General features: G+C 35.7%; 19 protein-coding genes, 1 long non-coding RNA gene, 1 other non-coding gene and 3 pseudogenes across 23 annotated transcripts; 12 read left to right on the top strand and 12 right to left on the bottom strand.

Moving 5' to 3' along the window:
* The first annotated feature begins 11,200 nt into the window (after positions 1–11,200).
* Positions 11,201–13,424, top strand: LOC114533785 (microfibril-associated glycoprotein 4-like). The gene is made up of 4 exons (XM_028555381.1): positions 11,201–11,306; positions 11,488–11,527; positions 11,728–12,105; positions 13,128–13,424. The coding sequence occupies exons 1-4, from the start codon at positions 11,217–11,219 to the stop codon at positions 13,406–13,408; spliced, it is 789 nt and encodes a 262-aa protein (XP_028411182.1). The 5' UTR covers positions 11,201–11,216; the 3' UTR covers positions 13,409–13,424.
* Positions 13,425–13,483: 59 nt separating this feature from the next.
* Positions 13,484–16,889, bottom strand: LOC114533789. 2 transcript variants are annotated; one of them, XR_003688089.1, is made up of 5 exons: positions 16,310–16,889; positions 16,045–16,203; positions 15,239–15,406; positions 14,239–14,326; positions 13,484–14,164 (listed from the first exon to the last, which is right to left on the bottom strand). It is a non-coding gene; the product is annotated as an uncharacterized LOC114533789 (long non-coding RNA). The 2 variants fall into 2 exon arrangements; XR_003688088.1 differs by lacking the exons at positions 13,484–14,164; positions 14,239–14,326 and having other exon boundaries at positions 15,144–15,406.
* Positions 16,890–26,581: 9,692 nt separating this feature from the next.
* On the top strand, positions 26,582–29,671 carry LOC114533717 (G2/M phase-specific E3 ubiquitin-protein ligase-like). The gene is made up of 8 exons (XM_028555314.1): positions 26,582–26,874; positions 27,266–27,359; positions 27,481–27,547; positions 27,935–28,016; positions 28,148–28,282; positions 28,373–28,902; positions 29,005–29,347; positions 29,436–29,671. Exons 2-8 carry the CDS (start codon positions 27,352–27,354, stop codon positions 29,669–29,671), a joined length of 1,401 nt encoding a protein of 466 aa, XP_028411115.1. The 5' UTR covers positions 26,582–26,874; positions 27,266–27,351.
* A 255-nt stretch (positions 29,672–29,926) lies between these two features.
* LOC114533718 lies at positions 29,927–31,944 on the bottom strand. The gene is made up of 3 exons (XM_028555315.1): positions 31,156–31,944; positions 30,497–31,043; positions 29,927–30,061 (listed from the first exon to the last, which is right to left on the bottom strand). Exons 1-3 carry the CDS (start codon positions 31,878–31,880, stop codon positions 29,927–29,929), a joined length of 1,407 nt encoding a protein of 468 aa, XP_028411116.1. The 5' UTR covers positions 31,881–31,944.
* Positions 31,945–35,283: 3,339 nt separating this feature from the next.
* LOC114533719 (ficolin-2-like) lies at positions 35,284–37,058 on the top strand. The gene is made up of 3 exons (XM_028555316.1): positions 35,284–35,341; positions 35,998–36,375; positions 36,784–37,058. The coding sequence occupies exons 2-3, from the start codon at positions 36,096–36,098 to the stop codon at positions 37,056–37,058; spliced, it is 555 nt and encodes a 184-aa protein (XP_028411117.1). The 5' UTR covers positions 35,284–35,341; positions 35,998–36,095.
* Positions 37,059–60,190: 23,132 nt separating this feature from the next.
* LOC114533784 (microfibril-associated glycoprotein 4-like) lies at positions 60,191–64,814 on the top strand. The gene is made up of 6 exons (XM_028555380.1): positions 60,191–60,283; positions 60,441–60,664; positions 61,725–61,767; positions 63,495–63,872; positions 64,199–64,508; positions 64,728–64,814. Exons 2-5 carry the CDS (start codon positions 60,503–60,505, stop codon positions 64,471–64,473), a joined length of 858 nt encoding a protein of 285 aa, XP_028411181.1. The 5' UTR covers positions 60,191–60,283; positions 60,441–60,502; the 3' UTR covers positions 64,474–64,508; positions 64,728–64,814.
* Positions 64,815–65,822: 1,008 nt separating this feature from the next.
* Positions 65,823–68,671, top strand: LOC114533781 (annotated as a pseudogene).
* Positions 68,672–78,519: 9,848 nt separating this feature from the next.
* Positions 78,520–83,062, top strand: LOC114533720 (adhesion G protein-coupled receptor E2-like). Its single transcript, XM_028555317.1, has 9 exons — positions 78,520–79,220; positions 79,378–79,598; positions 80,246–80,291; positions 80,998–81,120; positions 81,223–81,345; positions 81,846–81,968; positions 82,214–82,336; positions 82,446–82,568; positions 82,896–83,062. The coding sequence occupies exons 1-9, from the start codon at positions 79,124–79,126 to the stop codon at positions 83,060–83,062; spliced, it is 1,146 nt and encodes a 381-aa protein (XP_028411118.1). The 5' UTR covers positions 78,520–79,123.
* A 623-nt stretch (positions 83,063–83,685) lies between these two features.
* LOC114533787 (ficolin-2-like) lies at positions 83,686–86,432 on the top strand. The gene is made up of 2 exons (XM_028555384.1): positions 83,686–84,055; positions 86,071–86,432. The coding sequence occupies exons 1-2, from the start codon at positions 83,776–83,778 to the stop codon at positions 86,343–86,345; spliced, it is 555 nt and encodes a 184-aa protein (XP_028411185.1). The 5' UTR covers positions 83,686–83,775; the 3' UTR covers positions 86,346–86,432.
* Positions 86,433–97,070: 10,638 nt separating this feature from the next.
* LOC114533721 (protein kinase C-binding protein NELL2-like) lies at positions 97,071–99,761 on the top strand. The gene is made up of 5 exons (XM_028555318.1): positions 97,071–97,167; positions 97,325–97,548; positions 98,510–98,552; positions 99,218–99,340; positions 99,595–99,761. Exons 1-5 carry the CDS (start codon positions 97,071–97,073, stop codon positions 99,759–99,761), a joined length of 654 nt encoding a protein of 217 aa, XP_028411119.1.
* A 554-nt stretch (positions 99,762–100,315) lies between these two features.
* LOC114533723 lies at positions 100,316–101,246 on the top strand (annotated as a pseudogene).
* Positions 101,247–103,549: 2,303 nt separating this feature from the next.
* On the top strand, positions 103,550–126,760 carry LOC114533760. The gene is made up of 10 exons (XM_028555352.1): positions 103,550–103,631; positions 120,609–120,681; positions 121,737–121,822; positions 122,142–122,378; positions 122,708–122,860; positions 123,314–123,544; positions 124,005–124,157; positions 124,771–124,998; positions 125,713–125,893; positions 126,250–126,760. The coding sequence occupies exons 3-9, from the start codon at positions 121,768–121,770 to the stop codon at positions 125,871–125,873; spliced, it is 1,218 nt and encodes a 405-aa protein (XP_028411153.1). The 5' UTR covers positions 103,550–103,631; positions 120,609–120,681; positions 121,737–121,767; the 3' UTR covers positions 125,874–125,893; positions 126,250–126,760.
* Positions 110,819–111,979, bottom strand: LOC114533761 (alpha-1A adrenergic receptor-like). Its single transcript, XM_028555353.1, has one exon. The coding sequence runs from the start codon at positions 111,958–111,960 to the stop codon at positions 111,076–111,078; it is 885 nt and encodes a 294-aa protein (XP_028411154.1). The 5' UTR covers positions 111,961–111,979; the 3' UTR covers positions 110,819–111,075.
* A 679-nt stretch (positions 126,761–127,439) lies between the features above and the next one.
* Positions 127,440–140,268, bottom strand: LOC114533780 (harmonin-like). Of its 2 annotated transcripts, none has more exons than XM_028555374.1 (21): positions 140,148–140,268; positions 139,965–140,032; positions 137,366–137,449; positions 136,884–136,943; positions 136,510–136,577; positions 136,368–136,441; positions 135,830–135,938; positions 135,532–135,556; positions 135,107–135,176; positions 134,616–134,728; positions 133,767–133,851; positions 133,352–133,411; positions 133,064–133,120; positions 132,729–132,831; positions 132,409–132,496; positions 131,884–131,986; positions 131,756–131,809; positions 131,230–131,311; positions 130,277–130,380; positions 129,414–129,535; positions 127,440–127,902 (listed from the first exon to the last, which is right to left on the bottom strand). In XM_028555374.1, exons 1-21 carry the CDS (start codon positions 140,202–140,204, stop codon positions 127,884–127,886), a joined length of 1,605 nt encoding a protein of 534 aa, XP_028411175.1. In that variant the 5' UTR covers positions 140,205–140,268; the 3' UTR covers positions 127,440–127,883. The 2 variants fall into 2 exon arrangements, with proteins under 2 accessions (XP_028411175.1, XP_028411176.1); XM_028555375.1 differs by lacking the exon at positions 127,440–127,902 and adding an exon at positions 128,127–129,223.
* A 249-nt stretch (positions 140,269–140,517) lies between these two features.
* On the bottom strand, positions 140,518–140,590 carry Trnai-gau. The gene has a single exon. It is a non-coding gene; the product is annotated as a tRNA-Ile (tRNA).
* Positions 140,591–141,994: 1,404 nt separating this feature from the next.
* On the bottom strand, positions 141,995–145,350 carry LOC114533763. The gene is made up of 5 exons (XM_028555356.1): positions 145,245–145,350; positions 144,957–145,050; positions 143,949–143,978; positions 143,013–143,647; positions 141,995–142,523 (listed from the first exon to the last, which is right to left on the bottom strand). The coding sequence occupies exons 2-5, from the start codon at positions 145,035–145,037 to the stop codon at positions 142,043–142,045; spliced, it is 1,227 nt and encodes a 408-aa protein (XP_028411157.1). The 5' UTR covers positions 145,038–145,050; positions 145,245–145,350; the 3' UTR covers positions 141,995–142,042.
* A 7,284-nt stretch (positions 145,351–152,634) lies between these two features.
* On the bottom strand, positions 152,635–154,369 carry LOC114533777 (leukocyte cysteine proteinase inhibitor 1-like). The gene is made up of 4 exons (XM_028555372.1): positions 154,286–154,369; positions 153,662–153,788; positions 153,088–153,189; positions 152,635–152,873 (listed from the first exon to the last, which is right to left on the bottom strand). The coding sequence occupies exons 2-4, from the start codon at positions 153,728–153,730 to the stop codon at positions 152,742–152,744; spliced, it is 303 nt and encodes a 100-aa protein (XP_028411173.1). The 5' UTR covers positions 153,731–153,788; positions 154,286–154,369; the 3' UTR covers positions 152,635–152,741.
* A 1,664-nt stretch (positions 154,370–156,033) lies between these two features.
* On the bottom strand, positions 156,034–161,503 carry LOC114533764 (histone-lysine N-methyltransferase KMT5B-like). The gene is made up of 6 exons (XM_028555357.1): positions 161,007–161,503; positions 159,576–159,685; positions 158,854–159,020; positions 158,484–158,503; positions 157,897–158,143; positions 156,034–157,463 (listed from the first exon to the last, which is right to left on the bottom strand). Exons 1-6 carry the CDS (start codon positions 161,313–161,315, stop codon positions 156,787–156,789), a joined length of 1,530 nt encoding a protein of 509 aa, XP_028411158.1. The 5' UTR covers positions 161,316–161,503; the 3' UTR covers positions 156,034–156,786.
* Positions 161,504–165,125: 3,622 nt separating this feature from the next.
* LOC114533724 lies at positions 165,126–167,306 on the bottom strand (annotated as a pseudogene).
* A 3,219-nt stretch (positions 167,307–170,525) lies between these two features.
* On the top strand, positions 170,526–173,750 carry LOC114533706 (collagen triple helix repeat-containing protein 1-like). The gene is made up of 3 exons (XM_028555303.1): positions 170,526–170,632; positions 172,214–172,339; positions 173,326–173,750. Exons 1-3 carry the CDS (start codon positions 170,591–170,593, stop codon positions 173,680–173,682), a joined length of 525 nt encoding a protein of 174 aa, XP_028411104.1. The 5' UTR covers positions 170,526–170,590; the 3' UTR covers positions 173,683–173,750.
* A 2,052-nt stretch (positions 173,751–175,802) lies between these two features.
* On the top strand, positions 175,803–182,361 carry LOC114533705 (phospholipase D LhSicTox-alphaIA1i-like). Its single transcript, XM_028555302.1, has 3 exons — positions 175,803–176,024; positions 180,520–180,787; positions 181,634–182,361. Exons 2-3 carry the CDS (start codon positions 180,520–180,522, stop codon positions 182,299–182,301), a joined length of 936 nt encoding a protein of 311 aa, XP_028411103.1. The 5' UTR covers positions 175,803–176,024; the 3' UTR covers positions 182,302–182,361.
* A 7,599-nt stretch (positions 182,362–189,960) lies between these two features.
* LOC114533725 (microfibril-associated glycoprotein 4-like) lies at positions 189,961–202,249 on the bottom strand. Its single transcript, XM_028555319.1, has 7 exons — positions 202,168–202,249; positions 201,846–202,078; positions 201,186–201,234; positions 200,576–200,953; positions 194,588–194,843; positions 190,459–190,602; positions 189,961–189,979 (listed from the first exon to the last, which is right to left on the bottom strand). Exons 1-7 carry the CDS (start codon positions 202,247–202,249, stop codon positions 189,961–189,963), a joined length of 1,161 nt encoding a protein of 386 aa, XP_028411120.1.
* Positions 202,250–205,792: 3,543 nt separating this feature from the next.
* LOC114533726 (ficolin-2-like) lies at positions 205,793–209,750 on the bottom strand. The gene is made up of 5 exons (XM_028555321.1): positions 209,654–209,750; positions 209,277–209,497; positions 207,790–207,832; positions 206,334–206,711; positions 205,793–206,067 (listed from the first exon to the last, which is right to left on the bottom strand). Exons 1-5 carry the CDS (start codon positions 209,748–209,750, stop codon positions 205,793–205,795), a joined length of 1,014 nt encoding a protein of 337 aa, XP_028411122.1.
* Positions 209,751–219,932: 10,182 nt separating this feature from the next.
* LOC114533727 (fibrinogen C domain-containing protein 1-A-like) lies at positions 219,933–221,436 on the bottom strand. The gene is made up of 2 exons (XM_028555322.1): positions 221,135–221,436; positions 219,933–220,207 (listed from the first exon to the last, which is right to left on the bottom strand). The coding sequence occupies exons 1-2, from the start codon at positions 221,412–221,414 to the stop codon at positions 219,933–219,935; spliced, it is 555 nt and encodes a 184-aa protein (XP_028411123.1). The 5' UTR covers positions 221,415–221,436.
* Positions 221,437–242,647: the final 21,211 nt, after the last annotated feature.

The raw sequence follows: 242,647 nt of genomic DNA on the forward strand, positions 1-242,647 counted from the left end.
AATGTTTTCACTTCTGTAAACGCCTAAAATAGACGAAATATAACCCTTGTCCTGCTTGGCTGTTCGTTGTCGTTGCTGCAGACTGCGACCATTGATTCATCAAAGATTCGTTTGCGTTGTTTCCGAGACACACGTAAAATTTGGAAGTTAAGAAAGAATATTAAAGCCAGGTAAATAATTATAGAGATATGGAACTGCCATAAAAAAATAAATGTAATCAGATATGTAACAAATGCTTCCGATTCTATGGTCGTACCTCCTAAGGTGGAGATGACAAATAGCGTAAAGACAACAAGCAACCAGCCAGATTCCTGAGATGGCTAAAAAAACTCGTCGCTGTGTCACAATCATAGGATATTTCAGGGGTTTTTTGATGAATAAAATAAAATCAAGAGTTATTAAGAGAATTGTAGCCACTGAAGCAAACATCAACGACCAAATTATAGCACGACTTAACTTAATTACAAAACAAGTCCTGATCACTTTCAATGTTTAATGTACATAGTCTGAATAAACTCAATGATCCATAGCGGATAAAATGATAAACACACGAGAAGATCCGCTAATGACAAGCTTGCTATCAAATAAGATGTCGCTGTCTTTTCTTTACACAGCAAAATTGTGTATGTTATAACTGTGACATTTCCCAATACTCCAATAATCATCGCAATAAATTTAAAAGGAACTGAGAAGATAAGAACGCTGCTAGAAACTGGGGCGAAAATTGTTCCATTAGTCATTTTGAGACGTTGTATACCAGTTGATAACGAACTATTCAGCAATTGCGATACGTTTGCGTCGGTTTTGAATATACACCTGTGTGCTGATAAATCAATTGGTTATAAAGACGAGGCAGTTTTATTAAACTGAGCAAAAAAGAGTAAAAGTCATTATCTTGAATAATTAATTTAACGTATTCCTAAACCGACTTTCAGAATAGTTTGCCCATACAAAATTTCACCAATTCCACCATTTTGTGGTTCTTTCAAGACGGCGACATTGACGAATTCGATCGAGGCTTTGTGGCCTTAATGAACATCATTGTAGGTAATGACAAACATAACTGGACAATCTTGGTCCTTCCTGTTTTGATACTGTGCAATATTCGTAATTTACCCTGGCTTCTTTCTCTTCTTATTTTAAAAATTTGCTTTAGAATAATTAACTTCGTAAAAGTCGCCATATTGCTTATGTAAATTACTGTTAATAAACGCAAGGAATAAATTCTAAACTGAGCTCTTCAAACGTCTCATTTACGTCGCACAAAACTGCGGTTAAATGCGACGAGTTAAATTCGACTGAAATGCGACGTCTAATCTAGGCCTAAATCAGCCGCTGAAGATAGTATTCACCAGAGATTCCGTGTAATTATGACAAACATGAAGGGATAACGCTTTAAGAGGTTTATCATCTCATTATCTATTGTTTGAACTGCACTCTACGCGACCAAAAAATGCGAAGTATGTATAGCCCATAGCAATAACCATTAAACACTGTAAATTAGTGATATATACAGGGTGAGTAAAAAACCCTGACATTGTAAGTCAACGTGGTTAAGAAAGTGTTTAAACCAATTGAAATAAGCCAACGTGGTGCCTGTGCTAGAAAAACGATTTGATAAAACTGTTTACAAAACAAATTTTATGTTTTAGGTCAATTGTGAATGATTAATGATTTGAGATGCTTCGTATACCCATGAGATATTTTAGGCAACTTCTGTCACATTACAGACGGCTAATTTGAATTTCAAAGGTGTCCGTTTTTTTTACTCACCCTGTATTATGCTAGCTGACAATATATACAATGCTGTCAAGGATTTCAACTCCTATAAACTTGGAGCTGAAGGTGTTGGTTTCTTAGATGAAATACAGGAAAATCCTTGACAATACTATTAAACAATACAACAAACGAGAATATGAACAGGTTTCAAATTGGAAAATATGACTATTAATTTTGACCGGCAACACCGGACAACGCAAATACTTAATGGTACAAACGGCAGCATCGAAGCCCATGGCCCTGCAGTGAAATATAGACAGCCGTGTCGGTTGTATCATCGCGCAATAGTCTCTATGAACTTATAGTATTATCGGAGTATAGTTTATTTAACACTAAAGTACATTGGATAATTATTTACCTTATCGCACAGTACATTTCTCAATTCGTCGAACACAAGGGTATATTACCAAAATCAACAGTGATTACAAAACCTCTCGATGACATGTTTTTATATTCTCATAAAATATATAGCTTGAATTGCTTGAATTCTCTTACAAAGAACTGTCTTCGGCTGCAAAACACTGTCTCTGATCGTCTGATCGGTCATGATCTACATGCAGCCATTACATGGTGTCACCGAGTAAAAACACTGAGCTTTTCATATTCAAATTTGCCGCATAACGGCTGTAATTTGACAAAAGTTGCCTGAATTGAATAATTAATCTAAACAAAACTGTAGAAATTTGCATGTAACTCAACGACTCCAGCATAATTTATACTGAACGGCAGCCAGACATGATTCAGAAAGTGTTTTGTGAAATGCACGGGCGAACGACTCTTCGTGCTGAAAGAAACGACAATGGCGTAGCCAGCCTGACAATATATAGTCATGCTACGCTAATATTTTTGTGTTCATTGATTGTGAAAACAGTGAATTTCTAAAGAAACAAATAATGATAAAAACATAAAATTTGCATCGCATGACTAAATCGTCAGGCTGGCTACGCCACTGAGAAACGACGGTCATGTTGATGTAAAATATTCAGTTGAATTCATTTATTTAGGTCTTAATTTCATTATGTTTAAGGTTCTTACAGACGAGCAATTTTTTCTATGACAAGTACATTTGTACACAAAGTTGGGCGTACAGACGAACAATCAAAACTTGTCACATAAAAACTTGTCATAGATTTTCCTGTAAGAGGCTTTATTCAAACGTGTTTTCCGACGTATTGAATAAACAACCTCGCTGCAGTTTGTTGCATGTAAACGTATTTTCATTGGATGAAACCCTCGCAGTAAGCTGGCAAGGTCGCAACCTCGCAGGCCAGGCTTTTCTACCTGCGCTCCACGGCCCACGCAAGTTCGCCATTGCGATGAGTAGAAAAGAGCCTTTATTTATAGCCAGGAAAGTTTTTTCGAATTCAGGAAGGCGGAGGTTGAGGAATAAAATTTGAGAAGTGTCTGATGCAGATATGCGATATTAGCGCGTTGCATTACAAACGGACAGTTCGGGAGCACAATTATTTTATTTTATGTCGCAAGGCGAAGAATCTCGAATTGCGAGTGACGAAGATAAGGCTGCTAGATAAAAGCAATATTTTGCTGAAAGGAATGCTTCAAGAATTTATTTGTTGAATAAGGACACGAAATGGCGAAGCTATATTTGTCGTCTCTGCTGACGCTACTTGATAATAATAATAATAATAAAAGTATTTCTATAGCGCACAACCAAATTGTGTTCTGTTCTAGGCGCTTGTCCTACAATTACAAATACTGTATATAAAGTTTTGAATAACGGTTTATTTACAAACTTCGCTTTATATCTTCTTTAAAATATGATATAAAATAAGCATATTCATTACAGCCGGTCGAACGAGAAGGAGAAGAAAATAATAAAATTAAAACGGTACATACTTCATGTAAAGATGATATAACCAACGTAAACAAACATTGCTATGCGCAGGATATTAGCGTTTATAGGATATAACAGGATATAACATCTTTAATTAAAGTGAAGCAATTAGTAAAATAAATATGGCGGATATGAATTGAAAATAATTACTTTTTTAATAACAAGCCGTTGAGGATCAAAAAGAAATGCTATATTTACAACAAAAAAGACAAATAACCAATATCCGAAGACTTGCACTATCTTCATGCCGATCTAAGATTTATCATGCATATCATGGAAACTAACCATTCCTTCAATAACCCAATCCTTCAATAAGGGCACAGGCATATACCGCATACTATCTTATTTATATAATTATCCTAAGGCTGGCAACTCTCTCACAAAAAATATAATGCATAATGATATTAATACCGCTTGAAACACAAAAATTACGCTAGTTTCTTGAACAAAGACTAGATACAAAACACCTTGGATATATTTACCAAATTTATCTGTCTTTTTAGACTTGAAAACAACATAAAAATGCTTAAGTTTTGCAAATAAAAAGTGTATTTTTATCGAAATTTTGTTAAACAGAGAAGGGATGCAATTTACTCGACAAGGCCAACTCGATGACGAAAAAATGTCTTCGTAATTTTCCGAGCTTTCAACAGCGAATCAGAAATTTGCCGACGATTTTCCGATGATGACGTTCGTCGAGTAAATTGCATCCCGCCTTTGTTAAACAAAATTTCGATAAAAATACACTTTTTATTTGCAAAATTTAAGCATTTTTAAAATGTTTTCAAGTCTAAAAATGACAGATAAATTTAGTAAATATGTCCAAGGTATTTTGTATCCAGTTTTTTTTGAAGAAACTATCGTAATTTTTTTGTTTCAAGCGATGGTATCAATGTATATGCATTATATTTTTTGCGAGAGAGTTGCTAGCCTTAGGATAATTATATACATAAAATGGCATTTGGTACCCGCATTAGCCTATGATAAGGGTCGTCAATATTCAATATGCAGCTTGACTTAAATAATTTATTTGCTTTTTTAACATTTATGACTTATGTAGCTATATTAGCTACTGTTCCTCCGGGTTCTACGCAAACAAGCAGTTTCAAATAAAGTCCAGAAATAATTTCCAATCTATCTTGATCACAGTTGTGGTAAGTCATTTTAAACATTAAAATTTATATCCATTGGCAATTGTTTCGTGAGTTGTAGGTTATAGATGCCCTAAGTTAACAAAGAACGTAGTTAAACGTCAAAACGAGCTGGCATGCCATTTAGTAAAAAATTATATCCACACATATCCATCAGCTTTCTCGACATGAATTCAAAGGAAATCGACTGCAATTTTTTGGAAAAAGTAAATTTTTCAGAGTATATCATTGAAATGAAATTGGTCGGCCGTTTCACACGAAATCGAGCTTATCTTCGATGACGCATTGAATATTTTTCTTAACTTTTGGTTATTTATCGTTTAGAAATGAAGTGTGTAAAACCTAAATGTACTTATATCTAATAAAGTCGTTCGCATGCGAGCAATACTTACTGCAGTTGCCTAGGCAACCGCCGTGAGAAAAATAAACAAACTCTGAATAAATTATTAAAGCAAACTAGCAGCTTACGCAAATGAATGTCAGTTAACAGTTTGGGGTCGCTGCGTACGCAAATGAACAAGCTTTGCTATTACTTGATGCTGTATTGATGACAATAAAACACAATGAACTATCATAAATACATACCACTTATTAACCGAATTTGAGGTCCGTACTAGAAAAATATCAGACCGAGATATTGACAGTACGGACCTAGGCCTGGCGATAGCGAGGTCCGTACATAAAAGACCGAGGTCTGATAATTTTCCAGTATGGACCGAACGTATTCGGTTAATACGGGAATATATTATATGGCATACAATATTTAGTTTATTTATTTATACAATGCACTGCAGCATTCTTGCCGGTTCTCTCGCCAGCCAGTCGCCAAGCAAGCACTGAAGTGGCTTCCAAAACTTGGTTTTTTACTCGTTAAATAAGAATGATACAGTAATATAAACAAAAATCAAAGATTAATAAATATAATATTCACATGTACCAAATATTGCCCTTCTTCGTCCATTCTCCGTCGATATTTTTCGTGTAAAAAATAAAAGTGCAAGCTTGTTTTTGTTCAAAAATATGAGAGTTGGACCGTTACTACGGCAACGGTCTAATACTGGGGGATTCCAGACCGGCAAAAAACCAATCAGCGCACGCCATTTTAGTCACGAGACCGCGTGCCATATAATAATGTTCACTATTGTTACGTACCAGAAGCAAAGCACAAAACTCGTTCATATTAGGTAGATACGAGCAATACTTACGGCGAGTTTGCCTCAATCGTGTCGCACAATTAATCTTTATCTCTGCTAAACGATGTTCCAAAATATCTGCTATTGCTGCGTTGTTTAAATATGTTGGGGTATTCTCCCTATAAGGCGAAAATCTCAACTCTAGCGGATATTCTGAATACACCAAAGTGCTGAATTTTAATCAATTTCACATGCAAGATTAGATACTGCTTCACGCAATTTAAGCAAACAAATATATTTTCTATTTTACGTTTCCATGCATATCTACATTCAATAATCATAGCTTTTTTTTTCATTACAGGAAAATTTCTTCATATTGCAAAAACTGAAAGTTGACGAGCCATGCAATTTAAACATTTCTTTCGCCTTTTTATACCATGTATATCACTTGCAGTCTTAAATGTTATATCAAGTGAAACCAGTGTAAACATTTGCTACAATTCCACTCTTGAAGGTAAAGTTAAACATAATATATCAACAGATTGTCAGAATCCTGGAAAGTCACGTCATTTAAATAAACAGACCTCTCTCTACAGCTATAGCTTCTGAGTGAAAGAAATTAACAATGAAAATTGATTCATCACATTTTTGTTAATCATCGAAGTATAAACCTTTTCGTGCATGAAAATGTGGGACAAATCAATTATTTGCACACATCATCCATGCATCTGATGTGTGGACAAAATCAAATGAAGGAAATATCTGAAAATATATCACAATGTCACAACCCTGAATATCTTAAGAAAAGTCTTAGCTATAGAGAGGCAAAACTGTGGTATATAGCCTCTGAAATGAGGCAGGAAATAAGAAACCCTAAAACTCATATCTTTAACACCCGGCATATTAGTGTCTAGTAACACTGATAGCTATTTTTTAACAGTTGAATAACCTACCTACTTAGCATAGGTTGATTACCATAGGTAAGTTACCATAGGTAGGTTACCATACCTACCATACCTACCATACTTACCATACCTACCACACCTACCATATCTACCATACCTACCATACCTACCATACCTACCGTATCTTATAACTACCAAAACTTCAATAATCTGGTTCGAGACCAGCGATGATATTGAACGTTTTAGGCTGACTTTAGTCCCGTTTAAGGCTAATTTCCACTCCAGAAAACGAGCAGCGGATCGGATCGGATCGGATCGGAACGAAAAATAATCCGCGCGTGCGCAGTGTGTTGAAAGTTTTGGTTCATATCGATCCGAAAGCGTCCGAGACCGGATAAAAAAAAGTTCAAATAGTTTTAACTTTTTTTGGTCCGATCCCGGGGATGAAATCTTTCCACCAATCAAAATGCCGTATTCTCTCACATAAATTAAAATAATTTATATACCTGTTTAAAAATACAAAATGGAGGACAATTTAGAACAAGAATTGGTTCAAATCGATGTTCATTTGGAAAATACAAGTGAGCCAATTTCTCCACAACTACCTGTACGGCAATGCGACGATAATTCAAGTCTGAGGGAGAGACTAGTTGAAATTATGCCAGAGTATCCTTGTCTGTGGTGTACTAGCTTGAGATCGTACAAAGATTTAACAAAGAAAAATGCTGCATGGCGAGAACTATGTAGCAAGCTGAATGCGCCTGGTAAGCCTGGTATTTTGTTTCTTGTTTATAATATTGCTTGCTTAAATACAATGATATGTTTGCTGACACAAATATGAAAGCAAAGTACTTCCAAGAGAGTATCCATAGAGTCAAATTTCTGACTGTTTATTTAGCAAGATTGACTGTCTTGGTGCCTAGGAATAATATCAGGAAATATATCAGCTTAGCTGCATGTTTGATGTTTTTCTTGAAGGTTTCGTTTTGTATTTGCAGTTGATACACTCAAAGCTGAATGGGAAAAGTTGAAAGATAACTATAGAAAATGTCTTAATAAAAGAGAGAAGGCTACAAGATCTGGTGCAGGAGCAAAGAAATTACCCTCATGCAACTTCTTTGCAGAGCTTTCTTTCCTGCGCGATACTCTACTGAACAGGAAAAGTGAAAGCAATATACCTCAAATGCTAAGCAACCTACCTCAACCACCAAATGTTGACCTCACTGTTGTAGCAGAAGAGAATAACAACCCACAGCTCAATTTTGTCAATGTTGATGAAGCAGCTTCAACATCAGCACCATCACAACCATTTGCTAGTCCATTTAAAAAGCAAAAGTTTGAAAACCACAAGAATAAGAAAGCAAATGACATACAACTTGGTATTGATGCTTTACTTGTAAAGACACTCAGTAAAGATCTCAATTCCTCTCCTAAACAATCTCCAAAGCAATCACCAAAAGAAAATGATGACCCTGATGTGTTATTCTGCTTAAGTTTAGTAGATACCATCAAAAGACTTAATGGGCGCAAAAAATCAATGGCAAAAATGAAAATACAAAAATTGTTATTTGATATTGAATTTGATGAAGCATAGCTTCATTTTATATCTATTGTTAATTGTTTTTGAAAATCTGTTCATAAAATTGGTTAATATTGCATTTGAAACATGTTATGTCATTTTATTTTACCCACATTATTTTTTTTACAATTGCAATATATATTGTATTAATCATTAAGTGGTATTTCAATAAGATTTTATTATACTTATGTACAAATAAGCATATTAAATATTGTTGTATGATTGAAATAAATTGCATCATTAATATAATAATTATTTGCATCATCAATAATATTTATAACCTTTGACAAAATAATCCTCTAATGACTTTGTTTGCATGTATACAGTGGTTTGAAAAGATTAACAACAGCAAAAGTACTGTATGCTTAATCATGCAAGTAATTCTCTGTCAAAGTCATCCAATGTATTGTTAACTGCCTGAAATTGCCAAGGTACTCTACCAGCAGCAGAAGAGAAATAATGGCAGAAATTTTCCCTGACATCTTTGGCATCATTTGTGTAGTTGTTAGACCCAATCCTTGGTATGTCTGCTAAACCATCCAGAGAAGAAACTTCTTTCCTCCAATCTCCAGGTCTAAATTTCCCACCTCTTGATGAGTCTGCAAATAATGGGGGGAAGTAAAACTTATGGTCAGCCATAAGGTAGTTATGAAGAGCGACAACAGCTTTTGTTGCTAAAACAACATTCTCAACTGTGCTGATCATTGGTCTGCGAAATAACCTGAATCTGGAAGCGCAAATACCAAATGTATTTTCGATAACCCTTCTAGCTCGTGAGATTCGATAATTGAAAATTCTCTTCTCATCATCCAATGCATTACGAGGGTAGGGTTTGATCAGGGATGTTTTCAGTGGAAAGGCTTCATCTCCCACAAAAACGTATGGGAATGTTACATGTGTAAGGTCTAATTCTCTAGCATAGGAAAGGTTGAGTTTGTTTTCATTTATTGCCTGTCCAAGGTGACAACTTGCAAAAACACTTCCATCACTTTCACGTCCACTATCACCAACGTCCACAATTAAAAATTTGTAACGAGCATCGCATACGGCCATTAAAACAATACTATGGGTTCCCTTGTAATTATAAAAAGAAGAACCAGCCCTAGCTGGTGCTTGCATCACAACATGTTTTCCGTCGATCGCACCAACACAGTTTGGAAAATTCCAATCCTTTTCAAAAAGATTTGCTACCTCCTTCCATTCATGGTGGGTTGTAGGAACTTTTAAAAAGCCTTTCTCCATCAAAATTGCCCAAATAGTTGCACAAGTTTCGGAAACAATTCGTCCTGCTGTTGTTGGACTCACACGGTAACTGCTTGCAATTGTAGTTTTGGCATCCCCTGTTACTAAATATCTTAAACTTATGCACAACCGTTCTTCAGGTGAAACTGCGTCCCGTCTCAGCGATGACTTGGCAATGAAGGGAGCAACAAATGACAGTAGCTCTTCAAATTTGCTTGGCAACATACGAAATTGCTTAAAAAAATATTCATGATCGCAGAGCTGTAACTCTTTAATTAACAAGTGGTATTCACTTTTTGTCTGCCTTTGCTGAAAAATTTTTCTTATCCAAAATCTCTTTTTGTATTTTTCTTGTTTTCTTCTCCTTTGCTGGCGACGACGTAACGTACAGGAGGAGAAGAAGTACACGCTTGTTCAAAACTGCCGCCATTTTGAAAACATGCATAATTTATAAACTTTATTAATGGAAATCACTTCATGGATCGGACCAGCTCGGAAAAATATCCGATCCAATCCGATCCGCTGCTCGTTTTCCGGAGTGGAAATTAGCCTTTACACTACACTCGATTTATTGGCACGGCACGGCTAAAATAGGAACCCGTGCCCATTTCATCCGTGCCCGGCCTGAACACTAGTGAAATTGGGCACGGGTACCCATTTTAGCCGTGCCGTGCCGATAAATTGACTGTAGTGTAAACGGGGCTTTTACGTTTCTAGAGACTTTAAGCTTGACGTTTATAGCAAACGCCAAACCGCCAACAAAGTTTGTGTTTTAACTCCACTATCTTTAGGTGTGCGGCAATTTCGCTAGATTACAAACGTTCTACATAAAACTTGTGATGTTCAGCCGAATGAAAGAAAGCAATAGGCTATTTTTGATGTACTTAGAAAAGCAGCAAATTCAGCTTTGCCGTATGTGTTTCACGTTCGCCGTATAAAACTTCATGTTTGAGCGACTGCATACACGGAATACAGCCTCAGCCGTTCTTGCAAGCATTAAATTTCATACGGCGAACGTGGGACATAAAATTATACGGCAAAGCTGAATTTGCTGCATTGTAAATACATCAGAAATGGCCTATTGCTTTCTTAAGGCTAGTTTCCACTCAGAAAAAATCTCCTTTGGATCGGAACGGACAGGAAAATTTCCTTTGTCGGTGAGTTCTCAGGCGGCGTTTATACAAAGAAATCTTTCCTGTCCTGTCCGATCCAGAAGAGAATCATCCTCAGTGGAAACTAGCCTTTACATTATTGCTGAAAATCACGAGTTTTCGTGTAGAACGTTTGTAATTTAGCGATATTGCTGCACACTTTAAGATAGTGAAATTAAAATACAAACTTTGTTAGCGGTTTGGCATTTGCCGTTTGAGATGCCTTAAAACTTTGCAATGCGTAGGTTTTCGTTAAAATAAATCATTTTACGCTTTAGGATTCCAACTGAATGTAACAGTTGTCAAGAAAAAAGCCGTTTCTGAATGGATAGATTGCGTAATGGAGTGTGCAACTGAGATATGTTGCAGATCTATCAACTTCAAGAAGAAATTAACTTCAAAAAATGATTCAAATTGTGAAATGTTACATAACGTGGTTTACAATACATCTGAGAGATTACTGGAGAAGAATTCCTCCTATGATTATGTTTATCTTCTCAACCCACAAAAGGTATGATTTAGTGCCATAGCTGTTATAGCTGTGGCGTTATTTGAGATATATTAACTGCTTTTCATCGGAAAACATTTATAAACATAAACCTGACTGTTATAGCAAGATTCAATTTTGTTGAATGGTTTAGCGTGGTTATTATCGTACATTGCAAGTAAGGAATTAATATTCTTCATTACAGGGTTACAATGAAAGTTGTTTTAACGATGAAAATGAAAGAGGTATGTGTTGATGTTAGTAAGAATCAAAACAATTCAAAAACCCGGGACAACATTTTGCTAACTACATTACCCGACGATTAACAAATTAGGAAAACTGAAACATATCTCCCAACGACCAGAGGTGGATAATAAGCCTTTGGTGAGTTGATGCCTACAAATGCGCTTCATTCGTTTAATTACACTCATTCTGAACAATTTAGTCAAAGACTGCGCTGATATCTATCATAAAGAAATAAAACAAAGTGGAATTTATAAAATTAATCCCGACGGACAGGGAAGTTTCAAAGTGTTTTGTGATATGACAACATCAGGTGGAGGATGGACTGTATTTCAACGTCGTCTTGATGGAAGTGTTGACTTCTACCGAGGATGGCAAGATTACAAACAAGGTTTTGGTAACTTGAGCGGGGAATATTGGCTTGGACTTGATAAAATACACAAGATGACAAATATTTTAGAAAATGAACTTCGAATCGACATGGAAGATACATCTGGAAACACCAGATACGCTCATTATGATTCATTTAATGTCAGCAGCGAAAGTGAGAAATACAAGTTGAATGTTGGGGGTTATCATGGTAAGCACATTAGGCTGTATATACAATTGTTCGCAAATGTTTTCAGAGTCCTATACCTCATTACATTGATACGATTTATAATATTGTGAAACTCATGAATATTTAACGAGGTGTATTAGGTCACATGCACACCGTTTATACCGTAGTTTGCATAGATATGCAAATCAATTACAAACACTAGCACGTGTATCGGAAAAATACAGTGTGTCCCAAAAAATTGTGACGCAATAGAAATTATCGTATTGTTTTAATTTTTATGCCTGAGCGCTAGTAAAAAAACATTGACACCTTAACCGCATAGCGGCTGAAATTTTAGAGAAGTTGCCTAAAATATCCCATGGGTATACGAAGCATATCAAATAAGTTAACCATTAATTAACCTAAAACATAAAGTTTTTTCCCTTTGGGAGTTAATCAAGCCTTCATCAAGCCTTCGCTTTTTTCCAAACAACATAACATTATACTTGGATTTCATCAAGATTACTGTTGAGTATCCGTACAGCATCCTTTACAGTGACGGGATGAACATTCGCGAAATCACAAATTTACATTGTGGTTGTAGCATTTGAGCCGTAATTATCAAAGCGCTGTTAAATACCCTAGAAATAGAAATGACTCTATATTTATATTTATTAATGTTGGAATTGCTTTCCGATCAGCAGGACAAAATATAAACACATTAACATGAATTTGTGGGAGATTGGATCGTCGGGTTGAAGTACTTCCGCAACAATTTTTACAAAAATTTTGACAATTGATACACAATTCATCCAAAATAGGCCTGGGGTTGTCATCGATCCCCTCCCCAGCCTGAATAGATAGATAGATAGTGTATTAAAATTATCTTGCAGCCCAAAGGCTGTATTGCGTAATATATACAAAACTAAGTAAATTAGGTAATTTAAAATTTAAAATTTTTTGCAAAGTATATTATTAACGTACGATTTTGGCATTAATTGCACTCCATTACCATTATTAATTTTAAGAGGCCATTCAATTCATGCATATATTTTTACATTAAGGTACAGCAGGAGACTCGTTATCATATCATAACAATATGGATTTCAGCACCAAGGATTCTGACAATGATATTGCGAAAATCAACGTTAACTGTGCGGTGACATTCAAAGGAGCCTGGTGGTATCGTGGCTGTCATTATTCCAATTTAAATGGTTTGTATCATTATGGCAATCACACATCGTACGCTGATGGAATCAATTGGCTCCATTGGAAAGATCATTATTATTCTCTGAAATCAACGTCGATGAAGATACGACCACGTGAATTTGGAAAGAATAAATAAAGTTGTTGAACGATAAAGAAGGTTTACGTTTACTTTATAAAAAGTGCAATGCACTAACACGGCACTTGTTGGTTTTTATAAATATTTAAAATCGTGTAATAAATGACGTATATTTACATAGAGGAGATTCTTCTCCTACGCTTAGCCTAATCCGAGGTCAAAGTTCAGAGAATAAACTAACTGTATAAAAGTGTATCGTGAGTTGTTCATTAGAATGAGCTAATTTTCATGACAGCTATATCTTCGTTTGTCACATTACATATAAAACATTCACGTTTATTTTCGAAGATCGTCCGTATTGAGACGTACGATTAGACGTGCTTGTAAATTTCCGGTTATAATTAAAATGCGCGTTAATTACAAGACACCCGATTGGTCCTCATCATTATATTGGAGTAATTACGTCTGGCAAACCCTCCACCTTATTTTTAGGCACATCACGGCTGCTTGAGCAGAAATTTTCCCCTTATCCATACCAATTTTGCACGACATTATTAAGTGGTGCTATTCTTTTAACACGACGTCAACAACAATCACAGGTAAGAATTGTAAAAAGAATTTTCCATCGGCTTTTCTGTATTTGATATGTTTGATTTATTCCGACCATGAAAGCATTCACAATTCTTCACAATTTTATTCCATGAAACTTGCTCTGATAAACAACGAACCAGTTCTGTCGGAATGAATCATTGCAATAATTGTATACCAGGTGTACTATCCCGATAAATGGTGGTAAAAAGCAACACATCGTCAACACTGTAATAACGATAAAAAATAAGTTACAAAATAAAAATAAATAACGATAAATTCCTGAGATAAACGCTACAAACCTCATCCTGCCTTACTGTTCGTTCTTGTTGCTTACGCATGCGACCATGGCGGATTTTTCGAAGATTCCATTGCAATTGCGTTGTTTTCCTAAACATGCGTAAATTTGTGTAAAACATTGGACACATCCATCGTAATTATCGCTAATCTGGTTTTAATAAATGAAAGTAATCACCACACAAAGATTCACTTTCACGAACCAACGTTTCGACACTCCGGTCTAGTGTCTTCATCACGGGTGATCTGATGTTGAAACTCAGTTCCTTAATTATATATACTCTCAAAATGACGTCATCTAACATGCAATCAGATGTAAATATTCTTTTGGCAAATAGCTTCCCTCATCCCTATTTAGGACACAAAGACTCGCATTAATATGCAAGGCTTTCTAACAACGCATTTGTCCATAACGATCATTGGTGGTAACGACTTTTGAATCGTTCCACGCAATGGTATGGTTAGTTTTAGTTTTTTAAGTTTCACTGAAATTTGCTAAGAAAGGAGCAATATCTCAAAAGAATTGAGTGTACAGGTTGTTGACGTTCCCGCAAATAACAGAATGCACTCAAAAAATACAAATAAAATGTTACCTCAAGAGAAAAGACATATAGAAAGCTATCTTCCAAAAAAAACAATAACTTGCAAAGAAATTATCCGAAACATACACACTAAAAAAAGGTGTGTTAAATTTACACACCTTTTTTGTCCAAATTTTAACACACCTAAAGGTGGGTTTTGAAACACACCTAAAGGTGTGTTTAAAACACCATAAGGTGTGCAAAAAGCATCTTCAAAGGTGTGTTAACACACAGCAAGGTGTGTTTTTGTATATATTATATAAATATATTTTAATAAATATATATAAATATATTTTATATTTTTTTGTATATATTATATAAATATATTTTAAGTTCCAATACTATTAAGAATTAACATGAAGTCACAGTAATGAATTATATAAATATCTTGAAGCATGCAGTTTAGTTTAAAATAATGTCTTACTCTATAAACAGTTTATTGACTTGATGTCGTCTCGACTTGACACTTGGTGGTGTTTTCTTGTCTTGTTGGTCACCCTTGTTCTTGTTTGTTGGAGTGTATGGTGCCTGCTCAACTGTTGCAATAACATCATCGCCTTAATTCATGATCTTCATAATATACAAAGGTCACCTGAAAATATAAAATAAATGCATAAGAGGATCTGGTATTTAGAATTTTCCAATTTAAGATGTGCACAAGCATCTGTTAATTAATAGAACATGCTAAATGATACCCAATTTATGAGTTAAGATTTATTTTTGGTAAAAGAATTTAGGATGTATTGTCAGGTATAAGCAGGTATAATTACATGAATTATAACCTTCTGTTGAAATTTGAAAAATTGGGGTCTGGGCACATTTCCTATAGTTTCTTTAAAATGGGAAAGTTTTATTTAAATATGTATATATAGCTATCTTTCAGGATAAGTAGTCAAGTCTATAGTATTAAAAATCATAAACCATTTCTGGAACACTCAAGTCAAATCAACTATCTAATATTTGCAACATTTAGAAAGCAAATGCAGTATAGTGAGGACAAAAATTGGTCCTTTGGAATGTTACTAACCCCCAAAAGGAATACAAAATATTAAACATAAATTAAGACACAAAACAATTCATCAAGATTACACCTAGCGAATTATATGCTTTCTTTATACCAAGCATAAACTATGGCATAAACAGCCTTATGTATACACCGATATACGTGTAAATCTCCTTCTAAAAGCACCTAGAACAATTAAATTTTGAAAGATAAAACGTAACACTCACCAAGTCTCTCTTGTGATGTCGAATCTGTTCGCGTCGCCATGCGCTTCGGTGGTCTCTGAATTATTAGAATAAAGCAGACTTTTCACTTTCAAGCTATTCGGGACCTTCGAAGTCTTGAATTTCTTTGCATCGTTTGTAACGGAACCATAAATTTATTCGCTACAAATAGATAGAGACAACCATATTTATTACACTCGTTGGCCATATTGAAATTGATACAAATGTTTGACACAAACGATTCGAAAAGCACTGCAATACAACTTACCCTCTTATAATTTCTTCTTTATACAACATCATAAGCTCTCGTGTGTTCATCTCCAAAAAAATCTTAAAATCGCCTTCACAATAAACATAATTTAAACTTGTAACAGACTCGAATCACAGTTGTCACAGTAGAGAAGGAAATGTAAACACTAAAGTGACTAAACCAGTGTTGCCAACTGTAATTTTGTGAAAATCCCAAGTAAGCGCCTGAAATATCCCGAGATTCCCCCTAAAATCCCGAGATTCTAATTTCAACCCCAGTCCTCAGCCTTGGCGCACCCTAGTACCCAGTCCGCTCAGTGTGCGTTTATAAAGCGGTACTTCTCTGCATAACCGATTGTACAAATAGTCTTTATTGAGTGACTTTGAGTAAGTATTTTAAGTACAAGCGGACGAACCTTGGATTTTTAAAATGTTTATTTGTCAATTTAACGAAAACATCTTTTCCCAAATTCCAAACTTCCCTTTCCCAAAAATCCCTAAAAAAATCCCGAGATTACCATTTGAGAAATAAATCCCAAAAAAATCCCAACTGCTTCAAAAAATCCCGAGATCTCGGGATAAAATCCCGAACTTGGCAACACTGGACTAAACAGTGGTTTGTATTTCGTGCGCGTGGGTTTCACACCTCGCGACATTCTTATTGGTTAAAAGCGTATGACGTATCAGATCACTGACCTGTATATACAAGTCTGTATGGCAGATATTCAAAAACAACCCACGTTAATCATTCTTATTACAAAAGTAAACCACAACGATCTGTAAATTCCCTTAAATCTATGTCTTATATAATGTTTAGAGTTTTTAATACTGATCAAAGCTGAAACGCAGGCCAAAGATAACAGGAATTTAAAGCAAAAAGTTAAATTTAAATGCAATGGAACAGCGTGAAATTTCCTGTTACTTGTGTAATTCCTCGAAAGGCTGACGCTTTTATCGACGCACTAAAATACTATAGGTAATAAATAAGGCCAATCAAGCATATTGTTAATAATTTAAAGGTGTGTTTTATAACACATCAAAAGATGTGTTTCTTGGATGGGTCAAGGTGTGCTGTCAAACACACAAAGGTGTGTTTTCAGTGAAAAGGTGTGTTACTTTACACACCTTAATGAGTAAAAGAAAAGGTGTGCAAAAGGAGGTGTTTTCGCTAACACACAAAGGTGTGTTTTCGAACACACGAATGTGTGTTTGCGTACACACAAAGGTGTGTTTCCTTACACACCAAGGTGTGCTTTCTAAAAGCGCGTAGAAAGGTGTGCAGAAATTACACACCATGGCGTGCAATTGAGCACACCTTGGTGTGCAGTCAAACACACCTTGGTGTGTAATTCTACACACCTGTTTTTTGTGTGTACGAGTTTCAAAATACAAAAATATCGCATTTTTGTACGAACTTTTTATGCAGCAAAAAAAACTGCCCCATGGTAGGACGATTGGCAAAAATGAAGGACTATAAGTGTCTTAAAACTATATCAAAATTACAAGGTAAAAAACAAAACTTACTCGAAAGCCAAAGCAAAAGTTTGAAGCGCACTTGTACTCACAGCAAAAAATTCATATTTACTCACTCTGTAGTGGGAAAATACAGTAGTCAGATAAGGTAGATGCAGAGAAACAGATTGAAACTTTTTTGCATTTCTCCACCTTCGTCTGGTTCCTCGTCGTTTCATTCATAAACACAGTAGCCTGTCTTTATATAAAAACATTCGGCGTTATATGAATGGGGCTTCGTAAACTTCACATAAGATGAGATGAGATGAGATGAATTTGACGTGTTGAATCTCCACTTGATATCATTTACCGCCAAGTAATTGATGAGATCATCGTTGGCCAATGTTGCCAGCCACTTCCTCGTCCCTTGAAAGCTTTTGCGTTATCACTAACGATCAAACTTGCATGGAATCTCCTCTCGCAACGAACTTTCGACGCTTGAACTCACTAGCTGTCATCTCTTTGCACAGGTCTAGATGTACCGCTCTCGTGCTGGCACAAGTGAACATAGCAACACAAGCCTTCCTGGTTTTGTTTTAACTCATTTCAGTGGACGGGTTTTCTTGTTTCTTAAAAGTCTCCAATATCTGGTGCTCGTAAGAAGATCCTCTTCCAAACTCGGTCAATTTTCAAGTTTTCGTCTCCGTCTTTTACCTGGCTTTCTTTCACCGTCGCATTGATATCGTCGTTTATGGCAGCCCCTGCTACTAGTACCACTTCCGCTCAACCTCTTGCTTTACCGTCTCTATGCTAGCTTTACGTCGTTTTTGCATGTACCACAGCTCCTCTCTTTGCTTTTGTCCCATCGCAGCTGCTTCCCTTTCTTTCCACTTTATTGCTTGGAACTTCATCTGCTCATCATTGAGTCGCTGCTGAAAGTATAACTCGTTCTTTAGTTTCTCTTCCACTTCCTGATCATTGATTTTTTCCATCTGCTTTTTCAACTTCGTACGAATGTCCCGAAAAGGTACCAAGAAACCGTCGTCACCTGGTGTTTCTTGCTCCCATCTTTGATATTGTCGAGGTTAGTATTTTTGTTCATTAAGTGTTCCACTTTCATATCTCTTGCCCTTTCTAGTCGGTTTATTGGTCGGTCCAGCCCGATCATCAGAATGTTTTACATCATCGATGACGTCGGTGATGATGAATTCCTTTGTCTCACCGATTTGTAGTTCGGGAACTGCTAATTGCTAATTGAAATTTTTCCTCTGTATCTATGTTCCATTTGTAGGTAATTCATTCAATACATAATCCGCGGCCAAACACGAGAAATTTATTCAAACGTTCGGTATCATGCCGTTGTTTCCACTTCAAGTGTGGGGAATTTGCCGTGAAATTTGCCTCGCTCCCACTCCCCGCACAACTGGATAAAAATTTCTCTCAATCGTTCAAAATATATTTTACATCCCATATTTTGCATTAAAACACCATAAAAAATGAAAAATAAAATGTTAAAATTCTTGTCAAATCTCCGGAAAGCGTGTTCGTTCGTGTTCGATTCTAAAGATCTTCGATATCACTATGGTAACACTGAACTGCATAACGTAACTGGATAATAAAATGCAAATTGTTCGACGACGATTTCCGACACCCCCCGACACGTGACATGGGAAAAATATCCGCACTGTACCCCGGATGTAGTGGCGTATGAGTTCTACGAGTGTTTTAGTTCTCAGTGAAATACCCCATGCATCCACCACTTTGTTTTGTTCATATCACAAATCACGTCATAACGTGTACCTGTAACTGAACAGACAGCGGTTCAATGTTATCTATTTGTTCATACTTCTATATGAATTTTTCCAAAGCAACCTAAACGATCTATTGTAATACAAATTCCGAAACCATGCAACGCCACCGCTTCCATTGAAGATGATCTTAAACCAATAAGTCTTACTTCGCAAGCCTTGTGGGAGGGTTCTCCCTCAATTCTTTGCTTTCAGAAATGAGAGATTAGTGACCAACTTGATGTTAAACAATTAGCTGTGTCCGTGAAGTCGACTACTAACCCAGGCCTTGGTATATCTTCTCCATGCACCTAATCCATGCTGGACTAGACCGGCATCGGGCAATGGCTTACACGCACGACCGCCGATAAGCGTTTAGCTAATATTTTAAAAAATATGAGGTTTCCTTAGGCGAAGTGGCCTACGGATTGTTTTCTCAAAATTTCGAATGAATTCCTGTTTTATTTCGCTAATTTGATGTCTCTCGATGGTGTTTACAATGGCGGAAACTTCAGGCTATAATGTTATGCAAACATCGGTAAAATATTAGGCTGTATATTTTCTGGCATTTCTTCAGGTAATTTCGCGGATAGTTAATTTTCACTTTTACGAAACTATAACTGTAATGTTTTAATAAACTCTTTCCTAAAAAAAAAACTTGTCGTTATACATAGACGATGTAAACAAAGTCAGCACGCGCGGAAGTATTACACGCGCTGTCAAAGTCTGGGCTGCCTATGTCTGTACTTGAAGATTTTGTATTGTTTTGATGTTTTTTCTGAAGCCTCAAATGTTGAAATTTTAACAGTTACCTAAGCTGGTAGGGTCTATAAACGCCTGTAGAAAAATGGTGACATGACCTTCAATATTGAGACTGTATTTTCACGAAATGATAAATATTGGCTATCGACGCTTGCTATTGAGTCATTCAATAATATAAACTTATAGTTATAGCTAATCTAGGCCTAGGATATTATTTTCTTTGTTTAAAATGGTGAGAGGTGCTGCATTTCATGTATTTCTAGTCATAAAATAAAACGAGTAATATTTTTATCAATATATGTGTTATGTCCTGCTTTTGTTAAATGATATATAAATTAACAGACATCTTTGCATTAACATACAGGGTGTATCAAAAAAAAGTTTACAGTTAGAAAAACGTCGTTAAATTAATCAGCGCGCAATGCTTGGTAAAACCTTTGGTGGAAATAAGTTGTTTGACGCCCATTGGTTTATCTGACAACAAAATTGTCTCAAAAAAGAACCATTTGTAGAGTGAGAATTCTGTTAGCGAAAAGCACTTTTGAATGAGCTTGCGCCGAAAAATGACACGTTTAAATTGCAAGCTGATTACATGGGGGGGAAGTATGGAACATGTTGTTTTAACTAACAAAGTTTCAAAGCATTTGGTCAATACCAACGCGAACGCACAGCCGCCAAATCTTAGATTATTTACTCTTTTTCGTTTTTAAATGTCATTTTTAAAGCCTCATTAATTATTCATTGTCATGTCTTTGCACGCTAAGATTTTTGCATAAATTATAACACGGATTTCCCCAAGGGACTTTACGCTTTCAAGCGTTGTTTAAGCTTTTTAACGTATAAAGCGTTTATTTGAACATTGTTTCGAACATTTCATCGTAGATATTATTAACAATACTTATTTACAATGATGTTTATTTACAAAAATTACATTGTTCTGTTTAATCTTCAACGTGACCGCCATTTCGTTCCACACATAAACCAGCCCTAGCAGTCATGCTACTAACAGCACGACGAACCATGGTTCTGGCCTGCCTTAGAATATCCATTTCGTTACGGATTCTCATCTCGAGGTCGTCCAGATTAGCCGGCTGTGTCACATAAACTTTAGACTTGAGTTATCGACATTGCAACAGTTTTTATAAATAAACGCTGTAAAAAGTTCTCCAATTTATGCAAAAATCTTAGCGTACAAAGACATGACAATGCGTAATTAATGAGGCTTTAAAAATGACATTTAAAAACGAAAAAGAGTAAATAATCCAAGATTTGGCGGCTGTGCGTTCGCGTTGGTATTGACCAAATGCTTTGAAACTTTGTTAGTTAAAACAACATGTTCCATATTTCCCCCCCACGTAATCAGATTGCATTTTAAACGTGTCATTTTTCGGCGCAAGCTCATTCAAAAGTGCTTTTCGCTAACAAAATTCTCACTCTACAAATGGTTCTTTTTTGAGACAATTTTGTTGTCAGATAAACCAATGGGCGTCAAACAACTTATTTCCACCAAAGGTTTTACCAAGCATTGCGCGCTGATTAATTTAACGACGTTTTTCTAACTGTAAACTTTTTTTTGATACACCCTGGCAGTTGCAATGCTGAATATAACTCGAAATGTAAACACAAGAGGGTAAAGAACCAAACAATTAATTTTTCATTTATTTGGACGAAGAGATAGAAAAGATTAAGATAACGTCCAAGACCCACTTTTTGTGGATTTGCTTGCAATGTAGCTATATTTGAATGCGAGCTTACACAGTCTAAACGTTTTAACCATATATATGAGACTGATCAGTCATCGCGTTCAGCACTTGTTGCCATAACAACGTAAATATTGTTGATCAGATAATTTGTTACTAACTTCTTAATCAAAGGACATTTTGCTACATTATCGGGGATATAACATTCAGTTTCAATTAACAAAAGATTGCATCAGGAATATTTCTTTTTACGCAATCGAAAAATGCTGTTTGGAGTTGATTTTGAAAATGACTTGTTTTAAATTTTACAATCATTGGACTTAATTGTTTTAGCGCTGATTTAAATTTTCCTTTCTCAACATTAGACGCAGTTATAATATTCAGTTATGCAGACTTTAACGTTTACCCGAAAACGATGTCCGGTAAAAATCGTTATTCGCGCCAGTTAATCTCAAGTCGAAGTTAAAATAAAGCGGCAGGCACTTTAAACATGCAATAACTTATAATTATAACTAATTGGTTTTATTTAATTACTTTTCGCGCTTTTTTAATTAACTCAAACCGAACAAGTTATTATCGAAAACTGAATGCAAGATTACTACGAACTCAGTTTTTTTTCACGTTTGACGTTTCTAAGGTCAAACTATATTTTTTGTTGCTCTGCTATGATAAATGTCATTGAAATTTTCAGAGTGATCTATGAAAAGGTAGATTATGCATTTTAGTATGATAGAGCGTTGATTTATAAACCGTAAGAACTATCCGTTTGAGAACTTTGCTTTCAGAGAGACAACATTCTCCCTAACCGCATATTTATTGCTCGGCACTATACGACTGTTCATAAATTAACTGCCAAATAAGAGACGTTGATGCTTATTATGCAGTTTGCACTTAAATAATTTATTTGCTGTTGAGTGTTTATAATAAGAATAAGAATAATTTATTTGCTAGCATGCACATCAGTATTTTGCTGCTGTTCTAAGCAAACCAACTGTTCAAAGTCCTGAAATAATTTCCAATATATCTTATAACCAGAGTTGTGGTAAGTCATTTTAAACATTAAAATTTATTCCATTCCCACTTACTTTGTTTCGCAAAATGTGACCAAAATTTTGTGTTAATTTGGGAGTTTGAAGGTCATAGATGCCCTTAATGAACGAAGGATTAGCAAGCAGGTTTTCTGCGCAAAAAATACACATGCACACGCGAGTTTTTTTTGTGGGAGAAGGGGTTTGGGGGCACGATCCTACAGAAAGTAATTTCTCTTGGTCAATCTCTCATCCCAAAGACTTGTTCTTAAATGGCCGTTAAGTCGTTGTCCTGGGGTTTATATTCTCCCAATTAGGACTCCCATGATGTCATGTGCACACGCTACATACCATGAATGAGGTAGCTAGCCTCTAAGACATCAACCTGAAACATTCAAAATAAAGTGTTGAAGATAACCCAACTTTGACAAAACTGTCAAAGGCTAAAATGCATCTCATTTAATAGCTGAGTTATACAATTTAAATTTTCACGCAGTTGTAATGATGAAAATAGCTAAAGACAACGGTTCAATGTTATCTATTTGTTAATACTTCTATATGAATTTTTCCAAAGCAACCTGAACGATAAGTTGTAATACCAATTCCGAAACCATGCAACGCCACCAACTTCTATTGAAGATCATTTCAAACCAACAGATCTTACTTCGCCGATATAGCTAAGCTGCGGGAGGGTTTTCTCTCAATTCCAAGCCTGCGAATAATGGAATATATTTATACGCTTATTCCACGGTGGGGGGTGAAACGCGATAAATAGATCTATTCATTGTGTTTCCCCCCACCGTGGAATAAGCGTATAAATAGATTCTGTTATTCGCAGGCTACTTAATTCCTTGCTTTCAGAGATGAGAGATTAGTGAGCAACTTGATTTTAAACAATTAGCTGTGTCAGTGAAATCAACTAGTAACCCAGGCCTTGGTATATCTTCTCCATGCACCTAATCCATGCTGGACTAGACCGGCGTCGATCAATGGCTTACCCGCACGACCGCCGATAAGCGTTTAGCTAATATTTTAAAAAAGATGACGTTTCCTTAGGCGAAGTGACCCGGGGTAGTTTCCTCAAAATTTCGTATGAATTCCTGTTTTATTTCGATAATTTGATGTCTTTCGATGTTCTTTAAAAATGTGGAGACTCCTGTCTAATGTTGTGCAAACATCGGTAATTATTAGGCTGTGGATTTTGTGCTATTTCTTCAGGTAGTTTCGCGGATAATTAATTTTTACTTTTACGAAACTATAACTGTAATGTTTTAATAACTCTTTCCTATAATTATACCTTGTCGTTATACATAGACGATGTAAACAAAGTAAGCACGCGCGCAAGAGTCATACGCGCAGTCAAAGTCTGGGCTGCCTTTGTCTGTCAAATTAGAATAAATGCAAATTATCATGTCACAAAATTCTGGTAATGCGACGCTTCCCATTGAGTCATTCCATAATATAAACTTATAGTTATAGCTAATCGCTAATTTTCTTTGTTTAAAATGGCGAGGGGTGCTGCATTTCATGTATTTTTAGTCATAAAATAAGACGAGTCATATTTTTATCAATATATGTGTTATGACCTGCTTTTGTTAAATAATATATAAATTAACACACATCTTTGCATTAACACATTTTGCCAAAAAGGAACAGTAATATTTATTTAAGCAACTGCCAGTGTCAAAGTTTAAATAAATGTTCACATACAGTACCTAAAACAAGTGAAATGAATGAAATTATTTTTCATTGCCGAATATTGTAAAGAAACATTCAAAATAAAGTGTTGAAGATAACCCAATCTTTGACGAGACTGTCAAAGGCTAAAGTGCATCTCATGAATGGCTGACTTATGCAGTTTAACTTCTCACGCAGTTGTCGTGATGAAAACAACTTACTCAAAATGTAAACACACGAGGGCAAAGAAGCAAACAATTAATATTTTATTTATTTCGTGCGAGGAGATGCAAAAGATTAAGATATCGTCGAAAATCGACATTTTGTGGATTTGCTTGCAATGCATCATTTGAGTGCGAGCTTATACCGTTTAAACGTTTGATCTTATATCTGAGACTATTAATCAGTCATCACCTTCAGCAATTGCTGCCATAAAAACGTAAATATTGTGGACTACATAATTTGTTACTAACTTAATCAAAGGACATTTTACTACATCATCGGGGATATAACATTCAGTTTCAACAAAAGATTGCATCAAAGATTGCATCAAGAATATTTATTTTTACCCAATCGAAAAATGCTGTTTGGAGTTGATTTTGAAAATGACTTGTTTTAAAATTCCCTTTCATAACATTATCTTTTTTGCAAAGCCGCCCTAGACGTAGTTAAAATATTCAATTTTGCAGACTTTAACGTTTACCGGCGTTAACGGAAAACGATGCTGGTTAAAAAAGTTATTCGCGCCAGTTAATCTCAAGTCGAAGTTGAAATAGCTTGGCAAACACTTTTAACATGCAACTACTAAATTAGTTTTATTTAATTACTTTTTGCGCTTTTATTTAACTAAAAACCGAACAAGTTATGATCTATGGAGGGGCATTTAGGACAAAAATGACATTCGCTTGTACATTGCATGCCGTTCGTTCATGCCACATGCTATTCGTTCGTATCAGCTTTTATTCTCGACGTTGTTCGCGTGTAAGTTACACGCCATTTGTTCGTACACTTTCTGCCTTCGGTTTGAGCCGGCGGACTCATGTCATCGGGTCAGCGGCCGTTCCTTCTACTAGCTCGAGCCGGCGGACATAGTTTAATCGGGTCAGCGGTTGCTACGTAAGACTTCGTGTAAGGACCGCTGTCACACTGCTGTTTTACATTAGAGTCTACAGAGCAAAAGGTTGAACAAAAACGAAAGTACAGAAAAAATGAATAATTCATCTTCTAATAATCGTGATCTATTAACAAGAACCAGAAATTTATTAAGAACTGCATTGTGCCAATTGGAAACTGGAAATGTCTCAGAAACGAGTTCCTCGTTCTCGGAACAAGGACCAAGCGCTTCTACTTTTTCGGCATCGCCATCGGGGCAATCTTTGCAGCAAGGAGTCCAAAGACGAAGTGCCTCCTCTGTTTCAGGGCAAGGTCGAAGTGCCTCAGACGATTTCAGGTATGAAAAAGAGTACGAATGTGCATACGATCTTGAATGCTACACTACCATAGACCATAGTATTTAGAAGGTTGACGACTTGGTGTTGTCAACTGATTTGTCATAATGGTTTATACTTTATATTGTCATAGCAACAGATTCGTGTGAAATTTTGAATTTTGATTAAAAAATTCTTTCACCCAAAAATAGTGATTGAAATCTTGTAGTGATTATATATATTCATTTCAATTTTAGAAGGGCATTTCCAGGAATGAGTTCTAGAAACGTCACACGCCCATTACCTTCTGGCAACTTACAGCCACCAGTGAAAAAAACAAAAGGATCAATAAAAGGTTATGTTCCACTGCGATTCCAGCCAGCAGAGACTTGGACCCATGACATATGTATTCTAGGCAGGTGTAATGAGAGTTTAACAACCAGACAGACACCGACTTGACTCCCTTATGGCAGCTGGGCTTGGCAAAATGAAAGTCGTTTTTCCTAACAAGAATGCATCTCATGAAGAACTACAAAAATTCATGGAAGAAAAGTTTCCAAAGATGAAAGGATCGGGAGGGTTTGAAGTTTTGAGAGCTGTTGGAGGTGGTGGAGGACAAAGGGTACTCAGTCTTATCCCACCAAGCAGAGAAGGATATTCTGTATCATACCTCAAAGAAAGGTTGGGCCAGGCCGTAGCCTATTTCCGTCCACTACAAATTGATTTGGATGAAACTGAAGTGAAATATGATGTGAGTTCAGATTTTAGTTTTATTAGTGCTTTTGGACATTTTATTTTTACTAATTATTTTCAACTTACACGATTTTATTATTGCATACTAAGGTAATTATTTCTATTTATTAAAGTTACTCTGGATTTAATTACCGCTCAACATGCTTAACTGTGACAAGGATAGTATTTTCAAATTAGTAAATATATAGGCTTCCCAACCCTTATTGATTCTTGTGTTTCTTACACACCACAAAATTTGACAATTAATGTGCACTTTTCACCTACTGTAAGTATAATCATTGTATGGAAACTGCGATTCAGATTGTCAAGCTTTTATAGTCACTGATATAACATTTGCCTCTTGCATGTAATTAGTAAAATTAATTGGTAATGTTTAAATATTTTTTTAGGATGTTGGTCCAGTTATCAATTGTATCAAATGCAGCACTAGCTTCACATATGGTGAATTTAAAAATCACCTGATGGGCATAAAAATATGGATTTGTAAGTATACACATGTACATACACAACATAATTAATATAATAAATAAAATATATGTTGATTGAAATATAAATATAAGATATTACTGAAAAAGCTAATATTTCTTATTATTATTAACTACAGATCAACTGAAGTATCGGATGACGAGGTTAGGGTTCCACCTGAAGTGGAAGCTATCAATGCAGACAAGGTTCAGTTGCTTACACATTCTATTATTCATGATACAAATTATACAGAATATTCACATATAGTTTTTCCAACAGAAAATGTGTATGTACAGTAATAAGCTAATTTTGCTATTAATTTAAAAAAGCCTTCATGCATGCCACCAATGAACTACTATCCCTTTCTGATTCCCAGAATACAGGGCTATATGTTGGTGTGTACAAATTAAAATAATATTACTAAATGTATTTGTTTATGGTGTGTAAGCTAGGTTCAAATGCATATATATATATATATATATATATATATATATATATATAATATATATTATATATTATATATATTATATATATATAATATGTATGTGTGTGTGTAATCATTAATTATACTGTGTAAATGTTCTGTTTGAAAGGTACCTCAGGAAATACAAGATGCGTATGAGAGCCCGATATGTACTAGTGTCTCAGACAAAAAAGAAGTTAAGGATAAAAGTGGTTGGTATTGTTATAGCTGAAATGCTAAACTGTTTTATTATATTAATGGTACAAATCTAGACAAAGATTTATATATGAATAAAGTAAATGTTATAAATTGAATTTTAAACTGCATAAATGTTTTTTAATAGATTGCATTTCCCACCTGAAAGACATGTTTCCGAACACAAGTATCGAAACATTGCAAAATTCGTATGCAAATAAACAAGGAAATGTGTCTGAGGTGGTTGATGAGCTGATTGGAGGATGGGATGGGCAATTGGAAGGTTTGTACTAGTGGTGTTTCAAATTCTTTGAAACAAAATTGTCAAATGGGTCTATTAAAATTTATTTAATAATTTTAAAATATTTGCTAGATTATTTTCCTGATTTTGAAACAATGATGGAGAATATTGATGCAGATGAACCACTAAATCTTGCTGAACATCTTCAAAAACTAGCACCCACAAAAATAACTCCTCAAAGATTATCTGTTGATCGTGGTAGCCTGTTTAAAGACAGTGTGTCATTTTTCAAAAAGTCAAGTTTCGATTTTGACTCCCCAGTGAAAATAGTATTTGAAAACGAGCCTGCAATCGATGGAGGGGGTCCTAGGAGAGAATATTTTACTCTCTTATTGAATTGCTTGGTTTCTCCTAGCAATTTTGTACGACTGTTTGAAGGAAGTGAAGCCCGATTACTACCAATGCATAATACAGATGCATTAAGGGCCAGTCTTTATAAAGTAGCTGGAAGAATTATTGCAACATCCATTTTGAATGGAGGTCCAGGCTTTCCATTTTTATCCCCTGCAATCTATTCATACCTAATTTCAGGCTTAAGTCAGGATATTGACATTGTGAAGGAGGATATAGCAGACATAGATATTAGAGATATTGTAACACAGGTAGGGATTCATCAACATTAATCACTAAGTTCAATTGTCAACCAATACACATTTATATGCAAATGTTTTATCAAAATTAAAGTATTTCATTTTCTGTTACAGATTGATTCCTTAGATAACTTTGAAAATATTCCTGATCAAATCCTTGATGCACTTGTGGAAACTGGTTTTACTAAAAAAATCACCAAAGAGAATAAACTTGAAGCTATCACAAGCATAATGCTGAACACAGTGATCTTAATGCGTAAAGCTGAGCTTGATCAATTTGGTCAAGGTCTTGGCCCAATACTAAATGAAGCACAGAAGCATCCTGATGTTTTCAAGCCCTTGTTTGTTCATGTTGGTGATGTGGATCTTACCCCAGAAATGTTTAAAAGTCTATTGATGCATACACACTTAGATGACCCAATCAAAGGCTATTTTTACAAGTATATTGATAATTTGGGTACGTTATTTTCTGTACCGTAACTATTGGTTTTGATTTAGCTAAGAACATATTACTGTACATATATATACTAAAGCTTAATTATTAGATGCAAAGGGTTTGCAAAAGTTGTTGGCATTTTCTACTGGTGCAAGTAGTATACCACCAATGGGTTTTCATGAACCTGACAAGATAACTCTCACAACTATTGAAAGTGTTTTGCCAAATTCCAATACATGTCCTATGGATTTAGAACTACCAAAAAAAGTTGCCAATTTTGAAGAGTTTTCCAGACAGATGAACATTGCCTTGGACATGCAAGCAATGGGATTTGGCATCATATAAGACACAAGTTGGATTTAGTATCATAACATTTGTTGCAGTTGGGTTCTATTTTAAAGGCAAAAACATTTTCCAGAAGAGATATCTACATTTCCTAATTAGAACGCCAGGTTTTGCAAGTGATTGTCCTTAATATGTTTATACTTTCCTTAAAATCACCTGCTAATAAAAACTATTCAGGCTCATGGCAACCTGACCTAGAAGATGCAAAAATGCATGCCTGTATGTATGTTTCAATGCCATACACATCAGTATCATTTAGTGGGTCAATCTGTTGTTTATTGCTTCGAAATCTTCATCTTGTAATGGAGACATCACATCTTGTGTTTCAATATTTTCTGACTCAGGTACAGGGCAAGGTGCATCAGGGTCAATACCATACTCATTCCATTCCTGTGATGAACAAACATAGATTTTAATTTTTTAGGTTCTAGGCAAACTTGAAATCATAGTTTGCACTTAATATTATGAGCTAGTAGTCTAAAGCCGTGATCAAATGGCACACAACAGTCATCCTAATTGTTACATTTTGACATATAAAATGATTATTTTGAATGCAGTTCTAAATTGCTAAATTGGGTGCAATTTTAAAAACATAAATAGGAACTATACATGCTTTTCTGTATATTGCAACACTTAGTATATTGTTGACTTCGTACACTGCATAATAACAGCACTATGCTTTTTACGGTGATTTTTGTATGTATACCACATTCCATGTTTTTCATTTAATTCTTTCCATAATCCAGAGCAGTTGTTTAACCCTAGCCCTAATGAAAATAATCGAAGAGAACACACGAATAAAAAGCATTTTGAAGTAGTAAGTACCTGAGATTGGTAATCAGAAAGCTCTCCAGTAATATTTGATGACATATCAAATAGTCCATTGATCCAAAGTCTGTTTGGCGTTTTATTTTGTTCAGTTCTCAATGGATGATTATCCCATCCATTACAAAAATGCTGGAGTTGTCTGTTTATTCTTGGTTGAAAAACAAAGTGCAAGCAAAACATGTGAATTGCATTGTTTAGTTCCAAATATCCTGCTTCTTCCAAGTAATAAAAAATAGAGTAATAGATGTACAGACAACCAACAAATAAGTCACGCCACAGCCTCTCTATTCTTTGGTTGTGAACACTTGATCCTGTGATGTAACTTCCCCTGCCTGGTCCTCGCTGTGGATGGTTAAACATATACCAAGCCACCTGGACATTCTCTCCACCATAGTCTCCCCTCACTCTTGAAGGTAGTCCATGAAGTTCAACAGCTTTTGAAAACAAACCTAACACTGTGGCTGCTTGATTATTACCACTACAGGACAAATACATTATCTTTCGAGAAAACCCATCAATGCAACCATGGATGACAAATTTCCACCTGTAAAAGAGGAAGTACATAGCTAGCTCATTACCAAATTATAATGATTGATTTATTTGATTGAAATTGAATTCAGGTATGAATGTATTTACTTTTGTGCATGCCTTCTCACCTTTTAAGTTTATGATGACCATCCATGTGCCAGAGAGAAAGAGGTCCTCTAACATTGTAAACCCTTCTGTGAGTTACCCTTAGCTGTAATGCTCGAACAAGAACACCTTCAGGATCTGAACGTCTCATTGCTTCCCTTACTCTACTCTCCTGCAACTTCAATCCCCGCGAAAGCAAATGTCCACGCATTGTTTTATATCCAGTGTTAGGGAATTCCACCAATATCCCTTTAATTATGTCATCCAACTCGTTCTCAGTAATACTGGAATAGCTGTTCCTCATGGATAGCCCATATTCCTCCAGTCTCCGGTAAACTGTTTTTTCACTAACACCCAAAATCTTTGCCATTTCACTTGCCTTGAATCCATAATCGAGAAACAGTTCCATTTGTTCACAAGGAATGTGAAAACTAGGCCTTCCTCTGGAATTTGTTTGCAATAAAGTTGGTACATGGTTGTTGCCTGTGTACAAATCGTCGTCAATGGTTGCAAGAATAGTTTGTGCTTCCCTGATACGTGGTAAAAGTAAATGTTCTATGTTTTCCAAATTATTGCCGAATCTCGTCAGTATTGCACAAAGCCAATCGACTTTGTAGCGAACATAGTCAATGTTAATATTACCATTTGTGCCTTCTAGATTACGAATCACATCGATTAGAATTTCTCTAACATTAACTCGAATCAAATGAAATGGTGAGTTTTGCTGGCTTTCACTAGTAAAAGACATTTTAATTTTTAAATAATAACGTTACCGTAAACTCGTAGCAAAATTCAGAGTGAAACGCCGAAAGTCAAACTATTCCACAATTTATAGAACGTCCTTACACGAAGTCTCATGTAGCAACCGCTGACCCGATTAAACTATGTCCGCCGGCTCGAGCTAGTAGAAGGAACGGCCGCTGACCCGATGACATGAGTCCGCCGGCTCAAACCGAAGGCAGAAAGTGTACGAACAAATGGCGTGTAACTTACACGCGAACAACGTCGAGAATAAAACTGATACGAACGAATAGCATGTGGCATGAACGAACGGCATGCAATGTACAAGCGAATGTCATTTTTGTCCCAAATGCCCCTCCATAATGATCGAAAACTGAATGCAAGTTTACTAAGAACTCGATTTTTTTTCACGCGTGTTATGTACACGTTTCTCGGGGGAAACTATGAAGTTTCTAAAGTCAAACCTTTCATTGTTGCTATTCTATGATGAATGTCATTTTTCAGAGTGATCTATGGAAAGGTCGATAATGCATTTTAGTATAATAGAGCGTATCCTCGTTGATTTATAAACCGTAAGAACTATCCGTTTGAGAACTTTACTTCAGAGACAACATTCTCCCTAACCGCATTATATTTAATGCTCGGCGCTATACGACTGTTCATATACTGTCAAATAAGAGATGTTTATATCTAATATGCAGTTTGCACTTAAATTATATTTATTTGCTGTTGAGTGTTTATAATAAGAACAAGTACGATCGTACTATAGTGGACCAGGAACTGCGTAACAGAGTTTAATTTCTGAACTGCATTGTATTTATAACAATGGAGAAGACAATGTATTTCTAAACGTTTCCGTTTACTTATATATAGGCTGAATATTAATGATATGTATATATTATTTGCTGCAAATATATCAAGAATTGCTTGTAACAATTAAGTTACAAGCAAGTTACAACAATTGCTTGTAAGAATTATCATACAAATATTTTCCAGAATTACCGAGTCAGACAAGAGACGATTTGATTAAGCGATGTTTGTAGCGGCCAGCTTGAGCTTGCTGTTGCTTGCTATTGGAAACATTTCAGCAAACCAATGTTCCCCAACGAATTACGACACAATCATAAGAGGTTAGTATTGTCGTGAAACACAAGTTAAATGTTTCATATGGTGAAATCATGCAGTCCCGCATAAAACGCATAATTTTAGTTTACATTTGTCTTTCAAGAATTTTGTTGACATTTTTAGGAGGTCCATCATTGCCTGCGGATGAAATAATATCAAGACACAATGTTACATCTTCAGACGTCATGTTGGGATGTCACACTCGCTGCAAAGACGAAGACAAATGTGTTGGATTCAACTACAGAACAACAAAAAATGTTGAAAATTGTCAACTGACAAACGTTACTAGAAAGAAAGAAGAAACGAAACGGACCGGAGATTGGATATTGATGCAAAATGTTGAAGCGGTAAGATTGCTAAATTAAATTATATTTAAGAAATAGAAAACATTTTCCGTGTTTCTATACAGTTTTAGTATACACCCGACTATTGTCTATTACAAATCCCACATTCTGATTGGCTACTCAACCATTGTCTATTCGTGATGGTGCACGGTTGGGAAAATTTCGCTAGCGCGACCGTATAAAATCGAATTATTTTTCGGTGTAATTGCGGTGTATTGATTATTTTCTCGAAATTAATATATCTAGGTACAGGGTGTATACTAAAACAATTAGACAACTCGCCTTCGTTGTCTATGAGCGAATAGTCAACTCAGGCTTCGCCTTCGTTGACTATTCGCTCATAGACAACTCGGACTCATTGTCTAATTGTTAAATAGAAACACGCGTGGGAGTTTGGGAGAACGAGAAATAATCAGTGGGAAAATGAGCCCATGCATAGGGGGAGCTATTTCGAGTTCTCCCAAACAACCACAAGTGTTTCTATAAAATAATATATAGAAACACAGAAATAAATGTTTTCTATTTCCTTTATTATATAACTCAATAAAAAGGTTTTGTACAAATATTATAATTCGATCTATTACAAATTCTCATTACATCGCTTCCCTTGTCAAGTTCGGCCGAAAAATTCCCGTGCTTCTATATAGTTTTAGTATACACCCGACTCTTGTCTATCACAAATCCTACATTCTGATTGGCTACCCAACCATTGTCTATTCGTGATGGTGCACGCTTGGGAAAATTTCGCTCGCGCGACCGCATAAAATTGAATTATTTTTAAGTGTAATTGCGGGGTATCGATTATTTTCTCGAAATTAATATATCTAGGTGCAGGGTGTATACTAATGCAATTAGACAACTCGCCTTCGTTGTCTATGAGCGATTAGTCAACTCCGGCTTCGCCTTCGTTAACGTTGACTATTCGCTCATAATGACATTCGTCATTCAGACTCGTTGTCTAATTGTTAAATAGTAACACACTTCTTGACCAATCAGCACGCGCGTACAATAAATGTTATATTATATTAAATTATATTATATATTGTGTTATATTAATGTTATATTATAACATTATAATATAATAATATATAATAGGGAATTATTTTGAAAATCCATAAACAAGACAAAGTGTAATGGACCAGAAGCAACATGCGGCAGAGTTTACTAAACCGCCTACGGGCGACGCCTTGAAAATTCACAAACCTATATCTCGTCGCCATTCGACAGCACGTAAAAACTATACAAAAAATATTTATATTAACTAAATACATATGAAAATGTATATTCGTACGCTATACCATATGTTGAAACATAATACTATATAGTTACCTCTGTCCCCTAAGAACTTTATTTAGCACGAGAATTTAATAGACTTGGAGTTGAATCGAGCGGTTGGTATCAAATACTAAGGACGCTAATATCTTTTGATAATTTACAAGCCATTTTATACTTTGGCTCGTGAAGGCGAGACAAAAAACAATTAAGATTAAAGTGAAATATTTAAGGGTGTTACCCACTAGGGCGAGCCTATTTCCCAACAGAATTATATCATTAATACATAAAGCCGGTTTTCCACTAGCGATATTTTCCGCGCGAAGCGACATTTTACTTTTGTTTCAGAGCTCTCAACTGCAACCATCGGGAACAAATTGCTCAAATACAAAGGAATAAAGTCGCTTCGCACGAAAAATATCGCTAGTGGAAAACCGGCTTAATAGTATTATTTCTCGTGCAATTACGGATAAACACGCACTCGTGAGTTTTTAAAGACTGCAAATAGCGCTCGCGCTTTGGACTCGCGCGATTTTGCAGGCTTTAAAAACTCAATCGTGCCTTTTAATCCGTAAACGCACTCGAAATTATACTATTACCTACAGTAATATATTAATTAATCTATAAAGATTAAAATCAATATTTTATTAACTTCAGTCTATTTTTGTAATCTTATTTGTGTAGGCAAAGAAAGAGATTGAAGAAGAAAATCTTACCAGGAAATCAAGTAATTTGCTTTAGAATTATCATACAAATATCATAATTTTAAATTTTGGAACATTCGGAATATTATTCGGAACAAAATTACGAGAATTTTAATAATAACTAAATTAATTTATTAACTGTTATGCAATGAGAAATTTTTTAAAATATCTGTCAATATATGCGCCACATTAATGCAATACGTACCAATGAAGCTCGGGACCTCTCAGTTTAATGAATTTTATTTGGAGTAGGGACTCGAATGTTTCAATGATATTTACGAATGGCCTGTTATTTTGTTGAGCAAAAAATAGTATTTACAAGAAAATGTAGTCTAGGGTATTTTCAACCTAAAAATGGCATAACTACTTAGGCATTGTCAACATGGGATATCTTATTTTAGATTAGGCATATCGCATTGTGCTTAAAAACAAAGAGCTATTTGGGGATAATCCCCCCCCCCCAGCAAAATCAAACTTGGTAATTGTACTAATTTTCTTATATTCTCACAAAAATTTCTTTTTTGGCTTAATCTGATAGCCTATACCCAGAAAAGGGACGAAAGGTTAAAAGCTATTTTATTTCATTCCCATGCACGGGAACAAATTCAAGAGGTTTTTAACCCGTTTAAAATAAATTATTACTGCTTTTATTGGGAACACTAAATTGCAATAATTTCAGGTCTCGATTGCGCTGATATCTATCACAAAGGAATAAAACAAAGTGGAATTTACAAAATTGATCAAGACGGAAAGGAAAGTTTCAAAGCGTTTTGTGATATGACAACATCAGGTGGAGGATGGACTGTATTTCAACGTCGTCTTGATGGAAGTGTTGACTTCTACCGAGGATGGCAAGATTACAAACAAGGTTTTGGTAACTTGAGCGGAGAATATTGGCTTGGTCTTGACCAAATACACAGGATGACAAATATTTCACAAAATGAACTTCGTATCGACATGGAAGATACATCTGGGAACACCAAATACGCTCATTATGATTCATTTAAAGTCAGCGGCGAAAATGAGAAGTACAAGTTGAATGTTGGAGGTTATCATGGTAAGCATTTTACATTAAACTGAGTCATATTTCAATAAAATCATAAGATAGTCCAGCTCTCTATACAGTCAACTTTGCAGTGAACTATTAATACACTATTAAATCCAGCATATTAAATATTGTTTAATTTATAGGAATATTATCAATGAGTGATCCATAAATATAATTGAAACGAGGCAGTTTTTGTAGTAACTCGAGAAATGTAAAATATCTCCATTTTGAGAATTTGCTAAACTTTTAACAAAACAAAAATCTCAGGACATTCGATTACGTGCATTAATTATTGCACTCCTATTCGTTCTATTACCATTATTTGCAGGACCCCACTGAAAAACGCTATATATAGGTGAAGTTGGGTATCCTGGTTAAGTATAGTAATAATTAATTGATTTTTTTGCATTAATTAAGGTACAGCAGGAGACTCGTTATCATATCATAACGGTATGACTTTCAGCACCAAAGATGCTGACAATGATATTGCCAATATTAATTGTGCAGCGAAATTCAAAGGAGCCTGGTGGTATCGTGATTGTCTTCGTTCCAATTTGAATGGTTTGTATCATTATGGCGCACACACATCGAACGCTGATGGAGTCAACTGGCGCAATTGGAAAGGTTTTCATTATTCTCTGAAATCAACATCGATGATGATACGACGACGTGAATTTGGAAAGAAGAAATAAAGATGTTGAACAATAAAAAGACATAAGGTTTACTTTACAAAAAGTGTAGTGCACTAATACGTGTCTTGTTAGTTTTTCAAAATATTTAGAATAGAGATTCTTTTCCTACCATTAGCCTAACCCGCAGTTAATAGAATATACACAGGGTTGGATACTAAATAAAAGCACAATAAAAGTCATTAACTATGTTATTGTCCAGGTTTATGCAAAAAATGTTTCCTTTCTCGTCATGTATCTATATGTATTTATTATTAAATAATAAAGGAAGTTAATGTTATACGGGTCTTCGTATCGTAGTGTCTCGGGTCTTAGGACGCTTGTCCGGTCGGCTACTTGCCCCCTCCGGTGAGTATAAATGAGCCCAGTTTGCCTGATCGAGTTGTTAGTTGCTTGCGTGACCCATCCCTCCCGTTTCCCTAACGACTTCGCGCGATGTTGTGAACTCTACGGGAGAAGCGTCTTATTTATCTCGCTGGGTTTTTTTTTTTTTTGTTAGTTTGTTTTGCAGGATTAAGCACAGTTCTTTTCACACCCGTTTTGGTCGTGGAATTGGTGTTTGGGGTAAAGGTAAATTCATTAATGATCGCCACATTTACAGGTATTTTTTTTTTGTGTGTGTGTGTGTGTACTTTGATGTTCGTATCGTTTATTCCACGGTTTCACTTCAGTGACTCACGTGTGACAGTTGATCACGGGATGGAGGAGGTACCGTTAAAATAGCATGGTTCGTTGAGTTATTATCTGCGCCGAAAACAGCAAACTCAAAAGAAACACCGTTTCACCCCTAGCCCGATCGTTTCGCTCGGATACCGTCTCCATCCCTACCGATCGGCAGCGGGCACAAATATAGTGTAAGTGCTGGCGTGCTATCGTACTGATGTGAGCCTTAGGATCCGTTAGAACGTTATATATTTTAGCGAAACTTACCAATGGCATTCGTCTTGCAAAGCTCATCAACCCGGATTTGAAAAATATGTTAATTATCGTTTAATGATGAAGAAGAGAGGAGATGCATGATTAAATTTGCGTGCCTGATATTTCTACAACTGAGGAGCCTTGTCCCAGAGTTAGTCAGCGAAACTTGTTAAAATCTTGAAAATCTAAACCTAGACACACCTGGTGAGGTGGGTTAAATTTAGCCCATGGGTTAGCACGCTAAACCGTTTTGAACAACGCAATAAATTATAACCCCACGGGATAAAATTTATCTCTAGCTTATGCCATTTTAGCCTGCCTTTGAACAACCAGCCCGGCTGTGATGGTCAAAAGAGGTTTAAAAGAGGTTTTGGTCATAAAACTATTCTCAGCACATAACTGAGTGTGGAAAGGTGTATAAAGTTAGCATCCTGTGCATTTTTGTTAAAATATTTTGTGACTAATTATTTCACCATTGCTTCAGGAGAATGTCATAATTCCGTTACCCTTGTAAGTTATCTAAAGCTTTAGTTACGAGAAGCTTTAGTTAGCTTTCCAAGTCCGCGTTACGCCGTGTTTGAAGAATTATCTCGTGTAGTTTGTGTTGCGGACCCATTTGAAGTTAACTGATGTTGTGTTGCGGACCCAAAGTTAACTGAATGACATTGTGAGGACTTCGGTTTCAATATTAACATCTGTTTCAGTAGTACGGATATAAAAACCGATTTAATTTCGTAGCTAGATCCCAAGAGAAATGAGCAGAATCCGTGATTTTTGTATTCTCTAGCTCACAGTCATATATATAAGTAGGTGATGACTTTTAAACCTTTATTTATTTTACGCTGACCATAAATTGGAAAGGGATGGCTGATCGGGAAAGCAAAAAAGATGCAAATCTAAATATTACAAATAGAATTTAGAGAACCTAAAGGAAAATGTGTCTAAATCACCAACGGATTATTGTGTCGAAACTGCTTCCCGCCACTTCTTGATATTTCCCTTCAAAGGCAACAAAACAAAACCCAGCAAATAAAATTAACAATGCGTTTATCGAGCCCCAAGAAACTTATATACCCCTGTTCCACTATGTTCCAATATAAAAGACTTGATGCCATAAATGTCGACCAGCCTGTAATCTCCCTTCATGTTGTAGAAAAACAACTAATATAAGGAATGTTAATCAACTCATCACTTAATGTGAAAAGCCTTCCGAGGTATGGAAAAGTGAAAATTTCAAAGCTATACCTATAAAAACCAAACTTTGGAAGACATTAACAAAGACCTAAGAACTATATCATTGACACCCCACCGTTAGCAAAATTTCCGAGGAGTATGTGGTCAGAGAACATATAAAGCCCGCTATTCTCAACCGAATTAGACAAGACCTGTACCGTTGTATCCCTGATTCCTCTACCACTCACGCTCTTATAAATCTTGTTCACAGCTGGACTAAAGCCACCGACGACAATTAAGCTAAAGTACGAGTCCTTTTCCCGGATTTCAGGAAAGCTTTGACTTAATAGACCGTAATATCTTAGTATAATTTTTGAGCAATAGACAACAAAGCGTTAATGTAGCCAACAATTGTTTCTCGGAATGGAAATCGGTACCAGCAGATGTTTTGTCCCAAAGGGTCCCTGATTTTTTATAGTTATGATCGCGGACTGCAAGATTAAGTCATCAAAAAAAGTGTCAAATATGTAAACGATACTACTAGTTATAAGATTATGCAAAAGAGCTGTTATAGTAGATGAAGTAGAAGAATGGTCACAAAGTAACAAATTCGAACTAAATGTTAAAAAATGCAAAGAAATAACTATTTCCTTTTCAAAACCACTACCCCTTTTATGGACTTGCATATAAAAAACAAACCCCATTGAATTAGTCACTTCTCTCAAGCTCCTAGGAGTGACATTACAACAAGACTTGAAATGGAATACCCATATCGAAAACACTATTAAGAAAGCGTCCGAGAGATTTACTTTTTATCACATTTGAAGCGTGCAAAAAGTGTCTTCGAATGACCCGATCAGGTTTTATACAGCTTTTTGAAGAAAGGGAACACATATGCAATACTCTCTTTGAGAAAGTGATAAGAAATGAATTATTAAATATCTATTGAGAGTTTTCAATATCGTAGCTAGAGATTTGCCAGGCGGAAAACGGATTCTTATTATAAATATGAGAGCCCAACATATAACATTTAAGAAAGCCATCAAAACAATTTAAAGTTTAAAAGTAAATATATTTGTAACGTTTCGTCTTTAACCTAAGACATCTTCAGACAAGTGATATAAAATTACATGAGATTTTTACCAGAGTATCGGAACACTTCGGAATTTCCCCTATAACTGGAAAACCGTCATCTAGTCCAGTTTTGTCCAGCATCTTCTCCCACATAACCACTGCAGGGCACACTGCCGACGTTGATGATTTTAAAATTCTTTCTTCATGTTCTGACAAACATGAACTCATGATGCATGAAAGCCTCCTCATCTCCAAACTCAAACCCTCACTTAACATTCAGGGCAGTTCAATCCCACTTAATCTTCTGTAACTTGTTTTGATAGTTTTTGTATTGTGTTTATATCCCTTCGTCTGTGCGGTTTTGTCATGTACTATCCTATACCTTCCTATATCTGTCATTAATTTACATATGTAAATAGATTTTATATATTCAAATCTCATGTAATTTTATATCACTTGTCTGAAGATGTCTTAGGTTAAACGCGAAACGTTAAAAATATATTTACTTTTAAACTTTAAATTGTTTTGATGGCTTTCTTAAATGTTATATGTTGGGCTCTCATATTTAAAAAATAAGAACCTATTGAGAGGTTTAGACTTGATCTACGTTCTGTTTACAACGGCAAAACGTCGTTTATTTCGTCCTATGTAGAACGTCTGCATTTCAGGACCCAGTGAGCTCTACCTCGAATTTAGGCTCTATAGAATTGTCCGTAAACGTAAAAACAATGTTTTCAACGTCTTATATCTCTCATTAAATTAGTATAGTTGGTAATATAGAACAACGATTTACATAACATTAATCTAGAGGAGTATTCCAACCACGTCGTCGTCGTGTTGCCCTCCTTGGTCAGAGTGAACTCGAGTGGAACACCAAATCTGCAAACAAACTCGTTGACCAGAGCTTCCTGAAATAACCCATAGTGACTAACAGGTATCGACCCCCTTATCAGAGAGAACGAATGGGCCTGTCACATCGATCAATTGAAATCCTTCCCATAGGGCTACCGACAAGATATCTCCCCAGACGTGTTTTTTTGTCGCAAACTTCGTCCTTTTTTTTCATGCGCAAAGAGCACAACGCGCACAAAACATTTTCACATCTGATTGACTATACGGCGAATAGAATCTTTTTTTTACCTGTTCCAGTGTCTTCGCCACCCCGAAGTGTCACGCCACAGGATAATTATGCAGTTGCGTTAGAATCTCTTCGCGCAGACACTTAGTTGCAATGGTACAATTAGTTGCAATCTCACTTCTTCACCGTCTGTGGGCTCCCGTTTCCTATACAGAACGTCCAACTTCACAATTAGTCTGTCCCACTGCGCCCAACAAATTTTGGTGACTTCACAACGACTTGTCTCCCTGACTGTGCATCTGGTAATGATTTTTATGAGCTTGTTAATAATATAGATCATGATCTTCAAAATGTCCGTAAATGCATGGATGTTACAAAATAAGCTCCAAAGTCATCCAAAAAAAGACAAAAAATATGTTTATCGGATCATCTGTTAATATTACGAATGAAATTGTTCAGACCCCAAATTTTAATGTATTTAACATCGCTTGTGTCCCGATTGAATCCAACGAACTCAAAGTTAGCACTCTCTCCACTCCAAAAATATGTTTTTATCTAAACTTCAATTATGGTTGTTAGCTTTAGAACTTTGTGTAGAGGAAACTACAACGCGTTCCAAACTATTTTCAACAATTCCAAACTACCAAATTCACAAAAAATATTCTTGATTTTGCAGAATTTGACTAATTTTTCTGCACAGTTTAACCCAAAATATTTAATAGGTATAATTTTCCTTTAATTTCAGAAGAAAAAGTGGTTTTTGAGGTAAATTTGAAAAAATATTTTCTTGCAATTTTGCAGAATGGAAAATTTACTGTTTAATTTAGTAGTAGTTTAGTAGATTTTTGCAAACTGTATATATTTCCAACTTGAAATCAATGAATATATGAAAATTTAGAGAAAAGATTAATTTTCCCTTTTCAAAGCTTATATTTTCTTCAAAATGTGAAAACTATGTTTAAAAAGAACAGGAAAAATAAAATGGTTAAATTAATACCAAAAACAACTCTGAATTTCAGACACCCATTTTACTCGCAGAGGTGCAATTATAAAAAAAATGGCAAAATGATTACAAAATGGGACTCCGAATTTCGGACACCCATTTTGTTTGCAGTAAAGTAAATAATCATGGCAAAATGATTACAAAAAGGGACTCCGAATTTCAGACACCCAATTTGCTAATGCAATGGGACATTAATAACAAAATGGCAGAATGGTTACCAAAATGGACTCCGAATTTCGGACACCCATTTTGTTCGCAATAAACCAAATAATTATGAAAAAATGGCAAAATGATTACAAAAAAGGACTCCGAATTTCAGACACCCAATTTAATTTCTAATGCAATGGGACATTCATAACAAAATGGCAGAATGGTTACCAAAATGGACTCTGAATTTCGGACACCTATTTTGTTTGTAAGAAAGTAAATAATTATGAAAAAATGGCAAAATGATTACAAAAAGGGACTCCGAATTTCAGACACCCAATTTGCTAATGCAATGGGACATTTATTACAAAATGGCAGAATGGTTACCAAAATGGACTCCGAATTTCGGACACCCATTTTGTTCACAATAATGTAAATAATTATGAAAAAATGGCAAAATGATGACAAAAAAGGACTCCGAATTTCAGACACCCATTTTGCTTACAATAGGGCAATTGTACGAAAAGGGCACAATGGTTGCCAAAATGGACTCCGAATTTTGGACACCCATTTTGTTTGCAACAAAGTAAATAATTATAACAAAAAGGCAAAATGATTAATACAAAAGGGAACCCAAAATTTCAGTCATTTACATCTTCTTCCAAATGGAATCATACAGTAATAGGAAATTCATTAGTAATGGGAGAGTCAACAAATCTTAAACAACTATTTTATATTGGAATAATTATTAAAAAAAGATTACCCAAAAACCTCAACAATTTGCAGAAGTGTGTGTCCACAAAGCAGTGCTATAGTAAATTGCTATATATTCATTGTATTGACAAATTCAGTAGTGCACAATATATTAAAACTTACATCACATGCATTCAGTACACCACTTGCTCTTTTGCTGCACAGTCCACGCACATAAAGAATAAAATTTCTACTTACCTAAACTACAATACACTGATATTACACGATAAACACACAACAGACCAGGTCTGATTGAAACAAATTTATAGTAAAAATTTCAACTAAAAATATATTACTAAATATATCCACTTCAGTTCATCAGATCTAATATATTTAGATCAGATCTAATATATTCAGAGATCCAGGCCACAATATAAATACGTTTGAATTTTGTTTTGTGTATTTTAAAAACATGTATGGCGAAGAAGGCGAACTTTTTTATACATAAAGTTTTTTTAAAATATTACTGAATGTTTCCGTGGTTTCGCCAAGTAGAATTCTTAGAAGGTTGTCCAATACTGAAATTATCAAGATCTGATATGACTGATATGTAAATCAGTGCAGCCATATGCATCCAATACCGGTAAGTGAGCACGAATCTTCTGCATTATAAAATAACATTTATTGATTTATAAGATCATAGGGCAGCCCCAAAAGCGTGTTGATGACAATAAATAAACAGAGTAAATACTGTATACGCAAGTGTTGCAACACGATTTTTTAGCTGCTATATTTTGTTTAGGTTATAAATTGAGTCATGGCAATTTCTAATGCTTACTGATAGATATACAGTAACAATAGTACTTATGCATTAGGCAGGGCCATAGCTAGAAGCTTAATTGGGGGGGGGGGGGTGCATATTCATATATTCGTCTTATGCCCGAATGATTTTTTTTTTATGCTATTCTTCCTATGGGATATAAACATGAGTATATGAATATACACCCCCAAATTAAGCGGTCTAGCTACAGCACTGGCATTAGGACATCAAATGCTTCACAAATACCAGAATTTCCTGCAAGAATTATCATAACACATATTGCAATTCTCTCAGGGAATGCTGCTCTTAGTTGTCACACAGAAATAATTGACATCGTATAAAAATAATCAAACCATCCAACCACTTCTTTATGTCATAAATGCATGATAAACACTCAGATTCTGGGTATAACTTGTTACAGCATTCTTCAAATGCTTTTCTTATATCTAAAAAAAAGAAAAAGAAAATATTCAGAAAAAAACAATTAATGGCTTGTTAATATTTATCTGTTGGCTGATTGCTTCATTTATTGGTGCAAAAAATCAATACATGCACTGTAAGCTGATGATTCACAAACAAAAAGCAAGCACATGCAGAAGCCTGAATTCACTAGTTTTTTATTTTAACCGTGATAACATTCACTAAATTTCAGATACTATGACAAAAAGTTGAACTTTGAAACAATGCTCAAAAACAATGATCTTAAATTACCCAAATATAAAGGAATTTTTTACATTGTAAAGGGCAATCTTGGTAATCAATCAATTTTGGTAATCAGCTTATCTCTATTATTTTGTTACACTGTATGTCAGCAGAATAGAACAAAATGTAATTGTATGGTAATTGTTTGTGTATACCCTAGAATTTACTATGTCAGATGATTTTATATAAGTACTTGTCTGTTAAGACTTGTCTGTTAAGACTTACCATTTACTGTATAAACATCAAAAAATTTAAGATGCTTTGAAAAACAGCCAAATAATGCATCAATGTCTTCATGTGTATGGCCAACTGGTAGAAAGTTACCCTTTATCTGAAAAATTAAAGGTTACATGCACTAATGCCAATATTACTTTAATTTGTATATATACTATATGAAACATAATTGCGATTCCCGTTGTGGAAAATTACCTCTTTGAAAAACTTGTACATTATTAGTACAAGTACAAAAAAGCACACATGATCTAATTTGATCATTATTAGCTCAAGCTATTTTCTAAGCAGTATTTACCGGGCTTATATAGTCTTAGGTCTGCGTACGGCCATTTTCAATTAACGACTTTAACGTTAACTTCACCCGCGCGGGCAAAGCGTTAAGGCTTCGCGCACTTCAAGATATCATTAGATATGTAGTTTGTTCCCCAGCGTAAAAGCAGTGCGTAGAACATAACATGTAAGCTAGACAACGAATTTTAAACTTTACTCTTACAAAACGATAATTATACTTGCTACATTAGTGCGAAGATTACGAGGATTTTAAAAATTTTATAAAGAAAGTAAAGTTTAGTCCAGTGATTACTATATAATATGCCAGGTGCGCATTACGGTATATGGCGGCGTCACAATACATGGAACATTCTCCTACGTTTAACAGGTGATTGGGCTAAAATGTATAATCATTGACATTGTTGATTAAACGCCGCAAATTTATTATAGACTTAGAAGCAGGCTATATAGCTGAAAGTTTAAGGATGTTTCTCATATCTTATTGTTTTCTTGTTTGTATACGCGCGCGCGACGCTAGTTAAAACATGGAAGCGCATGTAAGGCCGACGGGCGACAAATTGTATGCATATATGTATAACGAGTTAAACGATGTAATAAATAGTATAACAATGAATACATGAATGCAAATAACTTAAAATGTTACAGCGCGTCTAAAATATACAAAATTTAAATTACTATCAAACTTATGGATCGGTGAAAATCGCATCGCGTTATTGAATAGCGTCCGGTGTGTATGGATATGGCGAATTTTTTGCGACTAGCAGAAAATGCAGAACAAAATTAATTATTACAACGTTTGTCGATATACAGGTGAATATATATTTCTAATCTTAATTTTATATTTAGACATGTAGAAATGTAACATATCATACCGTTTAGCGGACTTAGTGTGATTTCGTTGTCACTGCTGCTAAATCCAATTCCAACAGGCGAAGAGTACAGGCTAGGTAGCTGTGAGTGAACATGCAGGAGTCGTAAAATCCCCAGGAAAGCTCGTCACTAAATATCATCATAAAAATTGTGTAGATATAGACTATAGTTCATATACTATATTCAATTATACGGATTGCTTATTTGTGATCTCTTACCACTTTGCGGACTCCTCGTGTTCTCATGGTCACTGCTGAAGCCAATACCGATAGGCGAACTGGCTTCTATTTCTCTCTCTCAAGAGTGGACGGCGACGCCGAGGATGAAAATCCAAACCCACAAGGCGACGACATAACTACAATTATGCGTTTTAGCCTTTTACCGCTTTCTTCAAAATATTTCAGACAAGCTTATAGTTACGAAGTTAGAAGACAGCCGGTTTTCACTAAGATCAGCTTACACCCTTCTAAGTTTTCAAACGTTTTCCGTTATTATGATTTTTGTCGCTAATTAGTATAAACGTTTTTGATTGGTTGAGTTTTGAACCTTTTAACAATGAAAAATTCCTCAGTTAGCTACGGTTTTGTGTTCTCGAACGCTGATTCGTTGAGCCGCGAAGACGCTATCACCTTGTATGACGACGCTAACACCTTGTTTGACGCTATCATTTTGTTTGACGCTATAAAACCTTGCCAAAATATACTCTATTCCCTCTGGCAAATACACCAGCAGTTTTGTTCAGCAAGGTTTATTCAGCAGTCAACAAACAGTATTTTAAAAAATGCCTTCTTTCAAATGGTCAATTCGAGTAAATGAGGACAAAGCGTACGTGTTTGTCAACGGTATTTGGCATTCCAAAAATAATGTAGAGTATTCGCATGTTCTGCGCGCTGAAGTGGGAAAAGTTAAGAATCGCGTAGCTGTAAAGGTATGATTTTTAATTTTTTGAGTTTCTTACTGTGATTAATATAAAGATAATATCATGTATTAAAGGGTAATATATTTGGTATTATATACTCGGTAGTATTGGTCTCTACCTGCTGAAATGATATGCTGCGTGCACCAGCGACCTTTCGAGTCCTAGTTTTATATGTTTGTTGTAAGGAATTGATAACCATATTGGCACCAGTTGTATAAAAATACAGTAAAGCGATTTTTAAAATACTGTTCCCCCACTCACTATAGTCCAGCGCCTAATCGCGCTTTATGGCGTGTCATGCCTTGAAGCGCAATATCTGATATAGTTGAACTACAAGTAAAATCTCCTAGCGAGGTTCACTTAGCCCTCGCTTAGCGTTCACAAATCATATACTAAAACGCACGCCGTGACATGTTGGTTGAAATTCAATTTTCATTATGAAGTATACACTCATCAATTAATATGCCTAAAGCCAAGGTTTAGCAATAATGGACTGTTATAGCTTATAAAACTACATATTGAGCAGTCTGACTGAAATATATAGGTTTATAATTTTACAATGTTTACCAGATTTCTATCTTCAGGTTACATAGTATAAATGATAGAATTCTGACAGTATATGATAATGCTCGTGCGAGCTTTCCTAAATCAAGGAATGGCGCCTCGGCCCTCAAAAACCACCTATTTTACGACGGGGCGATAATATTATAATTCGAGTTTGAGACTATAAGTGCATGCCTTTAATTGAATCAGGGTGTATATAAGATAGGGCCATAGATTAAAAAATGAATGATAGGGCGGTGAAACGGCCATTTGGGCCCTGCGAACCCTGCGGGTCCTGCGAAGTAATTATTCATTTCTACATTTAAGCCCAACAATAACACAAATAGCCTATATATAGTCAATAGTCAATCATCTTGTCAGATAGGACATAGTCAATCATCTAGTCAGATAGTCAGATGGCTAGTCGAAGTATAAACTTTCTGAGTGGTGAAGGTCATTCTGTTCGTAGTGATTCATTCAACTACCTCAGCGCTTTGAACTTTATTTAGACAATTTCTTTTTTCTTATTTAAATGTTAATTAGGCTTTTCTTCAAGTTGACAAAAATTTCGAGAAACTTTCTTGTTAATGCAAAATTGAAACCTTTTCAATATGGGAGCTAAAAGGATGAGGTTGATTAGTTGTGTCCCACTATGAAACTTCACACTATCATTGGATCACTAGCTTTCTTCCTTCAGTTTATTCACCTATTCGCGCAGTATATTTTAAAGTAGTTTCCCGTAAAAAACATAATTAAATATTATGCAGTATAACATTCCAACTAAATTGATCTATTTTTATGACTGTTTCAGTTGCTGTTGCTGCTGCAGCTATGAAGGAAGGAAGGAATGTTTTATGTTTAACACCCAATGAAGAGGAAGCAAGGAACGTATTGCGCAAAATTTGTGTCAATTGCAAATGACAATGCATGTGTAATTCGTTGTTTTATAAATGTTTTTATAAAACTAATTAAATAATTCTATATATATGATTCTTTGCATTTGACTTTAGTATTTTGGTTGTGATGTGAAGGTCTGCAGGTAAACTAAATTTTGGCAGACTCAAGTTGCTTTAGGTTCTAGAATTCAGCTACCCAATTTCTCACTGGTCGGTTTCGCTGCATGCATTGTCGGTTTATAAATAAGATTTTGACAGAATCAAGCCGTTTTAGGTGTCTGTTGTTGAAATCCATAAAACGTTGATCACGGACTAAAATTTGGCTCTAAAATCTCATCTCTGCTTAGATGCATTTGATTTATGAATTATGCACATATGATTTAAACAAACAGTCAAACCAATATTTTTCTGAAATTGGGCTACACTCTGAAAAAGTGCTTTATTTCAGTACACGATCGGTGACAGTACAAACTGAAATTCAGCCTTTAATCTCGGTTCATTTAATTGTTTATATCATATTTGTGACAAACTCACGCCGTTTATGGCGTCTGAAATTTAGCTTCTCAGTTTATCGCTTGTCGGTTAACATAAGATTTTGAATTTTTCGCAGGCTGAAACCATTTTAGGTGTCTGAAATTCAGATACCTTATTCATCTCAGGTCGGTTAAAATATACGATTTTGGCAGACTCAAACCGTTTAGGTGTCTGAAATTCAGATACCTTAATTTATCTCAGGTTGGTTAATATATAAGATTTTGGCAGACTCAAACCGTTTTAGGTGTCTGAAATTCAGCTTCCAAATTTATCGCTTGTCGGTTAACATTAAAATATTTTGAATTTGGCAGACTCAAACCGTTTTAGGTGTCTGAAATTCAGCTTCAAAATTTATCGCTTGTCGGTTAACATTAAAATATTTTGAATTTGGCAGACTCAAACCGTTTTAGGTGTCTGAAATTCAACTTCCAAATTTATCGCTTGTCGGTTAACATTAAAATATTTTGAGTTTTGGCAGACTCAAACCATTTTAGGTGTCTGAAATTCAGACACCCTATTTATCTCAGGTCGGTTAATATACACGATCTTGGCAGATTAGAGCCGTTTTAGATGTCTGAAACTCAGCTTCCCCATTTATCATTTGTCGGTAATATATAAGATTTTGGCAAACTCAGATTTGTTTTAGGTGTCTGAAATTCAGATACCTTATTTATCTCAGGTCGCAGTTGATAGAATGATGTCTCGTTTAGTTCAATACGTTGTTTTTGGCAGAGTCCCTAAAAACTGTCTGCAAAAAACGCCAATTTGATTTCATAAATTAAAATCTTTGAACTTTTTGGTTTTTTTCATCAATTTTGCGGAAAAAAATTAGTTTGGAATTATTGAAAATAGTTTGGAACGCGTTCTACGCTTTCTAGGCCGACTAGGCGGCTATAGTAAGTGAGAGTGACGTTTAGGAATACAGACGTAATTAAGCCTCGTAAAAAAATTTATCCCCTTTTACAAGCCCCATTAAAGTTAAAGAATCCCCTACAAAAATCTATTTCGGATTAGGAAGTTTTAAATTCCGCGATTTCTAAGAAAATAAGAATAGTTGAAATCTTTTTTTTAAATGTATGCATTTAAAGACGGAAATGACAAATCAATGACAATGGACGACACTAATTGGTTCTGCAATTCTTTTTGGAATTTTCACAATTATGAAGAGCAGTGGGAACAACAGCCACAGCAAAGAATTGTAAAAAGAATTTTTCCATAAGCTTTTCTGTACTTGATATGTCTTATTCCATAAATAAAAGCTTTCACAATTGAGTTTATCCCATAAAACTCGAAGTTAAAAACCACGAACCAAATCTGTCGGCATGAATCATTGCAATAATTGTTTACCAAGGATCCGATAACTGTTGGCAAAAAACAACAGATCGCCAACACTGTAATAATAAAAAAAATTTTTACTTCTGTAAGGGCCTGAAATAGACGAATTATAACCTTTGTCTTGCTCGGCTGTTCGTTGTGGTTGCTGATGCCTTCGACCATTGATTCGTCAAAGATTCGTTTTCTGTTGTTTTTGAGCTACACTTAAAATTTGGAAATTCAAAAAAAATATTGCAGTAAGCGGAATATAGCCAAGAGGAACTAGTAATGGATATTCAATGCTGGGAAATAAAGCGCAAAGGCCTCTGATTCTATTGTTAAATCTCCCATATTGAACGTGAAATATAACGTAAATACAACAAGCAGTAAACCAGACTCCTGAAATAGCCAGAAATACTCGTCGACGTGTCACAATCATAGGATATTTCAGAGGTTTTTGGATGAATAAATAACGATCAACAGTTATTAAGAAAATTGTAGCCATTGAAGCAAACAGCAATGATCAGATGGTAGAACGACTTAACTTACAAAACAAGACCTGATCACTTCCAATGTTTAATATAGTCTGAATAAACTCGATGATCCATAGTGGATAAAATGTTAAACACACGAAAAGATCCGCTAATGCCAAGTTTGCTATCAAATAAGATGTCGCTGTCTTTTCTTTACACAACAAAATTGTGTATATTATAACTGTGACATTTCCCAATACTCCAATAATCATCGCAACAAACTTAAAAGCAACTGAAAAGATAAGATCGCTGCTGGAAACTGGGGCGAAAGGTGTTCAATTAGTCATTTTACACCTGTTTGCTGTTAAATCAATAGGTTTAAAGACGAGGCAGTTTTATTAAACAGAGCAAAAAAGGAGTAAAAGTCATTATCTTAAATGATTAATTTAATGACGTGCATATCGTGCATTATAGGCTATAATTATATAAATTCACTCTAAGATGGAATTATAGTTTGATCAGTCGGGCAAACCCAGTGAAAAACCTCAAAGAGGACAATTGTGATAGTTTGTGGGATAGTTCGTCGTTATATTCGGTGATTAAACATGATTCAAATTTATCAGCGAAAATTAAATGGTTTTGCGAAGACCGTCTGAATATAGACGTACGATTAGACGTGTTTTGCAATTTCCGCTTATATTTAAAATGCATTACGTGTTAGTTACAACGCGATTAATTTTATGTTTTGACATCGTAATAAAGAAACATGCATAAAACATAATGTAGTCTTTTTCAGAGCCATTGTTGCATGAGACGTTGTATACTGCACATAATATACATCTTCGCGTTGGAAAACAAGTGACGCCGGGCAAATAGAATGAGTTTTGCAAGACAGCTAGAAAATTAGCTTCTGAATAAAACCGTAAGTACTTATGCGAGTTTTGTTAACTTTAAACTAAAGTTTTTGTCATGATTACCGAAAAAACATGCGCTATTTTATATAATAATTCTATACCACGTACCCAGTGAGCACAACGACGTCGATTCAACGTTGAATCGACGTCACCCAGCGACGTCGAAACGACGTCGAAAAAGGTTCGAAAACGCAAATCGAATCGACGTCGATTATTCGACGTCGAAACAACGTCGGGTTATCGACGTCGAATCGACGTCTGCAATTTATGAAATTTCAACGTCAAAACCAAATCGAAAATGATTTGAAAACGCAAATCGAATCGACGTTAGATTATTGCCTTTAAAACAACGTCCGTGCATAGGATTTTAGCTGGATTTTAAAATGCATATAAAAAACATAATTGCACTGACTCTATAGTTCAAACAAATTTTATTCAATTTACATCACCTTGTTTAAATCTACAATATACTTGATTTGAAATTAAGAAATCAAATTCGAAAAATTGTCTCAGGGTTTCCTTCATCTCTTTCTTAAAATCTCGCCTCAAAATAGTGCGAGAAGAGTCTCAGTATTGTAAAATAAAAAGTTTTTGGACACTATAGACCATTATGGAATTGGACATTATGTTCAAGTATGTTATCTTTCCCCTCATTCTGAACAATCTTTTCATCATCATATACACGCAGCAACAGGAGGGGCATTTACTTGTGATGACAATTTGCGACTTGCGATTTGGCCAACCTTAAAAGTTGAGGTGATATTGTTTACTACATATGTGGTCCCTATGTGTACGCTTACCCCATATATTTGTTATAGGTCTGTGCTAGGCCGTTCGCTAGTTTTTTAGTAAGCTTAATGATGTAGCACGTTGACACTTCTGTGCTTCAGTTGAGAAAGGCAACTGGCAAAGGGAGCAGCATAATAAAAATCAGTTTATTCATCTAGCAAAGGGCCTATAATAGTACGCAATTTCAAAAAATCAAAGCAAATAGCTAAATCGAATCCCGTTCAACACATAAAGAACACACGACTAACATACGGAACCATAAATATGGTCTAAATTATCAAAACTAAGTAGCGGATTGAATTGGATTATAAATGCAATTAGTTCTGGCGTCAAATATGGCGATCTTACTGTATATACAAAGTCATATTAGAATGAATAACCCACGATCACACAACGTTGAAACATAAATTAACACAATCTAATGAGCAAGTATCGTTATTCGTTTAGCTGAACCATTTATAAAAGAGAATCAAAGAGTTTGGGCAATGTTTTAAACGTTTAAATTTCAATATAATCACGATGTCACGATCGCGTATTCATATCTCGCGATTCATGGCCTTTATCATGGCAATACACACTGTAAAACTGACTCTCACTAACCTTTACTGCTTTCTTGGATTTATGCGAAAGATATCCAACCATTAAACTTAGAAAATCCTGTGAAAATATCCCGAGATATACAGCTACAATGTTTCATATTCCGTTCGCGACAACATGTTTCAATTTTCAAATGGACGCGCTCAATTTGACCTTCCCGAAATGCACTGCGCGCACTCTACCAACGATGCATGACCGATGTTGCTCCGGGGATGCCCGAGGTATTTAATAATGGTTTTAAATAGTCTGTTACATAGAAATTAATTTTCAACACTTCTTAAAATCGCAACATTCGTCCTAACTATCTATCAGGAATGATATTATTACCATTGCGAGTCTTTGCAAGCTGGTCCTGTAAAGTTTTTATATAACGTCGAAACAACGTTGAATAAACGTCGCGAAAACGACGTCGAGAATAGGTTGATATATCGACGCTTTAACGACCTGACAAAAACACATCATTACACTGCATATATGATGTTCACAACACTTTCCGAATATTGTTGTCAATCCATATACAATTTAAATGCGGCAAACGCAGCAAACTCTAGTTTTACCTGACGTCGAAACAACGTTGAAACAACGTCAGTTTGCGACGTCGATATGACGTCGTGAAATCGACGTCGAAACGAAGTCGATATTGGGTTGATCGACGTCGCGACCAAAATTCAACCATAAATCAACGTCGAAACGACGTCGTGTGCTCACTGGGTACACTATCCTGATAACTGATGATAAAAAACAACACATCGCCAGCACTGCAATAACTATAAATTGTGTGACAGCAGAATAATTATATGACAGTTACGATAGAGCTTAAGCTACTTGATATTCGCTATATTAAAAAACGAAGTAAACATAATTTGTTTTTATGCTGTATTGAGCGGGCGTTTTATGAACTCTCACAGCTTTAGCTTGTTTTAATCTTATAAATAGATCATAAATTGTTCCTATGTTACCACTCATTCACGAACTGTATCCAGTATCCGTGTATATTTAAATAAATGCTGCTTGATAATTTTCCTTATTGTTTTCCAAATTCTTTATTGCAAAACATTTATAAAACAACTTAAAGAAACCTTTGTGAATAACAATTATACCAGCATCCGTTGTTGCACTGCTTGCTCACATTCTCATAGAAATTTATAGCCTTAAGCCTAGCGCACACTGGTGCACTTAACACGCACACACGTCACTCGTGACGATTGTCACCTGCACATATTCCTCATCTGCGGGGACCAAATTGAGATATTCTGTCATTCGTGTCGTAATATCCAATTATCAAACATGTTTAATATTTTCTAACACGCGTGACAAATGCTCCAAGTGAGCGCTGAACAAATGCGATTAAAACACGCAGCAAGGAATATGTAAATGTGAAATACAATAAATAACCTTAAAAGTATAGAGGAACAACGCTGTAAACTGGTTGCTGAAGCCATTTTAGAAGACAAACTGGTAGACATATATCCCGAATATCCGTGTATTTACAATGTACGCTCGCGAGATTTCAAAAACAGAGATCTACGAGAAAAAGCGTTTCGTCCATCCGTCGTTTCGTCCATATTTACGATTGGCTACCCTTAGGCGTCTCCGGCGCCGACGCATAACCAAAAGGAAAAGGAAGAGCAAAATTTCTTCGTCTTCAGACAAATAATCGTCACTTTCATACTCCATGTTTAGTTTGTTTATTGTACAGGGTGTCCCAAAAAAAAGTCCCCGCTATTGAAATGAAGCTTTTGTTGGAATTTGAATGCATGATCAACGCAGTAGTGTGTAAATAGCATATTTATTAGGTTGAGGCATTCAAATAAAGCGTCTTACTTTCAATTGGGTTTATCATAATATTAAGGCAATCAGATTCGAACAAAGGCTTGATTTCAATAGAGGGGACATTTTTGGACCAGGAACTGGTCCCTAACCGCTGCTAATCTTGTTGTTGTTGTTGTTAGGGGCGACGATCTTTAAAAAAAACCCTAAGGCTCTTTCATTACTTGTTTGATCGGAATGAAACTTGGCACAATTATTTTAAGCATATTCCGCATCGATTGACGGAGTTCGAATTTTTACTTTTGACCTTTGAAGCAAGTTACAAGCAATTCTTGATATATTTGCAGCAAATAATATATACATATCATTAATATTCAGCCTATACAGTATATAAGTAAACGGAAACGATTAGAAATACATTGTCCTCTCCATTGTTATAAATACAATGCAGTTCAGAAATTAAACTCGGTTACGCAGTTCCTGGTCCCTATAGTACGATCGTACTTGTTTTGGGACACCCTGTATATTTCGCATTTACATATTCCTTGCTGCATGTTTTAATCGCATTTGTTCAGCGCACACTTGGCGCATTTGTCACGCGTGATAGAAAATATCAAACATGTTTGATAATTGGATATTACGACACGAATGACAGAATATCTCAATTTGGTCCCCGCAGACGAGGAATATGTGCAGGTGACAATCGTCACGAGTGACGTGTGTGCGTGTGCGTGTTAAGTGCACCAGTGTGCGCTAGGCTTTAGTCGATGTTAAGATCACCTATACGTTAAAATTTGAATTATTTTGGGGCATTGGAAATTACATGCCTTCAGTTAAATCTCAAATTTATTTATCAGCACATTATTCATCAGATTCCCCGAGATGCAATTCAACGGACTACCTCTCTGTAAGCATTTATATTACCATGATAATAAAGGTCCGGGTCACTCTCTGCATGAGTATAATATGTGCAATTATTGGGAAATTTTAAAGTTAGGCTAGTTTCAGACTTCAAACTTTTCATGTGCCGAACCCTAATGTTCTTGAGCTGAAGTATTTGTTTAAGTTCATTTGCATTCTATTCAGCACATGAAAAGTTGACGTGTGAAACAGGCCTAAATTAGGGCCTGTTTACATTGAGCCAGTCATCCCGGCCAGGCGAGGTGAAACTGCATTATTATAATGAAAAACTAAACAGGTTAAGCCATTGATGTGATGCGCCTTTTACCTCGCCTAGCCGAGATAACTCGCTCCATGTCCACAGGCCTTTAGGCTGACTTCATACGTCGCATTTTGGTCGCGTCGAACGCAATTCAAACAATGGATAATGAGATGATAAACCTCATTAAGCTTCATTATCATCTCATTATCTATTGTTTGAATTGCAATCGACGCTACCCAAAAATGCGAAGTATGTACAGTCCATAGCAATAACAAATAAACACTGTAAATTATTGATATACAGGGTGAGTAAAAAAACTGACACCTTTGAATTAGTCCCAAACTTATGGCTGGGATTTGACAATTCCCATGTATACAATCAACAAGACGTGGTTAAGAAAGTGTTTAAACCAATTGAAATAATCCAACGTGGCGCTTGTGCTAGAAAAACGATTTGATGAAACTGTTTACACAACAAACTTTATGTTTTAGGTTAAGTATTATAACTAATTGTTAATGATTTGATATGCTTCGTACACCCATGAGATATTTTAGGCAACTTCTGTCACATTACAGCCGCTATGCGGCTAATTTGAATTTCAAAGGTGTCATTTTTTTATTCACCCTGTATTACGTACGCTAGCTGACAATATAATACAATGCTGTCAAGGATTTCAACTCCTATGAACTTGCTTAAGGTATTGGTTTCTTAGATGAAATACAGGAAAATCCCGCATAATACCATTAAACAATACTATAAACGAGAATATGAACAGGTTTCAAATTGGAAAATATGAGCATTAATTTCACCCGACAACGTAAAGGGACAACGCAAATATTTAATGGTAAAAACGGCAGCATCGAAGCTCATGCCCTTGCAGTGAAATATAGACAGCCGTGTCGGTTTTACCATCGCACAATAGTCTCTATAAGCTTATAGTATTATCGGAGTATAGTTTAATTAACACTAAAGTACATTGGATAATTATTTACCTTATCGCACAGTACATTTCTCAATTCGTCGAGCACAAGGGTATAATATTATTGCCAAAATCAACAGTGATTACAAAACCTCTCGATGACATGTTTTTATAGTCTCATAGATATAGCATGAGTTGCTTGAATTCTCTTACAAAGAACTGTCTTCGCGGGTCGGCTGCAAAACACTGTCTCTGATCGTCTGATCGGTCATGATCTACATGGAGTACATGCAACCATTACATGGTGTCACTGAGTAAAAACACTGAACCTTTCATATTTAAATTTGCCGCATAACGGCTGTAATTTGACAAAAGTTGCCTGAATTGAATAATTAATCTAAACAAAACTGTAGAAATTTGCATGGAACTCAACGACTCCAGCATAATTTAAACTGAACGGCAGCCAGACATGATTCAGAGAGTGTTTTGTGAAATGCACGGGCGAACGAATCTTCGTGCTGAAAGAAACGACAATGCCGTAGCCAGCCTGACAATTTAGTCATGCCACGCTAATATTTTCGTGTTCATTGACTGTGAAACAGTGAATTTCTAAAGAATTAAATAATGATAATAACATAAAATTTGCATCGCATGATTAAATCGTCAGGCTGGCTACGCCACTGAGAAACGACGGTCATGTTGATATAAAATATTCAGTTGAATTCATTTATTAGGTTTAATTTCAATATGTTTAAGGTTCTTACAGACGAGCAATTTTTTCCTATGACATGTACATTTGTACACAAAGTTGGTATGTATATAATTATTTAAGGCTGGCAACTCTCTCACAAAAAATACAACTGATGCATACATTAATACCATCGCTTGAAACACAAAAATTACGCTAGTTTCTTGAGAAAAAACTAGATACAAAACACCTTGGATATATTTACTAAATTTGTCTCTCATTTTTAGACTTGAAAACAACATAAAAATGCTTAAATTTTGCAAATAAAAAGTGTATTTTTATCGAAATTTTTTTAAACAGAGAAGGGATGCAATTTACTCGACAAGGCCAACTCGATGACGGAAAAATAACTTCGTAATTTTCCGAGCTTTCAACAGCGAATCAGAAATTTGCGTACGATTTTCCGATGATGACGTTTGTCGAGTAAATTGCATCCCGCCTCTGTTTAACCAAATGTCGATAAAAATACACTTTTTATTTGCAAAATTTAAGCATTTTTAAATTGTTTTCAAGTCTAAATATGAAATTTAAATTTAGTAAATATGTCCAAGGTATTTTGTATCTAGTTTTTTTTCAAGAAACTAGCGTAATTTTGTGTTTCAAGCGATGGTACTATTCAGTATGCATTATATTTTTTGCGCCGAGAGAGTTGCTAGCCTTAGGATAATTATATACATAAAATGGCAATTGGTACCCGCATTAGCCTATGATGGAGGTCGTCAATATTCAATATGCAGCTTGCACTTAAATAATTTATTTGCTTTTTTAACATGTATGTAGCTATATTAGCTACTGTTCCTCCGATTTTTACCCAAACAAGCTGTTTCAAATAAATTCCTCAAATAATTTCCAATCTATCTTGATCACAGTTGTGGTAAGTCATTTTAAACATTAAAATTTACTTCCATTGCCATTGTTTCGATAGATATGCATTTTAGTATAATAGAACGTATCCTCGTTGATTTATAAACCGTAAGAACTCTCCGTTTGAGAACTTTGCTTTAGAGACAACATTCTCCCTAACCACATTATATTTAATGCTCGGCGCTATACGACTATTCATAAACTGTCAAATAAGAGACGTTGATGCTTATTATGCAGCTTGCACTTAAATAATTTATTTGCTTGTAAGTGTTTATAATAAGAATAAGAACAATTTATTTGCTCGCATGCATATCAGTATTTTGCTGCTGTTCTAGGCAAACCAACTGTTCAAAGTCCTGAAATAATTTCCAATATATCTTATAACCAGAGTTGTGGTAAGTCATTTTTAACGTTAAAATTTTCTTCCCACTCACTTTTTTCTGCAAAATGTGACCAAAATTTTGTGTTAATTTGGGAGTATATAGGTTATAGATGCCTTTATAATGATCGAAGGGTTACTAGCAAGCGGGTTTTCTGCGCAAAACAATACACATACATACGCTTAATTTTTTTTGTGGGATAAGGGGTTTGGGGGAAGCATTCGATCTTATTGGATGTAATTCATTGTGGTCATTCTCTCATCACAAAATTCTTTATTAAATGGCCGTTAAATCGGTGTCTATATTCTCCCAATTAGGACTACCGTGTAAACACGCTACATGCTAAGAAAGTATAGCTAGCCTCTAAGACATCAACCTGACCAACCGCACGCACACGCTAGTTGAACAGTATATTACGATTCGACTGATCTATGATTACAATGACTTAGAGCTGAATCTATGGGCTTGAACGTGACAATCAGAAGCGCTTTCCCCCAAGCCCTTAAAAAACTGAAGCTATTTTAGATGACGCATTGAATATTCTTCATAGTTTTAGATTATTTCATGATCACGTCGTTTAAAAATTTAGTTTGTGAAATAAGGGCCCAAAGTTTGCTAGCGCCATTAGGGAAAAATAAACAAACTGTATCAATTAAGCATGCAAACTTCGTGCTCACGAGAATGATCGTCAGTCACGAGTTTGGCTCAATCATGTCGCACAATTAATCTCCATCTTGGCTAAACTGACATTCGCAAAATATCTGGCTATTGCAGCGCCGGTTAAATATGTGTGTTATGACTTCTAAAACCCATCATGGGTCTTTAAATATTCATTTCTTTTCAATGACCCATTGTATTGATAGCCGTCGTCGTCGCATTCGCGTTCTACATGCTTAAGGTCCCTAATAACATTAACACACATCTCGATCTAGCTTCGCCATAAAACATGTCAGTGTAAAACTTTAAAATATTTATGAAGGTTGATACAGAATTTTTTGAAACAAGTGAAAAAAATGAAATTATTTTTTATTACCGTATACCGTAAGGAAACGTTTAAAATAAAGTGTTGAAGCTAACACATGCAATCTTTGTCTTTTGTCATAACTGTCAAAGGCCATAATGCATCTCATTGAAGCGCGTGTAAGTGGTTTACGTAACTATAGCAACTTAATTGAATTTCCAAATTTTCACGAAGCACAGGCAACATCATATGTCACGATTATTTTATATTGGTCTTTTCTTGGTCATAACTCGTATGAAAAATATCTTCCAGAATTACCGAGTCAGACAAGAGACGATTTAAACGATGTTTGTATCGGCCTGCTTGAGCTTGCTGTTGCTTGCTATTGGAAACATTTCAGCAAACCAGTGTTCCCCGACGAATTACGACATAATCATCAGAGGTGAGTATTGTCGAAAAAAGTGAGAGGAAAAATTAACCATTGAAACACCATTTAAATGTTTCATATGGTGAAATCAGTCCAGAATAAAACACATAGTTTTAGTTAAAATTTGGAGATTAAAATATTTGTCTTTCAAGAATTTTGTTGAAATTTTTAGGAGGTCCATCATTGCCTGCGGATGAAATAATATCAAGACACAATGTTACATCGTCAGATGTCATGTTAGGATGTCACACTCACTGCAAAGACGAAGACAAATGTGTTGGATTCAACTACAGAACAACAAAAAATGTCGAAAATTGCCAACTGACCAACGTTACTAGAAAGCAAGAAGAAACGAAACTAACCGGAGATTGGATATTGATGCGAAATGTTGAAGCAGTAAGATTGATAAATTAAATGGTGTTTAAGAAAATATAGAAAACATTTTCCGTGTTTCTATACAGTTATAGAAACACGCCTGGGAGTTAGGGAGAGCGAGAAAATATCAGTGGACATAGGAAGAGCTATTTCGAGCTCTTCGCACAGCTTTCTGTTCTCATCACACAAGAAAATATTGTTATTATTAAATTATAGTAATATATTTTCTCTGTAACTGTGATTTTAGGTCAACTCTTTATAAAATCTCTTTTTTTCTTATTCCCCGGATATTGTGACCGAATATAGCGGAATCAAAAAAGTCATTAGCGTTGGATGGTTTTGTTAGGTCTGCGCATGCGCAAAATTTAAATGAGTGGAAACCGTTAATCAGCAGCTTTCTGATTAACTGAGTAAGAAATCGGTATTTTTTTATAAAATCGTTTTTAAAAATTTCACCAAACAAATGGAAAAAATAATAACAGTTGCAATGAAAATCATCTTGTAACATTTATGAAAAAGGGTTGCTCTTCAAGAAAAAAAAAGCGAAAAAGGTTTTACGCTCTATAATGTAAAGGTTTGAAATGTTTTAAATCGGTACGTTTCTATATTATTATGTAGTTGTTCATAATATTTCTGTGTTTGCTATTAATGTAGTTGTTCATATGTATAACTATTTATGTACTTGTTCATATTTCTGTGCTTGTTTTGTGAAGAGGGATGCAGTTCATTTGTATGTGAGCTTTATACGTCGTTTTCCAAAGTCATATTGGGCTATGAAAGGCTTTTACACCATCGCTTTAATTTATTGTCTCGAAGATTTCCTTGAATATCATTAATATATAATAGTATAATTTCTCGTGTAATTAAGGATAATCATGGATTCGTGAGTCTTTAAAGACAATTAATACCACTCGTCCTTCGGACTCGCGCTATTTTGCAGCCTTAAAAAAACCCCTCGTGCTTGTTAATCCGTAATGCACTCGATATGAAACCATAACTTATACTAATATATTAATTAATGTATAAAGATTAAAATCATTTTTTTATTAACTGCTGTATTTTTGTGTTAAATTTTGTGTAGGCAAGAAAGGCGGTTGAAGAAGAAAATCGTACCAGGAAATCAGGTAATTTGCTTTAGAATTATCACAAATATCATAATTTTAATTGAAGTTAATGAGTTCACGGCAACCAGGTATATAATCCATCGTAATTATCGCTACTCTGGTTTTAGTAAATGAAAGTAATCACCACACAAAGATTAACTTTCACGACCCAACGTTTCGACACTCCGGTCTAGTGTCTTCATCAGGGGTGATCTGATGTTGAAACTCGGTTTCTTATAAATTATACTCTCAAAATGACGTCATCTATTAATCAGATGAAATATTCTTTTGGCAAATAGCTTCCGTCATCCCTATTAAGGGCACAAAGACTCGCATTAATATGCCAGGCTTCCAAACAACGCCTTTGCCATAACGATCATTAGTGGTAATGACTTTTGAATCGTTCCACGCAATGTTATGGTTAGTTTGACACACGTGTTCCGCCAAGGCTGATTTTGAACTGTCTAGGTTCGAAACGGCCGTTTGATGTTCTTTTAAACGTGTGCCGAACTGGCGTTTTGTTTGACCTAGATATTCTTTCTCGCAATCACCACATGGTATAGAGTATACAGCATGAGTTTTCTGTTTAGTCGCTACGCGATCCTTGGGTTTCGCGAAAATATGTCCCAATGTCTGAAAGGGTTTTAAGGCAACTATTCGAGTCTTTGTGCCCTAAATAGGGATGACGGAAGCTATTTGCCAAAAAAATATTTACATCTGATTAATAGATGACGTCATTTTGAGAGTATATAAGGAACTGAGTTTCAACATCAGATCACCCGTGATGAAGACACTAGAACGGAGTGTCGAAACGTTGGGTCGTAAAGTTAATCTTTGTGGGATTACTTTCATTTATTAAACCAGAGTAGCGATAATTACGATGGATCATAATTTTAAATTTTGGAACATTTGGAATATCATTCGGAACAAAAACTACGAGAATATTATTATGAACTAAATCAATTTATTATAATATTATGGAACGAGAAATGTTTTGAATCTTCTGTCAATATGCGCCAATTCAATTTCAATTTTTTCTTTGTGGGGAACAAGTTTCCAGAGGAACTTGTCAGTTAATAAACAGGGCGGCTAAAATGCGTATATGCATGGATGGTTTGGTTGCTTTAGTTTTTTTTCCTGAGCAATTTTAAGTTTAGAATGTAGACAATTTTCTGCGTTTTACATCATTGGGAAAGGTTCTGGTTTATTTGGGATAGTAGGAAATTTAAAGTTCATGCCTGATGCACGGACAATATTAATTAAAACATGACAAAATACGGAAACTGCAAAACATAATCTTAATAAAACACAATCAAGATACACACGAACTGGTCAATGTGTCAATGGCCTGTTATTTTGTTGAGCAAAAAATAGCACTTATAGCCAAATATGGGGTATTTTCAGCCTAAAAATGGCATACTGAATATTAAGGCATTGTCAACATGGAATATCTTATTTTGGATAAGGCATATCGCATTGTGTTTAAAAAAACCAAAAGCGCATTTTTGGTATAAACACCCCCCCTGCGAAGTCAAACTTGGCAATTGTACTAATTCTCTCTGATGCTCTCACAGAAATTTCTTTTTTGCCTTAATCTGAAAGCTGAACCCAGAGAAAGGACGGAACGTTAAAAGCTATTTTATTTTCATTTCCAAGAAAAAAAAATTGAAGAGGTTTTTAACCCGTTATTATTGCTTTTATTGGCCACAGGCCACTAAATTGTTAGGATATAAATCCGTATTTTCCAGGTCTTCACTGCGCTGATTTGTATGAAAAGGGAAAGAATAAAAGTAGAATTTATGAAATTAATCCTGATGAAAAGGGAAGTTTCAAAGTGTTTTGTGATATGACAACATCAGGTGGAGGATGGACTGTATTTCAACGTCGTCTTGATGGAAGTGTTGACTTCTACCGAGGATGGCAAGATTACAAACAAGGTTTTGGTAACTTGAGCGGAGAATATTGGCTTGGTCTTGACAAAATACACACGATGACAATTATTTCACAAAATGAACTTCGTATCGACATGGAAGATACATCTGGAAACACCAGATACGCTCATTATGATTTATTTAAAGTCAGCAGTGAAAGTGAGAAGTACAAGTTGAATGTTGGAGGTTATAATGGTAAGCATTATACACTAAACTGAGTCATATTCCAATAAAATTATAAAATAGTCCAGCTCTCTATGCAATAAACTTTGCAGTGAACCATTAAATCCTGCACCTTAAATATTGTATAAACTATAGGAATATTATCAATGAGTGATCCATAAATATACTTTAAACGAGGCATTTTTTGTATCAACTCGAGAAATGTAAAATATCTCCATTTTGAGAATTTGCAAAACTTTCAACAAAACAAAAATCGCAGGACACTCGATTACGTGCATTAATTATTGCCCTCCTATTCATTCTATAACCATTTTTGGGGTTTTTTTGCATTAATTAAGGTACAGCAGGAGACTCGTTGAAAAAACATGACGGTATGGCTTTCAGCACCAAAGATTCTGACAATGATATTGGAAGGGCTAACTGTGCAGTGTCATTCAAAGGAGCCTGGTGGTATCGTGCTTGTCATGATTCAAATTTGAATGGTTTGTATCATTATGGCGATCACAAATCGGACGGTGATGGAGTCAACTGGAGACATTGGAAAGATCATTATTATTCTCTGAAATCAACATCAATGAAGATACGACCACGTGAATTTGGAAAGAAGAAATAAAGTTGTTGAAAATTAAAGAACTAAATAGACATAAGGTATACTTTAAAAAAAGTTTAGTGCACTAATACGTATCTTGTTAGTTTTTCAAAATATTTAAAATAGATTCTTTTCCTACCATTAGCCTAACCCGTAGTTAATATAATATACACAGTTTGGAGACTAAATATAAGTACAATACAAGTCATTAAATATGTTATTGTCCAGGTTTAAGCAAAAAATGGTTCATTTCTCGTCACGTATCTATTGTATTTTAGCGAAACGTACCAATGGCATTCGTCTTGCAAAGCTCATCAACCTGGATTTGAAAAATATGTTAATGATCGTTTAATGACGAAGAAGAGAGTAGATGCAGGATTAAATTTGCGTGCCTGATATTTCTACAATTGAAGAGCCTTGTCCCAGAGTTAGTCAGCGAAACCTGTTAAAATCTTTAAAATCTAAACCTAGATTAGTTAAACCAGTGTTAGCCGGCAGATTAGCAAGTTAACAAACCTGGTGAGGTACGTGAGTTAAATTTAGCCCATGGGTTAGCACGCTAATCCGTTTTGAACAACGCAATAAATTATAACCTCACGGGATAAAATTTATAAGCCATTTTAGCTGAGGGATAGCCTGCGTTTGAACAACCAGCCTGTGAAGGTCAAAAGAGGTTTAAAAGAGGTTTTAGACATAAAACCACTAGTGCGGTACGGCATGTAATCCCGTAGCATTTGTGAGCTAAAACTTATTTTTTAACTTTTTCGAATTGATTTGAGGACTAACTATAGGAAAATGATGGGGTTCAAATTTTCTTGGTACTTACCTCCCTGCTGTGTGTCAATCTATTTTTCGTAAAATGATCCTGAGGGATCCGTTTTAGTTGGTAATTTCCAAGATGGCTGCCACCATCTGAGAGAAACGGTGAGTGCATTTTACTTTTATTTTTAACTTCACGAATCATTAACAAACGTTTAATATATGTAAGAATATATTTTAATGATCCCTGAGTTAATTATTAAAGTATTTCACCAGGAACTAACAGTGTAGTTGTTAAATCATTGATGAATAAATCTGCATAAATAATGAAATATATTTTAAAACGTAGTATAAAACTCTAACACTATGTACTATTATTTATGAGTTCCCTGTTCCTATGCTACTTTCAGAACCCATTATTATTTCTTCACACAAACTTCGAAGAACACTTGGTGGCTAAAAACTTTGTAAATGGTGTTCTTTCCAAAAATAATGTAATAATGTAAGTTAATCATACCATTTTCAATTGAAAAGCAACAAGTTTGTATTGTGTGTATAATTTTGTGCTATTTCATTTCTAAGTCTAAGATGTGACGAACAGTGACAAGGTACTGAGCAACCATGTCTAATATGGACAGCGTGTGCATAATTTGTAATGAAGGAGCTACCTCAAGCAAAAGACTCGTAAATAATCCTAACATGATTGAAGATCTTTATAATTGTTGTAACGAGCGACTGTCCCTGGGTCAAACTGATGTCAAACCACTTATTGATCGTTTAGCTAGATTGAATGACTTGGATCGTAAAGCTGCATGTTACCATAGTGAATGTCGGAAGCCAATTGTTAATAAGAGTGTCATTGAAAGACTCAGAAATAAGAGAGTCTTGTCCAGTGAATCCATATCATATTCCGTACAAGGTCCTGGGCGCCCTTCCAATGCCACTACATGTTCTTGGCCAAGACGAACAAAAACCATCCCCAAGGCAGAGGTGTGTCTGTTCTCGGCCTGTAGCTTTTGTCCTAATGACAGTACAAAAGCTCTCCACCGCGTCTCTTCAGACAAAATGGGTGAAAACTTCTTAGAGATTAAGTCAAAAACACAGGATGACCAAGTCAGAATTTGCGTGTCAGAGCTAGAGGAAGCTGGCGATGCCTCTGCACTAGAAAAATACTATCACAGAAAATGTTTACGGAATGCTCAGCGCACTTTTAAACCAATAGAAATGTGTTCTGTTAACCAGCTCATACATTCTGCTTGCGAAGAACAATTGCTTTTATCCGTCCAAAACTCTCTCATCGATGATGATGCAATTCTAAGTATGGCCGAGGTTAATAGTACGTACATATCGATTTTGAACAGGTATCGTGTACAGATTTTTGAGACGGCAAACTACCGTAAGTATCTAAAAAAGCTACTTGCTGAACGCCTACCAAGTGTACAGTTTGTTAAATCTCTGCGCAAAAATGAGCCTGATAGAATCGTTCTTCCAAAAGCAGTTAGCAAAGGAATAGAACTTCGGTCCTCGCTATTGGATAACAATGAAACGATTGGTCGTTTGAAGAACACCGCAGATATTCTACGTAAAGAGATGATGCAACACAGAAACTGGTCGTTCAACGGAAGTCTTAAAGATTTCCAAAACCCTCCACTCCTTCAGTTTTTTCTCAGCCATCTCCTATTTGGTCGCCATGTTCTCAAAGCTTCAGGAATTCGCAATGAAGAAGTGGATAAAACTGTTGATGTGGCTTGCCAGTTTCTTATCCAGAATTCTCGAAGTGATCGCCAAGTGAAACATCAGCCGAAGGAAAACACTGGTTTTCTGCAGACTACTCCTCTCGATTGGTCTGCCTCTTGTAATTCATTCTAGAGTGCGCGAAAAGAGCCTTATCAACAACCTATCAGAGGTGTACATTGGGAGTAACTACAAGAAGGTACTCGACCTCGAAAAGCGCGTTGAGCAAAGTGTTCTGCACCGGATGAAGGAGACTGGTGGATTTTGCCTGCCTGATTTTGTCAAGAAAGGAGTTAACATCTGGTTCGCGGTAGATAACATTGACCTTTTAGAAGACACGCCAACTGGCCAGAATACATTCCATGGCACGGTGATCGTAATCAATCAGCAGGCGGAAGATGGAGAACCTGTCAACCCACCGGTTGTTATCCCAGACAAGCTTCCTTCGCCGACACAATCCTTTCACATCAATTATCTGCAAGAGCAAATAATCAAACCTAAGCCTTGTCGATTTGAGGCCAGCTTGTTTGGTAAGCGAAAGGATATAATTTCGAATGACTTCTACCATACTTGGGCGCTTGCGAACTATTTTGGTACTGATGACGATGAAATCACGGACAATCGACATGTGGAGATTGAAGATGGATGGGAGATTGAAGAGGGACGGGAGATTGAAGATGGACGGGAGATTGAAGATCAAGAACGTGAAGTCGATAGTGAAATGGCAAGAAATTTAAGTGATTCTATTCTGTCTGTGAATGATCCAATCCGTAAGAGAAAGAAGTTAGCAAAGGAAGACGTTATGCCAACTTGGGCTGCTACTAAATCTCTTCTGCTATCCCATGCCTCCCAAAAATGCATCTTGACCAATTCAGAAGTGATTTCTCCACTTTTCAAGACCTCTCCCACAGATTATACAACTCTGCACACTGTGTTGATGTTGACAGAGGGAATATCTGCTCATTTGGTTGGTCCTGAGAGGAAAACTCTGATAACACTTGACCTAGACCTTTATAACCGTGCCCTCCAGATTCAACAGACAGTGGGTAACACTAACTGGATCCTTCGAGCAGGCGTTCTTCACATTGTGTTCGCTGCACTGCATGCCCTTGGTAAAACCATCGACGGTAGTGGCATCGACACCTGTGCTATTGAATGTGGTATATACACATCTGCAGCTCTTCGCAGGATATACAGTGGCAAGGCTTACAAACGAGGTGTTGAGTACCACATTACAACTAGCTTGGCGATCATGATGATGAGGTTTGAAACATTTTCTTCGGCACATCTACCCGAAAATATTCGTGTCCAATGTCGTGCGTTAAAGAAGGCTCTCCACCAACGCAGTCCAGAAATGATAGAGGTCTACGACCACATCCAGTCATGGTACTCTGCAAATATAAAACCACATGAAGCTAAAGAAGACAACGGAGATCTTGCCCAGTTTCTCATGCAGTACCTTGAGCAGGTGGACAGTCTCTTACACATTATCAATGCTTGCCGCTCAGGTGATTGGGAAGGTTACTTAGCTGCGTTAGAAAACAACATCAAGTACTTTTTCGCTCATGATCTCCTAAACTATGCACGCCTTATGCCTGTCCACCTTGCACAGATGAACGCTCTGGAGCAGAACGATCCAGTGACATGGCAAGCGTTAAAGGCAGGAGAGTTTGTTGTTGCAAAATCAGAGATTCCCTTCACCTGCCGACCAGACCCTTGAACAAAAGATCAAAGGACTAAAACGTCATGGCGGAATGGTAGGATTAAGTCAAGATGAAACTGGTCTGGACCGACTAGTTACCACCACACCTCATCTCGCTCGGATCGTTAAGCAGTACCTCAACAGTTTTCCTAAAGAATCCAGTTCTTCTCAGCGCAATGAACACTATCAGCTTTCGGGATCTGTTTCTATACGGTCCAGAGAAAACGCTCTAAAGCTCCGTCACTCCATCCAATTGCATTGTGCTGGAAACCCGTTTAAAGAAAGATCTCCTTTGAAGAGCTTGGTTTTATCAGTTCTTGTGCCAGAGGATGCAAAAGACGATATTCTGCACTTTGGTGAGAAAGGTCAGAAACGCTTTGAAGAGTTTGTCCGTGAAAGATTGCTGCCAACATCAAAACTCTCCGTTTGGGACAAAATGAAGAAATTCAAACTAAAGAATTTCTCCAACTGGATGGCAAAAGGTAAAGTCCGCGTCGGTGACAAGGTGTTCAAGGAACGGGAAATTACTCGGCAGCGAGGAACGTGAATTACTCGGCAGATTTCTTATTATCCAATGAAGCCGCCCGGAGCTTGTTCCCAAACTGGAGGAAACTATTGGAAAATATGAGATGTCAGTGGTTCCACGCTCGCTGTGCGCTGTGGATTGGTCTCTATATATTCCCACTAACAAAGCGAGTCTGATGCATGCTTTTGAAGAAGTCAAAGCTGACTCGCCACTTGAATCTGCCACTCCTCTCGATATAGCACCAGTAACAGGCCGCTTACCGCGAGTTCTAATTGTTGACGCCATGGCTGTGGTTCAGAGTATGAAGAAAACACCGACCATGAAGAATCTTTCTAACCTACAAGAAGCGTTCATCAAGCGTATCAAGGGGATGGTTGTTTGCTATGATGAATGTCGAGTGGTCTTTGACTGTTATCTAGATCAATCGCTGAACACGCAGGTCCAACTTAGCTAAGTTTCTCCCACTCGTGCAGGCTCATATTGTCAGCGGACAACTTACACAAATTGAGAGCAAGGCGTAAAACGAAAAGCTTCTAATTTTTCATGCGAAGACCGCTGGAAAACTGAGCCCTCTTTACTGGGAGAAAATTTGCCGAATATGACCAACGTGGAAAAACAAGACCCGTCAGAAGAGAGCAGCAACGTCCATAGAATTCCAGATCCATCCAGAGATGAAGCTCACCATGCCTCTCAAGGAGATTTTGTCTTCATCAAAGACCAAGAGTAGCCTGACATCGATGTTTGCTCAGGGCTTGCTAGAAAACTTTTCCAACAACAGTGCATGCAAATTAGTCCTGGTGTATGGCACTAAGATCAAAGGGCAAGATTTTGAAGAAGACCATTCGCACGAAGAAGCAGATACATTAATTCCGCACCAAGTCCTGGCTACTATAGCTGACGGTCATTGCCGAGAAATATGTGTTTGGTCACCAGACACTGACGTCTTCGTACTTCTTATCGACCTGGTCTCCCGTGGACGCCTTGGAACTAACAATCGCCTTAAGTTTTTAACTGGCAAAGGCATGAAGTACAGAGTAATCGATGTGGTTGAACGAGTACGAGTCGTTGGAAGTCATAAATGCTAAGGACTTATTGGACTCCACAATTTCTCTGGCGCTGACTGGGGTGGAAAATTTGTGGGTATTACCAAGAAGACCTGGATTGGTGCCTACATGGAACTTGATGAAGATGATCCTTCCATCAACTGCTTTCGGGAACTTGGTGAAGGTGTTATCCCAACTGAATTAGTTGACAATGAATTACCAACACAGTTTAAGGATTTGGAGCAATTCGTGTGCCGTGTATACTGTTCGAAAGGTCCCAAAACTTTACCAGCGCTACGGTGGGCACTGTTTCGTTCCAAAAATTTAGAGGGAGAAATGTTACCACCAACTCGGGCTGCATTATTACCCCACATTGTACGTGCAAACTACATATGTATGCGTGATAAATAATACCCTGTCAATTGTCCATCTCTTCCACCTATTGAGGAAAATGGGTGGAGTTTAGACGGTGGAGTTTACGTTCCCGTGAGGTGCCTGACACCTCCCGCACCTAAAGCTGTGATTGAATTAACTAAATGTTCGTGTAAAACAGAATGCAAAGGAAGATGCAGTTGTTTCAAGAATGGTCTTTCTTGCACTCCTCTCTGTAAATGTTATGTCGGTAATTGTACAAATGTAATAAAGGACGATGGACACGAGGATGACGATGACGGACAAGAGGATGGCGATGTTGAATAAATCGTCATGTAAGTTTAGTATCAACAGTTGGAAAGATTTTATTCATATACATGAGATAATGTAAGCAGTTTTTCAGATTTCATGTTAAATAAAAGGGCCATATTTTCGTTATGTTTTTTATATTCCTTAAACACTGCACATCATATCGCATGGATCAAAATGTACTTTACTTTACTTTATTTTTTTGGTATAACATCAAAAACACTAAAATAAATTTAAGATTGTAAGTATGGGTTCATATTATAGCGGAGAGCAAGCGCAGAAATCATACAGAAAAGACTCACACCCCTGTGGATGGACAAACAGCCGGAAAATTTGAACCCTATCATTTTCCTATAGTAAGATGAAAATTCAACACATAAACGCCAAAAAATCAGTTTTAGCACGTAAATCCTACGGGAGTAGATTTAATGACATGCCGCACTACATTCCCAGCACATAATTGAGGGTGGAAAGGTGTATAAATTAGCATCCTGTTCATTTTTGTTAAAATATTTTGTGGTTAATTATTCAGCATTGCTTCAGGAGAATGTCATATAATCCCATTGCCTTTCTTTGTTATTTATCCAAAGCTTTAGTTACGAAATTTTCTATAGCTTTCCAAATCCCCGTTATGCTGTGTTTAACGAAATATCTGGTGTAGTTTTTCTCGAGACTTCATGTCAACTATCAATGTCAGACGTGATGTTGTGCTGAATACCCAAAATTAACTGAATGACATCCGTGAGAACTTCGGTTTCAATTATTAACATCTGTTTCAGTAAATACGTATAAAAAACGATTTAATTTCGTAGCTAGATCACAAGAGAAATGAGCAGAATCCGTGATTTTTGTATTCTCTAGCTCACAGCCATAATTTATATAAGTATAGGTGATGGCTTTTAAACCTTTATTTATTTTTCGCTGACACATAAATCGGAAAAGGATGGCGGATCGGGAAAGCAGAAAAGATGCAAATCTAAATACTACAAACAGAATTTAGAGAACCTAAAAGAAAATGAGCCAAAATAGTGGTGGTCGGAGTGTTAGAGACGGTGTGGAATGTCTAAATCACCAACGGATGATTGTGTCGAAACTGCTTCCCGCCACTTCCGGATATTTCCCTTCAAAGGCAACAAAACAAAACCTAGCAAATAAAATTAACAATGCTTTTATCGAACCTCAAGAAACTTATATACCCTGTTCCAATATAAAAGACTTGATGCCATAAATGTCGACTAACCATTAATCTCCCATCATGTTGTAGAAAAACAACTTAGTGCAGTAAATATATCAAAAGCATATGCGCCAGATAATAATTATACCAAATTGGATTCTTAAGGAATTTGCACATATTTTGGCAGAACAAGTATGTATGTTAATCAACTCGTCACTTACTGAGAAAAGCCTTCCGAGGTATGGAAAAGAGAAAATGTTACAGCTATACCTAAAAACCAAACTTTGGAAGACATTAAAAAAAACCTAAGAACTATATCATTGACACCCCACCGTTAGCAAAATTTCCGAGAAGTATGTGGTCAGAGAACATGTAATGCACGCTATTCTCAATCGGATTAGACAAGAACTGTACCGTTGTATCCCTGATTCCTCTACCACTCACGCTCTTATAAATCTTGTTCACAGCTGGATTAAAGGCACCGTCGACAATTAAGCTAAAGTACGAGTCTTTTTTCTAGTTTTCAGGAAAGCCTTTGACTTAATAGTCCATAATATCTTAATATCCAAACTATCAAATTATGGAATCAATCCCAATATAGTGAACTGGATCTGCGGTGTTTTGAGCAATAGACAACAAAGGGTTAATGTAGCCAACGATTGTTTCTCGGAATGGAAATCGGTACCAGTAGATGTTCCCAAAGGGACAAAACTGGGTCCCTGGTTATTTATAGTTATGATCGCGGACTGCAAAATTAAGTCATCAAACGAAGTGGTCAAATATGTAAACGACACTACTAGTTACGAGATTATTGAAAAGAGATCACCAAGTTCAGCCAGTTGTTAGTAGATGAAGTAGAAGAGTGGTCACAAAGTAACAAATTGTAATTAAATGTTAAAAAATGCAAAGAAATAACTATTTTCTTCTCAAAACCACTACCCCTTTTAAAGACTTGCATATAAATACAACCCCCCTTGAATTGGTCACTTCTCCCAAGCTCTTAGGAGTGACAGTACAACTAGACTTGAAATGAAATACCCATATCGAAAACACTATTAAGTAAGCGTCCAAGAGATTTGCTTTTTATCACATTTGAAGCGTGAAAAACTGTCTTCGAATGACCCGATCAAGTTTTATACCGCGTGTATTCGATCAGTCCTCCTCAACGCGTGTGAAGTTTTCCATTACACCCTTCCTGCCTACTTAACCAACGCCTTGGAGCACACCCAAAAACATGCAATGAAGATTATATTTGCGTATCACACATCGTATGAAAGTGCCTTGGAGCAGGCAGGAATTAATTAACTTTTTGAGGAAAGAAAACAAAACATTATTCGCGTAAGTTAATTAATCTCAAGTCGAAGTTAAAATAAAGCGGCAAGCACTTTTTGAGATGCAATAACTTATATAACTAGTTAGTTTTATTTAATTACTTTTTGCGCTTTTTAATTAACTTAAAACCAAACAAGTAATTATCGAAAACTGAATGCATGATTACTACGAATTCGATTTTTTTTTCACTTGTGACATGTACACGTTTCTCGGGGGAAACTATGACGATTCTGAGGTCAAACTATTCATTGCTGCTATTCTATGATCAATTTTTCTTTGAAATTTTCAGAGTGATCTATGGAAAGGTAGATTATTCATTTTAGTATAATAGAGCGTATCCTCGTTGATTTATAAACCGTAAGAACTATTCGTTTGAGAACTTTGCTTTAGAGACAACATTCTCCCTAACCGCATTATATTTAATGCTCGGCGCTATACGACTATTCATAAACTGCCAAATAAGAGATGTTGATACTTATTATGCAGCTTGCACTTGAATAATTTATTTGCTGTTGAGTGTTTATAATAAGAATAAGAATAATTTATTTGCTAGCACGCATATCAGTATTTTGCTGCTGTTCTAAGCAAACCAACTGTTCAAAGTCCTGAAATAATTTCCAATATATCTTATAACCAGAGTTGTGGTAAGTCATTTTAAACATTAAAATTTATTCCCACTAGTGCACTTTGTTTCGCAAAATGTGTCCAAAATTTTATGTTCATTTGGGTGTTTCTAGGTTATAGATGCCCTTAAAGATCGAAGCCGTTCTGATGATTAATAGCAAGCGGGTTTTCTGCGCAAAACAATACACATACACACGCGCGCTTATTGTGGGCGAGGGGGTTTGGGGGAAGCATGACTCATAGAGGATGTAACTCCTTGTGGTCAATCTCTCATCCCAAAGACTCGTTCTTAAATGGCCGTTAAATCGTTGTCCTGGGGTTTATATTCTCCCAATTAGGACTCCCATGATGTCATGTGCACACGCTACATACCATGAAAGAGGCACGACCCGCACAACCGCTGATAAGCGTTTAGCTAATATTTTAAAAAAGATAAGGTTTCCTTAGGCGAAGTGACCCGCGGATTGTTTTCTCAAAATTTCGTATGAATTCCTGTTTTATTTCGCTAATTTGATGTCTTTCGATGATGTTTAAAAACATGGAACTCCAGGCTAATGTTGGGCAAAAATCGGTGATTATTACGCTGTAGATTTTGTGGCATTTCTTCAGGTAATTTCGCGGATAATTAATTTTTACATTTACGAAACTATAACTGCAATGTTTTAATAAACTCTTTCCCCCCTTGTCGTTATAATATAGACGATGCATGTAAGTCTGAGCTGCCTGTGTCTGACTGTCTATACTTGAAGATTTTGTATTGTTTTGAACGCCTGTATATAAACGCCTGTAGGAAACGGGTGACATCACCTTCAATGTTGTGACTATATTTTGTACGAAATGATGAAAAAATTGGCCATCGACGCTTTCCCATTGAGTCATTCCATAATAAAAACTTATAGTTATAGCTAATCCAGTCCCAGGAGAAGGAGATTGTTTTCATAGTTGAAAATGGCGAGGGGTGCTGCATTTCATGTATTTCTAGCCATAAAATAAAACGAGTATTATTTTTATCAACGTATGTATTATGACTTGATAAAATAAAATATTTAAAATAATATATACATTAACACACAGCTTTGCATGAACAGATTTTTTGCTAAAAAGGAACAGTAATATTTATGAGCAGCTGCCAGTGTTAGAGTTTCAATATTTATTCACATACAGTACTTGGAACAAATGAAATAAGTGAAATTATTTTTTATTGCCGTATATTGTAAGGAAACATTCAATATAAAGTGTTGAAGATAACTCAACTTTGACAAAACTGTCAAAGGCTAAAAAAATGCATCGCATTGAATGGCGACTTATACAGTTTAAATTTTCACGCAGTTACAGTGATGAAAATAACTCGAAATGTAAACACACGAGGGCAAAGAACCAAACAATTAATATTTTATTAATTTCGTGCGAGCAGATAGAAAATATTATAAGATATATCGTCGAAAATCCACTTTTTGTGGATTTGCTTGCAATGTATATTTGAATGCGAGCTTATACAGTCTAAACGTTTGACCATATAAATTATATGAGACTATTAATCAGCAATTGTTGCCATAACAACGGAGATTTTGTGGACAACATAATTTGTTACTAACTTAATCAAAGGACATTTTCTACATTATCGGGGACAGCTATAACATTCAGTTTCAATTAACAAAAGATTGCACCAGGAATATTACTTTTTACCCAATCAAAAAATGCTGTTTAGAGTTGATTTTGAAAATGATTTGTTTTAAAGTTTACAGCTCTTGGACTTGTTTTAGCGCTGATTTAAATTTCCCTTTCTCAACATTAGACGTATTTATAATATTCAGTTATGCAGACTTTAAAGCCGGTTTTCCTCTAGCGATATTTTTCGCGCGAAGCGACATCTTTCTTTTCTTCCAGAGCTCTCAACTGCAACCATCTGGAACAAATTGCTCAAATACAAAGGAATAAAGTCGCTTCGCGCGAAAATTATCGCTAGTGGAAAACCGGCTTAACGTTTACCTTAACGGAAAACGATGTCCGGTAAAAAAAGCTATTCGCGCCAGTTAATCTCAAGTCGAAGTTAAAATAAAGCGGCAAGCACTTTTTAACATGCAGTAACTTATGTAACTAATTAGTTTTATTTAACTACTTTTTTCGCTTTTTTAATTAACTCAAAACCAAACAAGTTATTATTGAAAACTGAATGCAAGATTACTACGAACTCGATTTTTTTTCACGCGTGATATGTTCACGTTTCTCGGGGGAAACTATGAAGTTTCTAAAGTCAAACCTTTTATTGTTGCTATTCTGTGATGAATGTCATTGATATTTTCAGAGTGATCTATGGAAAGGTGGATTATGCATTTTAGTATATAGAGCGTATCTATGCACGTTGATTTATAAACTGTAAGAACTATCCGTTTGAAACTTTGCTTTAGAGACAACATTCTCCCTAACCGCATTATGTTTAATGCTCGGCGCTATATGACTGTTCATAAACTGTCAAATAAGAGACGTTGATGTCTCGATCGTCTTAATACCTCAATATTCTTCGTTTGCTGCGTTGTGTCTACGACGATTGCAGAAAACTTTAGCGGAGGTTGGAATTAGCGGGATACAAATTGGACGATCAATGCAACAACGTCATTTTTGTTATTTTATCATTTTATATAATTGTGTGTCGCTGAGTAAAGAAGAATTAGTTATATACAAATGTTATTAACTGAAGATGCGTGCAAGTGTAATTTGAACTGTTGGTTTAATTAAGTGTCAGCCAATCAAGTGCGTTATAGTGGGTTGCTATATAATATTATAAATATTATAGTGCAAAGTCCATGTCAATTCTCGACAGTTGCACTTAAATAATTGATTTGCTGTTGAGTGTTTATAATAAGAATAAAAATAATTTATTTGCTCGCATGCATATCAGTATTTTGCTGCTGTTCTAGGCAAACCAACTGTTCAAAGTCCTGAAATAATTTCCAATATATCTTATAACCAGATCTGTGGTAAGTCATTTTAAATAATATATATTAAACTTTATTCCCACTTACTTTGTTTCGCAAAATGTGACCAAAATTTGTGTTCATTTGGGTGTTTGTAGGTTATATAGATGCCCTTAATGATCGAAGCCGTTCTGATGATTGCTAACAAGCGGGTTTTCTGCGTAAAACAATACATCCATACACGCGTGCTTTTTGTGGGAGAAGGGGTTTGGGGGAAGCACTCCTATAAGATGTAATTCCTTGTGGTGAATCTCTCATCCCCAAGACTCGTTCTTAAATGGCCGTTAAATCGTTTTCCTGGGGTTTACATTCTCCCAATTGGGACTCCCATGATGTCATATTCACGCTACATACCATGAAAGAGGTAGCTAGCCTCTAAAGCCGTGTTTACACTTCAGACCTAGACCTGCCCTGGACCAGGTCTATAGGTCAAGTCTAGGTAATATGTGCCCCGTTTACACTGTCTTCCTTGTTGATGATATCGGATAGCCAAAGTATTTGACAAAATACTTGGAATAAGAGCAAAAACACGCCGAAAAGTGGTAATACTATATGTATCCTTTGCAAATTATACTATTAAGTTCAAAATTTGTTAGGACTAGGTAAAGCCTGTTCACATTATCAAAATATTGCCCCATGTCAAGTCCAGGTCAGGTCCACGCCACCTTCTGCTGTTGGCCTGGATTTTGTGGTAGACCAGGTCCAGGCTGCATGGTCTAGGTTGGATAAACAACGTTCACATCTAGGCCTGGTCAAAGCACCTAGTGTAAACGGGGCTTAAGACATCAACCTGACCAACCGCACACGTTAATTGAACAGTATACGATTCGACTGATCTATGATTACAATAACTTTACGCTGAGTCTATGGGCTTGAACGTGACAATCCCTTGAAATTCAAGCTATTTTAGATGACGCATTGAACATTCTTCTTAGTTTTTTCAAGCCATTTAAAAATTTAGTGTGTGAAATAAGAGTCCTAAGTTGCCTAGCACCGGCATTGGAGAAAATAAACAAACTGTATCAATTAAGCAAACTTCAATACTGTGAATGTCAGTCACAAGTTTGGCTCAATGATGTCGCACAATTAATCTCCGTCTTGGCTAAATTGACATCCAAAAAAATCTGGCTATTGCAGCGTCGGTTAAATATATTATGTGGTATGGTGTGCTTTTGTTCAATATTATATAACATCAACACACATCTTTTATGATCTTTAGCTTGGCCACAAAACATGTCAGTGTAAAACTTTAAAATATTTTATTGACGTTGATACAGAATTTTTTGAAACAAGTGAAATAAATGAAATTATTTTTTATCGCTTCCCTTCATTAGCTTCATACCTAAAAGATACCTTGTCATGACGAGCTCTGTTTTCTGTGTTCTAGATCTCGTACAAAAACAACTCAGACACAGAGTTGGAATAATTTTGGCAATGTGCGTAATTGTCTAACGCACATGCCGATTTATTAATTTTTACTTAACAACAAATTAATTATTAATCAACAAACAATAAATTCAATTACTAAACAATTTGCACAGAAAAGGTGGGGCTAATTTAAACGCCCTACCGAATATACTAATATACCTTTACATTAAGCTCGCGTGAGAAAACGGGGAGGAGGGCGGGTTAAAATTCGATCTGTAATGACCTTGTTGAAGCGAGGAGCAGAATGAATTGGCAGCACATTCTGCTCTTTATCTATACTGACCCTCATCTCCGCTTTTCCACGCGTTACCTATATGTCATCAGAATTCCAGGGAAATTACCTGCGCGTCAAACTAAAGTATTTAATCTACTTTATTATAAAGTCTCAAGTGCAGGAAGCAATAAATTCTTTATGGGTATGCCAATAATTCCTTTTTTGCCGTATATTGTAAGGAAACGTTCAAAATAAAGTGTTGAAGATAACATGATATCTTTGTCATAACTGTCATAGGCTAAAATGCATCCAATTGAAGCGCGTGTAAGTGGATTACGTGGCTAAAGCAACTTAATTGAATTTTCAAATTTTTACGAAACACAGGCAACATCATAATCATTTCCTATTCGTCTTTTTTTGGTCATATAACTGCGAGAAATATCTTCCAGAATTACCGAGTCAGACAAGAGAGGATTTAAACAATGTTTGTAGCGGCCAGCTTGAGCTTGCTGTTGCTTGCTATTGGAAACATTTCAGCAAACCAATGTTCCCCGACGAATTACGACACAATCATAAGAGGTGAGTATTGTCGAAAAAAGTAAGATAAAAAATATTGTCGTGAAACACCATTTAAATATTTCATATGGTGAAATCATGCATTCCCACATAAAACACATAATTTTATTTGAAATTTGGACATTAATTTGACTTTCAAGATTTTTTTCAAAAATTTTAGGAGGTCCATCATTGCCTGCGGATGAAATAATATCAAGACACAATGTTACATCTTCAGTTGTCATGTTAGGATGTCACACTCACTGCAAAGACGAAGACAAATGTGTTGGATTCAACTACAGAACAACAAAAAATGTTGAAAATTGCCAACTGACAAACGTTACTAGAAAGAAAGAAGAAAGGAAAACGGGAGATTGGATATTGATGCAAGATGTTGAAGCGGTAAGATTGATAAATGACAAAGTCAGTGATATTTAACGATTTTTATACTGCAAACCACAATAATTTCAAACACGCTTGTTTATACCGATGCTAAACATGGCAAAATATAAACGATATAAATAAGAAATCGTCACTGGACCTCCGTTGATTTGACACGAAGCAATTAGGGTTGTTTTTCTCCAGTTTCGGTATTTAACAAAGGTGTTGTTCGAAATTTGTTTACCATTTTGTTTGAAGAACTTAAAAATATGTTCCGAAGTCCGAAGAAATTTCAAGCATCCGTACTACAAGTCGATGTACGAATTTCAGAAATCCGTATAATTGTAAGCAAGGTATGAACTTTCAATTCTGATTTCACGAGAAAACTGGTTAATATTGAACTGTAAGAAAATATTTTCTCCATATCTGCGATCTTTGGATCACTCTGCATACGTGCCAAAATACAACCTCGTTCTCTCTTAAGAAATGAGAAATATACGGTATCTTATCGGTTTATCTATACCGACAAAAATGAACATTGAAGAAATGAAGATATTATAAATTATAAAGAATGAAGAAATTATTGTTGTGATATATTAGTTAATGTATATAAAGAATAAAATCAATATTTTATTAACTTTAGTATTGTTGTAATTAATTTTGTATAGGTAAAGAATAGAGTTGAAAAAGAAAAGCTTTCCAGGAGGAAATCAGGTAATTTGCTTTAGAATTATCACAAATAACGCAATTATAAATTTTGGAACATTCGGAATATCATTCGGGACAAAACTGCGTGAATTTTGAGATTAACTAAATTAACTTATAACAACTATATATGCAATGAGAAATGTTTTAAATTACATGTCAATATGCGCTACAATAATGCAATACGTAACCAATGAACCTCGGGACCTCTTTTAGTGAATTTTGATTGGGATTGGGACCCTAACCCTTACCAAAAATGAACCATTTGCTCGTGAAGTAGACATTTTGATCGAGCCCGAAGGAGCTGATTAAAAAATTTGTGAGATCAGTAGTCTAATTTCAAAAAAATATGATGAATAAAATCTTTTCATGCCTGAGAGATCGTATTAATGAAAATTTCGAGTGGGATTCGTGAAAAACTAAACTAAAGGCAGAATGAATTGAGGAAAGTGTTTCAGATATCGGTCCTCAAGCAGGAATCGAACCTACGCCTTGCGACCCCGGTGCAATGCTTCTGCACGAGCTACAGAGATAACTCGAAACGAGCGCAGTTAGTGTGGATTTTGCAAGGTAATTCCTGCGAGTAGGTGAGAATAAATCACTGAATTAAGACTTTGTGCACTTTACTCAATGAAGCAGAATTTTTCCGGGTCCTTATTTTGAGTAGAAATGCTACACACATTATATAGGTTCCTAACAAGATCGTTTATTTCAGATGTTGACGAGTGTTCCCTGGGAACTCACAAATGTCACTCAAACGCAACCTGCAATAACACTATTGGCTCCTACGAATGTCACTGTCGCAGAGGATTTTTAGGAAATGGGAAAACATGTTCAGGCAAGATTAATTATTTTACATTATATGTATTAACATGTTATACTTGTATATATATTTTATAGGCGTTATTATAGTTTATGAACTCTTTATCGTTGATTTCAGACGTTGACGAGTGTTCCCTGGGAACTCACAAATGTCACTCAAATGCAACCTGCAATAACACTATTGGCTCCTACGAATGTCACTGTCGCAGAGGATTTGCTGGAAATGGGAAAACATGTTCAGGCAAGATTATTTTTTTTACCTTATCATGTATTACCATGTTATATACTTTTATAATATAAGTATGATATAACGAGCAATTTGATTGGTTACCGCGCGTGCATTGTGAGGCCATAATGCACGCTTCTGGCTTTTGAAATTTTTGTTGCTAAGCAACATCTTAAAAAACATGTGAGGAGAATTTCATTATTGATCAAATAAATAAATTTTGTTGTTGCCCTATAATTTCTTCTTATATTATAAAAGAATTAAAAAAGCTCGTCGCGTGCCTTTATGGTGTAATAATGCACTCGGGGAAATGTTGGAAGAATACTCGAGAAGCTTGTAAAACACTCGGCTACGCCTCGTGTTTTACAAGCTTCTCTCGTATTCTCCCAACATTCCCCCATCGTGCATTATTACACCATAAAGGCACGCGACTCGTTTTTTAATTCTTAAGTATAAGCCATATATTTTATAGGCGTTATTATAGTTTAGAGACTCTTTTTTATCGTTGATTTCAGACATTGACGAGTGTACCTTGAAAACTTACAAATGTCAGTCAAACGCCACCTGCAATAACACTATTGGCTCCTACGAATGTCGCTGTCACGGAGGATTTTCTGGAAATGGGAAAACATGTTCTGGCAAGAATATTTTAATCAACTTTTTTATATAGCTAGGGGTTCGAACCAGGTAGACAAACTCATCGATATAAGCAGCTCTAGCTGTAAGGTATCTGGTACGACATTGTTCTCTCTTATGAAGTCGAGTGTACCAGCATTCTTTTGATGGATAATTTCTTATTAATGCAATGCAAAGCATGAAGATATATTAAACAATGTAAGTGCATGGTGTTCGACTAAGCTCCTGACAACATCGTTTATTTCAGACGTTGACGAGTGTTCCCTGGGAACTCACAAATGTCACCCTAACGCCACCTGCAATAACACTATTGGCTCCTACGAATGTCACTGTCGCAGAGGATTTTTGAGAGATGGGAAAACATGTTTAGGCAAGATTAATTATTTTACATTATATGTATTAACATGTTATATTTGTATATAAGCCATATATTTTATAGGCGTTATTATACTTTATGAACTCTTTATCGTTGATTTCAGACGTTGACGAGTGTTCCCTGGGAACTCACAAATGTCACTCAAATGCAACCTGCAATAACACTATTGGCTCCTACGAATGTCACTGTCGCAGAGGATTTGCTGGAAATGGGAAAACATGTTCAGGCAAGATGAATTATTTTACATTATATGTATGTTTGAACTCATTTTAATCTTTTAATATTTTAGAACCTAACGTTAGTATGTCTTTTTGTAATTATGGTATTATCATGTTAGTAATTGTATTTCTGAGTATTTTATCACTGTAAATATGTATATAGTCTTACCTTTCTGATACTTGTAAACTTGTGTTTTTCAGTTCGTTTTTGAACTGCCATTCAAGTATTTTAATAATAATCAATTATTAATCAATTAACATGTTATACTTGTATAAGCCATATATTTTTTAGCCGTTATTATAGTTTAGAAACTCTTTTTTATCGTTTATTTCAGACATTGACGAGTGTACCTTGGGAACTTACAAATGTCACTTAAATGCAAACTGCAATAACACTATTGGCTCCTACGAATGTCACTGTCCCAGAGGATTTGCTGGAAATGGGAAAACATGTTCAGGCAAGATTATTATAATCGATTTTTTATATGCAACTCAAATTTAGGATGGCACCGAAGAATGTAGACATTCAATTTTTCCGTTTTACAGCAGTGGGGAAGGTTCCATTTTATTTGGTAACTGAGTAGGCAAATTCAAAAGCTCATGTCTCAAGGGTGGACAATATCAGAGCATGACAAAATACGGAAACTGCGAAACGTAATCTTAAGAAAACACAAGCAAGATACACACGAACTCGTCAATGTACCAATGATATTTACGAATGGAGTGTTACCTAGTTGAGCAAGAAATATCATTTACAAGAAAATGTAGGCTAGGATTTTCAACCTAAAAATAGCATAACTACTAAGGCATTGTCAACATGGGATATCTTATTTTGGATGAGGCATATCGCTTTAATTTATGTTTAAAAAACAAAAGGGCATTTTGGGTATAAACAATTAATCCCCCACAAACCCTCTTATGGTTTCACAGAAAATTTTTTTTCCTAAATCTGATAGCTCAAATTAACCTAGAGAAAAGACGAAAAGTTAAAAGCCATTTCATTTTCATTCCCACGGAACAAAATTAATTTAAGAGGTTTTTAACCTGTTTACAATAAATTATTATTCCTTTTATTAGCAACAAGCCACTAAATTGGGATGAAAAATCATATTTTTAGGCCTCCACTGCGCTGATTTGTATGAAAAGGGAAATAAACAAAGTGGTCTTTATGAAATTGACCCTGACGGAAAAGGAAGTTTCAAAGTGTTTTGTGATATGACAACATCAGGTGGAGGATGGACTGTATTTCAACGTCGTCTTGATGGAAGTGTTGACTTCTACCGAGGATGGCAAGATTACAAACAAGGTTTTGGTAACTTGATCGGAGAATATTGGCTTGGTCTTGATAAAATACACAGGATGACAAATATTTTACAAAATGAACTTCGAATCGACATGGAAGATACATCTGGAAACACTGCATACGCTCATTATGATTCATTTAAAGTCAGCAGTGAAAATACAAAGTACAAGTTGAATGTTGGAGGTTATCATGGTAAGCATTTTACACTTACGGTGAACTATAAATGCAGTCTATAATTATTAAATATTGTATCGAGCAAAATTATTATTGAGTCATAAATGTAATTAATTTTATAAATTATAAAGTTTAAACGAGGCAAGGTTGGTATTTCGCAAATTAATCGCAGAAATGTGAAATATTTCGAATTTTGGAGTTTGTAAAACTTTTAAAAATTACGGGAAAAAACCCAAACAAAATTTTCAGGGACATTCGATAATGCACAGTCGAGGCCGGCTTTGAAATAAACGGCGGAATCCGGCGGTAAAATGAAAAAGACTGAAGGAATGAAATATAATTCAAACGTGTATATAGCTACAAGAGAATACTATTAAATTCGAGGCTACTGCAGACGATATAATGGAACATTAAGCTGTATAGAATTGTTCACAAATGTTTTCAGAGTTTTATACATCTTTAAATTGATACGATTTATAATATTGTAAAATTCACGATATGTTTCCTGCAAAGTATATTAAGATAGTCTTATACAAAAAAATCACGATTAATTCTGTTTTTAAAATTTCAGGGGATGGAAACTTAAATGTCTCCCTAATAGATCCTGAATATTTCTTCTCAAAAAAGCGCCCGAACTAAACGAAAAGTTTTACTAATTAGTGTTTTACTCCGAGCAAACAAAAGGGTTGGATTGCCTTATTCTATTGTTTCATTGTTCTATATTTAATTTTTCTCTATAATATTTATGAATACATGGAAAACGTTTTTCGTATCTTTTTGTAGCAAACTAAAATTCTCATTCCCATTATTTTGGGAAAAAATATCTCAAAAAGTAATAAAGCTAACTTGGCAAAATTTTCATGTTAGACTTTGTATTGTCTAAGTGTTGTATTTCGTTAAGGTAGCTCGAGACAGTAAATTTAGTTGCGCTCTTGCGTGTGGAAACATTAATGGCCTCACGATATTTGTGTAGTTTTATTTTCGAACGCACTGCCAAAACCAGCGAGGAACATAAACATAAATGCTGCTCTCAGAATCAGAACAATAAGAACAACATGCGCGACGCGTGTTTGTTTCACGTGATGTGTGTTTCGGACCCAGCACGTGTAATTGCACACGTCATTAAAAAATTCCATTTTGGGCCAAAAAATCGCGCTATATCTCATTATTTCGTACGGTGACCTATGCTGTATTTTGCATGCTGTAATGTACTACACATGTCTCTCATCATGTCAAAAATAAAAAATCTATAATGGCAAAAAAATTATCGAAAAAAATGTCATTTTTGCATTTTTCAAAAATGAGACATTATAGAACTTTCATATTTTGCTAGTTTTTCTTCCAAGTAAAATAACGCACGAAAAAATTGGGGGTCACCGTGCTTTTTTCCAACTATCCGACGCAATTGGTCATTTTGGAGTGAACTTTGTACCAATATGTCGTCATAGCAACGAACGATCTGTTATTAAAACTAATACGATTAAAAAGTAGAGACATCAAAATATACAAGAACCACAATATCTCTAGAATAAATCGTTAAAATGCGAACGTATCAAAGTGATGAACAATGGGGTTTTTAGAAATTAACTGTATCGAGCCACCTTAACTCTAAGTAAAATAACGATTGTTTATTTAGATAGATCGTAAAAGTTTTATTTTTACTGCCTGTAAAACGTTTAATACTAGGAATTTCAAAGTTTTATTTATATTCAAGGTTCAGCTCCGAGGAGAAAATATTTATAACTAAATAAGACCAATTCCGTCATTCTAGCGACGAAAATCGTCATCTTCCACCATTGGGTGTGTATGGTATGGGCAACTATAGTAAGAATCTAACAAGTCTTTTTTCACTCAGAGCAACTTGGCTTCCAATATTGGCTTGCTTTTCAAAATAAAAGAAAAAAATGTTTTTTGTATAATACCACCTTAACTTTTTTCGTACGATTTTGGCATTAATAATTATTGCACTCTATTCGTTCTATTAACATTATTGATTTTTAAGAGGTCATGCCTGCACATATTTTTACATTAAGGTACAGCGGGAGACTCGTTATCATATCACAACGGTATGGCTTTTAGCACCAAAGATTCTGACAATGATATTTGTGATCAATCCTGTGCAAAGTTATACAAAGGAGCCTGGTGGTATCGTAGTTGTCATGACTCTAATTTGAATGGTTTGTATCATTATGGCGCACACACATCAGCCAGTGATGGAGTCAACTGGTTGCATTGGAAAGGACATCATTATTCTCTGAAATCAACATCGATGAAGATACGACCACGTGAATTTGGAAAGAAGAAATAAAGACGTTGAACAATAAAGAACTAGAAAGAAATAAGGTTTAGTGCACTAACACGCAACTTGTTGGTTTTTAAAATAGTGTAACATGTGACGTATATTTACATAGAGGAGATTCTTCTTCTACGCCTAGCCTAGCCCGAAGTTAATAGAATATACATGGTTTGGATACTAAGTAAAAGTACAATACAAGTCCTCGGTTATCTATGTCATTGTCCAGGTTTATGCAAAAAGTGGTTCCTTTCAGACCTTTTTCGTCACGTATCTATTGTATTTAGCGAAACTTACCAATGGCATTCGTCTTGCAAAGCTCATCAACCTGGACTGAAAAATATGTTAATTATCGTTTAATGATGAAGAAGAGAGCAGATGCATGATTAAATTTGCGGGCCTGATATTTCCACAACTGAGGAACCTTGTCCAAGAGTTAGTCAGCTAAACCTGTTAAAACTTTAAAATCTAAACTAGATTAGTTAAATCAGTGTTAGCCGGCAGATTAGCAACTTAACTGCACCTGGTGAGGTGGATTAGCACAAATATGTTTTGAAAAACGCAATAAATTAACCCCGCGGGATAAAATTTAAAAAGCTATTTTAGCTGAGGGATAGCATGCTTTTGAACAATCAGCCTGTGAAGTTCAAGAGGTTTAAAAGAAGTTTTGGTCATACAACGATTCCCAGCACATATCTGAGGGTAGGTGTATAAAAGTAGCATCCTGTTCATTTTTGTTAAAATATTTTGTGGTTAATTATTTCACCATTGCTTCCGGAGAATGTCACTGAGAATCCCGTAACGTTACACTTGTAATTTATCCCAAACTTTAACTACGAGATTTCTATAGCTTTCCAAGTCCCCGTTACGCCGTGTTTGAAGAACAATCCCGTGTAGTTTGGTCTCGAGACTTTAGGTCAATTGTCAATGACAGACGTGATGTGTGTTAAAGACCCAAAGTTAACTGAATGACATTGTGAGGACTTCGGTTTTAATATTAACATCTGTTTCAGTAAATACGTATAAAAAACGATTTAATTTCGTAGCTAGATCCCAAGAGAAATGAGCGCAATCCGTGATTTTTGTATTCTCTAGCTCACAGTCATATATAAGTAGGTGATGACTTTAAACCTTTATTTATTTTACGCTGACACATAAATTGGAAAAGGATGGCTGATCGGGAAAGCAGAAAAGATGCAAATCTAAATATTACAAACAGAATTTAGAGACCTATAAAGGGAAATGAGCCAAAAAAGTGGTAGTCGGAGTGTAAGAGACGGTGTGGAGTGTCTAAATCAGCAACGGATGATTGTGTCGAAACTGCTTCCCGCCACTTCCGGATATTTCCCTTCAAAGGCAACAAAACAAAACCTAGCAAATAAAATTAACTATGCCTTTATGGAACCCCAAGAAACTTATATACCCCTGTTCCAATATAAAAGACTTGATGCCATAAATGTCGACTAACCTGTAATCTCCCTTCGTGTTGTAGAAAAACAACTTAGTACAGTAAATATATCTAAAGCATGTGCGCCTGATAATATACCAAATTGGATTCTTAAGGAATTCGCACATATTTTAGCAGAACAAGTATGTATGTTAATCAACTCATCAGTTACTGAGAAAAGCCTTCCGAGGTATGGAAAAGTGAAAATGTTACAGTTATACCTAAAAACTAAACTTTGGAAGACATTAACAAAGACCTAAGAACTATATCATTGACACCCCACCGTTAGCAAAATTTCCTAGGAGTATGTGGTCAGAGAACATGTAAAGCCCGCTTTTCTCAATCGGATTAGACAAGACCTGTACCGTTGTATCCCTGATTCCTCTACCACTCACGCTCTTATAAATTTTGTCACAGCTGGACTAAAACCACCGTCGACAATTAAGCTAAAGTACGAGTTCTTTTCCTAGATTTCAGGAAAGCCTTTGACTTAAGAGACCATAATATCTTAATATCCAAACTATCAAATTATGGAATCAATCCCCATATCGTGAACTGGATCTGCGACTTTTTGAGCAATAGACAACAAAGCGTTAATGTAGCCAACGATTGTTTCTTGGAATGGAAATCGGTACCAGTAGATGTTCCCTAAGGGACCAAACTGGGTCCCTTGTTATTTATAGTTATGATCGCGGACTGCAAGATTAAGTCATCAAACGAAGTGGTCAAATATGTAAACGACACTACTAGTTATGACATTATTCAAAAGAGCTCACCAAGTTCAGCCAGTTGTTAGTAGATGAAGTAGAAGAGTGGTCACAAAGTAACAAATTCGAATTAAATGTTAAAAAATGCAAAGAAATAACTATTTCCTTTTCAAAAACCACTACCCTTTTTGAGGACTTGCATATAAAAACAAACCCCATTGAATTGGTCACTGACTTTTTTCAAGCTCCTAGGAGTGACATTACAAGACTTGAAATGGAATACCCATATCGAAAACACTATTAAGAAAGCGTCCGAGAGATTTACTTTTTATCACATTTGAAGCGTGCAAAAGTGTCTCGTGCAAAAATGACCCGATCAGGTTTTATACAGCGTGTATTCGATCAGTCCTCCTCTACGCGTGTCAACTTTTCTATTACACCCTTCCTGCGTATGCCTACTTAAACAACGCCTTGGAGCACATCCAAAAACGTGCAATGAAGATTATTTTTGGTTATCACACATCGTATAAAAGTGCCTTGAAGCAGGCAGGAATTAATCAACTTTTTGAGGAAAGACAACAAAATATTATTGGCGTAAGTTAATTAATCTCAAGTCGATGTTAAAATAAAGCGGCAAGCACTTTCTAACATGAAATAACTTATATAACTAGTTAGTTTTATTTAATTACTTTTTGCGCTTTTTAATTAACTCAAAACCAAACATTTATTATCGAAAACTGAATGCAAGATTACTACAAACTCGATTGATTTGCACACGGCGAGATTCGAAAGCGTTTTTTCACGCTTGATATGTTCACGTTTTTCGGGCAAAACTATGACGTTTCTAAGGTTAAACTATTCATTGTTGCTATTCTTATCATTTATAGACCTGGAGGAAGGGGAATTCGACAAAATATTACCCCCAAGGGAAGATATATCCCGAGGGCTTCGCCCGAGGTCTAAAAATTATATATTATATCGAAACAACGGGTAGGCAGCGCAAAAGCTGGGCGAAATGGCTTCTTTTGCCTCCATTTTGAAATTGTTGACAACCTCGAGTCGTGTGCGAGGCATCCACGCGTGGTACACGCAAACTCGAATACCCGCTGCAGTGGGGTATTCGACTTTTATAGCATAATGTGAAAAAATTCAATGGATTTCCATGATTAATTTACTGATCACGTGGTACAAATCGAGCTTTCTGATTGGATGATTTACAGTTGAGATATAATATTATGATGAATTTTTCTTTGAATTTTTCAGAGTGATCTAAGGAAAGGTGGATTATGCATTTTAGTATAATAGAGCGTATCCTCGTTGATTTATAAACCGTAAAAACGATCCGCTTGAGAACTTTGCTTTAGCGAATACTTCATGCTCGGCGCTATACGACTGTTCATAAACTGCCAAATATGAGACGTTGATATTTATTATGGAGCTTGCACTTAAATAATTTATTTGCTGTTGAGTGTTTATAATAAGAATAAGAATAGTTTATTTGCTAGAATGCATATCAGTATTTTGCTGCTGTTCTAGGCAAACCAACTGTTCAAAGTCCTGAAATAATTTCCAATATATCTTAAAACACAGTTGTGGTAAGTCATTTTTAACGTTAAAATTTATTCCCACTCGATACCCAGATCTATTTATCAGATCTATAGATTCTCAGATCTATTTATTGCGTTTCCCCCCACCGTGGAATAAGCGTATAAATAGATTCTGTGATTCGCAGGCTACTTAATTCCTTGCTTTCAGAAATGAGAGATTAGTGAGCAAATTGAAGTTAAACAATTAGCTGTGTCAGGGAAGTCGACTACTAACCCAGACCTTGGTATATCTTCTCCATGCACCTAATCCATGCTGGACTAGACCGGCATCGGTCAATGGCTTACCCACACGACCGCCGATAACCGTTTAGCTAATATTTTAAAAAACACGACGTTTCCTTAGGCGGATAGTTTCCTCAAAATTTCGTATGAATTCCTGTTTTATTTCGCTAATTTGATGTCTTTTGATGTTGTTTGAAAACGTCGAAACTTCAGGCTAATGTTGTGCAAACATCGGTTATTATTAGGCTGTAGATTTTGTGGCATTTCTTCAGGTAATTTTGCCGATTATTATACATTTACGAAATTATAACTGTAATGTTTTAATAAACTCTTTCCTATAATTATACCTTGTCGTTATGCATAGACGATGTAAACAAAGTCAGCACGCGCGCAAGTATCACACGCGCAGTCAAAGTCTGGGATGCCTATGTCTGCATGTACTTGAAGATTTTTTACTGTTTTGATGTTTTTTTCTGAAGTCTCAAATGTTGAAATTTTAACAGTTTACTAAGCTGGTAGGGTCTATAAACGCCTTTAAAAAACGAGCGACATCTTCAATGTTAGGACTATATTTTGTACGAAATGGCTACATTGGCTATCGACGTTTTGCCGTTGAGTCATTCCATAATATAAACTTATAGTTATAGCTAATCTAGGCCCAGGATATTATTTTTATGGTTGAAAATGGCGAGGGGTGCTGCATTTCATGTATTTCTAGTCAAATAAAACGAGTATTATTTTTATCAATATATGTGTTATGACGTGCTTTTTTAAAATAATAATTTAGCTATATACATTAACACACATCTTTGCATGAACACATTTTTTACTAAAAAGGAACAGTAATATTTATGAGCAGCTGCCAGTGTTAGAGTTTCAATATTTATTCATGCACATAAAGTACTTGAAACAAATGAAATGAATGAAATTATTTTTTATTGCCGTATATTCACTATATTGTAAAGAAAAATTCAATATAAAGTTGTTGAAGATAACCCAACTTTGACAAAACTGTCAAAGGCTAAAAAAATGCATCGCATTGAATGGCGACTTATACAGTTTAAATTTTCACGCAGTTGCAATGATGAATATAACTCGAAATGTAAACACAAGACGGCAAAGAACCAAACAAATAATATTTTATTTATTTCGTGCGAGCAGATAGAAAATATTAAGATATCGTCGAAAATCCACTTTTTGTGGATTTGCTTGCAATGCATATTTGAATGCGAGCTTATACAGTCTAAACGTTTGACCATATATGTGAGACTATTAATCAGTCATCACGTTCACCAATTGTTGCCATAACAACGTAAGTATTATGGACTACATAATTTGTTACTAACTTAATCAAAGGACATTTTTCTACATTATCGGGGATATAATATTCAGTTTCAATTAACAAAAGATTGCGTCAGGAATATTTATTTTTACCCAATCGAAAAATGCTCTTTGGAGTTGATGACTTGTTTTAAAGTTTACATCCCTTGGACGTCTTTTAGCGCTGATTTAAATTTCCCTTTCTCAACATTACCTTTTTTGCAAAGCCGCCCCAGACGTAGTTATAATATTCAATTACCCAGACTTTACCGTTTACGTTAACGGAAAACGATGTCCGGTAAAAAAAGTGATTCGCGCCAGTTAATCTCAAGTCGAAGTTAAAATAAAGCGGCTTTTTAACATGCAATAACTTATGTAACTATTTAGTTTTATTTAACTACTTTTTTGCGCTTTTTTAATTAACTCAAAACCGAACAAGTTACTATCGAAAACTGAATGCAAGATTACTACGAACTCGATTTTTTTTCACGAGTGATATGTTCACGTTTCTCGGGGGAAACTAATCAAACTATGACGTTTCTAAGGTCAAACTATTCATTGTTGCTATTTTATGATGAATTTCATTGAAATTTTCAGAGTGATCTATGGAAAGGTAGATTATGCATTTTAGTATAAAAGAGCGTATCCACATTGATTTATAAACCGTTTGAAAACTTTGCTTTAGAGACAACATTCTCCCTAACCGCATTATATTTAATGCTCAGCGCTATACGACTATTCATAAACTGTCAAATAAGAGACGTTGATGCTTATTATTATGCAGTTTGCACTTAAATTATTTATTTGCTGTTGAGTGTTTATAATAAGAATAAGAATAGTTTAATTGCTAGCATGCATATCAGTATTTTGCTGCTGTTCTAGGCAAACCAACTGTTCAAAGTCCTGAAATAATTTCCAATAATCTTATAACCAGAGTTGTGGTAAGTCATTTTACACATTCAAATTTATTCCCACTCACTTTGTTTCGCAAAATGTGACCAAATTTTTTGTTGATTTGGGAGTTTGTAGGTTGTATAGATGTCCTTAATGATCGAAGGATTACTAACAAGCGGGTTTTCTGCGCAAAACAATACACATACACACGCGAGTTTTATTTTGTGGGAAAAGGGGTTTGAGAAAAGCACTCCTCACGATGTAATTCCTTGTGGTTAATCTCTAATCCCACAAGACTCGTTCTTAAATGGCGTCAAATCGTTGTCCTGGGGTTTATTTTCTCCCAATTAGGACTCCCATGATGTCATGTACACACGCTACATACCATGAAAGAGGTAGTTAGCCTCTAAGACATCAACCTGAAACATTCAAAATAAAGTGTTGAAGATAACCCAACTTTGACAAAACTGTCAAAGGCTAAAATGCATCTCATTGAATAGCTGACTTAGCTACAGTTTAAATTTTCACGCAGTTATAATGATGAAAATAGCTAAAGACAACAGTTCAATGTTATCTATTTGTTAATACTTCTACATGAATTTTTCCAAAGCAACCTAAACGATGTGTTGTAATACCAATTCCGAAACCATGCAACGCCACCATCTTTTATTGAAGATGATTTGAGACCAACAAGTCTTACTTCGCAGATATAGCGAAACTGTGGGAGGGTTTTACCTTAATTCCTAGCCTGTGAATAACGGAATATATTTATACGCTTATTCCACGGTGAGGGAAAAGCGATAAATAGATCTATTCACCATATCTACCCACCATGGAATAAGCGTATAAATAGATTCTGTTATTCGCAGGCTACTTAATTCCTTACTTTCAGAGATGAGAGATTAGTCACCAACTTGATGTTAAACAATTAGCTGTGTCAAAGAAGTCGACTACTAACCCAGGCTTTGGTATATCTTCTCCATGCACCTAATCCATGCTGGACTAGACCGGCATCGGTCACATTGCTTACCCGCACGACCGCCAATAATCGTTTGCTAATATTTTAAAAAAGATGAGGTTTCCTTAGGCGAAGTGACCCGCGGATAGTTTCCTCAAAATTTCGTATGAATTCCTGTTATATTTCGCTAATTTGATGTCTTTCGATGTTGTTTAAAAACGTGTAAACTTCAGGCTAATGTTGTGCAAACATCGGGATTATTAGGCTGTAGATTTCATGTGGCATTTTTCAGGTAATTTCGCGGATAATTATACATTTACGAAACTATAACTGTAATGTTTTAATAAACTCTTTCCTATAATTATACATTGTCGTTGTACATAGACGATGTAAACAAAGTAAGCACGCGCGCAGTCAAAGTCTGGGCTGCCTATATGTCTGTACTTGAAGACTTTGTACTGTTTTGATGTTTTTTCCAAAGCCTCAACTGTTGAAATTTTAACGGTTTACTAAGCTGGTAGGGTCTATAAACGCCTGTAGAAAACGAGTGACATCACCTTCAATGTTGTGACTATATTTTGTACGAAATGATGAAAATATTGGCTATCGACGCTTTGCCATTGAGCCATTCCATAATATAAACTTATAGTTATAGCTAATCTAGGCCCAGGATATTATTTTTATGGTTGAAAATGGCAAGGGGTGCTGCATGCATGTATTTCTAGTCATAAAATAAAACGAATATTATTTTTATCAATGTATGTGTTATGACGTGCTTTTGTTAAATAATATATAAATTAACACACATCTTTGCATTAACACATTTTATGCTAAAAAGGAACAGTAATATTTATGAGCAGCTGCCATGCAGTGTAAAAAGTTTAAATATTTATTCACATACAGTAGTTGAAACAAGTGAAATGAATGAAATTATTTTTTATTGCCGAATATTGTAAAGAAACATTCAAAATAAAGTGTTGAAGATAACTCAATCTTTGACAAGACTGTCAAAGGCTAAAATGCATCCCATTGAATGGCTGACTTGTGCATGCAGTTTAATTTTCACGCAGTTGTCATGATGAAAACAACTCACTCGAAATGTAAACACACGAGGGCAAAGAACCAAACAATTGATATTTTATTTATTTCGTGCGAGGAGGTGGAAAATATTAAGATATCGTCGAAAATCCACTTTTTGTGGAATTGCTCGCAATGTATATTTGAATGCGAGCTTATACCGTCAAAACGTTTGACCATATATATGAGACTATTAATCAGTCATCACGTTCACCAATTGCTGCGATAACAACGTAAATATTGTGGACTACATAATTTGTTACTAGCTTAATCAAAGGACATTTTGTTACATCATCGGGGATATAACATTCAGTTTCAACAAAAGATTGCATCAGGAATATTTATTTTTACCCAATCGAAAAATGCCGTTTGGAGTTGATTTTGAAAACGACTTGTTTTAAATTTTACAATCCTTGAACTTTTTTACCGCTGATTTAAATTTCCCTTTCTCAACATTACCTTTTTTGCAAAGCCCCCCCCCCAGACGTACTTATAATATTCAATTTTGCAAAATTTATCGTTTACGTTAACGGAAAACGATGTCCTGTAAAAAAAGTTATTCGCGTCAGTTAATCTCAAGTCGTCAAGTTAATCGCAGTCGTCAAGCTAATGGCAATTGGGACGTAAGTCCTGTTCAAAATCCTGTCATATACTTACAATGTATGTAACTTATGGCAAATTCGTTAAGTTCATTAAAGTCGAAGTTAAAATAGCTTGGCAAGCACTTTTAACATGGAACTACTAATTATAGTTTTATTTAATTACTTTTTGCGCTTTTAATTAACTCAAAACCGAAGAAGTTATTATCGAAAACTGAATGCAAGATTAAAGCGTTTTTTTCACGCGTGATATGTACACGTTTCTCGGACGAAACTATGACGTTTCTAACGTCAAACTATTCATTGTTGCTATTCTATGATCAATTTTTCTTTGAAATTTTCAGACCGATCTAAGGAAAGGTAGATTATGCATTTTACTATAATACAGCGTATCCTCGTTGATTTATAAACCGTAAGAACTATCCGTTTGAGAACTTTGCTTTAGAGACAACATTCTCCCTAACCGCATTATATCTAATGCTCGGCGCTATACGACTATTCATAAACTGTCAAATATGAGACGTTGATATTTATTATGCAGTTTGCACTTGAATAATTTATTTGGTGTTGAGTGTTTATAATAAGAATAAGAATAATTTATTTGCTAGCATGCATATCAGTATTTTGCTGTTGTTCTAGGCAAACCAACTGTTCAAAGTCCTGAAGTAATTTCCAACAACTCTTATAACCAGAGTTGTGGTAAGTCATTTTAAACATTAAAATTTATTCCCACTTATTTGTTTCTCAAAATGTGACCAAAATTTTTTGTTGATTTGGGAGTTTGTAGGTTATAGATGCCTTTAATGATCAAAGGATTACTAGCAAGCGGGTTTTCTGCGCAAAATAATATACATACACACGCGAGTTTTTTTTGTGGGCGAAGGTTTTTGGGGGAAGCGATCCTACAGAAAGTAATTCCTCTTGGTCAATCTCTCATCCCAAAGACTCGTTCTTAAATGGTCGTTAAATCGTTGTCCTGGGGTTTCATATATATTCTCCCAATTAGGACTCCCATGATGTCATGTGCACACGCTATATGCCAAGAAAGAGGTAGCTAACCTCTATAAGACATCAACCTGACCAACCAGCACACGCTAGTTGAACAGAATAGATTTCGACTGATCTATGATTACAATAACTTAAAGCTGAGTCTATATGAGCTTGAACGTGACAATCAGGAGCGCTTTCCCCCAAGCCCTTTAAGAACTGAAGCTATTTTAGATGACGCATTGAATATTCTTCATCGTTTTAGATTATTTCATGATCACGCCGTTTAAAAATTTAGTTTGTGATATAAGGGCCCAAAGTTCGGTAGCGCCATTAGGGAAACATAAATAAACTGTATCAATTAAGCATGCAAACAACGTGCTCACGAGAATGATCGTCAGTCACGAGCTTGGCTCAATCAAGTCGCACAATAAATCTCCATCTTGGCTAAAAAGACATTCGCAAAATATCTGGCCATTGCAGCGTCGGGTAAATGCGTTGTGTTATGGCGCGCTTTTGTTTAATAATAACATTAACACACATCTCGATCTAGCTTCACCCTAAAACATGTCAGTGTAAAACTTTAAAATATTTATTGACGTTCATACAGAATTTTTTGAAACAAGTGAAATAAATGAAATTATTTTTTATTACCGTATATTGTAAGGAAACGTTCAAAACAAAGTGTTGAAGCTAACCAATGCAATCTTTGTCATAACTGTCAAAGGCTAAAATGTATCTCATTGAAGCGCGTGTATGTGGATTACGTGGCTATAGCAATTAATTGAATTTTCAATTTTCACGAAACACAGCCAACATCATGCATATCTCACGATCATTTTCTATTGGTCTTTTCTTGGTCATAACTCGTATGAAAAATATCTTCCAGAATTACCGAGTCAGAGAAGAGACGATTTAAACTATGTTTGTAGCGGCCAGCTTAAGTTTGCTGTTTCTTGCTATCGGAAAAATTTCAGCAAACCAATGTTCACCGACGAATTACGACACAATCATAAAAGGTGAGTATTGTCGAAAAAAGTAAGAGAAAAAATTAACCATTGAAACACCATTAAAACGTTTCATATGGTGAAATCAGTCCAGAATAAAACACATAATTTTAGTTGAAATTTGGAGATTAAAATATTTGTCTTTCACGAATTTTGTTGAAATTTTTAGGAGGTCCATCATTGCCTGCGGATGAAATAATATCAAGACACAATGTTACATCTTCAGTTGTCATGTTAGGATGTCACACTCACTGCAAAGACGAAGACAAATGTGTTGGATTCAACTACAGAACAACAAAAAATGTTGAAAATTGCCAACTGACCAACGTTACTAGAAAGAAAGAAAAAACGAAACTGACCGGAGATTGGATATTGATGCGAAATGTTGAAGCAGTAAGATTGATAAATTAAATGATATTTAAGAAAATATAGAAAACATTTTCCGTGTTTCTATACAGTTATAGAAACACGCCTGGGAGTTAGGGAGAGCGAGAAAAAATCAGTTGGAAAACAAGATAGGAAGAGCTATTTCGAGTTCTTCGCACAACTTTCTGTTCTCATTACACAAGAAAATATTGTTATTATTAAATTGTAGTAATATGTATTTTCTCTATAACTGTGATTTTAGTACCACTCTTTATAAAATCTCGTTCACTCTTATTCCCCGGATATTGTGACCGAACATAGCGGAATCAAAAAGGTCATTGACGTTGGATGGCTTTGTTAGGTCTGCGCATGCGCAAAATTTAAATGAGTGGAAATCGTTAATCAGCAACTTTCTGATGAACTGAGTAAGAAATTGGTATTTTTTTATCAAATTGTTTTCAAAAACTTCACCAAATAAAATGGAAAAATTATTACAGATGCAATGAAAATCATCATGAAACATTTATCAAAAACAAAAAGGGTTGCTCTTCAAGAAAAAAAAGCGAAAACGGTTTTACGCTCTATATAAAGCTTTGAAATGTTTTAAATCGGTACGTTTCTATATTATTATGTAGTTGTTCATAATATTTCTGTGTTTACTGTATGAAGAGGGATGCAGTTTATTTATATGTGAGCTTTATACGTCGTTTTCCAAAGTCATATTGGGCTATGAAAGGCTTTTACACAATCGCTTTAATTTATTGTCTCGAAGATAAACATGGATTCGTGAGTCTTTAAAGACTATTAATACCGCTCGTCCTTCGGACTCGCGCTGTTTTGCAGCCTAAAAAACTCACTCGTGCTTGTTAATCCGTAATTGCACTCGATATGATACTATAACTTATGCTAATATATTAATTATTAATGTATAAAGATTAAAATCAATTTTTTATTAACTTCAGTATTTTTTGTAATCAATTTTGTGTAGGCAAAGAAGGCGGTTGAAGAAGAAAATCTTACCAGGAAATCAGGTAATTTGCTTTATATTTATCCATATCATTCGGAAAAAAACTACGAGATTTTTAATATTAACTAAATTATTTTATTAACTATTATAATATTATGCAATGAGAAATGTTTTAAATCTTCTGTCAATATATGCGCCACATCAATGCAATACGAATCAATGAACCTCGAGCGGGACCTCTCAGTTTAATGAAGTTTTTGTTTGTGGTAGGGACTCGAACCCTAACCCTTAGCAAAAACCATGGCTATTCGCTGGCGAAGTAGAAATGTTGATCGAGCCGGAAGAAGTTGCTTGAAAAATTTGTGAGAACAGTAGTCTAACTTCAAAAATAATATGAAAAATAAAATGTTTTCAGGCTGGAGAGATGCTATTATAGCGAAAATTACATTGCCTTAATTTTGAGTGGGATTCACTCAATTAAAGCCAGGATGAGTTGAGGAAAGTGTGTCCAATATCGGTACTCCGCCAGGAATCAAATTAAGCTATATACGCCTTTGCGACCCCGGTGCAATCTGCAATGCTTCTGCATTAGCTACAGAGATAACTTAGAAGAACGAGCGTAGTTGGTGTGGATTAAGAATCGTAATTCCTACGAGTAGGTGACTGAATCACTGAATTAAGACTCTGGGTCCTAGTTTTGAGTGGAAATGATACACACATTTATTTCAGACGTTGACGAGTGTTCCCTGGGAACTCACAAATGTCACTCAAACGCAACATGCAATAACACCATTGGCTTCTACGAATGTCACTGTCGCAGAGGATTTGCTGGAAATGGGACAACATGTTCAGGCAAGATTATTTTAATCGACTTTTTTATATAGCTAGAGGCTCGAACCAAGTAGACAAACTCATTGATATAAGCACTTCTAGCTGCAAGTAAGGAATCTGGTACGACATTGTTCTCTCTTATGAAGTCGAGTGTACCAGCATTCTTTTGACGGATAAATTTCTTAAATGCAATGCAATGCAATGCATGGAAATAAATTATATCAAACAATGTAAGTGGTCATCGACTATGCTCCTGACAAGATGGTTTATTTCAGACGTTGACGAGTGTTCCCTGGGAACTCACAAATGTCACTCAAACGCCACCTGCAATAACACTATTGGCTCCTACGAATGTCACTGTCGCAGAGGATTTGCTGGAAATGGGAAAACATGTTCAGGCAAGATTATTATAATCGATTTTTCATATGCAACTCAAATTTGACTCACTTTTCTTAACTGTTCCCTCACTGAATTTTAGTTGTGATTTCCTCTCAAAATGAAAAGTCTCAAACCTTCTTTTTTTAATTATCCTTCATCGAGTAAAGTGCCACAAAATCAATATAATTATATTTTCCTGGGGCGTAGAAAGAATCTAAATTTTTTCTTTGTGGGGCACAAGTTTCCAGAGGAACTTTTCAGTTTATAAACAGGGCAGTTAAAATGCGTATATGCATGGGTGGTTTAGTTGCTTTAGTTTGTTTTTTCCTGAACAATTTTAAAGTTTAGGATGTATACATTTTTGAAAGCTGAACCCAAAGAAGAGACGGAACGTTAAAAGCTATTTTATTTTCATTCCCACGGAAACTAATTCAAGAGGTTTTAAACCCGTTTACAATAAATTATTATTGTATTTATTAACCACAGGCCGCTAAATTGTGATATAAATCCGTGATTTTTTAGGTCTCCACTGCGCTGATTTTTATGAAAAGGGAAAGAATAAAGCGGCATTTATGAAATTAATCCAGATGGAAAGGGAAGTTTCAAAGTTTTTGTGATATGACAACATCAGGTGGAGGATGGACTGTATTTCAACGTCGTCTTGATGGAAGTGTTGACTTTTACCGAGGATGGGAAGATTACAAACAAGGTTTTGGTAACTTGAGCGGAGAATATTGGCTTGGTCTTGACAAAATACACAGGATGACAAATATTTCACAAAATGAACTTCGTATCGACTGGAAGATCTCTGGAAACACCATACGCTCATTATGATTCATTTAAGTCAGCAGTGAATGAGAAATACAAGTTGAATATTGGAGGTCTCATGGTAAGCATTTTAAACTAAACTGAGTCATATTTTATAAAATTATAAGATAGTCCAGCTCTCTATGCAATCAACTTTGCAGTGAACCATTAAATCCAGCATATTAAATATGTATATAGGAATATTATCAATGAGTGATCCATAAATATAATTGAAACGAGGCAGTTTTTGTATTAACTCGAGAAATGTAAAATATCTCCATTTTGAATTTGCTAAACTTTTAACAAAAAAATCTCAGGACATTCGATTACGTGCATTAATTATTGCACTCCTATTCGTTCTATTACCATTATTTGCAGGATCTCACTGAAAACTCTATATATAGGTGATGTTGGTGTCCTGGTTAAGTAAATAATAATTAATTGATTTTTTTGCATTAATTAAGGTACAGCAGGAAACGCGTTGGGAAGACAAAACGGTATGGCTTTCACCACCAAGGACTCTGACAATGATATTTGGAATGGTGGTAACTGTGCGGTGACATTCAAAGGAGCCTGGTGGTATCATGATGGTCATTATTGCAATTTGAATGGTTTTTATCATTATGGCGCACACACATCGTACGGTGATGGAGTCAACTGGTACTATTGGAAAGGATTAAAATATTCTCTGAAATCAACATCGATGAAGATACGACCACGTGAATTTGGAAAGAAGAAATAAAGATGTTGAACAATAAAAAGACATAAGGTTTACTTTACAAAACGTGTAGTGCACTAATACGTGTCTTGTTAGTTTTTCAAAATATTTAAAATAGAGATTCTTTTCCTACCATTAGCCTAACCCGCAGTTAATAGAATATACACAGTTTGGAGACTAAATAAAAATACAATACAAGTCATTAACTATGTTATTGTCCAGGTTTATGCAAAAAATGGCTCCTTTCTCGTCACGTATTTATTGTATTTTAGCGAAACTTACCAATGGCATTCGTCTTGCAAAGCTCATCAACCCGGATTTGAAATATATGTTAATTATCGCTTAATGATGAAGAAGAGAGCAGATGAATGATTAATTTTGCGTGCCTGATATTTCTACAACTGAGGAGCCTTGTCCCAGAGTTAGTCAGCGAAGCCTGTTAAAATCTTTAAAATCTAAACCTAGATTAGTTTAACCAGTGTTACCCGGCAGATTAGCAAGTTGACAAACCTGGTGAGGTGGGTTAAATTTAGCCCATGGGTTAGCACGCTAATCCGTTTTGAACAATAGATTAATATTAATATATAAATTAATTAATAACAAAATTATGTTACCGGGGGGGGTTGTTCCTTTCCACTGATATTGAGAGGACTTGCGCGCGAAAATGTGAAGCTAAAATTGAGATATTATTTAGCTGTCTAAAAGTAGGAAAGCTTTTTAATAAACTGTCGAAGTTTCAGGAAAAATAATGCATACTGGGAGCAACGCGCGACCCCTTAAATTGACAAATATTCCATTGCGCGCAGTGGACTAAATGCATCGTTGATTTTAGCGTGACAGAACTCATGCAAGGTTGTGCAAATGAATAAATTAAAGCGAGAAACTTAACAAAACGACGAAACGATTTAATAACAAGATTTTTATTCGTGATGTTAATCCTCAATATTTCCACCATTACTTTCTAAGCAATCTGCGGCTCGTCTGAGCACGGTAAACACCGTATATGAACGGCGAACCATTTGTCGAAATTCTTTCTTGCAAATCGCCTACGCTACCACCGGCAAACCTAGGCGAATGGACAGACAAATGGTTCGCTTTTCAGTGTTCACTATGCTCAGATGAGCCACAGCTTGCTTAGAATGAAATGGTGGACATGCTGAGGATTAATATCACGAATAAATCGCAATCAACTTCAGCTACACATTTTCGCGCGCAAGCCCTCTCAATATCAGTGCAAAGGAACACCCCCCTGGTAACAAAATTTTGTTAATGAAAAACCAAACTTGGCCTAGGTATACCAGATAAGTTTTAACTAATCCCTAGGAACACAAAAATTTGCCAAATTCTGCAAAATATCCTAAAAAACGAAAATTTTACATTTGGGACACTTTTTTTGATACACCCTGTAGTATAATAGGAGCTTCTTTGGCTGAAGGGATAGCTTTCCATAGTATAGCACAGAATATGACGGCTTTTAAATCCCTCTCAGTGTATTAAACTAGGCTGCTCGTATGTCGAGGCCGTGTTTTGGGCACTTGTAGTCTTGTATAGTTTTTGGTTTAACACGTTTTGAATCATTAGCTGTTGTAAATAATCGGTCTGTAGCAGATCTGTTACAATTTACATTAGACATTCTCAAATGACGCATTTAAACTGGTTTTTGCTTTGTAATAATCTCTTTTTTCAGATTTGTCGTTAAAATTGCATACAAGTTGCTTACAACATGTAAAACAAAATCGCTTTAAACGATTTTAAATCGCTTTCAACGAACGAATGCATCGGATTTTTTAAGCTCGATAGAAAGAACATTCGTTTTCCATAAGGTACTTAAGATTAAAAGGCTGACCCTGTGCGCGAGAATCAATTCAGAAACGTTTTATTTCTACTAATTCAAAATGTTACACACCTCTTCTAGCATCCGAAAAAAAATTAGAACGGGGACAAACTTTTTAGTCATAATGCGCCCAGCACATTTTTAAAAAAATTCTTCAAGGCCTTTCGTGTTACAGGGTAAAACTGCGAAAAAAACACGTGAATCCTTTCTCGAAATTCATGAAATTTAAACCAGATATTTCGAGAACCAAACAGAGCATATCTTTGCCAAAATGTTTCCAATCGTTTACAAACTAGGAAATATTTTGCACAAAATAGTACGAAAAAAAGGGTTTAAAACGGTCATATTTCAGCCATGATATATCTTCATCGTCAAAATAATTTGTTCATTATAATTATATGAAGTATGGGAGATGAGAATGATGACCGCCAATGGCTGTTTTGCGGGCTCGCTGTTCTTCCGCGCGGAATATGTAATAATGTAAACAAGTTTTAGCCTATATCGTGAATACGTTTTAAAGAATAGAAGAAGCAACTTTTTCCAGTATCAGGAAGCCTCTCTTTCCTATTAAAAAAGTAAGTATGATAATGTGATTTATTTATTTCTATTTTCTTAACATAGCCATGTCTAACTAAGCGTGCTATGCAAGAAACACGTAGCCTCTTTCGCACGCATTGCATGCGTTGTGGAGTCTAGACGACAGGTTGATTATACTTATCAGTGATTCTTGATGATACGTTATCAGTTTTGCAGGTTAGTATTTGTATTTGGCTTAATTGCTTATGCTTCTACTGATAATATAAATGTTAGCACGGTATTTATGTTTACATTCTGTATTTTGTGCCGCCACATCGATAAGACGATATGTTTAAGGTAAGTTTAGCGCTCTCACAATTCTCAATTACGCTTTTTTAACATTCAATGTAAAAAATCCCCCTGCCATAGTTATATTTTAGTCATATATCCAGTAAATGCATTTTCGCATTGAAATATGAGGTCATTATGGACGGATAAACAAGACCTGTCAAAATGTCAAATTTTCGCTGTTCAAAAACACGCTCGCCTCAGGCTACTTCCGCATCACACGTCGATCAGCGCGCGGTCTTTCGTTGCACCGCCCTATATATAAGCACCCTGCAATACACTCGAGTTCTTTATTCCGATCGCAAACACGAGAAAAATCATCTGAAAGCTGTATTGCGTTGTTTAAAATCCCGACCACTTCGTACATCTTGTCCTCTTGCAGTGCTTTATCAGTTCTTGCAGAAGGTCCCGTTGCTCGTTACCTATAGCTAACAACTCATTCTCAAAACCCGATCGATAAAGCTCGTCACAGTTTCTGTATTAGTTGCCACATCTGTCCTGGTATTTTGCTGACCTTCTTGAGCTTGAGTAACAGGCATTTTTCCGACTCAGTGAGGTGAAAAGAACCCCAACTGAAATCCTGGCGGGGTCGCCAATGTAATAACTCGCTTAGCTTCGAACAAAAAAACTATCTTAAACACCACACGCTTCACATAATTTATATACTGTTTTTGGAGCATATTTCTATACGCGCGCAATCTTTACTCACGCATACTAGCTACGTGTAAAAATTATTAGTCTTTATATTTACATTCACCACAATATGTTATATAATTTTTATTTTGAGTTTGGGAGCAGAAAAAAATGGACGACGTTAATTGAGCCAGCTGCAGATGATGACGATCGAACTTTAATCTCTAGCAAAAATTAACATTCGGCATTTCATAATTTAAAATTGACATGATTAAACAACAGCCGGATATTATTTATCGGTTATGGCAAGGAAAGCCGGTCAATGTTTTTAAGTTGAAACGCGCATGCGATGCTGAATTCCGTTCGAATAACACAAAACACCGAACGTGATTTTTTCTGAGCATTAAAATGACGCGTTCCTATGTTATTGTAACTGGCTAGTTTATAACATGCATAGTAAAGTTCTCGTAGTTTAAATTTGTCTAGTCAAACAAAATTATTTCCTGAAGAGACAACAAAAATATGGCCTTGATAATGTAAACTAAAAATATTTAATATGATAATAGGGAGTTGACGATCTACGACGGGATTAGCTCGACGAGGCTAATGGGAAATTGTTTAACCTGACGCGACTTTGAAGTATAATCATGTAAGCGTTTCAATTGTTCTTCGTTTTTTTAGCTAATCATTAATTGCAGTTTTATATAAACTGTAAAAAAGCAGCTATCACTTCGCATCTGCTTTCATGTCGCCCAGAAGCCGTGAAATTGCCTCATTTGAAGGCGTCTTAAGAATGGCAACGCTGTTCTAGGACCACAAGGGCTGAACGTTTTTAGCCGTGTACACCTTTGCTGCAATGCCAATGGTGAGAGGACGTTTGTACTGTACTCACTTGTGCGCATGCGCGCGTATCTTTTCAAAAACGTGAGCAGAACGTTGAACAAATGAATGAACACTCACAGATGTTACAATAAGAAAGTACAATTCCCTTTTTTCCTACATTGGCCTCCATGCTGTATACATACATTGAAGATATTTGCTTCTGCAATTCTCTTTAAATTCTTCACAATTATTAAGTGTTTATTTTACTGAAACGAGAACAACGATCAAAGCAAAGAATTATAAAAATAATTTTTCTAAAAGCTTTTCTGCATTTCACATGTCTTCTTCCGTAGATGAAAGCATTCACGATCGAGTTTATTCCATAAATCTCAAAGTTAATAACTGTGAACCAAATATGTCGGCATGAACGACTACAGTAGGTGTCCAACAAGGCCCCGATAGCTGTTGGTAAAAAACAACAGATCACCAGCACTAAAATAACAAAGGAAAATGTTTTCGTTTCTGTAAACGCTTGAAATAGACGAATTATAACCCTTGTCTTGCCAGACTTTTCGTTGTGGTTGCTGCAGCCTGCGACCATTGATTCGTCAAAGATTCGTTTGCGTTGTTTCCGTGACACACGTAAAATTCGAAAATTTAAAAGAAATATTAGAGAAAGCAGAATACAGCCAAGAAAACCTAGCAAAGGATAGCGAATGCTGTCAGAGATTTTGCAAACACTTCTGATTCTTTTGTCACTCCGATAGTGAACATGAAGTACAACATAAAGACAACAAGCAGTCAGCCAGACTCCAGAAATGGCCAGAAATACTCGTCGACGTGTCACAATCATGAGATATTTGAGAGGTTTTTGGATGAATAAATAACGATCAACAGTAATTAAGAGAATTGTAGCCACTGAAGCAAACAACAATGACCAAATTATAGAACGACTTAACTTACAAAACAAGTCCTGATCACTTTCAATGTTTAATATAGTCTGAATAAACTCGATGATCCATAGTGGATAAAATGTTAAACACACGAGAAGATCCGCTAATGCCAGGTTTGCTATCAAGTAAGATGTCGCTGTCTTTTCTTTACACAACAAAATTGTGTATATTATAACTATGACATTTCCCAATACTCCAATAATCATCGCAATAAATTTAAAAGCAATTGAGAAGATAAAAACACTGCTGGAAACTGGAGCGAAAGTTGTCCCATTAGTCATTTTTGAGCCGTTGTATTAGTGAAATTTTGACAACACGTACGTTGACAGGAAGTGATTTCACCAATCACAATCCTTGACCGACACTTTTGACGTTACTCGTGCCGTTTGTGTTGCTTAAGCTCAATAATAACAAACTTTCCTGTAAGTGCGAAACTTTTGTGACGGTTTTCGATGTACACCTGCTTGCTGACGTATGGATAGGTTTCAAAATACGAGTAGGTTTTACTAAACCGAGCTAAAAAAGGGTGATTATCTTGGTTAATTTGATGATATGCATAATTGTTACATTCCCCTTATGCTCAATAATCACTGCGATAAATTTAAAAGCAGCTGAAACATAGGAACACTGCCGGTAACTGGGACGATAAAGTTGTGCCATTAGTCATTTTTAAACTCACATATCGTTGTTTAGCAGTGAATAATGTAGCCTACATTTTATAATTATACGATCTCTTTGGATTTGAAACATATTACTTCAGCTACATGCATCTGGCATTAGCACATTACGTACGCAACTTTTTGCATATAATGTACTTGTATGAGGAGGTTCATTAAATCAACTTTTCGCATAATTTATAAAGTACTTGCACGAGGAGGTTTATTTAATCAAAGTCCGTTCCAATAAGAGAATTTCGTTCGGATTACAAGCAAAAATTAGGCAAGTGCATGACGTCTTTTGACCATGTGACAACGCGATAAATGAAATGATGAACTCAACAATGGAGTTTATTTAATTCTCGAGGAGAAGTAAAGAATTCAGAGGGATCCTACCTTCCATACTTTTTTAACGACACTCCTTTGAATAAACGTAATGTGATTGGTTTAGAGGAATAACATGTAAGTTAGTTCAAATTTTAAAACCAACAGCTGTGTATGAGCTGATTGCGTATCGGCAAGGTCCATTCAAAAGCAAACATCTGTCTTCTTCAAACTTATTCAAATTTGAACATTTTCAACCTACTAGAACATATTATTGTCCTAATTCCCAGCAGATATTCTGACTGAAAACTGCTAGTCTAAATTAATTCTTCTCTGTTACGTCATTCGGGAATTCTGAATGTCTTTGACTGTCAAGAAATTGCCAAACTCCTATGCTTTTAACGAGAAATCATTTGCACTTCATAAATCGATCCTTTTTTATTTGTAGAAATGAATTTGTTTATTGCATTTTTATTTATTTCAGTTGTAAGAATTTATGTCAATTAAATTTAAATTTCATAAAAACACATCCCATTTTCTTGTAACATATTCTAAAAAGTTCTATAAATAATATATAAATATGAGTTTACGCACCACTAAAAACCTTAACGCCACCGAGTTTACATGTAACTATTGCCATTCCGTCATGAAATATAACAATGATAATTATTTACAGTGTAGTCGAAGGGTGTCCCCCTTTGTCTAATACAGAGTGTCACCCCTCTGTTTCTAACAGAGAATTACACCCTCTCCCCTGCAGGGTATTTCCACCTATGACTCTAACTACATGCGTCTTCTTCATGTCTCTAAAAGGGTTATTATCCCATATCTGACATTGCAGGAGAGTGGTGTGTGTGGCGTGTCTTGATACCCCAGCTCTGGTGAAATTAGTTTTAAAAATCAGTCTGAAGACCTAGATAGGGGACCAAGAAAGTCGGACAAATAATTCAGTGATCGCCGACTGCATGTAGATGACGTGCAGAACCAGGTTTTACTACAGAAAGAGTTTGTAATTAGGAAAGTGAAGTGAATTAGTAGTAAAATATTTAGTGTCGAGGAGTAAACAAAAACTCCACAAAATAAGAAAATTCAGAATTATAGGATGCAGAATTAAAACAAATTTTTAGTGACAATTACAGTCGAGAATTTTTAAGATAATTCCTCTATAAGCTTTTCTGTACTTGATATGTCGCACTCCGTAAATAAAAGCATTCACGATCGAGTTTATCCCATAAAACTCGTACTGAACAACTACATACCACATCTGTTGACATGAAGCACTACAAAATTTCTTTAACAGAGAACCGATGATTGTTGGTGCAAAGCAACAAATCGCCAACACTGTAATAACAATAGAAAATGTTTTTGCTTCTTTAAACGCTTGAAATAAGCGAAATACAACTCTCATACTGCCTGACTGTTCATTGTGGTTACTGGCGCTTACGATCGTAGCTTCATCGAAGATTCGTTTGCGTTGTATCTGAGCTAACCGTAAAATTAGGAAATTTAGAATGAAGATGGAAGCAAGTGTTATATAAATAAGGGATTCTGTAGAGTATTTAACGCTGTCAGTTAGTGTGCAGAGACTTCTGTTTTTTTCCTTAAATCTCCGATAGTCAACATTAAGTACTGCGTAAAGACAACAAGCAGTCAACCAGACTCCAGAAATAGCCAGAAATACTCGTCGACGTGTCACAATCATGGGATATTTCAGAGGTTTTTGGATGAATAAATAACGATCAACAGTAATTAAGAGAATTGTAGCCACTGAAGCAAACAGCAATGACCAGATGGTAGAACGACTTAACTTACAAAACAAGTCCTGATCACTTTCAATGTTTAATATAGTCTGAATAAACTCGATGATCCATAGTGGATAAACTGTTAAACACACGAGAAGATCCGCTAATGCCAGGTTTGCTATCAAGTAAGATGTCGCTGTCTTTTCTTTACACAACAAAATTGTGTATATTATAACTGTGATATTTCCCAATACTCCAATAATCATCGCAATAAATTTAAAAGCAATTGAGAAGATAAGAACACTGCTGGGAACTGGAGCGAAAGTTGTGCCATTAGCCATTTTTGAACCGTTATATTCTTTTGTGACGGTTTTCGATGTACAGGTGCTTGCTGACGTATGAATAGGTTTCAAATTACATACGAGTAGGTTTTACTAAACCCATATGCATAATTGCTACATTTCCCTTATGCTCAATAATCATCGCGATAAATTTAAAAGCAGCTGAAACATAAGAACACTGCCGGTAACTGGAACGATAAAGTTGTGCCATCAGTTATTTTTAAACATACATATCGTTGTTTAGCAGTGGATAATGAAGCCTACATTTTACAATTATACGATCTCTTTGGATTTGAAACATATTACTTCAGCTACATGCATCTGGCATTAGCACATTACGTACGCAACTTTTTGCATATAAAGTACTTGCATGAGGAGGTTCATTAAATCAACTTTTCGCATAATTTATAAAGTACTTGCACGAGGAGGTTTATTTAATCAAAGTCCGTTCTAATAAGAGAATTTCGTTCGGATTACAAGCAAAAATTAGGCAAGTGACGTCTTTTGATCATGTGACAACGCGATAAATGAAATGATAAAGAAATGATAAACTCAACAATGGAGTTCATTTAATTCTCGAGGAGAATTAAAGAATTCAGAGGGATCCTACCTTCCATACTTTTTTAACGACACTCCTTTCAATAAACGTAATGTGATTGGTTTGGAGCAATAACATGTAAGTTAGTTCAAATTTGAAAACCAACAGCTGTGTATCAGGTGATTGCGTGTCGGCAAGGTCCATGCAAAAGCCGATATCTGTTTTCTAAAACTCAGTATTCAAATTTGGACATTTAAAACCTACTAGAACATAATTATATAGTCGTAATTCCCAGCAGATATTCTGACTGAAAACTGCCGGTCTAAATTAATTCTTCTCCGTTATGTCATTGAGGAATTCTGAATGTCTTTGACTGTCAGAAATTGCCAACTTCCTATACTTTTAAAGAGAAATTATTTGCACTTCATAAATCGATCCTTTTAATTGTAGAAATGAATTTGTTTATTGCATATTTATTTATTTCAGTTTTATGAACTCATATTATGTCAACTAAATTTAAATTTCATGAAAACACATATCATCTTCTTGTAACATATTCTAAACAGTTCTATAAATAATATATAAATATGAATTTATGCACCACTAAAAACCTTAATTACGCCATTGAGTTTACATGTAACTATTGCCATTCCGTCATGAAATATGCAAGAAAACAATGATAATTATTCACAGTTTAGTCGAAGGGTGTCCCCCTTTGTCTAATACAGGGTGTCACCCCTCTGTTTCTAACAGAGAATTACACCCTCTCCCCTGCAGGGTATTTCCACCTATGACTCCACCACTCCACCACTAACTGCATGCGTCTTCTTCATGTCTCTAAAAGGGTTATTATCCCATATCTGATATTGCAGGAGAGTGGTGTGTGGGGGGTGTCTTGATACCCCAGCTCGGCCAAAATAGTTTTAAAAATCAGTCTGAAGACCTAGATAGGGGACCAAGAAAGTCGGAGAAATAATTCAGTGATCACCGACTGTAGATGACGTGCAGAACCAGATTTTACTACTTAAAGAGTTTGTAATTAGGAAAGTGAAGTGAATTAGTAAAATATTTAGTATCGAGGAGTAAACAAAAACTCCACAAAATAAGAAAATTCACAATTACAGGATGCAGAATTAAAACAAATTTTTAGTGACAATTACAGTCGAGAATTTTTAAGATAATTCCTCTATAAGCTTTTCTGTACTTGATATGTCGCACTCCGTAAATAAAAGCATTCACGATCGAGTTTATCCCATAAAACTCGTACTGAACAACTACATACCACATCTGCTGACATGAAGCACTACAAAATTTCTTTAACAGAGAACCGATGATTGTTGGTGTAAAGCAACAAATCGCCAACACTGTAATAACAAAAGAAAATGTTTTCGCTTCTTTAAACGCTTGAAATAAGCGAAATACAACTCTCATACTGCCTGACTGTTCATTGTGGTTACTGGCGCTTACGATCTTAGCTTCATCGAAGATTCGTTTGCGTTGTATCTGAGCCAACCGTAAAATTAGGAAATTTAGAATGAAGATGGAAGCAAGTGTTATATAAATAAGGGCTTCTGTTGAATATTTAACGCTGTCAGTTAGTGTGCAGAGACTTCTGTTTTTTTCGTTAAATCTCCGATAATCAACATGAAGTACAACGTAAAGACAACAAGCAGTCAACCAGACTCCTGAAATAGCCAGAAATACTCGTCGACGTGTCACAGTCATGGGATATTTCAGAGGTTTTACGATATATAAATAACGATCAACAGTAATTAAGAGAATTGTAGCCATTGAAGAAAACAACAATGACCAGATGGTAGAACGACTTAACTTACAAAACAAGTCCTGATCACTTTCAATGTTTAATATGGTCTGAATAAACTCGATGATCCATAGTGGATAAAATGTTAAACACACGAGAAGATCCGCTAATGCCAGGTTTGCTATCAAGTAAGATGTCGCTGTCTTTTCTTTACACAACAAAATTGTGTATATTATAACTGTGACATTTCCCAATACTCCAATAATCATCGCAATAAATTTAAAAGCAACTGAGAAGATAAAAACGCTGCTGGGAACTGAGGCGAAACTTGTGCCATTAGTCATTTTTGAGCCCTTGTACACCAGTGAACGACGAAGTATGTACCGACGTTGCGTTATAATATACTTTCTGGTTTTGAAATACACCTGACTGCATGTCCTGAGGTTAAACGAGAAATGGCGGCAAATAATGATGTGTTTTGCATTTTTGCAAGAGAGAAAATTAACATATGAATAATTACGCCATATGCAAGTTAATTTGCGAGTCTTATTTACTCAAACCGTAAAATTTTTATTTTCTTGAATTTGAATTTAAATATTTCAATGCACTGATATTGGGCCAAACGTCCAAAAGTGAAATTATTTTAAGTTTGTCTCGAACACTAGGACTGCCGGCAGCTGAAATGAGGGTTTTGCTTGAAACTACAGCTCATAGATAGATATCGCTAACGAATAGGGAGCCATATTAAAATATTTACCTTTTATTAAAGTTCTTCGTATATTTATCTATCATATTTATCTTTAAAGGAGCAATTTCTTTCGTTATTTATACTAGGAAAATTGGAGCAGAAAAGTTGGAGTATTAACTTGATTACGTATAATCTAATATCGTGTTCAGCTAAACTGCATGATTATCTATAAAACATCTATCCATGCATATATTGTGATATAGTCAGGCATTTTTGCAAGGAGTCAGACAGACGAAAAGTTGAACGTGCCGCAGGCTTAGTCTTCCGCGCGGACAGTCGCAAATTTACAGGGTGTCAACAGCTGGGCATTTTGTTGTCGCTGTCTAAAAATTGCGGGCGCATTTCTTCAAGAAAAATTTTAATTCTTCGAACGCCAAAAACATGTATTTTGAGGAGCTTTTTCTCCATTTTTACTGGTTTGTTCACGGAAATAAAAGGGTGTATTCAAAGATTACGTTCCCGTGCTTGCATACAAGGGTATAACGACATTCTCACGTAAATATTTGCGAAAGATTTTTATTTGCAAATGGGCGACAAGTTGAAGTATTTCACTCATTGTCAAAGTTTCAGGACCAGGTTACAGCAGTATGCAAACAACGAATTAACCCTATTTTACTCTTGACAGAAGCTGACATATTGTTGTTTCCACTGGCGTGTTCATTAATCTATTTGTCCCTTCTCACGCGAAATAATAAGTACCTTAACATGCATTTTTCTATAGAAATAACACCTTTTCCTCTTTCGATTTCGTGAAAACTGACCTTTGCCTTCAGTTATAAAGTATATTTTATGAAAGTTAAATCATGTTTTGTTTTATTGAAACATTAGCCACTCATGGAAAAAATGCTCTAGATGTTGTAATTTCACAAACCACTTATGCTCTGAAAATGCCATGTTGTAACATACTTACGAACTTCCTTCTGTATGAGTTTGTTATGATGTAAAAATTGCTGCAAAAGTGATTTTAATATGTCCAAGTATTGGTTGTTATGAATTATGAAAAGTCCTATTGATTTGGTAAGTTTTAAGAATCTAACCACAAACTTTAATATGGGCATACTTGCTTTGTGAAATTATGTGATGCTGTGGCACATATATAAAAATTTTAAAATTTTTACCAGTGCCTCTCTCCGAAACATGGCTTAAAACTATCCATATTGTTCAAACTTCATAAAAGAGTTAGTGGGCATGCTGAGAAAAATGCGCACAATACTTATTTTTGTCTGTAAACAAACATATAAATTAGCCTGTGGGATATGTTACTTCCTATTTCTGATCATTTAACTAGAGTATAATAAAATTATTTGAGCAAAAATTTAGTATAACATTGCTTGCATCAAAATACAATAATGGGAATCTTTAGAACCTTTCATTTTCCTAATGGAGGTGGAAATATATATGTTTGAGCTCAATTTGGCCTGAGACTGTTGCTATAGCTGTCCATATTTCACTTTATTTTATAAAAATTATTAAATAAATGATGTAGAGGAGTCGAGATTGTTTGCATAGCACAGTTGTATATATTTTATAAATTGATTAATATGGAAAGATCAACATCTGATAAAATGAACATAACTATTTTGGTTTCAATACTCTCATCAGTCTCATGCCATAGTTCCACTGTGAAGATTCTGGTGGCTTTTTTAAGTTAATATCCAGCTGAAAGCTGACAAATGACTGAAAGCTTCCTGCAATAAATGCTTCCTTAACTGCTAACTAACCAACGACGACCACATTGTGACTGAAATTCTTAATTTCCACACGAAACTGACGAACAAAGTTGTGAGTGTGACAAACCAACATATTGTTTGCTAATTTAGATCATTCGGATGCTTTCTCAATGCCATGTTTTGTACCACAAGATACAACAAAACCAGCAGTTACACGTACATGATATTCTTCTTTTCGTTAAGTGCCGAATTCTTTCTTTTACTGCAAAAGTATTCAACTATCTTCACTCCTATCAGCCGCCATTTTTTAAATATACGATGTGCGTGGATGCCAAGTTCGCGCATGCTCCGTACAAAATGCCCAGCTGTTCAGGGTGTCAATATAGCTCAGTTTCAGTGTAGTGTATTTATTGAGCCCGAGTTAACGCCTTCCGGACGTCTTGTTATAGAAAAAAACTTGAGGTCGTGAACAATTTTGGACTAAACGTTCAGGTTGCTGGAGTTTTTTTTAAATATTTTCAGTAGATTTTATTTTGAGTAAACCTCGTACTTTTTAAACATTCGGCATAATAACATTGGTAATAATTAAATTAAGAAATTTTAAATTAGGCAACGTTTAAATTATTGCATTTTATCGTATAATATCTCAATATAATATCTTTACCCTGCAAGTAAATTATTTAGTTAGGAAACAGTTTCACAAAGCCTGAAACAGAGAGCTGTACCTAGAGAGCTTCTGAGCTTAGTTACACTCAAAAGCTATATCTAAAATTCGTGTGTGTATATAAAACTAACCTTACATACATGTGGTCACATTCCATCAGAATTTTGCGCTCATTCTCCCTATTTTTGCACTAAAATGTTCAGGAATACAAGTCGTAACTCACAGGAGACTTTTGTTGATAAAACTGTTCCAATATTGAGAAGATTTAGTCGCGAAAAGCGAACAAAATCCGTCCATAATGCTAGCAAGCGGTGATGCCAATGTTTACCGATATAATTCAACAACACGCGTTGATCCGTGGCGAAGTACATTTACAAATCGATTTCTTTTAAATGAATACCGCAGAACGTGGCCATCAACAACGCTAACAAGATAAACGTCTTGTTAGTTGACAATGAAACGGACTTTTACATTTTTTCACAGAACTTTGACCAAAACATTCTGCCCTAAGGCCCCTAACAAGGTAATATTATGACAATAAACAATATGAATTTCTGAATTCTGAATTCTGTATTAAACACGCCCAACTCCATCCCACAAATACTCCTACTTTGAGGCATCAAATTCCCTGGCGCTGATTGGCCGCAAGGAATGCATGCTATTGTTTTAACTGGACAGGAACTTTGGTCATTTACATGCCCTACAAAAATTTCAAACACGAATTCGGGAGTCGTCCTTATATTATACGTAAGCAGTAAATATGGTTACAGTTTTCAAGGTCCGCCATTTCAGTACAGGAAACCCAGGTTCCATTGCGTAACTGAGTCCTAATTTATTGTCAGACAAATATATATAGCGCATTTCATTCATATCATGGACTCGGTTTCTTTAAAGGCACAAAATTTCGTTTAATTATTTGACGTATTTCCTTCGCAACAACTGGCGAGGAGTAGGACATTTACCTCCAGTAGTTAAAGGGCTGCACTGCTCATTTAAAAAGGCCAAAACGATGTTCAAATTTGCATGATGCAAGTCCTTTATAGCCTTTTTTTCCCTAAACTATTTTAATATCTTTCCTAAATTATTTCAATAACTTTTCCAAATTATTTTAATATCTTTCCTAACTACTTTAATATCTTTCCTAACTATTTTAATATCTTTCCTCACTATTTTAATATCTTTTCTAACTATTTTAAAATCTTGTCGTAGACCAGTCCGTTTAATCTCGTGTAATCAATATCAGAGCCCCCAAACCTGACTGAGAGATGTGCTAACATGGAGTAATAAATTTAATCAATTATTAACTCTATTCATAGCAAAGTTTTAATTTTAATGTGTTTGGAATACCTAACTGCAATATCTATCAGTATAAACAATTCCTTCATATAATCTGCATTTAATTAAATAAAATATAATGAAATAATCCTAAAATAAGTATTTGTCTAGTATACACGCAGTGATTAATTTCAGATAAAAATGAATTTTTCAAATTGGATTAATTTAAGGATAGCATTGTTTTGCAATGAAGAAAATTGCTTGTCATTATTTTAGCAATTCAAAAATAAAAAAAGTATAATTAAATGCGCGAAAGGCAGGTATAGGAAAGACTCGCGTCCAACTAAGTTATGTAACTTGCTTCTCACTGAAGGTGAGAAGATTAATAATTTTAACTTAAATGTTTGTTTAGTGATAAATTCGGTTAAATCGAATCCGCTATTGTCGTTTGAGGTCTTACTAAAGTTGATGTTTATACCACCTGATCCATCGATTTTTAAAGGCGGTGTTACACTTTATGCAACTTTCTTGCAACATAAATACAATGCAATCACGGAGGTCGGAACGATGCGAGGGAAAGGAGGACAGATTTTGGTAAAAAGGCACTCGTGTAGCAGCGCATAATAAAGAATTTCGCAAAGCATTGTCTATTGAACCTCGTGTCATGGTGTGTAGACGATTGTGTTATTCTTGATACTCGCTCGTGGAATTTCTACTTTGGATATATAGAATATAATCGTTTAAAATGAGTTAAAATCAAACGGCACCTTTTCTCCCTTTCTTCTGCTGCCCCCCTGGTTCGAGCGGCCCTTAAGGCCGGCACACCCTAGAGCTATGTGCTTAGCAAAAAGTCATTCGTGGCCATTGGCGAAGGCCTGTTGTTCTCGTGTGCGGCGACTTTTCCAACGACTTTGGTCATTCGTGCCAAAAGTCGCCGGAAGAGTCGGCTGTACACCGAAGAGTAACTGGCTTACGCCAATGGCCACGAATGACTTTTTGCTCAGCAGATAGATCTAGTGTGCGCCGGCCTTAAATGCAATTCTCCTCATGAGGCATCTATAGTTGTCAAATACGAACATCTCTTACGATCAGCTAACGATTTCCTAGCATTTCGAACCGAGTCTTCACTATAATTAACATCACTCAGAATATATTTTAGCTGGCGTACTCACTGATTAATCGATTCAGTTAGCCATATAGCCCAATAAGGCAATATACCTTTCTCTTGCGATCCAAGAAGCCTTCAAAATTACTCAGATAGTAACGATTAAAACAATAGAAACTCAGTAAAATGTAAACATTTTGAAAAATATAACTCTCTACGCTTCCACCAAAATATAGTTATCCTCATGAAAATAATGGCGATGATATTACATATATGTACAAGTTATATAGTTAAGTAATTATAGACATGTTAAGTTAAATATTAATAAAACTATAGAAGCTTTTGTTCCGTGGTTGACGACGGGTTTCTTTCTATTAATTGCAAGGGACTCTTGGAAAAGTATGAGGCCCATGATAGGATTTGTCTATTATTTTAATATTGGTAAATATTAAATCTGTTGATGCATGACTAGATTTTAGTCCAAACGTAGAAAATTATATTTTTCAACATGTTTCTTTTCACGGAGTTTCTATATCATCTTATATTTTATTAAAATACTCAGTGGTTCCTGTAATTTAAGTAAAAATTAAAGTAGACGTTCCTCCTCATGCTGCCGGAGTTATGCACTTCATGCACTTTATCTTATCGCTTTGCAGGGACAAAAACTAATTGAGTTACGGGGTCCGAGTCAGGTCAAAAACACATTCACGCGCGGAAATATCAACTAACTTTATTGTTATAACCTCATGCAATAGGCAGATGAAACACAACCATCTTTGGTGTTATAGTTGAATAAGCATTTTTAGAAATTTTCTTTAAAGGCGCTTTAACACAATGCAATTTTCCTTGCAACTTGTAATGCAATTATAATTTTAGGTTCAATGCCAAATTAAAAATAGCTATAATATTTATATAATGCCTCAGAAAACATGTAAAATTGGTTGATAATATTATTCTAAAAAATATTAAAAATTGGACTAAGCTTCATTCCGATTCAATAGAGCTAATTCTTTCTAATATTCTTGCGTATTTTGAAAAGGTTGGTGCTGTCCCTGTATATATATATATATATATATATATATATATATATATATATATATATATATATATATATATATATATATATATATATATATACCCAGTCCATATTAAATTTAGATTCAGAAATTGAACCGTATTCTCATTATGCATGTTATTATACTTGTAGCCTTATGTAAACGAGAAATGATTGTTTCCTATCCCAATTCCTGTCTTGTCTCAATACACTATACGCAATACACACTGGTAAACAACAGCCAAAACTTGTTTAGGGCACATGAAATATAAAATTTATTGATAAACGAAATTAAAGAAAAATGCTCTTTCATTGGAACATGTGGGATAGGCATGATTACTCAAGAAACATCGCGAAAAAGATGTTTCTTGTGGGATTGAAACGCTGCGCCTTTCCGGTGCAACAGTGTCTGGCCGACGTGAAAACGTTTTTACGAGTTAGCAAACAAGGAAACAGATTTGAAACGCGATCTCTGAATCCAAGTGTTTCCGCTGAATTGTTTACTTTCCTTATATGTACCTTGAAATAATTAAAACAACGTGCTTATATTAAAAATATTAACAATTTAGGGAACTTTTGCTATTTTTTAGCAGGAAAGCATATAGTATAGAGAACTTAAGAACTTTTGTATGGGTATCGAGTCAAACCTTGGAGGAATGTTTGGGAAAAGCAATTTTTCCGCTAAAGCTTTTTAAATATTAAATCGTGCATTTTATGAAGAAATAAAAAGTTGTATTTTTAATAAATAATGAAATTAAATGCTAAACTGTAAACATATCGTTAGAAAATGACAAGGAATAATTAGTGTTGATATTTGTGTGAGCAAGAGCTTGGAATAACAGCAGTTTTATTATAGAAATGTAATTATAGATATATTTTAATTAAAAATGACAATAATCATGCAGTGCGGATTATTTGATCATCTATTTTCAGTCTGAGGTTTTATACTGTTGAATGACATACTCCGTGCATTGCGTCCGTCTTCATTGCGTATGGCTGGCTCATGTATTCACAATAGGCGTCATATAACCCGTTATATAATATATTAAACCGTACATTAACACAAATATTTTTCGGTTCAATTTGGAAAAAATGTTGATTACAATAGGCGAGGTTTTAAAGAAATAAACTAAACTGAAATAGCCTTCTTTACCAAATTATATTAAGATATCTTGGTTATGTGATAAGAGCAAATCTGAAGGTTATCACTCTTACCCCAGCGTGTGTGAAGCTATAAATATCATAGCCGGTTTACTTCTCATGCACTTAAGGCGGATTTCCATTCAGTGCAAAATGTCGCGCGATCGATTTTTTGCGATCCGGCTTTCTTTCCAAATGTATTCATGTAGTTAAGCTCATCTAATGGATTAGTTCCGCCTGATTGTCTATATTTCAAAGGAAAGCGATCGCAAAAGTCGATCACGCGACATTTTGCACTTAATGGAATCCGCCTTTACCGATCATAAAATCAGGGAGCGATAAATCTTTAATGAAAAATGAATCCTTATTAAGCCAGGCGCGTTTGCACACTACGGCAATAGATGACAATATAATTCGTCCACAATGATGTACTGACGACAATTCGTCCACAATGATTAAAATTAAAAATCTTCAGTGTCAAGGTCCACACACACTGGACGCAATTCGCTAAACACGACGCGAATTTTCATTTTCGGAAACGAATAAATTCAATTCCGAAAGAACATTTTGCGAGATATGGGTACCAGACCAGTCAAAATGTACCATCAATCGGTAATTACCAAGAATATCACAACATTGTCAAAATTAGCGACTTTTCAAAACTAAAATATTCGTAAAAATCGCGACGCGTTGGCGGTTCGCGTTCGGTGTGTGTCGGCCTTCACGAACGTTGCTATTTTTAGGTCATTAAGGGAGAATCAACTTTCTTATTATAGATAATGCGAAAAAAAAGCGCAGAAAGAAATATAAGAAACAAAATTTCTATTATATTTATTGAGAAAAGGAAATTGCTTGCGGCGAATATGCTGGAGTTTTTATTATTGCACAGGCGTTCTGTTCCGCGAAATAACTGAATTTTGTCCCTGAATTTTGAAGAATGATTAATTGTTGTGAATTGCGTCTGCTTAAGGAGCAATATCATAATGCAAATTCTCATGAAATTTCAACGACCTCTACCTTTGGCGATATTTCAATTATTTTTCTCATTCAAAAATATCAATCTTTTAATTTTAACAAAAATGCAATGTAAACAAAAATATTTCTTTGATTAAACGAAGACACAAGATTAATCTCCAAATTTAATACGGAACCAAAATACATATTTCATTTCCTCATTATTTGACATGGTCATAGACACCTGCGTCCAAAGAAATGCTAGTATAAAAGATATAATTATCAATGAATCTCACTCATTCGACAGCCGAAGAGTTCTCTGAGAAGAAGCAAGAAAACGCAAGCATTGGCAATCAAGTATTGAATAGGACTTACTATAGGTAGGTACCCTTAGTTCAATTATGAATAAACTCAGTCTTAGCTTATAATATTTATTATTAACAGAACAACGTAATTGCGTGTTTGAATGCAAGTAAAGTTGGAGGAAACACTGTTTAAGTATTATATTGATATTGCATGGCAATGCAAACAGGGTTCAAAAATATAAATGTCAGATTTACCATTATTTTCTTGCGTTGACTTTTTCAGCGATCCAGATTCAAAAGATGCATATAATGTTATTTTTTGCTGCATAACCTATAAAACTAACATGTTTTGTGCTGCACAAACCTAAGCAATTGATTTAATAGGTTTTAGCTTGCGCATGCTATACCTAAAAACAAGTTAACATGCATGAAGATAGTTTCAGATCCACAAGAAGCGCGTCTGAACCTACTGTACAATTGATATAAAACAAGGCGTGAATTTAATACGGATGAATATTGGGACATACAATATATACAATATATATAATGTATAATATTAATGTATTGGATACTTCGTGCCAACTGAGTCAACTGATCATGTACTCCTTCGGAGCATCCGTGAGTCAAAAAGATGTTAAAGTCTTCAACCACCTGGCCTTGTCCTACTCCGAAAGCTTCAAAGACCTAAATTTACCTACTCTAGAGCAGAGAAGGGAATTGTTATGCAGATCTTTCTATAAAAAGAATTATAAAAAATGTTTAATCTATTACCTGAACCTTTACATCATGAGTACGATCTCAGATATTTTCGATCTTACTATCTCACTTTTCAAAACCCGAAACACTATAATCATAGCCTTTTGCCACATTGCGTACGCAAATGGAACTCGTTTTAATATTTTAGACTTCCAATGATTAATAAAATTATATGAACTTGTAAATTATAGTAATTCCATGCATGTTATAGTAATTCTGTATAATACCTGAGTATTTGTGATTGTATATTTGTACTTTGCTCTATTATATCTAAACTATGTAAACTTCAGTTCGATTTTGAACTGCCATGCAAGTATATTTTTAATAAATTAAATAATAATAATATAAATAATGGTCGACCTTTTCTGCTTCAGATTCTTGTAAAACCAGGGAGCTATCACAAAAATGATTTATTCTATTTTTTTGTGTTTATTCGTCCTGGTCGCAATTACCATTCCAGGTAAGTCATTCAAGGAACTAATTTAATATACATTCAGTCATAACACTCTATTTGCGTAAACTGAATCACGATCGATGAAGGACCAGACATTATTATAATACTATAGGTTGAGGGAACGGAGGGAGCTCTTTTAAATGAATGGTATATTTTTCTTGTGCGTATTTTTTATACGAAATTATTCATTTCTCTTATATCATTTATTTCATATCCTCTTAATTAACTAACATGCATGAGTCAGCAAAGGGAATAGTTGTTCCAAGGCCTTTTAAAAGAAAACTAGATTGGGGCATTTAATAGCACGGCGTCATCTTTATTGTAGTTGAGTCGAATTGTGGTTGCCGCATCCCATTTAAAGCAATTGGATGTCGAAAGGACAAACGTCATGACCGAGCTTTGCCAAAGATGTTGATCAACGAGAGAGATAGATCCAGTAACTACTACAATGGTTTCAATATTGATTGGTATAACTGGGATGACTATTTACCTGCTTTTACATGTCGCTGTGCTGAGGCTGCCATGAAGAAAGGATATAAATATTTTGGACTGCAGTTCTGGGGTAAGGTAAAAAAAGGCGAATCATTTACAACCATGCATTTGCTTGGTTTTCATAAAGTCAATGAATGATTTTCAGCCACAATACATTGCAACGACAATACATGATTTAATTTTTTATTAAAACTAAAATAACAATAGCAGCAAAGTCAACCTTGGAGGAGTGTAGCCGCCCATGAACTAAATTTGTGAGGAAATCAAATTCTCAACCGCAGGAAGTAATATGGAAGCAAAGTCGCTGATGATGAAAAAGCATACATTTGTGCATTTTTGATGGCCAATGTGAAGATAATTTGATTGCTAATTTTCTGCTATATTCTTCATTGCATTCAGGAGAATGCTGGAGTGGTCCATCACCAGCAGCGGACACTGAATACGATAAACATGGCGTGGGAAAGGAATGCTTTGGCTTTGGATATGAGAAGTGCACCAATAATGATAAAAATTGCGTTGGAAAAAATAATCATAACTTTATCTATGAAATAGGTAAGTTCATTAAAATTTACCGTTTAACTAGGTATCATATCATTCATTATAGGCGCGAACTAGCTTGTAATGTATCACATCTACAAGTTTTCTTTTGCTCTCGGAAGAAGAAATAAAATCCATTTATACGTCTTCCCCGGCCCCCTCTCGTTTGTAACTCAGTGCTTTGTATTATACTTATCACACGGTGAGATGTCTCTAAATAATACAACAACGGTTGATTTGTGTTCCGTAACCGATTAAATGGCTTGTCAATGGTTTGAAGTGACAAGAAAATACTGTTACGTAATAAACTCCATTCACATTACATTCAATGATTGGCATAGCCAAGCTAAAATAGGTATACCCGTATAGCAATTTCATCTCTGCACGGCCGCTGTATTGCATGGAAACCTGGTAATAATGAAACTGGGAAACGGGGCTAAACTGAATTGAAACTTTCGATCGTTTTAGAACCTTTTAAATGCCCGGTTAAATTTGAGCGATTGGGTTGCTACAGGGATAGAGGGGATGTTCCTCCATTACGTCACTACATTCTCACCGATCGGCAAAGAGGGCTTAAGGTGTCCAGTGGTAGGGATATCGACTGGTATCATTATGATACTTACCTACCAGAATTCGCATGTCGCTGTGCGATGAAGACAGTTGAAAGAGGATGGAACACCTTTGGTTTGCAGTATTACGGTAGGTTTTAGAGTCGCACTAACCGGAAGTTATTTTCATGCGGTAGGAAAGTTGGTTAAAATTTCGAAGCCATCCAAAAAAATCTGAACAAATATCATTTATGCACAAAATTGGCAAATATTGCAGAATTTCGACCATATCTAAATTTGTCATAATATTAATACGCAATCCCTTAAAAAAGTAATAGAACGCATTAAGCCGTGCAATTATAGCGCCAAATTCATGCTGGTTGTTGATTCTACGAGCTAAATTTTTAGGTGAAAATCTTTTTGTACGTGCGAAATTATCAAGCGCATGCGCAATGAAGACGAAAAAGGTTTTAAAAATTGTCTTCAAATTCGCGGAATGCTGAAAAAAAAGAAAATCAAGAAATCAAAAACAATTATTGTAAAGAAGCAAACTGGTGAACATGCAAAACAGAAAAGATATTCTGCATTTTAAAATCTTTCTCTTTTTGCAGGTGAATGTTGGTCGGGCGAAAATGGTGATGTTGCATATTATAAAGAAGGAAGCACTTCAACATGTGTAAACAAATGTTTTAAACCATGTCAGAATTATGATGCCCTCTGTATCGGTAAGGCATTCACAAACTTCGTCTACCGTGTCACAACAGGTGAGAATCAAATTTCTTGCATTATCCTTGCTTAGTGTTCTTGCTTCTATCAATCTCGGTGCTTGATAGATAAGCAAGAACAATTAATTAGTGTAGAACTTGCTGACTATGCAACCTTCCGCTAAATATTTCTCATGCAATCTCGTAAAAATTAACAGAACGAGTTAAGTTATGCGATTAATAGAAAATTCATACTTGACGTTCTGCATAGAGCTAGTAGCATACTTGACGTTCTGCCAGTAGTAATAAATAATAATAATTAATTGGTCGACTTAATTCATTAACGACTTACTGATTCGTTCTATAGTACTATTACTGAACTTTAAAAAACAAGATGTATACTTCAATGTCTCATTCCTGCGAAATTTTTATAAATATGTAATTATACTTTATAACCCCTAATAATATATGTCATAAGATGGTGGCTGAAATAATCAACATCAACCTTTTTTCTTTCATATTGTTGCCTAGTAAAGATAGATCTAAACCACCTGTATACTGTTTATCCACCATCTCATTAAGTTGTTGAATAAAGTTGTTGAATCCCAAATGACGAAATATTCAAATTATTTTATGTTGTAAATATTCAAACTACATACGCTTTATATAATAGATGTCTGTGAGATTCCTTATAAAGCAGTTGGCTGTTACAGCGAGCCAGCGGCTGAGCGAGCTCTTACTGAGCTTATTCTTGATGACGTTGATCCAACAAGCTCAACATTCATGGGGATTGTCTCGGCAGACTTTAAGGACTGGAATGAATACGTTAAGGGTTTGATATGTCGCTGTGCAAGGAAAATCAAGGAAAAAGGATACAGGACTTTCGGAATAAACAACAAAGGTAAAAACATTACCGTGGAATAAACACATTCATTTTAATGAGGATATCAACTTCACAATCGGGATTGTAAACAAGTAACAATAATAATAACCATCCCACTGATCTGATTATATACTGCATGCATAAAGCATTAAGAGGAGATTTTTTATTATGTCACGTATTTTGGCGGGAAAACGCTCAAAACCTAAAATCTTTTCGGCGTACCGCACAAAATGAATTTATTTTACCTTTATTCTTCAGATTATGTTGTGAACTAAGTTTTGAACTGTGTTTGATGATTGCAAAACGACAAAGAGTTACATATTTCAAAATATAATGCGGCGGATATCAACAGTGTTATAAATGTCATTAGCCATTATAACTGAGATGAATACAAAAGTAGCTTCGATTCAAGTGTTATTTTCTTCTCGGCGTATCCCGAGAAATCTTTTCATTTTCACCATATTTCGAGATTATGCAGCAAACATACTTTGTGGATGCTTTTCAGGTTTGCAAAACATTTTTAATGCTGAAAATTTCAGTGCTGTTGCATGAAGATATAACTGAGGTTTTGAAAAATATCTCCTCTTAATACATGTAACCATACAACCATAGAAAAATACACTATCTTTACTAGTCCGCTTAGATCAGCTAATATATTAATACATACAAGGCATTGACCGTTATTTAAGAACATAAAAAGAAGACTTGTCACATGATAATATATCTTTTTAGGTAAATGTTACAGCAGCGCCTACGCTGACAGTCATTACGATATGCATGGTGTAAGTAACCAATGTTATAACGACACTACAACACCCTGTTTAACACCCAATTGCGTTGGCGGTGAGAATACAAACTACGTTTACCAGCTTCAAGAAAGCAACATCGTTTAAAGAAATTGGCGGTCCAACAGGTGGGAAAAGTTTAAAAGCTACAGTATATTTATTAAAAGAGGACTTCCAATCGAAAGAATATAGCGAAGTTAATTTTTTTATCAAAGTTATACACTTTTCGGTGCATGGATAGCTGTATTCATGCAGCTTTCGTACACCAAATTAAACCGGTGCCCTCAGAATACCGCATATCACATCATACCTATTAGTACACAGCTATTGTCATTGCATACTTTGGCTCACCATGTAAAAGTGACGAAATTAAAACATATTGTTAATTGCCTCCTTCCCATTAAATAAGTGTGGATCATGTTTCAATTTACTGTATTGCTTTATTCTTTTCACTAAATTTATATGAATTATGTTTACTTTTTAGATCTTTTGACGGTGAGATGAAGATACGATATATTTATTAGCTTTATGATAGCATATATAATTATAGTATATAGAGCAGTAAAAATAGTATTATAATCTAATTAAGGTGATTATAGTGATTTCCAAACATATTAAGAATCTTCATGATTAAAATTGTTGCATGCATGGGAAACGATTTGGGTGAAATTGATGTTATAGATAATCAACGTAATTGATGTAATCGTATAAAAATAAATATAAGAGTAAATTGTAGTGGATGGTATTATCTGAAAGTACAGTATATAAGTCGAAGTCTGAGTGTGATTATTTCTATTTTCGTGCCTGTCTGTGAGAGGCTGGTAATACAGTGTAGCTGTGCGACTAATGATTCATGTATAGCTATATACACACATGAAATGCCGGCGAAAATATAAACTGATCACTGGTGTCTTCTTCACGTGCACTGTGAAATAAAAATCAAAAAGGTCATAAATTTTAAAAAAGAAAAGTTGTAGGTAACCGCGATCGAACGAGCGAAAAAGCGGCCTAGGTAACCGCGATCGAACGAGCCAAAAACCGGCGTACGTAACCGCGATAATCAGCAAATTGATATCCTAGCGATTAGCGAAACCAAACTCGACCCTAATGTATACTCATTATAGAACTCATTACCAAGAAAGTGAACAGGAGTTTTTATGTTCTGAGACGACTTCGAGCGTTCTCAAACTTGAAAACTCTTGTTACAGCTTATAAAACCTCGGTCCAACCACACTTTGACTATTGCTCACAAATATGGGGATGCCCTGGAACTACGTTGCAAAATAAACTGCAACGCTTACAAAACAGGGCAGTCCGTACCATTACAAAGCGTGGTTATGACTATAGGTCAGTAGACTTACTTAATGAACTTGAGATACCAAATTTGAGTGTTAAAAGAAATAACCAATTATGCACTACAATGTATCAGGTAAAAAATGGCCTAGTTCTTGACTATCTCATTAACCTTTTCGCGAAAACAAATGTCGTTCATGACTATCAAACCAGACAGGCTGAGCATAATCTTTCACCAGCTAAGTCAAATACAAATTTTGGTAATAAATATTTTTCGTTAAGAAGTGCAATGGCTTGGAACAAATTAACATCTAATAAAAAAACTTTGAATCTATAAAGTGTTTCAAATTATAAAAATCATTAATGATTTTGACATGAGAAAAGTATGAACACATACATAGCTACATGAAAAATCGTTTTATTTCTTCCATAAAAATCAAAACCTCTGAACAAAAAGGCTTTTGACAAACATGACGCAGCTATACTCCTTAAGTGGATGCATGTTTCACCTATATTACAACATGCTACTTTGATGTATACTTTGGGCTAATGGTTATTAATCAAGTTTAATGAAAGGCGACATAAAGAGCGAACTATATTATTAAAATCCGCTTTTGCACGACTACAGTCTCTCAAGGGCGAAGGATTTATTTTGCGTTAAGCTTGTGTGATTAAACGACTATTACGGCAAAATGAGTTTAAATCAGTGGTTAAATACTGCTTTACGTCTTAGTTCATGTTAAAAGGAGGTCTGGGTTAAATTGTTAAATAAATATTCGTGATAGAAATTTATATATGCAGGCATTGATCTGAGACTTGAAAGCTTCAAAATTTGGTATCAAACCTACAAGACAAAAATAATAATCTGAATAATTGTGATGGGTATGAACATTATCATGCATAATTAAGTAACTTGCATGCAACTTGCCTGTATTACCTTCAATATTTTGTTTATATTTTACACAAATACAAAAGGTATCAATAATTTAATTGATTGCATACACTCAGTTTATCAAATATAAAACTAAACGACGCAAAGACGAAAAATAATCCAAAAAAATAATTTTAATTTTTTATCGTTTTCTTACACTGGTAAGAAACTCGGAAATAACGTACGAAACATATATATAATTAAACTGAGACGATATATACCTCCATATGCATGAACAAGGCTGTCATCTTAAACACGTGTTTCGACCATCAGACAGCACACGTTAAATTCCAAGATATTTGGAAAATGATCTATTGTGCATGCATGGGCTTTTTATCAACTTTAGGAAAAGCAGATTTGTGTATATCAAACATGCCATGCGCGTCTACATTCATCACTTTCCGGACTAGAACTTGCTTTGTTTAATTGTCTGGGCGAAATCGGAAAAGCGAGCTTTCTCAGTTTCTCTTAGTTGCGTAAGTTCTCGTGTCAGTTAGTTTTTCATAAAAGAGAAAATCCGCAACAGCCCCAAAATTCTGTGATAGAATACCAGCGCTGCAGTGATTTGCAAAGCTCTATTAGGGGTTTACCACATGCATATTTCCAATCAATTTGGCATTTGAAAACATAGATATATTCTAAATATTGAGAATAATATAGGTTATTTTATTTTATATTATATGCACAGATATGAATTGATAAATTAAATTAATGAAAAAGGCTTCTCGACCAAAAGGCTTTCTATATCCAACTCTTCTGACGAATGCCATTAGCTCGAACGTCGAGAAGTATTTCGTCTCTTTTATATTAGTGTGTGAAGTTTAATAAAAAAGACGTGTATTTATACCATTAGATTAGTTGCACGCGACATTCCTTCTGACTATTTGAATCACGTGTTATTTAATTAGTTACATTTTAGTCAAATAACATTGTACAACCAAATTTTTTGTTTAGAATCGGACATTAGTTAAATAATTAATTTAGATCAGTAAATTCACGTTTTACATCGATTACAATTTGTTACAATTAAAAGTCTACAATCTTTCAATTTTTAGTATACCAAGTTTTAATTTTTGTATGTTAATGTGAAAAATATGGAGTGATTATACAATTAATATCTTTACTATTCGTTTACTTTGGTTTTACTGTATTTTAGTTTTTTACTGATGTAGCTATTTTATTTTTTACAAGCAAAGAAATTCTATCATCAATTACATTAAATTAGTGTGTATACCTAAAATTAGAACATCATGTTAGCAATTTATAGGTTAGTTTACAAAACAACTCAGATCACTTTAAGACAATTAAACATGCGTTGATACCGTCAAATTACATTCTAAGGTAAAATTATATTGTATACCAGATATGTATAACAGTAACATATAATAATAAAATATGTATAACATAGTGTACGAAGTACTTACACCAAATCTTTTTCGTCAATGTTGGACAAATCTTTTTGGGCAAAGCTCCAGTTAGAACTGACTGGTGATGCGTTATTTCTGTTACGATCAGGTGTAACACCAATCACAACAGAAATGTTTTCCTAGAGGAGCGGTCGTAATGTGAGTTATGCATGCAGAGAGAAAAACAAAACACGAGAATATTACGCAAATATTTTTATATAACATGGGGGTAATTTGAACGAATACAAATATAGCTGTAAGGGAATTGGATGGAATTCAGGAGACGTAGGCTATTCTTCCCAGATTAGACCTTAAGATCGGCAAGGAAGGTAGGGAAGGAAGGTAGGGAAGACGGTAGGGGAGGAGGGTTAGGGAGGAAGGCAGGGAAGACGGTAGGGGAGGAGGGTTGGGGAGGACGGCATGCAGGAAATGGAGGGAAAGACGGTATAGGGAGGATGTCAGGAAAGGAAGGCTGGGGCTAGAGGATGGCAGGGGTGGACGGCGGGGAATGGAGGGAAAAACGGCAGGGAAGGAGGGCAGGGAAGAAAGGCTGGGCTCGAAGATGGCAGGGGAGGACGGCTAGGGCTGGAGGACGGCATGCAGGTAAGGGAGAGAAAGACGGCAAGGAAGGAGGGCAAGGCAGGACGGCAGGAAGAGGTCAGTTTTCCCGAGACTACTTTTTAACGGCAACACAAGAAGATAAAGTAGCCATAGATGTTGCATAGAAAACGAGTCAGAATAAACTATGTCCATGGAAAATGACCCTTAAAATTGATTTATGCCACAAAGTTCACTTATTTCTTAGAGAATTTGGTACAAAATTATATTACAGTCTCTGGCTCAAGAAATATCGGCACAACTTAGTGGAATATAAAATATACCTCATCCCTCTTCAACGTATCATCGAGAACTGATTTAGCTTGACTCAGTGATAATCCAGCTAAACTCACATTACCAATGCACAGGAGAAGATCACCAGTATGAACTATAAACCAAAAATTCAGAAATAATGCATGAAAAACATTGTATTATTATTATTATAGTAAATTCACACTTTTCAGCTCGTAGTGCATGCAATTTTTAGTGTGATTCAGTGCAGTGTTTGCAATTTTTGTAAAACAAGACGCCTACTCAGGCGATCACTCGGACTACAGTTATTTCGTAGTAACATGGCATGTTCGTGACACCCGCGCAAGAAACGATCCAAGGAAAATTTCGATTGGTTCGAAGACTTCGTGCCGCCCACGCGTGATTTTTGCAAACTCGCGACGCAAAAGAAAAAACCGAGCCCATTTTACAACTCGGTCTACCTACGGTAGTCCGAGTAATGATCTTCAGAAATTACCAGGCTACAACTGTAAAGCGTCTCAATTCAAACGAAAAGTAAAGTAACGGATATTTACGAAGGATAAATCGAATTTAATGATTTATATAATTCTTGTGTAAGTAAGAAAGAGGATTTAACTTCGTAATGATGTTTTTCTCCAGTTCTTAAGTAACAGCAAATAATTTCAAAATGAAAATTAGCGATCAAAATCAAACTCAGTTGGACGATGAAAGACAAAAAGAAGCAAATATAAACTATAACTATAAAATATAAACGAGGCTTTGATGCGTGTATGAGACAATAAGATTGTCCAATTCCGACCGGCAATTTTCAACACACGATTTGATTATTTATTAATTCCTAGCCATTATGACATTGTTAGAAAGCTACAGTAAATTGAAACTTGCCTTTCGAGGGGAATTCCTGACGTATTTTATAGCTCACGTGTGCGGCGGGCTTTATGTTTTTTTGAGACATGCTTTATGTCAAAAATTAATTATGGCTTACTATTTCCGCCGCTGAGTCCGCCATTATCTCTAACAACAATTCTTCCCTCAATTTCGTCCAAGATGAGAATATGCATTTCGCTCTAAACATTAATTGGAAAGTAAAATTTGTCAACTGAAAATATCCAATTGAGAATTCTTGCTAAAAATTCTCATTCTCAGACGAGAATTTATAGTACACGTTACAGGAAACTCAACAAAACAACATTGCGAGGAAGATCATGCATGCATGATTATGAAATTATATAGCTGAATTATTATGGGACATTACTATAATCTTTGATAATTTTAGAGATTTTTAAAAGAAGTTCATGTTTGTATTGTGATGTGGGTATATGTTGACGACTATAAATGTTCGTTATACCACAAATTCTGCAATGGGAACTTCTTGGAACAACGGACCCCGAGGTGAGGAAGAGGCTGGCTCTTCCGAAAAGTAAATTCCGATCACCCCCTCCCCTCTCCTCCACTCAATAAATGTTTGTTACAGTGTTTGAGGGGTGTTTTCCAAGTGTAGAATGGCTTACCTTACTAACTACGACAGATTTTGGTTCCCGACCACTCAACGTCTTTTCGTTGAACTATACACAGTAATGATACACATTAGAAATTATAATTCACTGCTGAGAAAACTATCGTCGAGGATATATTTTACCGCGATGTTTTCAGGAGGATTATTCCTCTGCGTGGGTTCATTTTGTTGGCTTTGATCCTTCTTGCTTGAACGCTTCTTCTTAACTTTGCTGTAAATATGGGCACTGAGAAAAAATAAAAACAATAAATAAAAAAATATCGACAACCAGGTGTACACTTGACATTCGCGTCCGCCAGTGATGTGTTCCTAACAGCTGTTTAATACATGGCCCAAAAACTGTGGTATTGAAAGAGGTGCATTGATCACAACAGTAACACCTGTTTAATTGTCTCGTTCTATTTTGTATATAAGTATAAATTTAGGCTCGTTTAAACGTGTAAAAAGCCTACGCCTTTTGTGGTTAAACCGTTAGTACAGTTTGAACTACAGACGCGATCACGAATCACGTTTTCAGGCCACCTCAAATGCTTGATCTGCATGTATACATGGACTAAGCCTTTAGTTCGCTCCAGGCAAACCTGTATGTCAGTCCAGTGCAGTCAGTTGTATAGGCATGTTCTAGGTTTTGTGTTAGTCCTTAGTTACCTTGTTGTCCTTTCATCATCACTATTAAAAACTGGGGCAGATGCAGTTGTAGGAACAGGTCTTGGATTCACATCTGGCTCCACTGTCACTATAGAAGAAACACAAATATTTTAAGCACTTCAATTTAATAAAACAAATTATGCAGACGATTATTAAAGAGATTGTTTTCTGCGAGGAACAATCTATTTTAAGACTGAAGATTGATTGGAATAACTTGAAGTACAGTCCACTATTCTGTGCTTATCAAGATGGAGCTAGCGCGAATGACAATACTGGTTGTTAAACGGGGAGTTTTTTAGAGTGTCGCAACAACAGCTAACCTGGTTCAGTGTCCGCAGGTTTCTTTGTCGGAGAAGAGGGATTACTGGCGCTGACAATTGCAAAACCTTTAGAACGGCTAAATTCAACGAATTCTTTTGCTTCCTAGAAATCATAAAGCAACACAGAGATTGAACAACTTTTCTCGATCCGCATTTGGGTAGTTTCACATTCCACTGCCCTTTTTGAGAAGTTGATGTTTATTATAATGTCAATATGTCACTGGTGTGACGTCATAACATGGGATACGAATATTTAACACACGTTTTGACGAACATGCATAAAAATAGCATAATAGCACAAAAAATTTGTAGATGAATTTTTTAATGTACGGTACCTTGCATGGTCTTAGTATCATGTCAAATTCTTTTGTAGTCTTGAGAAGTTGAACGGCCTAAAAACACACAAACACTGGTCAGTGAAATCAATTTACTTGTAAAGAGACATAAATATGTCACAATACGCAATCACTTTGGCACTTTCTTCGGAAGTAGCGAGAAAAAAACTTCTCCGCCCCCCCCCCCTCGGTGTGTTTAATCTCGAACTCAACTCATTCTTTGTGCTGATGTTTTTACACAGTACATGTCTCACATCAACAAAGCAAAAATCGATTCCTTTACTGTACCTCGGAATATTTGATATTTGAGAAGTTTTTCTTGTTTAGCATCATAATTTGATCCCCAACCTGGAAGATGAAAACATAAATTCTTTACAAACAGTATCTAAAGTATCACAGAGGACCTAATTGGACAGAGGTCTCACTCAGCCAAAAAGTGTAACGCGCTGCCAAAAGCTTACCCAGTGCGCGTTTGAGAACATTCAAATAACTCAAGATGGAATTTTCGATAAACCTTTCATGAAGGAGACTTTCGTTTCGCGTTTCACCTCAGTTTCTACGCTACCATGATGGTGTGCAGTATGTCGACAATTCTTTTCGTCATGAATGACATGAACTTGTACACGCCAAACATGATTTCTAATCTATATTGTACTCGGTGTCACCGGTATGGTATAACACATTTTATGAAAGAAAGACTCACCATGACGCCAACACGTTCTGCCAGTGAACCCTGCGTCACATGGATGACAAAAACACCATATTTTGTCGGAATGCCATTGCGGACGCTGATAACAAAACAAATCAGGATTTGAACAAGGTCAAAAAAACATAATACTGTAGGTGTACCAAGACATCTCACATACAGTTCATGAAAATTACACTGGAAGTTTTTTCAAAATCCATACTATGGAAATTTTCTATACGCATATGCATACTTTTTCCACACTATATCCATACTATATTACTACTATATCTATAGTATATCAATTTCGATAGCAGTCGGGTGCCATGTGAACGGGGCCCAAGCAGAGTTGCAAAAAGAGTTCAACTTTCCTCCGGTAGGATTTCAAGTTTTGAAAACCTTCCTCAAAATGACGTTACGTCACTGAGTCAAGTGGCATCACCAGCATAAAGAATTATTTGGTTTTTGGTACATGCATGTGATCAATTAGAGTGTTCAACTTTGAACCTTCCTCTCAAACCTCATTCAAAGCAAAACTTCCTCCGGGTGGTACACGCGTACCCGCAGCTTTTTTGCAACTCTGGGCCTAAGTTGTCAGTATGTTATCACGTGGAACATATTTGTACAGTACATTATGTTAGAACAAACTATACAACGAACCCCCGATCCTTGAAACAAGTTATAATTATAACAGCAATTATTCAGGGAGCCATCACATCGCAAAAGCGGTTTTTCAGTTGGGGCCTAACAACCAGACGTAATTATTGCAATTGTCACTATTTTAGTCTGATTCAGGAGTCTCAGATCATATTTGGACTGTATATTTGAACACAGTAATGCTATATATTAGGTGGAAAGTGAACTAACCTACAGCCAAGACCTTGTGGTCCAACAATAAACTTGACCTGTTTATCAGTTTCTCGCATGTGCAGCACAGGGGACTGAGAACGAACTAAAGTCAACTGACTGACTATGTGATTCTATATGAAAGAATAGGATTGAATTTTTTCTCAGATAATCTAATGCAGACTCTAAACGGATAAGCAGCCAATCGCACTACGCGATATATCAATGTGTTTTAGGAATGACACTGTATACTTTCTCAGAGTATACGACATTTGATATTAATGCATGTTGGGCAATTTTTCTTTGATATAAAATTTTAGCGCGCAAAAATTTAGACGAACGGGCAAAAGTATTTGCCATTTTGTTGGACATCAGAGTACATCACAGTACTAACATAGCTATACTTCTCAGGGTACAGACTTCTTGTATGTTTAGCGGTTGCAGTTAGTTCATTAGTATTTTCAGTTTAATAAGTTTAGTAAAAACATTCATGCACAAGTAACGCATCGTACCAAAACGCCAGGGTTGTATCGGAACACGTTTTCTTTTCCGTCCAGAGTGTTCCAGATCAAATTGCCATTCCTGAAAACAAAAAATACGCGTCTTTGAAGGCCCAATTACACAGCAGGGATGCAGAGTATGGTCCATAATAAGATAGAAACATAACAATAAATTCCAAGAGACTCGTTTCATGTGGAAAAGTTTCCTACTTTGTGCATGTACACCTCATAACTACATTACATTAATCATTTAGGGGAATAGCGGTAGATCAGGCCCAAGACCTCCCTCTCCCCCTATGCACACCCCGGTACTGAGACACCCTTGATCCAATATACATGGTGTTCGAGGCTATTCTCTATGGTTAAGAAATATGGTGTGGAATTGAGTTTTTGGCCTAAAAATTACTTATCGTTCTTAAAAAACAGAAAGTTCTTACACTCGTTCAGGATATTTTCTGGCACCTTAAAAATGAAAAGAAAAAAAGCAGTATAAATACAGGATTATTGGAAAGCTGATTCAATTTTGTTACTGTGAAAGTTGATTGACTTTTTGTTGCATGGTAGTTTCAAATGCACTTTCAGGACAGGGTAAAATTATTTGCTTTATAATAGAGTACACGCTGGTAATATTACCAGTACCTTAGACTTGAAATATACCAGTACCTTAGACTTGAAATATACCAGTACCTAGACTTGAAATTTGACAGGAGAAATACATATGAGGCAGGCACTCACTTCTGACTTTGAGTCTGAGGTTACGTCTGGTTCTCATGAGATTGACAACTTCACTATGAGTTGATTCAGTTATCATAAAACCATTGATAAGCAATATCTCGTCACCAGGCTGAAATAAATTATCATTATTCATTTTAAGGTACTGACATTGTCCGGGGGTTGAGAAAGCTAAGGTAATGCATTATATAGGAGGTCAAAATTTGAGCCTGGTCTCTGCTGTACGTTGTCGTAAGCAGTCTAATCAAAGTGGTGTTTATACGGTATTTAAATGTATACAGCCTTTTCAAAAAATCCCCACCATGCACCAATTCTCGACGCTAGTCAACCACGCTTCTTACCGCTGTTAAAATTTCCAAGCTTAAGACTTTACACGATAACACTCATCATTGAACACCAAATTCGGGCAAGGTTTGGTAAAATGAAAGGTAGGGGGAAAGATATTCATAGATTTATGATACAAATGCCTTTATATGCCAGGCTAGAACCCCTAGTTAAAAAACTTTTTAGTGAATACTACATAAAATAGGATAAAATTTACCTTCAGTCCAGCAATGTCCGATCTTGACCCGCGAATAACTGACGAAATATAGACACCAACACCATGTTCCTTTCCTGGCAACAACAAAATGCAACTTGTTAATATTCAGTTCGTAAATCAACGAGGTTTGCCAGAGTTTTACCTCCTCTTATTCCAAAACCAAGAGACTCTGTTGCAACCCTTCTTATCTTGACTATTCGTATTCCTTCGCTGTTGAGATAAAAAATAGCAATAAAAAGAAACAACAATAAACTAGGGGTTATAAAAATTATTTGAAGTTTAAGATTTAAGCGCGTTAAAACTCGCAAGATTTGCTCCGATTTCTTGTTTTATATGAACAATTAATTACATGCTTTGAGATTTAGCAAACACTTATGTGACCATTGTGACGCCCATAAGATGTCATGAAAATGGCGTAAAAACGCCATAAATGTATGTGAAATATTCAAACTATGAAGACAATATTGTAAATTATATAGTCAGCATAATGCCGATAATGGTCAACACTAAACATACCTCGGAGGCAAGGGAATTTTTGACATAAAATCATCATAGTCATCAACTGCCACAAGAGATCTAAAATTTGTAAACAATTGTTTGTAAACAATCGACATGATATGAATCACCAAATTGTTAATCTCTCCAGTTTTCATTCATAACTCAGGTTTAATTCATATTAATATCGAAGAAAAACGTAACATTCCTTGTCTCCAGGACGGAGTTTGAATTCGCATCTACCATTTATTAATGTATCCTATATTTGACCAGGGAGAAGACAGGGTGTATATATAATGTACCATAGGGATATAATGTACACTGTTTATGGATTAATATGTTATATGTGTAGATATGTTATATTTGTAGAACAGTAGGTTTCCCAACTCTGAGATATTTCAACGTTCCAATGAAGATTTTTCCACGATTCGGAGGTAGGAGCACCCCTCGCTATACCCCAGTCTACAAAAAAACTATAACAACAGTAATTCTTATTAACTTACCCAACTTCATCAAATAGGATGTGTCTCTTGGGTGTATTAATAATAGGCAACAGATCCGCGATTAACTTGTCAACATTTCGAACGCTGCAATCAATAAAACAAATATAAGTTTGAAAAGAGTAATGTACATCAATTTTAATTTTTGACTTTTATTTAGGCAACAAATACTGTGAATAAAAACATTTAGTTCGTTATTCGAACTCTATAGTCTAAGTCATGCATGATTGTTGCCAACATGCACAAATTCACCCGGTAACTTCCATACGCACAAAGGAAACCATATTAATTTTGTAAAATTCTAAACTGACGTTCAACGATCATACATAGCTACTGATAAAATACATAGGCTACGCAACCTGGAATCAGTTGTATAAAAGACTATTAACTTTCAACTGTAGTTAAGGACAGAATTGGCCAATCAGAGTAGCGTATTTCTGAGTTAGCTAGGATTTAACCCAGCAAAATGTAGTTAAATAGTCTTATACAACCAGCCCCAAGTTAACAGAATTGAATGTAAATGTGTTAGCATGAAATTGTAAATCAGTTTTGAGTAAGTTTTCCATGCGTATAAAAAAACACGCATGAGTGGAAAGCAGATATTAGACTGACTTCATTTTTACTTGTACATTGTACAATCACCTTCAAATGATTTTTTTACAATGACGTGCAAGCAACCGATAGAATATATGCACAGGATTTAGCCTCCTCCCCCTTGCTCTGCCGCCGTGCCTTGCAGGCTCTCTGCCTTTTTCGATCAAGCTGTTATGTTTTATGTTTTTAAGTGACAGTTTGTCACGCTAGCAACACAGGATTTGCTGTGATTTGTCGTTTTAGTTCTACCCAGGTGATTCAGCGAAAAAAGCAGCCTACATGTAAACTCGCTAAAAATTCAGAAGTTTTTAAACCTTAACGTGCAATGCCTAGTGTCAAAATATGTAGAAAAACGCGATAGTAGAAATCATTTTCCAGCTAGGTCTAAACGTCAGATATGTTTCGTTGAAAATATTTTTCATGTTATAGTTAACGTTATCAAACACTGTATGTGGGAATAGGTGGGGGTAATTAAACATATCTTACATAAAGTAGACGTAAAACATAGGGATAATATAATACATTATCGACCGCTGGAGGCTCTTGAAGATGACTGTGGACACGCATTCACTGAAATTGGCGAGTTTTCGGTTTTCGACTTTTCCTTTTTTCATTAACAATGAAAAACACAATTGACTTCGAAACATATTAAAAAAAAAACACAAGAAACGAAGATAAAATCATCGAAACAGGCAAGGGAAGGTCCTTCACTCGTTGACTCCTGATATACAGTAATTGTTTGTGTGTGGAAAGAACTTTTAAATGATGAAGGTAAAACTTCAAAGTTTAGAAAAAGCTCGCATGATTCCGCAAATCATGCAAGAAAAACAAAACAAACTTTATCCTGAACTTTAACATTAGAGTTGTTTACAATATGTTTGAAAGCATGAATGTTGAGTGCTCACCCAATGAAAACGCTGTTTCTTGTGATCACTTTCTTTTAAAAAAGTGTACAGGGGAAATTAGAATGTATGTATTTATTAACTTTATTTTGAAAAAAAGTGATTGAGTGAAATTTTGTGCTGAATGTAATTACTGCATGCAATTTGCTTATAAATTATAATTTGGCCTGTTGGTGTTGAAAAGAGCGAATTGCAAAAAAATTACCATCATGTTTTGTGTCATTCACAGGAAAGTGCATGTGTGAGCAAAAATTATTTTCAGTGTGAACAATTTGAATTGTAGGCTTAGCATGCCAGGAGGCATGAATAGGGAAAAAAATGTGCATGTGTCTGCAAATTAGTGCAAGGTTGTACTGGTTAATTCAACTATAACCCAAACTTGTGTACTGATATCTTATTCTATCCATGCTACATATGACATCATGTATCATAAAGACATCGACACTTGAAGGCATTGGGTTAACAATTGTTGAATTCTATCTTCACTTGATATTAAGAATTTTCAAGCCTCAGTTTGTTGTTATCAACTAAATCCGAAGGCTGAAGTTGCTAGTAACAAACTGATAACTCTTCATATAATATAAAAACAATTCAAAATTTGTTTTATTATTTATGTATTTTTGTTCGGCGGATTGTTTCACATTGTGTTGTTTCACATTGCTTTGTTTTGCGCTCAGGGCATTTCTGTTTGTTTCACATTAATAACTCTATAGCCTAAATACTCATTCAAATTTGACTCATCATTAAAAGAATATCCTAAGTCCCTAGACTTCAACCTCTGTTGTTGTGCTGCTCCCAGGAATTTCATTAGATTAAACATTAGTTACTTAATTTATTCATTATCTTAACCCCTGCTGGTGGGAACACCACAAACTGGTCCTAATTTAGAAATACATTAACTAAAATTGTCAAGTAACATTATGTTAGCAGGGTCTTGATGATAATGCTTTTAATGCGAGATGATTCAACTTCTGTTTCAAATCAACCTAATGAACTACACTAACTTGACTAAAAATATTTGTAATATCTTACTCTAGGAGTTCAAATATTAACCTACAGCTGAAATATTTAATATTAGGATGTATTTTGAACAAAGTTATACCTACCTATTGTATGACTTTAAAGCTTGATAGAAATTCATGGCCTCTTCACTCGAATCTATGCAATTGCTGACCTATTAGAAGACAAAATGCAACTATTTGCTATCTGCACTCCCTGACTCCCATGCAGTTGGTAGCATTTATACTGTAATATAACAACGAAAACACGGTTAAATTATCGTAACCTACTTTCTCTCGAAAGTCTCTTGCATGATTGTACATCTCTTGTTGCCCTGACATGACCATCGGTAGATTTAAAAGCTTGAAATGTTCTGGAAAATCCTAAACAATTACGAACCAACAAATAGCAGTTTTTATTGTTGACATTAAAATTTAGCCTGTTCGCGGGTGTATTGCCACTGATCTCTTTAATATTTGGGAGGCATGCAAACGAGAGAAAAGCTGAAAAAATAAATCAGCAGGATATTCTTCCAAATTTCAAATCATGTATTGACAAAAAATTAGCAGGTGACATGTTGCTGACATTAAAGTCTAACTACGGCCGAATTGAAATTCTACAAAAATTTTAAAAAACGAAGAAGCGAAAAATATAAAAATTTGGTCCGTGAGAGGCTCGAACTCTCGACCTTGGCGTTATCAGCACCACGCTCTGCCGACTGAGCTAACGGACCTTGGCGGCCATGCCACGCAATTTTATTTATTTTAAGGCAGCATAGCAGCCAGAAAGCGTTCAAAAATTAGGAACGCATGTTTATATACTCTATATATTATATAATAGATATAGTATAACATCTAGTGTTATTTATAATCTCCATTACTTTGACACTTTCCCCCTACATATTGCAAAATCATTTCGTAAAGATCGTCCCGCGTTGCGTTTCCAAGTTCGGGATTTTATCCCGAGTTTCGGGAATTTTTCAAGTAGTTGGAATTCTTTGGTGAGTTTGGGATATTTTTTGAAATGCAAATCTCAGGATTAATAGTCAATATTTCGATAAACCTGACCAAAAATCATGTATCACAAATCTAGTTTTCGTCATATAATACTTATTTTGCAGTTCTTTTCAGCTGTATAATTTGATTACTTGTCGCATTTCGCGGCTTATAAAACATTGACGCCCAAGATTTCATATATGTAATACAAGAGGTCAGATTAATCATTACAAGAGGACTGGGAACTATGGGCAGGGAATATCGGGATTTTTTCATAGAGATTGTAAGGGCGTGTTTATATGATCCCGTCTAGCCGGGACGGGATGTTTTCATCCTGCTTAGCCGGGAAACTCGCCTAGGCGGGATGGCGTGTTTATATGGAGTCCATTTTGTTGTGCAGGTTCCTTCGAAGGCATGTTTTATTGTAGAAAACGAATATGCCAATATATACACATGCTCGTAATATATGTTAATCGCAAATCATCCCGGCCAAGCGGGATGGAGTGTTTATATGGCAATTTCTCGTCCCGTCTAAGCGGGATCCCGGCAAGAAGTGCCGGGATCTCGCCTAGGCTGGATGGAAAAGTGGTCATATAAACACTGATTAGTGTTTGTATTACAAGCGGGATCTCGGAAACTGTCCCGTCCCGGCTAGGCGGGATCATATAAACAGGCCCTAAATAACACTAGAGGAGGCGTTGGTATCGGAAACATCAGATAGTTAGTAAGAGAAACATCGGAAAGTGAGTAAGAGAATCATTTACTAACTCTCTTTACGAAGGCCCTCAGGTTGAAACATCGAGAAAAGTCTTAGCCTAAGGCAGTTGTTATACCACATTTGATGCTAAGTTTGAGGGGATGGACTAAGTTCGAGTCTTTATGGTGAAGAGAACTACGTTTGTTAGTTCACTTTACAACTGGTGTAAATTTGTTTTCTTTCAACATTTCGGTCACGAGTGAGGCGAAATCACACATGCAGTCGCCAGGGACCACAGAATATTTTTATAGATTTTGCTGGTGATGAGAATCCTGGAGGAAAATTGTAACCAAATTCCAGAGAACTATGTTCGGGTAATAAGTTCTTTTTGAACTGGAAGAAAAAATAAAATGAATAAAAAGATAGTTTGTATATGTTTGATTCGTATGTTTATTTTCAAATGAACTTGGTATGATAATTTTTAGTATTTTTTCTACTGAAACAATGCTGATGGTAATGCCGAGTTTTCTCTGTCCGAACCTTGAGCCATGTTCATTGTAGCTGTTGGGACTCCCCACCAATCTGACTTTGTCTGCTGATCCTGGAGATTTTTCACACTTAACCGACGAAGTAGTTGACCCTGTTTCATCTGAAACAATGGAGCATTGTTCACCGCAGCTGGATTGACAAATGGCACGAAATCAATCACTTCATTTGGGTTTATAACGCTCGCAGGATTTTTGAATGCTTCGTATACTTGTAGAACAGATTTCTGGATTGCTTGATTGACTATACCAAGATTTTCTTTATTGCCATTAGCCATCAGATATTTGTCACCATAGGAGATCCATTCTTTTCCTTTTTTATTTTTAACACGCAAACCATATTTGCAATCTTCATCGTGCATAAATTTGCTGAGATAGTCCCCGATATTTTGAATGATGACCTTGTTATGTAACTCCACACGTGGTGTCCTATATATAGCGTGAGAAACCAAAAAAATGCATGATGATTGATAAAAGATGGAAACGCATGGAATACCTGAAGAAGATGGACACAATTAGAAATGTTTCACATGCAGTAGAGCTCAGTTGTAAATGATCATAATTTTTAATTTTACACATTTATTTATTATTTCATTAAGCTTTAATTTCCCAAAGTAGCGTAAGTTATTTTTTAGTTGACAACAAAACAAAAACGACAACAACAACAACCATTACCATAATCAATAAAAAACACTTCATTCGAGTGGCTGTGAATTTCTTATTCTTTAAACCTTTGCACTAACTCTACTGACTTTCATGCAATTGAAGGTGAAAGGGCCCAACATTAATTTTAGAAAATCAGAACCTATAATACAAAGTAAACCAAAAGAGCATACAGATGCGCGCCACAAACAGCAGTTTTTGCAGATATCAGTTTGCACCTAGAATGGTCAGTGCTTATGAGAAGTAATATCAAACCTGATGTGACCAGCAGAGAAACTGTCGGTGAGAAAATGAGCAGCAAACGCATCCAAAGCGTAAGCTTCCATTAATTTTCCTTTCTTTGTAACGGCATTTGAATCTTTCGCGGCCTCCCGAGCTTTCAGTACGGCTAATTCATGACCTGCGAGGTATGCTTGTGTTGCTTGCGGTTGAAAGTGATCGAAATTCTTTGTTGCCAAACTCAACATGCCGCCAAATTTGACAGGCAAACCTCCTGCCCAAAATCCGCCAGTCGCCTTATCCCATTCCGCATCCGTATGAAGTTTGCCACCACTTTTTATAGCCTTATGATCCTCATCGATCATTTTCACAAGTTTCTGAACACGAGCTGGAAGATCCTTCCCTTTATCAAAGGCAAGTGTGCCGAAAGCTGCTAGGAATCTTTTGCGACGTTTCTCTCGTTCCACTCCCTGCGTGCCGTCCGCTGCTGGGTCAATAATTGGAGTGTCGGGGACCCCAAAGAAATCTCCAGCCAACGCAACTATTTTACTGAATGGAACTGCAACGCCATTAGGAAGGGTCAAGATGCTGGTAATTCCGAGCGCGTTTGGTAAAGTTACGCTGCTCCCAATTGTATCATGTTCGTCCGAGTTGAAAAAGGATATTTTCTCCTATCGTAAAATAATAAAAACCTCGATATAATTTTGTATTATTAAACAATTACTTTATGGTTTCCCATGCTTGGATGCCCTGCATGATCCAAACACGCGAGAATGTGCCAGCCTCGTTCCCAGGGCATTTCCTTTTTTGTCAGCAATGGTCACAATTAAGTGTTTGGGTCAGGTGATGCAAACATAATGATCGAATTAAATTTCCGTGTTTGGAAGTATACACCTGTAATTTTCAATGCCATATTCTATACGAATGTTTACTTCCCAGTAACTTGACACCCTTGACACAATTATGTTTTACCTTTAAATCTTTCTCATCATAGGTACCACCCTGTTAAAAATTTGAAATACGATTACTTAAACTTATGATAGCGTAACTATATAGAAATTAAATGTAATAACTTCAAGCGTTAATGCATGTGAATATTAGCCTACGTAAAAAAGAAAGGTATATATTGTACTGTACGGTTCATTAGAAATAATTTAACGTATAACTCCATCCTGCACACGACAGTGGCACGGTATTCTATATTAAGTGTGTCGCGCAATCGACTTCCTACAAAGCATTTTTTTAATAAAGAGAGAAAAAGTTAAAACCACATGTAATTGACTGCAAAAAGATAAATTCGTCCATCAAAACATCGCCCGACATGTTGCACATGACATTTTATCACGAAGCAAATTTCTCGACCCAATCAAATGTTTTTCTTAATTTTGACGCGATCTGTGAAGTCGGTATATACTTATAGTTCGTCTTCATCTCCACTTTGTGCGATCAAAAACTTTTATCTTAATATTTACCTAGCTATGGCCTAGTTCATACGTCACATTTTGGTCGCGTCGAATGCAATTCAAGCAATAGATAATGAGATGATAATGAAGCTAAATGAGGTTTATCATCTCATTATCTATGGTTTGAATTGCATTCGACGCAACCAAAATGCGACGTATGAAGTGGCCTTATAGAATTTGGCGTTTAAGGACACACGCAGTTACCTGTTAAAATACGCGAGCTATCACACTTTAAATAAATGTGTTATTGCAGAGGTATATTGCCTTATACTTGCATTTCATCAAAACTTTTTATATGCGATGCATGGTTATTACAAATAATAATCTTGTGTAGAAAAATGCCTGACGTTTATTTGATTCGCACTTATATAATTATACTCTTTTCTCCATCCAAGAAGTACGCAAATTTAGCACGAGGACGGCCACGTCAAAAAGGATCAAAAATGGCAAATAGATTACAGATAGCATTATATCTAGTGTCTTAAATCAGCGGAAATTAGAAATATTTCACCCTTACGTTTGGCGCTGCCCGCACTTTTACTGTAAACATTATCATAAACACAACGCATAGGATTCCAAATTTACCAAATGACACCATCGTTGTTTTTTATCTAAAAAATAAGAAAAAAATACTCAATTAGTTTCATACACATTCATTCATGTCATTATTACATAAACAGGAATAACGAAATTGTTAGGTATACATCTTAGTTCTATATCAAGGCATGCTAAAATTAGACGGATTTGCGTTATACGTGTTGACTAAATTTAGAAGGAAACATCGAAACATCATCAAGCAGATTACCCTGAATTCCTTGTCTAAAACCTGTAGGTGGTCGCTGACTTTCCAAGCGATATATGTTGATTCGTTTTATAGGCAGTTAATATAGTACACCGCGCGTCTTCTGATACTGGCTCTTCCAAATAAAATGAAAGTAATATATTTTTGTACTTAATACCTAAGTGCTAACCGGTAATGAATTGTTGCACACAGTTTCGCACCTGCTTAATTCATTGCGTCCTTGCAAATAAAATACCGTCCCCCAAATATGTTTTTATGAAAGACCACAATGCTCGAAGATTCATTCTTCAAGTCTCTCATAAAGAAAACATTCTCCGTTTATTTAGGATTATGTTTTCACAACTCAACCATTTTTTGCGTAGTAGAAAATGCTAGCCATCACTTCTATATTATAATTTTTTTCTACGTACATAAAATCATTGCATGCTATATATGTTATAGTGTGTTCTTATAAAACAAAGTTTTAAATCAAATTTAAAGGAAAAAGAAGGGGATTCTTTGGTATTAGAGATACGGAATATTAAAGAAACTACAGCCGGATGCGCAGGTGTTACATTATAAAAAGCAAACGGGCTACTGCGCATCATAAGACCGAGAAATAATCAACCCACCAGTTGTCCCAAAAATAATTATACTCCGGTGTAATTGATAATCACTTTTTAAACAGCGAACCATTACACTGAATTAAATTTCATTAAATAGAGGGAGGGAAGATTAATTAACTTGATATTGGCATTACAATTTACAAGTATATTTTACCTGAAAAATCACGGTGATATTAGTTTTCAAAGTTAATAGTCAATTTATAGATGCGTTTAAATACAAAATCGCAGCATAACAGCAAATAATGAGAGAAGCATAGACCTATTCGAAAAAGAGCAAGTTCAGGTTTCAAAATTCAAAATAATTTTTTATTTCTAAATTTTGACTGGAAAAACTTTGTTTTCGTCTAGCTTCCAACAGGTCCAGCGAAAAGGTGAGAAAATAAACAAATGACTTTAAATTCAGCACAGAAAATCTGACTAGCCTCGTTTTCGCGTAACTTTAGCAATTATTTTGTTGTGATATATAAGGAAAAAAATAATCCACTTACTCACTTACAGATAATTATAAACGTGATTTTGCAATTGCATGGAAAATTCTCGTCGCTGGGCGCTGGCAAACTCCAATTCTTACCAGATAATCACCTATACCCGGTTTTCTCAAAATGCATTATGATTGCCCAGCTAGTTTGATTTCGTTAGATAATTCATCATTACTTGATAATTCATCACTGTTTGATAATTTCTCATTAGACCACTTATCGAGGCGAACTATTTTCAAAGCTTGCATGTAGTGCGTCATCATAATAATTTATGCCATCATAAGAAATCGGAGATTGTATACATTACCGTTAACGAAAACATTTTTGAATAATCCGCATTCCGCTGCATGTCACATCACGAATTTCTTGTGCCTGGTTTTACGGCATAATTTTTTATACTACACTGATAGCATTCTGTTAAGTATAAAGGTCTGTACACAGTATAGTGTATCAATCATATTATAGATAAAGCAATACTGAATTGGCTTCAAACTGTATTTGCTGCCCATATTCCGATTGCAAGCCAACAGCCTATTAAACATCTATCAGAAGTGAATTGGATCCAACAAAATTGGATCTTGTGAACAGACCTTAAGACATCAAACACTCCGACTTAAATGAACATATCATATACAAACAAAGAGAATTAGTTGCATGCCCACACGACGATTTTCTTACCAGACGGAATTGAAAGGTTCAAGTGCTATTTATTTGCAATATCATAATGCTTAATTTTTTGCTTAATCGATGTATTAATGCGTGATAGTCGTAATACTTTATTTCTTAAACATTTTCTTTGAGCTGTAATTTTCTGTAGTAAAAGCAATAGAATGATTCTTCATCATGTTCGAGCAGGAAGTTTGCGTGCAGGAGTCATTGTCAATAATAAAAAATAGCAATGTCCGGATATTGTTATTATATTTCAATCAAAATTATGATAATTTCCCGTACAACGAACCCTTCTTGAATTAAAAAAAAAATCCTAATAAATACTCAAATTCAAAATGAAATAAAACAACTAAAATACAACGTAATAAATTTAATTTACGACAGATGAAAATATTATGTTTAATAAGTGAAAAGAACTGAAATTCAAATTGAACACGAAAGGATTGAAATACATCACCAAATTTTGTTAAACACCCTAAGATTACTAACCGAAATACAGATCTAAAAACTCAATTTTTCAATTATGAATAAGAATTACAAGAAAATGTCATTTTCATGACGCATGCAGGCTGTGCAGTTGTCTTTGCTTTTATTAAAATTATTATTATGCATGTTTGACTTATGTTATAGCGGTAGCAAAATTAAAAGTTGTTAGTTAAATGAAGATCCTCTCAGCTTGAGGATTTGAGATAGTGAAGCCATCATACAAAATATTCAATTGGATCAGTGGCATTTTTGTTCAGCTGGATAGCATCAAGATGAGGGGGCTGATCAGCAGCTAAAGCTTGAAACACGCGTAAATGAGCATATTCTGGACCACCAACATGAACCTGTAATAATTAAAATTAGGTATAGTCTAAATTAAACAATTCAGCCCCTTTCACGATAATGCTAGATAACAATACATAGCATTTTGCGCTTTTCTAAATCAATAAAGGGTGCTTGAATTGTTGAAAAAGACACAACCTTGGACAAACAATTAAGTACCCAATATCCCCATGCAGTATAGAGGGTGTGGCACCTGGTTATTAGGCAGAAACTCCACATAGAACAGCCTACTTGGCTCTCAACTTCACCTTAATAAAATAATTCATTCCATTCACAAGTTGCTCCCTGTATAGTGTTGCTTTGAACATATCAAAGACCTGGCCTGCCTTCTCCTCAGCAGCAGCTTTTACCTGAAACGAAAAAAGTAGCCGCGTTCCACTCAAATTTCCGCCAAGCTTGGTCGAGCCACCATTATATTTGTCAAATCTCAAATGGACAAATTTTTTATACAGAATCAAAGTATGAAATATAAAGACAACAATAATATGAAGCTTATGAAGATTATGAAGCGATACGGGTGTGATTCATATTATATTCAATAATGTCTTAAATATCGGCTCATTTGTGCCGAAAAGCGATTGGTTTGCCTGGCATCCTTATTTTGCTTCTATATGCATGATAAATATAAATAAATAAAAAGATTATATCAACTAACCTGATCACAGATTGCTTGAATCTCTGGAGTGGCCTTTTTTGGTTCACTCAAACCGCCTTCTGACATTTTTCAGCGAATTTTTACTGTTTCCAAACGAAAAGGTCGTGAATACTTTCTTTGATCGCTAAAATAATTAAAAATATGCATTATATAAGAACAAATTAATTTGGTCTAGTATATAGACTTATACTTGACTACAAAGCTCACAATGATTTGTAAATTATTTGTTTCCAACCATGTCATGTGAGAGAAAGACAGCATGACCAGTCAGCCATTATGTAGCATGCATAGATTCAATGGTGGCTAACCGAGCTCATAGTTTTGTGGCTAAGCGAGCTTAAACGCGTACGTATGTACACGGAACTTGCTCTTTCGCCATGCACCGGCTATTTTGAGAACATTCAGGCCTACTCCTATACAGTGATTTAGATTAGATTTTGTCAAGACTACAGTACAGATATTTTTATTTCTACTTTAATCAATTTCTGAGTGATCAATGCGAAGCCTGGTTTCAATTTGATTTTGTTGACTATTGATGTAATTCTGTTAGTCTCTAAAGGCCCGTTTACATTTGCAAATTTTGCTGCGATTCCATGTGCGATATTCTTTTAACGAGAAAGGGACTAACGATTTTCGTATAACGAGGAAAAAATTATGAATGCCCTAATGTACGGGTCTCCTTATTTCAACATCTGTAACTTATCCACTCATTTGCATCTATCAAAAGGAGAAACGGGCCTTAAGCGAACCGCAACAGCAGTGTTAGGTTGTCTTTCGGTCTCGTTTCGGTTGCGGTCGACCGGTCACAACTCAATCTTACATGCAATGAAATGACACAGGAGAAGGCATACATCTATGATCTAGCAATACATCCAACTCGACGAACATCAATCCCACTTTTATCGATTCGCTTGAATTAAAACGCATAACCCTTCATCTTCACAGTCTCGTTAAAACCGGTGCGTGTTTAATGGGTCAAACACAGGCAAATTCGATATTTTCTCGATAACATTTGCTCGATGCACAGCCATGTTGACATGTGAATAATATTTTGATATGAATATTTTAAAATCCATATCAAAAGTATCAGACTATACACTTCACGGATTATCATGTTATAATTTAATGCAAAACACTTTTATTCCTTCTTTAATAAACCAGAAAATTTTACGCAAATTTGTAGCAAAATTCTTTCACTCCTTTCCACTCCCGCCAAAACACAGTACGATTTTGTCTTTTTTTTCTAAAATTAGCATGCGCGAGCTGGTATGCGCAGTGCAATTTGTTGTGTCGATTTATGGCAGGAATCTTCCTCACTTTTTTCCTCCCCGACACAGCTAACCCAAGCCAAATATGCTTCCTAGCCGTGTCACATCGAGATTTGCGATGTCAGATTTGCCTCGTTCTGATGAGTCGTCATAGTAGCTGGAAACCATGTGCTCGCTCTATTTTGACATCTTGTTGTTAATTAAGGCATATGAGCCGTCACTGTTGTTAAATTACTCATTTTGCGGGTAACCTTTTGAATCACATACGCTGTGAGCCTGTGACGTTGTAATGTTAACATTTTTGGTAATTATCGTTAACCGAAATCAACACATTCCGAACGCACATCACTAATCTGTGATTACTGCTAATATCATCATAAGAGATGCCTGCGGAGGAGGCTAATTCACAATCACTGGTATCTTCACGCGTTTAAATTTCCTGCGCTTTTAACTTTGCGGTAGCTATAATAGATGAGCGGACGCTTTTCCGGAAACCATATCATAACATAAATTTAGATACGCGATCGTCGTATAGTTAAAGATAAATTAGAGATGCTTCAAATGATAAAGATATAAACTTACAAAGTGTGTTATATGCCTTTAATTGCACTGTATAAATTTCCAGCTTCTCAAACGATCTTGCAGTCTCCAGCACGTTTAGCTAAGCTGTTGACCTACTCGCAAACACGCGCATTTATTTATTAACTTAGCGTTAAAAAATGCTTTTGACTTGCAAATTACACGCGTGTGCTCACATGATCCACATCATCGGCGTTAAAAAAAGATCAAATAAAAGCTTCTGATATTATAATATTGACAAACACAAAAGGACAGTTGAGCGCTTGTAGCTATATACTTCAGTAACGCAGAAATCGATCGATTTTGAAACAAATGGCTAAAAAGATATGATCTACGCTATAAAGAGCATGCATGATAGCTTCTTTGCGAAGTTTAATTCGACGAAGCCACGGCGGAAAAGTCTTGCAAATTATATCTAAAATAATAACCCACTGTATTCATATAATTATATGGCATAACGGGAGAGCTTAGAATAATATATGAGCCGATTGACAAAGGGAGGCTCAGCCCGAAACAAAGATTAAAGTCAGTGAAGTATACAAACAACAGGCTTGCATGTGAACAACAAGGAACTTTATAAGATCTTTAAGATTTTTAAGCCAATAATTATAGTGTTACCTTCCAATATACCAAACTCATATTGCAGGATTTCATCGATCCAGGTTTTCAATTACAATATTTATAACCTTTGATAAAAGTTTGCTTGCACATCGGCTTTATGTCGGCTGTGAAAAGCTGATAAAGCTCTCCTCGGTATTATGAACAAGTCAGCGTCGGGAAACAATATCCAAGTGTTGCTTTGAAAACAGGAAGAAAGAATGTTTTATAATGTATATATGTATAATTTTATACATTTATATGTACATGTATAATGTAAAAAACGTTGTTATAAGAGAGTCGAGAAAATTCTAGAAGTTCGTGTTTTCATATTATGTATGCTCGGACATAATTTCTAAAATAATTTAAGAAATGTAATTAAGATAATTTCAAGAAATGTAATTAGTTGCACTGCATGGTATTGAAGTGGTATTCGCGTCCGGTCTGCATGTGTGGTCTTTGTGATATCACATGCAACAAAGGCCGCGCACACCGGACGCGATTCCCCAACGCACGTGAAATTTTGAATCTACACTGCAGTCAAATGTATTGTAGTTACTTAATATACAAGAATATTGTGATAGGTTAATATTTATTTGCTTTTGGAACATAAAAAACGTCTGAAAATCGCGCCGGGTTGCTATAAGAGAGTAAAGAAAATTATATAAGTTCCTGTTTTGATATTAGCGAGGTGAAGATTTGATTTCCACTACCACTACCGCTACCTTTTGCTGACCTATTCAACATGTTATTGGTTAATCAGGTAGCCTGGTCGCATCTGATTGGTTTATTTTTCATTTAAGGTCTCGGTAGTGGTAGTGGTAGTAAAATCTGAACCTCGCTATTATGTACGCTTGGACATAATTTTTAAAAAATCGGCAGGCAATAATATACATAGAAGTCAGAAGAGGTAAAAATTCTCCCAAGAAATGTAATTATAGTTGCACTGCATTGCATTAAAATGCTATTTGCAATATCAACTTATGCAAATTAAAGAATTTGCACATGTTTTGAAACACCCCGTATATAGTTGTTATGTAAAGGAATTAAGTTGTTGGCGCCTTTAAGATATAATTCTAACTTTATTATTGGATCAATTTTGAAAGCAAATTGCAGAAATATGCATGCGGAGAATCAATTTAGGGAGAAACTATGTACCAATAAGTGTTTGTGTACGAATCTAAAATGAGCAAATCAATATTTACGGCAAGTAATGTATATGTCTGAAATTTCTTTATAGAGCCGACTAAATGGTAGGACTTCATTAATCCACCACCGTTTTATTACAGTCCGACTTGAGTGAACATATATACAAACAAAGAGAATTAGTTGCATGCCCACACGACGATTTTCTTACCAGACGGAAATGAAAGGTTCAAGTGCCATTTATTTGCAATATCATAATGCTTAATTTTTTATCGATGTATGAATGATGAATCGTAATACTTTATTTCTTAAACATTTTCTTTGAGCTGTAATTTTGCTGTAGTAGAAGCATTAGAATGATTCTTCATCATGTTCAAGCAGAAATGTTTGCTTGCAGGGATCATTGTCAATAATAAAAAATAGCAATGTCCGGATATTGTTATTATATTTCAATCAAAATTATGATAATTTCCCGTACAACGAATCCTTCTTGAATTAAAAAAAAATCCTAATAAATACTCAAATTCAAAATGGCTGAATTGTCTTTGCCTTTATTAAAATTATTATTATGTTTGACTTATGTTATATAATTTATAGCAATAGCAAAATGAAAAGTTGTTAGTTAAATGAAGATGAAGATCATTCTCAGCTTGAGGATTTGAGATAGGAAGCCATCATTCAAAATATGTAATTGGATCAGTGGCAGTTTTGTTCAGTTGCATAGCATCAAGACGAGGGGGCTGATCAGCCTGAGGTAAAGCTTGAAACACGCGTAAATGAACATATTTTGGACCACCAACATGAACCTGTATAACAATTGAAATTAGGTAGTCTAAATTAAACAATTCAGCTTCTTTCACGATTACGCTTTTCTAATTCAATTTTTGCAGTCATAAAAAGGTTTTGATTTATGGAAAAAGACACACCCTGCATAGGTGACCAACACACTAAACAACATCCCCAGAAACTCTTCATAGAACAGCTGCGATGTATATATGCAAACTATACTAGGGCCTTTACCTTAATAAAGTAATTCATTCCTGCAACAACTTGATCCCTGTATAGTGTTGCTTTGAACATATCAAAGTCCTGGCCCGCCATCTGCCGAGCAGCAGCTTCTACCTGAAACGAAAAAAGTAGCTGCGTTTCACTTTTCAAATTTCCGCCAATTAGACTGGGTCGAGGCACCATTATATTTGTCAAATCTCAAATGTCAACAGAGTTACCTGTGGACAAATTTTCTAAACAGATTCAAAGTATGAAATACAAAGACATCAATAATTATGAAGCTCACAATAAATTCTCACCAAACCGTTTTTTTTGCCTTCAGGGTATTTCAGGATGTCCCTGGGCTATCATGCACCCCTGCCAGGGGCTCAGCTCAAAGTGCGCCGGAACTGCATAACGGGAAGACGTCAAGGGCGCATCGCCCCGCAGGATTACTCTCCCTTGTGATATGTCACAGCGATACGGGTGCATGTAATTCATAGTATAATGCAATGGCTTAAATACCGGCTTATTCTGTGTCGAAAAGCAATTGGTTTGCATACACTAGATACATCAGTGATAAATATAAAAAAATATATCAACTAACCGAATCAGTCATTGCTTGAATCTCTGGAGTGGCCTTTTTTGGTTCACTCAAACCGCCTAGTACTGACATTTTTCAACGAGTTTTTACTGTTACCAAAGGAAAACGTCGTGAATACTTTCTTTGATCGCTATGATAACTAAAAATATGCATTATATCAGAACAAATGAATTTGGCCTAGTATATAGACTCACTTGACTACAAAGCTCACAGTGATTTGTTATTATTAGTTTCAAACCATGTCATGTGAGACTACATGACCAGCCAGCCATTATGTTGCATGCATAATATATTATAGGTTTATACTATATTTGACCACACATGCAAGCAAGCCGTAAATTGGTGTTTTAAGAGTAAATGGCATTGCATGATGGAGCCCCCTGGTCGAAAGCATTGCAGATACCAAATATACACGTGGTGTTTCTATAAACCAGTTGATAATTGTAGATTATTGTATAAAATTTTATAAAATATATAAGTACAAACATACGACGATATTTGAATGAGCTTAGAGGAAAAATTACTTGGCTGATAATTTCTACTGAATAATTGTACTGCCAAGGCACAAGGCACAAGTGCAAGAAGACTTCATGCACTTCTTAGTTTTTAACTACGAATTGAACTTACCTCGAACAAATAGAGCTCTTTTCTTATGAAAGGGCCAACGCAAACTAGCAAAATCTACGTATGAACGCGAGAATTAATAGCATGGTAAATTGCATGGGAAATTTTTTGACCAAATTATGTACTTAGTACTACATATTGCGGTATCTTAATTTGTTAGCCATATATATAGCCTGGTAAATTGCATAGGAAATTCTTTGACCAAATTATGTACTTACTGCGGTATCGTAATTTGTTAGGCATATAGCCTGGTAAATTGCATAGGAAATTCTTTGACCAAATTATGTACTTACTGCGGTATCGTAATTTGTTAGGCAAGCAATCACGCGACATCAAATATCACAACATTGCGGCTAGTGCATGAGTGTTATTTTCTATACATACTGTTTCTTTCTGCACGATGCAGTTCTCGTTTATCGCGTAGACGCGTACACATCTCGACCTACTTTTGTCGAGTTGCTTGACATACGATCGTACGTTGGTTGGCGCTGGGCGTCGCAAGTTTTACATGCGAAATAATCTTAAGTTTTCTTGTTTTGCATATATGAAACGGGGGGGGGGGTATATACCGAATGAATCGTCTGTATTAGGGGAAGATATAACTATGCAATGACGCACTTTACTTTATCCAGCAGCCACTCTGGCGCCAGGAAACTATACTAAATTGAGACTGATTTCCAATTACGCTTTTTTCTTACGCACGTACACGCATGGAAAATTTTAACTACTTATAAACAATAAAGTTAATATTATTTAAACGTCTAGGTCAACAAATGCATACTAAAATATGTATTCGCTGTATTAAAACAGCTTCAAGAAAGCCAGTGATTATTCTGATACATTGTTTCCATGAATTAGCCTTTCTCACGATGACGAATATGCGCCATTTTTGGGGTACTTTTTCTTAAAACCGCAAGCGTGAGACCTCATAACGGCAACAGTCTTTAATTTTAGGCTGGAGTTATTTTTCCAATGGTCTGTTGATTCTAAAAAAATTACTTTTCATGTTATATAACTTTTAAAACATTGCGAGAAAGGCTAATTCAACAGCTCTAATGTTTTTGCTTGTAAAGTCTACATTTCCTAGATGTACATATTATAGTTTACGATGTTGAAGGGTTGCATTCCCACTGTCATTGCACAAAAACTTTGCACCATAAAGAGAATCTCGAACCCAGGGTCAAAGACAACTATTTTTAACCTCCCATTCTTGGACGGGGAAATCCTGCATTTATTTAGAAGAAAAATTGTGCCCGTGTACGATCAGATTCTGTCACGAATCGAATATTTTGAAGGTAAAACACCTGAAAGGGTGTTTTGAAGGTATTTTTAAGTTCACTGACGAGACTTGCACTATTTTACGGACGCCTGATACAATCCCAGTTGTTAAGGTCGACACAGACCGGACGCCCAAATTGGGCAACGCGGCGCGAATTTTCAACGTTTTTAATTTTTCAAAATCAAATAAATTTTAAACTATCATAATATTCTTGTATATTACATAGCAATAAAACATTTTGACTGCTTTAGCGTCCATAGTTTCCAAATTTTACTTCCAGAATTTAATTTATACGCTTCTGAAAACTCAAAATTCGCGTCGCGTTGCCGCATCGCGTCCGGTGTGTATCGGCCTTTAGATTATCTGCAAAATCGCTACAAGAAACCATAAAGACCAAGTGTAAATAAACTGTCACCTAACGCTGGCTAGAGGTCAAATAAATACCTGCATGCAAAGCAGTTGTAACCCTAAATGCAATAAATAAATATTTAATTCATTATTAGGTGCAATGTTAACATCATCAAAAGCTGATTTCGTCGATAATTATTCATGGTAGCTAATGTCATTAACTGAGTAGCTAAATTATTATAACACTGATCACGTTTTCAGTCCAGTAGAACATGCATTAGGGGCTGTTCACACGAGCCCGGTTACCGAGCTCGATTTAACGAAGTGAAAAATGGACTTTGAGGTATTGATTGAATAGAATAAATAACATGATCCTGGAGGTCAAGAAATTATCCTAAGAATAGCAAGTGCTTGTTTTGTTTTAAAAAGACTTATTTCATTTCATATCTCAAACTCATAACCGGGCTCGTATGAAAAGCTCCACAGAAGCTAGGGCCTAGGCAACAGTGTTGTACTTTCACAATCACATCATTTTGGCGTTTACATGAACATTTTTTCAAGATTTTATCAATGGGTGCTATTTGTCATCCGAGGCGAATAATTTAGCGCGCGAAAAGGAAAATAGTTTTGTAGTGCACAATCTAGCAACCTCCATACTTTACGTTCCTCATGCAAAGTACTGAGATAATTGCAAGCTATGTTTATACTGCCAAAAAACACTAGATCTATGAGACAGTACATTTAAAACAACTCCGTTCAGCCACGACCTAAAATGTTCACAAATTTCTGCAATTTTTATTATTTCAGGTTTCGAGCATTTGAATCGGTGTTAAAGGATTTAGCTAACACGTGTTTTTTTTCTAAGCCATTGTTTGAATCACTGACATGCATGTACAGGAGCGTCGTGATCTGAGTCAATAATAATGTGATCACACTCGTCGGTCACATGCAGAATATCGTCATTCACGTGATCGGTTATATTAGTAATTTCGTGTGGTATTTCCACAAACTGATGAGACGCCCCAAATGCAAATCTTTTTGTCATCCCCTGATTTTCGTCGAATGCGGCGCCAAATTTTTCATAAGGATGAACACACTTTTCAGATATATCAGAAGTCTGTTCCCAGGCAGAACAGGGTTGTTCACAAAGACTGAAAGCTTGATCCCAGGAGTCAGCAGTTTTCTCGAATGCTCCACAGCTTTGTTCACAAGACTGAACAACATTTTTTTGGCGATTTTTTCGTCGACGGGGGGTGAGAAGATGCCGCCGCTTTTTCCTTCGAACTGGTTTAGTTTGCCTTTTGTTTTGAGAAGTATTGGTTTGTTGCGATATAGCAGAACCAGACGCCTCACTCGCCTCAACGGGTACCATCGTCTTGTATGTCGCCTTGCTGTAGAAATTTTCAGGTTTTATAGCACTGGCTTCGTACTCTGCGGCCGCACAGGATCCTGGATCTACTTTGTTCATTTCCCGGACGAAATTCACGATAGGGCGCTCACAGCAGTCAACTCCAGAGTCATAACCAGAAAATAATGGGTAGTCTGAGATTATATCTAAACAATAAATCATTGCGATTATAGCTGGCAGCTGGGAATGCTGGGTACGAATAGGTGATAGAAATTTACCACATTCAGACAGAATCCTGGTAAAAATACTAAAGTTGAAGGCTGGAAACGTAAACAGCATGTAGCTGCAGTAAATTAGACTGAGCCATATTCTTTCAATGAAACATTACAGTCTTTATTTACTCCCTTTATTTCACATGTTTTCAGACGGTCACATTGTAAGGTGACTTCAGATGACTGATCTGAACAGAAATATTTTGCTCGATATCTCGAGAAAATGTCACATCATTTCACTGCATTCATGATTTACATGCGTCTGACCAACAGTCTGGCAGTGAATTGTATTATAGGAGCCATGACATAGCTATAATACATAAAAATATGCAGTCTTGCTAAAGACTGAGACCAACAAAGCACTCACCTCCAATTCTATGAGTATCTCTCTTTAATCTCTTGCTGGTATCCCGAAAACTGTACTTCCTTTCAACCGAGTCTTTGTTGTCATGAGAACTGAATGCCCCTTTGCCACGCCTTTCACACGTGACACACTCACATTTACAGTTGGCGTCACCAAAGAAGTTGCTGCCATAAAAACACGTGATCTCTTCACCCTCGTCAATATCACGCAATACTTTCACACACGCTGTTGATACACCTGTAGACACAAACTAAAAAGAAAATACAGAATAAAAGGGAATTAATCTGAACCTAATCTCCAGGAGGAACAGTTAAGGATGGTAGTAAAAGGTGCTTAAATATTGCTCTTGAAATTAAATTTTTTATGTCCCTGAAAAGGCAAGATACGTATCTTTCGGGGCTAAAAGTATAATTGTGTTTCATGTACATTAGTTAAACAATATTGCTCATCACAAGACCTTGACATCACCTGTTCTTATCTGGTGGTTTACTGACAACGTGAGACTACACTTCGTACTGTATATGCTTTGTACAACATAACTGAAGACGTTGACACTGAGAACATCTAATGCATGAAAAGCGCAAACTAACCTTACAATTTGCACGACAGTCTAAAAAAAGAATAAATGAAAAGCTAATGTTATGATATGATCAGTAGTGTTTCAATAAATGAAATGTATTCACCTTTATTCAGCCACAGAGTCCAATGGAATGTATGCAATGCTTACACATGAAGAGATGTATATTTCATATTATATACCGGGTATTTCTTTACATCGATAGCTTGGTTGGTTTATATATTGCTTCATATTATGATTTATATATTGCTTTACACCAATAGTTGCAATGTGTAAAGGCCATTCCTTAAGAGTGATTTTTGGGTAATTGTTTTCAGATTAATGTGCTGAGCAACCTGTTCATTTGTGCAGGATGTAACCGTACCCCCAAATGTACTTCTTACCATGATTAATGTATGCTGCAGGTCCCAGCCATAATTGCGAACAATTCTTTCTTGTTGAAAACATAATACTGAAGTCATTTTCACCAGGACGAAGTAATTTGGTTTCTTCTTCACTAGTCATTTCAGCAATACATCCACACAGGTAAGGAATATTATCACCTTTACACCTGTACAGATAACAAATATGTTGGAGAATTTGTGGGAATACACATGTACTTCCAACTTTGTTAAATATTATTATTATTGTTACATCTTTAATCAGGGCGAAACCCATCAGCAGAACTTAGCTGTTATCAACGGATTGTGTTATTTTGAAAAGGGAATAAGAGTTAAAGTGGAACTGCAACCTTGTGTCTTTCCAGATAGACTTTAGAGTAACACCACCAAGCAATTGAGAAACTACATTATCTACACATTAGCTCATACATACAACTGGTACAGTATCTGATGATTTTTAACGGCAAGAAATTAAGTGAGAAATTAAGGGGAAATTAAGTATTTTGCTATGGTAGATGATAAATTAATTCATGCATCTATATTCACTGCACATGAAAGAGCAGCTAAAAGATACCAATTTCTACATCAAATTTGAATGCAAAGCATTTGCCATGGCATTTGTGAAACAAGCAAAGACATTTGGACCCACAGACAATTGTATTTTTAAAACATGTCTATTGCAAAGGGCTGGATGATATACTCCAGATCTGAGTGTGAATATTTACCATGATTTTCTTGATATGACTCTGGCACCTTCTTTTTCAGTTGAATATCGAGTGCATGGGACCACTTTCACTCCAGAATCAGGCATGAACAAACCAAGATATTTCATTAACTAGAAAATATATTATTTATGTTTTACTTGAATGTTATGTCCCTTACATCATTTACATGCTAACTTCAGTAGCACATCTTATTACCTGTGATTGACCACTGATAGTTTATTAAACACAACATATAACAACACATTAAAATACCCAGAAAACTAAACTACACTGTACAACCACACAAATTTCTACTGAAGTATCCGCACCCTGCATATATCTGGTTAACAAATGTATTCATATATGATTGACAAAATGTAAAGATATTGTATGAAGTTATCGCCCAGAATTGATTACACATCAATAAAATTGATTTGACATTTATATAGACAAAGCAGTTTTTATCAAGTATGTTGTTCGGAAAATTTAATTTCTCTTGGCATAGGAAAAGAATATCCCAAAACGAGAAATCATGCACAAATAGTTGCCACTCAACTTGAAATGATTTCTTATATATCTATGCAATTGTTAAAGAAGCTGACTGGCTGCTAACTCATGGTAACGCTAAGGAATATTTCTAAAAGCAATCTACTCATCACTCACAACAACTTGAACTGTACCTACAGTATGAATATCTTGCAAAGGCTGAAAATTGCTAAGCACCACATACCATACAATTGCTTCAAAACGGCTCATTAAAATTACTAGTAGTTTCGTAAAACTTAGACTAAACCTCAGCTTCCTCAAATCAGAGCTTCACTTTATTAATCATGGGCCCCGGTTTTACTTAGGATTCCTTATTCCTTTGCAACATTTTCATAATTGTTAGGAAAAAAACACTATTTGGCAAATTATCCCAACATTTTTATAACCAGTCTCCTGAACTATTTTTTGGATGCCACAAGGTTGGAAAATGGATTAGACTTGAAAATCAGGTTATTCCCACTGTCCAATCTGATTCTTTATGCTATTGGGTGACCATATGGCGGTAAAAATTAATCTGCTATACATCTATAATATTACCAGGTGCTAAAATTGCATATCATTTAAAACACTTTTCTGTCTGTATGTAGGCTAGAGCTAAAATTTCTCAGAGCTAAAGTTTATGTACTGTGCACACCAGATATGCAGGTTGTGGTTTAGTTTCCTGGGTTTAGTTTCCTGGGTTTAGTTTCCTCGCCTCATTTCGAGAAAGCCAGAAACAAACCCAGCAAGGAAATGTTTTTGTTTCACTGAATGAGACATGAAATATTTAATGAGCAAACAAAGTGTTGTCTATTGTCTACTCCCCCCCCCACTTTTCCAATATTAATCACATGATATAATATTTCGAAACATCCAACATTACGAAATATCCTGAAATCAAGATTCAAGACAAAAAATATTACTAACATGATCTTTAAATGCATCGATCTGTGCTCGAGATTTATTCAAGAAATAATGAACGCTCCATTGTCCAGTTTCTGTTACAACCTGTTTACATGCCCGCTCCAAATCACCCGTGCTCTCAAGTTCTGTCAAAGTTTGTCGTATTACGGAATGATCCGACTTTATAGGTCGAAATCTACCACTCATTTTGTGAGTTGTAAACCCGAGATAGACGTCTATGGTAAGATTAATGCACATATCGTCATGTTCAGCGAGTTGTTTCGCAGGAGAAATCCCCGGCTTCGCACAATCCACAGGCTTTATAATCACCATGACTCGCCTCGATATTATCCCTGACGAAGTCGTCTAACCGTAAAGCACGGCTTAGAAATGAAATAGATCACTATAGGCTTTTCGACATTGTGTCGGTAGATAATTTCAACTTCTCCCTTGTTGTTCTTCGTTAAAATGTTTCTCACAAGTTCTCTTCCGACGGTTTCAAAATTCAAACGTAGTCACTTTCAAAATCATCTAAATAGTCATGTGACTCATTTCCTCTTTCCCAGATCCTTTGAAGGAGCTGACGTCATTGGTGTCGATTTTTCCTAATGCGAGCATGCGAGCCAAACCCTTTTGGCAGATCTTTCTTTATAGATCATACATACAGGTTGAAGAAGCGTAAATTATGTGAATCGCTCATCCAAAGCCAATACAGTCTTCTCTGTGATAGAGCAATCATATCTTTAAAAAGGTTAAAGGGTCCTTCATAAAATTCGCCTCCCCCGGTAAGGACGTCCCAGGTTGATTTCCTTTGGCCTTTGAATTGAAGGTTTGGTAATATGAATGATTTTTTAACTGTATACGCGTGGATACTCGGTCATAGTCGTTTCACCTCGTGTACCAAGCCATTCATTTGAAAACATACTGAGGTTGCATACAGCTACTATGGGAGTCTATGCGCTTATAAATATTTCATTCCGTTAATCCAGGACTTCGAACTGGAAGCTTTGCAATTTAAATACTTATTATAAATATTTACTTAAATATTTTTGCACTGTGCTTACAAGCTAATTTATTTATATTGTGATATCGGCCATGCAAAATTACAAAAATAAACAATGCGCTTGTTTATTTCCACTGATCTCTATGTAATAACTGATTTTTTTATGTAAACGTGAAACATATAACGATCCATGATGTTAAAAAAAACGTAAGAATATAAGATAGGAAGGCATGAAACCTATCATTCTTGATCCCCGGAAAAAAGAATTGAAACGCCTATCTACGTTCCTGTTAGAATATATAAATTCCCGCACAATATGAGAATTAGATCATTGAAATGATTCATTACGCCTGCTAACGTCCCAGTGAAAAAAGTGGCTACATGAAATAATGTTCTTGGACGAGTATTCTATTTATTCTATTTATATGTGGACGGGCATTTTATTCAGCTTCAAGACTTCATATTCATGTTATATTTGGAATATCAACTTTCCCTTTGTTTCCGCTTCTTCTCTTCAAGAATATTGGGTGTGGACCTTTCCTGCACAATACTGTTGTGCATAAAATACGGAAACGGAAGGCGGGTGGCAGATCGACGCATTTGTTTATCAGTACTGAGATAAAGTTATAAGCATCAAATTCTGAAACTGGATTAATTGTACTACAGCTGTGTTGTACTACATACAGCTTCCTTAGTTGAAAATTATATGCTTTTACAAATTACAATGTCCTTGTTTGACACCACAGTTAGCCAAGTTGTCAAAGATATTTCGGACGATACGTTGGTCCCGGTCCCAAATCGCAGTTCAGCAGATTATTGCAAAATATTGTCATTGGTTAAACGCAAAGAACTGTTTTGGCACCTTCCATGGAAGTCAGCATTTGAATATCTTCCTACAGAGCTAACACTGAACGATATTTTGATCGAGGTAGGTCTCTTAAACCCGCGCAAAAATACGCATGTGACAGTGTAATTCGTTTTCACCGCCCGCTTTCGTGAAGCCGGAACAGCAACTTTTTTGAGACAGTGAACTGATCTGGGACCATTCAGGGTTATAATACAGTATAAGATTCCGAAAATGAAGATTCTCTAGCAGTACAACTTCGCATCAAATATGGCAACTGCCTAAAATAAAACACTTTTCGACGTTTCAAGTTTGAAAGTGACTTAGACTGTATAGTAAAGTAATGCGGGACGCAATATTGTGGCATTTATTCAAGAAACACGACCGGTGGAAAACGTCTCATTTTGCCCCAATCCGGTAAAATGAGACAAGCAATAAATATACAGAAATTTTTAATAATTTGAAAGTATTTTAATTGTAGGATAAAAGTAAGGTTAAAAATACATTGGAACTAAATAGTTTCATCAGCAGTCATAGCAAATATCACATATTACAATTCTGGTGGCACAGAACACCAACAAATGAATCTTCATGTAGCCATTTTTTTTTAAAACCGAACCCAATTCTCTCCAGGCAATGACTGAGACCAAATCATCACATATAGGACATTGTGAATTTTTGACAATAGCCATGCGAATAACATTTTCGGTTTCTAAAAAGTTCTTATTCTAAAGTATCAGAAGCTTTGGCTCTCGTGAATGTATTAGAATATCCGGCAATGTGCATACCCAAATTACATGGCCCAAATTTTTAGTAAGCATAAATATAATATAAAACACTAGTGGTGTCCGGATCCTTGCATCTTTGGCAATCAAACCATTCCTACCTTCCTAGTACCTACGCCCCTTGTGAATTACTTATACGACATATGAAAACTTTTAGGAACTAGTTTGGTTTAGTAATACATCCGCCATAATCTTAGCGAATTTGTATTTACGAAATCGATCTGACAAATTGTAAAATAACATAAATATTTATCTGCAGACCATTGATCTGAATGATCTCGAAAGAAAGTCATCAATACTACTTCAGAATTATGCCTGTACACCCTCTTTTAAAAAAAAATTGGAAAATTAGTGGTAAATTAGCTGAAGAATATCAAGCAGATTTGGACAGCCACGAGACAATGCAAATTTCGATCAAGCAGGGAAATGTTATGAAGCATGAAGTGATGTGGCAGAAGCTTTACGACACTGTGAATAGTCGAGAGGTGAAAGTTGAACATCCTATAGTGGAAGCAGTCAAAAGCTGTAAAAGAAGAAGTTTGTTTTTGATTGGAATGGTCGTCAATACTTCAGAAATCACCTCAAGTTTTGATGATGATACAGAGATTGGTGGTAAGTGAAATTTTAATCTGATGAAAAGGCTCCATTATCGTGGCCTACTCAGCCACTAAGTAGTGGTTGCTGGACGAAAGTGTTGACTAGAGGTATAGTATAAATTTCGAGGTGACTATTGATTTCCCTGAATTCTGATTGCTCAAGATTCACTGTCTGCGAAACGATCGTCATTGCATGGTCGGTAACTATAGCTTTTTGTTGTTGAATTTCAAATAAGAAATTTGAAGTGAATTATAAATTTTTTATGAAATTCTGTTGATTATAATTATATTTGTAAAAACCTCGAAATTTATACTAAAGCAATTAGTCGCCTCAGGCTCGGTGATTACAAGCCTATATTCACCTCGCCTTCGGCGCGAGCTAAGACGGATGCACTATCTGTATAAGGGATAAACATATGGGATGAAAACGACATGCACATACTGTATATTTAGACATTTCAAAATTGTTGCCATTTTTAGGGGATTTAGTAGGTGGCCATCCGATAACATTGTCATTGAACAGCGATGGCTCTAGCGAGACAAAACAACACAGACAGTACACCATACCAGGTGGGACAACACTTGCGTATTCCTGTTATGAAATTAAGATCGGAAATGACGGTGCTCTGAGCTTGCAGCTCGGTGAATGCTAATGTTTTTCTTTGATGCGAATGAAAAAGACACGCGTTGCATAAAAAAATTTCGGTCCGATAAGGTCCAGAGGATAATTTTCCTACCTGGGAGGCAGCCTTTTTCATACGCCCTTGGATTTCATGGGACACGTGATAGATTATCGGTGCATGCATAGTCAGTGGTGACAGGTTATTTCTTATATACTCTGCATGATATACGTCCTATAATTCCCCATCTCATCCCATAAAAAAATCTCAAAAAGTTTATCTTATTTACGATAAACTAATTAACTCGCATTGCGCAATGCGCAAGCGAGTTCTTAAAATGGGAAGCGTTTCGGTTGGTCTTGGTGTTGAATATCACCTAAACAAATCAAAAATACAGGATACTATAAAGTACAAGATACTATAAAGCTTACATGTACACAATTATGTGATAAAAGCAAACCAATTAAGTACTAACCTGAAGGAAACAACTCAGTTAGTTTTCTTTTCCTTTGTGTTTGATTTCTGATAGCTTCCTCCTTACTCCTGCGCTGAGAAAACTGGCTGGTCAGTGAACCAGGTTCCTTAGCTTTGTATGTTTCATACGTCTTTTTTAAATCTTCCTTGTTGCATTTGTACAGAAGTTCATGACACATTTCATCTATATAACCTTGAGGAGATGTTATAATAACATTAGTATTAATTTATGGATTCATACCATTTTACACATTTGTTTATACATACTGTATGATGCTGGAACAGAAATTTCCCTGACCATTTCTTCACCTATATATATTTTGGGTAGGTGACCCTTATATATGGAATGCCTTTCTTGGACATCTTTGTCACCCTATGGGTATTTTCATTGAAGTGTAAACATGCTAGAATGTGCCTAGGTGTAAAAAAATTCACATAAGTTCCAATATTTCTATCCAGTATTACTATTATTGTATACAGTCTGCTCACTTTAAGCACAGATTGTGTACTAACCTGCAGTATGTCCCTAACCAAGAAAAGTGAATCATTTTAGGATGCCAATGGTTTAACACAGAATGAAAACCCTCTAAAGAGCTAGTTTGGACAACAGGTGAAAGCTTTTTGATATCTTTGACTAAGGTTTTCTTTGTCAGAATATTTTTGAGCTTCTGGTATGGTTTCGATCCTATGAAAGATAAAAAACAATGAGATGTTGAAAATCACCTTTCACATGCAATCTAGGAATGTGCCATTTCTACCACGTACCAATTTTAATCCACTTCTTAGTTTCGGTAATTTCACCAGGATTACATTTGTCATACAATGCATTTGGAAGTCCTTCATGCTCATTGTTGACATGCCTCATGAAAGACAACCACTTTGCTTCTATAAGGGAAGCAAAACCAGGCTTGGTTGATACAGCACACCAATATATGTGGTTTCTGATGGATTTCACCCATTCTTTTAGTATCTCGCAGCCTTTCTCTTTGCTTGCCTTTAGCACTTTCTTCACAGTTGACTTCGCCTGGTGCCAAATATCATAGTAGTGTGTGGTATCCTTTTGTGTGGATCGAATCCATTTTCCAATACCGCGGTGACGATCAGACACGAATGTCTTAATTGGAAGCTCCTCCTTGACTATTATCGCGTCAAATGAACGCTTGGCACCTTCCAACTCCATTTTATTACTACTCCCAACTTCATTGGCCTGTAAGAATAAGGTAATACAGTAGTAGAACGGGTGCACCCTTAAACCATTTCTAGACTTCGCCTGGTGCGCAGCGGTAAAAATATGCCTGAAGTTAAAGGAAATTAAAATACCTGAAGTAGTTCGAAGTGTACAAGTTTTGTCAGGTTACAATTCAACATTCAATAACACCCATACTTTGCGCTGTGTCCCATGCTATCGAATCTACCATCTCCAGCCCAAACGCTATCTTTTATACCCTTCAGTTGACCGATTAATACAGCCCGAGATTTCTCCCAGTATTGCAGTATTAATGGAAACAAAAATTTCTTCTGACGGTAGAAAAAAGTCCTAGCACAGTACATTTTAAGGCCCATATGCCTAAATAACAGCAGAACCTTACTAATTGAGGATCCAGACATCAGGATCGCAAAACTCATTAAAATATTACCAGCAGGATACTTTCCCAGGACCAACGGTTGACTCCTCCACGTATAACCTTTGCATGATTTGCATGTTTGTTCCACTATTGCCATTGATCCATGCATTTTGACATTAACACTTGGTGATTGTGCCTTGCATTCAAAACAGAACAATGAGAACAGTGAAACCAACATACTGTAGAACACAATAAATTTTGGTTCACTATCAGCCGATCTAAAATAAAAGATAAATTATTTTTAAGAGTTCCGGAGAATAACGCTTGTTGCAATATGTTTAAACGAAAAAAGACCTACCTCAATCGGGCGATGTATTTTTATCTTCCGTTTCGCCAAGCTCGTCATCATCTGATGCGTTAGCTACTTCGTCCTCCATGTTCGCGTTCCAGTCTGGATCTTTTGTTTCCCGTCTTAAATCATCATCCGAACTATCCCCATTAATTCATCATCGAAATGACATGCTTCGTCTAAAACACCAATATCATTTTCGTGTTCTGCTTCATCAGTGCTGCTTTCTTCAGAGGACAAATCTTTTCGCATATTTTCAACTAACTAAAACGATAAACACAACAAATCAGTGAAATGATCAATCACATCCAGGTGGCCAAAACGCAATGTTTTTACGAGATAAAATGGTGCTGTGTTATAGCTAATATATAAGTAATTGGTTACAACAAACCTTTTGGAGGTTTATATTCTCTTTTCGCAACTTCAAATTACGCTTCTTTTGCTTCGATCGCAACTTCTGAAGCTTTTCAATTCTCTCCTGTTTTACGCTACAATTCACACACAGAGATTCATGACCCGTCTCTGAGTTGTCACCCTCTGCTTCCCCCTCCGTTTTCTGCATAAGCTCCTCCATGCTCACGTTTAACATTTCTGCCTGATCGGGACTTGCCTCGTCACTTATTTTGTGGGCCGATGACACTACTTCCGGACTGGATAATTCGCCTGCGCAACTTGTCGATGGAGATAGCTGATCCCGTAAATCTGCAAGATTCACAATTATTTTCAATTCAAATTGCAAAAAGCTTTGACCGACTATGACAAAGCAACTGTTTGGACACATATTTCATAGGCAAATGAGGAATGTTTTGCTGCATAGAATATCGCCAGACTCACCCTTCTTTTCGTACGCGATGTCGCTGGTAATTCTTCGAGAACAACCGAACTTTTGTTGGTACAGACCCTTCTAATAGATATCTGGCTTTGGTTTCAGCTCGTCCGGGACGTCAATGTGATATCGTGTTCCGAAGCAAGATTTCTCAAAGTGTGCTGAGCATATTACTGAAGAACTCGTAGGAGTAAATTCGGCCGATGTTTTCGCACGAATTTTACCCACATTTTCTTCTGTTCTTCATTTGCGGGAACTTATGCATCGATATCCCTCAACGTGATATGTATTCATGCAACTGCGCAATCCAGGAGCTCCGCAGACGCAAAATTTCCCCCTCTGCTCTTCGTGCTGGAAGCCATGCTTGTTGAATTCAAAATGCTTAGTAAATCATAACGCACTCCTTTTATAGGGCAAGATTGTACCGATTGAGTGCGAGTGCAGGTTTGAATTTTGTGACGTGAGGGAAATGCGGTAGCCAAGCCTAGATGCACTGTGTCACTGTGTCTGTCGCGCAAAGCAAGCACGCAATTCTAGCTGATGTTTTCTAAGTAGAGCCTGTAGAGGTGAGAAATACTAATCAAATTCCGGTTATTTAAGTGCAAAAACACGCAATGTGAGCATCACGAGTGATTGTGAGTGAACGCAAATAATATGATAAGTATATCGCGTTTGAGACATATTTAACCATTTAAAATTATTAAACAATAATACAAATTTTCATTCGATCTTCTATGACAACTTGCACACAATTTTTGACAATCAGCTCCTCTAGATGATTAGATCTATAGGTATATAACGTTTTATTACTGAAAATGAAGGACGACTACAAAATAACGAATTAGTGCATGATTTCGCTAATTATAATAACAAGATGCCCGCTAGGCATTAAACTCGCATTGCTTGAGTCGAGCTAGGGCTATGACAAAAAAGATCGACGTTTACTCAGGCGTGTGTTTGGGCTTGCCATGGTTGTTCAGCTATGCAACGGAACGGGCGTGAAAATGGGGAGAGCATTAGATAAATTTAATTGCGCTGTGAAGTTAGTCTTGTTGCACAGTGGAGTTAGTCTTGTTCAAATATTCGTAGCACGTCATGGCACAGTTCATTGACTACGTTGTTGTATTGTTTTCAATTGATAGTACTAGTGAGAACTCGTGAGATTGATTTGAGATTGTATTCAGTTTGATCAGAGAATTCATAGCGATATTAAACAACTTTGGTTCAACATGAAGTTGAAAAGCATGAGAGCAACAAAACACCCCATTTCGAAAACGCTCGGCATCTTTCAGTGTAGGGCTACTGTGCAGTGTTCGGCGGGTGCAGCCAGTTGTGTGTAAGGTGAGCGTTAAGATAAATATGGCACTTGGAAGCCACATTTCGAAATATCTTGAATCTTTATCGTCTTTTGTCCACAAGAAAACGATGAACGTCATGAACGAATGCGGAATGCACTCATGCAGCAGTGCAGCATCACCCAGCATGCACGTTAGCTTAGCAAACACGTCTGCGTAGCTCGTGGCTTGCAGGTCAGCGCACCTTATCGCACCTTGCGGGTCGCGAAATTCTCGACCATAAAAATATTAAAGTGTATATGAAATGAAAATTTCGATATCGGGTTTTTTGCATTTTCTTAAAATTTCGTCTTTTCCGATCATAAATATACCAACTTTGTCGAAAAATTCGAACTAGAAGTTTGTGAAATTTACGATTAAAGTTCGATTTTGAGACTATTTACTGGCGAAATTCCTAACATTCCATCGCGCGGCCAATGACGTAGGCAGTGTGACACAGCTCGATCTTTTGATATGTATTACTACGATGTTATATAGTTGTGTCTATGTAGAATTGGGGTTCCGGAGCGATTTTGACGAATCTGCTTTTTGTAGTCACGAATTTTAATTTATTGACAGAATATAATAACAACACGAAGAATCGTAGCAGCCTAAAATACACTTTTTATGCCGCGAGAGACTAGCTATATTGCCTATATACCGCATCTTGAGGTTTCAGACGTACCGCATACATACCGCATATTATGTAAAAGTGATATCAACTATTGTAAACAATGTAGAGTAGTAACTAATACTAGAAAATTGCATTCCTAAAATTAATACGAAATATCTACATTAGGACTGATTATATAGGCTATCTATCTACATATTACTGACATCATACCATATTGACATTACACCGCATAAGCGTGCATGGTATACGACAATTAATGTTATGGAATTTGTAGCTGCTTAGACGCGCCGTAGTATCTCTATGGCGACATGGCGTATTCGAGCTGTTACGGTATTAAAATCTAGATTGGGTATAGGCTTGGCGATCGTACAATTCTTTTGTTGGAAGGAATGGGAAAAATGTTATTGAAGTGTAGGTGAAACAGTTGCGCGGTGTCTCTGACTTCAGGTGAAATTTGTAAGTTGCGAATCTGAAACCGGAGCCGACTGCTCTAATTAATTAATCCCTGATTAGTCGAATCTTTGACGCACCGGTAAACCGCACAGCTTCATTTGACGTCAAGCTTTTGTTGAAGAAACATGTTTTTCTGTTTGATTCTGGTTTTCATCTCCATATTTACGGTACGTATACCAATAATTTGCGCATTTTAACTATTTTATTCTCGTATAACCAGGGAGTAGCCAGGCAGCGTTTTCAAACAATTTAGCATCAAATGCGGTATAACAACTGCCTAAAATAGACAAAACACTTCTCAACGTTTCGACCTGATCGAGGGGCTTCGTCAGGAGAGTTTGTATGATAAACCTCCTAACGAAGGCCCTCAGGTCGAAACGTCGAGAAGTGTTTTGTCTATTTTAGGCAGTTGTTGTACCACATTTGATGTTTATAAGTTGTTTTATTCTCGTACATATTTTATTCGCGTGTGATAGGCATGGGCTTGTATTGTTTATTGCATAATTCGTACAAATCCTACATGACATGTATGCATTACCTTTTTATATTCTAATCAATCCTAAGTGATTTGAATCAGAACACTATGAATTGTATATGTAAGGGACCGATGTAATTGGCAAAAGCTGTAGCGGTTCCATTTATGTTCTTCGTATGTTTAATATACATCTAGCATGTTTTTTAAATAAAAAAATAAATAAATAAATAAAAATTATAGCACTATTAACCTCAATTTCGATATAATGACTAGGTTTTCTTAATTTCTTGCTTGATGAAAAATAAAACGAAAACAAATCTGCCCGGGCGTAGTTCAGAACATCGACTATCAATCCTTCGACAGGTCTTTAAAAGTTTATAAATTTCGTTCGATCACTGAAACCCTATCCATGAATCTGTCGCGTGTTTGACGTCAGGAATGAAACTTATGAAATGAAAATATCAATTGGGGGCCCCAGTTATATATGGTCAGTCAACTCGCGTGTGATAGGCATGGGCTTGTATTGTTTATTGCATAATTCGTACAAATCCTGCATGACATGTGTGGAATTACCTTTTTATATTCTAATCAATCCTAAGTGATTTGAATCAGAATACTATGAATTGTATATGCAAAGGACCAATGCAATTGGCAAAAGCTGTAGCGGTTTCATTTATGTTCTTGGTGTGTTTAATACATCTAGCATTTTTTTATTTGCAAAGTTAAATAAATGAATAAATAAAAATTATAGCACTATTAAACTCAATTTCGATATAATGACTAGGTTTTCTTAATTTCTTGGTTGATCAAAAATGAAACGAAAACAAGTCTGCCCGGGCGTAGTTCAGAACATCGACTATCAATCCTTCGACAGGTCTTAGTAAAAAGTATATAAATTTCGCTCGATCACTGAAACCCTATCCATGAATCTGTCGCGTGTTTGACGTCAGAAAAATTATGAAATGTCAATTGCATTTGGGGGCGACAGGAAACCACCTTTTTGCTTCATCGCAGATTGGATTTGTAATTGGACAGTAAAAATCAAATATAATAGAGGTCTAGTACCTCTATTATGTAAAGCGCACTTTGACTTTTTATCTGTTTTATTTGAATATATAGTCATATATATATATATATATAAATATATATATATATATATATATATATACATATATATATATATATATAAATATTCGTATATTGGTCAGAAGCTAATGGTGAAAATCATGCGGACTTACCGAGTTGAAGATCTGGTGAAACCGTTTCATTATAGGGTGCTACTGCTGCAAATAGTTGCAGTTGTTCCTGTTCAGGAAACTCTCCATTTAATGGTCGATCAGCAATACGTCAATGTACCTTCTCAAAAATCAATGAAGATAAAGATGTCGGGGGAATCAGAGTAAGTCAAACATAGTTATTTAAAGTGCTACTGCAACAAAATTTTCGACCCCTTCTTTATTGGCTCAATTTAAAGTGCTCACTTTCCTGATTTCATTTCTGAAAACAGAATCAAAATGAGCTTTCTCAAAAGATTTTTATAGCTCTCCAAAGTTACGATTTTTACCACTTCCTGTGCGAACTTTTGTTTCGCTATATATATATATATATATATATTGATGACGACGTTGATGAATTTTTAATGTTAGTTACATCTGGAATTAATAAGTCGCCAGAAAATCAGATTTAAAATTAAAACGCAAAAATACCCCAACTTTCAACCTCGCGTGCTCGCTTACGCCCGCACCAAATTGTCTGAAACTTTAATAACTTATAAAACATTTTCCATATTTTAGGCCTGTAAACGTTAAACTGCATTTCAGTCACCTAATTTTGTGCGCGATCCGTATTTAAATCGACTGCTAAAACCACGTTTTATTGCTCGCAAAACACTGTTTTTTTTACAAACTTTCTGTGCAAGAGGTGTCTGCATGAAGGCCTCAAACTACCTACACATACCAAAAGATTCCCCTAACGATGCGTGCGCTAACGTCTAAAAGACATTTCCAAAGTGTAAACGTTGTTTTGATACACCCTGTTTATGCAACTCATTTCTCAGAAAATCCTTCGACTTTGGGACCCTTAAAAAAATTAACAAAATCGGTTGTCAGAGCTGCGTATTTTACATAGGTTTGTTTGCCTGTTTTGGAGAGCACTGCTCTACAAAACGATCTTTCCACTTAGAGTGACAGAGCCTGAAAATCCCCTCAGAGAGTGAATGCTTATTAATCAAGCATGTTTAACACTTTATGCTAAGGGCTTGTTTTACTTAATTCCTGTCAGAAATGTTTTTTTAACTCTCGATTATTCGCAATCCCCTTGTTGTTGAAAGATTTTCGAGTGTTTTTTTAAAAATCTGCATCATTTAGTAAAAAATCCTCTTTTTAGACGTGCGGTTTCCAAAAAATTTCTGACAACACAGCTCTGAGAGCAACATTTCAGGGAGACATTAGAATGCTTGGCTGCACTAACGGAAGATGTTGTCGACGATGGTTCATTACGTTTAATGGTCAGGAATGCAGTTCACCTGCACCTATTGATGCTGTCGTGTATGCCAACGTTGCTGTCAACCTCCACCGACCAGGGACTTTGGATGGGTTTTGTGAGAATATTCCAAAAGGAAGAGTTGTCGTTGGTGTTTCTGTCGGAGATTGTAAACTTAGTGCACATCCTAACGGAAACGCGTTCACTGGATGGAATTCTGTCGCACGTCTGATCATCGAAGAAGTTCCACCATTGCAATAAAACAAACAAGAAAGAATTTCGTTTTTTTACCAAACGACATATTTATTTACATTTTTAGGCGAAGCCAATCAGAATGCCTAAATTGTAATACTTCATGTAAAATGATATGCAATCTGATTGGTTACTGAAAATGTAAACAAACTTGCTGATGGTCTAAAACGAAATTCCTCCTTGTTAATCTGATCTTATATATAAGATCATTTTTGACTTTCCTTTAACTTTAACAAATATCCTGTTTTATTACTGAACAAGTACATGCATCAAGAGAGACGATTAATTTCAGTTTAAAAATAAATTCAAAGCTTTCAATAAAAATAAGGCAACCACCAATATTATATAATATCAATACCTTAATTATTTAATTATATCCAAAATTAATGCAAAATGAATCTGTTTTTTTCTTAAAAAATACATTTCATCGTAAATGTAAAACTTTGTTTTCGTTTTTCAATTAGTTTGATATCATTGTAATAAAATTATGAATTAATTATTATCGTCTAAATACCCGTTTTATGATCCTAGGCATGTATGTAGCGACTTGATTTTTCTTTGTTATAATATTTCGAATTCGCTTTTATTTTATTCAATCGCAAAATTGCTTTGACGATAAAACTTAGTGTGCAAAACGCAAAATAATACAATGGACCCCGGCCTTAAACCGCTTGTTCCAATTTCTCAGTAGCAAAGATCGTAATTTGTGGTTCTCTCATGAAAGTTGTTATAATCTATATATAGTATAATACATATATTATTTTTTTACATATCAACAGCGAGCGGAATCCTATAGCATTTCATTCTTCTTGATTATTTAACGATAATACATTTTGACTTCTCCGACGTCCATAGATTCCAAATTTTGCTTCCAGAATTTAATTTATATGCTTCTGAAAACTGAAAATTCGCGTTGGGTCGCTGAATCGCAATGTCGACTTCGGGTCCACAAAACATGTTGTGTCCTTTGCCATCAGTGAATAGATCTTAAATAATATAAAGACTGGTACCGGTGAGATCCTTATCCGCTAAGATATACATCCAATATAGATCAAGTTTAGTTCGCTTTTATACCTATTTTAGTGTATCAGAACTTGATAAAAAATGTATCTGTTGTTTGCCTAATAATATTGTTTTTTATATACAATAGATCCTCGCTAACTCGAACTCCCAAGGGGAAAGAAAAATTGGTCGAGTTAGCAATAGCGAGGGTTCAAGTTAGCCGGAGTTCCAGTCAGATTACGTTTATTATAAGTTATTAATACAGTAAGGTTTACTGTTTAGTAAGGTATAAAAATCAATCGAATCATCAAGGGAATCATGCCTACCAATATGAATTGCCACCGAGTGTGGACGACGTTTTAAAATTAAAAAAATCGAAAGAATAAAAAAGGAACCAAAAGGGCTAGATCAATAACGACCGTGGCACTACACAAAATCTTTTAAAATTTATAATCTTTTAATATTTATATATCTATATACATGCAATTATACACTGATTAAGTTGTTGTTGTTGTTTTGATAGAGATGCCAGTTTGTTGTTTTAAGGTTTGACCTGCGAAACCAATCAAAGTTCGAGTTAACCGGATATATTTGACCAAGGGAAAACAAAATTTGTTCGAATTAGCCAGGAGTTCGAGTTAAGCGATTTTGAGTTAAGCGGAGTAAATAACTATAAAGAACATTACCAAATCCAAGCGGAATTGGATTTAGTTTAAGTTAGTGAGGAGTTCGAGTTAAGCGAATTCAAGTTAGCGGGGGACTACTTTATAAAATATGATAACATTTTCGACTGCAACTGGATGGACATCATTGTCAAAATTGGACGACGGAATATTTATGTCAACATTGGTTTAAATTAGATGTTTAAAGGGCTGTTTACATGAGCCCGGTGACCCGAGATTCAACGAAGCGTGAGAGGACTTTGAGGTATTGAAAAAAGTCTTTAAGACACCAAATAGGTACATGCTATTGTTGTGGTGATAATACGACTGCCAGGATCATGTTATCTGCTCATTTCAATACCTCAAAATCATCTCACGCTTCGTTGAATCTCGGGTAACCGGACGCATGTAAACAGCCACTTAGGCGGGTGGTTCGACTTTTCTTCTCAATACGATAATCGTACGCGTATTACCTATAACAATGAATTGGAAATATTTGAGGCGACTTATATGTCAACCTTAGGCTGTTTGTATCTGTATATAATTAAGAATCAGTTTGTCGTATTTGAGGTACCTACTTCAGCAAAGTCACAAAGCGAAGTCACAGCGCCGTCTTTACTGGTTTGACTGTCCTAGAGCGTCCTTATACTTGAGTAAAGTCACCAAATTGGGACAACTGATTAACAAGTACGTATACATTATATATGTTCATTTCTGTCAGTTAAGGCTAATTTCCACTCCGGAAAACGAGCAGCGGATCGGATTTTTTTTCCGGGCTGGTCCGATCCATGAAGTGATTTCGGATCGGATCAAAAAAAGTTAAAACTATTTGAACTTTTTTTTATCCGGTCTCGGACGCTTTCGGATCAATATAAGCCAAAAATTTCAACAGACGGCGCACGCGCGGATTATCTTTCGTTCCGATCCGATCCGCTGCTCGTTTTCCGGAGTGGAAATTAGCCTTTAATCTTCTTGCAAACGATTTTTAAGGTACCGGTGGATTTCCACGTACAAACAAATAGTTCGCGAGCGAAATATTTGCATTTCTTCTTTTGAATTGAGAATAGTCATGTTGAACTAGTTTATTTCTGCTGTTAGAACCGTCTAAAGTAAATATGCAAATATTTCGCTAGCGAACTATTTCTCTGTAAGTGGAAATCCAGCCTAAAGCCCTAATTCCACGGGCTAAATTTTCAAGCGAAATGCGAAATATTTCGCCTGCTTCTTTTGAATTGTGAGCAATGAAGCAGAACAATTGATTCAAGTGGTCGAAATACAAAAGAGACAGGCGAAATATTTCGCATTTCGCCGAGAAAAAGCGCCGTGGAATGAAACAATAAAATTTTGACAAATGCATTTGGAGCGCTGTTTACATAGCCCCGTTTAGCCCGAGATTTAACGAAGCATGATATGAATGCCAAAGTAGAATTTAGAAAGCGGCATGCAGTATGGACTTATGAAAGATAACACAAAGAACAACAGGTATGGACTACAACGGACTACGGTTTAGGCTTTTGATTTCAAATTGCATACTTAAACTGAGACAAAAAAATGGCCCGATTTATACTAGAGACGGATCATCCGTCTACACGAACTTGCATGGGAAGCATCCGTCAACCCGAATTATCCATGGAATATACTATTATTATAAGTAGTGGGGGTTTATTAAAGGTCTTAATTTCGAGTGGAATATTACACACTTCAAATTCAAGCCAGGGACAGCTAATGGAAAAATGAGTCAACTATAGGTCCTCCGGCAGGAATCGAACCTACGCTTTTGCGCGCGATGCCGGTGCAATGCTCTTGCCACTGAGCTACAGAGGCAGCTGACAAGAGCAAGCGAATTTGAAGTGTGTATAATTCCACTCGAAATTAAGACCCTCAGAACCATTAGAATTTACCCACATCGAGTGAAGTGCCAAAAATCATAATAGTGAACATGCACAATTCAACGAGAACGAACGACTATGCAGTTATGTTAATAAAGGTTATGTTAATATAAATGGTCAAGTCCGATTCCGAATTCAAATTCGACCATCGGCCGGAAAACGGCTAATTCGACGATGGTCGAGTCCGGCGGAAAATGGCGAATTCGACCATGGTCGAGTCTACTAAATGAGGCTACTCGTGTGTTTTCGTTGTACGCGTGTGCAGGATAATTAACTTTCCCGACGAACGTGAATGGGTAGTTAGTCTTGACGTATCATCCGTCTGTTAGTATAAATGCAGGCAGGGAACGAACTACGAAAAATTCATAAAAAGGCTTTTGTGTGCACTTTTTTTACTAGCGCTTTCTTAACACGCGATTCTTTTTGTTTAACATATTCGTCTATAGTCCGTCTAGGCATAGGTAATATGGTCTAGGGGCCTGCATATGAGAGAGGGTCGGCGTTAGATCATATCGAACTAACGTACATGACGTCATAAATTTTGCAATAACGGAAGTATAATAACAGAAGTCTTAAATGAAGTCTTTCTAGAGCTGGTTCATAAAAATGATAAAATAAATATGGCGATGAATGATGATACATTTATAAATTTATAAATGTACACGAAAGTGTAAATGTCTGTTACCCTCATACCCAGTATAGGAGTGATCATATACTTATGTAATAGTGTCTCTGGCTTTACCTTAATTACAGTTAGGGTTAGGTTCATTGAAAATTTTATGACGTCATGTACGTTAGTTCGATATGATCATAGACAATCCAAAAGACAGGGACTGGAAACGCAAGCTAAAACACTTATATAATGCTGACGCGCCATCCGTGATATGGCTTTATCACGTCAATTTTTAAGTTGCTACGCAACCGGGCTCTTTATTAGGAAAAAATAATGCAAAGTAGATCCAGCAAAAGTTTGCATATTTTGAGGGATTTTTTAAATATAAATATTATATTTCTACCTGACCTTTAAGTCAGATAAGTTTTCAAGGTAAGTGCGTTTTCATTTTTCATCTTGAGTGTAAACAGTGCTCATAGTTCCAGTTCCAGAAGTGTTTGCATCAAAAATATACGCACGTAAAAATTAGGTAGTTTTTTGGGACCCTGTAACTTGAAATCAAAGCTATAAATTTTCTTTGACAACATACAAATAGCATCTTATATTACAAAAGAATGCATTAGGACAGCGACTGCAACTTGTAACTACATGCAGACTAGTGTGTGAGCCCGACAGTAAGAACCTTTTTCAGTCTAAACCACAAAAGGACCGCCATGTATGCACCATTAATTTGTACACTGTAACTACAATTTTGATAAATTGAGAAACTTTGTCTTACATTGTGTAAACAAAATAATACAGAGTATACATCTATTACCTTTTCAGCCTCTTTTTGCGCTTGAAAAGCTAAGAATCGCCAATAACTACATGCGTCGTGTTTTGATGTTAAAACGTCACTTTTTTGTTCTCGTAGAATATGTACCTAGTTGGGACCTTATAAAATCACTTCGACCCAGTTTCAGAGGGTCATTTTTATATATTTGACACAATAAATCAACTAACTGTGCACTTATCACATTTTCCAACATCGTCTTATATTAAAAAAGTGAAATTATCATAAAAAACTGCGTGCGTTGTATTTTTTGCTAAACCGAGTGTCGCCATTGTTTTCCTCGAAATATGTGCCTAGTAAAATAACTTTCGGCAAGTTTTAGAGTCCCATTTAAAGATAGTTTAAACAAAAAACAATAAACTGTTAACTTATTGCTTTTACCAACATATTCTTTGCGTTATTGAAGCTACAAATCACCAAGTAACTGCGTGCGTTGTCTTTTTGCTGAGAAGTGTCCATTGTTGTTTTCGAAAATGGAGTTCTACATGAGCCCGCAAAATATGCCGGCCGTATCATGGAGAGCGCACGCGAAAACAATAGCGTTTCCAGTCCCTGTCTTCTGGATTGTCTATGATATGATCTAACGCCGACCATGAGAGAGTCATCCCGGTTAATAATCACTTTGTTGTTCATGCGGGATCTCGTTAGGGCCGGGCTGACCCGGTTCCATTGGAATGCGTGAAATATAGTGAAATGTGTTTAGCGAGATACCGTTATATATGAATATATGAACAGGTCTTAGATAGTTTGTCTTGTGCTTATCCGTCAGACGGATCATTCGTCCAGACGGACAACCGACAACCCGTTCACATGGACTGCCTCCCTTGTTGCTGATATCGGATAGCCAAAGTCATTGACTAAATACTTAGAAAAAGACCCAAAACACGCCGAACAGTGGTAATATTATATGGATCATATACAAATCACACTATTAGGTTTAAAATTTGTCAAGACTATGTGAATCCTGTTCACATTACCAAAATCTTGCCCAGGTCAGGTCCAGGCCTGGTCTAGGCCGGATAAACAACGTTCACATCTAGGCATAGGTCTGGTCCAGGCCAGGTCAAAGCACGTTGTGAAAACGCGGCTGAAGAAGGCCATGCAGGCAAGCCTTTACCATCCTTCGACCGGTGTAAATGTGAACTGCCATATCAACAAACACGAAGCTCAGGACCTTCAACTCAAATTTAGAGTCTGTGCCCATGTATCGCTCTGAAACCTGGACGGAGTCATCAAAAGCAGCTCAAAGAAGATTCGGTCCTTAATTAACAAACGTTTCTGCTAAAACGGTTCGACAGAGTGCCAAACTATGATCTGTTCGGCGTTGGTAAGGTCAATGGCCTCGGACCTGGGAGAAAGCAAAGAAGCTATAAGAAAGCTATGGCCTAAGGCAGCGGGAAGCAACAGTAGAGCTCCTATGCTCCGGGAGGGGAGAAAAGGATTACGAAGAGATAACTTTGTGGTGATGAAACGAGTAAATAACCTGATGCTGGTAATCGTGTAGTCATCACAACAATAGCCTCTGCAACAATGTGCTTGTTGCTTTCATAAAGACTTATTTGAATGCCTCAAAATCATCTCGCGTTTCGTTGAATCTCGGGTAACCGGGCTTAAGACCCGTTTACACAACACTCGCTTTTTTCATTATTATTGCTCGGCATTTGTTTTGGTTGTCTGAAAATTAATAAAATTGGGCACGGGTACCCATTTTAGTCGTGGCGTGACAATAAATTGAGTGTAGTATAAACGGGGCTCATGTAAAAAGCCTTTAAAAAGGTCTTTTTCTGGTATACGTGGAATAAATTTCCTCATGACTTATAACTTTTATGACGGTTTTTTTTGTTAAAGATGTCCACTTTTTTTGTTTTGGCGGTTTTATTTGGCACCGCTACTCCTGGGCTATGTGATCGACCCATATATAATATTGGTCACATGGTTAACGGCGTTGATCAAGTCGACGAATGGTTGAGTTGCGGAGCAAATGCACTTGAAGCAGATGTTCAATTTAATAACAAGACATGTGTCCCAAAAAAATTTTACCATGGGTTAAATTGTAACCATGGTCGGGATTGTAACCAAGAGTCAGGTATTTCTGAATACGTGAACCTACTGAAAGGTACATAATAATTATTATTTGATATAGTTGCAATTAATGAAGCGTAGGGAATCGTAATCTCAATATAAATATTTGCTAGGCTATAATATTTATGTTACAATTATTATTCAAGAGACACTACTGGATCAAGTGGCAGTAGGCATCTGCCTAATATGATCGAGTTTCGTGATTGGCTAATTTGGCTTTTGTAACAATTGATTTGGTATTGGTATGATTCTTGTGAAAATCAGTTTCTAGAGCTCATTGTGTTTTATTGGCCAATACCAAAGCTTGTTTGTGTAGGCAGGTACCGACCACCAAGCGGCCAATAATAAAATTCTTGAACAGCTCAGACCTTGGAACAAAAACCCAGCGGATGCGATATTACAGAAATGTTTATGATTACTCCCCTTCCAGGACGTGGTTTTCGAGTGGAGACAATCATTCTCCTAATCACTTAAGAAGCTGACGAGCTGAGTCAGTGCAAAAGCCAGTGTTTCTTACGTTTCAAACTGATTTTTCCGGCTGAAGACAAATTAAATGGCCATTCAAGAGGGATATGCAGGGTGTATAAAAACTGCAACCTTAATAATTCCCAAGGGCATACGATCTTTTGTTATTGAATAGAAGCGAACATAATTATATGGATTTTAAGTGGTTGCAGTTTTATTTATACACCCTGCATATTCGTGTTTCGCACCATCTTAAATATTTCGTAGGAAATCTGGGTTATATTGGCTAATATCCCTGACGTACTTGTTAAAACTTGAAAACAATTCTGTCGCAAGCAGCGAATTCGAAGTTCATTTTCAGTTTGAATGTGAATTATCCCAAAAATACAATGTATTTTAATATTTTATATTATAGAAAGAACAAAACCTTCCAGCGCAAAGTTCAACAAACATTTGGTCTTAATGATGTTCGATTGCAAGTTGTGGGATATGAAAAAAAAACGTCTTGCAAAAGCGGGGAAGAAATTTGCTAAAGACGTTTTAATACCATTTTATCACGAAAACCCCACCAAGATGAAAGTGATTATCAGCATTGCTGATTTCTCAAGAGAAAAATTCATCTCCGGTATCTTACGTCATCTCAAATCTAAACAGGCAGGGATTATCAAGAAGATTGGTTTTGAAATCAGTTCGGAAGACAATTGTACTGAACCTCATGAGCAAGAAAAAAGGTTAAAAAAACTTGGCGTCGCCCCAGGTCATGCATGGCTCAGCAGTGAGGACTCAAACATAGGTCGAGAATGCAAAACGAAAAAACTGAAGAAAAAGGTGGCATGCAGGGATAGAGGAAAATATTTTAGCAAAGTTTACACATGGACAATAGACAATATGAGGACAGCAAGATGGTACCTTCAACTAGGGTTGGATGGAATAATTATGAATCATCCAGCTTGCATGAACACAGCGATTAAACTAATTAACCATGAAAGAAAGAAAGGTATGAAAATTAGATTGGCAACTTTGGATGATAACCCGTTTGAAAAGTATCATGACAGGGAAGAAGCTAAAAGAAAAATTCCATAGGGTGTCTTTTTTTTTACTGCTCCTTGATGTACATACACTTGATGTTTTGCCTATTTTGAAGCCGTTATGAAAAAAATTTATCAAAAAAAATTATGAAAATGTGTAAATATGTGTCCCTTAAAGAATCTGTTTGTGTTCGGGGATCATCCATTCCATTCCATTCCATTCCATTCCATTCCATTCCATTCCATTCCATTCCATTCCATTCCATTCCATTCCATTCCATTCCATTCCATTCCATTCCAATTCCATTCCAATTCCATTCCCGGCATTATATTACATTACACTCAAATAACAATTATTGAATGAGGTTGAACATGATATGAAGAATTATCTAGCCGAAGTTTGTGGTTATCAACAACCGAAGCCGAAGGCTGAGGTTTATAGTGACAAACTAAGGCTTGATGATTCTTCAAATCGCGTCAAAACTAAATTTAATAATTGTTTTATTATTTATTTAAAAGAACGAACATTACAATTTTGAATTTTTCGCTTGAATCGATGTCACATTCCCGCTCCTTTGGGACGTTGATATCTTGGTGTGACGTCATAACGTGGGATACGATTATTTATCACACGTGATGACGTAGTAACGTGCAAGAAAAAAGTCGTATCACACGTTATGACGTCACACGTTGGACGTGACGATTTTACACATGGCTATTAGCCAATCTAATTCAAGGCTGTGAATTCTTTAAATAAATAATAATGTAAAATGTTAAGCTCTAAAGGCCCTGTTACACGGTGCAATTTTTCTTGCAACTTGCAATGCTATTCTTCTTTTGAGAAATGTAAATTTGCCAACTATCGAAATTCTGTCGTTATTACACTCCATGGCGTTTCTTACACTATCATTTTGAAGCCTCTTCACTAATTTACAACTCTCAAAAGTAGAATTGCATTGCAAGTTGCAAGAAAAATTGCACCGTGTAACATGGGCTTAAGTATTCAGCAAAATTATTTTTTACTGTATCCTGCTAAAACCCGCCAATCTTCGGTTTTACTCTAGAAAACAATCCGTGTAATTTTTCTCACAACTTCTCTAAATTACAGAGATAAAAATGAAAATAGACACACTGATTATGATTTGTTACTGACTTCATCTCGTATGATTGCTAACAACTAAAAGTGCCTTACAGGATGTCCACCCACTCACCCACCGTAGGTAGGCGCCTGCGATTCTGCATGCTTCTCGTGTCGTTCCGACAGGGTTGCTAAGATTTGGCTATTGGCTAATTTATTCAGCGATCTGGCATGAATTCAGATAGCTCTCGTTACAAAAGAAGCTGCCTTTGGTTATTGAAGGCGCGTAATTTGAACGAAGTATATATTTCATATTGAAATAGATTTAATTTAGCATTTAACATGTCGAAGTCTTAGGTTGCCTCGAACGGAATCAAATTATAATGAGGCTCAGTGAGGTTTATCATCTCGCTATCTATTGTTTGAATTGCATTCGACGCGACCTAAACGTGATGCGGCGTATAACCCGGCTAGGCCCAAGCTACAAGTTCAAGGTGTTTTTAAATAAACATAAAATAAAAGCTATTGAACGCGCGCCCGTCAAAGCTTCCCTCTCATCTTGAACGCGGTAGAACTCACGTAAATTGTAGATATCGATTTGATATCACAACAAATACTCTTTCCCTCAATCTCTAGCGAGCTTAAAAACAAACAAACGGATCATTTTTTTGAAGGGACATTTTCTTTGGACACCGTGTAGTTTAATCACCAGGCATGAGCCTATTTTGCGTAATGTTTATTCAGAATATTTTATATTCCAGTTATAATTATTTTTGTCACTGAGTAGTGTTCAGTATTATTAGCTGCATGCATGTGCTTTGTTTAAATTAATGTACAAATTTAAGGCATAATTCAATACCGCCCCTTTTTGGTCACGTCGAAGGTAACATGGATAACACGCGGAGTCGGAGTTCCGGAGTCGGAGTTCCGGAGTCTGACGTAATAATATTATTATACCTATCCTGTTTTGAACCTTTGTAATTTAACCGTTTAAGGTTACAAAAAAGTGTTCATTTTAATAAATCTTTAATCTTTAAAAAAAAAATATATATATATATTGGAAAACACGGAGTCAAAAGTTATGGAAAACACGTAGTCTGCCAAAAACATGGAAAACACGGAGTAGAAATGTTTGGAAAACACGGAGTCAACGTAAATTATACATATATTCATAAATGAAGGATCGCTCATAAGTCTATACGAGCTTTTTTATACCACAGTAATAGTATAAAAGAAAGATACACAATAACAAAAGATTATAGCTATAATGCCTCTTGCTCAAAGTCATAGAATTATTGTTGTAGCTAACTACATTACGTGTCCTTATATCACCTTAAATCACACCAAAACTGCCACATCCAATTTCCTCTTTGTCTACAATATCCTCCCATTTAAATTGAGGAATATTATTTATATGTTTAAGGATAAGTTTTTCGGACGTTTATTTACCATTTTCGGAATAGCAAAAATGTTACGCGAATTTGACGCCATGTTGTTAAAAACACGCTATCAAATTTGCATATTTCTTCGTTGAGTCATTGACCACTGAGCTTGGCAGACTTCCAAACATTTATACTCCGTGTTTTCCATATTTTTAACACGACAGAGTGGCACCTCCGACGGGATCAATCGTAATTGAGCTCGATCAAGAGCAAAGAAATAACCCGCGTATGTGCGAATCGTGAATTAATATACGTCATATACGCTCGAATGTAAACATGGAGAAGCTATTAAAAGAACTCGAAAGCAAAGTCAAAGCCCTGAGATTCAGGCAAGGAAAAGCCGAAGAAATATTGGCTAAACAAGACCGTCAAGCGTCTGAGCGACAGCGGGAATCTATTGAGAATTTCGCTAAAGCGATAAACAATATTAAAGAGACCGTAGAAGAAAATAAATTTTCCAAGGGCAAAAGCGAAGAAGACGTCACTGAATGGGCTAAAGAATACGAAGACGAGCTTGCTAAAGCGGACAAATATGTAGGAAGATTGGCTCACCAAATCAATGAAATTGATCGTCGTGAACAAAACGAGAAAGCAGTGCAAGATCACAGGATAAACCTGGAATTTAATGGAGAATTACTCGAGCAGAAGGCGGAATTTGAGGAAGAACGCGCGAAGGTAAAAGCACACGAAGCAGAAACCAACGAACAATGTAAATTAACGTCCGCCGCTAAATTGCCGAAATTGCCCATAACAAAATTTAACGGCAAGTTCGAGTCATGGCTAACGGTTTTGGGGAAAATTTATATCGGAGATCGACTCAACCTTAACAAAGTTTTCCTACTTGAAAGAATTACTTGAAGAGTCTGTACGTTCTGACATCGACGGCCTGCCATTTACCGAAGAAGATTATTCGAAAGCCAAAAATATTCTCGAAGCCGAGTACGGGAAGTCAGCCGAAGTTGTGAATGCGTATATAGTTAATATCACCAAACTACCAGTGATTTCGGGGACAAATCCGGCGAAAATACACGATTTCTATAAGCAACTACGATATAACGTTCAAAGTCTTGACACTCTTGGCAAACTAGATGATGTGAGAGGAAATGTACGAGCAACTTTGGACAAATTAAAGGGAATAAAAGATACCATATACCAGTGCAAATATCATCAGTTTAAATAATCACAATTACCGTCCAGTTTTCCTGCGGTCATAGTTGACAACATAAATAAAGAGAAAATTTGATCTGACAAAACGGACTAAAAAGAATATTTATTTAATAAAGTTAAGATGTAATCTCAGTGCATCATGCGCTGGTTCTAGAAAGAAGCCCCTTCAGTTAGCCTGCGTCACAGTCCACTCCCCGTAGTGACTCACTACAGGGAGTGGACTGTGACGCAGGCTACTTCACAGTAGGTGCAGGAGGTACGGTAAGGATTTAACAAGCTCGCATCATTTTGTCGCTAAGGAATCTTCAGCATTACTTTATAGCCAATCGGATTGTCTCTTCGTTCTCATTGATATTCAACTATCTCGTCTTAATCTTGAGAATTAGCCAAATTATACTGATGAGGTGGTGATTCAGAGAACATCTTGATATCTTGAACAGATATTCCACGTTTAAAGTACGCATCTGGCGAATGTGGTCGTTCTTTTATAAGCACCAGGATGAGGAAGTATTGCATTTCAATTTGGCTGTATCACGTCTTTCAAAATCAGTAAAGTGCTAATCAACAATTGTCAAGTGAAATTATAGAAGCGTGAAGCTTTGCATGCATGCTTTGATTGAAGAACATGAAGTTCATCGCGACAAAGAACAGTGTCCCGGGAATTGAACCCAGTAACCGTGTGTACAAGTCAGCTTCCATTAGACATTATGTTTTCTATTCTGAGGGCGTTTACGTCAGACATTAAAGTCTACTGGGTTGCGAAAATATTCTTTACTTTTTATCGAGTATACTTTTTATCGAGTATAACGAGACATACCAATTATGCAGATATAAATTGTCAACATGAAGAAATGTTTAGCTTTCATGCAATTTTACTCGTGAAAAGTTCAATTTTCGTATGGAAAACCAACCGTAAACACGGTTCCGAACACACGGACACTGTTTTTTTACGAGGGAAACCAGAGTGCCTGGAGAAAAACCCTCACCGAAAGCCGGAATTAAACACAGAGTACACAAGTTTGAGATTTTATTAAAACAAAGTCATGTATTACAACAAAGTGTGTGTGTGTGTGTGTTAAGGATATTGAAATCAAGAGAGAGGAGACGGACAATTTTGGTCCTATTTTTATTAATACTTCACTAAACATGTATTACAAAGCGTGTGTGTTTTCTTTAAATAGTACATCATTAGTATACGAAGACATTAAACTATTATATCTAAAACCGGTTACAAAGTAGGTGCGTTTAAGATCTTGACATTTAAATTTATAGAACAGTGCAGGTTAAATGTTAATTTGACATACTTTTGTATAAATTGTTCATGTCTTTTTACAGTGTGCTATTGTGTTTGAGTAATGTTTAAGACTGATCAGTAAAACATGCATTAATGCGAGTAAGTGTTTCTAAGTTATCGTGTATTTTTTTGTTCTACTATAGACTTAACCCACTAACTCTGGTAGAGAGCTGAATAAAGCTTATGAGATCGACGAACTAATATAGTAATAAATAAAAATGCCTGAGTTCAGAGCGCTTAGATTCAAGTTACGTTCGTCCAAAAACTAGAATTATTCTGCTGACAAATCATAGGCAGTGTTCCTAATAGTTTCGTTTTAAGCTGTCGAACTGTGCACACATATTTCAAGGATCGAGTTAACTTGAAGATATTTCATGAGCCCTTATAGAAACAGCATGAAGGCATACACAATTGTCCTTGAAAACTTCATTGCACATTTCAGAGCTGAGGCATATAGCCAGAGCATGCTTCCCTTGTAAAAACAAGGTTTGGAAAAAATACCACAAGAAATTAACTTATATTTTTGAGGCTGAGGCATTTAGCCAAAGCAACAAACTGTCGAAACCAAGTGCAGCATCAAGTGTAAATATATATTTTTTTTAAAAAATTCAGTCAACATCTTTTGAACCATGCAAGGGATATTCCCAAAGCAAGCTGTCCTTATAGAAACAGCACCAAAAGTACAATTTTTTTTCAGAGAAATTGGACTAATACTTTCAAAGCCAAGGCATATAGCCAAAGCAAGCTGCTCTTATAGAAACAGCCACAGGAGTACATTTTTTTCTTTGAAAATCTTGTTTAAAAACTTTTAGAGCTAAGGCATATAGCCAAAGCAAGCTGCTCTTATAGAAACAGCAATGAAAATAACACTGCAACGTTATTAGATATCCCAAGATACCTGCTAACACTTCGAACCACATAGCAAAGTCAAACAGTACAGACAAAAAGTGGCGCCTTACTTTTCATAAGCACTGCTCGACGAAGCTAAATGATTGGAAATCTCACAGAGACCTTGGAAAAATAATAAAGTTACAATGCCACTGCCAATGTTTGTCTCGTAATTGGTTTCTAACTGTAGTAGAAATAAGGCATATATATCGTTTCAAGATAGCAGCATGCACCCCCCATTCTTTATTTTCTGCAAGTAATTTCAAATTCATTAATTGAGAGCATGTGTGTGTGTGACTGTGTGTTAACTTTGATTGCATAAATTCATGTATTTCAGAATAGCAAGACAGTTTAAGACATGCCGTAAAATCAATGTTTCTGGCTTGAATATTAACTGTAGCCTTAGGTGAATGCAAGAGATAAGAGAGATGTAAACTAGAAGCCATTATATAGGCCATGGTTTGCATCAATGTATTTACTCGTGTGCGTGTCTATTTTATGTGCAGCTACAAGATCATGAGGTATAGTGCATGATGTTTTGTATCTGTTCATATTTTGATATAAATCATGTTTTTTCATAAATACACTACACAATATTATATGTTCAATTACAAAATATAGTAAGGCAAGATATAATCGTATATTTACAATGTTTGCTGAGAAATCAAAAACGTATTTACATCTAAATAATTTTACAACCAGACCGAATAGTGACCCTATAGTTATCATTTTACAATGTTAATTCCGAAAGCCGCAATTGACCGGATTTTAAGAGCCGAAGATGATTTCAATCAGGACAAGAGAGAGAGAAAGAGGAAAGAACCTATGGGATTATGTCTGCCATTTGTGGCTATGGTTTGTGTTAGTGCATGTGCATGGCTTTTTAGCCATTTCTTAGGTGAAATATGGGTATATGTAACAGTTGTGATATGTTTTCAGTTTTAACAGACAAATTATCACTTAGCGCAGCCCTAAGCACAAGCGAGCAGTCCTAAGCGCAAAACCGAATAAAATATTTAACCGAATTTAAGAAACGTTTGCTCACATGCATCATGCATTAGCTATGTTCCTGGTGGCCAGAACTTAGTTAACTGAACCTAAAACTTTATTTAACTTAAGTTCGTTAACTAAATTAGTTAACTTCGTTAAGTTAATCATGCACAGACTAACCCCTGCATGCACATTTTTTGACCACCAGGCTACTCTAACCTGTAACGATGCCCGGGCATCGCTGAACGTTGCTTTTTGGCGTCGATTTGGCGTAGTTTTGGCGTATATTAGGCGTCGAGTTGGCCTACATTAGGCGTAGATTTGCCGTCGAGGTTGCCTACATTAGGCGTAGAGTGCCGTCGAGGTTGCCTACATTAGGCGTAGAGTGCCGTCGAGGTTGCCTACATTAGGCGTAGAGTGCCGTCGAGGTTGCCTACATTAGGCGTAGAGTGCCGTCGAGGTTGCCTACATTAGGCGTAGAGTGCCGTCGAGGTTGCCTACATTAGGCGTAGAGTGCCGTCGAGGTTGCCTACATTAGGCGTAGATTTGCCGTCGAGGTTGCCTACATTAGGCGTAGATTTGCCGTCGAGGTTGCCTACATTAGGCGTAGATTTGCCGTCGAGGTTGCCTACATTAGGCGTAGAGTGCCGTCGAGGTTGCCTACATTAGGCGTAGAGTGCCGTCGAGGTTGCCTACATTAGGCGTAGATTTGCCGTCGAGGTTGCCTACATTAGGCGTAGATTTGCGGTCGAGGTTGCCTACATTAGGCGTAGATTTGCCATCGAGGTTGCCTACATTAGGCGTAGATTTGCCGTCGAAGTTGTCTACATTAGGCGTGGATTTGCCATCATCGTTTTAGCTATTACTCACCAACCTGAAATAAGATTACAGAAATAAGCAAACTATATTTTTTATTGAGAAACACGCGTAAAATCGGGATTTTGTAAAAACAACAACTTCTATAAAACCCCTCGGGGATTTCCAATATTTCCTTTTTTGCCATTATTGATATAATCATATGCAATTATCATGCGGCCGTTGTCCTTTTTGCCTTAATCATAAACTCCCCATTGTTCGGTTTATCTAAAAATATTCGATTGCTTAATACTCACGTTTTATTATGAACAGGTTTTGTCGTCGTTTCAAATGGCTTGACCCGCTAAATCGCTACCTGCAATAAAACCAAAGTAATGCTTGTTATAGACAGCGATTTGAAGGATTTACCTTCGATGAAGGGAGCTTAAATATCGGGAGAAAACATGCTATGATTATTCAGTTGAGAGAACGCATGATGTCTGATCAAGCGTTTTAAGTTTTTCCATTCTATTTTGAATAAAATAGACCCAAAATTACCTGTTCATTTCAGCAACAAGCGATGAAGAGCAGCTTTGGACTTGCTGTCTCTTTAAATGCGAGTCATCTCGGGGAATTTGAGCTATGGGTTTTCTTTTCCAGCTCACTTCTATATTCGGTTTGGTTTTAGCTTTTAAACTCCACCTGGAACAATAAAAGGCAATGTTAGTTTACTGGTTTGGTCTTTATAACTTAATTCAAAGGTAATTCCTTGCAATTGGAGCAAAGGTTAGCGGCTCACACAAGATTTAGCGTATATTACCTTTCTCATATCATCAACAAGTCCCAAGAAAATGCGTAGACGTGCTTTTTCTTCAAAGGCGAGTTATCTTGAGTCAAATGCGAGTCGGCTCGGGCAATTTTAGCTACGGTAACGGACTTCTTGCCCACTTCACTTCATTCAGTTTGGTTTTAAGCTTTCAAACTCCACCTGGAAGAATAAAAGGCACCATTAGTTCACTGCTGAGGTCTTTAGAACTCAATGCAAACGTAATTTGCGTGTGGTTAGAGCGAAGGTTAGCGGCTGAACGGTAAAATTTAGCGTATAATTTATTACCTTTCTTATATCATCAATATTCCCCAGAAAAAGCCTGGACGTGCTTTCTCTTTAAAGGCGAGTTATCTTGAACCAGTTCAACCACCATTCATCGATCGTCAATCTCTTGTTCACAAATCTCACCGTTTAACTTCGCTTTAATTTGTCAAAATTTTGCATATTAAAAAGAATAAAAAGCAACGTTAGTGTTATACAAGTTTGTATTTAAAGGTGAACACAACAGGAACACTACGGGAGAGGCATTACAAGACGTGAACTAAAGACACGTGGAACCTCAGCCCAAAAGCTCACGATGAAACAAGCTGATAAAACACGCAAAGGGAAAGGCATATTACCTGGTATTACACCAACGACAGTCTGTCAGAGATAGTAAACTTCTATTAAACTTCTTTTCTGCTGAAGACGATAGCAATCTGATAGCAATTTCTGTTGAAATTTTCTTGGCGTGGAGGAGACTCATTTTTATTCTTCGAAGACCAGCGCTGAAGTGATGTCTCAAACTGGAATCAAAAGCACATATTATTCATTTCACCCACTCCTCGTGTCTGCAAAATAAAGTCATCCTATTGGATGAACACTTCCGACCTGACAGCTCAACAACGCTTTTGATTGGACGTTCATAGTAATTTAAATAATATGATTAATTCACTTCTCCTGAAGCTGAACATCAGAAATGAAAGGAAAGAATTAATCATATTATTCAAATTACTATGCTCGTCCAATCAGAAGCAATGTTGAGCTGTCAGGCCAGGAGTGTTCACCAATAGGATGACTTTATTTTGCAACACGAGGAGCGGGTGAAATAAATATCTACAGGGTGTCTCAAAAAAACGCAACTACTTAAATATGCAGGAACATTGATACAGCTCTAAAGCGCAATAGATAAGCACCTCTGGGAATTGAAAATGGCTCTTAATCCTGTGCTAAAAATGCTAAAAGTCATTTTAGCTGAACTATGGTGCAAACCCGAATAATAATAATGTTCTTGCATATTTAAGTGGTTGCGTTTCTTTTGAGACACCCTGTAGCTTTGATTCAACGTTGCCACATCACAACATGGATAACACGGAGTCGGAGTTCCGGAGTCGGAAGCCTTTACTGCATTCAGCCTCGTTATGATCTCAGTCATTATCCATTGTTTAGAATTACCGAATTACATTCAACGCGACCAGAATGCAACGTACATGATCCAAGCCTAATTTCAATTAAGCCTATATATCCGTGTCGATAGAACTATACAGCATTGTTTTACAAGTGGTTGAGTGTTCTCAATATTTTTGTTTTACAGTATTTGTCATGATGCTTTAAAACATCCTTGGTTTATTTGTGTAGTTTATGCTACGCTTTAATTTTAGCAGGTTAAATGGGATAAGAAGTTATGTTGATCTCTGAAGTCATAAAAGCAACGCTTCGGTAAGTAAGCTTGTTTGTTCTATTTTAAATTTTAACTTTGGTTTTTCAGCATGAATTTGTCAGCTGTAATAATGATTAAAACATTCATCTTGGTCCATAGTTAATGAAATTATAAGACAGATCCAATAACGGCACAGCTACGAATGTCCTTGGTCCTGAATTAATTTGCAAACGATTTGCTCTCTTTCAGCACGTCATAAAGCCGGTTTTCCACTAGCAAATAAATATACAACAAGCTTATAATTTATAGAAGTATCGATAGTGAAAAGCCCTGTTCCATGCAACTACGCAAACGAACCAGGTGTAAACACATTTACACCGGGTTAGTTTGAATTTTGAACCCTGCTTATAAGCGAAATTTGAGGGCTAAATTTAAGCTGTGATTGAAATGGATTGTAGTAGGCAATCTTGTAAAGTTTTGGCAATCAACTTTAGAATATACCCTTAATTATTCTAACAAATAATTAATTGATTAGTTAATTAATTACGCCTTATAAAAAGAGCTTCACGTAAACATGCGTGACATTATTGGACGCTAAGATGGCATAGTTGTTATTTTGGTGAACGCCTTGAATATTTATAGTTTCATTTTTGAACTAATACCCTAGCTCTCTTTCTTTGATGCAGCTTGTGACAAAACAAAAATATTCATCAGCCACGATTGGCTTTTTACGATCATTAAACTCAATAAACTACATGAAGGAGGAATGCAAGAAAAGAGCAACACGTAAGTGATTTAGATCTCTTTTAAAATTAAAACTGCTCATTGGTTGGTGTCAGGCTATTAACTACTGACCTCATACCGATGAATCAAACCGCAGCCAACAAACGACTAATTCGAAGTCGCATTTGAAGGAAGATTTTTAATTTACTCAGATTCCTGGACATATAATTCGTTTCAGTTTTCACTTTGTTGCATCCACCATTTTCGGACATCGGAAGCCTCAGTATTTGCTTCGAAATTTAAAATGAATTTTGTCGGCGTTTGCGGGTTTGAAGTGTGTCGTAAATTGCAGTGGCGTTATTGAACGTTAAATTGGGTGAATATTCGTTATATATGCTGAGTTTTGCCCGACGGAATTCATTTGCAAGTGCAATAGCTAGCTTTCAATAGAAATCCGACGGAAAGAACTGCTTATATGAATATTCACCCCGCTCCCAATTATCGTTCGTTACGCCCCAGCGTTAGCCCCAATTATGCTGAAGGTCTCTGCTAATAATTAAGCAATTCTGATATTCGGTAACATTGTGCAGATCTGTAAAAGAATACATGATTGTGGGATTGTGATGCTGTGTGATACGTTTTGCTGATCAAAATGAAATAATCGTAAACAATTCGTCATAAAACGTTAGCTTAAAATGAAATATCGAAGTAAAGTTTCCGAGCATGATTCTGTCTATCTTGTCATTATGTAAGGTGTAAAAATTAATAATGTCACACCAGCACATAATCTTAAAAACTCAGTTTGAATATCAAAGAAGAAGTCTCGGATTTTTAATTTTTAGAGCGCTGTATTATTTAAGGGGGGGAGGGGTCGAATGATTTTCAACCTCCACACAAATGTATTATTTTAGGGACCACGGCCTCCCTGTTTCCTACGGTCTTGAAATATTGTTACATTTAAGTCAAGTTCAGTTGCTTAGAAAATAGGTTTGGGTACAATGATATAATTGTACTACAATATACACTTTTTATTATCAATATATTACATATTCATGGGTATATTCAATAAACTTATATAGTTCTTCATGCCAATGAGATATTTCAAAAAACTCTATTGCCCACTCCTAATACGATCCCAAATCTACCTGCATTCCTTTACGCTACAAAATTTATTCCTCGAGTACACACCATATAATAGAATTATAAATTAAAATTAATAAAGTAGAACAATACTACAAAACTGCAAATAATTTAAACCCCCTGGTCAATCGTTTTCTTCTGGGCCTCTCTCCGTTATAATAGCATTTCGATCAAGCGTTCATACAAAGCTAATAAATGTTTAAACTGTGAGATACAAAGTGGATACGATATTGATCAAGAGGTCGGTAAACTCTGCATGAAGTGGAAAGTTTCTGCATGCAAAAATTTTATTTTTACCGCTCACAATCATCAAAATCGTTTAATTTTTAACGCGTGCTTTGATACAATAATTTTACCGACTTTTGTGAGGTCGCATCTTCATTGATGTAGACGTCAATGAATACTGGGCGTTCCCCCAGTTGATTCCATCACCGAACAATGTGTGAGCGCCATAATAATTGAAACCATTCAAATTGGCATGGTAACAACCACGATACCACCAAGCTCCTTTGCAATCCACCGCACAATTACGTTCCAAATTGATATCATTGTCAGAATCCTTGGTAGAGAACGCCATGCCATCATTATATGATAAATTATCTCCTGCTTTACCTAAAAAAGAGCAAAGTTAGACTCTTTATCATCAAATATTGTCCAACGCTCATGTGCAATGAAGCCACGTCATGAGTTGGCACGCCATGTTGATATAACCGCCATTTTGACAACTTTTTGTGGAAACTACTATCGTGAAAAAGTCCTTTTGGAAGAAAGAAGAAATATAGCAAAACAAGTGTGTGCTGCAGTAGGAAGATATAAGATTTGGATTAAATGATGTTCTAGTATAGCTTGGGTAAAGAAAAGTGGAAAAAAGTAATTCAAATTGAATGTGTTAGGTGATAAAAATACACGTAATTAAACTAAACTTAAGTAAAGGCAAAGTTCAACGGGTAAAAACATGGCAGACATACTGTATATAAAAAATTTCTTTTATTAAAACAAATTTCACTCAGTGGCGTCGCCAGGCACTTTTAACTGGGGGGGACAAATCGAGCGCCGAAGGCGCGAGACAACTAGGGGGGTTCGGGGGCATGCTCCCCCGAGAAATTTTTATAACTAGAGTCTCTAAAACACTATTTCCCGCATTTTCAAGCAAGTTTTTTCCCACATTTTCAAGCAAGTTTCATGACAAACTGAAAGCCACAGATTGGCGATTTTAGTTATAAACAAATAGTTTTACAAGGGCAACTTTCTGTTGTTAGCTAATCTAAACGTGTCAACAAGAGTATCCAACTCAATCTTATCTGCAATGTCTCTTTCTATGCTGATATGAACTAAATTTTCAAGACGTTCATCGGACATCGACGCTCGAAGGTAGTTGTTTATTATCTTCACTTTACTGTGTGCTCGTTCACATGAAGCAACTGTTGCAGGAAGAGTAGCAACAATTTTTACCACCTCAAACAGATCAGGGTACAGGTTGCTGATGGAATTCTCCCCAAAAACCTTTAAAAGAGTTGGCAGACAAAGCCAAGTCTCGGGTGCTTTCGTCGAGGGGTCGTTGTTAGCTTTCTCTTTCATCCTAAGAAATTCTTCGTACTTCTCCTTCCAGACTTTAATTTCACGAGACTTTGAAAACAGAATGAATTGATTTACGACAACATCAGGATCGATTCCGTAGTATTTGGCCAGGTTTTGGGCTTGGTGCGAATTTTCTTCTTTAAAATATTTGGGATGAAAAACGTTAGCCAGCGACAATATTTCACACGCTTTAGAAGAGAACCTCCTCTCCAGCTCATTGTGCATCCAGTCCAAAAATGGAAAGAAAAAATCTCGCTTGAAGAGATCTCTCGGGCGGTCATTACCAGGTATTTCTTCTTGGATTGCTCTGGCGTCTTGGTCTAAACAGAATGTACCATCGTTGAAATAGGAAGGTATTGTGCGCCGACGCTTTGATCTGTTTGGATGTTGCTGATCCACCTGATCGAAGTCGTCCACAACCAATCCTTGGTCCGTGCAATATTTCCGTGCCTCCTGTAGAAACTGATCCATCTTTTCCTCGTTTCGAAACGAGGACAAAGACTCCTTCAGTGATTGCACACCTGACACCGCTGAGACCAAGTCCATGTTTTCATGCTGAAGATATTCTGAGACAGATCTACTTAGAGCAAAACACTTCTTCAGTACAATACACGAAGCAATGAACTTGAGCTTTCGCATACGTACAAGCAATCCATCTGCAGCTGATTCGCCTTCTTCAGACATTGCTTTAAGCATCGCTATGATTGCAGGCAAGGTGTTGAAAACAACCTCCAAATTGTCGGATCGAGCAGTCCATCTTGTGTCTGAAAGCGTGTGCAACGCTATCTTTCCCTTTGATATGCCATGAACTTTTAGCTTCTCTTCATATAATGCATGCCTCTTTGGAGACCCTTCGAGATAATGATAGACGGAACCAATAATATCAAATACGTCATTCACAGAAGGTACGTTGTTAACACTTTTCTCCAAGACAAGGTTTAGTTTGTGTGCAAAACAATGGAAATATACAGATTTATCGGCACCAGCTGCGGTGAGATGTTGTTGAACGCCTTCGTCCTTGCCTGACATGTTACTTGCCCCATCAAAGCCTTTACCAACTAAATTGGAGATGGGAAAGTTCATGTTCGCAAGAATAGCAATGATAACAGCTGCAAGGCTTTGCCCTGTTAAACTAGTCACACGATGTAGCTTGATACACCTTTCCCAAATACAATAATCGTAGACATACCGAACAACAACGGACATGAATGCTCGTTTGTGGGATGTTACTTCGTCACATTCAATTGAGAAATACTTGGCAGAAATCACTTCGGATTTTATTATTTCAATAATCATATTGCTGAGCATGCCAATCATTTCATTTTGAATACTGGGAGAAAAATATGACAAATTCTGTGGGTGAGTTTCCATCCAACGTTTCAATGGTTTATCATACTTAGATAAAAACAAAAGTTCTTCCAGGAAGTTACCGCGATTGGCTGAATCATTTGTCTCGTCGTGTCCACGAAATGCGGTATTTTGCTTCGCCAAATGTCGGACTACATCAAAAATCGTCTGAACAATCCGTCGATTTTCTTCTCGTTCTTGTTCTTTTCTTGTCTTTGAAGCTTCAGCTATGCCAGCAAGTTGCACATCAATACTTTGGTTTTCACTTTTAAAGTTCTGCATCCGCTCCATTGACAGAATATGCATTTGCGTTTTAGCATGATTAATCAGTTTTCCACTTTCGCCAGAAGCTTTTTTCCATGTACGAAAGCCTGTCTTTGTGAATGTTTCTTCTGAGCTTCCAACTAAAGTTAAGTTTTAGGTCCAAATTATACTACATTAATAAATTACGCAAATTGTTTTGTGTGGCAAAATATGAGTGAAAAAAAAGCGGTTTTCTGACAGTCAGACCGCTATAGAATGAACCGAGCTTGGTTGAAGTGTGCCCATTGCATATACTAACTTGAGGTATGACACGACAAAAAAAGCAGACTGCCGGAAGGTACAGATAGTGTCAAAACCGCTGCTTAATATCTGTTTTGAAAAATCTTATTAGGATATTGCCAGAAGGTAGGAATAGTGACAATTTACTGTCAAAAATCAAAACCACTTCTTCGTTTTATTAAGCCTTTTTTGTCTAGTAGCCTTAAGTATAAGGATGTGTTCGTTATTAATCCCAATTTATTAGGTTAATTTGAAACTTTATTTATTAATTCATTTGCCTTCGCCAGTTATGTAAATTCTATGATGCTTGAAAATTAAGTTGTAAATATCGCGTAACATTCGTTCACTTACCAAGTGTCCCAAAGCACCTACAGTAAAAACAGAATGCTGCGTCTTTCAGTACAGAATATTCTAGCCATGAATGAAGGTCATACCAACGAGATTGGAACTTGAAGGTTCTTTTCCCAGATGTTGATACGGGAAATTCGATAATGGGTCTAACAGGACCCAAAATATTTACTATTAAAGCTCGATTCGCTTCACTGACGACCTCCGTAGAGGGGTCGCGCAGTGCCATTTATGAGGATCTAGTATTTCAATATTTCTATATATATAATGCGCCAAAAAAATTGAATCCAATTAAGCAAAGGCAAAGGTTTGACTTCCGGTTTGAGTTGGCGAAATGTTGATACTTCATGTTATAATGTTATTCTTTACGTGATCAAAAGTAATGTTTTACGAAAAAAACACTTTTACTTACACGGCTGTTAGAAATTAGAATCATTGTACCCCCCCTCACTTTTCTCATCATATTTAGAAAAATCTCAAAAGTGATCTGTAGAGTAACTGGGGGGGACTCGTCCCCCCCAGTTCCCTCCCTGGCGACGCCACTGATTTCACTGGTGGCTTTACGATTCTTCCACTGCTCTTCTCGTATGTATTCATGGTATTGTACAACATCAGAGATCCGGAGATGTATTTCATAAAGGTTGTGGTCTTGTAATCTGCTCGAGGTTAAGACGGATTTTCATTACCTGGTTACATGACTGTAGAAATTGCGTAAATATGTAAAATAGGCACTGTATATTTTCCATATTTCATTATCCTTTATTGTTATGAATGACAAATCACAAAGCTTGTTCGTGCAGGTCGGTGCTTGGTTGGTGGCCCAATTATAATTGATATATTCATTATCATAACTGAATATTTGTACGCTAACGTTAAGCTGTGCATGCTAACTATTTCAATGTAGCTATAAACGTTATTATCGGCCTAATATGTAAATATTTCTATACGACATATTACATATTAATTTTTATTATGAAAACCAACAAGTATATATGTATATATATATATATATATATATTATATATATATAATTATATATATATATTTATATTATTTATATATATATATTTATATATATATATATATATATAATTATTATATATATTATATATTATATATATATATATTATTATAATATTATATATTATATATTATATTATATATATATATATATAAAGGGCCTAAACCTTCTTTCTTTACTGCTCAGCAACTTTATTTCTTTCCAAATTCACGTGGTCGTATCTTCATCGATGTTGATTTCAGAGAATAATGAAAACCTTTCCAATGGTACTAATTGATTCCATCAGCGAACGATGTATGTGCGCCATAATGATACAAACCATTCAAATTGGAATAATGACAACGCCAATACCACCAGGCTCCTTTGAATTTCACCGCACAGTTGTTATTAAAAACATCATTGTCAGCATCTTTGGTAGAGAATGCCATACCGTTATGATTTGTGAACGCATCCCCTGCTGTACCTTAATGTAAAAGTATATGCAAGGCCTGTTAAAAATTAAATTAAGTTAAAATGAAATTAAAACTAAATGTATAGATAAATAGAAAATATCCTATGGTAACGAGAAAATATGGAATTAATTTCGAGAAATCAATTAAAATTTTAAATTAGTATATTATCAATCATATCAATGTTGGTAAAAGCGTTGAAAGCATTGTGCTCATGTTTGGGAACATTAGTATAGAGCCTAATTGTTTTATTGTATTTTTGTTATATAAGAGAGTTAAGTGAATAATTCTCTATGATTTTACTTGAGAAGGTAAAGATTTAAATAGACTTGCAAACAATATCTTTGATTTAGCCTCATTAGTAATTAACTAAAGGAACCTTTAAGTCTGTGGTTGTCGATCTGGTTTCAATTGGAGCAGAGTCGGGAACGTAATCGAACAATCTTCGCAGGTCTGGTGGCCAAGAAGCTTTTGAAGTGTTGAAAACCAAAAGAATTTTTCTCATTTTGATCAAATTGAGGAAGGTTATCTAATTAGGTTGACAGATTAATTAAAAGTAATATTGAGGGTACTTCAGTTGACCATTCAAGAATTAGCCTTGCAGCTCATTTCTTTAGTGTTATTAATTCTTTAATAGCATTTTCCCAGAGTGTGCACAGATAAAGGAGCTTAGCAAGAACGAATGCCATTGGTAAATTTGGCTAAAATACAATCGGAACGTGACTAGAAAGGAACTGTCTTTTTGCACAAGTCTAGACTATAACATATTTAACGAGATGTATTGTACATTTAGTCTTCAAACCATGTATATTTTATTAACTGTGGGCCAACGTAGCTCTAAAGACACGTCCGAAATTAGGGAGGTCACTAAATTCGCAGGGCTTATTTCCGGAAGAGATTATAGTAGAGTCAAAATGCTCCAACTCCATCCATATGTGTAGAAAAGTCTACTGTATTTAAGCTTTTGCCAAGTAACTGTATATAATATACTCGATAATGGTAAAGAGAGCTGGGTTTTTCTAACATTTTGAAATGACATTTTAATGTGAGAGTCTTACCATGATAACCCCCAACATTCAACTTGTACTTCTCATTTTCGCTGCTGACATTAAATGAATCATAATGAGCGTATGTAGTGTTTCCAGATGTATCTTCCATATCGATACGAAGTTCATTTTCTAAAATATTTGTCATCATGTGTATTTTATCAAGTCCAAGCCAATATTCTCCGCTCAAGTTACCAAAACCTTGTTTGTAATCTTGCCATCCTCGGTAGAAGTCAACACTTCCATCAAGACGACGTTGAAATACAGTCCATCCTCCACCTGATGTTGTCATATCACAAAACACTTTGAAACTTCCCTTTCCGTCTGGGTCAATTTCATAAATTCCACTGTCTTTTATTCCTTTATGATAAATATCAGCGCAGACGTAGCCTAAAATTTCAAATATTTTCAGGTAAACTCCATGTGACGATCATCAATTTCTGAAAAGTTATTTCTTGTTAAGGAGTGGAATATAAATGAAGCATATGTGTTGTAAGTTTAATCCTTCCTTATCAAACCTTCTTGTTGTGTTCATGTTCCAATACCGTGTTTCTTCAACTAAGCAGCAAAATATTAAGTGGGATTAAATTTTCTTTTTTATTTCCAATTTATTAAAACAAACCTGCTATAATTTCATCGAAAGTGTTAACAAAACAGGTGGCATTGAACTCCTAGAACAGACAAAAATATTACTTGTAATAACCACTCTAAACGTTTTCAAACGAAACGTTTACTATGAAGAAAGATTTTCTTCTAATGGAAATATTTTACAGCATTTAAATGCGAAATTGTAATTTAGGGATTTGCGGTGCTGTGTGACCTTACCAAATTTCACGATGAAGATACCCATTTTTCCCATACCCAAGTATTGGGCCATATTTTTTAAGCAGAGAGCTTTTTCCTGACTGATTTAAAGAATATTTGCAGCTTAACCCTACTTTCCATACCCGTATATACAAAGCCTGATAAATTTCTTTTGTTTTGCTCTGACAACATTCTGTTGCCTGGAATAATGATATGGCACGACCATGGTTTAAAAACTCCATATTTTAGGCATAAGTAGGCATATATTTTTATAGCGGGACTATGCCGTTGGGCTGGATACGCTACTGTTGATGCTGCATTATTTTGACCAATAGCAAAGCATTTTTAAAACAAACTTTTTACCTTTGCAGGTTAATTTTCGCCACGCCCCTTATTATATGATATTAGGGACTCATACAATATGGAACACGGGACTCATACAATATGTTAAAACATCTGTTATAATATGAAGTGATACCTTTTGTGGGTTAACAAGATAAACATAATCATAGGAGGAATTCTTCTCCAGTAATCTCTCAGATGTATTGTAAACCACGTTGTGTAACATTTCACAATTTGAATCATTTTTTGAAGTCCATTTCTTCTTGAAATTGATAGATCTACAACATATCTCAGTTGCACACTCCATTACGCAATCTATCCATTCAGAAACGACATTTGTCTTAACAACTGGTGCATTTAGTCTGAATCCTAGATAGAGTGAAAAGTGTCGTCGTAATCGCTTTCCTAAGTTGGGATTTAGAACTATTGTATGAATTTGTTATAAGTAAGTGACTTACTTTGTAGGTACGCCACGTAAATATTTAATACTAGAGAGCTTAAGATACCCCGGTTTTGGTCTACGGGTACGGGTAGCGCCATCTTGTTTTGGAATTTTTGCAGATGTCAGCATTTTTAAACGTATTTGTACCCGTTTTCCCGCCGTAAACCAAGGTCTACAAGCACGTAAGACAATATACGGGTGAATGTTGGAGAGTTTTAACAGTTTTAAGAGGAAAATGGAGAAGCGGGTAAGGCCTGTATTCAAAAGCCTCACTCACACTCATCGAGTATGACATATAAACTTTGTTAATGCTGATGAAAAAGAAAGTTTTCTCGGAATAGATGAAAAGATATAAGGTAAATCATTGAGAATCAAGCCTCTATTCGGCTGGAAATACCGCCATTGAAACGTTCTGAGAAGATTAACATCTTCCACTCAATGAGTTTGAGTGTGAGTGAGCTTTTAGAATACAGGCGTAAGTGTCTATTCGTATATCTAACAACCAATTGCACAACCAGGTTGTTTTTTAAGACATCTCATTTTCATCAAATATGCATGATATCAATATGCTGTTGTTTCGAAAAAAAAAAGGAAGTATTCAGTTGGTTCTCGTGTATATAGACGACAAAACAATAACTAAAACGTTGTAACTATTTTGCTTATCACCTTTTAAAAATGCTCGGAACTCTTACCCGCTACATACATTACCGGTACATTACCCGTATACCGGAACCGGGGTATCTTAACCTCTCTATTGCAAAGCTTTTGGTCCGTTAGCCCGGGCTTTCATCTGTGCAATCACCTCAATAAATTTTGCAAGCCTAGTTTGTTGATGGGCAAAAAGAACGATGAGTTTTTTTCGTCAATTCAGCCACTCAGATAAAGCCTCATATGCGTCACATGTTACAGGCGAAAAGGAAAGGCCTAAAGATTCAATGCTAAAAAAAGCCATTCGATTAAATGAACAAATATTAACTTATGCTGGATTTCTACTTTCAGGAAAATAGTTCGCTACACAGTATTTGCGTACTTTCCATAGAATTAAAAAACTGACTGTTCTTAATTCAAAAGAAAATAATGTGCAAATATTTATAAACTATTTATCTGTAATTCGAAATCCACCCTTACCTTCGAGACTGGAATTGTAGCAAATGTTGACAAAAGCTTCGTTTGACTCGGAGTTTGCCACAATTGTTATGAATTGTATAAATATTTGAATGAAATTCTTCTTATTCATTGTTCTTTACACTGTCTTTGTTCACCGTTTTACTAACATTGAAAAAAATTCAGATAAATTGAAAGAATGATGCTGAAAAATGCTGCGGAAGAAGAAAAAGTAGGCGAGAGAAAAGGGTTTAGTGGAGGTTCAAGTGTTAGCGTTAGTAGAACATTAATAATACAGTAGGTTACTACTTCTTGTTTTTCAATTCACCTCGAGTACGTCATGCAAGACTTTGCACAAAAAAAAGCTGTTTTTGAGTTAAGATCAGGACCTTTTTCAGTTAAGATCAAGACCAAGATTTTATATGAAAAAACTGACCAAATTTTGACCCGTCACTTATGCACACGCACTTAACTATATAAGCCATAACAGACATGTTCGTATAGTTATATTATTTGTCTCACATACAGCGCCAGCAGTTAGTAAGTACAGCTTGCATGCAAACACTCATAAATGTCTGAAACTAATAATTCATTATATTTCTGAATTGCATACTAAGAAAACGAAAATAGTTAATATATAGCTAGTGATTGCATGTAGTTTCGGCTTTTTTTTAATTTAGTTGAGTGCAGTTTTTCTTCACGGAAATAATCTACACATATATTAAGTCATATAATTATACCTAGCCGAAAAACTTTGATTATTAAAACGACTTACCAAAATAAATTGACAGTCACGATTTGTAAGCAATAGAAGTTCTCTACGATGTTTTACAAAACTGGAGACCCTCGTACGTGTCAGGTAATACACTTTTTATACAATGCGGGCCCCCACTTATTAAATATTAACAATTCTATTCTTGGAGGTAATTAACTGCTACTCTAAAATACTATCTAAAGATGTGTTTCATTATTATTATATTTGCTTTAACCAAAGCGCGTCGTAGCACGAATATGAGATAAAAAAATTATAGTACATCGTTTGATTTTGACGTTGAGGAGAATTTAAAGTTACGTGCTATGGCAAAATTCAAGGCCACAAAGCAGCATGCATTATAATTGTCGAATTTACAATGAAATATTTCGAGCGTGCTATATTTTTGCGTTTGAAAGCTAAGGTCGAACAATTTTCTCAAATCATTTTTTTCAATTTGACATTGCTTAAGTATTGTAGAATTTCCATAAAATATTTTATCATTCTTACCGGCTATGTCTTATGCGTTATACCGGCATTCGGTGATATATTATTCACACTGAATGAAGTGCCTCATTTGTTATTTTGAATAGCTTTCTTCGCCGGCCACCAGCCAACAAAAATGCTTGGCAGACTGGGGGGCATTAAATAAAAACGACGTATTGGATATTGCATGGGCATTGACTTGTTTGAAGATTCGCTAATTGTAAAAAACTTGCTTTTTATCTCAGACAAGCGATGTTTGTTGAAAGATACAACTTTCTTCTTCTTTTTAAACAAAGTTATTTACAACCTGAAGGCATCTTTATTAGAGCGGTAAAAAGCCCGTCAGGGAGGGGAGTGGGGGCGAAGAAGGGACTGCATGGGGGCATTCCCAATCCTCAAGTTTTATAGTTAAAGAAAGCTTGATGACCACACTGCGTTGTGTATATCTGTGAGGCCGGCTAATGCAATATAATATATGTCATTCTTATGTTGTTGGAAGGTAATAATTATGATGTAAAGGCCGTCATAAAAAGACAATTTCATAATATCGTTTGGTTTACGAGGCCTGATGTATGCACTGGAGTTCTTACTTTATATCATCATGCATTTTATCCTCAATCTTATTGAGTAATATACCGCCAACATCAAGTCATCAACGAAGTGATGCACAGAATAACTGTCTACCCTAGTTGACAGTATTCCCTTGTATGTATAGCCTCATAATGTAAGTTTCAATTGTTCATTTCCAATGCCAGATGACGTTGCAATTAAGTCCAAATATCGATCAACGCATGCAACATTACAATTCTTTTCTTCTGTCAATAGCTCATATCTTAGGTTAAGTTTTTATTTGTTTGCAATTTAACAGTCATTTTTAAAACAATTGTACATTTATAAAAATTACAATAAATGAAATAAAATGCGAAAAGAATGTAACAGATTAAAGATAATATTTGAAGAGCATTGGAAATATTGTCACTGTTTTGATGTTTCCCTGACTCTGAAGCATCAAAGGTGGAAATTTCGACAATTAATTATGCTGATAAAATCCCGAAAACGCCTGCAGAAAACGATTTCGCTATGACACTAGACATCATTGACTCATTCCATAACGTGAACGTATAATTACGGCTAATATTGGTCTGGCTAACCTAGAAGATTATTTAATTGGTTATAGATGTGGGAAGCGGTGCCGCATGCATGTATTTCTAAAACAAACATGTTGCGTGTTAGTGCACTGCAATTTTTTTGATGTATATCATATAGGGTCTAAACCTTATTTCTTTATTGTTCAACAACTTTATTTCCTCTTTCCAAATTCACGTGGTCGTATCTTCATCGATGTTGATTTCAGAGAATAATCATATCCTTTCCAATGGTACCAGTTGATTCCAACAGCCCACGATGTGTGATTGCCATAATGATACAAACCATTCAAATTGGAATGATGACAATGCCAATACCACCAGGCTCCTTTGAATCTCACTGCACAGTTGTATCCCGCAATATCATTGTCAGAATCTTTGGTGGTGAAAGCCATACGGTTTTCTCTTTTCAACGAGTTCCCTGCTGTACCTTAATGCAAAAGTATATGGCCTGTTAAAAATTTAAATTAGGTTAAATCAAATTAAAACTAAATGTATAGATAAATAGAGAATATTAGGGAATCACTAAATTCGCAGGTCTTAATTCCGGAAGAGATTATATAGTAGAGTCATAATGCTCCAACTGCATCCATATGTGTAGAAACGTCTACTGTATTTAAGCTTTTGACAAGTAACTGCATAATATACTCGACAATGGTAAAGAGAGCTGGGTTTTTCTCCCAGTGAGAGTCTTACCATGATAACCTCCAACATTCAACTTGTATTTCTCTCTTTCACTGCTGACTTTAAATGAATCATAATGAGCGTAACTGGTGTTCCCAGATGTATCTTCCATGTCGATACGAAGTTCATTTTGTAAAATATTTGTCATCATGTGTATTTTTTCAAGACCAAGCCAATATTCTCCGCTCAAGTTACCAAAACCATGTTTGTAATCTTGCCATCCTCGGTAGAAGTCAACACTTCCATCAAGACGACGTTGAAATACAGTCCATCCTCCACCTGATGTTGTCATATCACAAAACACTTTGAAACTTCCCTTTCCGTCGGGATTAATTTCATAAATTCCACTTTGGGTATTTCCCTTTTCATACAAATCAGCGCAGTGGAGACCTAAAAAATATCATGGATTTATATTACAACTTAGTGGTTTTTGCAAACGGGTAAATAACCGCTTGCAGTTTTTCCCGTGGTAATAAATTTTTTCTCGGTTTCAGCTATCAGATTAATTTTTGTCACACTTGCAAAATTCGTAACAATATTTCTCTAAGAGAATAAGAAAATTAGTACAATTGCTAAGTTTAAATTCGCCAGGGGGATTAAATGGTTATCAGAAGGCAGGTTCCCTCATGACCCAAAATTTTTTAATTGTTACAATTGCCATTTATGTGCGAAAAGAGACCTTTTCTGTGTTGACAAGCGCCGTGTTTTTAGATCTATAAGCCTATGTAGCAACCAATCATTTCCTAACCATTACAGCGTCTTTTAGCCTTCTAAACACATTGGCGTACGCCTATTTTCGCACGCTATTTACAGTTCGGTAATTATTGTTCAACAGAAAAAATTCCCTTTCGTTTTTTAAACACAGTGGAAGGTTGAAAATTCCCTACATTTTCTTTTAAACGCTTCTTTCTCACATAACAAAATAAGAGAAGATTAAATTATTTTTGAAAGTTCGTCAATATTTAAGTAAAATTGAAACATTGGCGTGTCCGTTTGTATCTTGATTGTGTTTTCTTAAGATTACATCTCGCAGTTTCCGTTTTTTTCATGTTCTGATATGGTTCGTGAATCATGAATTTTAAGTTTTTCTTCTTTAGCAATTGAACCAAAACCCTGACAACTCGTGTAAAAGACAAAAAATTGTATGTCAACAATTCTAAACTTCAAATCGTTATTGTTGAGGAAAACAAAAACTAAAGCAAGCAAACCATCCATGCATATACGCATTTTATAGCTGCCCTTTTAATTGACTGAAAAGCTTCTCTGGAAACTTGTGCCCCTCAAAGAAAAAAATTGAGATGCTTCTTCCTATGCCCCCGTAAGATATAATTATATGCATTTTGTGGAACTTTACTCGAGGAAGAATAATTTAAAAAAAGCTTTAACATTTTAATTTTGATTAAAACGATAATCGGAATGTTCTGAAATTCAAAATTATGATATTTGTGATAATTCTAAAGCAAATTACCTGATTTCTTGGTAAGATTTTCTTTTTTAACTTCACTCTTTCCCTATAAAATTGATTACAACAATACCGAAATTAATTAAATATTGATTCTAACCCTTTTACATCAATCATTATATCACTACATTATATACACTAATACAATAGTAGTATGAAAATTACGACTTTATATTTATAACATCTTTATTCTTTATAATTCATAATTTCTTTATTTCTTCAATGTTCATTTCTGTTGTTATAGACAAAAGAAACATAAGATACCGTATATTTCTTATGAGAAAAAGTGGTTGTATTTTGGTACGAATACAGAGTGGTCCAAAGATCGCAGATATGGAGAAAATATTTTCATACAGTTTAATAATAACAATCTTTTTCTCCAACCTCGCAAGCCAAGCTCTTTTACCTACGCTCCTCGCGGCCCACGCTGCGGCAAAGACTCTAGTCAAGGCTGGTCACGTGATTATTTTGTTACGCTTCTCCCGTGTGGGGATGGGTGGGACACAAGTAGCGTATAAATCACACCAGTTAAAACAGCGTGTTTCTAAGGAGTGAACATTGAGCGCTGTTGTACCGCAAAGCGAAATAACCTGTGTCGTTATTGTTTTTTGACCTCTAAATTCGCTCATCAACGCCCAAATTTAGAAGATAGCACAGGCCTTCGAGTGTCTGTATTGAATATCAACTGAACTTGTGACGATACTAAAACCGATTCTATCGACGATGATACCGTCTACACATAGCACTTGAATCTAAATTCGGTTTATTGCTCTTTTTAGTTTTTTGCTGCGCCACACTAGCTGTATTTATTTAGTTTATTGCGAGAACCGCTATTTTTAGTTGCGTTAGTACAAAGTCATCTGGATTGTGACAAGTGCTAAAAATAGCAGAAATGGTATATCGACTTTGCCACTCCTCCCATGGATAAGAACTAAGCGCTGATTAAAAACCTCCCATATTTTGGGAGGTTTTGCGATGTCACATGACCAGCCTTGACCAGGGTCTTTGCCGCAGCGTGGGCCGTGGAGCGTAGGTAAAAGAGCCTGGCTTGCGAGGTTGTCTTTTCTCGTTAAATCAGAATTGAAAGTTGATTAAATGATACCTTGCTTACAGGTATGCGGATTTCTGAAATTCGTACATCAACTTGATACTTGATGCAGACAATCTAATCTTGTTCTAGTTCGCGAAAAAAAGCTGCCAAAACCGCAGTATGTTTAATGTTGGTTTTTATAATTAAAAGTTCAAATTTTGAGTTCGGACTTCGGAACATGTTTTTTAAGTTCCGCAAACAAAATCGTAAACAAATCTTGAACAACACCTTTTCTTAATTCTGAAACTAACGAAAAACAAACCCTAATTGCTTCATTTCAAATCAATGGAGGTCCAGTGACGATTTCTATTTTACTTCGTATAAACAAGCATGTTTGAAATTATTGTGGTTTGCAGTATAAAAACCGTTAAATATCACTGACTTTGTCGTTTATCAAACTTACCGCTTCAACATCTTGTATCAATATCCAATCTCCCGTTTTCGTTTCTTCTTTCTTTCTAGTAACGTTTGTCAGTTGGCAATTTTCAACATTTTTTGTTGTTCTGTAGTTGAATCCAACACATTTGTCTTCGTCTTTGCAGTGAGTGTGACATCCTAACATGACAATTGAAGATGTAACATTGTGTCTTGATATTATTTCATCTGCAGGCAATGATGGACCTCCTAAAAATGTCAACAAAATTCTTGAGAGTCAAATAATTAATGTCCAAATTTCAACTAAAATTATGTGTTTTATTCGGGACTGATTTCACCATATGAAATATTTAAATGGTGTTTCACGACAATATTTTTTCTCTTACTTTTTTCGACAATACTCACCTTGTATGATTGTGTCGTAATTCGTCGGGGAACATTGGTTTGCTGAAATGTTTCCAATAGCAAGCAACAGCAAGCTTAAGCAGGCCGCTACAAACATCGTTTAAATCGTCTCTTGTCTGACTCGGTAATTCTGGAAGATATTTTCGCAGTTATGACCAGGAAAAAGGGGAAAATGATTGTAAGATATGATGCTGGCTGTAACTCAATTAAGTTGCTATAGCGACGTAATCCACTTACATACATGCAATCATGCATAAGTAGCGAGGCGAACTGATTTTAGTTTAAAATACTGTATGATTGGGAAGAGTTTGAAGTATCCTTGACGGTTTTGAGTTAAAAGGAAAAAGGAGGGAAAAGTAATGAAATAAAACAAAAGCACTTTATTTTACTAAATTATTACTTAAGTTATTTATTGTTTTCAATTTTCAGTTCTAATGTAGCAATATACGTGCTGCGTGTTTGGGTCGGCGCTAAAACAAGTCCAAGGGATGTAAAACTTTTAAACAAGTCATTTTCAAAAACAACTCCAAACAGCATTTTTCGATGTGGTGAAGATTGAAATTTTTGATGCAATCTTTTGTACTTCATTCAGTTGAAACTGAATGTTATATCCCCGATAATGTAGTAAAACGTCCTTTAATTAAGTTAACAAGTAACAAATTATGTAGTCCACAATATTTGCGTTGTTATGGCAACAATTGCTGAACGAGATGGCTGATTAATAGTCTCATATGGTCAAACATTTTGACGGTGTAAGCTCCCATTCAAATATGCATTGCACACAAATCCCTAAAAAGTGGGTTTAGGACGTTATCCCTATTCTTTTCTATCTCCTAGCACGAAATAAATAAAATATTATTTGTTTGGTTCTTTACCCGCTTTTGTTTACATTTCAAGTGAGTTATTTCATGATTAAAACTGCGTGAAAATTTAAACCTCAACAAACGTACGTCGTAACATAGAAAATGATGAAAATAATACTCGTTTTATTTCACGATTATCACGAAAGTTAAATTTAGTAACAAAATGTGATGCAATTTTTGTGGATATTGACAGACAAACATGCATGCAAACCTCTCCATGAAGATCTATTCTCTGAGCATCTAAACACAGTGAATCATGCGCACTTTCGCTGGATAGAAGAAACAGTTATAAAACAGAACGATATTAATTTTATTAATACATGTTTAAAACAACACAAAGTTACGTCCAGAAAAGGGTGAAGGCAACCGTAACTTTCAACCCCTACAAAATCACCAACAAATTTTCCCGTCTCCTGTAAGCCGCAGGAATAGAGGCAATGCAGATAAGGCCATGCTTGAGAGACTGCATGAGACTTTTGCTTTGTCGGACGTAGGGAGAATACTTAAACGATATAAACGATATATTAACGATACTGAAATAGCAAATATTTTTCGAATGTCAGTTTAACCAATTAAGATAGAGATTAATTGAGACACGATTGAGCGAAACGTGACTGACATTCACAGTACTGTATATAGTTTGCTTAATTGATACAGTTTGTTTATTTTCTTCAATGCCTGGCGCTAGCCAACTTAGAACTCATATATTTCATACACCAAATTTCTAAACGGCTTGAAATAATCTGAGACTAAATTTAAAATAAATATTCAATGCATGCTTCATCTAAAGTAAGATCGGTTCAGTGTGGGTTGTAATTGCCCGGAAAGTTCTATTCTAAATTTAACAAGACGCCAATTCTGGCGGTAACTCCGTCGCGCCAATCGTTGCATGCAACTGTGCCCCATTTCCTGTCAATATTTATTCCTAGGGTTTCTTGTAAATAGAGCACTTCGTACAGAATATAGGGGTAAAACTGCGTTATTGGTGCTAGGCAGATGAAGATGTAGCTAACGATATACGTGAATAAGGCTGAGTTTGGAATCATGTTCTCTGGGAATCTGTTTGTACTGAAATTCAATAGTTTCAACAATTCAATTCTTTTTGAAATGTGTTTAGCACGAAAATATTTCGAGACGAAATCAAACGAAATCAAAATACGAGTATCTTAGTTGGTCTGCGCGGCAAGGAAAACCGGGTCGAAAACGTAAAAAACACGAAAACAAAACAAAACACCGACGGCAATTTTAGACTGCGTTCGCGCAGTGCGCGACGCAGTAACTACGTTCTTTGTTAATTGAGGGAAATTTAATGAAGTTGTGGTGGCCAAGCAACAAAATTTTGGCTGCCTTAGAAACAATCTCAGTGGAAGTAAATTTCAATGTTGAAATGACTTACCACAACTGTGAAATTGTATATTCGAAATTATTTCAGGACTTTATTTGAAACAGCTGGTTTGCGTAGAAACTGCATGGACGAACAGTAATGAAATACTAATTTGCATGTTAGTAGCACTCAACAGCAAATTAATTATTTAAGTGCAAGCTGCATTTTCGTAGATATTGAGAGGCAAGCATGCATGCAAACCTTTCCCGAAGCTGGATATATATTTTCTGAGCGTCTAAACACAGTGATTCATGCGCTTTGGTTACAAGAAATAGTTATCCTTGCTCGTTTATTTTTATCAAACAGAACGATATCAATTTAATTAACACATAAGCAGGAATTGAGGCAATGGGAAAAGACAAAGATATTTTTCAAATGCCAGTTTAGCCAAGATGGAGATTAATTGTGCAAAAAGATTGAGGCAAACTCGTGACTGACTTTCATTTGTCTAGCACGTAGTTTGTTTAAATGGTTATTTTTCTCTAATTCCTTGCGCTGGGCAACTTAGTGCTCTTATTTCACACATTATATTTCTAAACTGCTTTAAATAAAATAAAGCTAAGAAAAATATTCGATGCATCTTCTATAAAATAGCCTGAATTTCGTGTGCATTTCGAAGCCAATTTCTAAGAATTGCTATTTTCTAAGTTTAACTACTTTCTTTGTTAATTGAGGGATATTTCATTAAGTTTCTGCCCAAAGGGCATCTAAAACCTACAAACTCCTAAAATAACCCAACTTTTGGCCGCATTTCATGAGACAAATTTATTAGAAATAAATTTTAATGTTAAAATGACTTACCACAACTCTGATTAATATATATTGGAAATTATTTCACGACTTTATTGTCAACAGCAGGTTTGGGTAGAAACTGCATGGACGAACAGTAATAAAATACTGATATGCATTTTAGTAGCAAATAAATTATTTAAGCGCAAGCTAAATGTTAAATATTAACGTCTCTTATTTGGCAGTTTATCTGCGGCCAATTTTTCAACCCTCGTACCCAGGGCCTGTTTTCCGTTGTATGCATTGCACAATCTCATTCCCCGAACCCGCGATTCGTCTGGTGAGGAAACAAATGCTAATGTTTATTATAAGATTAAACATACTCGAGAAAGTGTATAGTCACAATAAATTCGTAATATATTGTCTAGACTTTTATACAACAATTTGCATATAATTATTTTAACACCTATGTAATCATGCGTTACTACCTATTAGTTATTCATATACATATATTATTCGCATAACAAGTTTCACGCCAGAATTGTGGAAATTTAATGCCATTGTATGAAAATGTCTATTTGAACTAATATCGTGTTTCGCACTGTAGTGTTTCACGACAATATTTTTTCTGAACAAGACGTACCTTTTATTATTGTGTCGTAATTTTTCTCGGAACATTGGTTTGCAGAAATGTTTTGAATATCAAGCAATAGCACGAACAAGGTGCCGCTGCAAACATCGTTTAAATCGTCTCTTATCCAACTCCGTAATACAGTCTGAAACTTTTTTACTAGAGATGTAACTAGGAAAAAAGACGAGTAGAAATTGATCGTGAATAATGACGTTTGCTGTATTTAATGTAAATTTTGAAAACTTCATTAAGTTAATTACTATAACATGAGCATGAGCAAGGCAACATTAAGCTATTTATTATGCCATCAATATAATAAAGTTAATGGAGAAACCTTCTTATCGAGGTGTGTCTTCGGTTTTGCCTTTGGCAAAAAAACATGTATAAGCTTGCCGTATGTCAAATATACAGTATGTCAAATATAGATTCAAGATGACATCGTAGGCGAACATTAGTTAACCTGATTCCTTGCAACCAATTAGACTCCTTTCACCTTTAGCGCGAAGAAATTGCAGAGGTTAACTGCATAAGCAAACGGCTGTAGTTTAATTTTCTCTCGAAGCACATCTGCCCATCTCGAAGGTACATTTCGAAAAATTTAAAGCCATTAACTCTCTCAAATCGAAAAATTATTTTCTTCCACCTTCCCACCGCTCAGAAAGGAAACTGAGAGACTTGTGCCAGCTGACGTATGTCTGCATGGCGGGATTTATTCCTGCCTATATTTTATTGCTTCAGTACAGCGTAATTACGTCATTACAGCTTATATATTTCGCTTCTATGCTGCGAGCAACGTCGTGCTCACAAATCATTACGTTATACCGTGTTTGTTGCGATGAAATATCGCTCATAGTATAAACAGTCTATAACAACTGTCCGTAATCTACGTCACGATATAGTGACTCCTTCACTTATATTGTCTGAATATGTGCCATTTCTGTTGCTTTAGTAATTAAATAAATAAATGAAATACAAGTTATTCATTGTTTTTTACACTGTCTTTGTCCACTGTTTTACTAACGTTGAAAAAAATTCAGAGAAATTGACAGAATGATGCAGAAAAATTATGCGGAAAAAGAAAACGTAGGCGAGAGGGAAGGGTTTAGTGAAAGTTCAAGTGTTAGCGTTAGTAGAACATTAATAATTATAATACAGTAGGTTACTACTCTTTGTTCTTCAATTCACCTCGAGTACGTCATGCTAAGACTTTGCACCAAAAATAAGGTGTTTTTGAGTTAAGATCAGGACCTTTTTGAGTTAAGATAAGGACCAGGAATTTATATGAAAAAACTGACCAAATATTTACCCGTCCGTTATGCACACGCATTTAACTACGTATATAAGCCATAACAGACATGTTCTTCATTATATTATTTGTCTCACATAGAGCGCCAGCAGTTAGTAAGTACAGCTTGCATGCAAACACTCGTAAATGTCTGAAACTAATAATTCATTTCTGAATAGCATGCTAAGAAAACGAAAATAGTTAATATATAGCTACTGATTGTATGTAGTTTCGGTTCTTTTTTAATTTAGTTGAGTGCAGTTTTTCTTCACGGAAATAATCTACACATATATTAAGTCATATAATTATACCAAGCGGAAAAACTTTGATTATTAAATAATGATTTTCAAAACGACTTACCAAATTGATCAAGATTTGTAAAATAGAAGCTCTCTACGATGTTTTACAAAACCGGAGACCTTCATACGTGGAAGGTAGCACACTTTTTATACAAGACGGGCCACCACTTATTAAATATTAACAATTCTATTCTTGCAGGTAATTAACTGCTCTTCTAAAATAATATCTAAAGATGTGTTTCATTATTATTATATATCCTTTAACCAAAGCGCGTCGTAGCACGTATATGAGATGAAATAATTATAGTACAGTTTCATTTTGACGATGAGGAAAATTTAAAGTTACGTGCCATGGCAAAATGCAAGACCAGAAAGCAGCATGCATAATAATTAATGGTGGAATTTATGATGAAATATTTTGAGCTTGCTATATTTTTGAGTTTGAAAGCTGAGTTTCAATAATTTTTCTCGAATATTTTTTTCAATTTGACATGAATTAAATATTGTAGAATTCGACTTCATAAAATATTTTACTATTTTACAGGCTCTAATTCTCATTTGGCGCCGACTGCCGGTGATATATTACTCACACTGAGTGAAGCACCTCATTATTCATTTTGATTAGCTTTCTTTGCCACCAGCTAACAAAAATGCTTAGCAGGCTGGTTGGGCATTAAAAAAAGGATCGCTACTTGTAAAGAGGCTAATTTTTTATCTCAGAGAAACGATGTTTGTTAAAAATATTACTTTCTTCCAAACTGAACAAAGTTATTTACAAGCTAAAGTCATCTTCTCCAGGGTGGCAAAAAGCCCGTCACGGAGGGGGGTGGAAGCGAAGGAGGGACTGGTGGGCATTCCCAAACCTGACGTCTTTTAATTAAAGAAGGCCCTGTGACCTTGATGATTGCACTGTACTGTGTATGTCTGTGAGGCCGGCTAATGCAATTTAATATATGCCATTCTTATGTAGTTGGAAGCTAATATGCCGTAAAGGTTGTCATAAAAATAAACTTCATAAAACCTTTAGGTTTTTATACTTCAACAGTTCGTCTTGGTTTACGAGACCTGATGCATGACTGGAGTTCTTTACATTGTATCATCATGGATTTTATCCTCAATTTTATTCAGTGTAACCGCCGACTTCAAGTCATCAACAAAGTGATGCATAGAATAACAGTCTTCCCTAGTTGACAGTATTCCCTAGTATGTATAACCTCATAAAGCGAGTTTAAATGGTTCATTTCCAATGCCGGACGTTGCAATTAAGTCATAATATCGATCACGCGCATGCACCATCACGATTTTTTCCTGTATCAATAGCTCATATCTTGAGTTAAGTTTTTATTTGTTCTGCAATTTAACTGTCTTTTTTAAAACAATTTTATAAAAATTACAATAAATGAAATAAAATGTGAAAAGAATATAACAGATATGATCTTGGTATGTCGTTTTCCAAAGTCGTAATCGACTGTAAAAGGTTTTAAACTTTCGTTTTAACTTCAAAAAGGTTTTTAAAAAACGTTAGCTAAAATTTTAATAAAAAATCATCGCTTTAAAATTATAACCAGAAACCGGCAAAAATATTTGAAGTGTATTTGAAAATTTTGTACTGTTTTGATGTTTCTCTGAACTGTGATATAAAATAATTGATTAGTCTTTCATACATTTATCTCTATTCTTGTAAATATTGTACTATTTTCAATTTTTCTTTTTATTATTCACACGCCCCTCCAGGAAATCAACGATTAATGAAGTTGAGTCTGGCTAGCGTGTTTTGAATAAAGTGATGTATGTATGTAACAGTGGCGTAGCCAAGCTAATGATTTTGTCCCTATGTAAATTTCATGTTATTATAATTAATAATTTCTTTAGAAATTTATTGATTTCAAAGTCAATGAACATTAAAATTCAGATTATTCGATAAAGTCGAGATTTTGGTCTCGTGGGAGAAAAACCCAAACATAAATGCACGATATTGCTTTTGTACTTTTTCGAATTGTGTTCTAGTTCCAGGCATAACGCACAACCGCTTGCAAGAAAGATTTGTAATATTCCCCGAACTTCATACCATAAGAATTTATTTTCACAAATATGAATAATTGATAAAGCATTACTAATAGTACATGATTACAACTTCTTTTTTTACATATTCTAGAAACTCACGTTTTCCAATGTTTTTACAACAAAATATTCGTCTAATACATATGCACTATTGTTAAAGGCGCATAGAAAGTTCATTAACTTTATTTTAATTTATTGATTTTGCCATCACTTTCGACATAACATTAACATAAACTAAATTAACATTTGTCACGCAGGAACACCGCAACAGCTGAATGCCAATTACTGCGCGCGGGCCCAAATTTCACTGACGGCTTTACAATTCTTCCACTGCTCTTTTATTATGTAATTATGGTATTATACAACATCTACAGATCCGGAGATGTACACAGATTCTGGTCTTGTATCTGTTCGAGGTTAAGACGGATTTTCGTACCTGGTCACATGAATGTACAATTTGCATAAATATTGAAAATATGCACTGTATATTTTCCATAGTTCATTGTCTTTCACTGTTATGAATGACAAACCACAAAGTTTGTTCGTGCAGGTTGGTGCTTGGTTGGTGACCCAATTACTCATTATCATGACTGAATATTGGCACGCTAACGTTAAGCTGTGCGTGCTAACTATTTCAACGTAGCTATATAAACGTTATTATCGGCCTAGTTTTAGTGCACTGCATGCATGCACTTTTTATAATGTAATTATATATAGAGCCTAAATCTTTTTTTTAGCTATTTATTCTTCAACAACTTTATTTTATTTCTTCTTTCCAAATTCACGTGGTCGTATCTTCATCGATGTTGATTTCAGTGAATAATAATAACCTTTCCAATGGTACCAGTTGACTCTATCAGCGAACGATGTGTGTGCGCCATAATGATACAAACCATTAAAATTGGATTCATGACAACGCCAATACCACCAGGCTGCTTTTTATTCTACCACACAGTTTTCATCCAAAACATCATTGTCAGCATCTTTGGTAGAGAACGCCATACCGCTTTGATTTTTCAACGAGTCTCCTGCTGTACCTTAATGTAAACGTATATGCATTACCTCTTCAAAATTAAATCAAGTTAAATCAAATTAAAACTAAATGCATATAAATAGAGAATATAATATGGTTACGAGACATATCAAATACAGAAAAGCTTATGGAAAAATTCTTTTTACAATTCTTCGCTGTGATCGTTGTTGACGTCGTGTTAATTAATAAAATTGCACAACTTAATGACGTCGTGTAAAAGTGGTATGGATAAAGGGAAAAAAGGAAATAAAAAAATTAATCTGTATTTTCAAACTCAGCAAAATTAAGACTGTTCCAGTACATTTGTTTTTCCCGCACGGACGAAGTGGCCATAAAAATTTCTGCTCAGGCAGCCGTGATGTGCCTACAAAATAAGGCGGAGGGTTTCCCAAACGTAATTACTCCAATATAAGGATGAGAACCAATCGAAAATCATCTTACATTTGAAAAATTTGAGTTTGGAGTAGATTTCCACAAATTTGGTTTTATTATGATTGAATACCATTCGCGTTGAAAATAGCCCGCGTTTTTTTCGTTGAACATGACAAGAACTTTAGTTTAAGTTTACAAAATTCGCATAAGTACTTATGATTTTATTGATTAGCTAATTTTCGGTCTTGCAAAATTCACTCTTGCAAAAATCTCACAGTAATGTAGTTTAATTTGCGATATACTTCATCATTGACATGCAATATTAATGCAACAACTGTACAATGGCTCCGAGTATGCGTTCATTGTTTTCAATGAACTCATACTTGAAAGACACTTTCATAATATCTTTTAGTATACACCCGACTATTGTCTATTACAAATCCTACATTCTGATTGGCTACTCAACCATTGTCTATTCGTGATGGTGCACGCTTGGGAAAATTTTGCTCGCGAGACCGTATATAATTGAATTATTTTTCGGTGTAATTGCGGTGTATCGATTATTTTCCCGAAATTAATATATCTAGGTACAGGGTGTGCACTAAAACAATTAGACAACCTGTCTTCGTTGTCTATGAGCGAATAGTCAACTCAGGCTTCGCTTTCGTTGGCTATTCGCTCATAGACAACTCGGACTTGTTGTCTAATTGTTATTTGGTTTTTCTTCTTCTGTACTTGGAGTGATTTAGATTTTTATTACATTATAATTATCCTCATTTGTATTCAATAAAATAAAAAATATATAGTGATACAAGAAAACATTTTCCGAAGAAAAAACTCAAGGTATAGGCTATTGACAACAAGACAAAAATTAAGCACTATAATTTCGACCTTTTTCAAGGGGTCATTGTCAAAAAAGAATTAAGATAGTCCAGACCTATACACGTTATATTACATATTGCACTATTATCACGCGCGGTAGATATGGAAAAACTTTTCTTCATTAACAAACACATCAAAATTTCTATATTCCAGACAAAACGATCAATATAAATAGACACGTTTAAAACAATAAATATTTATGCTAAAAAAGGCAAATTACCGCATAGAAATTAAGTCGCCAACTAAATAATGCCTAGAATCACAGTCTTCTTTTAGCAGAAGAAATTTAGGCAATGCGGATAAGACCATACATGAGGGACAACTTTGGTAATTCACCATCTTTCTCGTATATTTCGTGCACGTCATAACCTGGCGGTCTTAAAGTTTGCCAAGCTCATCTACTCCAGCACAATAGTCTATTATTTTTAAACTCAAATTCATGTAACTTTCCTATTTCCGTCGTAGATATTATTTTTTACATGTAATGTGACAAACGAAGATATAGCTATCATGAAAGTTAGCTCATTCTAAAGAACAACTTAAAATACACTTTTATATAGCTGGTTTATTTTCGTGAACCTTGAATTTGGATAAAGCGAAGCGTAGGTGAAGAATCTCCTCTATGTAAATATATGTCGCATATTACACCATTTTAAATATTTATAAAAACCAACGTGTTAGTGCACTACACTTTTATTAAAGTAAAAAGTTTCTTATTAGTTATTTAAAGTTCAACAACTTTATTTCTTCTCTGCAAATTTACGTGGTCGTATCTTCATCGATGTTGATTTCAGAGAATAATAATAACCTTTCCAAGCCTTCCAGTTGACACCATCAGCGTGCAATGCATGATGCCCATAATAGTAAAAACCATTCAAATTGGATTCATGACAAGTGCGATACCACCAGGCTCCTTTGTATCTCCCTGCACAGTTGTATCCCATAACCTCATTGTCAGAATCTTTGGTGGTGAAAGCCATACCGTTATGATATGATAACGAGTCTCCTGCTGTACCTTAATCAATGGAAAAATATATGCAGGTATGGCTTCTTAAAAATCAACAACGGTAATAGAACGAATAAGAGTGCAATTAATGCCAAAATCGTACAAAAAAATTAATATACTTTGCAGGAAACACATCTAGAGCGGAAATCTATCCAGAACTTCCGCACGGCACCTGTTACTATGGCAACAGAGACGCTTCAAAATGGCCCCCAAACAGCGTTTAATCGTGTCTATATCGCAAACGAGTTCGGTGTAGCCCAATTTTTCTTATTGATTATTTTCACTATAGATTTTTATATATTTTTTTTTTTTTAAAAAAATCTGAAATGGCCGATTTTTTCTATTCCCAAAAACGTTATTTTGGCCTTTTAAAAAAATTCCCGATTGCAGAATTTTTGTTAAAACTTATTTATAGATAAATCCTCTAAAAAATCCTGAATGCTGATTAGCTAGCTGTATGTTCTAGAGTGTTTTTGTTTGGCTATGAGTAAGAGCGCAATTACTACTTGAAGGTAAAATGCAAAGACAAACAAAACTTCTCTCTTTCTTCGAAATGCCCTCGGAAGAGAATTGATGGAAACCATTACCCCGCATATCATGATGAGATTTATTTCAAAGCAGACCTCGACCGTACGTTATCGAATGTCCTGCGATTTTTGTTTTGGCTTTGTTTGGTGGCTTTTAAAAGTTTTGCAAATTTTAAAAATGGAGGTATTTTACATTTCTGTGGTTAATCGGCTAAGTACCAAGGTTGCCTGGTTTAAACTATAGAGTTTAAAAGATTATATCGATAACTCAATGATAGTTTTCCTGGATGCAATAGTTAATATGCTGGATATATAGCTCACTTCAAAGTTTATTGCAAAGAGAGCTGGACTTTCCTATAATTTCACTGAAATATTAGTGTGAAAACTTAGTTTAGTGTAAAAGTCTTACCATTATAACCTCCAACATTCAATTTGTACTTTGTATTTTCGCTGCTAACATTAAATGAATCATAATGAGCGTAACTGGTGGTTGCAGATGTATCTTCCATGTCGATACGAAGTTCATTTTCTGAAATATTTGTCATCATGTGTATTTTGTCAAGACCAAGCCAATATTCTCCGCTCAAGTTACCAAAACCTTGTTTGTAATCTTGCCATCCTCGGTAGAAGTCAACACTTCCATCAAGACGACGTTGAAATACAGTCCATCCTCCACCTGATGTTGTCATATCACAAAATACTTTAAAACCTCCCCTTCCGCCTGGATCAATTTCATAAAGACCACTGTCTTTTATTCCTTTATGATAAATATCAGCGCAGTCGTGACCTAAAAATTTCAAATATTTTCGGGTGATGATCATCATTTTCTAGAAAGTTATTTCTTGTTAAGAGTGGAGTAAAAATGAAGCGTAAAAGAAGAATATAAAAGAATTCAATCCAAAGATATGTGTTGTAAGTTTTAATTCTTCCTTATCAAACCTTTTTGTTGTGTTCATGTTCCAATATTGTGTTTCTTCAACTAAGCGGCAAAATATATAGAATGGCAATAAATTTTCTCTTTATTTCAAATCTATTAAAACAAACCTGCTATAATTTCATCCAAAGTGTTAACAAAACAGGTGGCATTAAAATCCTAGAACAGACAAAAATATTACTTGTAATAACCACTCTAAACGTTTTCAAACGAAACTTTTACTATTAAGAAAGATTTCCTTCCAACTGAAATATTTTTTTCTGCATTTGAATGCGAAATATAATTTAAGATTTGGGGTGCTATGTGATTTAATAAAATTCCACGATGAAGCAAAGGGCTTTTTGAGGACTGACTCAAAAAATATTCCAAGCTTAATAAAAATTTCCATGCCAGTATACTCGAGAGCCTGATCAATTTTTTTAGTTATTCTCTGACAACATTCTGTTGTCTGGAATAGTGACATTTAACCACAATGGTTGGTGACAAACGAGAAAAGTTTAAATTCACGTTTAAAAACTCATAAACTCATAAAACATATTTTAGGTATAATTAGGCGTAAATATTCAGATTATCATAATTATTCATGCCTTAGAAATTCATTGTTTTTACAGTCATTGAACATCATCATTGAACATATGCTAATAGCATATATAGCGGGACTACTGTTAAGCCCTGGTCAAACGAGAATGATAGTTGATGAGAGTTGAGAAGCGAGAGTTCGTACGAGAGTTTTCCAAACTCTCGATGCGACGGTCAAACGAGAATGAGAGTTGATGAGAGTTGAGAACGAGAGTTGATTACCGCGCGCATTAATTTCGTCATTACTCCACTTCGTTTTGCTATTTTTTTGTTTCTTCTCGTTGTTTTCAGAAGATTTCTTTTTTTTTTTGCAAAAAAAATGAAAACCGCTGGCGGTTTTGCAACTCTCATCAACTCTCATGACCGATCAAACGCGCCCAAACTCTCATCAACTCTCATCAAAATTTGAACCAGTTCAAAGTCGATGAGAGTTGATGAGAGTGCACGACAATGTCTGAGAGTTCGCGGTCAAACGCAAGCAAGAGTTGCAACTCTCATCGACTCTCATCAACTACCATTCTCGTTTGACCAGGGCTTTAGGCCGGATACGCCCTCCTAGAATGCTGCATTATTTTGACAAATAGCAAAGCATTTTTAAAATAAACTTTTTACCTTTGCAGGTTATTATCGCCACGTCCTTGATTATATGATATTAGGGACCCGTAATGCGAGACACATACAATATGTTAAAAACATCTTTTATATGAAGTGATACCTTTTGAGGGTTAATAAGATAAACATAATTATAAGAGGAATTCTTCTCCAGTAATCTCTCAGATGTATTGTAAACCACGTTGTGTAACATTTCACAGTTTGAATCATTTTTTGAAGCCAATATCTTCTTGAAGTTGATAGATCTACAACATATCTCAGTTGCACACTCCATTACGCAATCTATCCATTCAGAAACGATTTTTGTCTTAAGAACTGGTGCATTTAGTCTTAATCCTAAGAGAGAAAAGTGTCATCATAATCGTTTTCTTAAGTTGGGATATAGAACTATGAACTTCTTATAAGTAACTGAATTACTTTGTAGGTATGCCACGTAAATATTTAATACAGCAAAGCTTTCGGTCCTATTACCCGGGCCTTCATCTCTGCAATTACCTCAATAAATTTTGCATGCTTGATATTATTGTATAATTACAGTGTATTAAAGACTAGTTTGTTGATTGGCAGAAAGAACGATGAATTTCTATTGTTAATCCAGTCACTCAGACAAAGTCTTATAGCGTAGCATGTTAAAGCCCGAAAGAAAAGCTATAAAGATTTAAAGCTAAAAAAATGAACAAAATTAATATTGACTTATGCTAGATTTCCACTTACAGGAAAATAGTTTGCTAGCAAAGTATTTACGTACTTTCCATAGCATTTAAAAACTGACTGTTCCCAATTCAAAAGAAAATATGCAAATATTTATAAACTATTTCTCTGTAGGCAGAAATCTACCCTTACCTTCGAGACTAGAATTGTAGCAAATATTGCCAGAAGCTTTGTTTGACTCCGCGTTTGCCATCACAATTGATATGAATTGTATAAATAGTTGAAAGAAATTCTTCTTATTCATTGTTCTCTACACTGTATTTGTTCACCGCTTAAATAACGCTAAAAAATTTCAGAGAAATTGACAGAATGATGCCGAAAAATGCAGCCGAAAAAAAACGTAGGCGAGAGAAAAGGGTTTAGTGGAGGTTCAAGTGTTAGCGTCAGTAGAACATTCAATAAACTGTAGGTTATATGAAATTATTGATTATTTTTTGACGCGACACTTTATGTGCACACGCACTTATATAATAAGCAATACCAGACATGTTCGTGTACATACAGCGCCAGCAGTTAGGAAGTACAGCTTGCATGCAAACACTCGTAAATTTCTGAAGCTAATGATTTATTTCTGAGTAGCATGCTAAAAAAACTAACATAGTTAACATATAGCTACATATAGCTACAGAGTGTAGTTTCGGCTTATTTTTAAAATTTAGTTGAGTGTAGTTTTTCTTCTCGGAAATAATCTACACATATATTAAGTGATATATACAAAGCAGAAAAACTTTGATTATTAAATAGTGATTTTCAAAACGACTTACCAAAATAAATTGATCAAGATTTGTACAACAGAAGACCTCTACGATGTTTACAAAACCGGAGTCCCACATACGTGAGAAGTAATACACATTTTATACAAAATGGGCCACCACTTATTAATTATTAACAATTCTATTCTTGCAGGTATAATTAACTGCTTTTCTAAAACACTATCTAAAGATGTGTTTCATTATTATTATATATTTGCTTTAACCAAAGCGCGTCGTAGCACTAAAATGAGATGAAATAATTATAGTAAATCGTTTGATTTTGACGATGAGGAGAATTCAAAGTTGCATGACAAAATGGAAGACCAGAAAGCAGCATGCATAATAATGATGGAATTTACAATGAAATATTTATAGCGTTCTATATATTTTTGCGTTTGAAAGCTGAGGTCTAATAATTTTTCTCGAATAATTTTTTCAATTTTCCATGGCTTAAATATTGTAGAATTCGAGTTTATAAAATAATATACTATTCTACCGGCTAATTCTCATTTGGCGCCGAAAGCCGGTGATAATTTATTCACACTGAATGAAGCGCCTCATTTGTTATTTTGAATAGCATTCTTCGCCACCAGCCAACAAAAATGCTTAGCAGACTGGTTGAGCATTAAATAAAAACGATCGCTACTTGTAAAGAGGCTGATTTTTAACCTCAGAGAGGCGATGTTTGTTAAAAATATCACTTTCTTGTGAACAAAAACTTAATAATTATTTACAACCTGAAGGCATCTTCACTAGAGCGGCAAAATTCCCGTCACGGAGGGGAGTGGGTGTGCTCTCGAGTATTAAACGATATATTATTTAAATATTCGTAATAAATCGTAATAAATTACTGAAAATATTACAAAACACTCTCTTGTTTCTCCCCTCGTTTTCGTTGCTTTTTCGTTCTCTTTCCGTTGCCCCTGACAACCTTAACTTAAGTTCTGGAGGTGTGTCGCGGGCCTGTCCCTTCGGCTCATGGGGGCGAAGGAAGAACTGGTGGGCGTTCCCAATCCTAAAGTTTTATAATTAAAGAAGGCAATGTGAGCTTTGTGATTGCACTGTACTATGTATATCTGTGAGGCCGGCTAATGCAATTATATATATATATATATATATATATATAGATATATATATATATATATATATATATTATAATATATATATATATATATATATATATATATATATATATATATATATACACCCATTTGCAAAAACGTTGGCCGCAGATAGATAGATAGATAGAATACTCGAAAAAAGCATGGGATAATATTACACATGCAATTCTAATTAGATTTCGAGTATCTATCTATCTATCTATCTGCGGCCAACGTTTTTGCAAATGGGTGTATATATATATATATATATATATATATATATATATATATATATAAAGCATTTATTTTTGAATGTCATTCTTATGTTGTTGGAAGGTAATATGCCGTAAAGGTTGTCATAAAAAGAAACTTTCATAAAACCTTTAGTTTTTATACTTCAACAGTTCGTCTTGGTTTACGAGACCACATGGAGATGCACTGGAGTTCTTTACATTATATCATCATGCATTTTATCCTCAATTTTATTCAGTGCTATTCCGCCGACTTCAAGTCATCAAAAAAGTGATGCACAGAATAATAGTCTTTCCTAGTTGACAGTATTTCCTAGTATGTATAACCTTATAATGCGAGTTTAAATGGTTCATTTTCAATTCTGGACGTTGCAATAAGTCAAAATATCGATCACGCGCATGCACCATCACGATTCTTTTCTAGAGTCAATAGCTCATATCTTCAGTTAAGTTTTATTTGTTTTGCAATTCACTGACTGTCTTTTTTAAAACAATTTTATAAAAATTACTATAAATGAAATAAAATGTGAAAAGGATATAACAGATATGATCTTGGTACGTCATTTTCCAAAGTCGTAATCGACTATGAAAAGCTTTTACACCTTCTGTTTAACTTCAAAAAGGTTTTTAAAAAACGTTAGCTAAAATTTTAATAAAAAATGAATGCTTCAAAATTATAACCAGACAACGGCAAAAATATTTGAAGAGCATATGTGATGTTGCTACTCTGAGTCACCAACTGGGCAAGCTAAAAAATTAGCTTGACGACGGTGGAAATCGAAACCGCGACCTTTGGTTTTTAATATACACACCTGAGTTTTTGCATTTTCACTATTTGAAGAGCATTTGAAAAATTTGTAATGTTTTGATGTTTCTCTGACTCTGAAGCATCAAAGGTTGAAATTTCAACAGGTTATTATCATGGTGATAGGATCCCGAAAACGCCTTCAGAAAACGTTGACGCTATGACACTATAATTATTTTGTTTCGAGTGATAGAAATATTAAATATCGAATATCGACTTATTGCCGTTCACTCATTCCATAATGTAAACTTATAATTATAGCTAATATTTGTCTGGCTAGCCTAGAAGATTATTTGATTGGTTAGATGTGGGGAGCGGTGCTGCATTTATGTATTTCTAGTTAATTCAGATTATCCGAGAAAGTCGAGATTTTTGTCTCGTGAGAGAAAAACCAAAACATAGATGCATGCACGATACTGCTATTGTAATTTTTCGAATTGTGTTCTAGTTCCAGGCATAACGCACAACCGGTTGCAAGAAAAATGTGTAATATAGCTCGAACATCATACAATACACAAATATGAATAATTAATAAAGTGTTACAAACTCCTGTTTTCCAATGTTTTTACAACTAAATATTCGTCTAATACATAATTATACACTTATTGTTAAAGCCTCATTAAAAGTTAATTAATTTAATTTATTAAATTTGCAATCACTTACAACGTAAAATTAACATACAGTAAATTAACATTTGTCATGCAGGAACACCGAAACAGCTAAATGTCAATTACTGCTGGCCCAATTTTCACCAGTGGCTTTACAATTCTTCCACTGCTCTTCTTGTATGTAATTATCGTATTGTACGACATACAGAGGTTCGGAGATATATTTCATAAAGGTTCTTGACTTGTAGCCGTCTGCTCGAGGTTAAAACGGTCTTTCGTTAGGGTTAGGGTTAGGGTTAGCGTTGATGTAGAAGTTGCATAAATATTGAAAATAGACACTGTAATTCCATTTCTCATCGTCTTTCATTGTTGTGAATGACAAATGAGAAAAGGTTGTTCGTACAGGTTGGTGCTGAATATTTGTACGCTAACGGTAAGTTGTGCATGCTAACTATTTCAACGTATGAAAGTTATTATCGGCCTGATATGTAAATATTTCTATACGACCTATTACATAACCAACAAGTCGCGTTTTAGTGCACTACACTTTTTATAAAGTAAACCTTAATTGTTTTTATTTCTTTTTTGTTCAACAACTTTATTTCTTCTTTCCAAATTCACGTGGTCGTATCTTCATCGATGTTGATTTCAGAGAATATTTATGTCCTTTCCAATGCATCCAGTTGACTCCATCAGCGTGCGATGTGTGTGCGCCATAATGATACAAACCATTCAAATTGGAATGATGACATTTCATATACCACCAGGCTCCTTTGAATGACACTGCACAGTTCTTATCCGAAACATCATTGTCAGCATCTTTGGTAGAGAACGCCATACCGTTATGTTTTATCAACGAGTTCCCCGCTGTACCTTAATTAATGTAAAGTATATGCATGGCCTATTAAAAATTAAATTAGGTTAAAATCAAATTACAACTAAATGTATAGATAAATAAAGAATATAATAATATTATTATGGTTATATTATCAATCATATGAATGTTGGTAAAAGCATTGAAAACATCGTGTTCATGTTTGGGAACATCACTATGGAGCGTAATTGCGAGGGTACTAATTCCGCCCGGAGATTTTAATTACATCCACCCGGGAACACAAAGGCGAAATCAAAGTTGTCCGCCATTATGTCATGCATAGAGATTATAAATAACACACAGGGGTCATCGAGGAGAAATTGGGGAGCGCGTTAATGGGGGGCAAATCCAAGTCCTCCAAACATTATGACACCTCTTTGAAATTATTCGTCAATTTCGTTAAAATGATTTTGATTGGGAAGGCATTTATTTTTGAATGTGAATCTGCTTAAAAAGGAATTGAAATTTCGGTAAAAATTGTATCAAAGTATTTAAAACTGTTCGTAGCACAATTAATTAATTATGATTATAGATAATGTTGAATGTGATAGCTCGAGAGTCGACTCTATAATTGTACCAAGATATAGGATTTTACTTATACGACTTCGATCATTCAGCAGAAACGAGTATTATAGAATTTCAGTGATGGAAATATATGTTTATTGCTTCAGGCGAGGGAATTTTGCATGCATGCATGTATTTCTAGTAAGGTTCCATATTTAAGGTTTTGTTATATACGAGTTAAATGAATAATTTTCAATGATTCTTAACTCAGGAGGTAAATAATTGAATAGACTTGCACCACTACATATAAGATATCTTAGATTTAGCCTGCTTGGTATTAACTAAAGGAACCTTTAAGTCTTTGGTTGTTGATCTAGTTTGAATTGGATGAGAGTCGCGAACGTAAACAAACAACCTTCGTAGGTCTGGTAGCCAAGAAGTTTTTGAAGTGTTGAAAACCATAAGAATTTTTCTCATTTTGATCAAATTGAGGTTAGGTATACAATTAAGTTAACGGTATTATTAAAAGTAATATTGAGGGTACTTCAGTTGGTCATTCAATAATTAGCCTTGCAGCTCGTTTATAAATAAACTAATAGCAATCTTATAATTAACATATTTTCAAGTCAAGGTTGAGGAGCTTATATAGCAAGACAAATGCCATAGGTAAGCTTGGCTAAAATACGACAGACACGTGACGAGAAAGGAACCGTCTTTTGCATAAACCTGGGGCCGGTTGTGTAGAAAGGAATTGTGATTGTGATTATTATTAAAATACTTGAATGGCAGTTCAAAAACGAACTGAAAAACACAAGTTTACAAGTATCAGAAATAAGACTATTTACATATTTACAGTGATAAAATACTCAGAGATACAATTACTAACATGTTAATACCATAACTACAAAAAGATATGCTAACATTAGGTTCTAAAATATTAAAATATTAAAATGAGTTCCATTTACGTATGCAATACGGCAAAAAGCTATCATTATAGCGTTTCGTTCGACATTTAAAAAGAGAGATCGATCGAGGATGTCTGAGATCGTACTCATGGGTTAAAAGTTTGGGTAATAGACTAGAAATTTTACCCGAAGGATCATTATAATTATTTTTATAAAAGGTTCTGCATAACCGTTCCCTTCTCGCTTCTAAGGTAGGTAAATTCAGGTCTTTAAGGCTTTCGGTGTAGGACAAATGGGGAAAAATAATTTTGAACGCACGTTGCTGAATATGTTCCAATTCAACGGTGAGGAAATTAGGTAGTGAGGTATGCCAAACTGGACATGCATATTCCAGGACAGGTCTGATGAAACTACAATATACCGCCTTAAGATCACTAGGTTGGACACCATTTCTTCTTAATAGCCTTAAGGCATACAGGCGTTTGCTTGCTTTAGAGGATATGTGCCTGATGTGTGTGGTCCACTTGAGATCGGAGGTTAAATTTACTCCCAGGAGTTTGATAGAGTTCACAGCCTCCAGAGGTAGGTTATTGACAAGCAAGGGTTGTGCCGGGGGTTGATTGATCAAGAAGGACACGGTGAAATCTTTAGTTTTTTTTACGTTTAATTTCATGTTGTTCACATTCGACCACTGAGACACCTTATCGAGTTCTTGCTGTAATTTTGGAAAATCCGGTTCACATACTCTAACAACTTCAGAAATAGCACAATCATCAACGTACTTGTACAGTGGTAGTTCACTGGATAGATCATTGACCATTATAAGAAAGAACAAAGGCCCCAATTTTGTGCCTTGCGGAACTCCAGCATTGATTTCTTTCCAATCAGATTTACAAGATTTTAATTTAACGCGCTGTTGTCTGCCTTGAAGGAAACTTGAACACCAGTTTAATAACACGGGTGGAACGTTGAGGAGTTGTAATTTGCGCATTAGAATGTTATGGTCAATTCGATCAAACGCTTTGGAAAAATCAATAAAGCAGGATCGAATAATGGTATTAGGTGTTTCCAGGGCCGAAAGCCAATGGTGGATTAGGTGCACGAGGGCGTGAGTCGTTGAGGACTTTTTCACACAGCCAAACTGGAGGGGATCAATGAATGGCATAACAATGGGTGCAAGCCAATTGAACACGAAAGACTCAAGGATCTTGCTCAGTACTGCCGTGAGGGATATAGGTCTAAGGTCCGTATCAATAGATTTCGGTGTAGGGATCTTGCTTAAAGGGAGAACATCCGCGCATTTCCACAGATCAGGTACACGACCTTCTCTAATGGAAGAGTTAAACATGGAGCATACAGGGTAGCTAATATTTGCGGCACATGTTTTCAGGATCCAATTGGGGATCTCATCAGGTCCTACAGACTTACGATCGTTAACACCTGCCAATGCAAGTTCAACAGCATCACGCGTAATGACGTATCTATCAGGAACATTGGAAACGGGTACTGGAGTGAAATTTAAATGCGGTATATCAGCAGCAGCACTGCAGAAGGATTCATTAATGACGGTGGCAAGTTCAAAGTCTCTCAAGACGGTGCCGTTTATGGTTAGACTATTAAACGGAGGGGGGTTGGACATTCCTGACAACTGCAAGTTGACTTTTAACAATAGTTAGTGGCAGAATTGGCCAATCAGAATAATGTATTTTCTATAATTAACGACGATTTAATTACTTAAAATGTAGTTAAGAGTTTTATACAACTGGCCCCTGCACAATAACATAGTTAATGAGTTGTATTGTACATTTATTTAGTCTCCAAACCATGCATTTATTTTATATTAACCGTGGTCCAACGTGACTCTGAAGAGACGTCCGACTTTAGGGAGTCACAAAGTTCGCGGACCTTATAGTAGAGTCATAATGCTGCAACGCCATCCATATGTGCAGAAAAATCTACTGTATTTAAACTTTTGGCAAGTAACTGTACAGTATTTAATATTTAAGAGTCTTACCATGATAACCTCCAACATTCAACTTGTACTTCTCATTTTCGCTGCTGACATTAAATGAATCATAATGAGCGTATCTGGTGTTTCCAGATGTATCTTCCATGTCGATACGAAGTTCGTTTTGCGAAATATTTGTCATCCTGCGTATTTTGTCAAGACCAAGCCAATATTCTCCGCTTAAGTTACCAAAACCTTGTTTGTAATCTTGCCATCCTCGGTAGAAGTCAACACTTCCATCAAGACGACGTTGAAATACAGTCCATCCTCCACCTGATGTTGTCATATCACAAAACACTTTGAAACTTCCCTTTCCGTCTGGATCAATTTCATAAATTCCACTGTCTTTTATTCCTTTATGATATATATCAGCGCAGTCGTAGCCTAAAATTTCATATATTTTCGGGTAGACTCTATGTGATGATCATTATTTTCTAGAAAGCTATTTCTTGTTAAGAATGGAATATAAATGAACTCAAGCATATATGTGTTGTAAATTCCAATCCTTGATTATCAAACCTTTTTTGTTGTGTTCATGTTCCAATATTGTGTAACTCAGCGGCAAAATATTAAGTAGCATTAAATTTTCTTCTTTATTTCCAATCTAATAAAACAAACCTGCTATAACTTCATCCAAAGTGTTAACAAAACAGCTGGTATTGAACTCCTGAAACAGACAAAAATATTACATATCATAACCACTCTAAACGTTTTCAAACGAAACTTTTACAATGAAGAAAGATTTACTTCCAATTGAAATATTTTACTGCATTTAAGTGCGAAATATAATTCATTTTAGGGATTTGGGGTGCTATGTGATATAATCAAATTTTACGATTTTGAAAGTCATTTTTCCCATACCCATGCTGGTATGGGACCATATTATTGCAAAGAGCTTTTCCCTGCTTAATGAAAATTTCCATACCATTATACCCAAAAGCCTGATCAATTTGTTTAGTTTCGCTCTGAGAACATTCTGTTGTCTGGAATAGTGACATGGAACCACGTGACATGGTGACAAACGAGAAAAGTTTAAATTCAAGTTTAAAAACTCCATAAATTTTAGGCATAATTAGGCGTACATATTCAGAAATAATCCAACATGTATTGCATATTTGGTGAGCTCATCTGATTCTGATTCTCAGTGCATGGCGTAGCGAGCCTGACGATTTTGTCCCCCGCGCTATGTAAATTATTATAATTATTCATGTCTTCAGAAATTTATTGTTTACACAGTCAATGAACATCAAATATTATTAGCATAAAAAATTATATAACGGGACCATACCGTGAGGCTGGATACGCTACTGTTGATGCTGCATTATTTTGACCAGTAGCAAAGCATTTTTAAAACCAACTTTTTAACCTTGCAAGTTATTATCGCCACGTCTCTGATTAAATGATATTAGAGACCCGTAATGCGAGACTCGTACAACATGTTAAAAACATCTGTTATATGAAGTGATACCTTTTGTGGGTTAACAAGATAAACATAATCATAAGAGGAATTCTTCTCCAGTAATCTCTCAGATGTATTGTAAACCACGTTGTATAACATTTCACAATTTGAATCATTCTTTGAAGTCAATTTCTTCTTGAAGTTGATAGATCTACAACATATCTCATTTGCACACTCCATTACGCAATCTATCCATTCAATAACGACTTTTTTCTTAACAACTGATGCATTTAGTCTGAATCCTAGATAGAGTAAAAAGTGTCCTCGTAATCGCTTTCTTAATTTGGGATTTAGAATGAACTTCTTATATGTAAGTGAATTGCCTTGTAGGTACCCCACGTAAATATTTACTGCTGCAAAGCTTTCAGTCTGTTAACCCGGGCCTTCAACTGTGCAATTACCTCAATAAATTTTGCATGCTTGATATTGGTTTTTTTAATTATAGCGCATTAAAGACTAGTTTGTTGGAAGGTAAAAGAACGATTCATTTTTGTCGTTAATCCAGTCACTTAGACAATGCCTTATATGCGTAACATGTTAAAGCCAGAAAGGAAAGGCGTAAAGATTCAATGCTAAAGAAAAGCAATTTTATCAGGGCTGGATTTTCACTTACAGGAAAATTGCTCGCTAGCAAAGTAGTTGCGTACTTTCCATCGAATTTTAAAAACTGACTGTTCTCAATTCAAAAGAAAGTATGCAAATATTTATAAACTATTTCTCTGTAAGTGGAAATTCACCCTTACCTTCAAGACTGGAATTGTAGCAAATGTTGACAGAAGCTTCGTTTGACTCGGCGTTTGCCATCACAATTGATATAAATTGTATGAATAGATGAAAGAAATTCTCCTTATTCATTGTTCTTTACACTGTCTTTGTTCACCGTTTTACTAACGTTGAAAAAAATTTAGAGGAACTTACAGAATGATGCTAAAAAATGCTGCGAAAAAAGAAAACGTAGGCGAGAGAAAAGGGTTTAGTGAAAGTTTAAGTGTTAGCGTCAGTAGAACATTAATAATTATAATACAGTAGGTTGCTACTCTTTGTTCTTCAATTCATCTCGAGTACGTCATGCTAAGACTTTGCACAAAAAAAGGTGTTTTTGAGTTAAGATCGGGATCTTTTCATGCTAACGTTTAGATCAGGACCGAGAATTGATATGAATTTTCAATTCGTTATGCGAAAACTGCGAAGGCACAAAAAATAAGCCGTTTTTGCGTTAAGATCGGGACCTAATTGATATAAAAAAAATATTAAATTTTGACACGTCACTGATGCACACGCACTTAACTATATAAGCAATAACATGCAGACATGTTCGTAATTATATTATTTGTGTCACATACAGCGCCAGTGGTTAGTAAGTACAGCTTGCATGCAAACACTCGTAAATGTCTGAAACTAACAATTTTTTTTTTAATTATAAGCTAAAAATCATAGTCAACATATGGTTGCATTTACGTGGAATTGGCTTTTTTTTAATTTATTTGAGTGTAGTTTTTCTTCACCGAAGTAATTTACAGACTTTACATATAAGTTATTATTTTACTTTTGATTATTAAATGGTTCAAAACGACTTACCAATATAAATTGATCAAGATTTTTCCAATAGAAGCTCTCTACGATGTTTTACAAAACAGGAGACTCTCATCCGTGGGAAGAAAGGCACTTTAGATATTAGGATAAACAAATATAATTTTAACACTTTTTATACAAGATGGACAGGCACTTATTAAATATTAACAATTCTATTCTTGGAGGTAATTAACTGCTCTTCTGAAATACTATCTAAAGATGTGTTTCATTATTATTATCTATATATGCTTTAACCAAAACACGTCTTAGCACGAATATGATATGAAATAAATATAGTACATCGTTTGATTTTTAACGATCAGAAAATTAGTGCCGTGACAAATGCGAGCTGCCAGCAGCATGCATAATAATGCTCGAATTTACATTGAATTAATTTTATTTCGAGTGTGCTATATTTTTGCGTTTGAAAGCTGAGGTCTTACGGCTGAATTCATCTAACAATTCTGGAATAATTTTTTTAATTTGACATTGCTTAATATTGTGGGATAAAATATTTTCCTTATCATTACCACCGGCTAATTCGCATGCGTTATACCGACAGTCGGTGATATATTATTCACACTGAATGAAGTGCTTCATTTGTTATTTTGATTAGCTTTCTTCGCCACCAGCTAACAAAATTGCTTAGCAGACTGGGGGGTATTAAATAAAAACGACCTATTGGATATTTGGCATTACTTATTTTTAAAGATTCGCTACTTGTAAAGAAGGCTGCTTTTTTATCTCAGATCAGCGATGTTTGTTACCCTAAAGGCGTCTTTACTAGAGCGGTAAAAAGCCCGTCACGAAGGGGGGTGGAAGCGAACTAGGGACTGGTGGGCATTCCCGATCATGAAGTTTTATAGATAAAGAAGGCCCTGTGAGCTTGATGATTGCACCGCAATTTAATATATTATGATATCCTTATGTTGTTGGAAGCTAATAATTATGCTGCAAAGGCGTTCATAAAAAGACACTTTCATAAAACCTTTTGGTTTTTCTGCTTCTATACTTCGCATTAGTTTATGAGACATGATGTATGCACTGGAGTTCTTTTCATTATATCATCATGCATTTTATCCTCAATTTTATTCAGTAATATACCGCCAACATCAAGTCATCAACAAAGTGATGCACAGAATGACGATCTTCTTTTAGCAGTAGAAATTTAGGAGGATAACATATGTTGACACAGTATTCCCTAGTATGTATAACCTCGTATTGCGAGTTTTAATGGTTCATTTCCAATGCCGGACTTTGCAATTCAGTCAAAATATCGATCACGCGCATGCACCATCAGGATCCTTTTTTTGTGTCAATAGCTCATATCTTGAGTTAAGTTTTTATTTGTCTGCAATTTATTTTTATTTGTCTGAATCATATCAATGTTCGTAAAAGCGTTGTGTTGATGTTTAGGAACATCACTATGGAGCCTAATTGTTTTATTTTATATTTGGGTTCTATAGAAGAACCCTATTCAATTAAAGATATAGATGCAAAGAAGTTTTGTCCCATGGACAAAGGAAAGCGACGATCGCCAGTGCCATGAGATTTAGAAAGAAGCCACTGAACAACGAAAGAATGATCTGGAGATAACATATGGGATTAGCAAGCGCAGTATACTGAATTGGTTTGATGTTACCAAGCAACTTCCGCAAGACATCATGCATGCACCTTGTTACAGGGTATGATTCAGTATGAACTCCGCCATATATTGTCGCATATTTCAGAAGGACAATTCTCATTGGCGGAACTAAATTCGGCCATTTCAAGTCACAAATATGGCTACAGTGAAGTTTCTGGCAAACCTGGCCCTCTTCGAGATTCTGTATTCCATGTTGATGAATTGCATAAGTTGAAGTACAAGGCTCTACAAGCTCGGTTAGTTCTCTGCTTTTTGCCATTGATGTTGTTATCAAATGGATGGTACTCTCTTATCAGTTATCACAGTAATATTGAGATTTGCCAAATAATATTCTCACCAGTCATTAGTCTGATTACTATTAACTTGCTGATGTGGAAAATTGGTGCACATCTACAGAACTTTAAGGAACACTCCCAGAGATCAACATTACACCAAAACAGCATTACTTTATGCATCTTCCAACAATGATCAAAGAGTTAGGTCCACTTATTCGACATTGATGCTTTGCATTTGAATCCACACACAATTACTTTAAAGAGCTGGCAAGAAGGGAGAATTTTAAAAGTCTGGCAAACTCTTTGGCAGAACGCTGCCAGTTGAAGGAGTGGGCTACTTTTGCTGATGTTAACGAGGCCCCTTGATCACACTCACTGTGCTCATCTGAAAAAGAACTTTGGACCTTGGTCATCTTTCATTGGCTAAAGAACATGGAAAGCAAAATTGGATAGGTTTGCTTTCAATCCAGGCGTTCAAGGCTGGCGCACACTAGAGCTATGTGCTTAGCAAAAAGTCATTCGTGGCCTTTGGCGTAAGCCAGTTGCTCTCGTGTGTGGGCGACTTTTCCGGCGACTTTGGTCATTCGTGCCGCTTACGGCAAATATCTAGCATGTTTGATAATTTCTGCCTCGCGTTCCGAAATCTTTCCGTGTGCGGCAAACCACAGTTAATAGAATATACATGGTTTGGAGACTACATAAAAGTACAATAGAACTCATTATCTATGTCGGGGAACATTTATGCAAAACATTGTTCCTTATTCGTCACGTGTCTATTGTATTTTGCACAAATAAGCCAATAGTAAGGTCTGAATTAACATGTTTTTCAAGTCACGGTTGAGGAGCTAAGCCAAGCCATTGCTATTGGTTAGTTGGGCTTAAATACAATAGACATGTGACGGATAAGGAACCATTTTTTGCATAAACCTGGACAATAACATAGATAATGAGTTGTATTGTACTCCCATGTAGTCTCCAAACCATGTATATTCTAATAAGTGTGGGCAAACTGAAAGCTATTTGCTTATGGATTGTCTTAACAGCGCATGCGTAATATACGAAAGTAAACACCAAGATAGCGATGCAAACAAAGCAAACGAATTGGTGGCTGATGCCATATTGGAAGACAAACTGGTTTATTTTGGCCAGAATACAGGTGTTTATACGATGTGAATTCTACAGATTTTAAAAACAGAGAGAAATGCGCTATTACAGAAATAGCTAGTAAGCTTTCTAAAACAGGTAATATAATTAATAGCATTTGGATAACGGTGTTTAGTCTAGTCCGACGCAACAGCAACAAAAATAACAACACCTCTTCGTCTTCACTTTTATCCATAAATTTGTTTTTGCAATCTGTACGCCATCTTGGATGTTTACTTTCGTATATTACGCATGCGCTGTTAAGACAATCCATAAGCAGATAGCTTTCAGTTTGCCGCACACGGAAAGATTTCGGCACGTGAGGCAGAAATTATCAAACATGCTAGATATTTGCCGTAAGTGGCACGAATGACCAAAGTCGCCGAAAAAGTCGCCCGCACACGAGAGCAACTGGCTTACGCCAATGGCCACGAATGACTTTTTGCTAAGCACATAGCTCTAGTGTGCGCCGGCCTTCAGCTTCAGCATGTGTACAGGGAAAGCTAGGTTTCTTGTTATGGTACAAAGTTTAAAAGCGGAGCTGCTGTTATCATATCTGTGATGTTGCTGTTGAGTTCGTAAAACCCATTGGAATGGTGGTCCAAATTTAGCTGATCAATGACTATATTTATATTATTGAATATATGCCACTGGACATGCTCTTTTCTAATGAAAGGTCTCAGGCTTACTATATCAATACCCTGGAGAACGCTGAGACAAAGATTTGTTCATATGAGAGCCTTGTCGACTATAATGTTTATCATATTTATGAAGACAATAAAAGGGAGCAATATGTGCCGGTCAAGTACGACTTGTAAAAGTTAATGGAAGAACATTTGAATGGTAGTAACCCCCATGACTGAAATTCTGCTTGCAGGATAATTCAAATAGTTACATTTTCCAATAAGTTTTTGCATTTTTAACTTAGATATAAATTTTTACTGGCAAAAATTTCATTTTCCCTTATTAAAAATGTGCTCAGAGCGTACCAGAAGGGAGTCGGGTGTAAACGCTTACTAGCGTGTGCGAGTAAAAAAGTGAGGACGCGTGGAGCCGCGAGTTGACTCTTTGTCAATCTCTCCTCTGTGACTAAATCCAGGGGGGAGAATTCTACTGTAGCAAGCTCATAATTGAGCCCGGTCAGTGGTAAATACCATAGCCAAAAGGAACCATGTAACGTCAACGGAGCTTCTGCGCATGCGCAGAAGGGCGAAGTCTGCCATGTTTTTGCGGACAAAAGAGGCGGCGAAGTCACCTAGAAATGACGAGCAAGTCCTCCAGGAATTTTAGTATAGCTCAGTGGTGCTGACTCAGTTGTTCCAATTCAATATGGCGGACAAAGTGCAATTCCATCTTCCAACAGCTTAGTAGTGGTGGGAATCTGGATTTGAAAGGAATAATTTCAGTATTTCAGATTTTATCCAACACCAATCGAAGTAAAGCTACAGGCATGCATTAAACCGTTCAAGCCACAACCAATTTTGATGATTTGTTTGCGTTGAATCTACGTCGTTTGGTTTCGCGAGCTTTATGTTTGCGCTCTTTATATTCATCTTCTTAAATTTGTCTTTGATAAGTCTCAAGAGGTCTAAAAACTTAACACGAGTTCCTGTAATGGATCTGAGCGTTAAGGATCAACAAATAATCAAGACTATTATTCGGTTTATTGTAGCGTTGGGTATTTTTCCAAACCTTTTTGAAGGAGTAGGTGTAGCCTTTAACTCTGTTAACAAAGAATTGTTTTTTGTGATGCTTTGTGTGGTGAGCAAAAAATCAAGTGTCCAAACTCCAAAATGTTTGTATAAGTGTGTAGAGGTCTTGGTTAATTGTCTTGACAAGCCTTTATTAGGCAGAGAGAAGTTGAAAAGCATTCCCCTGTGCTGATGCTAATTCTGGGTTCAGCGTATATTACCTGCGTGGTTTGATTCATTGTGGCGAGGAGTCGAATGGTTACAGTAGGTTTGTCCACATTCTCTACCAGTGCCGTCCCAAACTTCAAAATATCTATTTGAAATTAAATCAAAGTTGGATTTTATATGCAATCAATTGGGAATAACAATTGAATGTGCTCTTAAAATGGCCATAAACGTGCCGTGTTCCTTGTTTTGGAATGAAAATTTAGCTACAGAAGAAATCAGGGTGATTCATCGAGATTATGGTCTACCATTGGGATATAACCTGGGTACCATACTGCAGTAACTGCACTGGTATACCCAACATTGGTGAAGTCTTCGTTCAAACTATCTCACGGAGTATTAATGAATAAACCAAGTCCACAATTAGTAGAAAATCTTGAGTTGTTTTTAATGTCAGATATTTTGAAATATGAATTTGAAAACTCGCAGGGAAAGCCAAAAGATTTATCCAGACTTTTGATCGACAGTTCTCGGGCTGAAGGCACTAACGAGAATGCAGAGTTGACTGTCTGAATGTCTTTGTTGCTGTTTTACTGCTGTAAGGTTGATCAAAATGCTGAAATACTGTAAATGTTTGATGTTTATGAATGAACTCTACTATTGTTTAATTCATGGCCTCCTATATCATGCAGAGACTGGGGAGGGTATTCAGGGATTAATTAAGGTGGTTTTTAGTCGATATAATTTTTTGTCAAACCATATCCGTCCCATATATGTTTAATAACAGTGTTTTTTTGTATGTAAAAGAAGAACTTGGTAAGAACCTAAATTTGGAAAGAACCTAAAAACGCCCAAAAGAGATCATCCAGCTCATGCCACAATCTAACCTGGTGATACAACCGGCTGCAATATACCAACATGATTACAACTGCGAAAGGTGCAGGGACAGTTGCTATAAGAAGGACTCCCCCCCTAACTCACATCTTAACGGCCGTCTAAGGGGGAGATGCACTACGGCCCCCAGACCATGATGTATGTGCACCTAACCGTTACGTCTCAGTGAGAAACAGAGTACGCATTGCCACACGCCTAATGCGTCATAGACGAATCAGCTACAGTGGCTAGCTTTGAGAGCGAAGATAAATTTAACGTATTTAAGCTTTTCCTGGTCTCGATAGGCGCTCTCTGACAAGCATATGCGTAGAAAACGACTAATAAGGCACACGCTTGGAAATGACAAGATTTAAACGCCTAAACGTTTAAGTGTTTTAGCGAGAAATTTTAGTGTTTTGATATTCTTTTAGTGTTTTAAAAGAAACCTTGTTGGTTTTTAGCGACAAAATAATCGTCAATCTCGAAAGGAAACTCAATAATTATAAATGACTGAACGGCTTTAATAGTTTGCTAAAATGTTTTGTTAATTTTGTGTTTTAGTAGTATAGCCGCTTGACTCGCTGGTACACTTTGGGCCTAAATTGTATGTATTTATTTCACAAGTTTTTAAATCACAAGTTTTTAAATCAAAGTAAAGCTACAGACATGCACTTAGCCGTTAAAGCCACAACCAATTTTGATGATTTGTTAGCGTTAAATCTATGTTTCTTTGGCGAGCTTTAGAAACGGAGGAGCATTAATTTTGAGATCATGTCAGGAATTGAAGTTGTCGTTTTGTGGAATACTTGAGCAAGAACCGAGCTCAAAGAGCAGGGGAACAGGGTCAACAGTAAACATCGATAGTAGATCTGTACGATTGATCTTTAATCGGTTACGTTTGCGCTCTTTTAATATATCCTCTTAAATTAATATAAACACGAGTTGCCGTAATAGATCTGAGCGTGAAAGATCAACAAATCCTCAAGACTGTTATCCAGTTTAACCAGTTTAATTACCTGGATTACCATACTGCACTGTTATACCCAACAATGGTGAAGTCTTTGTTCAAAGTATCTCATGGAGTATTATTGAATAAACCAAGTCCACAATTAGTAGAAAATCTCGAGTTGTTTTAAATGTCAGATATTTTGAAATATGAATTTGAAAACTCGCAGGGAAAGCCAGGTGATTTATCCAGACTTTTGATTGACAGCTCTCGGGCTGAAGGCACTAACGAGAATGCAGAGTTGACTGTCTGAATGTCTTTGTCGCTGTTTTACTGCTGTATGGTTGATGAAGATGCTGATCTACTAAAACAAATGTTTGATGTTTATGAATGATCTCTGGTATTGTTTAATTCAGAGACTCAGCCACGCAGAGACTGGGGAGAGTATTCATGGTTAATTAGGGAGGTTTTTAGTCGATATAATTTTTTTTCGGACCGTTCCATATGTGTTTAATAACAGTATTTTTTTGCATGTAAAAGAAAAAATTGGGAAAAAAATAAAATGGAAAGAACCTAAAAACACCCAAAATAGATCATCGAGCTCTATGCCACAATCTAACTGGTGATACAACAAGCTGCGATATACCAGCATAGATTACAACTGCAAATGGTGCAAGGACAGTTGCTATAGGAAGAACTCCCTCCCATAACTCACATCTTAACGGCCGTCTAAGGGGGAGATGCACTACGGCCCCCAGACCATGATGTATGTGCACCTAACCGTTACGTCTCAGTGAGAAACAGAGTACGCTCGCCACACGCCTAGCGCGTGATAGACACATCAGTTACAGTGGCAAGCCTTGAGAGCGAACATAAATTTAACGTATTTAAGCTTTTTTTGGTCTCGGGAGGCGCCTAACAAGTATATGCATATGCATGCATGGAAACGACTAATAAGGCACACGCTTGGAAATGTCAAGATTTCGGAGAGAGAAGAGGCGCACCAAGTCCTGCGTTATCCCAAATTGTATTCTCAAAACTTACGGAGAGTTTTTAGCATCCCCGCTTTCCAACTTATTGAATACATCTTATCAGGAAGAAGACGTTCGAATTGTTTGGAAAAGAGCCAATATTTCCCCTATTCCAAAAGAGAAACCTGTACGCGAAATTAATAAACATCTTCGTCCAATTTCGCTTACCTTAGCATAATCTAAACTGGCTGAGGACTTCATAGTCGAGAAATATATTGCCCCAGCGATTTTATCCATAGTTGATCCAGCTCAATTTGACAGCGTTCATCAGCAACTCACGCACTTATCTTGATGGTACATAAATGGTCGTAGGCTACTGATAGAACTGGAGATGTTGTTCAATTGGTATTATTCGACTACCGAGAGCTTTCTATCTTATTGACCATCATATTTTGGCAATAATGGTTATCCAGCTATCCATTCCGTCATTTGTAAAGAACTGGATCTTAGATTTTCCATCAAATAGATTTCAACGTGTT

The sequence above is a fragment of the Dendronephthya gigantea genome, unplaced genomic scaffold, assembly GCF_004324835.1.
Source record: "Dendronephthya gigantea isolate DGI-Jeju-01 unplaced genomic scaffold, DenGig_1.0 000094F, whole genome shotgun sequence".
In the NCBI taxonomy this organism is placed as follows: Eukaryota; Metazoa; Cnidaria; class Anthozoa; order Malacalcyonacea; family Nephtheidae; genus Dendronephthya; species Dendronephthya gigantea.

Excerpts from the sequence above, each read along its gene's own strand:
- LOC114533717 (XM_028555314.1), top strand. Across the intron at positions 27,548-27,934 it reads AAGCTATCAATGCAGACAAG|GTACCTCAGGAAATACAAGA; the intron begins GTTCAGTTGCTT and ends TCTGTTTGAAAG. Across the intron at positions 29,348-29,435 it reads CAAGTATATTGATAATTTGG|ATGCAAAGGGTTTGCAAAAG; the intron begins GTACGTTATTTT and ends CTTAATTATTAG.
- LOC114533725 (XM_028555319.1), bottom strand. The coding sequence starts at position 202,249 with ATGGCGCTACCCGTACCCGTAGACCAAAACCGGGGTATCTTAAGCTCT. Across the intron at positions 201,235-201,845 it reads ATCTTGTTAACCCACAAAAG|GAGTTCAATGCCACCTGTTT; the intron begins GTATCACTTCAT and ends TGTCTGTTCTAG. Across the intron at positions 194,844-200,575 it reads GAATGTTGGGGGTTATCATG|GTAAAGCAGGAGATAATTTA; the intron begins GTAAGACTCTCA and ends GCTCTTTTTTAG.
- LOC114533726 (XM_028555321.1), bottom strand. The coding sequence starts at position 209,750 with ATGTTTGTAGCGGCCTGCTTAAGCTTGCTGTTGCTTGCTATTGGAAAC. Across the intron at positions 209,498-209,653 it reads TTACGACACAATCATACAAG|GAGGTCCATCATTGCCTGCA; the intron begins GTGAGTATTGTC and ends TGACATTTTTAG. Across the intron at positions 207,833-209,276 it reads TGATACAAGATGTTGAAGCG|GGAAAGAGTGAAGTTAAAAA; the intron begins GTAAGTTTGATA and ends TCAATTTTATAG.
- LOC114533761 (XM_028555353.1), bottom strand. The coding sequence starts at position 111,960 with ATGATTATTGGAGTATTGGGAAATGTCACAGTTATAATATACACAATT.
- LOC114533718 (XM_028555315.1), bottom strand. The coding sequence starts at position 31,880 with ATGTCTTTTACTAGTGAAAGCCAGCAAAACTCACCATTTCATTTGATT. Across the intron at positions 31,044-31,155 it reads GGTCATCATAAACTTAAAAG|GTGGAAATTTGTCATCCATG; the intron begins GTGAGAAGGCAT and ends CCTCTTTTACAG. Across the intron at positions 30,062-30,496 it reads TTTCTGATTACCAATCTCAG|GAATGGAATGAGTATGGTAT; the intron begins GTACTTACTACT and ends TGTTCATCACAG.
- LOC114533763 (XM_028555356.1), bottom strand. The coding sequence starts at position 145,037 with ATGGTGTCATTTGGTAAATTTGGAATCCTATGCGTTGTGTTTATGATA. Across the intron at positions 143,648-143,948 it reads ATGATGAGAAAGATTTAAAG|GAGAAAATATCCTTTTTCAA; the intron begins GTAAAACATAAT and ends ATTTTACGATAG. Across the intron at positions 142,524-143,012 it reads TTCTCTGCTGGTCACATCAG|GACACCACGTGTGGAGTTAC; the intron begins GTTTGATATTAC and ends CGCTATATATAG.
- LOC114533706 (XM_028555303.1), top strand. The coding sequence starts at position 170,591 with ATGTTTTTCTGTTTGATTCTGGTTTTCATCTCCATATTTACG. Across the intron at positions 170,633-172,213 it reads TTTTCATCTCCATATTTACG|GGTGCTACTGCTGCAAATAG; the intron begins GTACGTATACCA and ends GTTTCATTATAG. Across the intron at positions 172,340-173,325 it reads AAGATGTCGGGGGAATCAGA|ACGTGCGGTTTCCAAAAAAT; the intron begins GTAAGTCAAACA and ends TCCTCTTTTTAG.
- LOC114533777 (XM_028555372.1), bottom strand. The coding sequence starts at position 153,730 with ATGTCAGTACTAGGCGGTTTGAGTGAACCAAAAAAGGCCACTCCAGAG. Across the intron at positions 153,190-153,661 it reads TTCAAGCAATGACTGATTCG|GTAGAAGCTGCTGCTCGGCA; the intron begins GTTAGTTGATAT and ends TTTTCGTTTCAG. Across the intron at positions 152,874-153,087 it reads GAATGAATTACTTTATTAAG|GTTCATGTTGGTGGTCCAAA; the intron begins GTAAAGGCCCTA and ends ATTGTTATACAG.
- LOC114533780 (XM_028555374.1), bottom strand. The coding sequence starts at position 140,204 with ATGGTCATGTCAGGGCAACAAGAGATGTACAATCATGCAAGAGACTTT. Across the intron at positions 136,944-137,365 it reads ATCCTATTTGATGAAGTTGG|ATCTCTTGTGGCAGTTGATG; the intron begins GTAAGTTAATAA and ends TACAAATTTTAG. Across the intron at positions 135,177-135,531 it reads AGAAAATATCCTGAACGAGT|GAATGGCAATTTGATCTGGA; the intron begins GTAAGAACTTTC and ends TTTTGTTTTCAG.
- LOC114533719 (XM_028555316.1), top strand. The coding sequence starts at position 36,096 with ATGACAACATCAGGTGGAGGATGGACTGTATTTCAACGTCGTCTTGAT. Across the intron at positions 36,376-36,783 it reads GAATGTTGGAGGTTATCATG|GTACAGCAGGAGACTCGTTA; the intron begins GTAAGCATTTTA and ends GCATTAATTAAG.
- LOC114533727 (XM_028555322.1), bottom strand. The coding sequence starts at position 221,414 with ATGACAACATCAGGTGGAGGATGGACTGTATTTCAACGTCGTCTTGAT. Across the intron at positions 220,208-221,134 it reads GAATGTTGGAGGTTATAATG|GTACAGCAGGAGACTCGTTA; the intron begins GTAAGACTTTTA and ends CCATTGATTAAG.
- LOC114533720 (XM_028555317.1), top strand. The coding sequence starts at position 79,124 with ATGTTTGTAGCGGCCAGCTTGAGCTTGCTGTTGCTTGCTATTGGAAAC. Across the intron at positions 81,121-81,222 it reads AAATGGGAAAACATGTTCAG|ACGTTGACGAGTGTTCCCTG; the intron begins GCAAGATTAATT and ends CGTTGATTTCAG. Across the intron at positions 81,969-82,213 it reads AAATGGGAAAACATGTTCTG|ACGTTGACGAGTGTTCCCTG; the intron begins GCAAGAATATTT and ends CGTTTATTTCAG.
- LOC114533785 (XM_028555381.1), top strand. The coding sequence starts at position 11,217 with ATGTTACATAACGTGGTTTACAATACATCTGAGAGATTACTGGAGAAG. Across the intron at positions 11,307-11,487 it reads ATCTTCTCAACCCACAAAAG|GGTTACAATGAAAGTTGTTT; the intron begins GTATGATTTAGT and ends TCTTCATTACAG. Across the intron at positions 11,528-11,727 it reads TAACGATGAAAATGAAAGAG|TCAAAGACTGCGCTGATATC; the intron begins GTATGTGTTGAT and ends TGAACAATTTAG.
- LOC114533764 (XM_028555357.1), bottom strand. The coding sequence starts at position 161,315 with ATGGTGATTATAAAGCCTGTGGATTGTGCGAAGCCGGGGATTTCTCCT. Across the intron at positions 159,021-159,575 it reads GTCATATCAAGAAAATCATG|GTGTAAAGGTGATAATATTC; the intron begins GTAAATATTCAC and ends TTATCTGTACAG. Across the intron at positions 158,144-158,483 it reads ACTGTCGTGCAAATTGTAAG|TTTGTGTCTACAGGTGTATC; the intron begins GTTAGTTTGCGC and ends TTTTCTTTTTAG.
- LOC114533705 (XM_028555302.1), top strand. The coding sequence starts at position 180,520 with ATGTCCACTTTTTTTGTTTTGGCGGTTTTATTTGGCACCGCTACTCCT. Across the intron at positions 180,788-181,633 it reads ATACGTGAACCTACTGAAAG|AAAGAACAAAACCTTCCAGC; the intron begins GTACATAATAAT and ends TTTATATTATAG.
- LOC114533760 (XM_028555352.1), top strand. The coding sequence starts at position 121,768 with ATGATTTATTCTATTTTTTTGTGTTTATTCGTCCTGGTCGCAATTACC. Across the intron at positions 121,823-122,141 it reads GGTCGCAATTACCATTCCAG|TTGAGTCGAATTGTGGTTGC; the intron begins GTAAGTCATTCA and ends TCTTTATTGTAG. Across the intron at positions 123,545-124,004 it reads CTTTGGTTTGCAGTATTACG|GTGAATGTTGGTCGGGCGAA; the intron begins GTAGGTTTTAGA and ends CTCTTTTTGCAG.
- LOC114533787 (XM_028555384.1), top strand. The coding sequence starts at position 83,776 with ATGACAACATCAGGTGGAGGATGGACTGTATTTCAACGTCGTCTTGAT. Across the intron at positions 84,056-86,070 it reads GAATGTTGGAGGTTATCATG|GTACAGCGGGAGACTCGTTA; the intron begins GTAAGCATTTTA and ends TTTTACATTAAG.
- LOC114533721 (XM_028555318.1), top strand. The coding sequence starts at position 97,071 with ATGTTTGTAGCGGCCAGCTTAAGTTTGCTGTTTCTTGCTATCGGAAAA. Across the intron at positions 97,549-98,509 it reads TGATGCGAAATGTTGAAGCA|GCAAAGAAGGCGGTTGAAGA; the intron begins GTAAGATTGATA and ends AATTTTGTGTAG. Across the intron at positions 98,553-99,217 it reads AAATCTTACCAGGAAATCAG|ACGTTGACGAGTGTTCCCTG; the intron begins GTAATTTGCTTT and ends CATTTATTTCAG.
- LOC114533784 (XM_028555380.1), top strand. The coding sequence starts at position 60,503 with ATGTTAGGATGTCACACTCACTGCAAAGACGAAGACAAATGTGTTGGA. Across the intron at positions 61,768-63,494 it reads AAATCGTACCAGGAAATCAG|GTCTTCACTGCGCTGATTTG; the intron begins GTAATTTGCTTT and ends CGTATTTTCCAG. Across the intron at positions 63,873-64,198 it reads GAATGTTGGAGGTTATAATG|GTACAGCAGGAGACTCGTTG; the intron begins GTAAGCATTATA and ends GCATTAATTAAG.